Source organism: Salvelinus namaycush, chromosome 9 (assembly GCF_016432855.1).
Source record: "Salvelinus namaycush isolate Seneca chromosome 9, SaNama_1.0, whole genome shotgun sequence".
Lineage (NCBI taxonomy): Eukaryota > Metazoa > Chordata > Actinopteri > Salmoniformes > Salmonidae > Salvelinus > Salvelinus namaycush.
Window position 1 is genome coordinate 46773300 of NC_052315.1, and position 288358 is coordinate 47061657.

Sequence of the window (288358 nt, forward strand, 5' to 3'; positions counted from 1 at the left end):
GCCAACCTAGAAATAAAGAAACTAGAATGCCCACCCTAGTCACACCCCAACCTAACCAAAATAGAGAATAAAGGATCTCTAAGGTCAGGGCGTGACAGTATGCAATAAACTAGGCTTGTCTATTCCCTTTTGCTTTGAAATTATTTTCTGTAATCAATAATAATCAATAATTTCATCATGAATTAATACATAATGTACGTTAGTGTAAATTACTAATGCAGCCATGCACTTTCTTTCAGGCTATCGGAGAACATTCCCTATTATAGGAGTTTACAGATTTGGAACAAACTTTTTTGTTATTGTTGACTCAATGCACATGAATTATACCCCCCCCCCCCCCCCCCCCCCCCCCCCGGTTAGCCAGACGTAAATGTGCGACGTGTATTTCTCTTAGGTTTCAGTGTCACCTGTATCTTATCTGTCCTGATGTAGCTGTCGGTTAGTACGCAACTTGAGCTCATGAGTGTGTGAAGACAATTTTAGGGCTTCAACTTGGGCAGTGGTGCCTCAGTGAGTGATGTAAAAAATGTTGATGACAGTTAACCAGTGCGGGGTCTGCGAGAGGCAGGTAACCATTCAGGGATGCTGTCGCTGAATTTGATGATTTGTGTCCATCTCCTTCTACTCCAACTGCGGCTGCTGAGTCTACAACTGAATGCAAGGTGGTGATTAGGCTCTTTTGTCATTCGTATCATTAGCTACGCAGCTATACTTAAGCAATAACTTGTCTCAGACGCAACGCGGAGTGCTAGGACAGCCCTTAGTTGTGGTATATTTGCCATATATCCCAAACCCCCGAGGTGCCTTATTGCTATTATGAACTGGTTTCCAATGTAATTAGAGCAGTAAAAATAAATGTTTTGTCATACCCATGGTATAAGGTCTGTGTTTCGTGTAGGCTTACCCTGGCGTGACATTTTGATAACCATGGAAACTCATTGTGATTGACTGGGCCTGGCTCCCAAGTGGTTGGGCCCAGGCCCACCCATGGCTGCGCCCCTGCCCAGTCATGTGAAATCCATAGATTAGGGCCTAAGGAATTCATTTAAATTGACTGATTTCCTTATATGAGCTGTAACTCAGTAAAATTGTTAATTGTTGCGTTTATATATGTTTTTCAGTATAGTTAGGATTTTGTACAAAAATGTTCACCTGACCAGTAGCTTAGCGAGTAAGGAACTATGGAACATTCAGGAACTTGAGGGTATGAGGTCAAATGCCAGTTGAAGGCTATTTTGAAAATTGTTTTGCGAAACCACACTTTCTGCGCTGTTGTTCAAATAATTTGTTTTATTTAATCTTGTATAAGCTCCTGTCTTAAGTGTCCTAAATAATGCCATAGATTCAGTTTTTGAAGTATTTTAAACTTGAAGGCAAAAAGGGAAGCATGATGTAAGATGCGAACCTGCTATTCCAACTGATTACAGGCTACTAAAGCCAATGACTTACAGCTGCACCCCAGTTTTGCTGAAAAAGTGGAGAAAAAACACGTCTCTAAATAATCACACACTTATTTATTGCTGACCAGCAGATGTCACTAATGTGCACAGATGCGAACAGATAATGAGGCTCCGAATAATGAACCGTTTTTCAGCACAATTTGTTGAAAGCAGCGAAGCCTTCAGAAAGCCTCGGTTTCCCATCACTACCACAGACAGTCACACAAAGAAAACATTTGCAATTCCTATCATCTCTAAAGCATTCCTTGATAAGGAGTGCTTTTTCAACATCGGAAATCTGTGAGTCTCCTTAATATTTCCAGAGTGAGACAGTGCAGGAGCAGACTAATGAATTCAATGATGTCACTTTTTTACTCAAGCTTAACATTATTGTCATCTATCGCCCACCAGGGGCCCTTGGAGAGTTCCTCAATGAGCTTGACACCTTGATAAACTAATTTCCTGACGATGGCTCACCCCTCTACGTACTTGGCGACTTCAACCTCTCGACGTTTGCCTTCGATTCATTTCTTCCACACTCTCTCTTTCCCTTCTTTGCCTCTTTCGACCTCACCCTTTCCCAATCCCCTCCAACTCACAAGGCAGGCAATACGCTTGATCTCATCTTTACTAGAGGCTGCTCTCCTACCAATCTCACTGCAACCCCCCTCCAGGTCTCTGTTTCCTTTTCTGTCTCCCTTTCTCTCAACTTGGATGTCAGCCCACCACATCAAGCTCAACCTCAAGCTGCTCTTCCTCCCGGGAAAGGCCTGCCCACTCAAAGAGCTCCCCATCATGTTTGACAACTCCACAGTGTCGCCCTCCTAGAGTGCAAAGAATCTTGGCGTAACCCTGGACAACACCCTGTCGTTCTCTGCAAACATCACTTGCACTTGACCCCCCACTTCTAGGTCTGACTGATGGCTACTTTACTGAGGAAAAATGTACTTTCTAGGCCTGTGATATGTGGTTGTCCCACCAAGCTATCTTAAGATGAATGCACTAAGTCGCTCTGGATAAGAGTGTCTGCTAAATGACTAAAAAGTAAAATACGTCAATGGACTGACCAATGGCAGGCACCAATGTGCGTTTCCTGGTATCAAGGAATGCCCCGAATTGTGGTCTACAATTACACCATATTGAGCAAATATAATTTTACCAAATCAAATTGAGAAAAGGCCATGGTCTAAGCAGGGGTGCCAATCATTTTGACCCCTATCCTTTTAAGATATGTTTGTATTACTTGTTAAACGAAATGTTGTTCTCTGAGCAACTGTATAAGTATAAAATAACATACTTTCCCAAAAATGTTTTGCATACAATATAGCTCAGTATTTTGTATTATTTATTTGAAACAGTCTTTGTTGCTCATTTTCATCAAGGGTGTAATCCTACACATGCTCAGTGCATTCCAGCTGCAATGTGTACAAAAACCACTAGATGGTCATCTTGTAAAGTGTTTTTCATCGCATTTTCAAACCCATTTAAAATTGTCATAGACTTTTTAAAAATTCTGATTTAAACCCAGTCACTGCATTTAATTTATTGTAGACATACAATCTATCATGTTCACATGAGTGGAGAAATTTATTTTATTATCTTCTATGCCATAGCCTTGGAGGGTACCAGTACATAGGGGAAACTTCTTCCTACTTCTGTTAAAAAAACAACTAATCATCTCTCCCTCCTTCCTTCCCTCCCTCCTGCTCTATTCCCCCTCTCTCACTATCCCTCTCTCTCGCTCTCCCTTTCTCTCTCTTTCTCCCTCTTTTTCTCTCTTTCTGTCTGTCATTCTCTCAGTTTGAGCAGAGCACATTCAGGTGTGCTCAGGTGTTGCAATACTCAGACAGCGCTTAGAGAGCCTAATTAAACTCAAGGGATTGGGGATAGAGGGGTGATTGTGACGGTAAGGGAAGATGGAGGTGAGGGTACCATCCATTTAATTCCAGCTGTTACTATGAGCCGTCCTCCCTTCAACAGCCTCCACTATGGTGGTGAGGGAAGATCGGTTGAGCAATCTCAACTCCAAAAACTGAAGAGAGAGCAGGCTCTTATTACCAGTGGATATAATGATTTCAGATATAAACTGTGTGTGATTGCTATGGCAATATCCCTTTTAAATGTAATTATAACAGCACGCTCAAATGGAATCTAATTGGTGATGAAACTGTTGAACCAACTGCACTGGATTTAATATTTATTTTCATGATTTTCATCTTTAGTTAACATTTTACAGTGCATTCGGAAAGTATTCAGACCCCTTGACTTTTTGCACATTTTACATCACAGCCTTATTTTAAAATTGATTAGATTAGTTTTTCCCCTCATCATTCTACACACAGTACCCCATAATGACAAAGCAAAACCTGGTTTTTAGATTTTTTTGCAAATGTATTGCAAATAAAAAATGGAAATATCACATTTACATAAGTATTCAGACCCTTTACTCAGTACTTTGAAGCACCTTTGGCAGCGATTACAGCCTGGAGTCTTCTTGGGTATGACGCTACAAGCTTGGCACACCTGCATTTGGGAAGTTTTCTTGCTGCACAGCTATTCAGGTCTCTCCAGAGAGGTTTGATCGGGTTCAAGTACGGGCTCTGGCTTGGCCACTCAAGGACATTCAGAGACTTGTCCCGAAGCCACTCCTGCGTTCTCTTGGCTGTGTGCTTAGGGTCGTTGTCCTGTTGGAATGTGAACCTTCGCCCCAATCTGAGGTCTTGAGCGCTCTGGAGCAGGTTTTCATCAAGGATCTCTCTGTACTTTGCTCCCAGACTAGTCTCCCAGTAACTGCAGCTGAAAAACATTTCCACAGCATGATGCTGCCACTACCATGCTTCACTGTAGGGATGGTGCCAGGTTTCCTCCAGACGTGACGCTTGGCATTCAGGCCAAATAGTTCAATCTTGGTTTCATCAGACTAGAGAATCTTGTTTCTCATGGTCTGAGCGTCTTTAGGTGTCTTTTGGCAAACTGCAAGCGGACTGTCATGTGCCTTTTACTAAGGAGTGGCTTCCGCCTGGCCGCTCTACCATAAAGGCCTGATTGGTGGAGTGCTTCAGAGATGGTTGTACTTCTGGAAGGTTCTCCCATCTCCACAGAGGAACTCTCACCTCCCTGACCAAGGCCCCTCTCCCTCGATTGCTCAGTTTGGCCGTGCGGCCAGTTCTAGGAAGAGTGTTGGTGGTTCCAAACTTCTTCCATTTAAGAATGATGGAAGTCACTGTGTTCTTGGGGACCTTCAATGCTGCAGACATTGTTTGGTACCCTTCCCCAGATCTGTGTCTTGAGACAATCCTGTCTCGAAACTCTACGTACAATTATTTCGACCGCATTTCTTGGTTTTTGCAATGTGGGACCTTTTATATACACAGGTGTGTGCCTTTCCAAATCTTGTCCAATCAATTGAATTTCCCACAAGTTGTAGAAACATCTCAAGGATGATCAATGGAAACAGGATGCACCTAAGCTCAATTTTGACTCATAGCAATATATGTACAGTACCAGTCCAAAGTTTGGACACACCTACTAGTGTACAAAGGCAAAGGGTGGCTACTTTGAAGAATATAAAATATATTTTGATTTGTTTAACACTTTTTTGGTTACTACATCATTCCATGTGTTATGCCATAGTTTTGATGTAGTTTTGATGATCTTCACTATTATTCTACAATGTAGAAAATAGTACAAATAAAGAAAAACTCTTGAATGAGTAGGTGTGTCCAAACTTTTGACCGGTACTGTATGTCATGAATGGGATATTTATTAATTGTTAATGAGTTAATGAGTGCATGTGTAAATGTGAGTACATGCGTTTACTAATACCTCTGTTGATGATTAATGTAGATCCTTATAAATAATTTACTAATTACTAATCAACAAATTTGCAGCCCCTAATCTAAAGTGTGCACACATATACTTCATGAAGGTTTATAAACGACTTGTTTTTGCCCAAAAGCTGCCCACATTAGTAGACAGTACCTGACACCACCAATGACTAAAAATAACCTAAAACATTCAATGGTAAAAGAAGTATACAATTTATTTTTGTTAACAGAGCATCTCCACTGTCAACTTTATTGCATGAACTTCTTGCGCGAACAATTTCAGTTACATATTCATAAGCTTCATGTCACGTCCTGACCATAGTTCTTATGTGTTTTGCTTGTTTTAGTGTTGGTCAGGACGTGAGCTGGGTGGGGATTCTATGTTGTGTGTCTAGTTTGTCTGTTTCTGTGTTCGGCCTAATATGGTTCTCAATCAGAGGCAGCTGTCAATCTGATTGAGAATCATATATAGGTGGCTTGTTTTGTGTTGGGGATTTGTGGGTGGTTGTTTCCTGTGTCAGTGTTTGTGCCACACGGGACTGTGACGGTTAGTTCGTTTGTTATTTTGTATAGTGTCTTGTTTTCGTGTATATTAAATCATGGAAACTTACCACGCTGCACATTGGTCCTCCGATCCTTCTCGCCTCTCCTCGTCCGAGGAGGAGGAAGAGCTAGACTGCCGTTACACTTCATAACTGCAGCCATTAACAAAGGCCTGATAAATCACAAGTGAAAATCTACTTCGGCAACTTGCACTTGAACCAAAAGCATATGGCCGTTTAACACTATAATAGCCGGGCCTTGACAAATACAAATGGCCACCAATGCCAGGCCCTTGGGGTGTCTACATTTTGACATGTCATTTAATATACACCATCACATAGATATATATATATATATATATATAAACAAATATATATTTAGGTAAGTCATAAGAAACATTATGAATTTATGAAAATACCTTTCAAGAGAACAGAATAGCATTTTTTATTTAATTATGTTACTGTGCCAAGTTAACCTAAAACCTGCAATGAGCAAGTTTTGGCAATTTTTGGGGCATTGGTGGAGCGTCAAGTAATGTCTACTAATGTGGCTTTTGGGGAGTAACAAGTCATTTATAAACCTTTTATAAAGTATACACTGAGTGTACAAAACATTAAACACCTTCCTAATATTGAGTTGCACCCCCTTTTGCCTTCAGAACAGACTCAATTCGTTGGGGCATGGATTCTAAATGGTTTCAAAAGCATTTCACAGGGATGCTGGCCCATGTCGACTCCAACACTTCCCACAGGTGTGTCAAGTTGCCTGGATGTTCTTTGGGTGGTGGACCATTCTTGGTACACACGGGAAACTATTGAGCGTGAAAAACACAGCAGAATTGCAGTTCTTGACACACTCAAACCAGTGTGCCTGTTCCCCTACTCTACCATACCCCGTTCAAAGGCAGTTAAATATTTTGTCTTTCCCATTCACCCTCTGAATGGCACACATACACAATTCATGTCTCAATTGTCTCAAGGCAGAAAAATCCTTATTTAACCTGTCTTTTCCCATTCATCTACACTAATTGAAGTGGACTTAACCTGTTTGGGCTGCAGGGGCTGTATTGAGTAGCCGGATAAAAGGTGCCCATTTCAAACGGCCTCGTACTCAATTCTTGCTCGTACAATATGCATATTATTATTACTATTGGATAGAAAACACTCTCTAGTTTCTAAAACCATTTGAATTATATCTGTGAGTAAAACAGAACTCCTTTTGCAGCAAACTTCCTGACAGGAAGTGGAAAATCTGAAATCGATGCTCTCTTCTAGGGCCTGCCTATTAAAGTCCTTGATATTTATTCGTTTAGATGCACTTCATACGTCTTCCACTAGATGTCGACAAGCAGTGAGAGAAGAAATGGAGTGTGTAACTTGATCTGGGCTCGAATAAATGCTCTTTGTATGACGTGTCACCAGTTTCCTGTTTTCTGGAGAGCGCGTCAAGGGACCTGGATTTGCCTTCTGATAAGCTGTCGTTATGGACGACTAATATCTCCGGCTTTGATTTTATTTGATACATGTGACAATATCATCGTAAAGTATGTTTTTTCAATATAGTTTAATCAGATTATTGAAATTTTTTCGGGAGTTTTGCCGTGTTCCGTTCTCTGAGTTTGTTGACGATGGAGAGATTCGCGCCACTTGGCAAGTGTGCTTGCTAAATCGAGAGGGAAAAAGGCCGTTCTAAAACCAAACAACGATTGTTCCCGACAAAGGACCCCTTGTACAACATTCTGACGAAAGATCAGCAAAAGTAGGACCCATTTTATGATGTTATTTCATATATCTGTCGTACATGTGAACTAGTCGTTTGCGGCCAGGTTTTGGGTACTCTCTCGCCATAACGTAAACTGCATATCGTAATGAAGTTATTTTTAGAATTCTAACACAGCGATTGCATTAAGAACTAGTGTATCTATCATTTCCTATACAACATGTATTTTTTAGTTATGTTTATGAATAGTTATTTGGTCAGAATATGTGTGTCAGAAAAAGTGTCAGAAAAATATCCGGACGTTGTGGGAAAAAGATGCTACGTTAGCACAATGTATAACCACTGATTTCAGCTCTAAATATGCACATTTTCGAACAAAACATAAGTGTATGTATAACCTGATGTTATAGGACTGTCATCTGATGAAGCTTATCAAGGTTAGTCAAAAATTATATATCTTTTGCTGGTTTGTTACGATCGCTAACTTTTGCTACTGGGGAATGGCTTGTGTTTCTGGCTATTGTGGTAAGCTAATATAACGCTATATTGTGTTTTCGCTGTAAAACACTTAAGAAATCGGAAATATTGGCTGGATTCACAAGATGCTTGTCTTTCATTTGCTGTACACTATGTATTTTTCAGAAATGTTTTATGATGAGTATTTAGGTATTTGACGTTGGTGTCTGTAATTATTCTGGCTGCTTTCGGTGCAATTTCTGATTGTAGCTGCAATGTAAACTATGATTTATACCTGAAATATGCACATTTTTCGAACAAAACATAGATTTATTGAATAACATGTTATAAGACTGTCATCTGATGAAGTTGTTTGTTGGTTAGTTTGGTTGGTTCTTGGTTAGTTAGGTTGGCTTTGTGCATGCTACCTGTGCTGTGAAAAATGTCTGTCCTTTTTTGTATTTGGTGGTGAGCTAACATAAATATACGTGCTGTTTTCGCTGTAAAACATTTTAAAAATCGGACATGTTGGCTGGATTCACAAGATGTGTACCTTTCATTTGCTGTATTGGACTTGTTAATGTGTGAAAGTTAAATATTTCTAAAAAATATATTTTGAATTTCGCGCCCTGCACTTGAAGTGGCTGTTGTCATATTGTGGCCGGCCTCGGGCTTGCAGCCAGAAGAAGTTTTAACAAGTGACATCAATAAGGGATCATTGCTTTCACCTGGATTCACCTGGTCAGTCCATGTCATGGAATGAGCAGGTGTCCTTAATGTCTTGTACACCCAAAGTAGACCTGTTTAGTGGCAGTGCACACTTTAGATTAGGGGTCGCAAAATTGTTTATAGTTTATTAATATATTTATTAATATTATTAATAATAATATTAATATTATTAATATTATTAATAATTACCAAATCAGTTGGGCTAGACAATCTGGACCCTCTCTTCCTAAAATTATCCGCCGCTATTTTATGCAACCCCTATTACTAGTCTGTTCAACATCTCTTTCGTATCGTCTGAGATTTCTAAAGATTGGAAAGCGGCCGCAGTCATCCCCCTCTTCAAAGTGGGAGACACTCTAGACCCAAACTGTTACAGACCTATATCCATCCTGCCCTGCCTTTCTAAAGTCTTCGAAAGCCAAGTGAACAAACAGATCACCGACCATTTCGAATCCCACCGCACCTTCTCCGCAATGCAATCTGGTTTCCAAGCTGGTCACGGGTGCACCTCAGCCACGCTCAAGGTCCTAAACGATATCATGCTGCCAAACATACCCTCGTAAAACTGACTATCCTACCGATCCTTGACTTCGGAGATGTCATTTACAAAATAGACTCCAACACTCTACTCAGCAAATTGGATGCAGTCTATCACAGTGCCATCCGTTTTGTCACCAAAGCCCCATTGCAACCTGTATGCTGTCGTTGGCTCCTCGCTACATATTCGTCGCCAAACCTACTGGCTCCAGGTCATCTATAAGTCTTTGCTATTTAAAGCTCTGCCTTATCTCAGCTCACTGGTCACCATAGCAACACCCAACCGTAGCACGCGCTCCAGCAGGTATATTTCACTGGTCATCCCCAACGCCAACACCTACTTTGGCCGCCTTTCCTTCCAGTTCTCTGCTGCCAATGACTGGAACGAATTGCAAAAATCACTGAAGTTGGAGACTTATATCTCGCTCACTAACTTTAAGCGTCAGCTGTCAGAGCAGCTTACCGATCGCTGCAGCTGTACACAGCCCATCTGTAAATAACCCATCCAACCAACTGCCTACCTCATCCCCATATTTGTTTTGGTTTTCTGCTCTTTTGCACACCAGTATTTCTACTTGCACATCCTCATCTGCACATATATCACTTTAGTGTATATTACTAAATTGTACTACTATTGGCCTATTTATTGCCTTACCTCCTTACTTCATTTGCACACACTGTATACAGATGTTTCTATTGTGTGATTGACTGTACATTTGTTTATTCCATGTGTAACTCAGTGTTGTTGATTTTGTCGCACTGCTTTGCTTTATCTTGGCCAGGTCGCAGTTGTAAATGAGAACTTGTTCTCAACTGGCCTACCTGGTTAAATAAAGGTGAAATAAATAAGGATCTCCATTAATCATCCACTGAGGAATTAGTAAGTGCATATACTCACATTTATAAATGCACTCATTAACAATTCATAAATATACCATTCAAGACATATATAAATACATGAATACATATGTCAATGATGAGTCAAACCCTTAATCAACCATTAACAAATGCCTTATAAATAATCTTATGAGTTGACTCCTTCATAACGGGTTTATAAGCACATTATTCATAATTTACAAATTGTGAACATACTATGATCAAACACCTTATTAATGACATTATAAATCATTAATAAATCATTTCAAATAGTGTTTATAAATGCAGAAATTACTATTTAGAGATTGCTTATTGACATTTACAAATGTCGGAATAATTATTTAGTAATTGGTAAGCAAACTGTTAATAAATCATTTATTAAAGGACCTTGTTATAAAATGTTACCCTTCTTTATATTTATGTTTTAACATGTCAAGAAGATGTCTGGGTTTTAGCATGATCATACATAATGTTCCTTCTACGATACAATGGGTGTGAATAGAAGCAATCAATACAGTATTGTACATTACAATAGCGCTTTGGATTAAATGATACTCTGAATTTGAAACCATTTGGATTTTCTCTGACAATAAGAACCACTATGCTCGACTCTTTACCACCAGATGAGCCTGAGCTGCACGTTGCCTATTAACCTGGTAAAGTCTCCGCCCACCTGTGGTTTCGGCAGCCTTTTAGAGTTCCCCACAGTGTTTTGAGGTGTTTATTAACCACCTCTGTGTGTGCTCACTCCTCTCTCCTGGAGCCCACCTGGCTGCTGCTGCGTGCTTCGCACCCGATTGTTGCATTACAACTGCCTTCTCAGCACCTGTTTTTATCATTTAGAAGTCTGCAGACTCAAATGTGTGGGCAGAACCACCCATGTGGGTCAGTGTCTGACTCTGCCAGTGTCCAAAAACATGCTCCTTCCCTTTTAGAGACAGCGCTGATGCATGCTAAGTAACCAGCTACTGTAACTCATGGGTTGAGTCCCAAAATGTCATTTTAACTATAGTGCTCTACTTTTGAACAGAGCCCTATAGGCCCTGTACAAAGGTAATGCACTATATACAGGGAATAGGGTGCCATTTGGGACACAGACATTACTCCATTGAGCATGCTCTCTGTGACACAACTTATGGCTGGATATCATGCCATATAGCCCCCTAGAGAAACACATCCCGTTTATGTCTGATATGTTGTTCCCTAACAAATATGGTGACTGATAGGTAAAGTGGCCACGGTGTTGATGGCACTGCAGGGCTATGGACTGATAATGGCTCTTAGATTGTAAAATTTTAATTAAGCCCTCAAGGAAAATACAGACTGTATCATCAGTGAAGCCTTATACATCTAAATTCACATTTGGAGAAGATAAGTGCATGCATGATGCCCCCATTTAACACTGTGCTTCTTATCGACCCTCTAGTCTATTCGACTATGAGTGACTTCTTTCTCAGGCTAATGCTGAGCTTATTAATCTGTTTACTTCTACACACCCAACCAACAACTGGAAAGTAATTGATTACTTTCTTTGTAAACAGCTCTTATGTTGTGTTCAGAGGGTAAGTTGAGCAGCACTGGTTGGCTTCAGTGTACACTTTGTGCCATTTGCCAAGTTTAAATCATTGAGTCACATCGCCATTCACTCACATGAATTCTCTGTTGAATACTTAATGTATTCCTGTAAGCCATCTATAGCGGACGTCATTCATTACATAATGTTTTCATATCGTGTTAAATGCTTAGTTCTGTTGTACACACATGAAGATGTCTAGATGACAGCCTGCTATTATAATTCATGTCATGTGGAGGTATAGTGAAGTCTTTGATATAATAAATAAACAGTATATATGGAACTATTCTTAGAGTGTGTAGCTCAAGTCGTAGGCACTCTCCTGTTACCTATTTCCAGGTGATCCTCAATAAAAATAAATATTCTGAACATTAATTGAGAAACTAATATGTTCCCTGTAGATACCAACTCTAAACTGTTGTGCAGTGTTCATAGAATCAGGGAAAACTCATGTCTGTATTGACCTTGCCTTTGGTAGCTCTGTGTGGAGATGATGTCCACCCTGCAGCTACTCCAGCATGATCAAAGACAACCGCTATGAGAATCTGATAGGCTCTGTAAACAAATCCAACTGTAGAGCATCCTCCAGCCTCTATTCATCCATTCATTCCTAACCAATAAGCCTACCTATACCTCTCCAAGGCTCTGTCCAAGGACATTTGTCACAACCCTTATCGCTAAACTTAATCAAATGCTCAACAAGATTCAGGGCTGAATCTCCAATGAGGACAAAAGTTATCTGCTCTAGCTATTAATTGGCACATTTACTTCTGCATACTTCATTAAATACTTTCGTTATCGCCCATTTCCCCTCTCAGTTAAGAAGTTCTTATTTGACACCCAGGCCTCCAATATACTGTAGCTGTGAGGCTCAATTTCTCATCTTAAATGGTTTAAGGAGTCAGGATGAAAGTGCTGTGTGAGTAATAATTCACTCCTTTTGTATTTCCATAGCTCTAAGCATGTGAATGAGGAGATATTGTAGCCAATACCCAATTTATCTTCATAGGCCATTTAAGACATTCAGCTGAGAGTACAGTATGTTCTGTCCCAAAAGAGATAAGAATGATAGTGTCCTGTTCTGAGCGCTCTTCAATCGGTTCCTTTTATTAAACCCATAAGTATCTGCCCAAATTAGAGCACCACTAGTTCAAAAGTTTTTGATAACTTTCTAGCAATAGAAAACATAAAAATCAGCATGTTTGTAGATTCACTAATACAACAATACATTCTAGGGTTTATAAATGTTAAAGCTTCACTGCATACTGTAACTCTCTGTGTACAGGTGTTTTTGGATTCCCCTCTGGCAAGAATTTGGTCTTTTATTTGTAGATCTGAACACGATTTCCCATAAACCCCGTTCTCATAGGTAGTTTTGCGGAGGCCCGATGCAGCCATTTTTATCTCAATATCAAATTATTTCTGGGTAACAATTAAGTACCCTACTGTGATTGTTTTCAATTAAAATGGTTAAAAAAAATGCTTCTTAGCAAAGAGCAATTTCTCAAGCAAGAATTTAGCTAGGACTGTCTGGGATGGGTCTGAGAGAGGGGAAAACTGAAAACTAGCTGTTATTGGCAGAGAGGTTTGGAACTCCCTTTCTTATTGGTCTATTAACTAATTTACAGCCTGGTGATGTCACCAGCAGGCCAAAACTCCAACCCACCAAAACAGGCGGAAATTTCAGGTGGTCTTTTCAAACAGCTCTTACACTAAAAGGGCATTATCATAATTTCACAATATTATTTCAACCTTGTAGTTTGGAAATGTATATAAAACACAAGAAAATCAGGTTTTTGACAGCACTGGGTCTTTAATATAGAGGAGATATTTTTATGATCAGATCAAGCACCCATATATGAAGTAAAGTCAACATAGCAGCAACAGAGGAGACGGAAAGAAAATGCCACGCACAGAACTAAAAAAGGCTCTCGCTAGGACCTGGAGGAGTGCTGGTGGGTGTTCCAGAAGTGACAGATAGGAGAACGAGCACGGAAGTCAAATTTCTGGTAGGTGAAATGAATGTAGGCTGCTGTTGAGTGAGAACGAAGGATTTTAAGAGGAATAGAAAGTCTCAAAGAGAAGGAAATTGGTTATATTTTTTCCTGTTTTAGTAGTAGGAGATTGGCCTTGTTTGCTTTCAATGCACATTGGCAGCTAGTGCACGCGTGATTCTTGGCTAGCTAGCTAGCTAGCTAGCTAACGTGACATAATCCGTGCAGTGATGAGGTCGCGAGGTGACTGGATTGGTTTATTTCAAACATGTGGCACAAATATATGAAATAACTATTTATATTTCTTTGTAATAAACTGTCACGCTTTTGTCCGAAGCTGTCATCAGTGTTGAAAAGTATGTTACACACATGTTGTGCACAGTGCTGCTGACCAAGACAGGGGACTCTGTGGCACATTGTTTACCATCGGAGAGTCTAACCCCACCTACACAAATGAAAACAATTGTGCATTTTATTATATTTTCACAATCAAATGCAAATAGCACGTGATGGCAATGTTGTGGTGGTCACTGCTCAATGAATGCCATTCCAAGTTCCCCATGACAACAACATTGAATAGTGTAGTTATTTTCTTTCGTGATAAGGTAAACGTGATCAATTTCATTATAAAAAAAACAAGGCACTCTTCATACTACAATGCCCTATTGCAGTAGAGTAGCATAAAAAACGCACCAGTGGTGAGTGAACATCTAGCCGATTAAACTCAACTCCACGATTTATGATGGACTAGTGCGGTGACTTGTGTGGGCGGACTGGAGTTCCGAATCTAATCCCATTTTATTGGTCGCATACACATATTCAGCAGATATATTGCCGGTGTAGCGAAATGGTTGTGTGTCTAGCTCCAGCAGTGCAGTAATATGTAACAATACACACACATCTAAAAAGTAAAAAATATAGAAATATGAGGATGAGCAATGTCTGAAGTGTGTATCTATGGAATTTATAGACAATATGGACAGTATATGGATATAATATGTAGTATATCTGAAGAGTAGTATACAGTGCCTTCGGAAAGTATTCAGACACCTTGACTTTTTCTACATTTTGTTATGTTACAGCCTTATTCTAAAATGGATTTAAAAAAAATCCTCAACAATCTACACACAATACCCCATAATGACAAAGCAAAACAGGTTTAGAATTTTTGTCAAATTTATTACAAATTAAAAAAAACATGCCTTATTTACATAAGTATTCAGACCCTTTGCTATGAGACTGGAAATTCAGCTCAGGTGCATACTGTTTCCATTGATAATCCTTGAGATGTTTCTACAACTTGATTGGAGTCCACCTGTGGTAAATTCAATTGATTGGACATGATTTGGAAAGGCACACACCTGTCTATATGAGGTCCCACAGTTGACAGTGCATGTCAGAGCAAAAACCAAGCCATGAGGTCGAAGGAATAGTCTGTAGAGCTCTGAGACAGGATTGTGTCGAGGCACAGATCTGGGGAATGGTACCCAAAAAATTCTGCAGCATTGAAGGTCTCCAAGAACACAGTGGCCTCCATCATTCTTAAATGGAAGAAGTTTGAAACCACAAGACTCTTCCTAGAGCTGGTCGCCCGGCCAAACTGAGCAATTGGGGGAGAAGGGCCAGAACTCGATGGTCATTCTGACAGAGCTCTGGAGTTTCTCTGTGGAGATGGGAGAACCTTCCAGAAGGACAACCATCTCTGCAGCACTCCACCAATCAGGCCTTTATGGTAGACCGGCCAGATGGAAGCCACTCCTCAGTAAAAGGCACATGACAGTCCATTTGGAGTTTGCCAAAAGGCACCTAAATACTCTCAGACCATGAGAAACAAGATTCTCTGGTCTGATGAAACCAAGATTGAACTCTTTAGCTCTGCGTCACATGCCAAGCGTCACATCTGGAGGAAACCTGTGACCATCCCTACGGTGAAGCATGGTGGTGGCAGCATCATCCTGTGGGAATGGAATTATCAGAGGCAGGGACTGGGAGACTAGTCAGGATTGAGGCAAAGATAAACAGAGCAAAGTACAGAGAGATCCTTGATGAAAACTTGCTCCAGAGCACTCAGGACCTCAGACTTGGGTGAAGTTTCACCTTCCAACAGGACAACGACGCTAAGCACACATGCAAGACAACACAGGAGTGTCTTCGGGACAAGTCTCTGAATGTCCTTGAGTGGCCCAGCCAGAGCCCGAACTTGAACCTGATCGAACATCTCTGGAGAAACCTGAAAAAAGCTGTGCAGCAACGTTTCCCATCCAGCCTGACAGAGCTTGAGAGGATCTGCAGAGAAGAATGGGAGAAACTCTCAAAATACAGATGTGCCAAGCTTGTAGCGTCATACCCAAGAAGACTTGAGGCTGTAATCGCTGCCAAAGTTTTCTTCAATGAAGTACTGAGTAAAGGGTCTGAATACTTATGTAAATTTTATTTTTAAATTGTTAATACATTTGGCATTATGGGGTATTGTGTGTAGATTGAGGGAATAAAAATAGATTTAATACGTTTTTAGAATAAGGCTGTAATGTAACAATATGGAAAAAGTAAAGGGGTCTGAATACTTTCCGAAGGCACTGTATGTACAGCAATAGTTAAATAGGATAGGCCTTGACTAGAATACAGTATATACATATGAAGTGGGTAAAACAGTATGTGACATTATTAAAGTGACCAGTGTTCCATGACTATGTACATAGGGCAGCAGCCTCTATGGTGCATGTTAGAGTTAATTGGGTGGTAGCCGGCTAGTGACAGTGACTAAAGTTCAATACAGGGTACTGGGCGGAGGCAGGCTAGTGGTGACTATTTAACAGTCTGATGGCCTTGAGATTGAAGAACAGCTTCTATCTCTTGGTCCCTGTTTTGATGCACCTGTACTGACCTCGCCTTCTGGATTGTAGCGGGCTGAACCGGCCGTGGCTCGGGTGGCTGAGGTCCTTGATAATCATCTAGGCATTCCAACATCATAATTACACACAACATTGTTCTGTGTAATTGGGGGCTATTCTTTGGGTGCTGAAATCAGTCGTTTTTGATAAAAACTTAATTTTATGCGACAACGGAGATCCAGTCTGCCCACACTAGTCGCCGCTCAACTCCATCGTAAATCGTTGAGTTTTTAGTCAGCTAGTAAACATCATGCAATGATCAAGTGGGCTAATTCACATGAAAATATTTATGTGCCTGGCCCCTGCAGCAACCAATCAGATTGTTTTCTCTGGCATTATTTCCCTGCTGCATCAATAATGACTGAGGGTACATTTGTGAACGACCGTCTCGATTCGGTCTTACATTGGATAAAAGTAGAGACTCAGAGCTAGAAAATGGTATATCATACACTACAGTTGAGGAACAATTGGAAAGTAATTCTGATTTTGAAAGTTGATAAACTTGTAACCCCACTTTTGAGAAAATGGCCTTGAATATTTTGGTACACCTACTGGAGAGCTCTTCTTTGTCTACACCTATTCAGCATCGTTTAAAACCCTCTTAAGCCTTAGCCCACCCATCTCTTTAAGGATTCACATATGAGGCCATGTGGTAAACACATGCTACATCAAATAAAATCTAAGTTTATTTGTCACATGCACAGAATACAGAAGCTCTAAACGTTACAGTGAAGTGGTTACTTGCATAGTAGCAATATCATAAACAGAAAGTGTCCAGATAAATATTTTATCATTATTAGATTACTTTTACCCTATACACTTGTCTAAATTGATGGGTCATGTGAAAGAAATGCTATAACCAACCCGCCCAGCCACATCTAGCTAAGTGGATGGGTCACTATTGTCTAGACATGTACACATGTTCATGAAATACAATAGATGGCCGTAATCATCCCCAGACACGCATGGCTAATTTGATGGGTTATGTAATAATCTGGCCAGAGTGGTCTTTTGTTTAGACATGTAGCTAGCTAGCTAAACAATAAACCGGCATAATCCCAACTCATACTACTACCAAAACAAAATGATCATAGCTGTAGTAGGAATCTGCAGGTAGCTAAAGCTAACAAACTAGGTTCAATGTTAGCTAGCTAACATTAGGCTATAACTAGCAATGCAAATGGTTTCTAATTCAAATAATATTACTACACAGATCATACACGTAACTTTAGCTAGCGAGCCAGCAAGCTAACGTCTGCTAGCTAACTAACAGTAAGCTTTAACTTGCAATAAAAATGACTTTCTCACAAAATTTGAAACTTCTATCTGAAAATATAGCTAGACTCTTACCCGTATACATGTAGGAACGCTTCATGGCAGACTGGAACAATTTAACTCCGTTTTGTTTGTAGTTACATCTTGTTTGGCCAGTGCTGTGTCAAGTCACTCTGCTTCACACTGACCGTGGCGTGTGCAGAAAGTAGCCCATACATTTTTCCAACTGATCTATCTAAAGCATCTGTTAAATTTAGGGCATTAATATTGAGAAAAGTAGCAAAACGTTTGTAGTTCTCGATGGCTAACGTTATATCTTTCAAAAATGGCGCGGTAGAAAGGACTGTCAACACATACTGACCTGCTCACGTTCTAGACCGAAGCATGCTACATGGCAGACAAATCCAAACTCCTCTCCCAGCATGTCCAGCCCATCCATTATCTCAGCCAATCATGGCTAGCAGGAAGGTTCCTGTCTTTTTCTGTGGCTAAACCAACTAGGCTCGTAATTTAACAATTTTCTTCGTATTTATGAATGGAATACAAGGTTGTTATTAAGCCACATGAAAGTTCACATGTTGCACAAGGCAATTCTGTCAAAATACGCATTTTTATAAAAAATAAATGTTTACGTTCAAATTCCGCTCCTGTGAAGTAGTGACGTGCGACATACACCTAGTTTCCTAAAACGAGTCACATTTGATTTATTCTACACTTCTGAGTGGTATTTACAGTATTATGTCTCAAAATAAGTAGGCTATACCCTTCATAGTGATTAGCCTACATTTGGCACTGACCTCAAACTCCCCATTGACTGCCCAAGGTATCAGAAGCTGGGATTTGTTGTAATGCTCATTCCAGGTGCAGGCAGACAGTGAGTCTGATGTTCTGCTTGAGAGACAAATCCCATTTGTGGGCCTGGGCAGTACCCATGAGCTCCATTAATCACCTTAGTTTTGGCTGAGCGACCATGGTCCTGCCCTACATCACACCAGGCTGCTCGGTGTCTGGAGGAGATGAATAAACAGTGATTAGGGTAAAGGGATTAGTCGGTATACAACTTATTTTATACAACCTTTTGAAGACTTCTGAAGACTATACCACCACCCAGCCTAACTACTCAAAATAGATTGTAATACAATATATGAATCACAAATGAAAAAAGATTGATTAAATATATGGCGTCAGCAAAGCAGACATTTCCCCCCCTTCTTCGAGGAACGATACATACATCTGCCATGCACCATTTCACACAGCTCGCTGTGTGGACTGGCCACATGGACCCTGCCTGCTGAGCAGAGCGATAGTGGTAGTCACAGACGGAGGCAGTGAGGTGCTACTTCTCCATCTGCGGAGGACTCTTGTCTTTAATTAAGCACTCATCAGGAAAAGTCTATCTACTGCTCGCTGGCTGGCTCTCAGTGGTGTGCTGTCTCTCTCTCTCTGGGGTCTCTCGTGAAAAAAAGGGTCTCTCATTGATAATGGGATTCTCTAATTGGTGCTTTAGTCCTGTAGTTGGTGAAAATATGGAGAGAGAAATAGTTGGTGTTTTTGAGCACACTGGACAAAGTTGACTTATTTGTTTGTTTGCGTGTTATGAGGCTGTTTCTTTCGGTGTAGTCCATGCAGAGTCTGAACCCACTGAACCTTTCAGGACTGGTGAGATGGGCTAACTGACGACAGGCCTGGTTGTGGTGAGATTTGCATGGCAAGCTCTCAGACCAATGTTTCGCTTCCTTTAGGCTATATGGGCGGCAGGTAGCTTAGTGGTTAAGAGCATTGGGCCAGTAGCTTAGCGGTTGAGTGTTGGGCCAGTAACTGAAATGTGTCTGGTTCGAATCCCCGTGCTGGCAAGGTGGAAAAAATCTGCCATTCTGTCCTTGAGCAAGGCAGTTAACCCCTAACAACAACTGCTCCCCGATGACGTCGGTTAAGGCAGGCCCCCCCCCCGCACCTCTCATTCAGAGGTTGGGTTAAATGCGGAAGACACATTTCGATTGAATGCATTCAGTTGTGCAACATACTAGGTATTCCCTTTCCCCTTACTAGCTAGGCGCCTAGCTCTGTTGCCCTCACTCCCCCACATGACAATGGTGATTATTGATTTCAAATGCGTTGCTGTTTGAAGCTCTGAATGTTGCTTCAGGGGTCTTAAACATCTAGAAAAATACTGTCTTCGTAGCCGATTTACCAAATAGTTACTGTTTTTATTTTTCGGAAGTTTAGTATTTTTGTAAGCCATTACATTTGAACTTTGGGATCCCAGAGAAATGCTAATACCCATGATTACAGTACTCAGTACTCATCTGTGTATTCATGAGTGTTCTCTTGATGAAACTGCATGAGCCTTAGCTAAAACAAACCAGAGATGAGCAGTGATTGTAGCCCTACGTGTGTTAGAGGTCATCTGTTTATGCTGTGCTCCAAATGTTTACGTTTCCCAGTGCAACATACTGTAGGCATGGTTTAGTGAGAGAGCAGCTGGTACTTGGCTCGATTGTTTTGCTTCTAGGTAGGCTACTGACTTCATCTCTCGCATCAGTGTTTGTTTGCTGATATTCCTGTAGCCTAAATGTCATCCAAAGAAATTATCAATCATTGAGGTTATTTGACCTTACAGCATTCATTACCTACATTTAATTGATTCTGAAGTTTGATACATTGCTCAGTATTATGCATGGTCTTGACATTGTAAAGTCTTGGTTGGTACCCTGCCCTTTTCTCCAGTTCATTCTGTTGCTACAGCCAAGCTATGGCTTTTTTCAAGCTCTAATCAAGCCCCTTCTCCGGGTCATGGGTTTTGTGGGGATTGGAGTGCTTTCCCGGTAAAGCTGAGGAGAAATGCTGCGACGGCAGAACTGCAGAGAGTTTGGGGAAAGCTAGTGACGTCTGGCTGTAATCAGTATCCCTTGGTGCCTTAGTGTATCATCCCTGGTGGATTTATTGGTCTGAAATGCCTTTCCTGTGTGAACATTACTCATTGGCTGATATGATACACAGAGCCCTGGAAATCCAATTGTAGCAAAATAGAACTCATCATTTGATGTAGGGTAGAGACAATGGGGAAAACACAACAACGGATCTACTTTATCACGCATCTGAATATGGGGCCTTTGTGAAATGCATTTGTTGTGTGTGCCCAATGGTTTTTATGGTTAAATTCGTTCCAAACAGTAAAATGACGTGACCAACGGAATATACTGTGCATGAAACAGAAATGTTACAATAAGAGCTTTTTAAATTTTTTTTCATGCGATAATAGCGAGCCTATCATCTCATATTATTGAACATGCAACTACTGTAGCCTGGTTGCCATCTCTGTTCAGCTGTTACATGCCACTTCTGTCATTTAAAATGACAGGAGTGGCAAGGAGTGGAATGTTAACTGTCGTCTGGGGACCAGTCTTTTTCACTATGTAATGAAGCAGCAGGGGTTTGAACCAAAATGATTTTCCAATCGTTTCATTCTGAACAGAGCCATTTTTTGTTGTTGTTGTTCCGTTCCACTGTTCCGACCAGCAAAATAAAGTTCTGAACCGGTTCGAACGGTTTATATTGTTCCTTTATAAACCTCTGAAATTGGCATTTAAAAAAAACATTTAGCTCTACACTAAATTACTTCACCAATGGATAAAGCAGCTATGGAGTGGACAAGTGTAGTATAGGATGCGACAAAAACTTTGCGGGTGAAGAGCGCATGAAGAGAGCATGCTGGGCATGAAGCGTTGGGCATCTTGTTGTTATAACATGCATTATCTGAACAAAGCCCACGGAATTATACCTATGAAAGAGCGGCTCCTATGAAGGAACTTCAGTGATGACTATTCAACGGCTCAGACACGAGACGTATGTGGCAGGGACTCCAGACAATCACGGATTACAAAGGGAAAACCAGCCATGTCGTGGACACCAACGTCTTGCTCCCGGACAAGCTAAACACCTTCTTTGCCCGCTTTGAGGATAACACAGTGCCACCAACACGGGCCGCTCCCGAGGCCTGTGAGCTATTGTTCTCCGTGGCCGACGTGAGTAAGACATTTAAGGCTGCCGGCCCAGACAGCACATTTTTTGTCCATTAAAATAACATAAAATTGATCAGAAATACAGTGTAGACATTGTTAATGTTGTAAATGACTATTGTAGCTGTAAACAGCTGATTTATTTATGGCCATTATCAGCAACCATCACTCCTGTGTTCCAATGGCATTTTGTGTTAGCTAATCCAAGTTTATCATTTTAAGAGGCTAATTGATCATTAGAAAACCCTTTTGCAATTATGTTAGCACAGCTGAAAACTGTGGTGCTGATTTAAAGAAGCAATACAACTGGCCTTCTTTAGATTAGTTGAGTATCTGGAGCATCAGCATTTGTGCATTCGATTACAGGCTCAAAATGGCCAGAAACAAAGAACTTTCTTCTGAAACTCGTCAGTCTATTCTTGTTCTGAGAAAGGAAGGCTATTCCATGTGAGAAATTGCCAAGAAACTGAAGATCTTGTACAACGCTGTGTACTACTCCATTCACAGAACAGTGCAAACTGGCTCTAACCAGAATAGAAAGAGGAGTGGGAGGCCCGGTGCACAACTGAGCAAGAGGATAACTACATTAGAGTGTCTAGTTTGAGAAACAGACGCCTCACAAGTCCTCAACTGGCAGCTTCATTAAATAGTACCCGCAAAACACCAGTCTCAATGTCATCAGTGAAGAGGCGACTACGGGATGCTGGCCTTCTAGGCAGAGTTGCAAAGAAAAAGCCAAATCTCAGACTGGCCAATAAAAATAAGATTAAGATGGGCAAAATAACACAGACACTGGACAGAGGAAGATTGGAAAAAAGTGTTATGGACAGACAAATTTAAGTTTGTGTTCGGATCTCAAAGAAGAACATTTGTGAGACGCAGAAAAAATGAAAAGATGCTGGAGGTTGACGCCATCTGTCAAGCATGGTGGAGGCAATGTGATGGTCTGGGGGTGCTTTGGTGGTGGTAAAGTGGGAGATTTGTACAGTGTAAAAGGGATCTTGAAGAAGGAAGGCTATCCCTCCAATTTGCAACGCCATGCCATACCCCATGGACAGCGCTTAATTGGAGCCAATTTCCTCCTACAACAAGACAATGACCCAAAGCACAGCTCCAAACTATGCAATAACTATTTAGGGAAGAAGCAGTCAGCTGGTATTCTGTCTATAATGGAGTGGCCAGCACAGTCACCGGATCTCAACCCTATTGAGCTGTTGTGGGAGCAGCTTGACCGTATGGTACATAACAAGTGCCCATCAAGCCAATCCAACTTGTGGGAAGTGCTTCAGGAAGCGTGGGGTGAAATATCTTCAGATTACCTCAACAAATTGACAACTAGATTGCCTAAAGGTCTGCAAGGCTGTAATTGCTGCAAATGGAGGATTCTTTGACGAAAGCAAAGTTTGAAGGACAATTATTATTTCAATTAAAAATCATTTATTTATAATCTTGTCAACATCTTGACTATATTTCCTATTCATTTTGCAACTCATTTCATGTATTTTTTTCATGGAAAACGAGTACATTTCTAAGTGACCCCAAAACTTTTGAACGGTAGTGTACATGGAACACTGGTCACTTTAACAGTGGCGTGCCTGGGGCCTGGGCCTTCAGTGAGGTACTACACAGTCCCACCCGAATTAATCCACCTCTTATTACCATCATTATGATGCCATGGCTCTAGACACTATACATTTAGACAGAAACGCAGTATAACCAGGCGTTGCGTCACCTTGAAATTGACAAATTGACATTTTTGGGTAAACAGTGTTTACCCAAAAACATGACACAATCAATGAGTCTTTTCAATATTTCCCTTCACCTTTTCATTGTGCAGCTCCGTTGCCCTGCGCGCTTGTTCGTTGAGCTGTAGATCCACTCCGGTGTCCCCAAAAGTTTTCAAAAGCACCGGAGCCTGTGAGCCATTGATAGCGCTCGTAGTTGGAACCCCTTTCCCGCCTGTGACAGGCTTTGTAGCGTCGGCGTCGGGCGACCTCTCCTTACAATGTCTAACTTTTCTTGAAAAGTTCGTCTTGAGAATGGCGTTATAATTATATCCTCGACCAAATCGATATCTTCTCCTCCTTCCGCCATTGTGGGTTAAAAAAACAGCTTAGTAGTACGCGAATTAATTCATCAAATTCAGTTTCCTAGATCTGCATAGACCTGCCCATAGGACCTGCCTCTCAATATTGGTAATCCAATCAAAAGACGTGCACGCACTACGCCTGCTAGCTGGCTCCTGTGTCACACTGGAGCCAGCCAGCAGGCGTACAATAGCCAACTCTAAAGCTGATTGGTTGACACTAAATTTTCATTTCCATTCACTATAAGCTACAAGCGCCCGCACTGTTGATTCTGAAGGCCTGAGGGCAGATTTTAGACCCCTGGCAACACATGATGGCTGAATATGATTGGATAAAAGATCTAACATAAAGACCAGCCCTCCAAATCTCAACCTGGGGCTGGAAGCAGTGCAACCAAGAGGAAAGCTATGAAATGAAGAGTATAACTCTTACTCTGGGGAATAATTTAATACATATTTGTGGGAAAATATATTTAAAAAAAAATTATATTCTGATGATGTTTAGGCCAGCAGAGAAGGCCTTGCTGGCCCTGACGGCCCACCACTGCACTTTAATAATAGAACACTTTTCACTTTAATAGTTTTTACATACTGTTTTATAGGGCTGACCTCATTTACTCGACCGGTCGATTGGCTGTTTGACCAAGATTTTCTTTAGTCGAGCAGTGGCAAATATATCTATAAAAAAATTATATGGCACACGAGACACCTGATTCATGCCCGTCTGATTGGACTAATCCATTGCGGTGGCTGCGGCGATGGCACACCAGTATCACCAGTAGTACATTTTAAAGTTAATTACCATCATTTGTAATCTACAACGTTTGTTTGGTACTGTAATTTCTGTTAATGCAGTCAATATTCTATTAATACGGGGGCGCTGGTGAGCAGCAACATGTGAAGACGCGTTTTCTCGGTGCTCCTGAGAACAATTAACTATTAATACTTGACCAACACCTTTCCTACCATGTTAATTTTGTAACATTTAATTAGGAATCAAACCCAACTCACTTTTTTCTGACATTTATGGTGGAAATTACAAGATTATGTTATAATGCTATTATTGCATCAAATGGTTGTTTTATGCAACAGAATAAAGGGTTGGTAGAAGGCTCACCTGTGTGTGTTCTACTGAGGATGGGCCTCTGGGAGATAACACTGACAGGAGATTTACCATGTCTTTTGGGTGATAAAACCTAAAGAGACCACATTCCAGAGCATGAGTTAATGTTTATGTTCTATACGGTACCAGGGAAAGAGAACTGTTTTTACAGCAGATACGGTCTGCTGTGAATTATAAGTATCTTTCATACATATCTTAACCTTGTGACCCGTTCTATACATCTGTTGTTCGTCATGTAGGTTGAAAGGGGTGTATCTTGGCAATAAAATACCTTTTGTACTTTTGTCTCAAACAGCCATCATTATCGTAGAGCACTCAATCGATTCACTTTATATGTGTGCGTTGTATTGACCTGCTCCCTTATTAATAAGTGATTAAATATTTAGTTTAAGTTTAACTCTGACTTGTGTGATAAATGTGTCTCTCCTCATTTGATAGTAAAGAAATTAACCACCACACATTTTTGGCCTTTTCATTGTAAAATGTCAAAACAACGGCCGCGAGTCACAAATGAGCAGGCCTCTACTAAAGCCTCGGACTCACCGGACACTGACATGGACTCTGATCCCCCCCCGACCTAGCCAAGGTAATTGTGTCTATCATTAAGTCTGAACAGACTGTGCTGGCTAAGGTGGAGTCACTATCCACTGACCTATCCTCACAAATAGCCACTCTCGCCACTGAGGTCAACACAAAGATCGACTCCGTTAAAGAAGACTTGGCGAAACAGGACACCTGTCTGAATATTTTCATTTTTTTTATTTCACAAGGTAGGCAAGTTGAGAACAAGTTCTTCAGTTCGACACATACAACAACACAGAGTTACACATGGAGTAAAACAAACATACAGTCAATAATACAGTAGAAAAATAAGTCTATATACAATGTGAGCAAATGAGGCGAGATAAGGGAGGTAAAGGCAAAAAAAAGGCCATGGTGGCGAAGTAAATACAATATAGCAAGTAAAACACTGGAATGGTAGATTTGCAAAGTAGAGAGAGAGATGTGCAATGCAAAGAGATGTGCAAAGTAGAGATAGAAATAATGGGGTGCAAAGGAGCAAAATAAATTATATAAATACAGTAGGGGGAGAGGTAGTTGTTTGGGCTAAATTATAGATGAGCTATGTACAGGTGCAGTAATCTGTGAGCTGCTCTGACAGCTGGTGCTTAAAGCTAGTGAGGGAGATAAGTGTTCCCAGTTTCAGAGATTTTTGTAGTTCGTTCCAGTCATTGGCAGCAGAGAACTGGAAGGAGAGGCGGCCAAAGGAAGAATTGGTTTTGGGGGTGACCAGAGAGATATACCTGCTGGAGCGCGTGCTACAGGTGGGTGCTGCTATGGTGACTAGCGAGCTGAGATAAGGGGGGACTTTACCTAGCAGGGTCTTGTAGATGACCTGGAGCCAGTGGGTTTGGCGACGAGTATGAAGCGAGGGCCAGCCAACGAGAGCGTACAGGTCGCAGTGGTGGGTAGTATATGGGGCTTTGGTGACAAAACCGAAGGCACTGTGATAGACTGCATCCAATTTATTGAGTAGGGTATCGGAGGCTATTTTGTAAAGGACATCGCCGAAGTCGAGGATCGGTCGGATGGTCAGTTTTACAAGGGTATGTTTGGCAGCATGAGTGAAGGATGCTTTGTTGCGAAATAGGAAGCAAATTCTAGATTTAACTTTGGATTGGAGATGTTTGACGTGAGTCTGGAAGGAGAGTTTACAATCTAACCAGACACCTAGATTATGTGGACAACTACAAATACCTAAGTCAGAACCGTCCAGAGTAGTGATGTTGTACGGGCGGGCAGGTGCAGGCAGCGATCGGTTGAAGAGCATGCATTTAGTTTTACTTGTATTTAAGAGCAATTGGAGGCCACGGAAGGAGAGTTGTATGGCATTGAAGCTCGTCTGGAGGGTTGTTAACACAGTGTCCAAAGAAGAGCCAGAAGTATACAGAATGGCGTCGTCTGCGTAGAGGTGGATCAGAGACTCACCAGCAGCAAGAGCGACATCATTGATGTATACAGAGAAGAGAGTCGGTCCAAGAATTGAACCCTGTGGCACCCCCATAGAGACTGCCAGAGGCCCGGACAACAGGCCCTCCGATTTGACACACTGAACTCTATCAGAGAAGTAGTTGGTGAACCAGGCGAGGCAATCATTTGAGAAACCAAGGCTATTGAGTCTGCCGATGAGGATGTGGTGATTGACAGAGTCGAAAGCCTTGGCCAGGTCAATGAATACGGCTGCACAGATTTAGTTTCTTATCGATGGCGGTTAAGATATCGTTTAGGACCTTGAGCGTGGCTGAGGTGCACCCATGACCAGCTTTGAAACCAGATTGCATAGCGGAGAAGGTATGGTGGGATTCAAAATGGTCGGTAATCTGTTTGTTGACTTGGCTTTCGAAGACCTTAGAAAGGCAGGATAGGATAGATATAGGTCTGTAGCAGTTTTGGTCAAGAGTGTCCCCGCCTTTGAAGAGGGGGATGACCGCAGCTGCTTTCCAATCTTTGGGAATCTCAGACGACACGAAAGAGAGGTTGAACAGGCTAGTAATAGGGGTTGCAACAATTTCGGCAGATAATTTTAGAAAGGGTCCAGATTGTCTAGCCCAGCTGATTTGTAGGGGTCCAGATTTTGCAGGTCTTTCAGAAATCAGCTGACTGGATTTGGGAGAAGGAGAAATGCGGAAGGCTCGGAAAGCGGCGCAAATACTTACTCTGACAAAGTGGTGACACTGGAAAAGCAAGTCACCCGGCTATCGTCAGTCATGTAGAAGAGGTCAGCCTTCAACAAGGTGAGGGGGCTCCTACATCACTGTCTGGACACCAAGTTCGGCGTTCTCTACCCAACAGTGCTGAAGATCACTAATCCCTCCGGCGAGCAGAAGACATTCGTGGACCCAACAAGGGCCAAAGAATACATCGTCGCGCACCTACATCCACAGGAGAATAGGCGACATATGACTAACTAGCCATTTTAGGTCCATACTCTGGCCCTGCCCCTACTCTAGCCATATGGTGACATATTCTCACAAGGACAATATAGTTTGAATCGTATTTTATTTACAGTACATGGCACAATTAGCTTTTAAAACTAGCTGCGGCTGGACAGCCCCAGGGCTAGGTGGCACGGTACGAACTAGCCTAGTCACGTATACTTCCTTTTTTTATATATGCATAAGATACATGAGAGAACTGAGGTGGTTCCCTCCAGAATCCTTTCGCTATGTTTAAACTACATTATGTTGGCCCTGGATAGATCTCTACTGAGGTTCAGTTTAACATGGTAATATTTTGCTCTGGTCTAGGAGAGGTAGATGCAGCCTTCCAACAGGGGGAAGACCAGCATTGGGGTCCAAGGTTTTCTCCTGGGTATTTTAGTTTTTTAAATTTTCTTTATTTTCTTACACTGGCCATGTGATTGTACTAACATTCATTTCTAGGTTGGGGGCTCCCGAGTGGTGCAGTGGTCTAAGGCACTGCATCTCAATGCTAGAGCCGTCACTCCAGACACCCTGGTTCGTATCCAGGCTGTATCACAACCGGCCGTGATTGAGAGTCCCATAAGGCGGCGCAAAATTGGCCCAGCGTCGTCTGGGTTTGGCCGTTGTAGGCCGTAATTGTAAATAAGAATTTGTTCTTTACTGACTTGCTTAGTTAAATAAAGGTTAAATAAAGAAAAACTTTTTAAAAAAACAACATGAATGCCTAATTCACATACTCCAGGCTCCACTTGCTTTATCAGCTGGAACTTAAAAGGAATTAACCATGTGGTCAAGCGTAGCCGAGTTTATGCTCATCTTAAGTCTTTAAGTCCGGACATAATTTTTCTCCAAGACACCCATCTCCGGTCCAGCGACCATGATAAACTAAAGAGAGGATGGGTAGACCAAATACTTCACTCCAACTTTGGTGCTAAGGCCAGAGGGGCAGCCAGGAGCAATCTCACTGCTAAACAGTACTCATTTTTTTTCTCCAGTCCACTACTCATACTCTAGGATTTACTTTTTCCTGCTGGACAATATAATTATTCTAATAGCCAATATCACAGCATCATTATCTCAGACCATAGCCCTGTCCTGCTAGATATCCGCTTTCCGGGCACTACTACTATCCTGGAATGCCTTTAAAAATGACATATCTTTATACATACCAACTGCACCCGACGTGTCTCACTCTACTGCGTGGGAGTCGTTAAAAGCATATCTAAGGGGCCAAATTATTTCATACACGGCATATGACAATAAAGAGCGCACAAAACGCTTATGGGAGCTATCTCAACTCATTCTAGATGTGGACAACAGGTATGCCTCTTCTCTGACTCCTGAAGAGAGACTGCTACACCAATCATGATTTGGCAATCTTTCCACTAAACAAACGGAGCAGCTTCTGTTTAAGTCGAGTCAGACATTTTATGAACACGGAGAGAAAGCTGGCAAGTTGTTATCTCACCAGCTTCCACAATCCGCTGCAAGCAGCACCATACCTGAAATCTGTGTTGTTTCTGATTTAACGTCTACCAATACCAAACAAATCAACAATCAATTTAAGCAATTCTACTCTGCTCTTTACTCATCAGAGGCTCTTCCTGACACATCTTAGATGCATGCATTTCTAGACAATCTGGACATCCCGTCTCAATTCAAATGAACAAACTAACACGGATACCTGAATAAGTGATGATGAAGCTACTCTGGCGATCCAGTCCATGCAGAGCGGTAAAGCTCCTGGGCCTGATGGCTTCCCTATTAAGTTTTATAAACATTCTCTTCTAAACTATCCCCTATCCTCAGCTCAATGTACAATGAAATCCTTTCTAGTCAGAAACTGCCCCAGACACTTACCCAGGCGACTATTTTGGGTTTGCTTAAAAAGGACAAGAATCCCCTAGACTGTGGCTCATACAGCCCTATAAGCCTTTGTGCTGCGATTTATAAAATTCTCACTAATGTCCTCTCATGCCGTTTAGAGACAGTGATGCCTCATATAATTAACTCTAACCAAACCAGATTTATCTCAGGTAGGCAATTTTTCTATAATATGCGGTGGCTATTTAATGTTCTTTATTCTGCGCACTCAACTCGACAGCCAGAGGTCGTAATCTCTCTTGATGCTGAGAAGGCTTTCGACTGGGTTGATGGGAATATCTATTTACAGTACTAGAGAGATTTGGGTTTGGCCCGTCATTCCTTTCCTGGATTATGAATTTGTACTCGTCCCCAGTGGCTTCTGTTTGCAACAAAAATGTTACCTCCAGCTACTTCCCTCTCCACAGGGGGGCCAGGCAGGGTTGCTGTTTATCCCCTTTCCTATTTGATATGGCTATTGAGCCTCTTGCTATCACCCTGCGCCCGGAGGAGAGGTTTAAGGGAATACTAAAGGGCGACTAAAGACGGTCTTATTTTATACGTCTCTAACCCTGTGTAGTCTATACCCTATCTCTTGGACATGCTACAAGGTTTTGGAACATTCTCTGGTTATGTTAAACCTAACAAAAAGTGTGCTCCTCCCCATTAATCAGTTAGCAGAAGGTATTGGGTATGCCAATTTCCCATTTAAGGTGGAGCATCAGGTCTTTACTTATTTGGGGATAAAGGTGATGCTCATTTAAGGCTTTGTTTAAACATAAATTCAAAACACTCTTGGAGCCCACTAAGCAGGATTTCATTAGGTGGTCGTCTCTTCCCATTTCATTAGCAGGTCGCATTAATTGTGTTGATGACTGTACTACCTAGATTGTACTAAATCCAAATGATTCCCACTTTTTTGCCAAAGTCGATGTTCAAACAACTGGACAGCTACATTTCCAACTTCATTTGGAAAAAGTCAAATCCACGAATGAGAAAGTTATATCTAGAGAGACCTAAGCCCACAGGCGGACTGGGCCGTCCCAATCTTTTACACTACTACTGGTCAACAAATATATCTAAATGTGTTTATTGAGTTTCTACATTTGAAAACTAGGATGGTCCAACTTGGGCCATCATGGAGTTACAGTCAAGCCTTCCAACTTCTCCTGTCTCCCCACTGCCCATGAACCTAGGCACCCATGTTTTGAATCCCATTGTCAAGAACTCCCTTAAAATCTGGTTCCAATTCCAAAATCAATTTAGCCTTAAACAAGCAAGCTGCTTCTTTTTATTACATTTTTTAAATAAATGTTGGCCTTCTAGGCAGAGTTCCTCTGTCCAGTGTCTGTGTTCTTTTGCCCAACTTAATATTTTCGTTTTATTGGCCAGTCTGAGATACGGCTTTTTCTTTGCAACTCTGCCTAGAAGGCCAGCATCCCGGAGTCGCCTCTTCACTGTTGACGTTGAGACTGGTGTTTTGCGGGTACTATTTAATGAGGATTTGTGAGGTGTCTGTTTCTCAAACTAGACACACTTGCTCAGTTGTGCACCGGGGCCTCCCACTCCTCTTTCTATTCTGGTTAGAGACAGTTTGCACTGTTCTGTGAAGGGAGTAGTACACAGCGTTGTACTAGATCTTCAGTTTCTTGGCAATTTCTCACATGGAATAGCATTCATTTCTCAGAACAAGAATAGACTGAAAAGTTTCAGAAGAAAGTTATTTGTTTCTGGACATTTTGAGCATGTAATTGAACCCACAAATGCTGATGCTCCAGATACTCAACTAGCCTAAAGGGCCAGTTTTATTGCTTCTTTAAATCAGACCAACAGTTTTCAGCTGTGCTAACATAATTGCAAAAGGGTTTTCTAATGATCAATTAGCCTTTTAAAAAGATAAACTTGGATTAGCTAACTCAACGTGCCATTGGAACACAGAAGTGATGGTTGCTGATAATGTACGCCTATGTAGATATTCCATTAAAATAATCTGCCGTTTCCAGCTACAATAGTCATTTACAACATTAACAATGTCTACACTGTATTTCTGAACAAATTGATGTTTTTTTAATGAACAAAAAAATTGCTTTTGTTTCAAAAACAAGAACATTTCTAAGTGACACCAAACTTTTGAACGGTAAGTATTCAGACCCTTTACTCAGGACTTTGTTGAAGCACCTTTGGCAGCGATTACAGCCTTGCGTCTTCTTGGGTATGGCGCTACAAGCTTGGCACACCTGTATTTGGGGAGTTTCTCCCTTCTCTGGTCACAGATGCATAACAAAGGTAGGGGTACAGTATGGATCAGAAAACCAGTCAGTATCTGGTGTGACCACCATTTGCTTCATCTCCTTCGCATAGAGTTGATCAGGCTGTTGATTATGGCCTGTGGAAAGTTGTGCCACTCCTCTTCAATGGCTGTTCGAAGTTTCTGGATATTGTCGGGAAATGAAACACGCTGTCGTACATGTCGATCCAGAGCATACCAAACATGCTCAATGGGTGACATGTATGGTGAGTATGCAGGCCATGGAAGAACTGGGACATTTTCAGCTTCCAGGAATTGTGTATAGATCCTTGCGACATGGGGTGCATTATCATGCTGAAACATTAAGTTATGGTGGTGGATGAATGGCACGACAATGGGCTTCAGGATCTCGTCACGGTATCTCTGTGCATTCAAATTGCCAAATAGCGTTAAGATTTCCCTTCACTGAAACTAAGAGGCCTATCCCGAACCATGAAGGCCATTATACTGCCAATGTTTGTCTATGGAGATTGCATGACTGTGTGACCGATTTTATACACCTGTCAGAAATCATAACTGGCACGCAGATCGGTAGAAATGGTAGGATAAATTGTAAGCATCCCCAGATTTAAAACTCACGGGCCAACTATGGTCTTTACTGTAACACCCATTAAAAAAAATTGTGCAAGTGCGTGCACACACAGGTTCCATAGTTGTCCCCCCTGTGAAATTTAATGTCGCCGGCCCTGGGTTTCATGTGGCAGAGATGAACATCTCCATTAGAAACTTAGAAAGAGGGGAAATCTAAATATGCAACAACTAGGATGGGTTGTTAATAGGACTAGGATAATGCTTTTGGACAATGAAAGAAAGATTATATAAACCAGTAGAACAGGAGAGAAAATGTTGAAAATTTTTATTGGTTTCTAGCTTAGCTGTTGTTAGCTGCTGCGTGCTGCTCTACTCTGTCTCTCCCTCAGCTCCACTGCTGCAGCCTGCATCTGTGAGTGGCCTAGCGATAAGTCTCTACTCTGTCTCTCCCTCAGCTCCACTGCTGCAGCCTGCATCTTTGAGTGGCCTAGCGATAAGTCTCTACTCTCTCTCCCTCAGCTCCACTGCTGCAGCCTGCATCTTTGAGTGGCCTAGCGATAAGTCTCCACTCTGGCTTTTCATAGCTCACTCTGACTAGAGACAGAGCCATCATTAGTTGACGTTAAGCAGGCTACTTTCTAACTTTATAAACTCACTGTACATTACTGTTTTGGGCAAAATAATAATTCCGGTTTTAGGACTGACGAATTGTTTAATTCTGACACCAATTTAATTCCATGAAAGTATGCAAATTAACCTATAGACTTACATTTATTTTTGGCGGCTAACTGACTAACGGTTAACTGTTAACATCCCTAAGCTGAACAGAACAGTATGCCAGTGAAAGGGAGGACAAGTAAAGGTGAACCAAGTAAAGCCCTCCCGGCCAAACCCTCCCCTAACCCGGATGACGCTGGGCCAATTGTGCACCGCCCTATGCGACTCTCGATCACGGCCAGTTGTGATACACCCCGGGATCGAACCATGGTCTTTAGTGACGCCTTAGACCGCTGTGCCACTCGGGAGGCCCTAATACCTTTGAATACTTTTTCTGGTAGATGTTGTCTAAGACCCCTTTTCCATCTATTTGACCAGAAATCAAAGACTTAGCTTATTCCAAATGTTTTGGATGGAAAATGGTTGAAAAATGTATATATGTCTTCATTTAAAAGAAATATAGACTCTTAGCTTTCATTTGACTCTCAATTTGACATGCGCTTCACATGTTGGTGCTCATGGATCCTTTTAGATGGAAATGCCCCCATTTTACTTTCCATCATTTTGTGTATTTTTCAGAGTATGCGACACCAATTAGAAACTCTGTTTTCATAAGGCTTAGGCCTATGCTAGTTCCAATCTTAGTTCCAATGTATTTTTGGAAATGTTCAGACATGGGCTTCATAAACTGATTACTTGGGTAGCTACACTGTCATGACATTGTAACAACTACAGTCCATTGTCTTTTTCAGCAACAAAATCTCAGATGCCCGCTTTTACGGAGCAGCACAATAGAATAACATCACCAGATAAATGCTTGTTTATGATAACCTGTCTAGTGTATTGCCACAGCTTGTTACAGAGCTTGCTCCTGCACATTTGGGTATTGACATGAATACAAATGCTCAAAGAGAGATGTAGTGCGTTAACTCGTTTGTCACCGTGTCGACAGTATTAATGCATTTGCCTCAAGACTTGATAAAGGCTTTTTCCCTCAGTGGAGCTCAGTTTTTAATGTGCTTGAGTGCAGTTGTCACATCACAGTAAACAATGCCACGCTAAGGCACTCTGTGCACGATTGATAGGCCTACAGATAATACTGTAAAGGAAGATGTTTCGGGCCAGTGGCAGAAAACACAAAACCTATGGTGGAAAAGAACCAGGTGAGGTTTAGGGTGGTTGGTCATGGCTCAGTGTGGGGAGGAAAAGTTGATTCCCCATGCATTAGCCTATGTGCACTCACACACGCACACACATATGCTCACACACACACACACACACACACACACACACACAGTGTGTTACCTTGACATACCATCAGCCAACTCCGGTACCTCGGGCTATACCTCAATCTCTATAACCTCTGTCTCACCTTTCTTATTCTGACTCTTTCTTTGATACTGCATTCACGCTCTCTCCTCGCTCTGTAGTCTTGTCATGGCTGAATGGAGAAAACGCATGGGGACATTTTCAGTGAGTAACTAGACTTTTGGTTCCCAGATACCAGGTAATAGTATCCTAATGGGTTTACAGATCTATACTGTTTTACCCTATTGTCTAGTAGTGATGAGGGGAAAACATCTATGCAGTTACATATCGCATTTTTATAATTATAATTTTTTTGCTACTGAAGGTAGCGTTAGCTAGTCGGCTGTAACTGTGCCAAAACTCTGGTATTTTTCATCCAATAGCTTGTTCTCCGTCTTATTTTTAAATAGTGAGCCAACATATTTATTTCCCTGACTGATCAAAACTCGTTTACTCATGCTCTCTCTGCAGCAGACATAAAGTGAGCAATATACAGTTGAAGTCGGAAGTTTACATACACTTAGGTTGGAGTCATTAAAACTTGTTTTTCAACCACTCCACACATTTCTTGTTAACAAACTTTAGTTTTGGCAAGTCGGTTAGGACATCTACTTTGTGCAAGACACAAGTGATTTTTCCAATAATTGTTTACAGACAGATTATTTCACTTATAATTCACTGAATCACAATTCCAGTGGGTCAGAAGTTTACATACACTAAATTGACTGTGCCTTTAAACAGCTTGAAAAATTCCAGAAAAGGATGTCATGGCCTTAGAAGCTTCTGATATTCTAATTGACATCATTTGAGTCAATTGGAGGTGTACCTGTGGATGTATTTCAAGGCCTACCTTCAAACTCAGTGCCTCTTTGCTTGATATCATGGGAAAATCAAAAGAAATCAGCCAAGACATCAGAAAAAAAATTGTAGACCCCCACAAATCTGATTCATCCTTGGGAGCAATTTTCAAACGTCTGAAGATACCACGTTCATCTGTACAAACAATAGTACGCAAGTATAAACACCATGGGACCACGCAGCCATCATATCGCTCAGGAAAGAGACTCGTTCTTTGGTGCAAAAAGTGCAAATCAATCCCAGGACAACAGCAAAGGACCTTGTGAAGATGCTGTAGGAAACCGGTACAAAAGTATCTACATCCACAGTAAAACGAGTCCTATATCGACATAACCTGAAAGGTTGCTCAGCAAGGAAGAAGCCACTACTCCAAAACCGCCATAAAAAAGCGAGACTACGGTTTGCAACTGCACATGGGGACAAAGATTGTACTTTTTGGAGAAATGTCCTCTGGTCTGATGAAACAAAAATAGAACTGTTGGCCATAATGACCATCGTTATGTTTGGAGGAAAAAGGGGGACGCTTGCAAGCTGAAGAACACCATCCCAACCGTGAAGCACGGGGGTGGCAGCATCATGTTGTGGGGGTGCGTTGCTGCAGGAGGGACTGGTGCACTTCACAAAATAGATGGCATCATAAGGGAGGAAAATGATGTGGATATATTGAAGCAACACCTCAAGACATCAGTCAGGAAGTTAAAGCTTGGTCGCAAATGGGTCTTCCTAATGGACAATGACCCCAAGCATACTTCCAAAGTTGTGGCAAAATGGCTTAAGGACAACAAAGTCAAGGTATTGGAGTGCCCATCACAAAGCCCTGACCTCGTCCTACAGAAAATGTGTGGACAGAACTGAAAAAGGGTGTGCGAGCAAGGAGGCCTACAAATCTGACTCAGTTACACCAGCTCTGTGAGGAGGAATGGGCCAAAATTCACCCAACATATTGTGGGAAGCTTGTGGAAGGCTTTCCAAAACATTTGACGCAAGTTAAGCAATTTAAAGGCAATGCTACCAAATACTAATTGAGTGTAAGTAAACTTCTGACCCCCTGTGAATGTGATGAAAGAAATAACAGCGGAAATAAATAATTCTCTCTACTATTATTCTGACATTTCACATTGTTAAAATAAAGTGGTGATCCTAACTGACCTAAGGCAGGGAATTTTTACTAGGATTAAATGTCAGGAATTGTGAAAAACTGAGTTTAAATGTATTTGGCGAAGGTGTATGTAAACGTACGACTTCAACTGTATTTGGAACATCAAATTGCAAATAAAATCACAGTGTCGAATCGCAATACATATAGAATCGTGAGAATTGCAATACATATCGCATTGGCACCCAAGTATCGTGATGTCCCTGGCAATTCCCAGCCCTATTGGCTAGGGCTTGATATGAATCAATGAAAGGTTGTCAGTTACCATGAACACAACTCTGCAAGAAGTCAGCACAGGAGGAAAGCCGGCCTAATGCAGCACAGCTGCTCTGTGCCACCCTCACTGAAGCGCTCTATAGGCCTTATGCGATTCAATTTGTTTTTGATATGGATTATGTACTCTATTAATGTGCAGGAATGGCAATATGTTCATGTCAGGATGGATTGTTATGCTACAATGGATTTTCTGCCAACCATGCTGGAGTGCCTCTCCCTCTAGCACATGGTAACTGATGTCTTACAATATCCTATGGTGGGTTCGGAAAATAGATTACTGTGTTTAATAGGACGTAAAGAAAATATACAGGGGTGCGGAAATTGTTCATTTGTTTAGGGTAGATGCTGTAGGGCTCTGTGCTATGTGGGCAGGCTACATAATGTGTGTAGGCTACACACCCACTGGGCACCCCACGTCATTTCAATTTGGGAATTGGGTACTCTTTTTGCTCATCCATATATCGTCCATATATTTATAGATTCTTATTCCATTCCTTACTTAGATTTGTGTGTATTAGGTATTTGTTGTGGAATTGTTAGATATTACTTGATAGATATTGCTGCACTGTCGGAACTAGAAGCACAAAACCTTTGCTACACTCACAATAATGTCTGCTAACCGTGTGTGTGTGACCAATTTAAAATTTCATTTGATATTTGGTTGATCAATAAGATTACAACCTGTTTTCACCTCGTCAAAAAAACTGCCAAAATGTTGTTGAATTCCCAATGTGTTATCACTATGCTTTCAACCATCTAAAAGTACAACCAAATTCCAATAGAAAATCAATGTCAGATTTTTGGTTTAGATGTCACCTACAGTTGAAGTCGGAAGTTTACATACACTTAGGTTGGAGTCATTAAAAGCTTTTCAACCACTCCACAAATTTCTTGTTAACAAACTATAGTTTTGGCAAGTTGGTTAGGACATCTACTTTGTGAATGACACTTTCACAAAAAAAGTCATTTTCACAACAATTATTTGCAGACAGATTATTTCATAATTCACTATATCACAATTCCAGTGGGTCAGAAGTTAAACAGCTTGGAAAATTCCAGAAAATGATGTCATGGCTTTTGAAGCTTCTGATAGGCTAATTGAAATCATTTGAGTCAATTGGAGGTGTACCTGTGGATGTATTTCAAGGCCTACCTTCAAACTCTGTGCCTCTTTGCTTGACATCATGGGAAAATCAAAATAAATGAGCCAAGACCTCAGAAAAATAATTGTAGACCTCCACAAGTCTGGTTCATCCTTGGGAGCAATTTCCAAACGCCTGAAGGTACCACGTTCATCTGTACAAACAATAGTACGCAAGTATAAACACCATGGGACCATGCAGCCATCACACCGCTCAGGAAGGAGACGTGTTCTGTCTCCTAGAGATGAACGTACTATGGTGTGAAAAGTGTAAATCAATCCCAGAACAACAGCAAAGGACCTTGTGAAGATGCTGGAGGAAACAGGTACAAAAGTAAAACAAGTCCTATATCGACATAACCTGAAAGGCCACTCAGCAAGGAAGAAGCCACTGCTCCAAAACCTCCATAAAAAAAGCCAGACTACGGTTTGCAACTGTACATGGGGACAAAGATCATACTTTTTGGAGAAATGTCCTCTGGTCTGATGAAACACAAATATAACTGTTTGGCCATAATGACCATAGTTATGTTTGGAAGAAAAAGGGGGACGCTTGCAAGCCGAAAAACACCATTCCAAACATGAAGCACGGGGGTGGCAGCATCATGTTGTGGGGGTGCTTTGCTGCAGGAGGGACTGGTGCACTTCACAAAATAGATGGCATCATGAGGAAGGAAAATGATGTGGATATATTGAAGCAACATCTCAAAACATCAGTCAGGAAGTTAAAGCTTGGTCGCAAATGGGTCTTCCAAGTGGACAATGACCCCAAGCATACTTCCAAAGTTGTGGCAAAATGGCTTAAGGACAACAAAGTCAAGGCATTGGAGTGGCCATCACAAAGCCCTGACCTCAATCCTATTGAAAATGTATGGGCAGAACTGAAAAAGCGTGTGTGGGCAAGGAGGTCTACAAACCTGACTCAGTTACACCAGCTCCTTCAGGAGGAATGGGCCAAAATTCACCCAACTTTTTTTGGGAAGCTTGTGGAAGGCTACCCAAAACGTTTGACCCATGTTAAACAATGTAAACTTCTGACCCACTGTGAATGTGATGAAAGAAATAAAAGCTGAAATGAATGATTCTCTCTACTATTATTCAGACGTTTCACATTCTTAAAATAAAGTGGTGATCCTAACTGACCTAAGACAGGTACATTTTACTAGGATTAAATGTCAGGAATGGTGGAAAACCTGAGTTCAAATGTATTTGGCTAAGGTGTATGTAAACTTCCAACTCAACTGTAAATGAGTTATCACTGTGCGGTGAACCGTCTAAAAGGACACAAGTTCAAATGGGAAAACAATGTCAGATATTGTTTTATTTGTACACCAACTTAATTGCGTTATCACTGTGCTTCATCTAATAGCACAACCAAATGACCTGGATTGCAGATGAGATTACATTAAAGTACATGGTGCAAGTAGTCAATGCCTTTACAGATTATTATAGCATTTGTGAAGATTCCCACAGACCTGTGTAACCGATGTGAAATGGCTAGCTAGTTAGCGGTGGTGCGCGCTAATAGCGTTTCAATCGGTGACGTCACTTGCTTTGAGACCTTGAAGTAGTGGTTCCCCTTGCTCTGCAAGGGCCGTGGCTTTTGTGGAGCGATGGGTAACGATGCTTCGTGGGTGACTGTTGTTGATGTGTGCAGAGGGTCCCTGGTTCGCGCCCCGGGTCGGGGCGAGGGGACGGACTAAAGTTAAACTTAACTTGCAGAGCAAGGGGAACCACTACTTCAAGGTCTCAGAGCAAGTGACGTCACCGATTGAAAGGCTATTAGCGCGCACCATCGTTAACCATTTCACATCCGTTACACTTGCGACCTTTGCATGTTATCTTGAACATGCACGCTTTCTATGATTACATAAGAATACATTTGTTACAGTAACCTCAATGTGGCCATGATGTGTTACTCATTTTAAGTTCGAATAAATACTGTAACATTATTTTGTAACATAGCCTTAAAGGAAAGGTTCACCCATTTTTGAATGCTATATTGTTTTTGTGCATGTTCTATCGATTCCCTGTGTCATTTCATGTTTTCACGTGTATCTGAGATATTGGCTTTCAAGCAGGCAGAAATCCGGACGGTATGACGTAGTACTGTGATAAAGCCGCTCTCACTACACTGGAAGTTAATAGGAATATGACTTTAAGATCGCAAAGACATCTATTATACATGTCAGATTTCAAAACTCGGGATGACGTCTTCTCTCCAATGAGCCATTGGTCAAATGTTTGCGATATACCTACCTCTAGAAATGTGTAATTTAACGGAGGTTCTAGCACATTTTTCCTATTTGTCTGCCTCTTGAGTCCAGGGTGCATTGCATGGTGCCGTTGCCAGATATATTCTAGAAAGGAGATAGGAATCCAATGAATAAAGGAATGTGTAACGCCCCACCCAGCAGACTGTCGATCTATCGCGTTCACTTTGTCATGCTGCGTCACATGGTTGCAAAGCTAATCGTCACGCAATATCTTCTCAAAGTCAGTGTATATGTCGACGTGCCTATTTTCCTCGAAAGTATGTAATGTCACGATTCCTAAACTTTACGATACTACAGATAGCAAGTTAATTATCTCACATCTCGGAAAATATTTGCACTTCTTGTTGACAAAATTGATGCTAATGTAGGGATTTTGACCTAGTGCCCAATAGACTCCCCTCCACTCCTTGAAGGAGAGCGCACCTTGACCCAGAATTGCCCAGAATGCATTGCCCATTGACGTAGCATGGGCAATGTTTCCCATCTCCTCAAAAGTCTATCTGCCATTGCGAATGTTAGACTACTCTGTGAGGCACATCAATCTGCATTTTGAATATGGTGACGTTGTAGACTCTAGTGCAGTTTGTTTAGGCAATTCTACAGCTAAGTTACTTGCTGATGTTGTCTTTGGTATTATTGTGTATACCTACATTTGCTAGCTAGCCAGCCCATAGAGAGAGCATTGCATTGTGGATTTTGTAGATGACTTAAGCTACAACAGATATTCCGAATGATTTTCCATGTTGCTACCAACTTTATTATAACACCAAAATGAAACATTTGTTCGCAAAAATATTGTAAATGAAAGGAAGAGTAGTTTTGGGTGTTTTTAATTTAAAAAAATTATTGTAGACTATTTACTGTATTACAAAGGTAATATTGAGTTTGGTTGTATTTGGTTGACAACTCAACCAAATATCAACATTTAAAGGATATGGATCTACTGCTTGGATAGTTCCATCTGAGCCACAGGCTTAATCACATTCTTTAACTTTTTTATTTTAGGTTGAGATGGAGAATTGAATCGAGCATTTTTACTGTATTGTAAAAGGGATATTGAATATTTTTTTGGTTGTCAATGCAACCAAATATCAATGTTTGAAGCAGATGTATCTTCTGCTTGGATAGTTCCATCTGTGCCATTGAGTCTGGCTATAATTCAGTTTGTCTACAAATTAATAATTCCCATGTTGGATTCACACCTCCATTTCAACCAAGCATGTAAGTTAAAGAATGTGAATGAATCAAATCAAACTTTAAATGCACATTAAATACAGTCCTATTCTTTAACTTAGATTTTTGTTTGAGATGGAGATGTGAATCCAACATATTTGGTATTAACTTGTAAATTCCATTTCAAATCAACCAAAGGTTGGAATCCTAGGCCAATAGGGACTGTCTATATCATATTTTATGTAAGGTTTGTCTGTTAAAAATTGGTTACCATGATGACAAACTCCTGTGGTTGAAATTTCACAAAACAGTTTTGTAAAATTGATTACTTATTTTCCATGTAAATTTCCAAATTACGTTGAAACAACGTTGATTTAACCAATGTGTGCCAAGTGAGTTTTGTCAGTGTGTGTGTTTCCTCAGCCCTGTGTGAGTGCTATGGGTGCAGGTTGACTCCACCTGCTCTGTGCTTGGCCTTTTTAAAGCTGCAATATGTGACTTTTTGGGTGACCTGACCAAATTCACATAGAAATATGAGTTACAGATCTGTCATTCTCATTGACAGCAAGTCTAAGAAGCTGTAGATCTGTTCTGTGTACGCTATTTCTATGCTTTCATTCTTACGTTTCGTTTTTGCGTCTTAAACTTTCGTTTTTGTACACCAGCTTCAAACAGCTGAAAATACAATAGTTTTGGTTATGGGAAATATATTTCACAGCAGTTTAGATGGTACAATGATTCTCTACACCATAGTTTCTTGTTTTGTCACAAACTGAAATTAGGCGAACTTAGAATTTTAGCAACCAGGAAATGGCGTAGAGATTTCTGCATAGTGCATCTTTAATTAGCTTCATTACAGCAGGTTGACTCGGGCTGGAGCAGAGCAGTCATGGGGCCAGAGGCTGAGAGGATGTGTGATGCAGGTTGGCCTTAATTGGCTAGGCGGTTGTGTCCTTGGGCGGATCTTGTTCTGTCCGGGTCTACTTATGTCCTGTTCTCCTCTATTGAAAGGCAGTCACATTCATTAACACTGTTTAGGCTACTTTTTGCACATTCAACCAACTAGCCCAAAAGGTTGATGTAACACTACTGCAGGAAGTTGAAATAACAAGGAAAGTATGTTGAAACAATATTGTTGACAATTTTTGCCAGCCATTGGAAAACAATATTTGCACGGAGGGTTGTTATTGTTTCAAAGCAATAGCCACTAGTGTTGTCATGATACCAGCATTTTGATTTCGAAACCGATACACTAAATCTGGTATTTTTCCATATAGAGACACCCTATGTTTGACTAAAATCAACAATATATAGGCTACTTTGCCTACACATTTCTAAAGAGTGAGCCAGAGATTAATACATCTTAACCAGAAGAAGAAAAAAAACGATCCATACCCGACCCTCCTCCTTTCGCTGCCTGCTGCTGCTGGCCATCACAGATCCTGCCGTTATGCTCTGGAAGTTTCCGGTAATAGGCTACACCAGCTTTCGGCAACCTTTTCCATTTGGAGTGCCAAGTAATCGTACCATTTCTTTCTACTGATCTGCATGCCAGTTATGATTTTCATATGCACATTTTGTGGAACAGGTTCATTTAATTTATAATAAAGTCTCTAATAAAGTGGTTAATCAGAATTCTATCTAATTGAAAATTATACTTTTAGATTTGTAACTTCTATTGCCTTTGCCAATATGTAAAAATAGCCTACATGAAGCCAACAAATAATAATATTTTAGCCCACAGGTAGAAAATAACCATATATTTTTAAAATAAATATCCTATACATCGCATGGCCTATCTGCAAGGTACTTGAAACATTGTATCAACTACACTGCTCAAAAAAATAAAGGGAACACTAAAATAACACATCCTAGATCTGAATGAATTAAATATTCTTATTAAATACTTTTTTCTTTACATAGTTGAATGTGCTGACAACAAAATCACACAAAAATGATCAATGGAAATCAAATTTATCAACCCATGGAGGTCTGGATTTGGAGTCACACTGAAAATTAAAGTGGAAAACCACACTACAGGCTGATCCAACTTTGATGTAATGTCCTTAAAACAAGTCAAAATGAGGCTCAGTAGTGTGTGTGGCCTCCACGTGCCTGTATGACCTCCCTACAACGCCTGGGCATGCTCCTGATGAGGTGGCGGGATCTCCTCCCAGACCTGGACTAAAGCATCCGCCAACTCCTGGACAGTCTGTGGTGCAACGTGGCGTTGGTGGATGGAGCGAGACATGATGTCCCAGATGTGCTCAATTGGATTCAGGTCTGGGGAACGGGCGGGCCTGTCCATAGCATCAATGCCTTCCTCTTGCAGGAACTGCTGACACACTCCAGCCACATGAGGTCTAGCATTGTCTTGCATTAGGAGGAACCCAGGGCCAACCGCACCGCACTGTGAAGAGCACAGGGCGCCAGTGGCGAATTTGCCAATCTTGGTGTTCTCTGGCAAATGCCAAACGTCCTGCACGGTACGGTGTTGGGCTGTAAGCACAACCCCACCTGTGGACGTCAGGCCCTCATACCACCCTCATGGAGTCTGTTTCTGACCGTTTGAGCAGACACATGCACATTTGTGGCCTGCTGGAGGTCATTTTGCAGGGCTCTGGCAGTGCTCCTCCTGCTCCTCCTTGCACAAAGGCGGAGGTAGCGGTCCTGCTGCTGGGTTGTTGCCCTCCTACGGCCTCCTCCACGTCTCCTGATGTACTGGCCTGTCTCCTGGTAGCGCCTCCATGCTCTGGACACTACGCTGACAGACACAGCAAACCTTCTTGCCACAGCTCGCATTGATGTGCCATCCTGGATGAGCTGCACTACCTGAGCCACTTGTGTGGGTTGTAGACTCCGTCTCATGCTACCACTAGAGGGAAAGCACCGCCAGCATTCAAAAGTGACCAAAACATCAGCCAGGAAGCATAGGAACTGAGAAGTGGTCTGTGGTCACCACCTGCAGAACCACTCCTTTATTGGGGGTGTCTTGCTAATTGCCTATAATTTCCACCTGTTGTCTATTCCATTTGCACAGCAGCATGTGAAATGTATTGTCAATCAGTGTTGCTTCCTAAGTGGACAGTTTGATTTCACAGAAGTGTGATTGACTTGGAGTTACATTGTGTTGTTTAAGTGTTCTCTTTATTTTTTTGAGCAGTGTATTAACTTGGGTCCAAGGCCAGGTAGCCTAGACCTAGTTCTATGCGTAATCAGGCACGCCGTGTCCTTACTCATAAATGGAATGAGATAAACCAAACTTAGGTTGTGAGCTCTGCAAACGTGTCCGCTCCTACAATGACAACGGTAAGACTGTAATAAAAATATATTGAATTAACATAAATGACCATAACAAACATTGTAGATGACAAATTATGGTAATTAACGCTAAATGTAATACTGGTGTGCCATCCCTGTGGCCTCCGCAATGGATTAGTCCAATCAGACAGGCGTGAATCAGACAGGTGTCTCATGTGCCAAATATATATTTATATTTTTATATATTTGCCTCTGCTAGACTAAGAATATCTCAGTTGACCAACAGCCTATCGACCAGTCGACTAAATGGGGTCAGCCCTAAGTTCAATATCAATACATTATCATTTTATGATGTCAATATTTTTCAGAGACATCCATGTATGCATTAATTCATAAATTATACAATCAACTTGACTTTGGTTTAAACAATCTAACTACATAACAACATAATGGTAAACATTTATTTGAAAGGTAAATCTCTATTGATAAACTTTGTAAATCAACAAAAGTTAGCCTGCAAAGTTGGAAGCTACCGGTATCTTTTTGCATTGTGAAGTCTTCTAGCTTGTATGGACATTGTTTTGCGAACAGTAATTAACCGTTTTAATTAATTAATTTCTACATGCCGTGTCGGATTCAAATGTGTTATCTTCTGTGCAGCATGAGTGGGGAGCTAACATGACGCAGCCCAGACTCCCAGTGCAGGCTAGCAATGGGTAAGTGGAGCAGGTACGGTGCACGCTATAGTAAGGGATCGGTTGCGCTGGCAGACAGGCTTGATCCGTGAGACACATTGACAGAAGTACAGAAAGTCAACAACAACAACAAAAAAAAAAATATATATATATATAGTACCCGAGACGTTATTCATGTTCTAGTACCGAAGTTTCGGTATAACGTGCAACACTAAGGATAGGTAAGGACATGCTACAGTACCACCAAGGAATATTTGATGCACCTCTGAAGCATAAACTTTTTAAAGTATCTCACGAACACAATCAGTAACAACAAAGTTTGAGTATCTGCCTGGTGGTTGTGTTATTTAAAGCCACTGATGCATTAGCCTGTCTAGGGTCTTTGGTCTGTCACTCTGTTATTTCACACTTGTCTTGCTGTCCTGCTGTCGTTTTTGAGAACAGAGGGCAGAGAAGGATGAGAAATGCCTGCATGCAATATGTGTTCTCTCTGAGTGAGAAATTACTGAAATGACATTCTGTTCTTGCCAATACAAACTCCCTACTATCTGATTCTCCATTTGCTGTTGCATGCTGAGTTCTTATGGCTGTGTTCCAATTATGATGGCTGAACTGTGTTCTCCTGTCCCTAGGTGATGGCTCAGCAGGCCGGGGCTGGGCGCAGGTATATCCGGGCGTTTGTGAGCGGCTTCTTCGTGGCAGTGCCCGTAACTGTCACTGTTCTGGACCGCTTTGCCTATGTAGCACGAGTAGAAGGAGCCTCAATGCAGGTGAGACACATGCTTTCTGCTTTCTCCATCAATTCCTTCTGATCTTGTTGTACTTTTTCAAAGCCCCACTTTCCTTTTGTAACAGAGTTAATTGCATCTCGGTATCTACTGTATCATACAGTAAAGAGAGGGAGAGGTTCTATTGAATGGAATAAATTGGCCTTACCTCACCCCACAATTCAAATACCTATACCACAGAAGACATTTAGCCTTGCTCAGATTCAGAAGCCATACAATACAACAGAAGTCATACTTCATGGCCTGGGTTGACACTTGGCGTGATGAAATACATCAAATGCATCTCACATCTTTGCTCACATTAAGAAAACATACATAAACACTTGTTTTAAACCTCTATGCTTAATGCACGTTCATCTTTCATTCTGCTGTCAAACAGAGTTAATCTGGTATACATCTGTAGCTATATAGGCATCAAGGTAAGTCAGTCGGGCAACTGAGACCCATTGGTTTCACCTCATTGGCTGGGGCTTGTCCTCCCTGTTGACAGTGTTGGATGGCAGTTTAGCTTCTTGTGAATGGTTGACTAGAGAATCTATACAGCGTGATATAGTTTCGTTTGTACCATCCCATGTGACGTAATTAGCATCCAAGTATATTTACATGGTTTTCTAAGTAAGTAAGAAAGAAAGAAATGTAACAACAAATGTTTGTCTGAAGAAGATCGTTATTGATCTGCCTCCTCTCCTCCCATACTACTAATTAGTAAGTCCATACGTTCAGATACTGAACGCTGTTTACATTGTTGGAGTCGTTAGGATTTCGCTATGTTCTAGTTGTGTAGACAGACAGTTGCCTCACTTTGCCTCTCCTCCTACAAGACCGTGATAGTTTAAACAAGAATCCTTTCAAAACCCTTGCGTTGTCTTGCCTAAGGCTGCAGTGCTCACAAGATTGAATTGTTGACCAGACAATCTTATTTGATCTAACTTTCCTTGTCTCCTGTGTTGTTTTTTTCTCTCGGTTTTTATTAATTCTAGGGTGCTTTCAAGCTAGCAAGATAAACGTCTTTGAAACAATACAGCATGTAATATGGTAAAATATGACAAGTGAAAATGATAACGTATCCAACTGTAACAGATACATTCTGTGGCTGGCAGCACTCGTATGGGATATTTATTTTCAGCAGACGGATAAGAGATATTCTGTCAATTACCCCGGCAAGCGTGAAATGGCCTGTGCACATCCTGTTTAATGAATCATTCTTCCTGTGTCATGTCACCCGCTGCTTGGAGTGGGGTTTCGTCACACACTAGCTCTTCGATAAAGTGACACAAACTAAGTTGTAAGAATGAATTATTTCTGTGGGGGGATTTCACAGACTATAGGCGTACTACACTGTATACGATAGAGTTAGTCACGGTTGTTGAGAAACCCTCTTGTGTTTCCCATTGAGGGTGAAATAGTTCATTTTGTGGACTCACTGGGTAAAGAGAAAATTATACTGGGTCATGTTCACAAGGTACAAACCTGAGGGAAACTGGAAGGTACTAAACTTGTCCAACCCTGATGTACTCTGTGAGGTACTGTAGGAGTTATGTGCATCATCTTGTTTGTGTTGTTGTTTAGATTATTGACCTCTGTACTGACCCTTGCCCCGAGACATGACTGTAGACCTCTATGGCGTCAGACTCTATAGTTAGTTAGCCTACAGCTGCGTCTCAGGGCAACCGTTCCACTCCAATAGATTTTAAAGGTATGACATGTGTTTCATCCATATCTGTCGGTATGAATCTGTAGGCACAGGAAGACATTCAAACATATATAAAATGGCGCCGGAAGAAATGGCAGCAGTTTAACAGGCGCCCAACTAATTGTGCTATTATGTGTTTTCTTTGCGTTATTTGTAATTTATTTTGTACAAAATGTTTCTGCAACTGTATCTTACGGCAAAAAAGAGCTTCTGGATATCAGGACAGCGATCACTCACCTCGGATTAGACAAAGATTTTTTCTTCAACAAGCAGGACTCACAGAACATTCTCCTAACACCTGACAAGGCCAACATCCCAGTTATTTGCAAGAGGAAGAGACACAGGTACAGAGGACACAGAGCGGGGCGCCTCGTTAGGATTTGCAGGAGGCGAGTGGGAAAGCTGCCGTTGCACGTTGGCGAGTAATATTTACGGTAATCATTGGACAATAAATTAGACGAGATACGATCACGAATATCCTACCAACGGGACATCAAAAACTGTCATATCCTATGTTTCACGGAATCGTGGCTGAATGATGACATGGATATTCAGCTAGCGGGATATACACTGCACCGGCAAGATAGAACAGCACACTCTGGTAAGACGAGGGGGGGCGGTCAGTGCATATTTGTAAACAACAGCTGGTGCACGAAATCTAAGGAAGTCTCTAGATTTTGCTCGCCTGAAGTAGAGTATCTTGTGATTAAATTGCAGACCACACTACTTGCCTAGAGAGTTTTCAGCTATACTTTTTGTGGCTGTTTATTTACCACCACAGACGGATCCTGGCACTAAGACCACACTCAGTCAGCTGTATAAGGAAATAAGCAAACAAGAAACCGCTCACCCAGAGGCGGCGCTCCAAGTAGCCGGATACTTTAATGCAGGGAAACTTAAATCAGTTCTATCTAATTTCTATCAACATGTTAAATGTGCAACCAGAGAGAGAGAAATTCTAGATCACCTGTACTCCACACGCAGAGACGCGTACAAAGCTCTCCCTCGCCCTCCATTTAGTAAATCCGACCATAATTCTATCCTTCTGATTCCTGCTTACAAGCAAAAATTAAAGCAGGAAGCACCAGTGACTCGGTCTATAAAAAAAGTGGTCAGTTGAAGCAGATGCTAAACTACAGAACTGTTTTGCTATCACAGACTGGAACATGTTCCGGCATTCTTCCGATGGCATTGATGAGTTCACATCAGTCACTGGCTATATCAAGAAGTGCATCGAGGACATCGTCCACACAGTGACTGTACGTACATACCCCAACCAGAAGCCATGGATTACAGGCAACATTCACACTGAGCTAAAGGGTACAGCTGCTGCTTTCAAGGTGTGGGACTCTTACCCGGAAGCTTATAAGAAATCCCGCTATGCCCTCCGACGAACCATCAAACAGGCAAAGCGTCAATACAGTGCTAAGATTGAATCGTATTACACCAGCTCCGATGCTCGTCTTATGTCGCAGGGCTTGCAAACTATTACAGACTACATAGGGAAGCACAGCCACGAGCTGCCCAGTGACACGAGTCTACCAGACGAGCTAAATCACTTCTATGCTCGCTTTGAGGCAAGCAACACTGAAGCATGCATGAGAGCATCAGCTGTTCCGGATGACTGTGTGATCACGCTCTCCGTAGCCGACGTGAGTAAGACCGTTAAGTAGGTCAACATTCACAAGGCTGCGGAGCCAGACGGATTACCAGGACGTGTGCTCCTGGCATGTGCTGACCAACTGACAGGTGTCTTCACTGACATTTTCAACATGTCCCTGATTGAGTCTGTAATACCAACATGTTTCAAGCAGACCACCATAGTCCCTGTGCCCAAGAACACGAAGGCAACCTGCCTAAATTACTACAGACCCGTAGCACTCAGGTCCGTAGCCATGAAGTGTTTTGAATACCGCCCAAACAGATCCACAGATGATGCAATCTCTATTGCGCTCCACACTGCCCTTTCCCACCTGGACAAAAGGAACACCTATGTGAGAATGCTATTCATTGACTACAGCTCAGCGTTCAACACCATATTACCCTCAAAGCTCATCACTAAGCTAAGGATCCTGGGACTAAACACCTCCCTCTGCAACTGGATCCTGGACTTCCTGACGGGCCGCCCCCAGGTGGTGAGGGTAGGTAGCAACACATCTGCCACGCTGATCCTCAACATTGGAGCCCCCCCAGGGATGCGTGTTCAGTCCCCTCCTGTACTCCCTGTTCACCCACGACTGCATGGCCAGGCACGACTCCAACACCATCATTAAGTTTGCAGACGACACAACAGTGGTTGGCCTGATCACCGACAACGACGAGACAGCCTACAGAGAGGAGGTCAGGGTCCTTGCCGGGTGGTGACAGAATAACAACCTATCCCTCAACATAACCATGACTAAGGAGATTATTGTGGACTACAGGAAAAGGAGGAACGAGCACGCCCCCATTCTCATCGACGGGGCTGTAGTGGAGCAAGTTGAGAGCTTCAAGTTCCTTGGTGTCCACATCACCAACAAACTAGAATGGTCCACACCAAGACAGTTGTGAAGAGGGCACGACAAAGCCTATTCCCCCTCAGGAAACTAAAAATATTTGGCATGGGTCCTCAGATCCTCAAAAGGTTCTACAGATGCAACATCAAGAGCACCCTGACTGGTTGCATCACTGCCTGGTACGGCAATTGATCACCCTCCGATCGCAAGGCACTACAGAGGGTAGTGCGTACGGCCCAGTACATCACTGGGGCTAAGCTGCCTGCCATCCAGGACCTCTGCACCAGGCGAAGGCCCTAAAAAGACAGACTGGTCTCTCTACTACCGCACGGCAAGTGGTACCGTAGTGCCAAGTCTAGGACAAAAAGGCTTCTCAACAGTTTTTACCCCCAAGCCATAAGATTTCTGAACAGGTAGTCAAATGGCTACCCTGACTATTTGCATTGTGTGCCTCCCCCAACCTCTCTTTTACGCTACTGCTACTCTCTGTTTATCATATGTGCATAGTCACTTTAACTATACATTCATGTACATACAGTTGACGTCGGAAGTTTACATATACTTTAGGTAAGAGTCATTGAAACTTTTTTTTTCAACCATTCCGCAAATTTCTTGTTAACAAACTATAGTTTTTGCAAGTCGGTTAGGACATCTACTTTGTGCATGACACAAGTAATTTTTCCAACAATTCTTTGCACACAGATTATTTCACTTATAATTCACTGTATCACTATTCCAGTGGGTCAGAAGTGTACACACACTAAGTTGACTGTGCCTTTTAAACAGCTTGGAAAATTCCAGAAAATGATGTCATGGCTTTAGAAGCTTCTGATAGGCTAATTGACATAATTTGAGTCATTTGGAGGTGTACCTGTGGATGTATTTCAAGGCCTACCTTCAAACTCAGTGCCTCTTTGCTTGACATCATAGGAAAATCAAAAGAAATCAGCTAAGACCTCAGAAACATTTCCTCCACAGGTCTGGTTCATCCTTGGGAGCAATTTCCAAACGGCTGAAGGTATGCGTTCATCTGTACAAACAATAGTACGCAAGTATAAACACCATGGAACCACGCAGCCGTCATGCCGCTCAGGTTCTGTCTCCTAGAGATGAATGTACTTTGGTGCGAAAAGTGCAAATCAATCCCAGAACAACAGCAAAGGACCCTGTGAAGATGCTGGAGGAAACCGGTACAGAAGTATCTATATCCACAGTAAAACGAGTCCTATATCGACAACCTGAAAGGCCGCTCAGCAAGGAAGAAGCCACTGCTCCAAAACCGCCACAGACTACGGTTTGCAACTGCACATGGGGACAAAGATCGTACTTTTTGGAGAAATGTCCTCTGGTCTGATGAAACAAAAATATAACTGTTTGGCCTTAATAACCATTGTTATGTTAGGAGGAAAAAGGGGGAGGCTTGCAAGCCGGAGAACACCATCCCCTCCATGAAGCACGGGGGTGGCAGCATCATGTTATGGGGGTGCTTTGCTGTAGGAGGGACTGGTGCACTTCACAAAATAGATGGCATCATGAGGGAGGAAAATTATGTGGATATATTGAAGCAACATCTCAAGACATCAGTCAGGAAGTTAAAGCTTGGTCGCAAATGAGTCTTCCAAATGGACAATGACCCCAAGCATACTTACAAAGTTGTGGCAAAATGGCTTAAGGACAACAAAGTCAAGGTATTGGAGTAGCCATCACAAAGCCCTGACCTCAATCCTATAGAAAATGTATGGGCAGAACTGAGAAAGTGTGTGCGAGCAAGGAGGCCTAGAATCCTGACTCAGTTACACCAGCTCTGTGAGGTGGAATGGGCCAAACTTCACCCAACTTATTGTGGGAAGCTTGTGGAAGGCTACCTGAAACGTTTGATCCAAGTTAAACAATTTTAAGGCAATGTTACCAAATACTAATTGAGTGTATGTAAACTTCTGACCCACTGTGAATGTGATGAAAGAAATATAAGCTGAAATAAATCATTCTCTTTGCTATTATTCTGACATTTCACATTCTTACATTGAACTGACCTAAGACAGGGCATTTTTACTAGGATTAAATGTCAGGAATTGTGAAAAACTGAGTTCAAATGTATTTGGCGAAGGTGTATGTCAACTGTACTACCTCAATTGGCCTGACCAACCAGTGCCCCCTCACATTGGCTAACTGGGCTATCTGCATTCTGTCCCACCAACCCCTCTTTTACGCTACTGCTACTCTCTGTTTATCATATGTGCATAGTCACTTTAACAAATCTACATGTACATACTACCTCAATCAGCCCGACTAACCGGTGCCTGTATGTACCCTCACTACTGTTATTTTTCACCGTTTTTTTACTGTTGTTTTACCTTTTTACTTACCTATTGTTCACCTAATACCTTTTTTTGCACTGTTGGTAAGAGCCTGTAAGTAAGCATTTCACTGTTTTATTCGGCGCACGTGACAAATAAACTTTGATTTGATAGGCTAGATACAGTATTTAGCTCAGTATGGCAGGAGTCCGCTTCACTTCTCTAAGAGGAATATGTCATTCAGTCTGTCTTCTGTTCCCTGGTTGCCCTGTGCTTGGCCCTAGCTGCTGTTCTTCTGTCCAGGCCACTGATGACAATGTTGCTCGTTTCCCTTGTTTCTTTCTGATGTGACTGACTCACCTCTTTTGTGTTTGTGTGCATGTGTGTGTCGTCTCAGCCTTCCCTGAATCCTGAGGGGAATGTGACAGGGTCTGACGTGGTGCTCCTGAACCGCTGGAGTGTGAGGAACTACCAAGTACGTCGAGGTGACATTGTGTCAGTCCTGTAAGTAACCAAGTTTTAACCACGTTTACATCAACTTTTGTTTGTTTGTTTGCTGTCAGACAAGCTGGGACCTTGTTAGTAGATCAAGTGGATTTGGATACACACTCTCGCCCTTTCTCTCCCTCCACCTCTGGAGTAGGCCCTTCTGCCAATGGCTGGCTGAGCAGTGACGCTCTGCTCCCCTATAACTCCCCTGTGCTGTTTTTAAAATGGAGGACCTGTTGACACTGTTGGCTCCACAAGAGAGGGAGGGAGAGGGGGAGAGAGCAATTAGAGCGCCACACAGCCACGTGAAGGCTCCCTGCTTTCAGACATACTCTTTGTTCTGAAGCACCGTGGGAAGCCAAATGTTGCCCTGGCTGCTAATGAAAAAGACTCAGTCACAAATGGCATCATATGCCCTATATAGTGCACTACCTTTGACCATAGGGCTCTCAGAAATAGGGTGTTATTTGGGACGCAGTCAAAATCTCCCCTCAAATAAAGTATTTTCTCTCTCTTTCTCTCCTCGTATGCTCAAGTCCCTGGGCGCACTTATCCCAGACTACTTATCTCAGTCTTTGTTTTTGCTTCTGAGACTTCAATGTGTGATAACGCAGCTGTCTGATGCATTTGTGTGGTGTCGCCTTGATGGGATTCAGGTTTGATGTTGTTTGATGCAGCAGAGCAGAGGTCATGAATAGGCAGACATAGAGGTACGGTCAAGGAATATTACTGCATTATGTATTTTCTGTGTTCATTAGTTAAACTGGGTTTGACAACCTCAGGGTAAAGTTTTGCCACGACTGGTTTATTTGGGTTCTACACTACTATTGTGATTCAGCACAGATGTCCACAAACCACCCATCCATGCAGGTTTCCCTTAGAAAAAAGGTATTCTGACTTCAATGGGACCTGGTTAAATATATTAATAAATCAAATAAAATGCTATTAAATGCACCTATTTGCTGCTGTGGGGTTTGATGTGATGTGGATTGTGTGAGCTCAGACAGACAGACAGCGGCAGGCAGGCAGGATAAATCCCTCTTCCATAATTACCCCAAGATGGCAGCCTCTCCCTTCCCTTCCCTGCAGGGGACATGTTGCGCTTGTGAACAGGATGTTCAGCCATTTATGAAGCACCATTCCTAGCAGAGCGGAGAGAGAGAGTGAAGGTGAGAGCGGGAGAAAGAGGGAAGGGAAGAGGGGGAAGTGATAGAAAGCGAGTGAGAGAGCTAGCGTGGAATGCTAATCTAATGTACTCTGACAAACTAAGTTGTAAGAATGAATTATTTCTGTGGGGGGATTTCACAGACTATAGGCGTACTACACTGTATACGATAGAGTTAGTCACGGTTGTTGAGAAACCCTCTTGTGTTTCCCATTGAGGGTGAAATAGTTCATTTTGTGGACTCACTGGGTAAAGAGAAAATTATACTGGGTCATGTTCACAAGGTACAAACCTGAGGGAAACTGGAAGGTACTAAACTTGTCCAACCCTGATGTACTCTGTAAGGTACTGTAGGAGTTATGTGCATCATCTTGTTTGTGTTGTTGTTTAGATTATTGACCTCTGTACTGACCCTTGCCCCGAGACATGACTGTAGACCTCTATGGCGTCAGACTCTATAGTTAGTTAGCCTACAGCTGCGTCTCAGGGCAACCGTTCCACTCCAATAGATTTTAAAGGTATGACATGTGTTTCACCCACATCTGTCGGTGTGAATCTGTAGGCACAGGAAGACATACAGATAGGCTAGATACAGCATTTAGCTCAGTATGGCAGGAGTCCGCTTCACTTTGCTGATAGCAATATGTCATAGATACACCAATTAACCTGCATGCTTTTGAGAATGTTTTTTTTCTAAAGCAACATTTATGAGGAAGGGCAACGTGTCAAGTAGATCTGTATCAACAACTGTTGTTGGGTGGGATTTCATAAAAAAATGTAAAAGCGTATTTCTCATCTGCCAAAGAATTCCACCCTGGCCTGTACTGTATTTACATGTCAAGTGTGATATTGGACTACTGCTACAGCAAGGCAGACTGAATTCCCTCTTCTAATTTGAAAAGCAAATTGTCCAAAGCAATATTCTGGTCCTCTGAATAATTTCTTATTTACAGAATAGAATACTCCTCGTTTCACGGCCATAGTAGTGGATGAGGAAAATGGTCACCGTGTTTGAGTGCATATATGGCCATTTATTTGCCACATCGGGTTTTTGTCATGCTTTCAGTGCAGGCTATTAATAAGCTGATTTGATTTTATGTTCTCCTTGTTAACATAACCATTTCAAATTATTATTTTTTGAGCAGCTCCAGAAACAGGTTTCTGCGAAGAAGAATTTTCTTGTGGAAGAGGAGAATTGCTCCTCTCCGGGTTATAAATAGCGGGTTAATGAATCCCCTTTTCTGGCACTGTGCTTTTGTTAATGACAATGTTTTAGGATTACCATCCTGGTACTAAACAATAGAAAAACAGATGTTTAAAGTTTTGACGTGGTACGTTTTTTTTAGTGTGTATGAATATTCATGGTATGCACAGCAGCAGTTGTGTAAACCTTCAAAAGCTTCAAGTCTGTAGGTGCTTCTCTTCCTGTAGCTTGTCTTTGAAGTGTGGATGCCAGGAAGAGAGAAACATCACCCCTCTTGTTCGTTTGGACGGTACTGAGTTTGTCATTTTTAACATCAACAGAATCCAGTTTGGCTTTGTTGAGCTGTGTTTTAGCCAGCCGTGACTAAAGCCCATTGTTTTGGGATTGGGTTTACAAAAAAAGAGAAGACCGAGGTGGGGGAAAAAAGGAAAGCAAAAACCTCTGAGATGCTTAATCTAGGATATTCTGAGCTGACAATCTCTCCTCTGCAGACATGTTGTTCGGGCAACAGTAGAACGCGGTCTGTGGAGGTAGGAATTCCTTCATGGACACAGGAAAAGGGGAGCTGACTGGCTTGGCCACCCTTCCATGAGCCATTAGGCCACTGTGGAGCACACTCTGGCCCCCAGGGAGGGGATAGGAGGGGGGGGGCAGGGGAGGTTAATAGGGTTTGTTTTGCCAAAAGAGATCGCTTTAGTCTGTCTCCTAATCTAGCAGATAGATAGGGATGTTTTGACATGTCTGCTGCCTGGCTGGCTGTAATGGTGTTATTATCTATCATTTGTGTGATTTCAGCAGCGTGATGTCTGGGTAATGGCCTCTGTTAAAAGCAAGACATTGGCCTCTTGAGCTAAGAATCCCACTCTGCGAAACACACACACAAGCTTGTGCGCACACACACACACACACACACACACACACACACACACACAGATGGTGCTCAGAGCACGCACACCTGCATTCATTACGTGTGTTTAATTTTATCTTAAAAGTTCGATAAAGGTTGGCGTTCCCTCCAACCAGCTTAGAGGCAGCCATTTCATTCAACATGTAAACAAGAACGAACTGAATTAGTAAATTAATTCAATGCCCTGCAAAATCAAATTGAATGAAATTTGTCACGTGCTTTGTAGATAAGTGTAGACTAACAGTGGAATGGTTACTTACACGTGCATTTCGAAAAAATACAGAGTTAAAGATCAAATTTAATAAATAAATAAACAGAGTGACATGAGAAATTAATACACAATGGATAATGAATAAAAATAACAAGTAAAAATAACATGGCTATACAGTTGAAGTCGGAAGTTTACATACACCTTAGCCAAATACATTTGAACTCAGTTTTTCACAATTCCTGACATTTAATCCTAGTAAAAATCCCCTGTCTTATGTCAGTTAGGATCACCACTTTATTTTAAGAATTTGAAATGTCAGAATAATAGTAGAGAGAAGATTTATTTCAGCTTTTATTTCTTTCATCACATTCCCAGTGGGTCAGACGTTTACATACACTCAATTAGTATTTGGTAGCATTGCCTTTAAATTGTTTAACTTGGGTCAAATGTTTCGGGTAGCCTTCCACAAGCTTCCCACAATAAGTTGGGTGAATTTTTTTTGAAAACTCTGTTTATTAAGTTTTACACACACAGACAAGACAAAGCAATATAAATAATATACTCAACTAGAAAAAATACAAATAATACATATAAAAAAAATAACTTTAAAGATACCATACTTTAGACAAGTTAAACACACCAGGCAGAAGGCTACAAAAGGTTAAAGGGCAATCTATAGTATAGGGACAGAGCAAACACCTCACCATTGTTCCTGTAAACAGTCAAGGGATGGGGTGGAGAAATGCAACCACTCACAGACAGTCAAGGCCACAGACCGACCATCCACTGGACCAAAAATAAAAAGTTACAATGCTTTTAAAATAAAAAATGAATAATAATAATTTTATGTAGGCGTGAACAGAATTAAAAAATAAAAATAACTGGGAGAAACAAGCTCACACCTTAGTCTCTGCCCGGGCAGGATGAACAAGGCATCCACAGGTCACAATCAATAAGCACATCAACCTTAATGCCCCCCACCCCCACCCCAGAAAAAAACACAGAGAAATGCTCATCCAACCCCTAAGTCACAGGGGGGTCAAATACAGACTTATTTTGGTTTTAATAGGAATGCCATCAGAGGATGGACTGTTTAAAGTAAGACCGGAATGGAGCCCAAGCCTCATTAAACAGTTTGGGGTTCCCACGTGAATTGAATTTAATTTTTTCTAGTTTCAGAGAGCACAACACATCTCTCACCCAATATTTATAAGATGGGGGAGCTGCCATCTTCCAGTTCTGTAGTATTAGCCGTCTAGCTAAAAGAGTTGTATAAGCAACAGTGTCCGACTGGATTCTTGACAGGGGGGTACCTATGGGCAGTACTCCAAAAAGGGCTGTAAGGGGAGAGGGATCTATAACAGTGTTATATATATCAGAGAAACATTTAAATATTAATTCCCAGAAACCTGACAGTTTATGACAGCCCCAGAACATATGCAACAGTGTGGCTGGTTCAATTTTACATCTGACACAGGTAGGATCAAAATCAGAGAATATTCTTCCAAGTCTGGCCCCAGACCAGTGGATACGGTGAACCACCTTGAATTGAATGAGGCTGTGTCTAGTGCTAAAAATGCACCCTGCGCAGCACAGATTCCCAGGTTTTCCCATCGAGTCTTTAAGGGCACCAAAGAAGGGTTCTGTAAGTCATGAATGATTGCATATACATCTGAAATTGCGCCCCTAGGAAGCTTGTTCAGCTCCAGGATGCTCTCTATAGCTGTATTCGCAGGCCTATGGGGAAATTCAGGTGTGTTAGCTCTGACAAAGTTCCTAGTCTGGAGATAGCGGAAAAAGTGGGATTGGGGGAGGTTGAACCTTTCCTGTAGCTGAGCAAAAGAGGCAAATGTATCATCAAAGAATAATTGGGCTAGTGAGGAGAGGCCTAGTGAGTGCCAGATGCCAAAAGCCCCATCATTCAAAGATGGAGGAAATAAAATGTTCTGATTGATTGGGCCTGATAGAGAAAAGCCTCGGAGGCCAAAGGCTAAACGGAACTGATTCCAAATTTTAAGAGACTGCTTTACAATTGGGTTGACACACCTTTTGCCTAGGGACACTGGGAGAGACGAGCACAACACAGAAGAAAGTGCAGCAGGTTTACACGATTCAGACTCCATCTGGACCCAGATTGGTCTAGGGCCAGTAGGATCAGTCTGCAGCCAGTACAGAAGGGCTCTGAAATTTGCAGCCCAATAGTATGTCTGAAAATTTGGTAGAGCTAAACCCCCCAATGACTTAGGCTTCTGTAAATGTTTTCTACCAATCCGTGGTACCTTGCCATCCCAAATAAAATGCATGAATGTTTGATCCAGTGAAATAAAAAAAGATTTTGGAATAAAAATGGGTAAACATTGAAATAAATATAGAAATTTGGGCAATACACTCATTTTAATGACATTAATCCTTCCGATAAGAGAAAGAGGTAGCGCATTCCAAAAAGTAAAAGATTGTTTCAAACTGTCTGCTAGAGCAACCAAGTTTTCCTGAAACAGATTTGAATATTTCCTTGTCACTTTAACTCCCAAGTAGGTGAATTGATCCCGGACAATCCTAAACTGAGAACTTGTAAAAGAGCACTTTAAAGCAGCCTTGTTTACAGGAAAAAGCTCACTCTTGCCTAGATTCAGCTTGTACCCTGAGATTGATCCAAACCTTTTAAGAACAGATAAGGCGCGTGGCAATGAGGTATCAGGGTTAGAGATAAACAAAAGGAGGTCATCCGCATATAGCGAGACTTTCTGCTCTGAGCCCGTCCTGCTTATTCCTTGAATGGCATCATTAGAGCGTAGTGCAATGGCGAGAGGTTCGATTGCCAAAGCAAACAACAAGGGGGAGAGTGGACAGCCCTGTCTGGATCCGCGGTGCAAGGGAAAATAGTCAGAGGACAAGTTATTAGTCCGTACCGAAGCCATGGGGGAAAAATAAAGAATCTTTATCCACGCAATGAATTTGGGGCCAAAGCCAAATCTATAAAGGGTAGCTGTTAGGTAATCCCACTCAACGCGGTCAAACGCTTTTTCTGCATCAAGTGAGACCACCACCTCTGGGTCCTCCGACGCTGGGGAGTACAGTATATTCATAAGGCGCCTAATATTGAAAAACAAATGCCTATTTCTCACAAAGCCAGTCTGGTCAGAGTGTATTACTTGATGCAGCGAGCCTTCCATACGGATGGCTAAAAGCTTGGCTAGGATTTTGTAATCACAGTTTAAAAGCGAGATTGGGCGATAGGATCCACATTCCAGGGGGTCTTTGTTTTTCTTTAATAGTAATGAAATTGAAGCCTGATAAAGACTAGGCGGTAGCTTTGAGGTATTAAGGCACTCTGCAAATAGTCGAGACAAGAATGGGCAAAGCAGACCAGAAAACGTCCTGTAAAATTCGGTTGGAAAACCATCCGGACCCGGTGATTTACCACTTTTCATTGCGGACACTGCTGTTGCAATCTCCTCAGGTGTAAATTCTTCTTCTAGACAGTCATGGGTGTCTGTATCAATTGAAGGCATATTCAGGCCATTAAAGAAGGAATCAATCAGCAAAGGGTCTTGAGGGGATTCAGAGGTGTATAGCGCAGAGTAAAATTGTTTGAATTGATCATTGATCTCTTTATGTATAACTGTGGTGGCACCAGACGGGGTCCTTATTTGTGGGATTAAACGTGAGGCCTCAGATTTACGGATCTGATGTGCAAGGAGTTTACTGGCCTTGTCGCCTTGTTCATACACTCTGTACCGAGCTCACAAGAGTAACTGTTCAGCTTGCCTGGTAGAAAGCTCATCAAATTCAGATTGGAGTAGTTGGTGCTCTTTATGCAGATCAGAGGAAGGAACCGTAGCATACTTCTCATCCAATGTGGCTATGGATTCGCTCAGGTCCCGAAGTCGCTGAGAGCGAACTCTGTTTTGGTTGGCTGTATAAGAAATAATTTGGCCACGTAGGTATGCTTTGAGAGACTCCCATATGGTAGAGCAGGACATACCTGGTGTTGAATTAGTTTCTAGGAATAAGGTGATTTCAGAAGAAATGAAATTGACAAACTCCTTATCTGAGAGTAAAATGGGGTTAAGACGCCATTGATAACACATAGGAGGTCGCTGGGGAAACTCTAGTTCAAGCACTAATGGTGAATGGTCAGAAATAACAATACTCTTGTAAGTACACTGCCGAAGGTTAGGCAGAAGTTTTTTGTCCAAAAAGAAGTAATCAATCCGGGAGTATGTTTGATGAACATGAGAATAAAAGGAATACTGTCTATCTGTAGGATGTAGGAAACGCCAGGCCTCAAACATGGCATATTTCTGAAGAAAGGCTTGAATAAGTAGGGCACATTTAGATGGGCCTGTAGTTGTTCGTGAGGACTTGTCAAGAACTGGGGACATTTTGCAGTTGAAATCCCCCCCTAAAATCAACAAATGAGAATCTAAATTGGGTATAGCAGACAAAAAGGAAGAAATGAAACTTGTGTCATCCCAATTGGGAGCATAAACACTAGCCAAAACAAGAGGGGTAGAAAACAGTTTACCGGTTACTATGACGTATCGTCCCTTAGGATCAGCGATAACCTCAGAAGCTACAAAGGGAGTGGCTTTATCAACCAAAATGGCAGTCCCTCTTGATTTACTATGAAAGTTAGAGTGGAACACTTGACCAACCCAGTCCCTACGCATCCTAAAGTGCTCACCAGTCCTCAAGTGAGTCTCTTGTAGAAATGCAACATTTGCATTCAAACCCTTTAAGTGTGTCAACACCCTCTTACGCTTCACTGGGTTATTAACCCCTTTGGTGTTCCACGAAATGTACTTGATCGCATTGTTTCGGCCCCTCTGGGCATTCCCGTTATACAACCCTGTCATTAGAGCATAGAATGGAAAAGCAATGAGCGCCCAAAAACCCCAGAATAACTTGTCTCAGAGTAATAATGTACGGTGGTAGATGTTTGGAAAAAGTACAGAAAAAAAAACAAAAAAGACAGAATGACAACATTAGAACTGAACAATTCAACCCCTCCCCCCACCCCCTCCCCCCATCCCAGACAATACCTCCCCAAACGAGGTACAAGCCTAAATAGAACATGTTCTCTTCGCACAGTATGTCTGTGAGAGTGCGGTCTTAAACCTAAACCCACAGTCCCGCTCTTTAAAGTCGCGTTTTGTTAGTGGATCAAACAGCAAAAAGAGATAATCATTTTTTAAATAAAAAAAAATAAAAGTGAATCCCTTGTGCAGACGAAATTACAAAAGCACCACTTGCAGATGTATATAATTATATTCCCAGTCTTATAACAGGCATTTGAGAGAGAAAATAAAGAAAATAAATAAAATGTATAAAGGCTCTCAGCCGAAAACCTAATTTGAAGTAAGGAAATCGTAGTAAGACAGCTTACAACCAAGACCAAAAAACTACGTGTGCGCAACGTTGAACGCTTGCTGGGCATAAATGACGCTCAGAACTTTTAAAATTTAAGTGAAGACCCCAAAAAACGTGTCGCCTCGGGAAGCATTTACTGTTTACTGGGTCAATGCAAACGGATGCAGTAAGCAAATAACCAAGAATATTTTGAGTCACTGAGACACTATGTAAACAAACTGAATAGGTGAGCAAGACAGCCTAGAAAACACAGGAGTATAGTAAAACCTCAATACAATGAAATTAAAATGACTGAATGCTTGTAAGGCAAGCACACTAGATGATCAAAACATTAGATCACATCAAATAAGCCTGAATGGGTTCGCCAACTCCCCAACTATACAAAATTAGCATGTTGTAGCTAAACATAATTGTACCACAGGTGGGTTACTTACTATCCACAGTTCGCAAGCAACAGTTGCTGAACTATGAGCAAGTTCAAGACTTCTTGATGTGACGTTGAATGTGAGAGAGAGCCTCATCCGGAGATTCAAATGTGTAGTCTTTACCATCATGAGATAGCCATAAACGGGCCGGGAATCGCAGTCCGTACTTCACACCTGGATGGTCCCGAAGTAGTCGTTTGGCCTGTCCGAAAGCTGCGCGCTGCCTGGAAACAGTGGGGGAGTAGTCCTGGTAGATGGAGAAGCTCTGTCCTTGAAAGCTCAGAGTGGTATTGCGGGCTCGTCGGAGAATCTCCATCTTCTCATGGAAAAAGTGCACTCGAAGAATTATGCCACGGGCCTCTCCCCATCCCGGGGCTTTGGGCGCAGCGACCGGTGGGCACGATCAATCAGGGGCTTTTCATCTAAGGCAAGAGCATCCTTCAGCAGCCCAGAAACGAAATCCGTGGCGCGAGGCATTTCCGCTGACTCTGGGACTGATACAAGTCTCAGGTTATTGCGGCGAGAGAATCCCTCTAAACTTACACAGCTCTCCTTCACCTTTTTCAAATCCGCAGCTAGGCGTTTCACGTCAGCCTCCAGGGATGTAGTTAAGTCGGAGACATTTGTAGCGAAGGTCTCCAGTGCTGCAATCGTTGTAGCGTACGACGCCATTGTTGTTTTGAGTAATGTGATTGCTGGCACCGTCTCGTTCCGCAGGATGGTTAGATCTGCTTTTAAAGTATCAGAAACCTCCTTTATTCGGGCCTCAATCGTAGCAACCACCTCCGTTTTCATTTCAACTATCTCAGAGCGTAGTAGTTTGATGGCCTCGAGAATGTTCACTTCAGCGCCGCCAGGCCAAGCCGCCCCCCCGGGTAAAGTATCAGTCCCCGGGCCGTCAGGCTCAGGGGAGGGCGGTGATGAGAGTGTGTCTTGTAGGCCGGGTTTTCTCAAAGTCATGCTTTTGGCCTTATGTTTCGTCGACATGCTGACATTTGGAAGTAAAGTAGTCTTGGTTTTTACGGGAAGGGATCACCAAAATAATATATGAAAATAAATACGGTTCTGCTGCAAAATTCACATAAACTTTAAAAATACCACGGGAGCAAACGGAAAACACGTCAGTCGCACATGGCGTCCCTCCAATCCCCCAAGTTGGGTGAATTTTGGCACATTCCTCCTCACAGAGCTGGTGTAACTGACTCAGGTTTGTAGGCCTCCTTGCTCGTACACGCTTTTTTAGTTCTGCCCACAAATTCTCTATAGGATTGAGGTCAGGGCTTTGTGTTGGCCACTCCAATACCTTGACTTTGTTGTCCTTAAGCCATTTTGCCACAACTTTGTAAGTATGCTTGGGGTCATTGTCCATTTGGAAGACCCATTTGAAACCAAGCTTTAACTTCCTGACTGATGTCTTGAGATTTTGCTTGAACATATCCACATCATTTTACTGCCTCATGATGCCATCTTTTTGTGAAGTGCACCAGTCCCTCCTGCAGCAAAGCACTCCCACAACATGATGCTGCCACCCCCGTGCTTCACGGTTGGGATGGTGTTCTTCGGCTTGCCGGCCTCCCCCTTTTTCCTCCAAACATAACGATGGTCATTATGGCCAAACAGTTCTATTTTTGTTTCATCAGACCAGAGGACATTTCTCCAAAAAGTACGATATTTGTCCCATGTGCAGTTGCAAACCGTAGTCTGGCTTTTTTAATGGCGGTTTTGGAGCAGTGGCTTCTGCCTTGCTGAGCGGCCTTTCAGGTTATGTCGATATAGGACTGGATTTGCTGTGGATGTAGATACTTTTGTACCTGTTTCCTCCAGCATCTTCACAATGTCCTTTGCTGCTGTTCCTGGATTGATTTGCACTTTTCGCACCATAGTACATTAATCTCTAGGAGACAACGCGTCTACTTCCTGAGCGGTATGACGGCTGCGTGGTCCCATGGTGTTTATACATCCTTGGGAAATTGCTCCCAAGGATGAACCAGACTTGTGGAGGTCTACAATTTTTTTTCTGAGGTCTTGGCTGATTTCTTGATTTTTCCCATGATGTCAAGCAAAGAAGCACTGAGTTTGAAGGTAGGCCTTGAAATACATCCACAGGTACACCTCCAATTGACTCAAATGATGTCAATTAGCCTATCAGAAGCTTCTAAAGCCATGACATCATTTTCTGGAATTTTCCAAGCTGTTTAAAAGACACAGTCAATTTAGTGTATGTTAACTTCTGACCCACTGGAATTGTGATACAGTGAGTTCTAAGTGAAATAATCTGTCTGTAAACAATTGTTCAATTGTTGGAAAAATGACTTGTGTCATGCACAAAGTAGATGTCCTAACCGACTTGCCAAAACTATAGTTTGTTAACATGAAATTTGTGGAGTGGTTGAAAAACGAGTTTTAATGACTCCTACCTAAGTGTATGTAAACTTCCGACTTCAACTGTGTGTGTCTGTGTATATATATATATATATATATATATATATATATATATATATATATATATATATAGAGTAGAAAAGAACATGCCTATATACAGGGCGTACCAGTACCGAGTCGATGTGCATGGGTACCAGGTAATTGAGGTAGATATGTAATAGTGATTTTATTTCTTAAATGTTATTTAACCTTTATTTAGCTAGGCAGTGATGCACGGTTTGACTCATAACCCGCAGTCCCCACGGTTATATCTGCGGGGCGGGCGGGTTTAGGGTCATAAAGGAAAACGGGCGGGTTGAATAAAGGAAAACAATACCTTTAAAAAGTGAGGTGTAACTTTGCATTGGGACTTTTCATGCGTATACTAATGCAAATCCATATGTTATATGTGGGGACATTTATGCTACCGACCCTTTTAAAGATTTTCTCTGGTACTTTTTTCTTCTTTTTAGCCACTAGTTCTGAAAGTAGCAGCCATGACCCAAAATGGGTTGCCGAAAATTGCGGACTACAGTACTTCACAAATATGCAGATATGTGCACCATGTCGTTGCTCTCTCGCTCTGCTGTGTGTGCATCTTGCTAGTTGTCACTCAAATGGTGAGGGGCTGAAGCTCATTGGCTGAAACTCGAATCGCTAGGGGACTGGCCCACGTGGGGGTGCATGAAGGGAAAATGGCGCGCACAGCTTCCAGAAAACAGTCGCTTTCAAACTAGGGATTTCGTGGATAATTGAGGTAAGACAGTATTCCTGCATGTATGAACTACACATTGACACATCCAGCCCAAAGCAGATGTTTTGTTGAAACTCAACGTAACATTGTATTTACATTTTTCACTACTTTGGTGTCAATAGCCTGTCACCATTCCATACATACAGTATTTGTTTCTCTCTCATTCTGTGAAATAGATTGGACATTTGACATTTAGGATTGGTTAAGATCCACCCCTTCCTTGTACTTTATAGGCCTGTCTCCTCCGGACCCCATAGTACTGTATGCATTATTTTAACAGCTTTCATCTGATGTGTGAATTCCAAGATGTGCTTCAATGAAAGTGGGTTGGGGTATGGTTCTGATAATACCAAGGATGGGGGTTGGATTTCAGCATGGGTCAGTTATACGGATAACCTTTACAGTGCATTCGGGAAGTGTTCAGACCACCTTTTCCACATTTTGTTACGTTACAGCCTTATTCTAAAATGGATTAACCTCCGCGGGATCGGTGTCCCCCCCTAGCGGGACAGTTGAGCTAACGTGCGCTAATGTGATTAGCATGACGCTGTAAGTAACAAGAACATTTCCCAGGACATAGACATGTCTTATATGGGCAGAAAGCTTAAATTCTTGTTAATCTAATGGCACTGTCCAATTTACAGTAGCTATTACACTGAAAAAGGTAGTGCATAACAACAAAAAACTTATCACAGCAACTGGTTTGATACATTCACCTCTGAAGGTAAATAATATACTTACATTCAGTAATCTCGCTCTAATTTGTCATCCTGAGGGTACCAGAGATAAATGAGATAAAATGTAGCATAGTTTTGATAAAATCCATTTTAAATTCAAATGTAGGAACTGGGTTCTACAGTTTGAACCCCTGCTGTGTATCAATTGACCAATTCGGCACATTTGGGCAGACTTGATACAACATTTAGAACAGCAATGCAATGGTTCATAGGATCAGTCTAAAACGTTGCATATACACTGCTGCCATCTAGTGGCCAAAATGTAAATTGCGCCCAGACTCCCAAGGGATATAATGGCCTTTGTCTTGCATTTCACAGATGGATAATTAAAAAAAATAAAAAGCACGTGTTTTTCTTTATATTACCAGATCTAATGTGTTATATTCTCCTACATTAATTTCACATTTCCACAAACTTCAAAGTGTTTCCTTTCAAATGGTATCAATAATATGCATATCCTTGCTTCAGGTCATGAGCTACAGGCAGTTAGATTTGGGTATGTCATTTTAGGTGAAAATGGAAACAAAAGGGTCCGATCCTTAAAAGGTTTTATCCACTTAGGCTAGAGAGGTTAAGAGGTTTTATATAGTTTTTCCCCGTCATCAATCTACACGCAATACCCCATAACGACAAAAGAAAAAACAGGTTTTTAGATTTTTTCCCCCCCCCCAATTTGAAAAAAAACTACTGAAATATCACATTTACGTAAGTATTCAGACCCTTTACTTTGTTGAAGCACCTTTGGCAGCGATTGCATCCTTGAATCTTCTTGGGTATGATGCTACAAGTTTGGCACACCTGTATTTCGAGAGTTTCTTCTCTGCAGATCCTCTCAAGCTCTGTCAGGTCGGATGGGGTGCGTCGCTTCACCGCTATTTTCAGGTTTCTCCAGAGATGTTCGATTTTGTTCCTGTCTGGGCTCTGGCTGGGCCACTCAAGGACAGTCAGAGACTTGTCCTGAAGCCACTCCTGTGTTGTCTTGGCTGTGTGCTTAGTGTCGTTGTCCTGTTGGAAGGTGAACCTTTGCCCCCAATCTGAGGTCCTGAGCGCTCTGGAGTAGGTTTTCATCACGGATCTCTCTGTACTTTGCTCTGTTCATCTTTCCCTTGATCCTGACTAGTCTCCCAGTCCCTGCTGCTGAAAAACATCCCCACAGCATGATGCTGCCACCACCATGGTTCACCATAGGGATGGTGCCAGGTTTCCTTCAGATGTGACGCTTGGCATTCAGGCCAAAGAGTTAAATCTTGGTTTCATCAGACCAGAGAATCTAGTTTCTTATGGTTTGAGAGTCTTTAGGTGCCTTTTGGCAAACTCCAAGTGGACTGCCGTGCCTTTTACTGAGGAGTGGCTTCTACCATAAAGGCCTGATTGGTGGAGTGCTGCAGAGATGGTTGTTCTTCTGGTAGGTTCTCCCATCTCAACAGAGGATCTCTGGAGCTCTGTCAGAATGACCATTGGGTTATTGGTCCTCTCCCAGACCAAGTCCCTTCTCCCCCGATTGCTCAGTTTGGCCGTGCAGCCAGCTCTAGGAAGAGTCGTGGTGGTTCTGAACTTCTTCCATTTAAGAGTGATAGAGCCTACTGTGTTCTTGGGGACCTTCAATGCTGCAGAAATGTTTAGGTAACCTTCCCCAGATCTATGCCTCAACACAATCCTGTCTCGGAGCTCTACTGACAATTCCTTCGACCTCATGGCTTGGTTTTGTGCCTTTCCATATTATGTCCAATCAATTGAATTTACGCACAGGTGGACTCCAAGTTGTAGAAACATCTCAAGGATGATCAATGGAAACATGATGCACCTGAGCTCAATTTAGAGTCTCAAAGCAAAGGGTCTGAATACTTATGTAATAAGGTGCACTGTATGTGTCACCTTTTTCCGAATGCACTGTATGTGTCACTACAAACTGTAAGACTGGTAACAGGGCTGACCAGCCAGAGCTCACAGCATGCATTTCAGTTGCGTGTCCGTATTTCAGTAGCGTGCATCCTCACTGTCCCTGTTGCAGAATGTATTCACAACATGGACATTGACTTCTGCTGAGCGAGAGAGGGGCAGCAATTGTATTTGTCACATTCGCTGAATACAACAGGTGTATTTACTCTTTGCCTGTTTGATGGTTTATCTGAGGGCATAGCGGGATTTCTTATAAGTGTCTGGGTTAGAGTCCCGCTCCTTGAAAGTATCTCCTCTACCCTTTAGCTCAGTGCGGATGTTGCCTGTAATCCATGGCTTCTGGTTGGGGTATGTACTTACTAGAGGTCGACAGATTATGATTTTTCAACACTGATACCGATTATTGGAGGACCATTTAAAAGCCGATACCGATTAATTGGCCGATTTTATTTATTTATTATTATTTATTTATTTTTAATTTTAAAAAATGAATTAAAAAAAAATATTTTTTGTTTATTATTTTTATATATGTATATATTTGTAATAATGACAATTACAACAATACTTAATGAACATTTATTTTAACTTAATATAATACATCAATAAAGTCAATTTAGTCTCAAATAAATAATGAAACATGTTCAATTTGGTTTAAATAATGCAAAAACAAAGTGTTGGAGAAGAAAGTCCAATATTTACCATGTAAAAAAGCTAAAGTTTAAATTCCTTGCTCAGAACATGAGAACATATGAAAGCTGGTGGTTCCTTTTAACATGAGTTTTCAATTTTCCCAGGTAAGAAGTTTTAGGTTGTAGCTATTATAGGAATTACAGGACTATTTCTCGCTTTACCATTTGTATTTGATATACCTTTGACTATTGGATGTTCTTATAGGCACCATATTATTGCCAGCCTAATCTCGGGAGTTGATAGGCTTGAAGTCATAAACAGCGCAATGCTTGAAGCACAGCGAAGAGCTGCTGGCAAATGCAGGAAAGTGCTGTTTGAATGAATGCTTACGAGCCAGCTGCTGCCTACCACCGCTCAGTCAGACTGCTTTATCAAATAATAGACTTAATTCTAATATAATAACACACAGAAATACGAGCCTTAGGTCATTATTATGGTCAAATCCGGAAACTATCATTTCAAAAACAAAACGTTTATTCTTTCAGTGAAATACGTAACCGCCCGTATTTTATCTAATGGGTGGCATCCCTAAGTCTAAATATTGCTGTTACATTGCACAACCTTCAATGTTTTGTCATAATTATGTACAATTCTGGCAAATTATTTACGGTCTTTGTTAGGGAGAAATGGTCTTCACATAGTTCGCAACGAGCCAGGCGGCCCAAACTGCTGCATATACCCTGACTGTGCTTGCACAGAACGTAAGACAAGTGACACAATTTCCCTAGTTAAAAGAAATTCATGTTAGCAGGCAATATTAACTAAATATTCAGGTTTAAAAATATATACTTGTGTATTGATTTTAAGAAAGGCATTGATGTTTATGGTTAGGTACACATTGGTGCAACGGCGGTGCTTTTTTTGTGAATGCGCTTGTTAAATCATCACCCGTTTGGCGAAGTAGGCTGTGATTCGATGATAAATTAACAGTCACTGCATCGATTATATGCAACGCAGAACAAGCTAGATAAACTAGTAATATCATCAACCATGTGTAGTTAACTAGTGATGATGTTAAGATTGATTTGTTTTTGTAAGATAAGTTTAATGCTAGCTAGCAACTTACCTTGGCTCCTTGCTGCACTCGCGTAACAGGTGGTCAGCCTGCCACGCAGTCTCCTCTACTCTCCTCCAATGTAATCGGCCATAATCGGTGTCCAAAAATACTGATTACCGATTGTTATAACTTGAAATCGGCCCTAATTAATCGGCCATTCCGATTAATTGGTTGACCTCTAGTACGTACGGTCACTGTGGGGACAACGTCATCGACGCACTTATTGATGAAGCCAGTGACTGATGTGGTGTACTCAATGCCATCATGAGTTCCGGAACATATTCCAGTCTGTGCTAGCAAAACAGTCCTATAGCTTAGCATCTGCGTCATCTGACCATGTCCGTATTGAGCAAGTCACTGGTAGTTTCTGCTTTAGTTTTTGCTTGTAAGCAGGAATTGGGAGTATAGAATTATGGTCAGATTTGCCAAATGGAGGGTGAGAGAGAGCTTTGTATGCATTTCTTTGTGTAGAGTAAAGATGGGTTTGGAGACCTATAGGCTATTTTTCACATTGAGTTATCCTTTTAACAGGTAGACCTCTCAAAGTTACTACAGTACAAGGATGTCAAGAGTACACAACACACTACTATCTTTCCCTCTACCTCAGCCTTTTCGCCTCTCTCGTTGCAGGGCTGTTGTCCCTCAACGTGTCAAATTGGCAACCTACGTAAACCTCTACCTACTACAGTACAATGATTTTTGAGGTTTAAACGACAAAGCAGACTACTATACTCCCTAACGCAGCCCTCTGCCTTTCTCCTGTAGGGACGTTCTCCCTCATCCCCTCTCACACAGTGACTCAGCTTCCTGTTCCTTTCCACTTATCAGGTGTGATGAATGACTGCGTCCACCTCCGGTAATTTTCAACGTTTAGATAGGTCCACTTGAACTCGGATGTGCCTCGGAAAATTTGATTGGGGTAAAATTCCGCAGTATACAACAGGGAAACATTTCTGAGAGCCCTTTAGTAGTTATATATGTCAACATGAGCTATGAAGGAAGAGAGCAGCAGCATGCCAGTGTAATAAGAACCTCTGAGAGATTGAGAGAGAGGTGCTGCGGCCAGATTAAAGCAGGGCGGCTTGGGTGGAATGAGGTTTGGGGTTCAGTTCATCAGAACTGCTGCAAGTACAGTTGAAGTCGGAAGTTTACATACACCTTAGCCAAATACATTTAAACTCAGTTTTATACTATTCCTGACATTTAATCCTAGTAAAAATTCACTGTCTTAGGTCAGTTAGGATCACCACTTTATTTTAAGAATGTGAAATGTCAGAATAATAGTTGAGTGAATTTATTTCAGCTTTTATTTCTTTCATCACATTCCCAGTGGGTCAGAAGTTTACATACACTCAATTAGTATTTGGTAGCATTGCCTTTAAATAGTTTAACTTGGGTCAAAGTGTTTGGGTAGCCTTCCACAAGCTTCCCACAATAAGTTGGGTGAATTTTGGCCCATTCCTCCTGACAGAGCTGGTTTAACTTAGTCAGGTTTGTAGACCTCTTTGCTCGCACGCTTTTTCAGTTCTGCCCACAAATTTTCTATATTTCTAACCTTGTCTGATGCTTCTACTGTGAAGTGGGGCCGAAGGAGACGGGAATGAGTAAGGTCTGCCATGAGCTGACCATGCTTTGACCATGCGCGTTGACATGAGAGGGAGCTCTGTTCCATCGCACTTCTGAAGACAATGGAATTCTCCGGTTGGAACATTATTGAAGATTTATGTTAAAAACATCCTAAAGATTGATTCAATACATCGTTTGACATGTTTCTACTGACTGTTACGGAATTTTTTGACATTTCGTCTGCTTTTAGTGAACGCGCTTCGTGACTTTGGATTTGTTTACCAAACACGCTAACAAAAGTAGCTATTTGCACATAAATGATGGACATTACCGAACAAAACAAACATTTCCTGCGGAAGTGGGAGTCCTGGGAGTGCATTCCGACGAAGATCAGCAAAGGTAAGTGAAGATTTATAATGCTATTTATGACTTTTGTTGACTCCACAATTTGGCGGGTAACTGTATGGCTTCCTTTTGTGGCTGAATGCTGTTCTCAGATTATTGAATATTGTGCTTTTGCCGTAAAGCTTTTTTGAAATCTGACACAGCGGTTGCATTAAGAACAAGTTTATCTTTAATTCTATGTATAAAACATGTATCTTTCATCAAAGTTTATGATGAGTATTTCTGTTATTTGATGTGGCTCAAATATATATGTATTGTGTAACATGAAGTCCTATGAGTGTCATCTGATGAAGATCATCAAAGGTTAGTGATTAATTTTATCTCTTTCTGCTTTTTGTGAATCCTGTCTTTGGCTGGAAAAATGGCTGTGTTTTTCTGTGATTTTGCGGTGACCTAACATAATCGTTTGTGGTGCTTTCGCTGTAAAGCCTTTAACAAGAAGTGTATCTTTAAAATGGTGTGAAATACTTGTATGCTTGAGGAATTTTAATTATGAGATTTCTGTTGTTTGAATTTGGCGCCCTGCACTTTCACTGGCTGTTGTCATATCGATCCCATAAACAAGACATTTGTGGAGTGGTTGAAAAACGAGTTTTAATGACTCCAATCTAAGTGTATGTAAACTTCCGACTTCAACTGTATATCTGCAATGATACGTGCCCGTAGTCCTAATAATAGGATTTTACTGTAAATCAGAATCTATATACGGTAAACATTGGGTTTGCATAAACACAATGAGGTAGGGTTGCATTCAGAGGGAACCACATAGATAGCAGCATGTTTTCATGGAATGTGGAAAATACCCACTTGGCTGTGGTGGTCTGTTTTCAGCTTAATTTCTTTCAGCTTTCTTTCAGCCTTGCTTCCTGGCTTCGTGTTCCTCTCTCTCTCCTTTCCTTCTGGCGATTTTCCTGATGTTCCTGTTCAGAACCTGCCTTCACAAGGAGACAACGTGGTTGAGGAGAAAGCAACCTGTCTCCAAACACAAATGATGTTTTTCATTACATGGGAGCTCTGTCATCAGCCCCAGCGGGTACTTTGCTTATGCAGCGAGGAGATATTCCTCTCATTCAGCCACCGTGTAATTGTACAAACATCAAAGCTGCTTTCCTGGCATTCACATCCATCAACAGGCATGCAATGAAATGGGAATGACCTCGACATGAAATATTCCCTCATTTCTCCGTTTAACAGAAGCAGCAGCAGCTTGGAAAGCACCCTGCCGATACAGAGTGAGCTGTGCGTTGTGGGCAGGTTACTCACTTGACACATTGAGGGCATAAAAGCTTTAAATTAAAATTGGGCTCTGGATGGAAGGAAATTGGTGTTTCAAATGCCACAGGGACAGGATTTATCATTTAGGCTGTTACAGTGACACATTTCCAAGTCAGAGATAGTATTCACATTATGCCCATGCCCTAAATGAAGGATGGTTAAGGAACCAAACCAGACTAGTTGGAAACCTGGAGTTCACTTGCTTCCATGGTAGGGGTAGGCCTACAAACTAAGTGACCCTGAACTGCTTCTTCATTGGTAAAATGTGACAAATAAAGGATAAGTGAAAAATGAAGTGACTCCTTGAGGGTTGAGTTCTAAACGAATATAACAATTTACTGACACAGTACATGTTGAATCCCCAGTGAATAACATATCTCTTTTTTTTTCTCCCCAATTTCGTGGTATCCAATTGTTAGTAGTTACTATCTTGTCTCATCGCTACAACTCCCGTACGGGCTCGGGAGAGACAAAGGTCGAAAGCCATGCATCCTCCGAAACACAACCCAACCAAGCCACACTGCTTCTTAACACAGCGCGCATCCAACCCGGAGGCCAGCCGCACCAATGTGCGGAGGAAACACCGCGCACCTGGCGACCTGGTTAGCGTGCACTGCGCCCGGCCCGCCACAGGAGCCACTAGAGCGCGATGAGACAAGGATATCCCTACCGGCCAAACCCTCCCTAACCCGGACGACGCTAGGCCAATTGTGCGTCGCCCCACGGACCTCCCGGTCGCGGCCGGCTGCGACAGAGCCTGGGCGCAAACCCTGAGTCTCTGGTGGCACAGCTAGCACTGCGATGCAGTGCCCTAGACCACTGCGTCACCCGGGAGGCCCGTGAATAACATATCTCATCCTTCCAAACGTCTTATCCAGTTATAATGTGCCTTTTGAAACAAGAATCCATCCATGCTTATTTTCAACGCTCGACTGCTCTGTGGCCTATTTGAGAAATGGCTGATGGTTTGTGGTTGTCCCACATGCTACCTACAGGGCTTTGTGTTAAATTCCCTGACACACACACACAAACACACACACCAAGTGCTATGTTAAATTGGCTGTCAGTGGCATTTTAGAACAGTTATGCAAATTGGGCTGAGGGTTAGCATAGCGGCGGTGTCAGACCCGTGTGGTGTTTGGAGGGCTACAGATTAAGACACAGCCAACCACTGTCAACACACTGAGCCCATTAATAAGGACCTCACCCCTTGATATGACTGGAGGAAGAGAGCAGTCAGAGCAGGGCAATGTGTGGGTGGATGGGAGAAGAGAGGGAGGGGGGTATTTGGGGAATGTGTGTGTGTGTGTGTGTGTTTCAGGTGTGTGTGTTTGTCATCTTACTTCTCTCATGCTTGTTACGCTAATGCAGGTCAGGGCTAGACAACATCATCTTGTTCTGGGGTAGCAGAGGAGGTGAGAAGGTAAGATTAGAGAAACATGAATGTTCTTTCCTCTGGCAACAGAAAGAGCAAAACAAGGACAGTGTTATCAGTAAGTAGGAGAAGGATGATTAATCCCTGTAATTTAGCTAAACTGTGCCTCTTTAATGTTCAATGCTTCATGCTTTGTGAAGTGCTTCTCCTCCAATACCTCAGACTTACTGCCCTCTCGCTCTCTCGCTCTCTCTCTCTCTGCCAGTTTGGCAGGCATACATGAACTTAAAAATAGATTGTATCGCTGTGCGTTGGCAGATCATTCCAGTGATAAAGGTTTTTTCATCGAGCCTCACATGGATCATGGATGTTCATGCACGTGTCCCAGTCACACTCCTGGTAACAGCTAGGCCTATACAGCTAGCTATAGGGGAGAAATTACAAATAAAATAGATATGCAGTCAATTTTCAGAGAATATTCGTTTCTGCCAGGAAAACTTAAATTTTCTCCGAATTATGCCTGAAAGTGGACCTTGGGTCTCGGTATCTGCGTGTAGCAGCACAGTTTGAGGGCGGCTTTACATTACATTCAGTATCTATGAGAATAATGTGTATCAGTGCTAGGGATTAGTACTGATACCCCTATAGTATTGTATGTATCCTATATTATTCTATATGGAATATTTAATCATAGACATAAACTGTTTTATCTCTATGTATTATTTAGTTATCATTCTAGTTGAGTAGTACACTGTTTTGGAGCTAGTGGAGTTAACTATAGCGATGGGTGGCAGCAGGCAGGCTTCTCACCTTTAGTCCTGACGTGGGTATTTATAAACTGTCATTGAGGGAGATGGATGGTTCTTCATTAGGTGGCTGAGCTCCGATACCCTTTTTTGGGGGGCATGGAGTGAAGTTGATGCTCCCCCTCCATTGCAGAGGACAAGAGCAGCCAGCCTGGCTGTCAGTTTAGGTCTGGGGGGGGCGGCTGGGACAGGGACCCCCCCCTTCGTTCTGTGTGCATGACTTTGTGTGGACTTCTGGTTGTGAGGACCAATAGAATCCTGAAGGTGAGCTGCGTTTCGGCCCCTGCAGGTCAGTGGCAAAGGGTGGGGGTGGGGGGTTAAGTAAGCATTCAGTATGCCATCATCCAATTGGCCCAGTCTTTCACCTGAGTCACTGACCCAGATGCCCCCTGGGCTGACTTTACCCATTATTCACCTCACCTCCGCTCAGGGGAAATGGAGGGAGATTAAATCTGCTATCCAGCCGTCAACGGCCGTCGATGAATAGGAATTAAATGTATGAATTTTGACAGGTTTACATTTTTAGCTCAACTTTTCCTTGCTGCTCAAATATAAGACATTCTGAAATGCACTATAACCTTTTCATAGAGTAACTCGTTTTTACCTATCACAGTTTATTTTGTGAATTGATAATGCAGTCTAGAAAGTACTTTTTTGGCATGTATTCGTATGCCATTAGTACATGAAATAATTTTGTAAAATAGGGGCCCTCTGACTTCTGAGTCAAATCAATCAAATTGTATTGGTCACAAACACATGGTTAGCAGATGTTATTGCGAGTGTAGCGAAATGCTTGTGCTTCTAGTTCCGACAGTGCAGCAATATCTAACAATTCCACAACAACTACTTAATACACACAAATGTAAGTAAAGGGATGGAATAAGAATATATACAGTACCGTTCAAAAGTTTGGGGTCACTTAGAAATGTCCTTGATTTCCATGAAAACATACATGAAATTAGTTGCAAAATGAATAGGAAATATAGTCAAGACGTTGACAAGGTTATAAATAATGATTTTTAATTGAAATAATAATTGTGTTCTTCAAACTTTGCTTTCGTCAAAGAATCTTCCATTTACAGCCTTAAAAACCTTTGGCATTCTAGTTGTCAATTTGTTGAGGTAATCTGAAGAGATTTCACCCCATGCTTCCTGAAGCTCCTCCCAAAAGTTGGATTGGCTTGATGGGCACTTGTTACGTACCATACGGTCAAGCTGCTCCCACAACAGCTCAATAGGGTTGAGATCCGGTGACTGTGCTGGCCACTCCATTATAGACAGAATACCAGCTGACTACTTCTTCCCTAAATAGTTATTGCATAGTTTGGAGCTGTGCTTTGGGTCATTGTCCTGTTGTAGGAGGAAATTGGCTCCAATTAAGCGCCGTCCACTATATGGCATGGCGTTGGAAAATGGAGCGATAGCCGGAGTCGCCTCTTCACTGTTGACGTTGAGACTGGTGTTTTGCGGGTACTATTTAATGAAGCTGCCAGTTGAGGACTTGTGAGGCGTCTGTTTCTCAAACTAGACACTAATGTACTTGTCCTCTTGCTCAGTTGTGCACCGGAGCCTCCCACTCCTCTTTTTATTCTGGTTAGAGCCAGATTGCGCTGTTCTGTGAAGGGAGTAGTACACAGCGTTGTACGAGATCTTCAGTTTCTTGGCAATTTCTCTCATGGAATAGCCTTCATTTCTCAGAACAAGAATAGATTGACGAGTTTTAGAATACATGTATTTTTGAGCCTGTAATTGAACCCACAAACGCTGATGCTCCAGATGCTCAACTAGTCTAAAGAAGGCCCGTTTTATTGCTTCTTTAATGAGCACAACAGTTTTCAGCTGTGCTAACATAATTGCAAAAGGGTTTTCTAATGATCAATTAGCCTTTTAAAATGATATTCTTCGATTAGCTAACACAACGTGCCATTGGAAAACAGGAGTGATGGTTGCTGATAATGGGCCTCTGTATGCCTACTGTATGTAGATATTCCATAAAAAAATCTGCAGTTTCCAGCTACAATAGTCATTTATTTACTGTATTTCTGATCAATTTGATTATATTTTTATGGACAAAAATGTGCTTTTCTTTCAAAAACAAGAACATTTCTGAGTGACTCAACTTTTGAACGGTAGTGTACATGTAATTATATGGATGAGCAATGACCGAGCGGCATAGGCAAGATGTAATAGATGTTATAAAATACAGTGTATACATATGAGATGGGTTATGCAAGATATGTAAACACCATTATTAAAGTGGCATTAATAAAATGACTAGTGATCCATTTATTAGAGTGGCCAATGATTTCAAGTCTGTATGTAGGCAGCAGCCTCTCTGTGTTAGTGATGGCTGTTTAACAGTCTGATGGCCTTGAGATAGAAGCTATTTTTCAGTCTATTGGTCCTAGCTTTGATGCACATGTACTGACCTCGCCTTCTGAATGATAGCGGGGTGAACAGGCAGTGGCTCGGGTGGTTGTAGTCCTTAATTATCTTTTTGGCCTTCCTGAGACATCGGGTGCTTTAGGTCTCCCGGAGGGCAGGTAGTTTGCCCCCGGTGATGCGTTGTGCAGACCGCACCACCCTCTGGAGAGCCCTGCGGTTGTGGGCGGTGCAGTTGCCGTACCAGGCGGTGATGCAGACCGACAGGATGCTCTCAATTGTGCATCTGTGAAAGTTTGAGGGTTTTAGGTGACAAGCCAAATTTCTTCAGCCTCCTGAGGTTGAAGAGGCGCTGTTGCGCCTTCTTCACCACACTGTTTTGTGGGTGAACCATTTCAGTTTGTCCGTGATGGGTGCTTCCTCTGCTGTTTCCTGAAGTCCACGATCAGCTCCTTTGTTTTGTTGACGTTGGGGGAGAGGTTATTTTTCTGGCACCACTCCGCCAGGTCCCTCACCACCTCCCTGTAGGCTGTCTCGTCGTTGTTGCTGATGAAGCCTGCTACATTTGTGTCGTCTGCAAACTTGATGATTGAGTTGGAGGCGTGCATGGCCACGCAGTCATGGGTGAACAGGGAGTACAGGAGGGGGCTGAGCACGCGCTCTTGTGGGGCCCCAGTGTTGAGGATCAGAGAAGTGGAGATGTCACCACCTGGGGGCGGCCCGTCAGGAAGTCCAGGACCAAATTGCACAGGGCGGGGTCGAGACCCAGGGCCTCAAGCTTAATGATGAGCTTGGAGTGAACTATGGCGTTGACTACACACACTCCATTGAGTCAATAGGTGGACTTCGCAGTCTGTAAACTGTGGTTAACCTACAGGCCACTTAACCGTTTCTCATGTTGTTAACTTGCGATTGAATTTACTGCAGAGCTAACTCAGTGTTACACACCCTAATCCCCTCAAAAACAAGATTGTCAATAAAGATACATGATAAGGAGAGGAGACCTGCTACCAAGGTTATGGCCTACCAATGCTGTTAACACACTCCCCTCCCTGCTCTCAGGCGAAAGCTTGTAAACTACATGGTCAGTGTGTGCTCACTGCTCGGGGTGTGGTCCTTGGAGAGACTGACTCAATGGAGTGTGTGATGAACAGACTCCTCCAACACCACTGCTTGGCAGACCTGGGTTCTAATACTTTTTGAAATGATTTCAAAATGCGTTATCTGTGCTTGAGTAAGCATGCCTAGCACAGTGGTCCAATAGAATAGTCCCAAAACTGCAAACCCTGCACCTATATAGCACTGCAGTCAGGTTACAGCCAACGCTCAAAGTATTTCAAAGATCTCAAATAGTATTTGAAACCACGTCTGCTGCTAGGGGTGGGGGGGGGGGGGGGATCTTTGTTATCGCTGGTCTCAGCTGGGCAGCAGATCCAGCCAAGCAGCAGAGGGGAGGAGAAGAGAGGAAGATGACCCATAGCCTTAGGCTGGGGTGTCTGTGCCACACTCTGCTCCAAATCCACAGCTCAGGACCAGGGACGAGCTCCCACAGCGGCCCTGCTTTAAAGATGATAAATGACAGGCACACCAAGGGTAGCCCCTCGATAACGTGAGGAAACGAAAGGTAAGTAAGATAGATACGATAGATATAAGTAGATACCTAATCAATTGTACAACTGGATGCATTCAACTGAAATGTGTCTTCTGACCCAGCTATCAGCTGAGGAATAATACCTCCTAATTTTTCAATAAATGTGATGTTCTGTGACACAGATTTCCAATATGGCTTCTATACCTCTGAATGTACACTTACAAGTACATTGGATTAATGTGACTAACATTTTATAATGGAATAAGGTTGTCATTCAATGGCTTTCTGAAACTGTATTATGCCTAATAGTTATGTGCCTTATACTCCATTGGGACTCCAATGAATTGACTCTTCAGTGAAAAACATTCTGAAGTCTTGCATGTTGTCATGTAGCACCCACTCCTCTCTACCCAACCCTGTGTGTGTCCGTTGTCGTCTCTTCTATCTTGACTCTGAACCACTCTACGCAAACTGCCACTTCCACTTACTGTTGTTTGTACCATTTCTGTCAGTCAGGTCACGCATGGTGCATCCAGCAGGCAACCTGCCTGTCTGTCACAACGCCCTCCCTCACTGGAGTCCTAGGCCGGTTTTCTTCTGCCTGCGTATTCGCACGTTGCTATGGTAACACGGGGAAGTTGAGCCTCTGCTGCTATCTGCCATCTCTACCTCCATCCATGGATGACTTTTTCCATAGGTCACACCCAAATTCGGTGTGCATGTACAGGTTGTAGCCATTTTAAGGCAAATTGGAAAGGCAACGATGATTGTGGAGGTGACATTTGAATGAACAGGACTTGGAGGGCTGCGATTGACTTCAGGAAATTCCAACACTTAAAAGAAATGAACTTCACACAACTACAACTTTTTGTATTTTTATACAAGTACAGCATTATCTTTAAGCAGCCAGATATTCTATTTAATTTTACAATTCAAACGTGAACTAGGATTCGATGAAGCCTCAGGTTCTTGTATTCTTTATTTATTTTTTTTACAGGGAAGTGATAACACATGACCTATTCAAGCAGTATATTAATAAGATATTTCAGCACAATAGATTTCCCCTTTTCTGTTTAGCTTCTTTTTTTTAATGGGAAAATGTAAATGTTATGTTCTCTATACTCAATATGACAACAGTATTTCGTCATATGGTTGGAAATGTGTGCATTATGATTGTATAGAACGTATTGAGTATGATGGTGATATAGGCCTATATGGTCAAACTAACAAGACCATGTAAGGGTACAGTCAGCAGTTTAAATGTTGTTGATACATCGCCTTTTCAGAGGTGTGACTGCATTACTACATCCTTTAATTGAAGAGTGAAGGATTTCCTGCTCTTGTTCCATTGATTTTCATTTGCGTAGTTATTTGGAGATGGACACAAAGCCATTTGTTATCTGCTAATTAGACATAGCTAGGGTCCTTTTTGAGTTCAAGACCGGAGCAACACAAACTGTAGGCTGTGCGTCAAACAGTGAATTCTCCACGTTTGCATTTGATGTGTCTGTATTCTGACAGGATTGAGTCATACAGTCACTTCCTCTTACTCCAATGTGGATGTCTTATGTTAGGCCTCGATGTATTGAAACGACATCAAAAGTGTCCTCCTCAAACATAATGTAAGCGGCTGGCACACATAGATATTCACAGATTTAATCAAAAGATTTTTCTCCGGTAACCGTTCTTTGATACGTCAATCATTGTCTTTATGATATGGTTTCCGGCTGTCTTTTCCTTTTTTTTAATTGAGCGAAAAACAGTCTTGTGTCGGAATATTTTGCTCTCCCCCCCAGGAATAGCCCAGATATCTGTTATATTTTGTGCATTTAAAAAAAAAAATCTATTTAGGGGCCTATCAAAGACCAATGTCCTTTTGCAGACCTGTGCTTCAAAGGGAGTGTCGTGTTCACCGAATGCTCAGGTGTATTCATTGGGCTCTGTGTCACTCAAGCACCAAAGTAATTTGGCACTGGATCAAATGTTTGGTCTTAATTAGTAGAATATTTAGTCAACCCTTTATCCTTTTGCTCTGTTTTCTGCCGTGTCGTGTATGCAGTAATTATCTCAAATGAATTTTGCATGAGTGAGAGGAGAAAGAGAGAGCACTCATTTATATTTCAAGCACAGCAAGCAAGCACACAGTGCAAATGAATCTTACATTATAATAGGTCACTGAATTAATTTTATAAATGGCAATTGGTGTGATTTCTCCCGGGAAAAGTGACTGGCATGTTGGCATGTATTGCTGCACCTGTAGGTGTCCATTTCAAGTTATGAGGAGTAGATCAGATGCAGTCGACTCCACGTGGTTTGACACAAATCACACCCTATTCCCTTTATAGTGTCCTATGGGCCCTGGTCAAAAGTAGTGCGCTATATAGAGAAGAGGGTGCCGTTTGGGACGTATCCTAACATGCTATGTCTGTCGGGGAAGATGCATGCAGCTTAGTGTGTAACTGAAATGGTATCTTAGGCGTAACACAGAACCAGAGACTTCTGACTGAAATGGCTGCTCAGCTGAGTCCTCGTCGCTCACTCCGTTCTGTCCGGAATGGAATCGACAGGAAGATCTAACGTGAGGAAAAAACATGTTGAGTTGGTGGGTGTGGAATTGATGAGGCTTTGATGTAATAGAGTGAAGTGGATGCCCCTTGAAAGCCATCATTTAAACCAGAGCAGTAGTGGTAGGCCTATTCCCTATTCACCTTTAGTCAGTCACTGAGGACGCACCCGATGTTTCTGATGGCTTTTATTTTCTCCCGTTTTTTAAATAATGAATCAATTAATGGATTGATTGGTCAATCACCAATCTCATAACCTGGTTTCCCATGCAGGTCTTAGTCAGTCGCTAATATAGAATAAAAACGAATAGCTATGCCGTGAAGCTAGACTACAATTCCCTTGATGATCCTGTTGAGACACAACAATTTGCCCCCTGTAGCTTTGTAACATTTCCTGAGGTAAACTGTTTATCCATTGAACCGTAGGAGACCATTAGGAGACCGGTGTGAAAAATGAGTGGATGTGACTTTGACTAATTGCCTCAAACGAGTAAGGCGGGAAGTTCAGGATTGTTTCCACTGATTAAACTTCAGCTGCTAAGTAATTGTTGCTCAGAGACTGAGATGTCTGTAAGTTACAATAACTGTTCTCTGGCCTCCATATTGGAAACAGGAAATGCCCCAAACAGCATTTTTGGACTGGCAGAACAACTCAAAAGCCTTGAAGTATTCTCCACCACTAAACAAAGCATTATCTCACAAACCCACTCATTAACAGGGCATGGCTATATTATTTACCCCCAGCATGTAACTACTATTGACATGGGACAGTGTGTTACTTGTGTACTTAAATCCTTGGAGAACCTTCTGGAATCAATGGGAAGTAGCGGCATAAAACACAGCCGTTGAGCGGTCCTGTGTTGAATGCCATGGAAAGAAACAGCACGGCTTGCTGCAGATACGCTGCATCCCAAATGACACCCTATACCCTTTATAGTGCACTTCTTTTGACCAGGGCCGATGGGGCTAAGCAGGTAATAGGGTGTCTAATGGGACATAGCGGGGCGGCAGGTAGCCTAGTGGTTAGAGCGCTGGACTAGTAACCGAAAGGTTGCAAGATCGAATCCCCGAGCTGACAAGGTCCAAATCTGTCGTTCTGCCCCTGAACAAGGCAGTTAACCCACTGTTCCTAGGCCGTCATTGAAAATAAGAATTTATTCTTCACTTGCCTAGTTAAATAAAGGTGAAAACAAAAATAGCCATTACTTAGCAATGACTGAGCAGAAGAGGCCTCAGGCGGACATCCCATGAGGCTGGTGTCATCATTTTTGAGGCCACTTTTGACATAAGTCAATCAAGTGCGACCTCTCCCTTTTGAAAATCAGTGGGCCTTTGTACAGGTTGTCGCCATTACACAGGCAATTAAGCCTGTGGTGTTGCCTCTGTTAATGCAGTGCAGTCTCCCAGCCTGTTCACTTTTAATCAAGGCCCGTTTTGGGAGATGGAAATGAGCATCGTTTGTAGTTACCGCAGGCTAATTTTCACCAGACTAAAGGAGCTAAGATCTGCCGGGTACTTGTCAACGCCACTGATTTATACTGTTCATCGTATACATTTAATGCACGCTTAGTACATTGTGCTCCAAGCCCGAGACTAAGATACAATGGATCCAGTTCAGTACGACCAGCTTTTTTTGTCAACGAGGACTGACATGTCCCCAATGTCACTCTAGGTAATAGGATGGCATTTGGGAGATGTCCTTTATATACTCCTGCCTAGAGCAGGAGATGTGCTACTGTGCCAATAACGTCGTTGGACCTGCAACGCTCTAGTCTGTTTTGGATGGAATATTCGTCCTGTAAGGCATGGGAAAAACATGTCTGTTTTCTCCCTAGAATGGCTCGTTTGAATTTTTGTGTGTCATTTTATTGTCTGTTCGGTTCCCCGTTCCTGAGTGTATAGCCCAGTGGCAGGTCATTATGCACCTGTCGGTTAGCTGTGTCTGGACTGGGTTGCATCCGAAATGGCAGCCTATTCCCTACATAGTGCACTGCTTTTGACCAGAACGCTATGCAGGCCCTGGTCAAAGTAGCACACTATATAGGGAATAGGGTTCCATTTTGGGAAGTAGCCAAGAATGTGAGCTGACTCTAAGCAGTCTGACAGGATGTTGTAAGAATAGTTTTGGCATGACTGTGGTTATGTGAAGCTGTCTGTGTGGCTGTCTGACTGTGGTTATGTGAAGCTGTCTGTGTGGCTGTCTGACTGTGGTTATGTGAAGCTGTCTGTGTGGCTGTCTGACTGTGGTTATGTGAAGGTGGCTGTCTGGAGTCTCGTCTGCCTTCATGGAGTGACAGGCCTAGTTTACTACCCTGCCCAAGGGACAGTTCTGTTCTCGACTCCATGTTAGCCTTACTCCTCTTTCAGATGAATAGACCGGAGATGGCTCGCATCCCAAATGGCACTCTATTCCGTTTATAGTGCACTACATTTGACCAGGGCCCATCGTTTTAAAAGCCGCTTCTCAGATTGCTACGCTTGACTCGTAATATCATTTCATAATTTCATCAGTGCGAGTTAGTTATCAGAAACCATTTGGGAGCCAAAACAAGCAGATGAGTCTAATTTATAAATAGGATGCGTGGTGTCTATGATTCACTGGCTGCTGTGCTGTGTCTTGAAGGCTGAATTCCAAATGGTGCCCTATTCCCTATAGGCTAGTGCACTACTTTTGACCAGGGCCCTGACCAAAGCCTATGGGTCCTGGTTCAAAAGAAGTGCACTATGTAGGGAATAGGGTGCCATTTGGGACACTTCCTTAACCTTCGCGCACCATGATACATGTGATTCTGATAGCTGTTAGAGACGATGCGATGCAGAGAAGAGGACAGGAAATGTGGCTTCAAACTAGTGTTTTGTGATGGGATCCATCTCCCACCAGGACTCTGGCCGACTCGGGTTTAAGCATATTTGAGTTCCCAGGCAGTCTGGTTTATGGAAGTGGTCTTATTTCGCTGCCGACGGAGACTTACACCCCATTCTCTATTAAAGTGCACTACTTTTGACCGGAGACATATGGGCCCTAATGCACTAAATAGGGAATAGGGTGCGATTTGGGATACAGACTGGGCGAGAGCGCTGATCTCTCTGTGAATCTTGATAACGGAGACTGAAGCTCGACTGCAGCTGGAGAATCAGATTGCTGCTGCTGCTGTTCTGTTCTTTTTGGAGGCGTCTGTTGGAGTCTGACTTTCTCTCTCTGTTTGATAGAGTTAGCCTGTTGGCTGCTCACGACTCTTCCAGCCAAGAAGTGTATTCTGTTTGATATTTCATGTTCTCCTTTTAGTTTTTTTTGAACCGAGGATGTTGTAACTTAATAGTTCCCTCCTGGGGATAATTTATGCATCTGTCGATCTGAGCTTCAGAGTGTTGGTTTGTTTTGTCTCTCGTAGTTGTGTTTGTAGGGGTCGGTTGTAAATCACGCTGCCTTTGTGTCGTGTCTCAACTACGCCCTGTTAGACAGTCTGCACAGTTAATGATTTCATATCCCCTATTTCATATTCCCTATTTCCTTTCCTATTCACATTCCCTCTTCCCTAGTCTGTATTCCTAATTCTTTATTTCCTATCAACTATTCTCTATTCACCACACCGACTCCTGCTGCTGTTTGGAAACCCTCTGGTTCAGTGTGAAAAGGCCAGAGCGTCTGGTGTGTGTTGTGCTGTGCTGTGCCGTGAGGTGAGACGCCATCAAGGAGATATAACGTCATCTGTCACAGTGAGCCCGGTAGCAAGGCGTAGCGGGGGATGGCTTCCCGCGATAAGACCGGCAGAATGAGACGACGGGCCTCTCCTGAGAGGCACTGTTTACGAGTCTGAGACGTCTTACAGTGTAATGTCTTTCTAAGGGCCTGTTTTCAGTAACTCTCTAACGCAGATCATCTATCGCTGTCGTACATCTAGGTGCACTCCCTCCCATAGTTTGTTTCTGTCTCCCAGACTCCATTGTGATTTGATATAATGCTGTGTGACGTAATGTTGATGTCTCTTGTCTCGGCCACAAAAGTGTTCATTCTTTCAGGCAGGTAGACAGACAAACTTTTATATATTTACTTACTGTATTCTTTATTTAGCCAGGCAAGCCAATTCGAACAAATTCTTATTTACGAAGACGCCTGATCATTTGATATTGACAAGTTTTGGTAGTATAGCAATTAGCTGGTTTCCTGACATTAACGTGGCGTTGGTTTGAACTGCGTGGTTGATAGCAGACTACAAATGACTTGATTAGTGTAGAGCAGGGGGTCGTCGACACGGGACTCATTATTATGAAGATAGCGTTCTGTTTGTTTGGCTAATTGCTCGTCAGAACTCTATTTACAGTCATGGTGAATGTAGATATGAACAGCCTCGGCAGTTTCTGTTTAAAATGCGAGACCATTACACCCTGGGATTCTCGTAACATTTGTCTTCATTTACCGTTTATCCCAGAAGGTAACCATATGGACGGGTGCTTGTCTCTGAATCGCGATGAAATTCTGTATAATGCAGCGGTGGGCTGATGGAACTCCATTCCTCATCAGTCAGAATCGACAGTATGCAACCAACCGTTGACTCTGGGTGAGAGAAGTCAAGCTAGGCAACACGGTGCCCACTTCAGGCCAGGACACAGGCAGGTAAAGCTAACACTCCCGGTGAGGTGGACATTTTGATTGGTTGTCCTTTAAGAATCTGTAGTACGTAACCAACCGTTGCAACCGACCGTTGACTCTTGCTGAGAGGAGTCGAGCTATACTGTGTCCGGTCCACAGCAGGACAGGGCACAGATATGTAAAGTACAGCTAACACACTGGTATCTCAGTGAGTGGACATTATCTATGGATGGTGAAATAGAGTTGTCCATCTCTGATTCCGAGCGGTGATGGGTCTCTCAGGGCTTTAGTGCCGGTCCTTGCCGGCCCTCCCACTCACAGCAATTTAAAAAAAAATATTATGTTAAGGGCCAGCCTGTGGACTCAAGGGCCCAGTCAGAGAGATATGATACTTTTTATAAATTGTGGCTGCCCTTTTTGCCACTGGTTCTAATTTTAATTAAACAAAGGGAGATGAGCAGGAGGAAGGAAGGGAGAGAGAGGGCGAGAGAAAGAGGGGGCGAGACAGAGATGAGAGAGGTAGTGGAGCGAGAGCGAGGTAGTGGGGTGGGGGAGAGAGGTAGTGGAGAGGGGGAGAGAGAGCGAGGGTAGTGGGCAGGGGGAGGGAGAGAGACAGGGAAGGAGAGAAAAAGGGAGATGAGGGAGAGAGAAAGAGATGGTGTGTAGGTTTTTTGATAACATAGTGGAGGACAGTGGTGGGATGAAATAAAAGAGGCTGGTTGGACCTACCTGGAGAAATACTCCCTTCACTGACAGCATTCTATCCCATCCAGTGTATTTTATGACTGTGGTATTATTATCTGCATGTAGAACCATACTGCTAGGAACATGAAAATCGTATGCAGACTGGTGGTGTCTGATATAGAAAGTGCAGGCTACAGTACACAACCGTATTGTGTGTGCACAGATAAGAGTATTCATGTCAGTGTGTTGTAGAGTCGTTGACAGATGTACACACAGGATGAGGTTGATACAAGTCAAACCTGTTCTGTAGTACGAGACTCTGCTGCACAGCTGTCAAACGCAAAGAAGCCAAAGAAGTCTGTTAAACGGTTCCCCGGGAAACGCTCCAGTGCCTTTACTTTTATGCTTCTCTCTCTCACTCCCCCCTGTATAACTCACTCCCCCCCTGTATAATCTAGCTCCACAACTAGCCTACGTTTCTTTCCTCCCCCCAACCAGACACCTGCAGTTGCTCTCCCATCTCTGTCTCAAATTGGCTCACATCTACAGATACTGATGTCTTTTATGGTAGGAGCAGTGGAAGAGAGGAGGATAAAATGACAAAGAGAACTGTCCCTGTTGAATTAATGGTCTGGTGTGCCGCAGTACTGTGTGCGCGAGTGAGTGAGTGAGTGAGTGAGTGAGTGTCTGTGTGTACGCGCGTGTGTGTGTGCAAGAGAGTACGTCGTGTGTGTATATGGCAGAGAGAGAGAGGGGAAGAAAAGAAAGAGGAGGGTTAACTGCCGTCAGTGTGCGACAGGGTCTGGATCCATCTTTACTCGCTTAAACCCTCGTTTGTTAAGGATGGCGAGGCGTCTGCGGGCGCTGCTCTGCAAATGAAGGATGGGGGCACTTGGAGGACAAACAGAGCAGCCCACGGCTTTAATTCTCACTCACTCATTTCATGGTATCCAATTGGTAGTTACAGTCTTGTCTCATCGCTGCAACTCCCGTATGGACTCGGGAGAGGCGAAGGTCAAGAGCCGTGCGTCCTCTGAAACACAACCCAAGCAACGCCGCACTGCTTCTTGACACTATGCCCACTTAACCCGGAAGCCAGCCGCACCAATGTATCGGAGGAAGCACTGTGCACCTGTCGACCGTGCGTGGTGGGACAAGGACATCCCTGCCGGCCTAACCCGGACAACGCTGGGCCGATTGTGCGCCTTCCCATAGGTCTCCAAGGTCGCGGCCGGCTGCGACAGAGCCTAGACTCGAACCAAGAGTCTCTAGTGGCACAGATAGCACTGCGATGCAGTGCCTTAGACCACTGCGCCACTCGGGAGGCCTTGTGGTCTCTTCTACCATCTCACTGATGACACAACACCATTAGCCTGTTTTCTGAGCTCTTTCCTTTGTATGAGCATCTTCTGACTTTGTTGAGGGAGCGGCTGGATGGCTCCTTCCTTATGCCCCTCTATCCAAGAGCCAGTCAGAAAATAGCTCCTTTTGACGTGAAAGTATTTGTACGTGATGTATTTTTTTCTGCGTTTGGATTTGTATCAATGTATGATGTGCTTTCAATATGTGTCCCTTGCTTTGACGAGACGAAGTAAACTATCCTTAGTGTCAAATGTTGAAAGACGTAAATTATGACAAGATGCAAGCAGTGCTTGTTATTTTTCGAGTTGGACTGAGCCTTCATTTATACGTGCTATCTTTTTGTTACGCAACTAGCGCGATTCTATCTGGCCAGCCAGTAGTTCGTCAACACGTTTCTTCAACATTACTCAGAGAACAGACTTTCATGTTTCTTTCTCTCTACCCCCCCCCCCCTCTCTCTCCCACTCTCGCTCTCTCTTTTCTCTCGCTGTTGCCTTTCCATTAACGGGGGAACATTTCTAAATGTCAGTGTGAAATTAGGCCACCTAATTGGCAGGCTAATGAGCAGATAGACGAGCATTAAGTGCTTTACTATGCAGTCGTAGCCATTTTAGGCACGCTCCCCCAATTGATGCCTGCTGTCTCCTCCGCTTTATCATTATGTCTCTCTGTCGTTGGGAGGACACCGTCAAAAAGAGCAGTGCCTCACCGTATGGCGTACCGTATGGATGGGGATAAACAGGCTGTTTTGACACAATGGTTTTGAGAAAAACAGAGGGGACTAGCAAGAGCAGAGAGAAAAAAAACTTACTGGCTGGGTTGAGTGAAGGAGAGACATTGGATCTCTCTGCGACATTGGATTTCAGGAGCCACGCGCCGAATGCTAACCTGGTGTCCCCGGTGCTCTAAAGCAGTGGTTCCCAAACTGTGAGGTCGGTGGTGGGGGCGCAGGGGTCACTCCAAACATCACTCCTGTGTTCCAATGGCACGTTGTGTTAGCTAATCCAAGTTTATTTTAAAAGGCTAATTGATCATTAGAAAACCCTTTTGCAATTATGTTAGCACAGCTGAAAACTGTTGTCCTGATTTAAAGAAGCAATAAAACTGGCCTTTAGACTAGTTGAGTATCTGGAGCATCAGCATTTGTGGGTTCGATTACAGGCTCAAAATGGCCAGAAACAAAGAACTTTCTTCTGAAACTCATCAGTCTATTCTTGTTCAGAGAAATGAAGGCTATTCCATGCGAGAAATTGCCTAGAAACGGATGATCTCGTACAACGCAGTGCTTCACAAGTCCTCAACTGGCAGCTTCATTAAATAGTACCCGCAAAACACCAGTCTCAGCGTCAACAGTGAAGAGGCGACTCCGGGATGCTGGCTTTCTAGGCAGAGTTGCAAAGAAAAAGCCATATATCAGACTGGCCAATAAAAAGAAAAGATGGGCAAAAGAACACCGACACTGGACAGAGGAACTCTCTCTCTCAGACGTTGAGACTGGTGTTTTGCGGGTACTATTTAATGAAGCTGCCAGTTGAGGACTTGTGAGGCGTCTGTTTCTCAAACTAGACACACTAATGTACTTGTCCTCTTGCTCAGTTGTGCACGGGGCCTCCCACTCCTCTTTCTATTTCTAGTCCAGATCAACTAGCCCATGTCAGCAAAAACATTTTAGCTACAGTTGAAGTCAGAAGTTTACATACACCTCAGCCAAAACGATTTAAACTCAGTTTTTCACAATTCCTGACATTTAATCCTAGTAAAAATTCCCTGTCTTAGGTCAATTAGGATCACCACTTTATTTTAAGAATGTGAAATGTCAGAATAATAGTAGAGAGAATGATTTATTTCAGCTTTTATTTCTTTCATCACATTCCTAGAGGGTCAGAGGTTTACATACACTCAATTAGTATTTTGTAGCATTGCCTTTAAATTGTTTAACTTGGGTCAAACGTTTTGGGTAGTATTCCACAAGCTTCCCACAATAAGTTGTGTGAATTTTGGCCCATTCCTCCTGACAGAGCTGGTGTAACTGAGTCAGGTTTGTAGGCCTCCTTGCTCGCACACGCTTTTTCAGTTCTCCCCACAAATGTTCTATAGGATTGAGGTCAGGGCTTTGTGATGGCCACTCCAATACCTTGACTTTGTTGTCCTTAAGCCATTTTGCCACAACTTTGTAAGTATGCTTGGGGTCATTGTCCATTTGGAAGATCCTTTTGCGACCAAGCTTTAACTTCCTGACTGATGTCTTGAGATGTTGCTTCAAGCCTCCCGGGTGGCGCAGTGGTCTAGAGTCTCTGGGTTCGCGCCCAGTGGTCCAGAGTCTCTGGGTTTGCGCCCAGGCTCTGTCGCAGCCGGCCGCGACCGGGAGGTCCGTGGGGCGACGCACAATTGGCCTAGCGTCGTCCGGGTTAGGGAGGGTTTGGCCGGTAGGGGTATCCTTGTCTCATCGCGCTCCAGCGACTCCTGTGGCGGGCCGGGTGCAGTGCGCGCTAACCAAGGGGGCCAGGTGCACGGTGTTTCCTCCGACACATTGGTGCGGCTGGCTTCCGGGTTGGAGGCGCGCTGTGTTAAGAAGCAGTGCAGCTTGGTTGGGTTGTGCTTCGGAGGACGCATGGCTTTCGACCTTCGTCTCTCCCGAGCCCGTACGGGAGTTGTAGCGATGAGACAAGATAGTAATTACTAGCGATTGGATACCACGAAAATTGGGGAGAAAAGGGGTTAAAAAAAAAAAAAAAAAAAAATTAGAGATGTTGCTTCAATACATCCACATCATTTTCCTGCCTCATGATTCCATCTATTTTGTGAAGTGCACCAGTCCCTCCTGCAGCAAAGCACCCGCACGACATGATGCTGCCACCCCCGTGCGTCACGGTTGGGATGGTGTTCTTCGGCTTGCAAGCCTCCCCCTTTTTCCTCTAAACATAACGATGGCCAAACAGCTCTATTTTTGTTTCATCAGACCAGAGTATATTTCTCCAAAAAGTACGATCTTTGTCCCCATGTGCAGTTGCAAACTGTAGTCTGGCTTTTTTATGGCGGATACAGTGAATTATAAGTGAAATAATCTGTCTGTAAACAATTGTTGGAACAGTTACTTGTGTCATGCACGAAGTAGATGTCCTTACCGACTTCTGCTCTCTGTTGCCTTTTTATAGCTGGCCTCCTTAAGTCTACTTCATACAGACAAGGATAGAAGAACTGGAAATCACATTGACTGGTTTGAAGACCCCCCACCCCCCCTCATTTAGGCCTGCAGTTGAGGTCCATTAGGAATGCATGATCTCAGGTCCTCAGACAGTCAGTGTATTACTTATTACTTGGTATTCAGGTCACATTACTTAATTATCGCTTGATTTACTGGGGGAATATGTTCCTTAAAACCCATTCATCAAGCTAGTATCATGTGGATTATGGAAACCAGACTAGCTGTTTTGGAATATTGAATACTCATAAATTAACTGACGGCAAGTTTTTAGAAAATTAGTAGCACAGGTTCACATGACATGATACAGTGTGGCTAGCCCCTTCTGTAATACAGTACTGTGTGTGTGTGTGTGTGTGTGTGTGTGTGTGTGTGTGTGTTTCTTTGTCTGTGTTAGGGTTGAATCGACTACATTTAACTAAGAAAGAGCTCTTGCTTGATTATTATGATCAACCAGATGGGTCATTTTTGCCCATACACATAAACACACAACGACGACGACCAACAACAACCACGTTTAAATGGTTGTATCATGTCCTGCTGTTTCGTCTCACAGACTCACTGTGTTCTTCCTGCTGAGCGCAACACAATGTTTTCCTCCCCGCTACTAGGTATAGGCCTACTATAGTACACACACTACTAAACAATACAACTTTAATCTCACCCCACAGGGCAACTAAACGGGCTGAAGTCAGCATTGACGCATAGCCTACTGTACACACAGTGGCTAGGCATGGCTAAGGCTTTTAACTCTGAACTCTTTGCCAAGTATTACTGTCTTACCTCTTTTTTTTTTTTTGGTGTGGCGGGTATTTCATGACTTTGCATTTTGTTCCCCCATGAGCATTAACATTCCAACACAACCTGCACTTCACCACGGGATTCATTACACCACTGCTAAGTCAAATCCAGCCCTTATTCCTGCCAGGGATTAGCTTGTTATTCACATGGATTCTTAGACCGTCTTTGACATTGACATACAGTACAGGCCAGGCAGGAGGTAGGTAGCTAGATAAGCCATCTGATAGCAGCAGCAGTGGTAGTGGGCTTGTATCTGGGACCAGGTCCTAAATGGCATCCTATTCCCTACATAGTGCACTACTTTTGAACAGAGCCCTGGTCAACTGTAGTGCACTATATAGGGAATAGGGTGTCATTTGCGACGTGACCTGGATTACTCTCCACTCCAGGCTGTTTTTTTCCTCTCCAGCAGATTGCGCTGGGACACTTGCCTGCCCAGGCCCATGGAGTCTGAAGCTTGCATATTAAAAGAGCAGCCTATATTTTTTTGATGTGGTGAATTTTTTTTACTTTATTGTGGACTGGACTTTTATCTTTAAAGCCAACTTCATCACCTCAGTTTATTTTATTGTTTAAGTAGACTTCCCCTCGAAGTGAGTTGTGCGAACTGTACATTTTAATTTAATCTGTAGGGAAATAGCTGGATATGAAGAGGTTTTACATAAAATTATTTGGTGCTTTTCTTTCGTCCTGTATTTTTATTTGCATAATGTGCACTGGGCCTTGGCTAGTGTAATTACTTCAACTTGCGATTCAGAACTCACAGAAGCCTTCAGAAATCATGATAAACTCAGCAGAATTCTCTCTAATCTTAATCGTTGACTTCAAACAAATGCATGTGTTGGATTGGGATACGAACGAGTCTAGGAACGTACCGGGATTTGGAATATTTACCTCATGCATCGAAACACTTTGAAGCTTGGTACTGGTATGGAGCTCTAGATGATACAGCACAGCTACTGAACAGACAGCTCAGAGACCGTTTCAATTCCCCCGTCTGAGGAGAGGAGGTGACGGGACACTAGGAATTTATGATGATCATCATAAACTTTCTTCCCCGTGGAGTTTAGTCCGCTATGCATTACGATGATTGACACACATTATTCATACCAGTTACAGAAGACAAAGTGTACGTACATTCCACTCCAGCAGTCATGTTGAGCGCATGAAATCAACGAAGACGATTAGTGTGGTTGAGGATTTAATGTTATTTTCTTTCAAACTTTTCTTTGCTCTTCTATTTAGCTGGAGTAGTGGATGTTGTAGCACCTACCGCCGTTTTTAGGCTAACCTAGTGGGTGTATGCGTGCTTATGCTCACTATTCAGTGGGTGGAGTGAAATAGGTCATTTCAGTGCAGTGACTCTGAAACGTTTGAATATTATGATTATTCCATTGTTCACATTCAAAAGACCTGGTAGTTATTTCCTTGATTAAACTCATGAAAGACAGTCGGGAGCGGATTAGAATGGGCCGTTCCCGACAGAGTCAAGTTGTTTTGGATGAAATTATATAGGTCTGTTTTCCTTGTATAACTAACTCATTACAATCGCTCGTTTAGGGGGTGATAATTCATCATAATATTTATTATGGTTTCAGGCTTAATAGTGCATTAATAATGTCCCTTATTTATCTTATTCTGTCATGGCAAATTCTCAGCTTTACTGTAGTAGTGTGTGTGTGTGTGTGTGTGTGTGTGTGAGAGAGACTTTTTCAGAATCAACACGCATCACAGATGTTCTAATTGTTGGTTATAAATCTCGACACTAATGGTGCTGTCAAATACACTCATATTAGTGTGCAAATACTGGAAGCATTCAGTGATGCACTATGTCTTTAGAGGTAATTAGTCAATGGTAATTGGGATACAACATTTAATGCAGCACCATGTTATCACTCCCTGTAAAGGACATTACTGCACCTATTTCAGTCTGTGTCCCATAGATAAAGAAAACGTTCTGTCTCTATGGTCTGTCCTCTCTAGTGGGAAAAACAGACCCTTTCCCTGTGGACAGGATTGTGTCAAGGGGTTCAGGTCTCATGTTTTATATGTAGTCCTATTCGATATGGGCAATTCCACAGTAACGGAATTACACTTTGACTCGATTTTTTTCCCTTTTCAAAAAAAAACATTGATTTCAAAGTTTTACAAACCATACAACTACATGCACAAGGACTACTTTGAACAATTTACACACAGTTTCACAAAAATACATTTACTAGAGGAACTGTGCTGATGTACATTTTGGTAACAGAATTACGGTAAAATCTCCCTCAGTTTGTGACCACATTTTCCCAAAACTCTTAATTATCTGCTTCAAATTAAGATTCAAAGATGTCTGCAGAAATAATGGGGGTGTCAGCTATGACATGACTATAAAATATATATTTTGGTTATTGAACTACAGTAGGTGAAGTGGATTTACATCTGGTAACAGAATTATGGTAACGGAATTACATCATGGGTCCCTGATCATATACAGAAATGTATAATTATGGATATGAATATCATTCTCTTCATGGTGATGTACCCTGAATAGGTACACACATGTAGAAATATGCAATATCTTTATTTTGCATATTTGGGTATTATTCTACACACTGGCTATTATTGTAATGAGCTCCGCACCCAAAAAAACAACCCCACATTTGGTTGGACCAGAGCAAATCTGAAACAATTACAGAGATCCATGTTTCACAAGTTTGGACACCACAGTAGAGTACCCCCTTTCCATCTGTTTCCACCAGAAATTAAAGCCTTTGCTTATTCCTAAAAACAGAAATACCATTCTTATAATAAGTATCCAGACCCTTTGCTATGACACTCGGAATTGAGATCTGGTGCATCCGGTGTCCATTGATCATCCTTGAGATCTTTCTACAACTTGATTGGAGTGGTAAATTCAATTGATTGGACATGATTTGGAAAGGCACACACCTGTCTATATAAGGTCCCACAGTTGACAGTGCATGTCAGAGAAAAAACCAAGCCATGTGGTCGAAGGAATTCTTCGTAGAGCTCCGAGACAGGATTGTGTCTAGGCACAGATCTGGGGAAGGGTACCAAACTATTTCTGCAGTATTGAAGGTCCCCAAGAACACATTGGCCTCCATCATTCTTAAATGGAAGAAGTTTGGTACCACCAACACTCTTCCTAGAGCTGGCCACCCGGCCAAACTGAGGTGACCGCTTGGAGTGTGCCAAAAGGCACCTTAAGGAATCTCAGACCATGAGAAACAAGATTCTCTGATCTGATGAAACCAAGATTGAACTCTTTAGCCTGAATGCCAAGTGTCACATCTGGAGGAAACCTGGCACCATCCCTACGGTGAAGCATGGGGGTGGCAGCATCATGCTGTGGGGATGTTTTTCAGCAGCAGAGACTAGGAGACTAGTCAGGATCGAGGGGAAAGATCCTTGATGAAAACCTGCTCAGGACCTCAGACTGGGGGTGAAGGTTCACCTTCCAATCGGACAACGACCCTAAGCACAGAGCCAAGACAACGCAGGAGTGGCTTCGGGAGGCTGCAATCGCTGCCAAAGGTGCTTCAACAAAGTACTGAGTAACACGTTGTCTTATCAGGATAAATCAATAGAGCTTGACTCTATAATGCAGATCACAAGGGACTAGTCACTTACTAATGCACTCAGGGAAGCAAGGGGGTGAAACACCACTGCTTTTCAAATATACAGTTTGTGATGTGCTCAATGTAGGTCTAGACGACTATCATGTCACGATGGTCGAACCAGTTCCCAGGAAGGAATTCCAAGAGGCAGCATCACAAAACAAGAAGTAGTTCGGCAGTGTAGACATACAAACATAACCCTGTTTGTGACATGTCGGAACCCTGCGTGAAATCCATACGGAAACCTTTTTTTTTGTTCGGATACGAGATAGGAGGGCGTGGGCCCTCTGCGAAGGATCTCTTTTATATGAACTGCCGCTGCGCCGATTTTGATAACCACACGCATGGCTGCCGGATTCATTTACACGGTTGTGTGGACTCTCTTCAGTTGAGAAGTTGCCAAGGAAATCTCCATCTCCAAGTCTTATTGTGCATGCCCGCGTACTCTCTGAATGTTCCGGGCTGGATGATCATCAACATGTGCTTCTGCTACCTCTGTCCTCCATAGTGACAATTTTTTTTGCTACGTTCATGTTGATATAATCTGTTTTTAAAAGCACATACTAGACAATGGGAAACTGTAAATAATGGTTGTACATCCTGTACAAGGTTCTGATGTTCATATAGCAGTGAACATGAGATTTTCCTAATTAAAAAAAGGTTTCCCCAATACCATTCCTCATCATCTATCCGTCTTCTCCTCTCGTCACTCAGTTACGTTGTGTATTTTGCTGTCCTTTATGGATTTCATAACTCAATCTTTATCTTTCCCTCTCTCAGGACAACCCCCAAACTCTTTAATTTCCTCACACAATAGGATTTGCCACGGCTGGGTTTCTGTGAATATGTAATTGAAGGGTGGCACTGTCATATGTCAACGGCAAGCTGTGGCTAGCAATACTGAGGTGTGGCTAGCAGTACTGAGGCTGTGTGCTCCCCGCTGGGGCAGCAATATGGGGCTGCCTAAAGGAGGTGGAAGTGTCCTGCTCTATGAAATAGTGTCACAGTTGCATCACCTTAATTGCAGCCCCACTGTTCATGACCATAACTAAAGAAAGGGTGTGCGTGTGCATGTGCGCGCGCACCTCAATGAGGATAGTTTAATACCCATAGTATTGATCCCGGCATGCTGTCTGAGGAGTGTGGCTTAGGGACGTGTGACCTGATCCAGATGTAGCCACAGAGCCAGGCTGGATCAGGTCTAACGTACAGCACAAGCCGAAGGCCGTGATTAAGCTTAGAGAGCAATTCTCAGAGATGAGGGAGGCCATGACTAACTATACCAGAGCCTTGGCTCTCCGTGCATCTGCTTCCAAGAGAAATAGTCTTTACCCTTTCTTAATTCTCTCCTCCTTCTCTTCCTTTTCTTCCTCCTCTACCTCATTTTCTTCTTCTTCTTCTTCTTTGTCCACCACCTCCTCTTCTTCCTCATTGACTGTAGTTTCTCATACTCCTCCTCCTCCCTGTCCTCTTTGTACTTATACCAATAGACTAGCTGTAAGTCCAGATTCACCTCTCTCCTCCTCAGTCGTCTCTGAGTCACACAATCATTTTCAGGCCGATCCATCAATCACTCTATTTAGTGCCAATCAATAGGAGGCTCTGATCTATCAGCTGTCAGGGGCATCATGTCTAAGGTTCTAAAATATGTCACCGCTGCCCTTGATTCTAACCAATGTTGTGCTGCTATTTTTATTGACTTGTCCAAAGCTTTTGACACGGTAGACCATTCCATTCTTGTGGGTCAGCTAAGAAGTATTGGTATCTCTGAGGGGTCTTTGGCCTGGTTTGCTAACTAACTCTCTCAAAGAGTGCAATGTGTAAAGTCAGAACATCTGCTGTCTCAGCTACTGCCTGTCACCAAGGGTGTACCCCAAGGCTCGATCCAGGCCCCCGCTCCTTTCAATTCACATCAACAACATAGCTCAGGCAGTAGGATCGCTCTCATCCATTTATATGCAGATGATAGTCTTATACTCAGCTGGCCCCTCCCCGGATTTAGTGTTTAACACTCTACAACAAAGCTTTCTTAGTGTCCAACAAGCTTTCTCTGCCCTTAACCTTTGTCGGAACACCTCCAAAACAAAAGTAATGTGGATCGGTAAGAAGAATGCCCCCCCCCCCCCTTGGGAGTGTGTTTAGACGGTACTCTGTCCTTCTCTCAACATGTATCCAAGCTGCAGGTTAAGGTTAAATTTAGACTTGGTTTCCTCTTTCGTAATCGCTCCTCTTTCATAGATTGGTAGATGGTGCTGCAAATATCTTGTGTAACACTGCACTCTTTTTGTTACGCTGTACATAAATCACTCCAATAAAGGTTTCTAAGTAATCTCGGGCATGAAACAGAACCGATCTCATGGGTGTGCTCTAGTATGTTTTAGCATATTTATTTTCTTCAAGGAATAAAACGTGGACAAACTAACTAAACATTCGATGATTAAAAAAAATGAGTTTGAGTATGAGTTTTAGTTTCCATCCCGTATTCACAGTCATACCATCTAGGGCTAAGCGTATATTTTATAGGTTGTCCTGTAAAATGGTACACGGAATAATACATATTCCATGATGTCACCCCTGGGATGGAAAGGATCAAGGCAACTAAATGAAAAGTGTTTTCCAACTTCTAACAGAACATGAAAGGAAATGCATGTATTTATGTGCTTTGTTGCTGGTGTTCTCCTTTGTTGCAAAAGAGCAATAGAATTTGAATTCCTTGTAGAGTGTTCGAAATAAATGGTTTCAAAATAGTTTATATAAATCTCATTATCCAGGGAAGTGACTGAGTTTTGTGTAGTATATTTTCCTAAGATTACCATGTGTACAGGTGTATGCCTTATGTGCTAAGACTAGCCTATCTATGGTGTATTGTGCATCATTTTATCTTTGCTATGACCAGCTTCACTTTTCACCATTGTCCTCTATTAAGGAGGACAAATATACTGCAATAAGGTTAAATGTTCTCAAGCCCGCTGGACTGTATCTCTCCCTCCCTCTCTCTCGCTCTCTCGCTTGCTCTCGCGCGCTTCCCCCGACCGACCGACCACAGCTGGTTCTGGTTGCCGTGTGTTGTCTTCTCCGCCCTGATGCTCACCTCAATAACTTCCTGTAATAAGGGCTCGGCCCAGTGCAAAGCATTTAGCCTGGCGCCAGGAACTATTGATCCGCAGAGTTAATTGTTATGGTTATCTGATGTTCCTTTAGAGCACTTAAATGCCCTTGGAGATAATGACAGAGATCAAAACCAACGAACGCAAACACATGCACTCACACACCATCAAAAGACTGGCTGAGAGGCATGTTAAGTTTGACCATGCAGTATTGTAAGTCACCTACAGTGCAGTGAGACAGCCATCAAATATGTTGTAGAAGTTAGAACTAGGAACACAAGCATTTCGCTACAACCGCGATAACATCTGTTAAATATGTGAACGCGACCAATAAGATTTGATTTGAGTTAAACAACCCTGCTAGCCTAGTGAGGGCACTGATTTCATTTGAATGGCATCTGTCAATCATGCTATCTTTTAAGGCGAGTAGTGGTAACTGGCACTTTCTTACATAAAAATGGGATAAACTTTACATACATATGTTCAGTAACTGAGGTAGTACAGCCACTCACCATAGGCCGGAATTTAATCGTTGCAGATAGCGGATTCTGCAAGTACAATTGGGCGGGGGGATCCATAATCTGCAACTATTGAATTCCAGCCTTATTCTTTGTACATTGCATGTACCCGAATGCCAGAGTTTTATGTAATTTGACATAGAGAAACATAAAAGCACCTTGTCTCCATTATTACTAGGATGCATTATTCGATACATTATTTATTGTAGTAATTGGCCCAACATTATCTTTATTACATGGTCCCTGAAGGTTTTTCTCTGAATCGTATATGCTCTGAAATTCTGTCTATACTAAGAATATGTCACGAGTTTGTAGCCTGGGATTTGTGAGAGCAAACAATGTATATTCCTGATGACAACATTTATAGCTACAAGTAACACCGCCTTCTGTATAGTACAGAGGTGGTTCAGTGTGCGCATGCGTGTGTGCTTGCGGGTGTGTGGACCACTTTATCCTCGTGCATGTGGAGGTTACTTGTGTAGTATCCAGCCAGAGCCAGGGCAACGCTCTCTCCTCTCCTCTATGCTGAGACAGTGTGATGGTTTTCTCTCACAAGTTCCAGGCTTTATGACTCTATGTTCCTGTAGTTCGCTAACACGCCTGTACATTACAGACGTTGTTCAGCACGTTGAGTTGCGTGTGGACGGTTACCCTTGTGTCTGTGGAGGTAACCTAGTACCTACCCAGCCAGGACAATGTTCTCTCCTCTCCTTTCGTCCATGCTGAGATAGTGGGGTGGGTTTCACTCTCCGTCAGGTGCCATATGGAGGGAGTGCTGGTGTGTGACCTACGGTGTAGAGTGATTTTATTTAGCTGTTTTATTCTCCACTCTGCGAGGGCGAGCTACCCTTTGAACCAAGGCCTCTCTATTACCTCCACTCTTTTATTGGTGCCTCTCCTCCACCTTTTTTGGGATCACAGCTCTTTCATTATGGCCACTTCATATTTCACTCCGTCTTTCATCAATCCACAGGCTGGAGAGGTGGAGTGGGAGAGAGCTTTCGGGCGATTTTACACAGCTTGAAACAAACAGGTGTGCTGGGAGATGCACTGCAGAAACCACACAGGTGCAACATGTACCCGCTAAAATCAAGTCTTCCAGTTCGCCGACCTTTTGCTTGTCATAAATCGTATTTCATGTCATTTGAGGGGTAGGCCTTTTAAGGCAGACAGGAAGCGTGTACATTACTCTAATATGAACAAATTTAGCCTATATAGAGTTAATATTTTCTATTCACAATGTATTTCTGCCTCATTCACTATCATTCAAAAATTACACCTGTTGGCTTGTTTGATAGCATGAAGCCACGCCTTTAGACAAACAGTATAACATGTGTGTTAGGCAGCTGAAACCGATACTTTTTTATGTTTGACAGTTAAAGTAGAGCAGTAGAACAGCCTCCACCTCTTGGGTGACTTGTTAAGGTATTAGAGCCTATAATTGTTAAGGTATTAGAGCAGGGGGTCGTGTGTTACACCACACAGTGACCGCATGGTGTGGGTAGACACAAAGCTGCCAAGGGAGTGTGTCTCTGACAAGACGGGTGAGGGGGTTGACACATTGACTGAGGGTGGGAGGGGGAGCAGTACAGGGCGAGCGGTACAGGTGATGAGACACACTTATTAATGTAAAGAAAACTCATACTGTAGGTGATGCAGAGCAATGTTAGTATGTACAGGTAGCTGCTACTATCATGGAAACAACGTTTATTGAAAGCAGGTGCTTCCACATAGTTGTGGTTCCTGAGTTAATTAAGCAATTATCATCCCATCATGCTTAGTGTCATGTATTAAAATGCCGGGCAGGCCATTATTTTGCTGTAGGATGATAATGCCCCCATCCACAGGGCATGACTGGTCACTGAATGGTTTGATGGGCATGAAAACGATGTAAACCATATGCTATGGCCGTCTGTCTCCAGATCTCAACCCAAGCCCGAGACAACGTTTTCCACCACCGTCATCAAAACACCAAATAATGGAATTTCTCGTGGAAGAATGGTGTCTCATTCCTCCAATAGAGTTCCAGGCACTTGAATTATCGATGTCAAGGTGCATTGACACTTTGTTGGCGTTTCCTTTATTTTGTCAGTTACCTGTATGTCATCTCAGTAGAAGGGTACGGAAGAATAGTCATATTAACAGCTGAGAAACATTATGGAAAGGGTAATAAAATAGGGTAACATGTATTCATCTATGCGCTTTTCCATGCTGTCCTACGCAAACAGGGTCACTAGCCATGTTTAGCCACTGTTCAGTTATTGTTTTCAGTTTTCAACCAGAACAATTCCTTGAATGTCACCGGCAAAAAAAATAAAAAACAGAATGATTCCTTGAATGTTACCGGCAAAAACATAGAATGGTTCTCTCTTTGCTTTTGTTGAGGCTGAATGTGTCCAGAACATTTGTTGACTCAGTCCTCAATGACTATACAACTCAATGGCAGAAAACGATTCTCTCCGTCCTCCAAAAGTACACCCTGTCTGCGTGCCAAATGGCACCTTTTTCCTTATATATAGTGCACTATTTTGACCAGAGTCCTATGGGTGCCCTATGTGCCCTGGTCAAAAGTAGTGCACTATATAGGGAACAGTGTGTCATTTCGGATGTAGGACCTGAACCAGATGAGCCAAGGGAAGTCGTTATGCTAGCGATCTCCGGGGCATTTAACCAGAAGCAGACTTACTCCACGGTTCAGACTAGGCTGGCCCATTGATCTACCACACTAGACGGCTTACGTAAGGCAACAAATCCAATGGTACACAATGCTAAGGCATTCTTTAGAGTGGAACAGCACATTAAGAAACTTGCTCTGTTCTCTTCAAGATAGCTACATCTTTGGCATTCTTTCAAACTGCCATTGCCTGAATTCACTGCTGATGAAGTTCCAGGAGTTTGAATGTGGGGCTTATATAAGATACACCATTAGGAAGTGTTACCAGCATCAAGGCAGCTCACATTTCAGGACAGGTAAGGAAAGCATGTTTTGTAGTATTTAGGTGTGCCAGCGATACAAAATGTTTCCAGTATTGGGGTGCTTATCTGGGTATATGATGTTTGTTGTTGATTTAGTACTTTTCTTTCTCTCTGATGTGGTGTCCATTGTCCAAGTGTGTTATTCATTTGCTTTAAGGTTTTGTGAAGCAACCTTCAGTTTGCTCAGTTGTTTTTCTTCCTCCTGATCCAGTCAAACCTCTTGCATGTCATGCTTGCTGTACTTTGATCGTCCAAGGCTTTATTTTTGCAGACGTCGATTCAAATGTCTATTCCACGTTGGTTCAACGTAATTGAAATGACGTGGAAACAACGTTGATTCAACCAGTGTGCGCCCAGTGGGTTCTATCAATAAAGGATGGGTTTTGGCCTCTTTCTGTGTGATAAAAAAAAAGAACAAAGAAGCATTTTTTCCCCAGCCGCTTGGTCTCAGTAAAAGGCCCCTCTTAGCTGCGCTCTCTCTCTGGCTATGGAAAGCTACTTTATTCTTTTTCAGAAAAACAGCTCCCTTCTCCCGTCTCTTAAAGAAATATTCACAGAAATGCAGCCTACATGTCTCACTTTCTGTTTCAAAAAGATACAATTACGTCCCTTGAATGTATGAGTACAAAGGAGAGGATGATGTGTAGAAAGCCAAATATAAAGATAATATGTCGCCCAGTCAGTGATGGTGGATTGGCTAGATGCACTCTGTTGGAGGCTACTGTGTACATTGTGCATCTACTCTTAGGTGAATTGAAAAGATGGGCTACCATTAAGAGTCCTACATAGCAGCAGCCACACTCTAATCTCTTGTTAAATAAGGTTATACAGTGCATTCGGAAAGTATTCAGAGCCCTTGATTTTTTTTCTTCTACATTTTGTTACGTTCCAGCCTTATTCTAAAATGGATTAAATCGGTTTTTCCCCTCATTAATCTATACACAATACCCCATAATGACAAAGAAAAAACAAATGTTTGTGTTAATATACAACAAAAAAACACTGAAATAGGACATGTACTTACATATTCAGACCCTTTACTCAGTACTTTATTGTAGCACCTTTGGTAGTGATTACAGCCTCGAGTCTTCTTGGTTATGACGCTACAAGCTTGGCACACCTGTATTTGGGGAGTTTCTCCCATTCTTCTCTGCAGATCCTCTCAAGCTCTGTCAGGTTGGATGGGGAGTGTTACTGGACAGCTATTTTAAGGTCTATCCAGACATGTTCGATCGGGTTCAAGTCGGGGCTCTGGCTGGGCCACTTAAGGACATTCAGAGACTTGTCCTGAAGCCACTCCTGCATTGTGTTGGCTGTGTGCTTAGGGTCGTTGTCCAGTTGGAAGGTGAACCTTCGACCTAGTCTGAGGTCCTGAGTGCTCTGGAGCAGGTTTTCATCAGGATCTCTCTGTACTTTGCTCCGTTCATCTTTCCCTCGTCTCCCAGTCGGCAAACTCCAAGCAGGCTGGCTGTCTTGTGTCTTTTACTGAGGAGTGGCTTCCGTCGAGCGCTCTACCTTCTGTCCTTCTAGGAGGTTATCCCATCTCCACAGAGGAACTCTGGAGGTCTGACAGAGTGACAATAGGGTTCTTGGTCACCTCCCTGACCAAGGCCCTTCTCCTCTGATTGCTCAGTTTGGTCGGGCGGCCAGCTCTAGGAAGAGTCTTGGTGGTTCCAAACTTCTTTCGTTTAAGAATGATGGAGGCCACTGTGCCAAGCCAGGTGGGTCGTTCACCAGATTTGATTTCACGCTGACATATCGCCCAGGTTAAGAAAACATCAAAGCCGATGCCCTGTCCTGTCTCTACAATTTGAAGGAAACACCTGTCCATCTACGGGAAAGTAACACTGATTAATTCTCTAGTGATATTGTAGTTTACATATTTATTCATGGCTCTCTCCAGGAGAATCCTTTCTCAAGTCATGCAAGATTTTTTCCCCTTTCATTTTATTTGGAATGGCAAACCAGATTAAGTTAAACGGACATATTTACATAACGAACATGAGTTTGAAGGGGTAAAACTATTCAATATTGCCTCCAGAGTGACGCAGCAGTCTAAGGCACTGCATTGCAGTGATAGAGGCATTTCTGCAGACCCGGGTTCATTCCCGGCTGTGCCATAGTCCCATAGGACGGCACACAATTGGCCCAGCTTCATCCGGGTTAGGAGAGAGTTTGGCCAGGGGGGCTTTACTTGGCTCATCACGCTGTAGCGACTCCTTGTGGCGGCCTGGTGCCTGCAGGCTGACCTCGGATGCCAGTTGAACGGTGTTTCCGCCGACACATTGGTGCGGCTGGCTTCCGGGTTAAGCTGCCAGGTGTTAAGGAGCATGGTTAGGCGGGTCATGTTTCGGAGGAAGCATGACTTCACCTTCGCCTCTCCAGAGGCCGTTGTGGAGTTGCAGCGATAAGACAAGATCAAAAAAGGGGGGAAGTAAAGTAAAAAATAATACAACTAAATTATTCAATATTAAGGCATTTAACGTCTCTTTTAAAGCTTCCATTATACCATAATTATATCTAAATCCAAACTGATTTTCCAGCAGGCTACAACGTGAGGCACATCTAATGTTCAAAAGTGGTATTTTTGCCATTATACAGATTAAAACCAATCATTTCCAATGGATTGGCAATGGAACCATGTTTAAAGTATCCCTTTTTAAATGAAGCCCTACAAAGTTGGCCATAGTGGTCTTGGCCATAGTGGAGTTTGGAGTGTGACTGTTTGAGGTTGTGGACAGGTGTCTTTTATACTGATAACAAGTTCAAACAGGTGCCATTAATACAGGTAACGAGTGGAGGACAGAGGAGCCTCTTAAAGAAGAAGTTACAGGTCTGTGAGAGCCAGAAATCTTGCTTGTTTGTAGGTGACCAAATACTTATTTTCCACCATCATTTGCAAATAAATTCATTAAAAATCCTACAATGTGATTTTCTGGATTTTCTTTTCTCATTTTGTCTGTCATAGTTGAAGTGTACCTATGATGAAAATTACAGGCCTCTCTCATCTTTTTAAGTGGGAGAACTTGCACAATTGGTGGCTGACTAAATACTTTTTTGCCCCACTGTATTATATATGCAAGAATGTGTTTACATCCCTGTTGGTGAGCATTTCTACTTTGCCAAGATAATCCATCCACCTGACAGTTGTTGCATATCAAGAAACTGATTAAACAGCATGATCATTACACAGGTGCACCTTGTGCTGGGGACAATAAAAGGCCACTCTAAAATGTGCAGTTTTGTCACACAACACAATGTTAATTTTCCAACATAAGCCGCCTCTAATGTTGTTTTGGAGAATTTGGCAGTGCGTCCAACCGGCCTCACAACCTGTGTATGGCGTTGTGTGGGCAAGCGGTTTGCTGATGTCAACGTTTAGAACAGTGTGCCCATGGTGGCAGTGGGGTTATGGTATGGGCAGGCATAAGCTATGGGCAACGAACACAATTGTATTTTATCAATGGAAATTTGAGTGCACAGAAATACCGTAACGAGATCCTTTTGCCCATTGTCGTGCCATTCATCCGCCGCATGTTTGTTTTTACTGTCTTGGTGTGGGTTTCCAAGTCTTAATCAAACTTTTGTTAATGTCCTAAGATGACATTTCATTTGACCATCATGGTCGTTTGGGTTCAGCATTATGAGAGTAGCGCCCCAGCAGCACTAACTAGCCTAATGGTATGTCTATGGGATAGACAATCCCTCCTGAGCCAGTGGTAATTCCTTCTAATCTACCTCTCTCACCTTGGCTCTCAGCTACTGTATAATCACTGCACTGGGAGGAGGAAGGCGCTGTTTAAATGAACCAGCTTACCGGGTCATTAGGAAAAGTTAAATTATTCATTACGGAATGTGTAATTATAGCAGAGCCTTGGTGGCAGGCAGCTGTATAGCATAACCATACTCGCTTCTTGGAATGCTATATACACTGCTGGAAGAGGGATAAGGGAATTCTCTCAGTCCCACATTTTGAGCGCTAGCTAAGCTAACCATGCCCGCCTGCTTGGCGCTCACCACTCGCTCACATTGGCAGGAGCCATGAAGAAGCGCTGGGATCAAAGGATCCAGAAAGAGGTTAGGGAGCTGTGTGCAAATTGCGTTCGTAATTAACTATGTAGCAACTCAGAATTCTCATCACGCATGCCAGGGTTTGTGTTTAGTTTGTTGTTGCTGCTGCTGCAGTTGCCCCCCTTGCGTGAAGAGCCTCACTCAGTGAACAACAAGTAGGCTAGATATAGCCTCGAGTGGTGAGGTGACACTTGACTGTCCAGTACTAAAGCCATTCTTGGAGTTGGCACACAGTTTATACAGTTCTAAAGTGTGATTTAGCTATGGTAGCCTCATTACTTACAGATATAACCACCATAGAATGAAATAGAACACACTTGTATGTATCCTATGGGTATAACCACAGGCACATCCTACATACTGTAGAGCTGTTGCTCATAATGAATTGGCTTTTTTATTAAATGTTTCCTTGGCATGTATGTAAGAGGTATTTTTTTTTTTTGGAGAAGGAGCTTCAGGTGTAGATGTAGTTGCTTTCTGGCTTCCATCTGTCTCTGCCCACAGTGTGGTATTGATGGTCATCCCATACAGCAGTGATGAGTGCTTCCTTTTCTTATTCAACTCTGAATTGACACATAGAATACCAGTATTCAGACTCTGACTTTTATCCACATTTTGTTACGTTACAGCCTTATTCTAAAATGGATTGAACAAATGTTTTCCCTCAACATTCTACACACAATACCGCATAATGACAAAGTAAAAAACAGGTTTTTTACAAATGTTACGCTAATTTATTTAAAAAAATAACAACTGAAATAGCACATTTACATAAGTATTCAGACCCTTTGCTATGATACTCGAAATTGAGCTCAGGTGCATCCTGTTTCCATTGATCCTCCTTGAGATGTTTCTACAACTTGATTGGAGTCCACCTGTGGTAAATTCAATTGATTGGACATGATTTGGAAAGGCACACACCTGTCTATATTTGGTCCCACAGTTGACAGTGCATGTCAGAGCAAAAAACAAGCCATGAGGTTGAAGGAATTGTCCGTACAGCTCAGAGACCGGATTGTGTCGAGGCACAGATCTGGGGAAGGGTACCCAAAAATGTCTGCTGCATTGAAGGTCCCCAAGAACACAGTGGCCTCCATCATTCTATATTGGAAGAAGTTTGGAACCACCAAGACTCTTCCTAGAGCTGCCTGCCAGGCCAAACTGAATAATCGGGAGAGAAGGGCCTTGGTCAGGGAGGTGACCAAGAACACAATGGTCACTCTGACAGAGCTCCAGAGTTCCTCTGTGGAGATGGGAGACCCTTCCAGAAGGACAACCATCTCTGTAGCGCTCCACCAATCAGGCCTTTATGGTAGAGTGGCCAGACAAAAGGCACATGACAGCCCGCTTGGAGTTTGCCAAAAGGCACCTAAAGGACTTAGACCATGAGAAACAAGATTATCTGGTCTGATGAAACCAAGATTGAACTCTTTGGCCTGAATTCCAAGCGTCATGTCTGGAGGAAACCTGGCACCATCCCTACTCCGAAGCATGGTGGTGGCAACATCATGCTGTGAGGATGTTTTTTAGCAGCAGGGACTGGGAGACTGGTCAGGATCGAGGGAAAGATGAACGGAGCAAAGCACAGAGAGATCCTGGATGAAAACCTGCTCCAGAGCACTCAGGACCTCAGACTGGTGCTGAAGGTTCACCTTCCAACAGGACAACGACCCTAAGCACACAGCCAAGACAATGCAGGAGTGGCTTCTGGACAAGTCTCTGAATGTCCTTGAGTGGCCCAGCCAGAGCTCGGACTTGAACCCGATCGAGTATCTCTGGAGAGACCTGAAAATAGCTGTGTAGCGATGCTCTCCATCCAACCTGACAGAGCTTGAGAGAATCAGCAGAGAAGAATGGGATAAACTCCCCAAATACAGGTGTGCCAAGCTTGTAGCGTCATACCTGTAACGATGTGTGCTGCTAGTTTGGAAGTTCAGGGAGTGAGTGTTTTTAATAAATAAATGAAGCATAATACAAAACAAGAAACACGAACAATACACAGACGGGAAACTGAAACAGAAACAATGACACCTGGGGAAGGAACCAAAGGAAGTGACATATATATGTATGTATATATGTATGTATGTATATATATATATATATGTATATATATATATATATATATATATATATATATATATATATATATATATATATATATAGGGCAGGTAATCAAGGAGGTAATGGAGTCCAGGTGAGTGTCATAATGCGCTGATGCGCGTAACGATGGTGACAGGTGTGCGCCATAACGAGCAGCCTGGTGACCTAGAGGCCGAGAGGGAGCACATATAACAATACCCAAGAAGACTTGAGGCTGTAATCACTGCCAAAGGTGCTTTAACAAAGTACAGAGTAAAGGGTCTGAATACTTATGTAAATGTGATATTTCAAATTTTTATTTTTAATAAATGAATGGGGAAAAAACGAATGTATCCATTTCAGAAAAAGGCTGTAACGTAACAAAATGTGGGAAAATTCATGATTTCCTAATGCACTGTATTTCCACACTATGAGGTTAGAATAATACTGTTACATTGGGAAAATTATGATAATGGTTTTTTAGTGTAAGAGCTGTTTGAAAAGACTGCCTGAAATTTCAGCCTGTTTTGGTGGGATGGAGTTTTGTTCTGCCTGATGACCTCACCAGGCAGTAAATTAGTTAACCCTATCCGTCCCGAGACCCAGCTTTTCATTTATCAGACTGTCATTTATCTGCATGTCCAGACTTTATATTTAGTCTCACAATGTTTTACCTTTTTTTATTTTCAGGACTACATGAGAACAAAATAATTTGATTTAACAGTTGCATTTGTGAGTTTTATTGACAAAGCAAAAACCTGACAAATGAATTTATAATAATGCTGTATGTACAGAAATGGTTTGCTCAGTGGGAAATTAATATCCAACTAGTTAGTGACAGCTGTTTGGCGTTTGTGACAGCCGCTATGTGAGCTTATTACAGTAATAAAGACACAATGTCCTGGGATTTCCTATGTAGAATAACCCTTTACCTTATAAGGACTCTTGTGTAGCTTGTGAGTGACATAGAGCAAAACATGTGCATGTTTGTCAGTCTCTGCTTTTCATAGATAGCTTTTAATAGTTTGGAGCTCAAACCATTCTGACTCTACATTGATTTTTGTAAAAAAATACCCCCTTCAGGGTCTGCCCTTGTCTCACAAACACTGTCTAGCTCAGCCCCCATTTATCACACAGACTAATGGTTGGTATCAGCCAAGTCTGTAGCTCAAACACACAATGTTTTAAAGGGGTTACAAGTCCAAATACGCCTGCGTCACGGTGGGACTGTTAGACGTTAATAGACGACTACGCTAAGCGCTCGTTTTCCCCTCCCCACTCAGACCACTCCTTGACTGTCCCAGCAAAATTCTTGCTTGAGAAATTGCTCTTTGCTAAGACGTTATTCTTGTTTCTTTTTGACCACTTTAATTGAAAACAATCAGAGTAAGGTAATTAATTAAAAAAAAATATATATATATATTGGAAAATGAGATAAAAAAACAGCTGCATTGAACCTTTAATAAAAATGACTTTTCCTATTTCCTGCTTCCCGTGGTGAGCCGCAAGGATAGTCTTCCTCCTCAGAAACACTCACTGGTCTGTTAGTTGTCATCAGTGTGTTCGCCACTATGAGGGAGTGCAATTTCTCCCTTCGTTTGACCTTTTTATTTCTGTTTTATCCAATATGATTTTGGGTGTAAGGGAGAGCAGTCCTCAATGCCTATTCAAAGACTCAAAAACAAATTAAAAGTTTAAAAGTTGTTCATAATCATAGCCAGTTTATCAGCAAAGATTAAGGTTCCCTGTCTCAGAGTTAAAGTAAGGAAATGCACACAAAAAATGCCAATCCCCTATTACAAGATTGCACAAAGTCACCAGTGTTGTTTTAACTTAGTGGGCCACTGAGTGGGGAAATAATTACTTCAAGCCCAGGGTGCAGTTTGAGGAAAGCTTGAGGAATGTCAGCATTTCTATTTTAACACCGTAGGCTACTTACTCTAAGCAACGAGCTGGAGGTCTGTCCCCAATACAACAACCGGATAATGTGGCAATATTTCAAAATGGGATGACTTCACACAACTGTTGAAAAAACTATATATATCCACAGATTAGGGCATTTTCTGGCCTGACAAATCGCAGAGGAATTGGGCATTTTAGAAATGGAAACATTCTAATAAGAGATATTTGTTTACTTCGACTAGAGGTCATTATGCTGTTCTCCCAGATGTTTTCCAGAAATGAAAATAAACAACCGAAGAATGTACTAAAACCCTGTATTCCATGACCAAAATGTAAATGTGAATTGCATTAAGTTCTGAGGCTTGGTTTTGGTCTATGTGATTGATTACATTTTGATCATGTCATCACAGTGGATCTTGATTGCTATTGATAGTACTGCATTGTTATGGAAAGTTAGCAAGTTAGCATTTCACTGTACCGTTTCAACCTGTATCCAGTGCACCTGTCCAATAAACATTGATTTTGATTTGACAGATACATTACCTGGTCTGCTGGAAAGTTTTTCTTTGACATGTTATTGTCCTCTCTGGGCATGCCTCCCCTTTTACTGCTGAACCCAATCACTGCCCTCTCTGCCCTCATCTCATTCCCAGGCTTTCATTCTTCTTTACCACAATTCTCTTATCATCTCATTTTCACACATATAGTCTAGGTCAGGGATCATCAACTAGATTCAGCCACAGGACATTTTTTATTTTCTTGAGCAGATGGTCGGGGGACCGGAACATCATTTGTAGCCTGCAAGTTGAACGCAAAAAGTCCAAACGGAGATATTTGACTAAAGCATCATTTCAAACCTTGCTTACATTTGTATACGATCACGTGTTTCTCTATAATGCGTGGGAATACTTGGGACCAGAACACTTGGTGCTGTTTTCCTGGTGTTTTTTACAGTCTTATGTCCAACAATTAAAATTCCAAAATAAGAATAAAAAACATTTGCTAAGAAAACTTAAAGGGCCAAATAAAACCACCGGCCTGCGGGCCCTCAGTTGGCAAACCTTGGCCTAGGTACTGTACACTTAAAAAATACACGTAAAAAAAGCACAACTTTTGAATTGAATCTACACCTGCTATTGTACCCGATGTATTGAACTAATATTCTACTTCCTCTGAGTAGTTTGTATTTCTTTAGTTATTGGGTGACTATTCAAGGATTATACATTTGCCATTTGAGGTATTACACACCTGTATCGTTCCTTTTCACATAAATCACTGTATTGATGTCAATGACAGATTTGCAGTTCATGTTACAGCTAAAGGTCAGGTTGCACGTGAATATCTCAGATTATATGATTCTGCCCTACAGTATTACTCGCACACTATACAGTTGAAGTCGGAAGTTTACATACACCTTAGCCAAATACATTTAAACTCAGTTTTTCACAATTCCTGACATTTAATCCGAGTAAAAATGACCTGTTTTAGGTCAGTTAGGATCACCACTTTAATTTAAGAATGTGAAATGTCAGAATAATAGTAGAGAATGATTTATTTAGATTCTAACATCACATTCCCAGTGGGTCAGAAGTTTACATACACTCAATTAGTATTTGGTAGCATTGCCTTTAAATTGTTTAACCTGGGTCAAAAGTTTTGGGTAGCCTTCCACAAGCTTCCCACAACAAGTTGGGTGAATTTTGGGCCATTCCTCCTGATAGAGCTCGTGCACCTGAGTCAGGTTTGTAGGCCTCCTTGCTCGCACACACTTTTTCAGTTCTGCCCACACATTTTCTATAGGATTGAGGTCAGGGCTTTGTGATGGCCTCTCCAATACCTTGACTTTGTTGACCGTAAGCCATTTTGCCACAACTTTGGAAGTATGCTTGGTGTCATTGTCCATTTGGAAGACCCATTTGCGACCAAGCTTTAACTTCCTGACTGATGTCTTGAGATGTTGCGTCACTATATCCACATAATTTTCCTCCCTCATGATTCCATCTATTTTGTGAAGTGCACCAGTCCCTCCTGCAGCAAAGCACCCGCACAACATGATGCTGCCACCCCCGTGCTTCACGGTTGGGATGAGGTTCTTTGGCTTGCAAGCATCCCCCTTTTTCCTCCAAACATAACGATGGTCATTATAGCCAAACAGTTCCATTTCTTTTTTTTCATCAGACCAGAGGACATTTCTCCAAAAAGTATGATCTTTGTCCCATGTGCAGTTGCAAACTGTAGTCTGGCTTTTTTATGTCGGTTTTGGAGCAGTGGCTTCTTCCTTGCTGAGTGGCCTTTCAGGTTATGTTGATATAGGACTCATTTTACTGTGGATATAGATACTTTTGTACCTGTTTCCTCCAGCATCTTCACAAGGTCCTTTGCTGTTGTTCTGGGATTGATTTGCACTTTTCGCACCAAAGTACGTTCATCTCTAGGAGACAGAACGCGTCTCCTTCCTGAGAGGTATGACGGCTGCGTGGTCCCATGGTGTTTATACTTGCGTACTATTGTTTGTACAGATGAACGTGGTACCTTCAGGCATTTGGAAATTGCTCCCAAGGATGAACCTGACTTGTGGAGGTCTACAATTATTTTTCTGAGATGGGTTTGTAAGTAATCATTTCACGGTAAGGTCTACCTACGCCTGTTGTATTTGGCGCATGTGATTTGAGTTACTGTTGGTGAGTTATTTTATGCAAATGTATAGTTATATTTAATAAAGATTTGAAAGAATTTGAAGTTGGGATAGCCTGAATGTTTTAAAGTTTGTCTTGTAGCTTAATTGGCCAAGGAACAGGTCCATTTTGAAAAGCTACGTCTGTATTCCTATGGTTCTCATTTAAACCCATGTTAATTTATGCACATTTTAAATAGTTATAGTTCATAAAGTACACATAGTGTCAAAAATCCAGTCTGGACATTTGGCAGTTTGTTTCGTGTTAATAGCTTAAATCGTTTAAGCTCTCGAGTGGGCAAATAAATATATATATATATATATATATATATATATATATATATATATATATATATATATATATATATGTATTTCACCTTTATTTAACCAGGTAGGCCAGTTGAGAACAAGTTCTCATTTACAACTGCGACCTGGCCAAGATAAAGCAAAGCAGTGCGACAAAAACAACAACACAGAGTTACACATAAACAAACGTACAGTCAATAACACAGAATAATAATAATAGGACTATGTAAGAAATGTAGAGTTCTATTTTGCTTTCCAAGCGCAGCTAATAATGCGTTCATAACCAAGTGGGAAGGTGGTATTTACAACATACGACTGGGAAAAATCCACTTGAACACCCCTCCAACTGGTAATTACTAGTGGAAAACTTGTCCATCGTCCCTGAGCCACAACTTTTTTTCCACAACTTTTTTTCCCAAGCTGTTTAACGGCACAGTCAACTTAGTGTATGTAAACTTTTGACCCACTGGAATTGTGATATAGTGAATTATAAGTGAAATAATCTGTCTGTAAGCAATTGTTGGAAAAATGACTTGTCATGCACAAAGTAGATGTCCTAACTGAATTGCCAAAAATATAATTTGTTAACAAGAAATTAGTGGAGTGGTTGCAAAACAAATTTTAATGACTCCAACCTAAGTGTATGTAAACTTCTGACTTCAACTGTATATACAAAAGTATTAAAACCTCTTCAAATTAGTGGATTCGGCTATTTCAGCTGACAGGTGTATAAAATTGAGCATACAGCCATGAAACCTCCATAGACAAACATTGGCAGTAGAATGGCCTTCTTGAAGAGCTCAGTGACTTTCAACGTGGCACCGTCATAGGATGCCACCTTTCCAACAAGAGTTCGTCAAATTTCTGCCCTGCTAGAGCTGCCCTGGTCAACTGTAAATGCTGTAATTGTGAAATGGAAACGTCTAGGCGCAACAACGGCTCAGCTGCGAAGTGGTAGGTCACACAAGCTCACAGAACGGGACCGCCGAGTGCTGAAATGTGTCGCACGTAAAGATCGTCTGTCCTCGGTTGCAACACTCACCACGAGTTCCAAACTGCCTCTGGAAGCAATGTCAGCACAATAACTGTTTGTCGGGAGCTTCATGAAGTGGGTTTCCATGGCTGAGCAGCCGCACACAAGCCTAAAATCACAATGTGCAATGCCAAGTGTAGGCTGGAGTGGTGTATAGCTCGCCGCCATTGGATGAATCACGTTTCACTATCTGGCAGTCCGACGTACAAATCTGGGTTTGACGGATGCCAGGAGAACGCCACCTGCCCGAATGACTACTGCCAACTGTAAAGTTTGGTGGAGGAGGAATAATGGTTTGGGGCTGGTTTTCATCTTTCCGGCTAGGCCCCTTAGTTCCGTTGAAGGAAAATCTTACCGCTACAGAATACAATGACATTCTATAGACGATTCTGTGCTTACAACTTTGTGGCAACAGTTTGGGGAAGGCCCTTTCCTGTTTCAGCATGACAATGCCCCCATGCACAAAGTGAGGTCCATACAGAAATTGTTTGTCGAGATCAGTGTGGAAGAACTTGACAGGCCTGAACAGAGCAAGTCCCCGCAGCAATGTTCCAACATCTAATAGAAAACCTTCCAAGAAGAGTTGGAGGCTGTTATAGCAGCAAATGGGGGACCAACTCCATATTAATACCCATGATTTTGGAATGAGATGTTCGACGAGCAGGTGTCCACATACTTTTACATCCTAATTGCAGACATGCAATCAACTCAACACTGTCTTGTCCTGCTTGGGAGATTATATTAAAAATGACAATGAATTACTTTATATGTGGAGGTAGAAAAAGGACATACTAATTTTCCCAGATCTGCCCATGGATATCATAATTCATTTGCAGTATATCATATGCTGCCTATTTGTTATACACATATTTCCCTGAGAGAATGATCAGTGGGTTAATCATATCTACATAAGAGGAATGCCCATCAGTGTGTGTACGGTTAGTGTTGAGGTATTGGGTGATTTAACACTCATAACACACCCCCGTCGGAACAAGATTAACTTAATTTACAGAGAAGTATGGCACTTACGTCCCCCCCCTGTTGATTGATACTGGTGTGCCGCAGACATTAATATCAAAAGCTGTTGAACATGTTATTATGACACTGTAGTGTAGGAATTTATTGTTGGAAACAGTTTATCAGTTTAACAGTTAAAATTAGGGTTGCAAAATGACAGGAACTTTCAATAGATTCCCTGGGTCTTACAGAAATCCTGCTAAAAAAAAAACAGACGAACGGAGGAATGAAGAATATGTGATGAAACCTCAGTGGAGATCCTGTCAGTTCTTCTCCTTTCAAGTAAGCTACCCGAATGAACCGGGGAATATTAATACAGACCCAAGATCTCCCAACAAGCATTCTTATCTTATCTCGTTGTGCAATTATCTCTCTTTGCCAGTAAATTAAAATAAAAAACATACACACATCTCTAATACCTACAGCAGTGTAGTTGTACCACTTTCTAGATATCAAACTTGTTCCTCGTCTGTCCTGTCCCTTCTGATTTATGGCCCTTGTCAGTGTTGTGTATTTTCTGCCAAGATAGAACTGCCAAAGGGGGCAGGGTCACAATCTACTGTAGAGATAGTCTGCAGAGTTCTGTCATGCTATCCAGGTCTGTGCCCAAACAGTTAGAGCTTCTACTTCTAAAAATCCACCTTTCCATAAATAAGTCTCTCACTGTTGCCGCTTGCTATAGACCCCCCCTCAGCCCCCAGCTGTGCCCTGGACTCCATATGCGAGTTGATTGCCCCCCATTTATCTTCAGAGTTCGTACTGTTAGGCGACCTAAACTGGGATATGTTTAACACCCCTTGCCGTTCTACAATCTAAGCTAAATGCCCTCAATCTCACACAAATTTTCAAGGAACCTACCAGGTACAACTCCAAATCCGTAAACTCGGGCACCCTCATAGATGTCATCCTGACTAACCTGCTCTCTAAATACACCTCTGCTGTCTTCAATCAGGATCTCAGCGATCACTGCCTCATTGCCTGTGTCTGTAATGGGTCCACTGTCAAATGCTCCCTAAAACACTTCAGCGAGCAGGCCTTTCTAATCGACCTAGCCTGGGTATCCTGGAAGGATATTGACCTCGTCCCGTCAGTAGAGGATGCCTGGTTATAAAAGTGCTTCTTTCCTCACCATCTTAAATAAGCATGCCCCATTCAAAAAATGTGGAACTAAGAACAGATATAGCCCTTGGTTCACTCCAGACTTGACTGCCCTTGACCAGCACAAAAACATCCTGTGGCGTTCTGCATTAGCATCGAATAGCCCCCGAGAAATGCAACTTTTCAGGAATGTTAGGAACCAATATACACAGTCAGTTAGGAAAGCAAAGGCTAGCTTTTTCAAACAGAAATTTGCATCCTGTAGTACAAATTCCCAAAAGTTTTGGGACACTGTAAAGTCCATGGAGAATAAGAGCACCCCCTCCCAGCTGGGCTAGGAAACACTGTCACCACCGATAAATCCACGATAATCGAGAATTTCAATAGCATTTTTCTATGGCTGGCCATGCTTTCCACCTGGCTAACCCTACCCCACACAGCAACTTGCCCAAGCCCCCACCCCCCCGCTTCTCCTTCACCCAAATCCAGATTGCTGATGTCCTGACAGAGTTACAGAATCTGGACCCCTACAAATCAGCAGGGCTAGACAATCTGGACAGGCTCTTTCTAAAATGATCCACCGCAATTGTTGCAACCCCTATTACTAGCCTGTTCAACCTCTCTTTCGTATCGTCAGAGATCCCTAAAGATTGGAAAGCTGCCGCGGTCATCCCCCTCTTCAAAGGGGGTGACACTCTAGACCCAAACTGTTACAGACCTATATCCATCTGCCTTTCTAAAGTCTTCGAAAGCCAAGTTAACGAACAGATCACGAACCTTTTCGAATCCCACCGTACCTTCTCTGCTATGAAATCTGGTTTCCGAGCTGGTCATGGGTGCACCTCAGCCACGCTCAAGGTCCTAAACGATATCATAACTGCCATCGACAAAAGACAGTACTGTGCAGCCGTCTTCATCTACCTGGCCAAGGCTTTCGACTCTGTCAATCACCGCATTCTTACCGGCAGACTCAACAGCCTTGGTTTCTCAAATGACTGCCTCGCCTGGTTCACCAATTACTTCTCAGATAAGAGTTCAGTGTGTCAAATCTGAGGACCTGTTGTCCGGACCTCTGGCAGTCTCTATGGGGGTGCCACAGGGTTCAATTCTCGGGCCGACTCTTTTCTCTGTATATATCAATGATGTCGCTCTTGCTGCTGGGGATTCTCTGATCCACCTCTACGCAGATGACACCATTCTGTATACATCTGGCCCTTCCTTGGACACAAACAAACCTCCAAACGAGCTTCAACGCCATACAACACTCCTTCCGTGGCCTCCAACTGCTCTTAAATGCTAGTAAAATGAAATGCACACTCTTCAACCGATCGCTGCCCGCACCCGCCCGCCTGACTAGCATCACTACTCTGGACGGTTCTGAGTTAGAATATGTGGACAACTACAAATACGTAGGTGTCTGGTTAGACTGTAAACTCTCCTTCCAGACTCACATTAAGCATCTCCAATCCAAAATTAAATCTAGAATCGGCTTCCTATTTCGAAACAAAGCCTCCTTCACTCATGCTGCTAAACATACCCTCGTAAAACTGACAATCCTACCGATCCTTGACTTCGGTGATGTCATTTACAAAATAGTCTCCAACACTCTACTCAGCAAATTAGATGTAGTCTATCACAGTGCCATCCGTTTTGTCACCAAAGCCCCATATACTACCCACCCCTTCGACCTGTATGCTCTCGTTGGCTGGCCCTCGCTTCATATTTGTCGCCAAACCCACTGGTTCCAGGTCATCTATAAGTCTTTGCTAGGTAAAGCCCTGCCTTATCTCAGCTCACTGGTCACCAAGGCAACACCCACCCGTAGCACGCGCTCCAACAGGTATATTTCACTGGTCATCCCCAAAGCCAACTCCTGCTTTGGCCGCCTTTCCTACCAGTTCTCTGCTGCCAATGACTGGAACGAATTGCAAAAATCACTGAAGCTTTAGACTTATATCTCCCTCACTAACTTTTAAGCATCAGATGCCAGAGCAGCTTACCGATCACTGCACCTGTACACAGCCCATCTGTAAATATCCCACCCAAATACCTCATCCCCAATATTGTTATTTATTTTTGCTCTTTGCACCCCAGTATCTCTATTTGCACATCATCATCTGCACATCTATCACTCCAGTGTTAATGCTAAATTGTAATTGTTTCGCCACTATAGCCTATTTATTGCCTTACCTCCCTAATCTCAGTACATTTGCCACACTGTATATAGATTTTTCTATTGTGTTATCAGCTGCCAATGGAAGCCAGGCTTCCACAAAAAATGGACCAAGAAAAAATATTTTTCTCTCTGGGTTTCATAATTTTCCTTTACTTCACTGAACGTATCTCACCAGAGAAGGTATCCAAGCGAGCTAAACAGCGCCCTTCTGTCTATGTATCTGTAGGCCATCTATCTGATGTTGTCTGGTCCAAAAGAATGACATTATTGCCGCCCGTAGCATTGTATGCAAGAGAAGCTAGCAAGCATTTGGCCTCCCTTGATTAAAAAAAAATAATAGCCAATCAGCTCAACTGTGAATGGTCTTGGCGCAACCAAAAAAATTGTCAACAGAAGCCAGTATGGATTTGGCTTCACTCCGATCACATCGCATCAAGAACATACGTAACTGACAGAAACTTGTTATGCATCTCGTTGTGTTGATGTGCTCCGGTAGCTAGCTAGCTAAAATGATCCCTTTCCTATATCCGCCAGGGAAGGAGATAGGGATTTGGACTTGGGGTTTTACTTAATTCTCCGTACTGGCCAATGATTATAACGGCAATTCTGACCCAACCATTAATTTATACATTGTTGTGCCCCTGGCCTGAGAGGATGGAAGTTCAATATGTAACTAGATATAGAAGGCTAATGTTAACTAGCTAATGTTGCCCATGAAGGGAAGTTAGGCTAGCGAGCAAGCTTTTTACAACGCTAGCCTAGGGCAACAACAAATGAAAGCGTGTACTGTATGAGTGATAGATGGTTTCTTCAACATGAAAAAATCTAATCAAAGAGATGGCGTTGGCGTTTCTCTACAAGTAGGGTGAGTCAACATGTTTTTTCTACTTGCACGAACGCACACACACACGCAGAAATAAAAACCATGGACAGCCACATCATATTTCGCTTATGTTGATTGGAATAAATTGTTTTTGGAATCATTTAGTTGTCACTGTATTTGACTAAGCGTAGGTGGTTTGATAATGTTGAAATTAAAATGGTGCTGGAATAGTGGAGGCAGCTCCGGTTTTCTTTGCAACTTGCGGTAACTCTCCGTGGTTCTAAGTCAATAGTTGTTTGTTTAGTGGTCCGAAAATGTCTGAAACATTAACTTGCTTGACCATGCAGTAGGTCATGTAATTGTTTGTTACATGCAGTATGCTTTGTGGACTTCACCGGACAGAGGTTGCTCTCCAGTTTTGTGATTAAACAAAGGTGTGGTTGAATTTATTCTGCCATTTTGTCTTATTGTCTTGGCCTTAGGCCTATATATCACGGTCGCAAGGCATATGAACTATCAGGTTATAGAGCAAACATCACAATTATCACAACATTGGTTGCATTATGGCTTTTTTTCTGGCTTGGCTTCCCCAGTGAATTTACCCACGCACCACTACTGGCCCTAGTAGGCACTTTGTCCTCATTTTGCACTCCATTTGTCTCCTTCCCCTCTCGGTGGGTCGGTTCAATGTGAAGTGCTTAGCAAATTAGCTAGAGAGTTGCTGAGCTGTTCTTGTAATGGCGTCCGTGTTTCACCAGGGTCATGGAGGGAAGGGGAGCACTGCACTGCGCTCAGGGGCTAGCAGCCTCCAAGTTTCTTGCTGACCTATTCACTACCTGCGCTCTAATGGGTCATATTTTAGGTCCTGTGGCGTTGACAAATGGCACCACTCTAAAAGCCCTGTCCAAGGTGCTGAAACTCAGTTGATATATGGTGGAGTCCCTCTGATAAATGCCCCCCATCAGTCCGCATGTGTCGCCTATTCATCACCTCTGTGAGGTTTGTGTTAGGAATCCATATTGGATTTTTAATGAAAGAGAATATAATGCAGTTCAAAGTCAATGGGTTTTTCTGATGCCCCGCACACACACACACAGGGTACAGTGTGTATATACACACACACACAGTACAGTACAGTGTGTATACACACACACACTCCTACTCCCAGGTCATTGACAAAACACGTCCTCCTGCCTGAGATTGCATTTTGGTAACAATGTTAAAATGTCCGCCTTCAAGGGCAGTCCCAGTAATTGTGTTTGTCTACATCACTCTGTTTTCCTCTTGCAATGTTTAGACCGTGACATGGAAAGATTTATGGGACTCATATTTATGAATTATAACATTTTCCATTTCACGGACAACTGAATGTTATTGTTGAAGGGAGCTTAGATTGTTTACTTTCAGAGTATCCCAATATCGTATTCAGATTGTCCTAAGCAAATCATCCTTGAAGTTGGGTCTTTCATAATTACAATTACAATGTACTGTTTTTAATGAAAAACGTGATCATAAAATAGTTTACATCATATACACTGTTATTGTCTACTAATCTAACACGTTTTTCCATTATAAACTGTATATGAGCGGTATTTCTTAATGATGATCCTTGAGTGTTGATTAAACAGCACAGGAAATATTCCTCATTGTGGACCACAAAGACATCTCCACAAGGCGTTATAAAGCACAAAGCCATAACAGAGAGAGACAACAGTCTTTGTGTTCTGCTTTATTCCAGTTGCACTTCATGAATGACAGACCAGTAGCCACGTATATCACAATCTAGATACCGGTCTGTGAAAGTTTTTGCCGCAACGACACAATTTTGTTGTATAAAATAGTCTATGGGTCAGAGTTTAGCTGGTTAAATATTTAAGCGGGAGGGCTCCGGCTTCTGATTCCATCGTGTTCCAGGAGTTTCAGAATGCGGTGTCCTGTCATTGTCACGAAATGAGGGGGCACGAATCAACATAGTTCTGTGTCCATCACTATTTCACCTTGTTTAAAATCCAGAACATCAATTTTCCTTCTCAAGGACGTTTCTTACATTACATGGAGTTTTCTGGCAAGTCTATCACTGTCGCCCTCACCTTGACTCCAGCCACACAGAGTTCCGTGAGAGAAGAGGCGGAGCCGGGGCGGGTGCTAGGACTGAGCAATGACTGAGATTGGTCCACCATCAACTTCCTGTAAAAGTGTTGGCTTTGCAGAGATGTGTATATGAGAGAGCAAGCCACAGCGACCACAATGAATAGCACAGCACAGGCTGCCATCACCACTGTGTCCCACGTTTCCCTGCTCTCCACGGGGTGAGCCAGTCCCTTTGTGGTGACGTTGACACAGTCCCTGTTGTGTCCGAGTTGCATGCTCATGACTTCCACACAAACCCGGTACTGGGTGGAGGGGTTCAGGTGGGTGAGACGGTACTCCTTCACATCGGATGGTACTCTCGCAGTGTGTGCCATGGAGGGGTGCTTAGCATTTGCCACTGTGAACCACTTTATATTGGATACAAGACCACCGTAAGTATTATCCCAAGACACTGAAACAGAGTTGGGCTGCACTGATCTAACGTATATATGTAAAGCATTAACAGAAGGATGTGGAAAGTATTTGTCAACCACCACCAACACAGACTTAAGGTCTGCACCAACAAGATTGTGAGCGACACAGGTGTACAGTCCTGCCTCGCGCTCAGTAGTGTCATAGATTTCAAAGGTCCCCTCTGGATGCATGTAGTGCTTATCAGACACACTGTTGGGCAGGACTCTGTCCCCAGAGGGGGTGACCCAGTAGATCTCTGGCTCCGGCTCTCCAAATGCCCGGCAGTGCAGCGTCACCAAGCTCCCTCTCCCGACCATGACTCGATCTGGAAGGCTCCCAGGCGAGATGAGTGGGAGGCAGATCTCGGTCATCTCCCGGAAGTGAACCTGACGGACGTGCTGGCCCTGGTACTCAGGCGGCTCCACGCAGAGGAGGGAATTGGGCTCCATGAAGCGTACTCCGGTCCGATTCATGTTGATCCAGCGGATGACGCAGTCACAGCGGATGGGGTTGCTGTGCATGCTGACCTCGCGCAGGTTGGGCAGGGAGTCCACAGTGCCGCGGTGCAGAGCGCTGAGGGCGTTGCTGTTCAGCATCAGCGTCTCAAGTCTCGGCAGCTTGTGGAAGGCGTTGGGATGGATGTAGGACAGCTTTGGGTTGTTGGTGGCCTCTATCTTGGTCAACTCTGGGAGGTTGTTCAGGGCAAAGCTGTCAATGGACACCAGTGCAGGCATGCTGTTGATGCCCAGCTCTTTGAGATGGAACATGTCCACAAAATCCCCTCTCTGAATCCGCTCAATGGGGTTCTTGTTGAGATCCAGAAACTTCAGGTTCTTGGCTTTCTTCAGAGCAGCCCGGGGGACTCTGACAAACAGGTTGTCGAAAAACGAGATGCTCTCCAGATTGTCGAGGCCGACCAGAGTGTCGTCCGGGATTTCAGACATATTCATCCTGGCCAGAACCAAGCTGCGTAGGTTGACCAGGGGCTTAAAGTTCATGTCTGACAATTGGACGATGGGGTTCTCCCCAATCATCAGGATCTCCAGGCGGGGTAGCGGCTGGAACCATTCCCTGCTGATGCCCCTCAGACGGTTGGAGTTGAGATGGAGCCGCAAGAGCCTCCCCAGCCCCTGGAAGGCCCCAGGACTGATGGAGGAGATCAGGTTGTGGTTGATGTAGAACTCCTGGAGGTTGGGCAGGGACGGGAGACAGTTATCTGATAAGGCTGGAACCCAGTTTTCTTCCATGTGCAGTGACAGCAGATGGGGAAGAGGACCCAGACGGACATCGCTCACAGAGGATATGTTATTCTGGGATAAGTCTATATCTGTGACATTAGCCAGGTAATCCAAAGGTTTCTCGACGCTGATGATATTGTTGGTCTGTAACAATAGCACCTGTGTGTCTGAGGGAAGTTTCTCTGGCAGTGTTGATAGGCCTAAATCATTACAGTCCACCGTGGGAGCCTCTGTATAAATAGAGCTGGGAGAGAACCAGGGTCGTATCTCACACCGGCACAATGCAGGGCAATGAGCAGTGCCCCCCTCTGAGGCCAGAACAAAGGCAGTCAGAGCTAGCTCCGCTAACAGACAAGCCACAAACGCAGTCTCCTGCATCTTGGCCCACTATTCCCTTCAGATAGTAATTGGTCCTTATGGAGTCTGCCGTTAGCACTGTTAACTTCACAAATAAAAGCTCATTTGTTACCGCGGCCCGACAGAGCAGATGTCTGCTGTCACCTGGTCCCCAAAGCTTTGGCCCTGTTGTAGTCGTTTCGTCCTTGGCAGAGAGGAGAGGAGCAACCTTTCAATGTACCCTGCTCCAGGTTGTCAGGCAAGCTGGATGTGTGAAGGTCAATGTATCCTTCAGAGGGCCGGTCGGTGAAGCGAAGGAACGGTTGAGGAGGAACGCTCTGGCTTGGGCTGGGGATGGATCACTCTGTCTTCCATCATTGTTATCCTCAATCACTGTCGCTCCTTGTGTCAATTTCCATCTGGGGAGAAAATGGACAGAAAAAATGAACTCAGTACAACAAGGCATTATTCAGAGACTGAGGCATGTATTGACATTCAGGAATATTGACACATTCTGTGCTCATTTGATTTTATTGCTGTCACTTTGCCATCAAAATTAGAAGTTATGGTTGACTTGACCTATATATATATATATATATATATATATATATATATATATATATATATATATATATATATATATATATATATATATAATATTTGACAAGTTGGAGACTAATAATGGATGCGTTCCAAATGGCACCATTATTCCCTATATAGTGCACTACTTTTGACCAGAGCGTTATGGGCCCGAGTCAAAAGTCGTACACTACAGGGAATATGGTTATATTTGGAATGCACTCAATATCACTGAAGGGCAAGAGATCTGCTGGAGGATCAGAATTTTAAAACAGCGATTCATATCTTGCTCACAGCAGTAAAACAACCCTCCCCCCAGTTTTACCATACTCCCCAATTAGCTGAGTTTCTCTCTGCCATGAATATATTAACTATTCACATGCACACATCAACTCTCTCTCTCTGTTACACACAACCACCCATGGAGAAGGTGGTAGCTGCAGCTCAGTGTGGCGACCGGAGTACAGCATGGGTGTGTGGAAAGGAAAGTAGTGAGTGTGTGGGAAGGAAAGTAGTGGGTGTGTGGGAAGGAAAGTAGTGGGTGTGTGGAAAGGAAAGTAATGGTTGTGTGTAAAGGAAAGTAGTGGGTGTGTGGAAAGGAAAGTAGTGGGTGTGTGGAAAGGAAAGTAGTGGGTGTGTGGAAAGGAAAGTAGTGGGTGTGTGGAAAGGAAAGTAGTGGGGGGGTGGGAAGGAAAGTAGTGGGTGTGTGGAAAGGAAAGTAGTGGGTGTGTGGAAAGGAAAGTAGTGGGTGTGTGGAAAGGAAAGTAGTGGGTGTGTGGGAAGGAAAGTAGTGGGTGTGTGGGAAGGAAAGTAGTGGGTGTGTGGAAAGGAAAGTAGTGGGTGTGTGGGAAGGAAAGTAGTGGGTGTGTGGAAAGGAAAGTAGTGGGTGTGTGGAAAGGAAAGTAGTGGGTGTGTGGAAAGGAAAGTAGTGGGTGTGTGGAAAGGAAAGTAGTGGGTGTGTGGGAAGGAAAGTAGTGGGTGTGTGGGAAGGAAAGTAGTGGGTGTGTGGGAAGGAAAGTAGTGGGTGTGTGGGAAGGAAAGTAGTGGGTGTGTGGGAAGGAAAGTAGTGGGTGTGTGGAAAGGAAAGTAGTGGGTGTGTGGAAAGGAAAGTAGTGGGTGTGTGGAAAGGAAAGTAGTGGGTGTGTGGAAAGGTTAGACGGTTTTGATTGAGCTGTGTTTTTTTCCTTCTGTTTCTTACCACACAACTACCGAAGGGGCACTGTCTCCCGTTGTTGTTGCCATTCATGCCCTCCCCATTGAGTAGACTGTATGTGCATATATCCAGGTGACATCTAGATGGTTTTCAATATTAGTTATTTCTTGTGTAGGCTGCTATTCTACTTGAAATCAAATCATGGGAGGGGAAAAAAATTGCCACGTCAGCTACCGCCGGCGACACGGTCGTGTCAGGTCTCCGGTTGGCAGGCATGTCCATACAACACCGGTGTACTGGTCGTGCAGCCCAGTCAGCCATGCAAAACGGTCTTGAGAAGCAACAAATCTGCCCAATTAGCTGACCTCAAGGCATTTCAGATTCTGCCAAAATAGCTCCGAAGCTTGCCACAGGTCTTGTTCTGTGACTCTTCTTCCCTCTTGCATATTTATGATGAGTTGAATCAAATTGTTCCCACAGGTGACAGGTCTGTGCCGGGTTTTGCTTGTGTCGACTGCACATATTGATGTTTTGATTAAGTTAGGACCTTGAGGGCAGAAGCCTAAGGCTCTGTGGGCCATGGTAGAGGAAGCTGTCTATAAGGCTATAAGAGCAAGGCTGCTGATGAAGACGCACAATGACCGAGCGTGCCTATATTAGCTTGTTTATGGCAGTCAGTCAACACACGCAGGTGGAACCAAGTGGTGGAAGATTTTTTTGGTGCCTCATGGTCTCCTGCTCAGTCATCTGTGTAGGACCTGTGTACAGATTTTGTCCAAGCTGCTCTATGTCTGATATGATACAACATGTTGAATATTCACACACATTTGGTGTTTTATTTCAACGCTTTTTATGTTAAGTGTTGAAAGAAATACTAAGAGACAGTGAGCGAGTTAAGTGTGGTAATGCTAGCTGTCATTTGCAATGACCGTTTTCAGACTCCTTTGTTATGGTTTTGTGAAAGGAAATGGTTTCATTGGAAACTCCTTGGTTAACTAAGAGTCGACTGACTCTAGGGAGGCTCACACAAGGCTAATTGAAGTACTCCTGTTTGCTTCCGCGACGCTCACGAGCATTTCCCGGTTATTAATGAAATCTGGAATCCGTAGCGGTGAAACTGCCACGCCCGTTTGTGGTATTACAACAACAAAGACGTTACTTCAAACAGTGAACACTGTTTTTTCCCCTCTCTGACATCATTGCACACGCGATAGAACAGCAGAGTATGTACCGCCATTTTTTCTTTTTTTTACCTCGAGCTGGATGCTCATTTCCTCAAAAACAAAACAAATGCGCCTGGGGCTGTTTTACATAACTTCCACTCTCAATTAGATTAAATGGAGGTTTGAGTGTGTGTTATATACTCTTCCATCATGATGTAGCTAACACTGCTTGCTTGTGTTTTTACACTGGTGATAACACCATGCACTTGTATAACGTATTGTCTAGTTATTTATCGTATTTAGCTCCCTTAGTGATTTCACTTGTGGTTTGTTTAATACAATATGCGGCAGAGTAGTTTCAAGATGCAACGGCAGAACACTTATTTAATGTACCTCTTTTCGCTCTCGCTCTCTCTCTCGCTCGCTCTCTCTCTGAATTGCTGTGATATGTGATGACATTGCCTCTCTGAATTGCTGCGATTACATTGCCCTCGTCCCAGAATCGGTTTCAGCAGATCAAACAGAGTAAAGAAATACCAGGTTTTTTAACAGTGCATGGAAGTACGAGTTGTGGCCATGAGGTTGTGGTAACAGAAAACAATTGATTGTGCGAAGAATTCCCGCACCATTTGTGGTGCGGGAACAGAGGGAAAAGTCCACTCACCGCATGCCAGTTAGTAGAGAGTGCATTGCATTACCAAGTACCAAATGCTGCAGTTAGGCACAGTGCAAAGGCAGCATTCTTTAAATAAACTTCAACTCTACCAAAATACAGCACACTTACAAAAATCCCTTCAAAGACTACAAAAATTGAATTGTGTTTGTTACTTATAAAATGGAGAAGAATATGTTCTAATAATAAATGCCATTTATCAGACACTTTTATCCATCCATTTTACGTATGGGTGGTTACTGGGAATCGAACCCATTACCCTGGCGTTACAAGCACAATGCTCTACCAATTGATCTACAAATTACGACAACAATGTGTGAGGTTGCTAGCATGCTAACAAAGAATAGCTGGGAAAGCATTATAGCTATATAAAAGCTATCTATCTCACACAAATATGATTGTACTATATTTAACCCTGCTAGGTTGCATGCCACAGCATTTTTAAGTGCTGAATATTGACATTCTCCAAATGGATTATGGGTGTATGGCAGAAAGGAAGGGGGGTTGAGATGTACCTAAAATATTGATGTACCTTTTCACACAGTGAAACAGGCTCTGTACTGTGAGGCCACAGTGCAGTGAATTCCTTCCATCCACCTCCTTATGTGGTAAACATCTCATAAAGTGGTCCCATTCCACCATGTTTTATTCACCATCCATTCAGGCAAGCAGTGATGAGGAGCAGGTTGCAGTGACAGGGGTTATGATAAACAGTATGCCAAGGGGATCAGGTCATGTGAACATTTAAGTGTAAGGATTTTTCCATAATATCTTTGTGTTATTATCTAGCCCCCTTGAGAATGGATTTATCACATTATAAGACCAAAAGACAGTCACCAAACTGGCTATGTGACTGCAACTCCCCTCCTCTAATATACTACCAATTAGCTACAGTGCCTTCAGGAAGTATTCATACCCCTTGACTTATTACACATTTTGTTGTGTTACAGCCTGAATTCAAAATGAATTTAATACACACAATACCCCATAATGACAAAGTGAAAATATGTTTTTAGAAACATTTGCACTTTTACTGAACATGAAATACAGAAATATCTGTATTCACACCCGAGTCAATACAAGTTAGGATCACCTTTGGAGGCGATTACAGCTGTGAGTCTTTCTGGGCTTTGCACACCTGGATTGTACAATATTGCACTTTTTTCTTTAAAGTATTCAAGATCTGTCAAGTTGGTTGCTGATCATTGCTAGACAGACATTTTTCAGTTTTACTTCAGTGATTTATTGCAAACAGGATGCATGTTTTGGAATATTGGTATTCCGTACAGGCTTCCTTCTTTTCACACTGTCATTAAAGTGCATTTGGAAAGTTTTCAGACGCCTTGACTTTTTCCACATTTTGTTACGTTAGCCTTCTTCTAAAACAATAATTGATTAAAAAAAAACATAAATCTACATGCAATACCCCATAATGACAAAGTGAAAACAGGTTTATCATTTTTTGCAAAGTTATTCAAAATAATAAACAGAAATACCTTATTAACATAAATATTCAGACCCTTTGCTATGAGATTCTAAATTGAGCTCAGGTGCATCCTGTTTCCATTGGTCCTCCTTGATGTTTCTATAACTTGATTGGAGTCCACCTGTGGTACATTCAATTGATTGGACATGATTTGGAAAGGCACACACTTGTCTATATAAGGTCCCACAGTTGACAGTGCATGTCAGAGCAATAACCTAGCCACAACGTCGAAGGAATTGTCGGTAGAGCTCCGAAACAGGAATGTTTCGAGGCACAGATCTGGGGAAGGGTACGCACAGCCAAACTGAACAGTCGGGGGAGAAGGGCCTTGGTCAGGGAGGTGACCAAGAAGCCGATGGTCACTCTGAGAGAGCTCCAGAGTTCCTCTGTGGAGATGGGAGACCCTTCCAGAAGGACAACCATCTCTGCAGCACTCCGCCAATCAGGCCTTTATGGTAGAGTGGCCAGACGGAGATCACTCCTCAGTAAAAGGCACGACAGCCCACTTGGAGTTTGCCGAAAGGCACCTACAGGACTGACCATGAGAAACAAGATTCTCTAGTCTGATGAAACCAAGATTGAACTCTTTAGCCTGAATGCCAAGCGTCACGTCTGGAGGAAACCTGGCACCATCCCTACGGTGAAGCATGGTGGTGGCAGCATCATGCTGTGGAGATGTTCTTCAGCAGCAGGGACTGGGAGACTAGTCAGGATCGACGGAAAGATAAACAGAGCAAAGTACAAAGAAATCTTTGATGAAAACATGCTCCATAGCGCTCAGGATCTCAGACTGTGGCGCAGGTTCACCTTCCAACAGGACAACGACCCTAAGCACACAGCCAAGACAACGCAGGCGTGGCTTCGGGTCATGTCCTTCAGTGGCCCAGCCAGAGCCCGGACTTGATCTCGATCGAATATCTCTGGAGAGACCTGAAAATAGCTGTGCAAGGGCCTCCCAGGTGGCGCAGTGGTCTAGGGCGCAGTGCTAACTGCGCCACCAGAGTCTCTGGGTTCGCGCCCAGGCTCTGTCGCAGCCGGCCGCGACCGGGAGGTCCGTGGGGCGACGCACAATTGGCATAGCGTCGTCCGGGTTAGGGAGGGTTTGGCCGGTAGGGATATCCTTGTCTCAACGCGCTCCAGCGACTCCTGTGGCGGGCCGGGCGCAGTGCGCGCTAACCAAGGGGGCCAGGTACACGGTGTTTCCTCCGACACATTGGTGCGGCTGGCTTCCGGGTTGGAGGCGCGCTGTGTTAAGAAGCAGTGCGGCCTGGTTGGGTTGTGCTTCGGAGGACGCATGGCTTTCGACCTTCGTCTCTCCCGAGCCCGTACGGGAGTTGTAGCGATGAGACAAGATAGTAATTACTAGCGATTGGATACCACGAAAATTGGGGAGAAAATGGGATAATTTTTTTTTTTTTTTTTTTGCTTTTTTTTTTTTTTTAAATAGCTGTGCAGCGACGCTCCCCATCCAGGCTGACATAGCTTGAGAGGATCTGCATAGAAGAATGGGAGAAACTCCCCAAAATACAGGTGTGCCAAGCTTGTAGCGTCATACCCAAGAAGACTTGAGGCTGTAATCGCTGCCAAAGGTGCTTCAACAAAGTACTGAGTAAAGGGTCTGAATACTTATGTAAATGTGATAATTATTATTATTTAACTTTTTTACATTTGCAAAAATTTCAAAAAAATTGTTTTTGCTTTGTCATTATGGGGAATTGTGTGTAAATTGTGTGTAGATTTTTTAAAGAAAAAAAAGATTTAATCCATTTTTGAATAAGGCTGTAACGTAACAAAATGTGGGAAAAGGGGAGTCTCAATGCGAATCCACTGTATGTTAGTATTGTGGAGTAAAACTACAATGTTGTTGATCCATCCTCAGTTTTCTCCAGTCATTAAAGATTGGCCTCATGGTGAAATCCCTGAGTGGTTTCCTTCCACTCCGGTAACTGCGTTAGGAAGGGCGCCTGTATGTTTGTAGTGACTGGGTATATTGATACACCATCCAAAGTGTATTTAATAACTTCACCATGCTCAAAGGGATATTCAATACACCTATATATATATATATATATTTTTTTTTTTATCTACCAATAGGTGCCCTTCTTTGCAAAGCATTGGAAAACATCCCTGATCTTTGATGTTGAATCTGTGTTTGAAATTCACTGCTGGACTGAGGGTATCTTACATTTAATTGTATGTGTGGGGTGCAGAGATAAGGCAGTCATTGAAAAACGTTAAACAAAAAATGTTAAACAATATAATTGCACACACAGTGTGTCCATGCAACATATTATGTGACTTGTTAAGCACATTTTTACTCCTGAACATATTTAGGCTAGCCATAACAAAGCGGTTGATACGTACTAATTCAAGACATTTCAGCTTTTCATTTTGTAAAACTGTCTAAAAACAATTCCAGTTTGACATTTAGGGGGTATTGTGTGTGCTGTAGGCTAGTGACATTTTTAATTCAGTCTGTAACACAACAAAATGTGGAAAGTCAAGGGGTGTGAATACTTTCTGAAGACACTGTATATCCCAGCTGGGAGCCTGTTTGTGGTCTTTCCATCGGCAGACCATGCCCTCTGTTGTTCTGTGTTACACAGTCGACCAGCCGCTCGGTCATACCCTTCCCACCTCTCTGCACCCAAGGGAATTATTGATCCCTCTCCATCTCTCAGCACCTCTCTGTTGTGTAGGATGTTAGAGTCTTAACTACATCAAGAGGCCACAGCCTGGCCATGTGCATGCTGCTGAGGCCTCGGGGTGGGAGGGGAGGTGGGGTGAGGGAAATGGAGTGAGCTAAGTGCCCCTCCTGTCTATGGCCCCCACCCCCATGTCTTTTCATTGATTAACCATTAAATCTGTCCAAGCTAAAACTGTGTTCCTTTAACGTGACCTGCTCCCTTGTGTTTCCGTATAGTGCTACCTGCTACAATATCACAGCCTGCTATGTAGCCCAAGTCAACAACAACAAATAATGTTTTGCCTGCGCAGCCCGCCATAAAAACCTGCATTAGCTATGCTAGAAATGTGCCTGTCATTAGCATTAGCAGTATGACTACATTTATTAGGCCAGCCTATTATGTGGTTCCCATGCATAATGTAATCTGGAGAGGAGAGCTTCCCTCTTACATCTGCTCAACACCGCCTGCAAATAATCAGCAAGTCAACAATTCATTAGGGATCGATGTTAAGCTGTCAGCTCCCCACGGCGTCCTACCAGCCCTTTCCTCCTACCTACCCACCCCATCTCTTGTGGTCTACTGCCACACACAAGCATGTGCGTGCACACACCAGACACACACACAAGTAACTGCCTGTTATTTGTATGAATAAACCATAATCAATAAGTTTTGTTTGGTGCAATGAACTAGCCACATGTAGATTTTTCACTTTGGATTAAGCTATCAGTATGACCGATCATTGCATTAATACCTAATGTAATACATTAACTGGAAATGCTTGGGGTGTTAGATGTCACCATTCCCTTTCCACAGGCCCAGGTAGGACTTGCTCTGCTGCTCTGACTGAAAAATGCATGGCGCTTCAGAATCCGAGTCATACTTGCTGGGAATGAGTTTTCCCAGTGTATCAAATCAATCTTTGTTTAGCCCATGAATCCATGTGCTACGGTATATTGATATTCTCATAGTGGGGATTTTGTAGGATAGGTAGGTCGTGTGGCTTGGTTTCCATTTGGCTCTTTTCTTTATTAAGCAAGGAGGTTTTCATAAATCAATTGATTGTTTTTGCGCTAGCCTAAATCTGTCTTTGGCTCTGACAAGGCATGGTACAGATGTCGGATCTTAACTTGATCAATCTTTTGTCGTGGAAAATGTTCCTGCGCATCAGGAAATTCAAATGAGCCTCATGAAACCCACAGTTCTCTTTCTATCCATGTGGGGGCAGTCTAGTCATTCGGACCAGTGGAGCCATATTTGTTCATATTCTGTAGTCTATCCATTGTCACGTAATGAAAGTTGTGAAAATCGATGATAGGCTACTGTTTGTGTTTCCCTGGCTGAGTTGATGAGGTGATTATTTTTTAGGAATCAACTGTAAAATAATACATTTTTAAAAAATTGTTAAATCGTGGCCTGGGGCGCACATACACTGAGTGTACAAAACATTAGGAACACCTTGCTAATATTGAGTTGCATCCTTTTTGCCCTCAGAACAGCCTCAATTCGTCGGGGCATTGGGCTCTACAAGGTGTCGAAAGCGTTCCACAGGGGTGCTGGCCCATGTTGACTCCAATGCTTCCCACAGTTGTGTCAAGTTGACTGGATGTCCTTTGGGTGGTGGACTATTCTTGATACACACGGGAAACTGTTGAGCGTGAGAAACCCAGCAGCGTTGCAGTTCTTGACACACTCAATCCGGTGCACCTGGCATCTACTACCATACCCCGTTCAAAGGCACGTAAATATTTTGCCTTGCCCATTCACCCTCTGAATTGCACACATTCACAATCCAAGTCTCAATTGTCTCAAGGCTTAAAAATCTTTTTTTAACTTGTCTCCTCCCCTTCATCTACACTGATTTGAAGTGGATTTAACAGGTGACATCAATAAGGGATCATAGCTTTCACCTGGATTCCCCTGGTCAGTCCATGTCATGGAAAGAGCAGGTCTTCCTAAAGTTTTGTCCGCTCAGTGTATAGGCCCACACCGTTCTGGCTCAAATAACTAATTTCCCCCGATTGACTAGATTTAGTTACACATTTCAAATATGGACAGTCCAGGGATATTTTACCCCCGATCTTGATAAGAAATGACCATACCAGACACTTTCATTTTAGGCCGTGGCTGAGGATCAAACTTTTTCAGGATCTTAGTCTTCTGGACAAAAAGATCCGGAGCTTCCAGAAGCTTCTGCGCATGTGTACACGTCGAGAACAGGCTACTCAGACGAATGGTGCTTGTTTTAATACATTTAGGCCAAAGCCGAATCAATGTCTGCAAGATCACATAATGATAGTGTTCTACATTACAGAACCGAATATAATAGCATAGTATAACGTCAGCGTAAGACAAGGACACCACCGCATTCAATCGTGAATGTTAATTCTTCAAGTTTTACCGGTGAAACTTTAATACATTATCTGCATACAGTGCATTTGGATTCCGAAAGTATTGTTACGTTACCGCCTTATTCTAGAATGGATTAAATTCATTTTTTTCTCATCAATCTACACAAAATATCCCATAATGAGAAAGCAAAAAAAAACAGAAATGCCTTTTTCACATAAATATTCTGATCCTTTGCTATGAGACTCGAAATTGAGCTCAGGTGCATCCTGTTTCTATTGATCATCCTTGAGATGTTTCTACAACTTGGAGTCCACTTGTGGTAAATTCAATTGATTGGACATAATTTGGAAAGGCACACCTGTCTATAAAAGGTCCCACAGTTGACAGTGCATGTCAGAGCAATAACCAAGCCATGAGGTCGAAGGAATTGTTCGTAGAGCTTCGAGACAGGATTGTGTCAAGGTACAGATCTGGGGAAGGGTACCAAAAAATGTCTGCAGCATTGAAGATCTCAAAGAAGACAGTGGCCTCCATCATTCTTAAATGGAAGAAGTTTGGAACCACCAAGACTCTTCCTAGAGCTGGCGTCTGGAGGAAACCTGGCACCATCCCATCGGTGAAGCATGGTGGTGGCAGCATCATGCTGTGGGGATGTTTTTCAGCGGCCGGGACTGGGAGACTAGTCAGGATCGAGGGAAAGATGAACGGAGCAAAGTAAAGAGAGATCTTGATGAAAACCTGCTCCAGAGCGCTTAGGACCTCAGACTGGGGGCGAAGGTTCACCTTCCAAACAGGACAACGACCCTAACCACACTGCCAAGACAACGCATTAGTGGCTTCGGGACAAGTCTCTGAATGCCCTTGAGTGGCCCAGCCAGAGACTGGAATTGAACCCGATCGAACATTACTCAAGACTGTAATTGCTGCCAAAGGTGCTTCAACAAAGTACAGAGTAAAGGGTCTGAATACTTATGTAAATGTGATATTTCAGTAATTTCTTTCTTAAAACCTGTTTTTGCGTTGTCATTATAGGGTATTGTGTGTAGATTGAGGACATTTTTGAATAAGGCTGTAACGTAACAAAACGTGGAAAAAGTCAAGGGGTCTGAATACTTTCCGAAGGCACTGTAGTAACCATTTGATTTCAATCAGTTTGATGGGGACATGCATTTAGATCTTGAGTTATAGTGTTGTGAATGATGTAGCCTACAGTGAGATATATTTTAGAGCAAATGGTGATAGCAAACTGTAGCATAGCCTACCTGTTTATTTGGCTTAGTGGCACGCGCTGTTGAGTTTTGGCCACGAGAGAGAGAAATGCTGTGTTTTTTTTTGTCTTACAGTAACATTATACTATGCTATTATACCGTATTTGGTTCTGTTATGTAGAATACTGTGATCGTTATGTGATTGTGATCTTGCAGACATTGATTCAGCTGTGATGTAAATAATTAAACAAATTAAACAAGCACTATTTGTCTGAGTAACCTGTTCTCTACGCGTAAAGTAGGGAATATACACATCCGCTCATGCGCATAAGCTTCAGGAATAAACGTCGTGGCTGCGGTTCCGACTTTTCCGCGATCTTTAGTCCCGAAAAAGTTGGATCCGCAGCCACGCCGTTTATTTTAAAGACAGTTGTATTTAACAGATAACATAAATAAGGACGGCTCAGTTGGTAGAGCATGGTGCTTGCAACGCCAGGGATTTGGGTTCGATTCCCAAGGGGGACCGGTAAGGGAAAATTAAGTCACTTTGGATAAGAGTATCTGCTAAATGACACAAAAAAAGTTAAATAACAGTAGGCTACACCAACATGAGTTTCCATTTATATAAAGTATCAAAACGATTGCCTAGCACTGAGAGCGAACTCATGATGCTCGGAGCCAAAGCATGCTGCAAAGACCACTCCTCTACGGCAGTTCATAATGCTCTAGCAAGCCGTGAGCATACTTGATGATAGAAGGTTGGTTCGTAATGGCCTCACCAAATCATAGCCTAGGTACGGTACTACATTGTACAGCCTTCAAACACTGCTTCCAGCTGCCCCCTGGCGGCGAATTCTAAATATTAATTCAAATCCTCCTGCTGCAGGATTGTTTTCCTCCTGCAACGAAATGGGTCAAATTAAGACCTGACATCTGTAGGCTACAGGGGAGTTTGAGGTTTGCATGTGGATCTCAAGTCAAGATTCCAGTAACAAATTGAAACTGCTTGTCATAAATAATTCATGTCTCATAGTAATGCCATTTCACGTCATTTCAATTAGCCTGCATTTTATGTTTGTGATAAACTCAATATACAGTAGTGTCTATTGAGAGATGCAACCATTACCGCCATTATTCTATCATGGAATGGTGTTGCGTGTGAGGTACAGTATCTTGTAGCAACCTATTTATCCCATTCATTCACTTGTTTCTGTGCAGCCTGACACTCGGATAGTGTTTTGCTTTAGTGCTGTCTGTTAAGACTGACATCAGAGATTGACCGTGGACACTTTTACTTTTTTTCTCACACGTGTAAAGCACTAGTATTGCGTTCTCTTGTGGATTCATCTCCCCACCAGTCTACATAGAGAACCTTGGGAAAGCAGGATGGCCATAGAGGACTACTGTATGACGACTGCTTCTTTAAATATATGCAGAGCCAGGATATTCAGCGTGATATTGGTGCATTTTTTGCATTTTTATGCATGATTAGGCTAATTCTGACCCCATTTAGTAGCTAATGTTGTGACAGTGCTGAATGAGGTCTGCTGCTCCCTAAAGATGCCTCAGTATGATGTTTAATTATGAACAAGCCCTAAATACAGCCAGAGTGATGGGAGATGGAGAGAGAACGAGGGAGAGGGGGGAAAGAGAGTGGGAGAGAGATGCAGATGGAGGGGGGAGAGTGTGCCGTTCTGGTAAATTAGGCAGGCAGTGGTGGGAATGTCTTTTCCTATGGTTAGAGGAGTACTCCCAGCACTCCAGCTCTCGCCTCATATTGACCTGCCTCACCTGGATTCCTTAGACGCTAAAAAATCCTAAATAAATCTTCATAGAAATCATATATCTTCCTCCTCTTGGCACACACAGCCAAATAGTGTTTAACTTTAGACACATCCAGTATTTATGTGTTATGATGTGCTTTCACTGAAAACGGAGGGGGTTCTATTTTACCTCAGGCTTATTACTGGTTTACCTCGTTAAATTCTGGTATTTTCTACTGACGGCAGATTCCCTGTCTTGTCTTCCTATCTGTTCAAGCCCTGGCGGACACACAGAGGCGAGTATACTTCAGGGCTGTTCTTTTTCTCAAATGTACCTGTAGAGCGATGCTGCCGAGAGAACACCACGTCCATTCTGCTCCAGCCTGAAACCCACATCTGTCTCATTGCTTTCAAAATACACCAGGAACAAAATGTCACCAGAAGGGAAAGCCCGACGCAAATAACAGGTAGTTCCCTCTCTAAAACCTCTGCAACGCCTACATATTCATCCAAACCGTGCATAAAGTATCAACAACAAAAGCCTGTGTTGGACTGAGCATCTTTCTCTTTCCTCAATCCTCCCCCTTAGCCAAGCCTCCCCCTCAGCCAAGGCTCCCACATAACTATAGGCTGTGCCCTCTGCCTTCTCTGCTGCAAACTCCCTCCACACTCAAGGACTACCGCAGTGCCACACTGAAAACCAGACCTCTGTCATCGTTCCCCCCCCCCCCCCCCCCCCCCCAAACCAACCACATATGACTCACACACATAGGCGAGAGAGATTAGTAACTTACCAGCGGGAGTGAGCCCCCTCACATACTGTATTGAGCGGCAGCAGGTATTCACCTCATGGCTGGGACCCATGTTTTAGAGCAGCAGTCCAGCGTGACACCATGAGACTCAGACTCACAGACGGTTTTTCACGTGTATTTCCAAGTCCAATAGTCTTCTTCTCCTTTCGTTGCGAGAAAGGCAGAGGGAAAAAGAGAGAAACAGGAGAGGGAGGGAGAGATGGGTAGCTCCAGCTCTGATGCTGTTCCACTGTGTGTGTGAGGGAGAGAGAGAGAGGTAGGCTCTGTTAAAGATGCTGGGTACAGAGCAGAGCGATGGGGCGGGCGCTGTTCCCTGTCTACCCCTCCGTTTCTCCATCGCAGTTAGAGAGCAGATCACTCAGCTGATCAACCATCACTCTGCCCCGCTGCTGCCAGCTCCACCGTCATTAATAACAGAAACGTTTTGGAACGAACAGCTCACTGAAGACGGGACGTTCGGGTATTCGTGCGGCTGAGTCTGTTTCTGCGATCACGTGGACTCTTAAAAATGTGATAAAACTTTGTTGCTCCTTGCTGAAACAAGCAAGGTGTTGTAGCAAACAAGTCTTTAGTTGCCATGGCAACACCACCCTCCCTGCAGCAGAATGGAAAGAACAGGCTTGGAACCTCTAACCCTGGCAATTTGACTGGTAAAATCCTTGTGCGGGCCTCCTAAGAGAACTTCAGAACGCCTAAGTTCAAACAGTGTAAACTTAAACGACTAAAGCCAGATATAAGGTACACTACATGACCAAAAGTATGTGGACAGCTCGTCGAACATCTTATTCCAAACTCATGGGCATTAATATGGAGTTGGTCCCCCCTTTGCTGCAATAACAGCCTCCACTCTTCTGGGAAGGCTTTTCACTAGATGTTGGAACATTGTTGCGGGGATTTGCTTCCCTTCAGCCACAAGAGCATTAGTGAGGTTGGGCACTGATGTTGGGCACTGATGTTGGGCGATTAGGTCTGACTCGCAGTTGGCGTTACAATTCACCCCAAAGGTGTTTGATGGGGTTGAGGTCAGGGCTCTGTTCAGGCCAGTCAAGTTCTTCCACACCGGTCTCAACAAACCATTTATGTATGGACCTCACCTTATCCAAACTGTTGCCAGAAAGTTGGAAGCACAGAATCGTCTAGAATGTCGTTGTGTGCTGTAGCGTTTAGATTTGCCTTCACTGAATTTAGGGGCCTAGACCAAACCATGAAAAACTGCCCCAGAACATTATTCCTCCTCCACCAAACTTTTCAGTTGGCACTATGCATTCGGGCAGGTAGCGTTCTCCTGGCATCCGCCCAAACCAGATTTGTCCGTCGGACTGACAGATGGTGAAGCGTGATTAATCTCTCCAGTGAACGTGTTTCCACTGCTCCAGAGTCCAATGGCAACGAGCTTTACACCACTCCAGCCGACGCTTGGCATTGTGCATGGTGATCTTAGGGTTGTGTGCAGAAATTGGCTTCAGCATGTAGAAAAATCACTACACCGCCAAGATGGGGGCCTCTAAAATAATCTAAAAAATTCAGTCATGCCGACCTCGCCAATTGCCAAGCCCCATGCCACGGCCACCACCTAAGCTCCTTTTCGATCCAGAAAAAACCCTGGATACAATGGCTGCCTGGTATTGTGATGCAATCATTGTCATGGTAATGTAGAATGTTTGTTCAATTGATGTTAACTGATGTGGCTTATGCAATGGAATGTATTTTTTTGTAATGTCAGTTGAGTTGAATCAACAAATCACAGCACATATTGATCGATACACTTCCTGCTTTGATCCTCGCAGTGGCTGCCAGTCCACACATTATATTATCATTGACTTGAGTAGGGATACCCGTTCTATTCATTCTATTTCTATGGCAGCACATGCAGTCAGGAGAGGAGAAAATGTGCTTAAAACAGATGTTATGTATAACTATTTTCTTGTGTTGCTTTTCGAACGGTTATTACGTTGACCGTGGTCATTTGGCTGGCCAATTACCGTCATCCAAAAATCCATGACCGTCACAGCCCTAATACACACACACACACAGCCTCTCTAGAGACAGGCTAACCCCTGTTTAGCTTGCGGGCTCTGTTCTCTGAGCTGCTGGTAATTCTGATTGGCTGAGCGGGCTGCCAATCAGTCATGATCCCCTGTATCCCTGAGGCAAAGAGGGGGGGGGGGGGGGGGGGGGATGTGGAGGAGGAAGGATGGAGGAAGAGAGAGAGCAAATGTGTGTGTATGTGTGGGAGAAAGGGAGTGACAGTGTGTGTGTGTGTGTGTGTGTGTGTGTGTGTGTGTGTGTGTGTGTGTGTGTGTGTGTGTGTGTGTGTGTGTGTGTGTGTGTGTGTGTGTGTGTGTGTGTGTGTGTGTGTGTGTGTGTGTGTGTGTGTGTGTGGGCCTCTATGTAGCAGTCTGTGTGTTAAAGGGAGACTGAGGGAGAGGGAGAGCAGGGAGGGATGGAGAATGGATGTGACTTCTTATTAAGACTGGCATTTCTGTTTGATTCTCTGGGCATTTGAAGGCAACGTTTAACAAACGGCGGTTTCTGTGGGTCATTATTCAATGCCTTTGTGTAGACGTCCCTCATTTGGCCAGACACTCTGAACTGAACACCATTGTATCTCTGGCTCCCTGGTTGCCTCACATTTATCTATAAAACCTGTGGATGGAATAGAAGAATTTTGACCATTTGTAATACTGTTGATCATGGCCTTGAACATCACGCCCAAGCGAGAGAGTGAAAAACGACAAATCTTTTCTAAATTACCCATTTATTAGACTGATTTTGTGTCCAGAATGCGAATGCCATTGCTTTGTATGTCCTCAAAAGGACTGTCATTTGTTGATATCAAATGAATCGTGTCCTCTGTTGGCTACTTAGAAGTATTTCGTGGCTTGGAGAAGGTCATCGGCATGGCAGTAATGGTTGTAGAATTCATTAACTGAGCATTGCGGTATTACGGGTTATTAAGGGTTTATTATAAACATGAAGCGAATGAGCTCTCTCTACCATGGTGCTGCTATGTTTGTGTTCCCCGGTGGTGTGTGAGGTCCACATGTTGAGAGAGGGAGGGAGTCAGTGATGAGGGGAGGAGGAGGAATAAGATCCTGGTACTTGAACCCACCCAATACTCACTGCAGTATATTCTGTTTCTCTGTCTGCTGGTGAGGAACACTGATTCCAGTTCAATCTAGTGTTGTGAATAGGGTCTTTTATTTATTTTTTGATGAAAGCGTGGAGTGAACAGGGTCGCTACAGCACAGGGTTTATTGGTGCTATGAGCTGATGGATAAATATATCTCTTCATCATATATCTTAATTGATGTCATGTATCTTTATTGTTTCAGGTCTCCCAAGAACCCCCAGCAGAAGATCATCAAGCGGGTCATAGCCCTTGAGGGAGACTTCATCAAGTACGTACAGAATCCCCCCCCCCCCCCATAGCTTTATCAAATCAAACTTACAACCCACGACACATTATACAGTAAAAACGAAACAAAAGGCAATAAAATAATGTAAAACAAAGGGTGTCTTAAAGGCCTATTCAGAGACTTCCTATGAGAAGACTACTGCTATAAGTAAACTCATTGTTTACTCAGGAATTTGAAGCTCTGTCTTAAACCTCTATTTCTTATCTACCAGCTTCAAATCTTCGGGTGCCACTACTCGTACCACAATGTCGCCATGTAAATCCCTCTGGCAACTATTTGTGACGGGTGCCGCTGAACAAATTACGAGTCACTTGTATTGCCTGGGAGGAGATAGATGAATAATTAACATGGGGGTTTGATGATTGCCTAAACTGGCTGAGGCTGGTGTGTGTGTGTGTGCATGTGTGTTAGCCTGCGGGCCCGCCATGCTATAAATCACAGCTATGGTTTTAATCTTGCTATGCACAGAGACTGTCTGCTCTGCCTGACACAGGAAGAGGACTCTCAGCCAATTACAGCCCTCTGAGTGGTGTGTGTGTGTGTGTGTGTGTGTGTGTGTGTGTGTGTGTGTGTGTGTGTGTGTGTGTGTGTGTGTGTGTGTGTGTGTGTGTGTGTGTGTGTGTGTGTGTGTGTGTGTGTGTGTGTGTGTGTGTTTTTGCTATGTGTATCCCTCTGAACTGAGCCCCTCCTCAGAGATATAGAGGGCCATTTCGGAGATTCATCTCCACACAATGATGGCTTACGGGACATAAATCGCGTTGCAATCGAATCACGGCTTTAAAAAAAACCAGAAAGCCCAAGTGTTACGCCACTGTATTGTCAGAGAAATTGTTGCTACGCTGTGTAAAGCTGATGACTGGAATGCATACATTGAGAGAAATGCGGAGTATATTCATGTGAGGTGTATGAGGAAGAGCTACCTCAAGATGGAGATTCTGATGTTCGTAGAGGTACGGAACAACGTGCCAGGCAGACTGTCAGACATGGCTGGTGGACAAGACTATGGCTGTGGGTCCCCATGTCCATGATAGCATACCGCTTAGGATGCATGTCCAACACATTTGATTCATTCGCAGTGGTATTATACCAGACACTCTCCTAACTACTGTATGTGTACCAGACACTCTCCTAACTACTGTATGTATACTTCCTAGTCTAGATAATGAAACGGAGCATTTGACTTGACCTGCCCAATTCACCTCAGGCTTTTACACATCATCGTCGTCATTATCGTGTTTCATATGTCCATTTATCATGTGTATCTGTGCCCTATAGGTCTCCCGAGTGGCGCAGCGGTCTAAGGCACTGCATCGCAGTGCTAGAGGCGTCACTACAGACCCGGTTCGATCCCGGACTGTATAACAACAGGCCGGGATTGGGAGTCCCATAGGGCGGCGCACAATTGGCCCAGCGTCGTCCAGGTTAGGGGAGGGTTTGGCCGGGATAGGCCGTCATTGTAAATAAGAATTTGTTCTTAACTGACTTGCCTAGTTAAACAAAGGTTAAATAACCTCCATCAAACCTCCACTGTACCAGGCAGCTATTGTTTAAACCTACTACACTGAGAGGTAGAGAGTGCATACATTTTTGACACAACTCAATGCTGAGAATCTGCCCAAACTCCTGAACGCACCCTAAACCCTTTGTAGCTGCTAGACACTGCCAGGCAGTGAGTCGCATACAAACATCATTAATACAGGGGTCTGTCTATTCGCTTTGAACTCTGTATATTCGCTTTGCCTTGCATCCCAAATGGCACCCTACTTAGTGCACTACCTTTGACACAGACCCAACAAGCTCTGGTCAAAGTAGTGCACTATGTAGGGAATAGGGTTCCAGTTGGGATGTAACCTGTTCTGTTTTTGTCTTCCCACAAAACTCAAGACTGTTCTTTTTCCTGAGCATAGCCGGGGTAGTTGATTAGGTAACACTTTATAATAATGTTCATTAATAAACTATTTGATAAACTATTAATAAGTACGTAGTGTAAGCCCCATTGAATAATCATTTATTAATACATGTATATGAACACGGCTTATAAATAGATAACAAATGTCTCGTTAAAGTTACTATAAAGTTTTACTGCAAACTATTCTACTGTACAAATAAGATGTGGCCTATTTGTATTCTATGGGATATAATCACTAGATTTTGAAGTAGCCAGTATTTTGTTTTCGTATCGTTTGTGTTCAGATGCTGTATGTAGACGCCTGACCCCTGACATTTAAAAGTCACAGAACTTCAGTTTGCTGGAGAACAGACAGGGCAAAAGGTAGCCTAGCGTTTAGAGCGTTGGGCCAGTATCCGAAAGGTGGCAGGTTCGAATACAAGGTGACAAGGTGTAAAATGTGTTGATATGCTCTTGAGCAAGGCACTTAACCTTAATTTGCTCCAGTGGCGCTATACTACTATGGCTGACCCTGTAAAACAACACATTTCACCACCTATCTGGTGTATGTGGCAATAAATTAAAAAAATCCCCCCAGCAGCAAAATCAATATTTTTGTCCAAGGTCTAAAGAGTAGTCATTTAGGCTCCTGTAACATTGCCCTGGAAAGGAATAGGAGAAGAATTGTCATTTAAAAAGTCATTTCTCCCGTAATTTACAATGTTCCTGAGATGAACCATGCATCAGGGCTCAGTCACAGCTAAGTGCACAGGAGATTGATGGTGTATACCAACCCTGTCCTCAAACCACAAAATAGTTGATTGAAGCTGAACTCGTCTGGAGGGGAACTGATCAGATAGAGGTTACGTGCCAAATGGACCCTATTCCCTAATATAGTGTGCTACTTTTGACCAGGGCCAATAGGGCTCTATATAGGGGATAGTGTGGCATTAATGGATGCAACCAGAGACTAGACCTAAGGGAGTGTGCTGTCCTGTCCATATCTCATTAGTCATTACACACAATGGATGTTTGTCTTCATCTGATTAGATTAGATTTTTGTCTACAAAATAGTCTAGTCTAAAGGGAGGATGACTGGCAGATGGATGATTTAGTAAAAAGGTAATGCACCATAATGAAACGAAAATGTCAATTTCCTTAATGCAGATGTAGATAGATTAACTTTATTCTCAATTTAAGTTTTGCCTTTTGTCTTGTCTAATTTCAATGTGTTTATTGTTGTTTTCAATTGATCCCGTAGATCAATCAATGTTAAAGACTGCCTTTCTTTCGTAGCTAGGTTCTGAAGTAAATTTGGCTTGTATTAACCTGGCTAATGCGTTTTATCCATGATCCAAACCTCCCGCCCTCCATTTCCCTCTGCAGGACGCTTGGCTATAAGAACCGCTATCTCAGGGTCCCTGATGGCCACTTTTGGATCGAGGGGGACCATCACGGCCACAGTCTGGACAGCAACAGCTTTGGACCGGTAAGCCACTTTTCTGCTCAGTCCTCTACTACTCAATGGGAATGGCACATGCCAGAGCCTTATACTTGGATATAAAAGACTTATATTTGCATATAAAAGCCTTATATTTGTATATAAGTATAAGGCTTTGGCCCATGCCATTGAAAAGCAAAGCAAAGCACAGCTTGTCTGAGTCGTGTCCAGCAGCTCCACATTTGAACTCCAACAATGGGCCTAAAAAGACCCTGGGAGTCCTTAAAAGAAAAATAATTGAATAGCCATGCGTTGGAGAACAAACCTGGGTTCTAAATTTGTCATTTTTATGCTGCTTATTAAGACAAAGTTGTTCCCTTAGAGGAAAGAAACTCTGAACAGTTTCTCCATTATGGCAGGTAGGTACAGTCAGTGCTATTAATCTCTGGCAGGCCTCATTGGGCATGTGGGCCCGGCAGCCTCTCCTGCCTGTGGAGAAAGAAGGCTTAGCGTATTTCATTGTTGTATTTCCCATACATATCCTCATCCTTGTCGGGCAATAACAAATGTGTCTTGATAAGGGTCTGAAAGTAGTGACGAGGAGTGAGTGATCGGGCAGCGAGGCGCTCTGTGCTTTTTGGGTTTTGACAAAGTATTTCAGGGAGCTGTCATTGGATGGAGGAAGGAAGCAGCAGAGCCGAGTAGAGGCCAGGGAATTATCTGTAGCATTCCAATCCTATAAAGAAACAACTTTGTACTTGACATTTAACTGGGTCAGCTGCTGGTTTGTGGAGGGATTTATTTTCTGAAGTTGGTTTTGGATGGTTCCATGTCAGTCAGTACTCTCTCTGTTGCTGGATCTGAACTTTGAATTATTTGGATAGAGTTTGGGTGGATTGGGGATGATTTTGTGGATGACATTATTGTAAGCAGTTTATCGGCCATGAACAGAATACTATAAGGGAACAGTTAATTTAAGGAAACCTAATTTAAGGTTTCCTCAACCCATTGTCTTATTATACCTTATTTCTCGTTGGATCTACAAGCCCTCTGTAATGGTTATATGGTTACTTCTTATGTAGGCCTATACAGTGCGGTACTGTATGTATGCACTATGACCACTATTAGCTTATGCCTGCACGCTTATTAGGCCATCTCACCACCTCAATAAGAAATGCATTGGTCATACTGACATTGTCATTTGTGTTGTTTCCCAGTGCAGGCATGTGTGGCACGTTTTAAATGCATGAAAGCCATTGAGGTCATTGCAAAAAGAGTTTTTATCCTAAACCAAATTGTTTAAATGACTAAATAATTTAACAGTGCACCAGAGGGGTATATAGACAGATGTGCCCAGGCTTTTCTGAAATTAGCTAGCTTCAGTTAGCTTCACATTCCAACTCAGGCTTCATCTATATTACGACGGTGGATATTGCTCATTCGCCTGCCGCTAACTCTAGCAGGCTTGTAACTGTGCTTGCATATCGCACGCAGTGTTGCCAACCCCTCAGTATGGATGCATGCACATGGCCCATTATGCAAATTAGGTGATGACGTCATTTAGCAACTTTTAGGACTGCCAATAGCTACTTTCCTTACTGAGGAGTTGGCAACACTGCCCAGGTGCAGCTTAGTTCTAAATCATTTGTTGACATTGAAATGACCTGTATCTGGCTAAAAGGTGAGCCACTTTCGTGGTACTTGTTATCCCGAGTTGAACTCAAGAGTTGACCAAAGTTACTTTGCTAACTCCTCAAACCAGGTACGTAATATACTTCTGTGGTACTTGCTACTGTGATTCCTGAAATGCAGAGCCTGTTGGAGTATTTTTAGAATCCGAAATTATACTTTTGTTACATTGTTTGCTAGCTCAGCTGATTAGCTAGCTAGCTAGCTCTCTGTCTCATTGACCACCAAATGTTGCTAGCGCTAGCTAGCCACTTGAAATGCAAGTTAGCTAGCTAAGTTAGCCATGTTATGAATACAACTCCCATCTGCTGTCATCATCAGGATACGATTTGAGCACACTAGTTAGCTAAAAGTGGTTAGTAGCTTTGACTGCATGCTGACAGTGAATTCAGAGCCCTTCAGTGGTTAGCCACACTACAAACATAATTTTCCCATGTCCCCATGAAGCAATTGTAATAACAATCCACCACAACATACTGAGAGTTTCCTGATTAGCAAAGGGTAGTCTGTGTTTGATTTCATTGTGTATTAAAAACACAGTTTGAGTTCATTGTGAGGGGATTTCGCTAGTGGTTGAATAGGGAATTGGACTTCCCGGGAAAATGTTGTCCGGTGGGGCCTCCCGAGTGGCACAGTGGTCTAAGGCACTGCATCTCAGTGCTAGCTGTGCCACTAGAGATTCTGGGTTCGGTCGCAGCTGGCCGCGGCCGGGAAACCCATGGGGCGGCACACAATTGGCCCAGTGTCGTCCGGGTTAGGGGAGGGTTTGGCCTCCAGGGACATCCTTGTCCCATCGCGCACTAGAGACTCCTGTGGCGGGCCGGGCACAGTGCACGCTGACACGGTCGCCAGGGTGCACGGTGTTTCCAGGTTAAGTGGACATTGTGTCAAGAAGCAGTGCGGGTGCGGCTTGGTTGGGTTGTGTTTTGGAGGACGCACAGCTCTCTACCTTTGCCTCTCTCGAATCCATACAGGAGTTGCAGCGATGAGACAAGCATGTAACTACCAATTGGATACCAAGAAATTGGGGAGAAAATGGTAAAAAAAAAAAAAAAATGTTGTCCGATGTTGAAACAGTAACCAAGGGCTTCTGGGCTTAACGAACGGTCCATTTTATAATGTACAGTGCCTTCAGAAAGTATGCACACCCCTTGACTTTTTCCACAGTTTCTTGTGTTACAAGGTGAGATTTAATTGTCATTTTTTGTCAACGATCTACATAAAATACTATAGCTGTGTTCAAATACCCATACTACATATTTTTTTAAATTTTTTCTTTTATTTAACCTTTATTTAACTAGGCAAGTCAGTTAAGAACTAGGCTACCTGCAGCCCAGTATATGCTACATACTATATATTATAGAGGTCGACCTAATCGGCATGGCCGATTAATTCGGGACGATTTCAAGTTTTCATAACAATCGGTAATTGGCCGATTACATTGCAAACCACAAGGAGACTGTGGCAGGCTGTGACCACCTGTTACGCGAGTGCAGCAAGGAGCCAAGGTAAGTTGCTAGCTAGAATTAAACTTATCTTATAAAAAACAATCAATCTTAACATAATCACTAGTTAACTACACATGGTTGATGATATTACTAGTTTAACTAGCTTGTCCTGCGTTGCCTATAATCAATGCGGTGCCTGTTAATTTATCATCGAATCACAGCCTACTTCGCCAAACAGGTGATGATTTAACAAGCGCATTCGCGAAAAAAGCACAATCGTTGCACCAATGAACCTAACCATAAACATCAATGCCTTGCTTAAAATCAATACACAAGTATCTTTTTTTAAACCTGCATATTTAGTTAAAAGAAATTAATGTTAGCAGGCAATATTAACTAGGGAAATTGTGTTGCTTCTCTTGCGTTCAGTGCAAGCAGAGTCAGGGTATATGCAGCAGTTTGGGCCGCCTGGCTCGTTGCGAACTGTGTGGACCATTTCTTCCTAACAAAGACCGTAATTAATTTGCCAGAATTTTACATAATTATGACATAACATTGACGGTTGTGCAATATAACAGCAATATTTAGACATAGGGTTGCCACCCGTTCGATAAAATACGGAACGGTTCCGTATTTCACTGAAAGAATAAATGTTTTGTTTTCGAAATGATCGTTTCCGGATTTGACCATATTAATGACCTAAGGCTCGTATTTCTGTGTGTTTATTATATTATAATGAATTCTATGATTTGATATTTGATAGAGCAGTCTGACTGAGCGGTGGTAGGCAGCAGCAGGCTTATAATCATTCATTCAAACAGCACTTTCCTGCGTTTGCCAGCAGTTCTTAGCACAGCGCTGTTTATGACTTCAAGCCTCCCGAGATTAGGCTGGCAATACTAAAGTGCCTATAAGAATATCCAATAATCAAAGGTAGATGAAATATAAATGGTATAGAGAGAAATAGTCCTATAATTCCTATAATAACTACAACCTAAAACTTCTTAACTGGGAATATTGAAGACTCGTGTTGAAAGGAACCACCAGCTTTCATATGTTCTCATGTTCTGAGCAAGGAACTTAAACGTTAGCTTTTTTACATGGTAAATATTGCACTTTTACTTTCTTCTCCAACACTTTATTTTTGCATTATTTAAATCAAATTGAACATGTTTCATTATTTATTTGAGACTAAATAGATTTTATTTATGTATTATATTAAGTTAAAATAAAAGTGCTCATTGTTCATTTAGTATTGTGGTAATTGTCATTATTACAAAAATATATATATATATATAACGGCCAATTAATCGGTATCGGCTTTTTTTGGTCCTCCAATAATCGGTATCGGCGTTGAAAAATCATATTTGGTCGACCTCTACTTTGTATGCATCTCTGTTTGTGGAGTAAAGGTGGTCTACAGTTTTCTTCCCTCTGGTTGCACATGTGACATGCTGGTAGAAATGGGGTAAAACGGATTTAAGTTTGCCTGCATTAAAGACCCTGGCCACTAGGAGCGCCACTTCTGGATTAGCATTTTCTTGTTTGCTTAGGGCTTTATACAGCTCGTTGAGTGCGATCTTAGTGCCAGCATCAGTTTGTGGTGGTAAATAGACGGCTACAAAGAATACAGATGAGAACTCTTGGTAGATAATGTGGTCTACAGCTTATCATGAGGTACTCTACCTCAGGCGAGCAACACCTCGAGACTACTTTAATATTAGACATTGCGCACCAGCAGGCATTGACAAATACACCCCCGCCCCTCGTCTTACCAGACATAGCTGCTCTGTCCTGCCGATGCACGGAAAACCCAGCCAGGTGTATATTATCCATGTCGTCGTTCAGCCACGACTCTGTGAAACATAAGATGTTCCCGTTTTTAATGCCCTGTTGGTAGGATAGTCTCGACCGTAGATCGAGTTTGTTTTCCAGTGATTGCCAATAGAATGGATGGTAGTGGCGATTTACTCACTTATCTCCGAATCCTGACCTTCTCCCTCTGTATCTCCGCCTTTTCTTCACGCGAATGACGGGGATTTATTCTGATGTCCAGAAGCTCTTTTTGGTCATAAGAGACGGTAGCAGCAACTTTATGTACAAAATAAGTTAAACAATGTGAAAAAATGTAACAAAATAGAACAGTTGGTTAGGGGCCCGTAAAACGGCAGCCGTCCCCTCCGGCGCCGTTATAGGGTGTTGTGTGTAGGCTTGTGACCAAAAAATCTCAATTGAATCCATTTTAAATTCAGGCTGTAACACAACACAATGTGGAAAAAGTGAAGGGGTGTGAATACCTTCTGAAGGCATAAAAATATATATTTTTGGGTGAAATGTAAATCCTGTCTTGATTTACATTTCACAGAAAGTGTGTTCCACTGACGTGAAAGGTTCTTTGTTACTAAAATATACGTGGAACAACCAGAGGAAGAAATGTTCCAATTTTCTGTTGTGTTGACTTAATTTGATATGGGTGCTCTGAACCTTGTTTTGCTCCTAAATATAATTATATTTCTCACTAGGAAGTGAATTAACATGCCTCTCAGTAAAGCGCTTACCTGCCACTCCCTCGCTTTCTTTCTTTCTTTCTCTCTCTTCTATCCCTCTCTTCCTCTGTCTCTTCTGTCCCTCTTTCTTCTCTCTCTCCAACCCCCCCTTCTCTTTCTCTCCCCCCTCTCTCTTTTTTCTCTCTCTCCAATCCCCCCCCCTCTCTCTTTCTCTCGCTCTCTCTCTTTCGCTTTGTAATTTATACTTGTCTAAAACCCCATAGGCTCTTTGGGCTCCCTGGAGAGCCAGGTGCTGTATAAAGTGCTGCGTGAGATGAAGTCGCTGAGTGAGCTGTCAGGTTGGATAGACCTAAACAAATATCACAGTCATACCTTTTGCCAAAATCAGATTATGTCTTGTAGCTTGAAATATGCTGAATGCCTGAAATGGCGTTCAACGGTTGCTTTGCATACAGGTTTTGGGAGTACAAACAACAAAAATAAATGTAACTTTATTGTATTGCGGGGCTTCAATGTCTTACTCTTTTCCAGGTCACAGATTTCTCAGCGGCATTTAAAATGACATTTAAAACTAAAATCTAAAAAGCAAGCATATTCGTCGTCCAGATCAAGTCAATAAATGGCATAGTGGTTATCACCCACCCAACAACAGCAATAAGCTTGTGAGTTGTGTACCAAATCCATTCCTATATGACAACCTTTAGTGGCTCTTTTCTCACTCCCAGTCTCTAAACTAAGCCTTCTGAGGAAGGAGGGAGAAGTGTTGGTATTCTGGAGATATTGTCAGATACTCCTGATGTCTTCAAGGCCGTAGCACTCATTTCTCTTGTGTGAGGGACCGAGTGGACAAGCTAGTTTAGCCTTCTACGCTCCCTCGCCTCACTCCCACAGCCTTGAAATGTTATTTGAAGATTATATTGTGTATTTATGAAAGCCTTGGCATCTGTCTCCAGTCCTTTGTGTGTCGTTTTTTTTTGAATGCACCTAAACACCTTGCTTTTGTCTTTCTATATCATTATCCCAAAATGGCTGATTGATACAGTGCCTTCAGAAAGTATTCATACCCCTTGACTTATTCCTCATTTTGTTGTCTTACAGCCTGAATTCAAAATGGATTAAATAGATAAACACAATACCCTATAATGACAAAGTGAAAACATATTTTTAGAAATGTTTGCGAGTTAATTGAAAATGGGGAATTGGGATTCCTGGGGAAATGTTGTCAGAGGTTGCAACGGTAACCAAGGGGGTCGGGCTTAGTGAGGGGTCTCTCTCTCCCCTCTTTCTCTTCTCTCTCCCCTCTCTTTCCCTGCTCTCTCTTTCTCGCGCTCCAGTCCGTCCTCTTATTCCTCCCTCATTTACCCTCTCTCTCCTTCTTCCCTCTGTCCCCATGTCATCTCTCTCTCCCTCCTCTCACCCACTGTTGTCTGTTGACTCTCTCCCCTCCTTCATCACCCTCTCCCTCCCTCCTTCACCCTATCCATTTCTTTCTCCCCCTCCCTCACTCTCCCCCTTGTCTCCCTCCTCCCCCCTCCATTCTCTCTCCTTCATTCCCTCCCTCCCCGTCTTCTCATTTCTATCCTCTTTCCCACCTCCAAAGACAGGATATTGACACAGGCAACACAGGCAGACAGGCAGACAGACAGACATAGACACATACAGTTTTAAGTCAACCCCCCCCCCCCCCCCCCCCCAAAAATGGACCAATATCTCCTTCTGAATTAATTCTAACAAGGCTCTTGGTTTCTAGAACTGCAAGACCATTGTATCCAATGGAGGTTAAAAAAAAATGCTTTTGCGTCGATTGACTTCAAATTTTATTTGGCGGGTCATGACGGTCCCCCGGTCTGCAGGAAGAGAATGGAGTACCATGTTGAGGATGAATTAAGCTATTTCCTGTTGCCGCAGTAAGCTGAACCTCAACACAGGAGAGCATCCCTATAAGGTCACGATGGGTTGTGTGGAAGGATGGTTAGCTAGCTCAATTGCAGTCCACAGGGGGCGTCATGGTTATGTGAGGGCTATAGGTAATTATTTTCAATGGAAAAAAGGCCTTGTTCTCTGTGGGACCTAGTTTTCACTTCGAAGAGTTGAAATTGGTTGACACTCATCATTTCCCATTGACTGGAAATATATTGACATAAGGATCAAGGCTGTGACCCTCATATTTTCCCATTGAATGCAATGGATTGACGTAAGTGTCAATTGGTTGAAACTCATATTTTCCCATTGAATGCAATGGATTGACGTAAGTGTCAATTGGTTGAAACTCCTATTTTCCCATTGAATGCAGTGTAGGGAAACGTTCTGAATGGACATATGCCTACAGGAGGAATCAGCAAACTCACTCACGCACACCCCTGTAAATGCACCCGTCAATCAAAGCCGCCAGCGTGTGTCAGACACAAGCAAATATGTCTCCTTTCCTTAAAAATGTGTTTTAAAACAATCTAGGCCTACCTTATGTTTTCAAGAAAGTAGGCTACAATATAATGAATCGACAAGTAAGGTATGAAGGGGATGGTTTATACTATGAAGATTAAATTGACTATCATTCGAATAGAACCAAGTAAAAGCAACATGTCCATAGCCTATTTATCAGTGTCACTGATTACTGAGGGGGGAGGGTGTTGGAAAGATTGTTCAAGTACTGTGAGGAACTATTACAATTTGAATGGATGTTTAAAAAAATATATATATTATATATGTAAACGGACTTCGTTGACTTACTGCACCGTGTGATGTGAAGGAAAGAAATGACTGAAGCCCGGTTCATTAGACCAACGACATGGGCACTTTCCTACATTTTGACATTTGTGAGAAGCAGGCCAGGTGCTTCTGTGTGTGCTCAGGCGCGCGTGCGCTCCATCAACATTAACAGGGCAGATAAACCAGACCCATTGCTCACATGGAGCATGTAAATGATGGTATGAAATAAACCGAGACTTGTTTCTCACAAGTGTCTCAGGTTGTGAACTCTGCAAACAATGTTTCCACTCCCGAGAATGCGAATGGTATGTGACTGTAATTAATACATGCATTAAGAGAAATGAATGTAACCAAATGACAGGGAATAATGGTAAATTGTCTGTTTTACAAATGGTTGGCTACGGCATGGACATTTATAAAAGTTCATTGCGAGCCGACACTGTATAGCCTAGGCTACTGTTTTACTTTGCAGGGATAGGAGGGCAGCGTACCGGCTGGGCCTGATCAGCGTTGATTAGTGTATGCAGTCTGTATCAAATTATACTATGCCAGGTTCGAGAGAATTGTCCATTTGACAGAACATTAGTGCATTATAGGCCTCAGAGCCTGAACAACCTTGTCAACTGCTGTTTATACATAATTAATGAATAGTCAGACACATCCAACCTTTTTAAAGACCAATTTATTTATTGCTAGCAAGCAATGAAAACACGCATTGTATAAAATCAAGTTTTTACTGAAATGCCACAGCCTATAGCGCTCTACACCCCAGTGCATCTAGCGATTAGCTGCTCAAGCATCAAAGGACAGTTGGAGAGAGGAGGCGATGTAGGAAGTTTCATAGACAGACTAAGTTGCCAAAACAATTTAATCATTAAACACTCCTGCTATTAGGAAACGTTTATTTTTTTTATCCTAAAATTAATGTAGGTAGGCCTATTTTTAAATGGTTTTAACAGTTATTTTATAATCATGATGGTCTTCATCCACAACCATCAGTTACTAGATAATTCAGTCACAGCCCCAGTTCCACCCAGCGCAGCAGCAGCCCTGCAGGGTGATGGAAGGGAGATTCCCCCCCCCCCTCTTCAGTCTCTGGCTGGGTGCCATCTGGGACGCGACCTTTGTCTCTTCTTGCCTCCTCGCCTCTCCTCTGTGGAATTGAAGTGTTTATGCTGGCTGCTGTGAGGGGAAATTACACTCTGATCCCCAGGCCAGGGCTCAACTCTAAAGCTCTCCTCTCACAATGTGCTGCTGCAAGGGGAGATGACTTGATTTACACTGAACAAAAATATAAACGCAACAAATTAAGAAGATTTTACTATTACAGTTCATATAAGGAATCAATCAACGGAAATAAATAAATTAGGCCCAAATGTATGGATTTCACATGACTGGGAATACAGATATGCATCTGTTGGTCACGGATACCTTTTTTTTTAAAGTTGGGACGTGGATAAAAAAAGTCTATGGTGTGACCACCATTTGCCTCATTCAGCGCGACACATCACCTTCGCATAGACTTGATCAGGCTGTTGATTGTGGTCTGTGGAATGTTGCCCCACTCCTCTTCAATTGCTGTGCCAAGTTTCTGAATATTTGTATTTATTTATTTCACCTTTATTTATATTGGCGGGAACTGGAACACACTGTCGTACATGTCGATCCAGAGCATCCCAAACCTGCTCAATGGGTGACAATGTCTGGTGAAGCTTCCAGGAATTGTGTACAGATCCTTGCGACAAGGGGCAGTGCATTTTCATGCTGTAACGTGAGGTGATGGCGGCGGATCAATAGCACGACAATGGGCCTCAGGATCTCGCCACGGTATCTCTGTGCATTTAAATTGCCATCGATAAAATGCAATGGTGTTTTATGTCCGTAGCTTATGCCTGCCCATACCATAACCCCACCATCACCATGAAGCACTCTGTTCACAACGTTGACATCAGCAAACCACTCGCCCACACGACGCCATAGATGCTGTCTGAAATATATGCGCAAACTGTTCTGAACTGGGAAGCAGAAACCGGGATTCGTCCGTGAAGAGCACACTTCTGTGGAGTTCCTGGGCTGGCGATGTGGAGTTCCTGGGCTGGCTTGGTTACACATGGTCTGCGGTTGTGAGGCCGGTTGGCCTCACTGCCAAATTCTCAAAAATAACATCGGAGGCTGCTCATGGCAGAGAAATTATTATATTCTCTGGCAACAGCTCTGGTGGACATTCCTACAGTCAGCATGCCAATTGCACGCTCCTTCAAAACTTGAGACATTTGTGGCATTGTGTTGTGACAAAACTGCACATTTTAGAGTGGCCTTTTATTGTTCCCAGCACAAGGTGGACCTGTGTAATGATCATGCTGTTTAATTAGCTTCTTAAAATGCCACACCTGTCAGGTGGATGGATGATCTTGGCAAAGGAGATATTCTCACTAACGGGGATGTAAACAAATGTATACACAAAATTTGAAAGAAATCAGCTTTTTGTACATATGGTAAATGTATAGCATCTTTTTATTTCAGCTAATGAAGCATGTGACCAACACTTTACATGTTGCGTTTATATTTCTGTTCAGTGTATTAGGGGAATATTGAAGGAAGGTTCTGTAATGGAATGGCACTGTACTGGATCTCTGTCTGTTGTATATTATGTCTGGTAGTACAATATATTTGGAAATACTGACCAAATTGATTTCATTATTTTTCTGTGCCAATACCCGGGAATGAAGCATGGGGACCAAATTAATTTTTAATGGAATATTACTTAATCTATTTATCAGCCAGGAACTAGTGTAGTTCAATTAAAGTAGAGAAGAAGAATACACTAATCCATTAATTTCATTGTATTTCAATCTTGACATGCCAGAATTAAGGTATTGTATTGGTAGTTTAAATATTTTTTTCAATTATCCATGGCCAGAGGCCTATGTTGTGTTGACATCACCCCCCAGGACATGTATTACCAAGGGAGCCAATCAGAAAGGCCTCCTCCTCTATCTGAGTCTGAAAAGGCACCCTATATCGTAGTGTGCTATTTAGGGAATAGGGTGCCATTTCGTACTCACTGAGCAAGCCCAGAGGCATGAGCCAAACTCAGCCTTACCTTCAAGAAGGACAGAATAATTGTGTTTCTCATTTGTAAACAACAGGCCTTTTGAAAGATAAGCTTCATTAATAGCAGTTGATATTGGTCCGTGTGTTTTGTGCTAACCGCTTAATTGACATAGACGTGATTGTCTGGGAAAACAATAACTAACCTTTGCAGTCGGTCCAACATTTGTTGGTTTTAATGTGCATATTAAAGTTTATTATATTAAAGTTTATTATTACATATTAAAGTTTATTTAACTTATGTCGTGACGTCACAGCTAAAAAATAATTCAATAAACTTCTTAAAAAATTTTACTTTTTTTTTTATTAGAATCATTTTTATTAGAATCAGTTTCCATGTTATATTTGTCTTGAAAAAGACGACCAGCACACTTCACAATGGACAAGTTTCGTCCATCAAGCCTTCTGCAGCCATGTTATTAACGCCATGGAACTGCCCCTTTATTCTAATGATCACTTAGAATGAGCGATAGTATCATAGTTCTTTGACCAGGGTCTTCTCCTCCCTCTATTCCTCTCCGCAGGTGTCTCTGGGGTTGGTCCACGGCCGTGCCTCCCACATCATCTGGCCACCCAATCGGTGGCAGAGGATCGAGCCGTCCCTCCCCCCTGAGCGGAAGCCCTTGTTGAACTGGCACGGGGACACAACAGAGGAGGAGGACTGAGGAGAGGCCTGCTCATGGCTCTATACATACTGTACCTACCTACACTCTCTCTCTCTCTCTGTCATACAGTACATGTGAAAATGTCATAATCCTTTGATGTGGCACAGTTATTATATCTCTTTGTTGAGAAGCTGAATATGTCAATGGATCAGATACCCATTACCCATACAGTTGCGGCCAAATATATTGGCACCCTTGCACTTTTCTTAAATAATTGCCTATTTCTTATACAATAAGTTGAAAAATGAAAAATAAAGTTTGGTCACACCTTGTTTTTGGGATATTCAACATTGCAGAACCTATTTTATTTTTGTAAATATAAGTTTAACATTTTTATTTAAAAAATAAAGACCAATGGCATGGACACAATTATTGGCACCCCGGAGCTAGTACTTGGCTGCACAGCCTTTGTCCAAGAAATGCTTCTTGTAGCCATCATGAGCTTGCTGCACATTTCTACTGTTTTCACCTCTCGCCATAGATTATGGATATGATTCAGAACAGATTGAACCTTGAACCTTTCCAGGGTGATTTCTATGTATGTTTGGGGTTGTTGTCCTACTGTGGAAGACAGTTTTTGGACACTGGGTTGAACATTGCACTCCAAAACACCCTTGATAATCTGCTGATTTCATGTCTTGCACACATTCAAGGCGCCCAGTACCAGAGGCAGCAAAGCAACCCCACATCATTATTGAACCTCCTCCATAATTGATTTTAGTCGTTGGTAAACATAGGAAGACCCCACTGCTGAAGGAGACAAGTAAGCCTGATTGAACTTCTCAAAAACCCACCTAAACAAGGCTAACTCCTGGGGGGGAATGCTCTGTGGACCAATGAAACAAAATTAGAGTTCTTTGGCAATACAGATCAGCGTTCGGTATACTGGCCTCCAATGAAGCATTCAATGAAAAAAGAACCCTCCCTACAATGAAAGATAAGGGAGGTTTGATAATGCTGTGGTGTTGCTTTGCTGGTACTGGGGACCTTGACCGTGCACAATGACATGAAATCAGCAGATGATCAGGTTTGTTGTGGTCCAATGTTCAACCCAGTGTCCAAAAGCTGGGTCTCCATTGAAGGTTGTGTCTTCCAGCAGGACAACGACCCCAAACGCACATCAAAAAGCACCTGGGAATGGTTAAGAAGAGATGTTGGACTGTTCTGGAGTGGCCAGCGAAAAATACAGATCTGAATTACATCCAAAAGATACGGCGAGGTCCAATATGGCGAGCTGTTGGTAAAGGGCACCCATCAAATGTTGAATAATTACAGCAGTTTGCTTCTGAAAATTGCTAGTAGAAAGGTACAGAACGCTCATTGATAGTTACAAGAAGTGTTTGTCTACAGTTATCTTGGCCAAAGGTTGTGCAAGTACTAGCTACAGAGTGCCAATTATTTTGTCCATGCCATTTGTCTTTGTTTTCAACATTAAAATTGTAAATTTGATGTTTACAAAAATAAAATAGTTACGCAATATTGAAAATCTAATAAGTTGACAAAACATTTTTTTTTAATGTCAACTTATTTTAGAAGAAATAGGGAATTATTTAAGAAAAGTATGAAACTGTCTGTGGCCAATTGTAAAAAAAAAAAAATAATAATAATAAAAAAAATAAAATAAACATTTTGCAACCATGTAATGTGAACAACTGAACGCTGAGATATATATTTGTGTGTTGTGTTATCAGAATTTCAGACTAGTGCAGTACCATGTTATTAAATGTATGGAAAGATTCAACTAAAACTGGCTGGGCTTTGAAGGAGCCTGTGGCATGAAAGGCTGACTGAAACAACCTGGATTTATAGATTGAACAGTTGAAGTCGGAAGTTTACATACACTTAGGTTGGAGTCATTAAAACTCGTTTTTCAACCACTCCACAAATGTCTTGTTAACAAACTATAGTTAGAAGCTTCTGATTGGCTAATTGACTTCATTTGAGTCAATTGGAGGTGTACCTGTGGATGTATTTCAAGGCCTACCTTCAAACTCAGTGTCTCTCTGCTTGATATCAAGGGAAAATCAAATGAAATCAGCCAAGACCTCAGAAAATGTATTGTAGACCTCCACAAGTCTGGTTCATCCTTGGGAGCAATTTCCGAATGCCTGAAGGTACCACGTTCATCTGTACAAATAAAAGTACGCAAGTATAAACACCATGGGACCACGCAGCCATCATACCGCTCAGGAAGGAGACACGTTCTGTCTCCTAGAGATGTACGTACTTTGGTGCGAAAGTGCAAATCAATCCCAGAACAACAGCAAAGGGCCTTGTGAAGATGCTGGAGGAAACAGGTACAAAAGTATCTATATCCACAGTAAAACGAGACCCATATCGACATAACCTGAAAGGCCACTCAGCAAGGAAGAAGCCACTGCTCCAAAACCGCCATAGAAAAGCCAGACTACGGTTTGCAACTGCAGATGGGGACAAAGACTGTACTTTTTGGAGAAATGTCCTCTGGTCTGATGAAACAAAAAGGGAACTGTTTGGCCATAGTGACCATCGTTATGTTTAGAGGAAAAAGGGTGAGGCTTGCATGCCGAAGAACATCATCCCAACCGTGAAGCACGGGTGGCAGCATCATGTTGTGGGGGTGCTTTGCTGCAGAAGGGACTGGTGCACTTCACAAAATAGATGGCTTCAAGCGGGAGGAAAATGATGTGGATATATTGAAGCAACATCTCAAGACATCAGTCAGGAAGTTAAAGATTGGTCACAAATGGGTCTTCCAAATGGACAATGACCCCAAGCATACTTCCAAAGTTGTGGCAAAATGGCTTAAGGACAACAAAGTCAAGGTATTGGAGTGGCCATCACAAAGCCCTGACCTCAATCCTATAGAGAATTTGTGGGCAGAACTGAAAATGTGTTTTACGAGCAAGGAGGTCTACTAACCTGACTCAGTTACACCAGCTCTGTCAGGAGGAATGGGCCAAAATTCACCCAACTTATTGTGGAAGGCTACCCAAAACGTTTCACCCAAGTTAAACAATTTAAAGGCAATGCTACCAAATACTAATTGAGTGTATGTAAACTTCTGACCCACTGGGAATGGAATGAAAGAAATAAAATCTAAATAAATAATTCTCTCTATTATTCTGACATTTCATTCTTAAAATAAAGTGGTGATCCTAACTGACCTAAAACAGGGAATTTTTACTGGGATTAAATGACCGGAATTGTGAAAAACGGAGTTTAAATATATTTGGCTACGGTGTATGTAAACTTCCGACTTCATATTTGATAATTACTTGAAACATGGCCTACATCAGTGATGTGCGGTGAAGTTATCATCAAAGCCAGATTTCCTCAGAAATTAACCTTGATGATGCCCAAGTTCACCATACAGCAGATAGCTCCAACAACCAGAGTGACATAGGCTATTAACCGAAATTGACAAATATTTCCACCATATATAAATAACAATGTAGCCAAGATACACAAGCGATAGCGGCATATTTCATATAATCTGACAAAATGACACACTGCTTAGCTCAGCTCAGCCATAGCATCCACAGTTATAACTGATATGTGGCACTAAAATACCAATATGGACACATTTCATCAGAATAATTTGCAACGCGAACTTCATAGCCTTTCACAATGGATTTACAATTCTTCCAATGCACACGTAAACACACACACACACATAATAAAACTGTGAAATGTTATTACACACATATATAATCAATAAGGTTGCAATTCAATTTCCATATCAACAATCGAAATGACTGAAATGCAGTTCAAAACTTGTCTCATCAAAACGAAATTCAAGCTTGATAAATCGAATGCATCATTGGGATGTTGTTCGTAAATCCAAACCATACAGCTAGACCGCTTTAGGAAATTAAATGCACATATTAAAGACACTAAAGTATAGGCAATGGTCGATGAAAATCTTTCGCTCATATGATAGCCTACAGGTTAACTCCATGGTGCTGAATGGACAGCAGCCCTATTCTCTGTTTCATTCAACAGTAGCCTAACCCACGAAAAAAAAGAGGCCTACTTGTAAATGAAGTACATCAGGGTGAACCAACCCCTGACAGCGTTGAAGTCTTTATTCCTTTTGAGTTTGAAAAGTCTCAGTTGACATGAGGGCCTAGGATGGCACAGTTGTACCCAAAACTCCCAATACATAATCCACCAAGGCCGCAGCTTGTTTGTCATCGCACACATCATCATACCAAAAACGCCTCCTTGACTTCGCTTTTTGACCACAATGCAAAATCATAAAGATCTGGCCTTTGTTTGTAGTATCTAGTAGTTGTCTCATCTACTGCAACAAATGTGGCTGCATTAATCTCATCTTCAATGTCATTTCGAATCACATCCCTGACTGCTTCAATGAAATCATACTGTGTTCTTATTGATGTACCTGGGAACACAGTGGAAGTCTCAAGTGTCTAGCTAACCTTTTGCCTTTTTCAGCAAAGGTATCCAATAACTCTACATAGTTGCCACGATTACATGAGCTTGTACTCGCATCATTACCACAAAATGCTAATTCTTGTTTCCCTAAGGTAGCATGTTACTGTAATAAGGTCCTTCAAAATCTCAGTTTTCCCCAGCAAACAGAGGAGGTCCTGAGGACATTCAGCAATGTTTTCTCTGGGGGATATTTGTGTAGTTCCTTGTAAGTTACTAGGACGTCACTGAGGGCCATGTCAGGACATTCTTAGTCCTTAGGACATTGCGTGATGGTCCCAAGAAACCTTTTTTAATTTCCCGGTTTGTCCCGAGACATTTTTAAGACGTTCTTGGGACGTTGTGTCATGGTCCCCTAGAGGTTTTGTCTAGTTACCGGTTTGTCCCGGGGAGGTTTTTAGCACGTTCTTTGGACGTTGTGTCATGGTCCCCTGAACATTCTTAGGATGTTGTCATGGTCCCCTGGAGGTTTTTGTCACGTGATGGTCCCAGGTTTTCCAAATCATTATAAGTCAGGTAATGAAATGGTATGTGGGTTTTAAGGTAAGTGGTACGCTGTTCAACTAAAATAGTGTACAAATCTTTAATCAAGGACAATATGATTACATTTGGCATGATCACTTAGTACTGTCTTTTCCATATGACCCCATCTGGGACTTGAACTCATAACATCTGTATTTGGGTTATGCTGATCTTTCATAAAGTCTGTACAATTTCAGAAGTCCACTACACATGCATTACCTACAATACATCTCTGCACAGATGGCAAAAGAATGCCATGTGCACTGCTATTTTAGTTATCAGTTAATCAAACTATTCGTAGGATAAATAAAGGAGGCATATAAGCAGACAATGAAAGTTCTTACAATATTAGATGACATTACTCTAAAACAGGCTATAGGCTACATGTGCATCACCAAGTCAGAACAGTAGGCTAAGTTATGAGGGGGAAAGGGAACACATTATTAGGGTGAGGCACATGGGCTACTAACAGCTTACTACACAACATACACATATGTATACTGTAGCAAAGAAAGTAATACTATCTCCCTGGCATATTACATCATTTATGCAGCAGCATACAAGACATTTTTGGACTCACATTTGTGCTGTGCTCACTTGAACAGGAAGGTGGCACGGTGGTCCTTGTGGGCAAATTCATGAAACCTTGTCATCAAAGTCTGGCATTCTCTAGATTTATGGTGCTTTCAAGACAACTGAGAACTCTGGGAAAAACAAGGTTGAATCATGACGTCAGTGATCTTCAGGTCGTAGCTCTAGAAAGAGGCCTGTTTCCGACTTGGTATTCCGAGTTGGATGACCGTTCAAAACGTATTTTCCCAGTCAGAGCTCGTTTTTTTCCCGAGTTCACAGTTGTCTTGAACTCACTGTATCCTGAGATTTCCCAGTTCAGAGTTTCCAGTTGTTTTGAACATGGCAAAAGTCATGCTGGATTGAGAGAAGGGCCAATGTATTCAACCTTTTCTGGCCCATGGTGTTGCTTGTGAATTTTAACCCCTTTAATTAAGCTTTGAAAAGACACCCTTAATCAATTAAATGTATTTATAAAGCCCTTTTTACATCAACAAATGTCACAAAGTGCTATACAGAAACCCAGCCTAAAACCCCAAACATCAAGCAATGCAGATGTAGAAGCACCTTCTCCACTGAATAGCAGGCAAGGGAAGCAAAATAGGGATTGCTTTGCAATGCTTGCAGTTAGCCACTGATTCCTTCCAAACCACTCATTGTTTAATTTAGTTTTCCACCTCATGTAATGTTTATGTTCAATGGCCGATGAGTACCGATACGTTTTATCTATAATTTCTCTTCATATGACAAGGATTGAAAAGTATTTGCCAGTAGGTTGTCGACGTGATTTATGATGACCCCTTGTCTAGCTAATATTTTGAAAGTAGATTTAACGTTATTTGACGTCATTTTATCTGTGGCCAATGACCTTGAGCCTTCTTGGATGGGCACTTCTAATGTAAATATATGGCAGCACCCAAGGTGACTGGAACTTTTTACTTTAGTGCCTTGTTGCAAACATGATGCATGTTTTGGAATATTTTAGGCTTCCCTGGTCTTTGTGGTTGAATCTGTGTTTGAAATTCACTGCTCGACTGAGGGACCTTACAGTTAAAGTGCATTCGGAAAGTATTCAGACCCCTTGATTTTTTTCTACATTTAGTTACGTTACAGCCTTATTCTAAAATGGATTAAAACGTTTTTTCCCTCAATCTACACACAATACCCCCAAATATATATATTTTTAAACAGGTTTAGAAATGTTTGCAAATGTATTAAAAATAAAAAACGTATATCACATTTACATACGTATTCAGACCCTTTACTCAGTACTTTGTTGAAGCACCTTTGGCAGCGATTACAGCCTTGAGTCTTCTTGAGTATGACGCTACCATCTTGGCACACCTGTATTTGAGGAGTTTCTCCAATTTTTCTCTGCAGATCCTCTTAAGCTCTGTCAGGTTGGATGGGGAGTGTCGCTGCACAGCTATTTTCAGGTCTCCAGAGATGTTCGATCAGGTTCAAGTCCGGGCTCTGGCTGGGCCACTCAAGGACATTCAGAAACTTGTCCCGAAGCCACTCCTGCGTTGTCTTGGCTGTGTGCTTAAGGTCGTTGTCCTGTTGGAAGGTGAACCTTCGCCCCAGTCTGAGCACTCTGGAGCAGGTTTTCATCAAGGATCTCTCTGTGTAGTACTTTGCTCCATTCATCTTTCCCTCAATCCTTTCTAGTCTCCCAATCCCTACCACTGAAAAACATCCCACAGCATGATGCTGCCACCAACCCGCTTCACCGTAGGGATGGTGCCAGGTTTCCTCCAGACGTGACGCTTGGCATTCAGGCAAAATAGTTCAATCTTGGTTTCGTCAGACCAGAGCATCTTGTTTCTCATGGTCTGAGAGTCTTTAGGTGCCTTTTGGCAAACTCCAAGTGGGCTGTCATGTGGCTTTTACTGAGGAGTGGTTTCCATCTGGCCACTACCATAAAGGCCTGATTAGTGGAGTGCTGCAGAGATGGTTGTCCTTCTGGAAGGTTCTCCCAACTCCACAGAGGAACTCTGGAGCTCTGTCAGAGTGACCATCGGGTTCTTGGTCACCTCCCTGACCAAGGCCTTTCTCCTCCGATTGCTTAGTTTGGCTGGGGGGCCAGCTCTAGGAAGAGTGTTGGTGGTTCCAAACTTCTTCCATTTAAGAATGATGGAAGCCACTGGGTTCTTGGGGACCTTCAATGCTGCAGAAATGTGTTGGTAGCCTTCCCCAGATCTGTGCCTCGACACAATCCTGCTCGGAGGTCTACGTTTTTGCTTTGACATGCACTGTCAACTGTGGGACCTTATATAGACAGGTATGTGCCTTTCCAAATCATGTCCAATCAATTTAACTTTAAAAAAACAACAAAAAAACATGAGCTGGCGCACACAGAAAATACATAGTGTGGAGGTGCTTACTAACGGCGAATAAACTATAAACTATCAACATAAATAAAGTCGCACACTCCATGTATAATCTCCCAATAATTTAATGGGTATTTACCAACGTTTCGGCATCACTGTGCCTTCCTCAGGGTAATGTCATAAATACTTGAACCAGGTTATGTAGACACACAGTGCAATTAGTGTAACCAATGACAATAAACTTACCACAGGTGGACTCCAATCAAGTTGTAGAAACATCTCAAGGATGATCAATGGGAACAGGATGCACCGGAGCTCAATTTCGAGTTTCATAGAAAAGGGTCTGAATACTTATTTAAATAAGGTTTTAATTTGCAATAAATTTGCTAAAATTTCTATAAACATGTTTTTGCTTTGTCATTATGGGGTATGGTCTGTAGATTGGTGAGGAACATTTTTAATTTAATCCATTTTAGAATAAGGCTGTATTGTAACAAAATGTGGAAATATTCAAGGGGTCTGAATACTTTCTGAATGCACTGTAATTGCATGTGTGGGTTACAGAGGTGAGGTAGTCATTCAAAAATCATGTTAAACACTATTATTGCACAGAGTGAGTCGGTGCAACTTATTATGTGACTTGTTGAGCAGATTTTTTTATTTAGGCTTGCCGTAACAAAGGGGTTGAATACTTATTGACTTAAGACATTTCAGCTTTGGATTTTTAATTAATTTGTAAAAGTTTCGAAAAACATAATTCCAATTTGACATTATGGGTGGGGTATGTGTGTAGGCCAATTACAAAATATATAACTGTAATCCATTTAAAATTCAGGCTGTAACACAACAAAATGTGGAAAAAGTCAAGGGGTCTGAATACTTTGAGGCACTATATGTCAGTGTGTCAAATATGTAAGTTGAAAAGCACTGCTTGTTTGCGTGGGGGTGTTGGTGGCCCTAGCATATCCAAAAGACAAAGAGCTGTGACTGGATCAGTGGTTCACCAATCAGAGCCTTGATGGACTTGGCAAAAGTAACAAGGGGTGATGTGTAATGAAACTAGGTTGTGAATGCCCTGGGTAAAATGTATGATTATTTTTGCAAACATCAGGTGACAAACCAAGAACTGGAGATAAACTTCCATGGGATCATGACAATGTCCAAAGAACATTCAGGGGACCCTGACACAACATCCCAAGAAAGTAATAAAAACGTCTTCGGGGGACGTTCCCAAGACAAACCGGAAACTAGACAAAACCATGACACAACGTCCTGACGACTTCAGGCCGCCATTTCGTGACGTCCCGGGGACATCCTAACGCCTCATTATTGTTTGCAGGGTAGTTCCCTCTAAGTTCCCACGAAATCACGGAGGACCATGTCTAAACCTTTTTTAGGATGTTCTCAGAACTTTCATTTTACTAGTTCTTAGGATGTCGTGTGATGTTCCCATAGTAATGTTCTCTGTGGGGATCTTTTTTCTAGTTTCCGGTTTGTTCCGAGGACTTCCCCGAAGACACTTTTAGAATTTTCTTGTGACGTTGTGCCATGGTTCCCTGGGTGTTGTGTCTAGATCCCGATTTGTCTCGGGGACATCCCTGAGGCTGTTTAAGACGTTCTTGGGACGTTGTGTCACTGTCCCCTGGAGGTTTTTTCTAGTTCCCGGTTTGTCCTGGGGACGTCCCAGAGGATGGCTTTTCATAACACCTTTTTCATAACATATTTTTTTATTCGATTAGCACAGGGTAAGCATTGCCTACCCTGACTGTATGTCAATGTCCTACAGTACACGTTTAAAGCTGTACAGTACATTCTAAGTGCAATTCCAGATGAAGTTGAAATCAGCATGGCGTTTAAGTGTATTCTGTGGAATCAATGATGTGATGTGCTTCACATTTCCATATCATAAAACTCATGTCATATACAGTGTCAATTTTATGATCACTATGTTTGATGTACAGTTACAAGATGACATGGCTTCATACCCTGGTTTGTTCTGAACAGAATGTGCCTATGCTTGTCTATTGTGAAGCACCTCAATGCACTCATGACTCCTTTCGATGTGCACCAAAACTATAATCCGTTTCCCTGAATTGCATTGTGAAAGCCTGACAGTGTAATATCGTATTTTATAACTTAGCTAGTCATGTTAGCAATAGAACACGCTTTCAATTGATGCCCACAAGCCCCAGATTGAGAATTATAATGGACCGTTTTTGGCTTACGTGAACAACAGTCATTGTATGATGGCGGGGATGCAGGGTTGTGTTCCAAACAAAAATACTACAAGTGTGTTTGCTCTAGTTCCCCCAACGGCACAACTATGAGAGCTCAAAAAAAGCACCTTATAGTTGAAGACTCTTCTTTGAGTCATAAAAGTGCATTGAAATTACTGTGCAGAGGTGTGGCGCCACTTGGAGACACCAGTTAGTCCCTCACTTAAACCCTTGTAAATTGTTTGTCTTATGTTGCACCTACCCCACATGTTCCAGGAATATTCTTATCATGTTACTGAATGTATCCAGAGTATTTTCAGATGTTGTTATCAACAAATGCAGCGAAAAGTACAGTAATTCTAAAATGCTAATAAAATCAACAGTGTAATGTTTGGCTTCAGTCTTGTGTCAGGTGAACTGTGTCCTCACCTTTGGTATAATAATTGTCCCATAATCTCCAAACAGTTCCCTTTCAATTGCTACCACTACCATGGTTATGCATATGCTTTTCAAATTTCTTCTGTAAGAAACATTTCAATTTAGCCCTATCCGTGTAGGCCAATTCCCACGAGTGTGAAGGGTTCATTTCCAACATACCAGTAAATCTTAAAAAGGCACACTCAACAAGATGACGCCGTCATACTCAGAGGGGCATCCTACTTACGGAAAACAATATCAGCAAATTGTGTTTTGACAGATTTTAATTTTGTCATTTTTGTTGGCTGCTGTAAGTAGGAAGTCGACCCCAGTTGTGTATCTATGATGATGTAGTTTTGCTGAGAGTACCTTTTAACATTTTTACGTGACAATGCTGTTATGCTGACATGATGATGAGTGTGTACTCCCAGCAAAACTTAACTTGCTTCATGTGAGTAGGCTGTTTTCTTATGCGAGAACTCATCACGAGTGTGCTTTCTTTAGTAGGAGACGCTACTCCAATCCCCTCTAGAAACTGCTGATCCATGTTGAGTCCTCCACATGACACATTTGTTCAAACTCATAATTTGACTTCAATAGACTGAAACAGAGAATGAGGAAGTTCACTACTGAGATTTTATTGAAGCATTTGGGAGCCAGAAACTCTTCTTCTGGTAAATGTAGCAAATTGAGCAGTGTGGTTGTTGACTGTGGGATGGGAACAGCTGTGTCAGTCTGGCATGAGAGAGAATCAGTTGAGGTGGCTTCTGCCCGCCCACTGATTCAACACACACACTCAATGCTGTGATGATAAAATATGCATAATTAATCAGAGAATCATATTTGAATAGTCTGAAATGTAATACTGTAAGATTTCCAGTCCTAAGACCTTCATTTTCTGTAAACACATGCAAACACAAGCATTTGTGTGCACACCAATGGCATAACAAATTGTCCCAATACTTGTTTATAATGAACACATTTGAGATTGTGTCTACCATATTTCATTGCATTTGCTAAGAATGAATATCCAAGATGTTGCTTGTAACTACAGTCCGAGGATTAAAGCATCTCTGAAATGTTGAATTATTACTGGCATCTACCAAGTTTACAAGACGCTGAAAAGGCTGACCTCTTAATACATTTATATTCCGTTACCTTGCCAACAAACCATGCACGCTGCAGCTGCTAAGATACTCTGGTCCTCTTGTTGAGATATGCCCTTATTTAGGCACGCAACCAACTGACTCAGACTCCAAGCAATGGAGTTCTCTTTAGAAGAACATCTTAGCAAACACTGCACAGAGAGAGGCCCATCCTTCTGCTGTCAGTGGATGGAGAGAGAGAGAGTGGCCTCCTTCAGACTTAGTCTTATCCACAATTTATGGCTTGTTCAGGATGTGTTGTCTTGCTTGGAAATACGTTAAATTATACGAAGGGAAATGTTATGCGTGGAGTGATTTAAGAATTCTGACAATGGTATATTCCGAGCTTATAGGCCCATCAGTCAGCCATATGTCAGTATGACGTTACTGCGCCCCAGTTCCCCCCGCTTATTAGTGTGTTATTGCTCATGTTGTCTATTTTCACTGTTCCTTAGTCCACCGAGGGTGACATTACAATATAATATTGTACCTACAATAGTATTACCTTACACCAAGGTGCTACTGCCAATCTTAAAGTAAGAATACCTTGCTAACAATAACAGAGATGAGTCATTGCCAGACCCTGAACGTTACATAGAGCAGAAGGGAATAAAAATCCTCCATTTCAATGTCATGTGTTCATACATATTGCAATAGTTTTTGCCCTGGTATTGCCCTCTGTCGGTTTTCCCTACTCTGTAATGAATTCTTGAGGCAGTCTGTGACGTGCCATGCCTCATTTGGCCGCTTGATTGGTGGTCTCTTTGTTAAGGTCTTGACCAGTTTGAAATGCAATTATGATCAATCGGAGCACGGTCCAGGGTCACTACAGCACTTTGGGGCTCTTACCTTGCCTCAGAATGTCTTACCCACACCCCCTCCACCCCTTCTCCTCTCTACCCCCATACTCCGAAGGCGTTTGGGTGATCAAAAGGCGTATAATCTGGCCCAGTAATAGATATTAAACAGTGAGTGGCTGCTGAAAGAACCCTCCCTCACTCGTGTGGGCTTCCGAGTGGCGTAGCGGTCTAAGGCACTGCATCTCAGTGCTAGAGGCGTCACTACAGAACCTGGTTCGATTCCAGGCTGTATCACAACCGGCCGTGATTGGGAGTCCCATAGGGTGGCGCACAATTGGCCTAGCGTTGTCTGGGTTAGGGTTTGTCCGAGGTAGGCCGTCATTTTAAATAAGAATTTGTTCTTAACTGACTTGCCAGTTAAATAAAAAATAAAGAATAAAGGAGGCTAGGAGCAGAGCGATTGTCTCTTTGACTTTAAATTAACCTTGCCGTGATGGTTTTAGCCCGCGGTACTCTTTCATAAAGGCTGCAGAAGGTCAAAGCAGCAGAAGCAACCAAAATCCTTTATATCATGTTTGATACCTAACAAGTGGTCTAACCCCTAATGATGAGTAGGAGTGTTCACTGTGAGACATTCATACTGTGTTGTTTACAGAGCTACGGGACTTTGGGCGTCGCGGAAGAGGGCGGCAGATGTGTGTTTAAAAGCATGGAATAAATTTGCCCTGGGCTCACGCTGATATAATAACCCAGAGAGTTCCTCTCACTAGTCTATTCTGGGATAATTGTATATGGTTAGTCAGTGTGAGCATTCAGCAGCCATTAAACCTGCTATTTCTGATCCTCATCAACACTTCACACCAAGCAGGAGATCAGGGTAGAAGTGAGTCTAAAAGCAGAAGTTACAATTTTACGTTTTTTTTTTAATTCGACGGTCATAGAGACTGGTCAGTAGAATGTTAACGAACATTCAAGTCTTTAAAAATCTGAAAGAATAATTAGACCTTTAAAACATGTATCATTAGCCGATAACAATCATAAGTGCAATAGTATTCAAGGTCAGCATCTCTAGGTGCATTTTATTCACATACATCATGAACTGCCCTGAAGCTGTATTGGTTGACCTTCATCTACACACTGGTGGTCTATCTATGTCCCCTTCACCTCCGGTTCTTGCCTTTACTGCTGACTCCGTACTCAGGGGCAGGGTCCTTTAGGCCTGGTAAAAGATGTCCTCCATTTTGAAAATCTAGAGTTGCATATGACACCAAGACTTTGCCCTCGGCCATGGCTGACGCTAGTGAGACTGTGAGAGTTGAGTCAGAGTTCAGACCGGAGGTGGGTCAAAAGGAAGCCGGTTGCTCCAGGAGTCATATATACGTCTGAAAAGTTCCTGTGCCAGAATGTGACAACCAAATATGTATACAGCATAATAACTAACTAGCTGTATTGGCGGCAGGTAGCCTATAGCCATTAAGTGTTGGGCCAGTAACCGAAAAGGTCGCTGGTTCGAATCCCCGAGCCGACTAGGGAAAAATCTGTCTGTGCCCTTGAGCAAGGCACTTAACCCTAATTGCTCATGTAGTCACTCTGGATAAGAGAGTCTGCTCAATGACTAAAATGTATTTGGAAGGTTAAGTCAGACCTTTGTTTCTTCGCAAAGCTTCTGGCAAAATCCAAGCCGCTATATATGCTGTTCTGATACTTGTTATCAATCCTTTTTAGCACAAGAGAGTCCATGTTCAACACTTTTCTCCTCGGTGATGGATAAATTATTCTCTGACAATGACAATAATATTGATTTCGTGAGATAACGACTGCTTTTTGCATATTTAGAGTTGCATGATGCTAAGATTATTGCAGCCTTGGACAAAAATGTAAGTTCATTATCTGCAGGCGATGTCCTCGTCTTGAAAGATAATGTAAATTTTTTTTTTAAATGTTATGCTCTTATTGCAATTTAAAAGTGTAACGATAACATTCAAATTGCAGTATTTACCAGCCATTTTGAAATAAGCTTCAATGGATCTGTATCTCCTTCATAAGCCACAACCGTTATACTTTATCAAGAAAGTATCTTAAGATGTGTCATCTTAAGTTGATCCAATAATGTAATATTTAAAGATAATGAAGTATGTATTTAGAATGAGATTAAAACACAGTATTATTATCCCATTAAAGCATGAATCCACAAGTTGACAAACTGATATTTGAGGATGAGATGGCCAAGTCTAAAAAATGCTGTGGGGTTTCAAAATTCTCCAGGTCTCATGAAGGGTTCTACAGCATATTCGTGTTTGTTTACATGTTTTTATGAATATCACTACCAACAATATAATTTACACATTTTGGATTACATCCCTGCTGTAAAAAAGAGGAGAATATCTTCTTTCTATTTCTTAACTCATAATATTGAGCATATTACACTCACTGGAGTATCGGACATAGGCTTTGAAAAAGCATCAGCGAATAGGCTACCATTGTTACAAGTGCTGCTGGTAAGCTTTCTTGACTTGGCTATACATTTTTGCCAACACATGGCTAACCTTTGTTTAAACAGCTGCTCTTAGAAAAAAATGTGTTTGGAGTTACCTTTCTAGTACATTTTTGCCAACACATGGCTAACCTTTGTTTAAACAGCTGCTCTTAGAAAAAAAATGTGTTTGGAGTTACCTTTCTAATAGGCTATGTTAGAGTTTACACTTCCTCTTCCAATTATAATGTGGGGAAGTCAAAATAATGAAAAACGACCAAAATCTATAAAATGTTGATTTCTTATCTTTGCTATTATCATTCACCTGATAAGACAAAATAGGTGATTTTGTATTATTTTTGTTAATGTATGATGGGAGGAGGTCCCTGGGCAAGAAAACGTTGAAGACCCCTGCTGTATTGGATAGACATACAACTGAGGTAAAAACAGATTTTAAACTGAGCACAGTGTTTCCTAATCACTGTGGCAATAAGCCTTATTGACCTTCTTGTGTAGCCGAGGAAGCATATTTTGGGCCTCTTGTTGTGCTAGCAGTTGGGATAAATGGTGATCCTTTATGGAACAGGTCTTGATAGGATACATCATAGTTACTTCGTCATTTATAATTATTGCTTAACCTCCCCTACAATACAAATAAGTGACGACCATTTCTTTAATACGAACGGCAATAATGCTGTTGTGCCTTCTGTGAGAAGGTTGTGAGCTTTCATTAGGTATAACAATGCAGCGGAGGCTGCGGAGGGGTGGACGGCTCATAATAATGTCTGGAACAGAGTAAATGGAATGGTATCAAACACATGGAGCCCATGTGTTTAATGTATTTGATACTATTCCACCTATTCCTGCTCCAGCCATTACCACGAGCTCTTTCTCCCCAATTAAGGTGTCGCCAACCGCTTATGCTGTAGCTAAAGTAGGTCAATGCAATTGGACAAGTTCAAGTTTGTTTTAGTCATGTACTGTACACATGATATACGTGGATTACATGCTGACCACACCGCTTGCGTCACAAAATAAATGTATACATACATGTTATTCAATCATTGCACCCACACAGTTTGCGCGCTTCAACAAGCGTCTGCGTAGCAAGGCGCTAAAATAGAACTTGGTTCTATTTGTGATCCTTGATGCGCTGCAAGTCCCGTCTCTCCCATCTCCACGTTGGTTTTTAGGAGCATATAGCCACATGCCATGTCCTCATTGGTTTTTAGGAGCATATACCCACGTGGGTGATTGAAAGATGAGCTGAGGTCCACACTCCAGTCCAGTTGGTAGTGGTAATGCACCTTAGAAGTTGGTTTCCAACCGCCATACAAAGTCCAAAGAAGAAGAAGCCTGAAGGTGGAGAGATTACCAGAAACAAACTTTTACCCTTTTATCTGTGGATTAATGGTGCATTTCAGGTAAAATAACAACCCAATGTTTATATCCCAGGACAAATTACCTAGCAACAGCAAGCTGGCTAGCCATAAATGTTTAATGCTTTTCGACCTGTCCCCAAATTAATTTAGTTGGTTCAGAGTTCGTTTTGATATTTGTTACACAGTGCAACGAAATGCTTACTTGCAGATTTGCCTCTCGACAATGCAACAACAATAGAAAAGTAATTAAGTGAATAATAAAGTGCTAAGAAATTCAAGCTCAATGAATAAAAATAGGACACAACATTTAGCACTTTTTTCTTACAAAAAGGCAATCAAACGAATTGAAGTAAGATATTTACACGTGCCGAGGAATTGCGCAATAATAATAATAATAATACAGTCATATAAATAGGAGTCTAGTAGAAGCCGTCATGGAGTGTGTGTGATTGACTGCCTGTGTGTTAAGGTGCAGGGAGTTAGTGCTTTAGACTGTTGTTGTGCAGGCGTTCAGTCCTAGTGTAAGAGTTCAGTAGTCTGATGGCTTGTGGGTAAAAACTGTCTTTGAGCCTGGTGGTCCAGGACCGATGCTCCGGTACCGAGCGGAGTCCTTGATGATGTTGAAGGCCTTCCTCAAGCATTGCTTGGAACAGATGTTCTGTATGGTGGGGAGCACAGCTCCAATGACGTACTGGGCCATCTTCACAACCTGCTGATGGGCCTTGCGGTCATGAATGGAGCAGTTTCCATACCAGGTGGAGATGCAGCTGGTCAGGACGCTGTCAATGGTGCTGCGGTAAAAAATGAGAAAGTAGAGGCGCTGTTGCGCCTTCTTGACCAGGACGGTGGTGTTTTCGGTTCATGTGAGGTTCTCTGTTGGGGGGGGGGGGATGCTTCCTGAAGTTGACAACCAACTCCTTCGTTTTGCTGATGTTGAAGGAGAGGATGTTGTCTTGGCACCACACTGCCAGTTCTCTGACCTTCTTCCCGTCGTTGTCAGTGATCAGACATACAACCATGCTGTCGTCAGTAGAGGGAGAACCCCCCTATCCACATTAACAGGACAGAAGTGGAGAAGGTGGAACGTTTTAAGTTCCTGAGCGTACACATCACGGACAAACTGAAATGGTCCACCCACGCAGATAGTGTGGTGAAGAAATGTGGCTTGTCACCTAAAACCCTCACAAACTTTTACAGATGCACAATTGAGATCATCCTGTCGGGCTGCATCACCGCCTGGTACAGCAACTGTACCGCCCACAACCGCAAGGCTCTCCAGAGGGTGGTGCGGTCTGCACAACGCATCACCGGGGGCAAACTACCTGCCCTCCAGGACACCTACAGCACTCGATGTCACAGGAAGGACAAAAAGGTCATCAAGGACAACAACCACCCGAGCCATTGCCTGTTCATCCCGCTACCATCCAAAGGCATGAAGGTGCATCAAAGCTGGAACCGAGAGACTGAAAAACAGCTTCTATCTCATGGCCATCAGACTATTAAAAAGCCATCACTAACACAAAGAGGCTGCTGCCTACATACAGACTTGAAATCATTGGCCACTTTAATAAATGGATCACTAGTCACTTTAATAATGCCACTTTAATAATGGTTGCATTACTCATCTCATATGTATATACTGTATTTTATACCATCTATTGCATCTTGCCTATGCCGCTCTGTCATTGCTTATCCATATATTTATACATTCTTATTCCATTCCTTTACTTAGATTTGTGTGTATTAGGTATTTGTTGTGGAATTGTTAGATTACTTGTTAGATATAGCTGCACTGTCGGAACTAGAAGCACAAGCATGTCGCTACACTCGCAATAACATCTGCTAACCATGTGTTTGAGCAAACATGATGGAGTTGGTGCCGTGTTTCGCCACGCAGTCATGGGTGAACAGGGAGTACAGCAGCAGGCTGAAGACACATCCCTGGGGGGCCCCCGTGTTGAGAGTCCAAGTGGGGGAGGTGATGTCGCCAATCCTCACAGCTTGTGGCCTGCCCGTCAGGAAGTCCAGGATCCAGTTGCAGAGGGTGGTTTTGAGACCCAGGGCCCTGAGCTTGGTGACCAGCTTGGAGGGAACAATGGTGTTGAATGCTGAACTATAGTCAATGAACAGCATTCTCACATAGGTGTTCCTCTTGTCCAGGTGTGATAGAGCCATGTGGATAGCAATGGAGATGGCATCTTCTGTGGATCTGTTGGAACGGTATGCACATTGGAATGGGTCCAGGGTGTCTGGCATGCTGGCCTTGATGTGGACCATGACCAGCCTCTCGAAGCACTTCATGATGACGGGTGTGAGTGTCATTTAAGGGTAAAAGTCACCTTGGTGTTCTGGAATGATGGTGGTTGTCTTGAAGCATGTGGGGACTACAGCCTGGGACAGGGACATGTTGAAGATGTCCGAAAAGACACCTGCCAGCTGGTCAGCGCACACTCTGAGGACGCGGCCAGGGATGCCATCTGTGCCGGCGGCTTTGTGTGAATATTCACTCTCTTGAGAGTTCTCACATCAGCCTCGGAGAGCAGAAGCACCTGGTCGTCCAGAGCCCTACTGGATGGGTCAGTGTTGGTGGCCTCAAAGCAAGCATGGACTGTGTTGAGCTTGTCTGGGAGGGAGGACTCATGAGCATCACACAGCTGGATTTACCTTTGTAGTCCGTAATAGCCTGTAGTCCTTACCACATGTGTTGTGTGTCTGAGTTGTAATATTGTGATTCCAGTTTGAGTTTATATTGTCTTTTTGCGTCCTTATGGGTTTTCCAGAGCTCGCACCTGCTCGCCTAGTACACATCGTGCAACAACCGTGTCATCACAGATTTCTCTGTTCATACAGGGTTTTTGGTTGGGGTCTGGATTTTTTTTGTCGGTACAACCATTTTTTTTCATGAAACTCGTGATTGATGTGTATTCCAAAATGGCGGCAGGGGATGGCTCTGTATGAGTTCCAGATGTTGTGTTAACATGGTCCAGCGTGTTCCGTTCTGTCGTAGGACAAGAGACATGTTGATATTTTGGTGATATTTTTGGAGAAGGGCATAATGGAGCAAATTAGAGAAAAAACACATTCAACCTGTTTTTCTTCCTCTTAAGGGTATTATTGACATTTATTTCTTACCCAGGTGCCATAAAATTCATCTTTTCTCATGACCACTTATTGTCTGCACATCTTATTTCATTGTATGACATTAGCTATGATTTTTGCTGACATTTAGAAAGTTTGCATAGAAAATAGATGCAACAAGTGCCTGCTAGGGTCCATTTCCATTTACCTTACGTGTCGAAAACAGCTGGACATAATAACGTCACACCAAAAAAAAAAAAATGAAACAGTGTTGAATAAAAATGTGGTGGTTGAAGTTTTTACATTATCCATTTAGTCAAATGGGTAATGCCCTCCCACCTAGCCTTTTGTTTCATGTCTCAGGTAGCCTGCGAAAGCCAGCATGGCTAGAATGCAATAATTTACTAATATTTGCCATATTCTAATCATTCTCATCTGCCAACGTATCGCCATGGTCCGTGCCTTGGTGAAACTTGCACTCCTGTAGATCTGAAATAATTGGATGGTGAAACTTGCCAGCCAACCAGCAAAGCAAGGTGAAGCAATTCAGGCAATTTTGAAAGTCAGGACAATCCTTGTCATGCAAATAAACATTATTTTTATAGTTTAAAAATAAATATTTTGCAAGAGATAGGCATTTATAATTAATTGTGGAATGCCGCTTTATAGTTACGTGGTGACATCACATGCCCAGCGTACCTTCAAAATTATTAGGCAATCATAATTTATTTGAAAAACACATTCCATCGTCATTTGTCGCAATAAAGAAAGTTCGACAGAAGAAAAATTCACCCCCGTCGATCTTTAAAAAATGTTGTCGATCTTTTTAACATTTCTCCTATATCTGCCGTTTCCATTACACATGTCGCGACATTGCTTTTGTTGAATAAACCTGGGTTAATGGAAACCTGCCTAGTATTTTGGCACCCGTGGCGAACCGTGACTATTGGACTTAGGCTGTGGGGGAAGGAATCTTGCTTTAACTGCAAAAAAGCAACCCATTTATAATAAGCCTGTAGGCCCCCATTCATAACAAAATACAACCATTAAGCATTTCCAAATCAAAGTTCAACTAATACTTCCCATTGCAAACATATTTTATCACATTCAGCACACAAAGTAACTGGTGATGTAAAGTTGAAATGCAACAATGTTTCACACACATTTTCAAACAGATAGCAAGCTGCAAAACACAGTGCCACTCACCAAATGGTGATCATTTGAAACTTAACTTCTTGTTGAACGTTAATCTTGACAAAACATTTCACGACGGGCCTAATGGAAACAGCAAATTTGTCGGCAAAACAAAATACGCTAGACAAGGTGGGATCTTTTTGTGTCTAACATTAATTATGCGAGAAATGGCAGTGGAAACGCCTTTCTGCACAAATATTTATATAATAAGCATCATATCGAGTAAATTTGGAGTCACACGATGATATGTTTTCTGGTCCTCCCACTACGACTTTTGGAAAAGATGCTGTTTATTGGCTACCAATAGGGGTGCGTGGTTAAAATCAATGGGGAAGCCAAGCCAGGGGGAAAAAGCCATATTACAACCTATGTGTTGTGATAATTGTGTTGTTTGCTCTATAACCCGTTAGTTCATATACCACCGTGATATATAACGCAGAGAAAGTAAGAAGAAAAACAGTCACACTGTGTGCAGAATAAATTCAACCACACGTTTGTTTCCTCACAAAACCATCTGTCCGGGTGAAGTCCATAAAGCATATTACATGTAACAAACAGTTTCAGAAAATTTCAGACTACTAAACAGCTTGATGTAGAACCACGGAGAGTTACAGTGGAGCTGCCTCCACTAATGTCCTTCCAGCACCATGTCAACATTTGAACATCATCGAATCACCTATGCTTAGTCTAATAGTGAGAACTTAAAGATACCAAAAACGATTTAGTCCAATCAATGTAAGCTAAATATCATGCTGCTTTCCATATGACTGATTTCTCTCTCTCTCTCTCTCTCTCTCTCTCTCTCTCTCTCTCTCTCTCTCTCTCTCTCTCTCTCTCTCTCTCTCTCTCTCTCTCTCTCTCTCTCTCTCTCTCTCTCTCTCTCTCTCTCTCTCTCTCTCTCTCTCTGTGTGTGTGTGTGTGTGTGTGTGTGTGTGTGTGTGTGTGTGTGTGTGTGTGTGTGTGTGTGTGTGTGTGTGTGTGTGTAGAAAAAAACATGTTGACTCACCCTTCTTTGTGGAGGAATGCCAATTACCGTCCTGATGTGTGCTACTGATTGAACTCAGCCAGCAGCTCCTGAAGAGGAAGATCACCATAGTTGGCACAGATAGAAAGAACAAGCCTGAGCTCCCCCCTGCACTCCTCGCAAGAGGCCTTCTCATCAAAGTTTGCCTTCACCATCACTCTAGTTTCTTACCTCCCAATGAGGTAATTACTGAAGCTGGAGACTCATATCTCCCTCACTAACTTTAAGCATCAGCTATCAGAGCAGCTTACAGATCATTGCACCTGTACATAGCCCATCTGTAAATAGCCCATCCAACTACCTCATCCCCATACTGTTATTTATGTTTTTTGCTCCTTTGCAGCCCAGTATCTCTAATTGCACATTCATCTTCTGCACATCTATCACTCCAGTGTTTAATTGCTAAATTGTAATTATTTCGCCACTATGGCCTATTTATTGCCTTACCTCCCTTATCTTACCTAATTTGCACACACTGTATATATACTTTTTTTCCTATTGTGTTATTGACTGTATGTTTGTTTATTCCATGTGTAACTCTGTGTTTTTGTTTGTGTCGCACTGCTTTGCTTTATCTTGGCCAGGTCGCAGTTGTAAATGAGAACTTGTTCTCAACTAGCCTACCTGGTTCAATAATGGTGAAATAAAATAAAATAAAATAAAAAATGTAAAAGCCTGTGGCATGTCATTAGTAAAGATTGAGAAAAGTAAGGGGTCTAGACAGCTGCCCTGGGGAATTCTTGATTCTACTTGGATTATGTTGGAGAGGCTTCCATTAAATAACACCCTCTGTGTTCTGTTACAGGTAACTCTTATCCACAATATAGCAGGGGGTGTAAAGCCATAACACATACGTTTTTCCATCAGCAGACTATGATCGATAATGTCAAAAGCCGCACTGAATTCTAACAAAACAGCCCCCACGTTCTTTTTATCATCAATTTCTCTCAGCCAATCATCAGTCATTTGTGTAAGTGCCTTGCTTGTTGAATGTCCTTCCCGATAAGGGTGCTGAAAATCTGTTGTCAATTTGTTTACAGTAAAATAGCATTGTAGCATCTGGTCAAACACAATTCTTTACAAAAGTTTTGTAATGATTTGTAACAGGCTGATTGGTCGGCTATTTGAGCCAGTATAGAGGGCTTTACTATTCTTGCGTAGCAGAATTACTTTTGCTTCCTTCCAGGCCTGAGGGCACACACTTTCTAATAGGCAATGATGAGCCAGCTACCGAGTTAAAGTTAGCCTACTACATCTAGCTACATATTGAACATCCATCCTCTTAGGCCAGCGGCACAATGTATGATTTTATGATTGGATCAGAATCGCCGTTATAATCAATGGCCGGTACACAAGTCCAAATCCTTATCTCCATCAATGATTAATTTAGGAAAGGGACAATTTTAGCTAGCTAGCCACTGGAGGACAACTATACAACACTTCACATGTTTCTGTCAATTGCGTTTTGGTTTTGATGTGGTGAGATTTGTGTGAAGCCAATTCCAAACTTTCTTCCATTGACACTTTGTTTTGGGTGCGCCAGGACCATTCACAGTTGAGCTCATTCAAGTTAGTTCAATGCTGTTTGGTTATTCTTTTCAACAACAACAAAAGTATAAAGGGAGGCCAAATGGTTGCTTGCTTTCCTTGCTATTGAATTCAATACTACGGGTGGCAACAATGTCATACTCTTTTTGACCGGACAGCATCAGATAGATGGGCTACACGTACTAAGATAGAGGGATGCTGTTTTGCTTACTCTAATGATTTCTCAGGTGAGATACAGTCAGCCACTTACGAATTGAAGTAGAGTTATGAAACACAGAGACGAAATATCCATTTTTTTTTTTCTTGGTCAGATTTTTTGGGAAGCCTGGGTTCACTTGGCATCCATGAATGCACACCACAGTAGCCTACAGATGAAATAAGTTATGATGAACATCAGTAGGGTGAAAGTGTACGGTGATGAGCTTGATGCTCCTTTCCAATAAATATCAAGGGTCTTATTCCGGTGACATGATGATCGATCCTTGGCTGCTCTTCTGTCCATAATAATCTCATCATGTAGGCTAGCCAACCCACACTCTGTATCTGCGAGCTGTTGGCTAGAGCACACGTGCCAAGACCAGAGTGGGCACATTTGCCATAGATTGCAAAAAATATACACTACCGGTCAAAATCATTCAAGGAGAATGCCAAGATTGTGCAAAGCTGTCATCCCGGCAAAGGTTGGCTATTTGAAGATTCTCAAATATAAAATATATTTTGATTTGTTTAACACTTTTTTGGTTACTACATGATTCATGATTGTGTTTTTTCATAGTTTTGATGTCTTCACTATTATTCTACAATGTAGAAAATAGTAAAAATAAAGAAAAATCCTTGAATGAGTATGTGTGTCCAAACATTTTACCGGTAGTGTATATTTGGCAAAATCATCAGCAGAGTTGAAAATGCGATGGAATCCCATTTAACTTAAATTTTTTATTCGGTACATGGGGATTTAACTGCAATTTTTTATGTGCACAACATCATCACGCACAGCTTTTTGTCCACAACAAGTCACTTTGATGGAAACAAACATCTATGGTGGGAAAATGTTTTCATGCAGATTTTAGAATATTCGCATGAAAATCTGCCGCCAATTGGATGGAAACCTAGCTAGTGTTAACCATTCACTTTCCAACACAACACATTAAATCAGAATATCATTTAAATTCTAGAAAAGATGAAATAGAAATGAAAATGTTTATTTAAAACATAATAAATACTTTTATAAATCCTTAGGCCTTCTCTGAAGGCATAGAAGGCCCTTACTGTTCGACACTGTTAAAGAGTTGTTAAAGTGCTATTAATGAGAAATTTGGCTCAAACAATTCTCATTCTGTCCTGACCCAGGTTTATTCAACAAAATCAATGTCGCAAAAAAAGCATTGTGACGTGTGTATGTAAATGGCAGCTATAGAGACATGTTCTAAAGATTAAAAAAAAAAATCTGTTCGAATGGGGATTTTTCTTTGTCAAACTTTATTTATTATAACAAATGATGATGATAGAAGCTGTGTTTTTTGAATAAATGATGATTGTTGAATAATTTTGAAGGTACACAGGGCGTGTGATGTCATCACGTAAACAAACTACAGTATAAAGCGCCCCCAAAGATTCTTTAGAAATTCTGTGGCTCAACTCCACATTTCATTCTAAATGCCCACTGCTAAGTCAATTTTTTCAACTATAAAAATTATATTTATTTGCAGGACAAGGATTGTCTTGACTTTCAAGAATGCCTGAATTGTTTTACTGGTTGGCTGGATGTTTCACCATCCAATTATTTCAGATCTACAGGAGTGCACCACGTGCACGGGCTGTGGCGAAACATTGGAACATGAAAACGTTACATCTGCTCCTGCCACGCACTCTACTTCTCATCCTGAACCTCCCTAAACCTGCCACCACTCCCCCAGTGCTCTCTCCCTCTCTCTCTGTGTGTATGTGATTGTGTGAGTGGAGACAGGTGTGCTGGAAGCAGAGCGGATTCCCACCAGCTGCAACCTGTTCCATAATCATGAACCCTACAAATACTCAGCCCTGCCACTTCCACACTGCCAGATCGTAGCCTCTACTCAGTCAGCCTGCATTTCTAGCTGTTTGTTCCTGCATAGATTTTGTTATCCTGTTGTACCTGTTTTCTCCAGCCTCACACTGCTTTTTCTCTCCGCTACAGTCCCGTCTGCTCTGACACTGGTACCTGTCTCCAGTCCCTCGTCTCCTCAGTCCTGCTTCTCTGCCCTGGATCCCCACTCTACTGCTTCATTGGATTCCGCTCCAGACCTGCTTACCCGGTTCCTAATCTCCTTGCCCCCAGCCTCAGCCCGGATTCCCTACTACCCAGCCGAGACTCCCCTGGACTGCACCCCATCTCCCACTTTTCAATAAATACATTGGTTACATATCCTTGTTTCCTCATCTGTTTCAGAGAATTTGTAGAATATGGCAAATATATTAGTAATTTCTTGCATTCTCTCCATGCTGGCTTTTGCGGGCCACCTGAGACATGAAACATATAGATGGGAGGGCATATAGTCGTCGCCAATTTATTAATGCGCAATTTGCCTAAATGGATAATGGAAACAATTCAACCACTTCATTTTTATTTGACACTAGGTTTTTGCGCACATTTTTTTTCTCCCAGTGTGACGTCATTATGTCCAGCTGTTTTCATCAACCCAAGGCAGTTAAATGGACACGCACTGTAGCAGACAGTTGTTGCATCTATTTTCTACTTCAGTGACGTGAGGTCGGTGGCTGGGTAGGCACTGGCTATTATCAAAGGCAGATTTACTCACAAATAAACCTTGATCAAGCCCAAGTTCACCATACAACCAGAGTGACATAGGCTATTAACAGAAATGTACAAATATTTCCACCAAATATAAATAACAATGTAGCCAAGATACACAAGTGATAGCCTCCGATTGCGGCATATTTCATATCATCTGACAAAATGACACACTACTCAACTCAGCCGTAGGCCGATGTAGCATCCACAGTTACAACTGAGAGGTGGCACTAAAATACCAACATATGTACACATTTCATCAGAATAATTTGCAATGGAAACTCCATAACCTTTCACAATGGATTTACAATTCTTCCAATGCACTGCACACGGCGCGCACAAATATTCACACAATAATATTATTATGTGAAATATTAGTACACACACTTATATAATAAATAAAGTTCTAATGAAATTTCCATGACCGAAAAATGCAATTCAAATCGGCCTCCCGGGTGGCGCAGTGGTCTAGGGCACTGCATCGCAGCGCTAGCTGTGCCACCAGAGACTCTGGGTTCGCGCCCAGGCTCTGTCGCAGCCGGCCGCGACCGGGGGGTCCGTGGGGCGACGCACAATTGGCCTAGCGTCGTCCGGGTTAGGGAGGGTTTGGCCGGTAGGGATATCCTTGTCTCATCGCGCACCAGCGACTCCTGTGGCGGGCCGGGCGCAGTCCACGCTAACCAAGGGAGCCAGGTGCACGGTGTTTTCTCCGACACATTGGTTCGGCTGGCTTCCGGGTTGGATGCGGCTTGGTTGGGTTGTGTTTCGGAGGATGAATGGCTTTCGACCTTCGTCTCTCCCGAGCCCGTACGGGAGTTGTAGCGATGAGACAAGATAGTAACTACTAACAATTGGATACCACGAAATTGGGGAGAAGGGGGGTAAAATTCAACAACAAAAAAAATTAAAAATTGCAATTCATATCATCAAAAAAGTGTCTTATCAAAACAAAATTCTAGCTTGATAAATCAAATGCATTCAAAGGGATGTTAACCCGCAAATAGCAGAGGAAAATGCATTTAGGCCTACCTTTACTTGTATTAAATGAAGTCCATTCTTCTGTCCTTAAGGGTAAACCTCACAGCAGAACCCTACGTCAATTATTTTATTCTGCATGCACACAGCAGGCCCTCCGTCTAGTGGAAGACACATCCCCGAGATCTCTTTCGGTTCCATTTTCATAGTGACACAAAAAGTCACACACACACACACACAAACAGTAGCTAGTAGCACAGTTCTCCCATGCTGCACACATGTAGGCAGCTCCATCCATTAGGGCATCCAGGCGGTCAGAGAGCAGAATCCTCCCACGCCACTGCAACCCCATGCAACCACGCACTTAGAGTTGTTGTAGTGTATTTAGTCGCATCTATCTTGTAGAAGCCAAGGCTCGGGCCGTATTGAGTGGCGGGAGAAGCCCCATTCCCACTACGTCCACACAGCCAAAGTAAATGAGTGTAAAAGTCTGGGTAAAAAGTATTAATGGGTAATGACGTTTCAGACAAGTGGACAGTCCAGTACTCACTGTTAGCCTGCCTGACAGCTACTGTAGCAGTATGGGAGATGGTGGCTATCTTGCCTGTCATGAATAAAGTAATGTCTTGTAGAGCTCCTGTATGCTGACTCTGTCTGGTCTAAACTTTCATTATAGTTGACGTTCCACTCTTCGAACCCACCAAACGACTCTTTACATTATTCCAACTTGGAAAATTGTTTGAGGTGCAGTAGTGTCTGGTTGTTTTTGCTAGCTTTGTTCAGTTCAAGGGATGAGCACGCCAAATTATGTAGACGCCCAAATGTGCATTGTTTACCCCAGGCAATACCGCGTCTTTCTTTTTCCCAACGCAGTTAGGCCAAAACCATGCCCCGTTATTCAGAGGGGCGTGTCACTGATTAATAACATGTGCCCTTGTATTTCAAGATTGAAAAATATAATAACATAATGTCGTGGACCGAGCTAGCCATTAACGTCCCTTAATGCTCAAAGACAGATGTCTGTAGCATAGCGTATTCGACTGAATGATTAGCTAATAACTATTTGAGAAATTATGAATAATAAGCATATGCTTTTACCTGATAATAGACTCAATGATAATATAACAACTTCAAATACAGAGCTAGTAACGTTAAGTAGCCTAGGTTAACTTAGCTGACCTTCAATTGAGGGAATTCAGCAATGTGAGTTCTCTGAGACATTTTTACAGTGAAATGCTTACTTACCAACATTGCAAAAAAGGCATTAGGTGAACAATAGATAAGTAAAGAAATAACAACAACAGTAAAAAGACAGTGAAAAAGAACAGTAGCGAGGCTATATACAGTAGCGAGGCTATATACAGGCACCGGTTAGTCGGGCTGATTGAGGTAGTATGTACATGTAGATATGGTTAAAGTGACTATGCATATATGATAAACAGAGAGTAGCAGAAGCGTAAAAGAGGGGTTGGTGGGTGGCGGGACACAATGCAGATAGCCTGGTTAGCCAATGTGCGGGGGCACTGGTTGGTCGGGCCAATTGAGGTAGTATGTACATGAATGTATAATTAAAGTGACTATGCATATATGATAAACAGAGAGTAGTAGCAGCGTAAAAGAGGGATTGGGGGGGTCACACAATGCAAATAGTCCGGGTAGCCATTTGATTACCTGTTCAGGAGTCTTATGGCTTGGGGGTAAAAACTGTTGAGAAGCCTTTTTGTCCTAGACTTGGCACTCCGGTACCACTTACCATGCGGTAGTAGAGAGATCAGTCTATGACTGGGGTGGCTGGGGTCTTTGAGGGCCTTCCTCTGACACCGCCTGGTATAGAGGTCCTGGATGGCAGGCAGATTAGCCCCAGTGATGTACTGGGCCGTACGTGTAACGGATGTGAAATGGCTAGCTAGTTAGCGGGTACGCGCTAGTAGCGTTTCAATCAGTTACGTCACTTGCTCTGAAACCTAGAAGTAGGGTTGCACCTTGCTCTGCAAGGGCCGTGGCCTTTGTGGAGCGATGGGTAACGATGCTTCGTGGGCGACCGTTGTTGATGTGTGCAGAGGGTCCCTGGTTCGCGCCCGGGTCGGGGCGAGGGGACGTACTAAAGTTATACTGTTACATTGATGCTGTTGACCCGGATCACTGGTTGCTGCGGAAAAGGAGGAGGTTGAAAGGGGGGTGAGTGTAACGGATGTGAAATGGCTAGCTAGTTAGCGGGTACGCGCTAGTAGCGTTTCAATCAGTTACGTCACTTGCTCTGAAACCTAGAAGTAGGGTTGCACCTTGCTCTGCAAGGGCCGCGGCTTTTGTGGAGCGATGGGTAACGACACTTCGTGGGTGTCAGTTGTTGATGTGTGCAGAGGGTCCCTGGTTCGCGCCCGTGTCGGGGCGAGGGGACGGTTTAAAGTTATACTGTTACATACGCACTACCCTCTGTAGTGCCTTGCGGTCGGAGGCCGAGCAATTGTGTACCAGGCAGTGATGCAACCAGTCAGGATGCACTCCATGATGTAGCTGTAGAACCTTTTGAGGATCTGATGATTTGAATGGATGGAACGAAATGGATTAATGGCGCCTTTGCTGAGGTTTTGACGCAGTTAAGCAAATTTTGAGATTTTGAGCATGAAAAAACAACAGAGCCATTGAGAAAAAAATGGAGAAAAAAACATTAGACATACAAAGATAATGACAATTATTTATATAATTACATTTTCATTTGTTATTAGATTATCACAGGGTAAGCACTGCCGTACCGTGGGGGTATGCCTGTTGAAGGTGGCAGTTCTAGGGGTGAAAATCATACTTCAACTGGATCTATAAGAAGCATATACCAATAGATTGATGTTTACTCTGTTGTTCTAAATAGCAAATCAAAAGCAATTCAAAAGATTCATTCATTTCACTTCATATTGACTTAAAGTTCTGTGTATTACATTTGCATATCTTTCCACACGATGGAGGCCTCCAGACATGACAGCTTGTCACCGTTCAAAATGGCTCATCCAGTCTTCCCAGTAAACAAGCTGTCTTGTTTGTAAGAAAACATATAATTCAAATAAGCTTTTAATCTGTTCAAGAATGACCCGGAGGACAGCCACTGTCATAGCTCCTTATTCCAATACTCCAGAAAGCCACTTGGATGAGCATCATCCTCTTATTGAACACGACAATCATATTACCAACACAGCAATAGAAAGCAATAGAAATTAAATGGTAAATTGAATTCATAAAACCGAGTGAAGAGAATGTGGCTTTTACAGTGGAGAAACTTTTTTGTTGTTGTTGTTGGTCAAAATCACTTACAGGAAGGTTTTTGGGGCCTGGCAGTTTGAGCTATTTTCTTTCCCACTACTTCTTATTCATGCTGCAACATGTCTAAACTGAGTACCGGTCATGGCGCTGTGAGCGATGCCCATCTGAAATGTAATTCCCCTGCGCTTGGAGGCGCGCTACCTCCAAATGTCAGTGGTGGCTCTACTGATATCATTAAAAGCACTGGGCTTTCAACCATGGAGGTGTGAGAGACCACCTTGACTCCAGCACACCCCACTAGCTCCTAAGGTTGAAATATAGCATAGATAAGATTAAACTTGATCTATTGATTTTGTAAACAGCAGTAGCGATGGTTCATTTACATCATGGATGCAATGTAGATTCACTGCATAATGGTTCACCAGCCAGTCACAGAATTAATTAAGCAAATTGGGTTGTTTTCAGGGAGGGTATGGACTTTTTGTTTTTGTTTTTAAGGGTAGAATAAAATTCTCTGACTGCATTTCATATTTGGGCAGCTTTAATATTCATGACATGTTATTATTCAAGACATCATGATAAAGGTTGTGCTGCTGGGAGACATGGGTCACCAGTTCTTGAACCATAGCTTCTTCTGGAAAGAATTATGGATTCTGATTTGGCTACTCAACCCAACCCAGTCCAAGTCAAAGGTCCTCACAGTAAAACAGAGCATACCTAGAGCCTAGACAGGATTCCTCAGTCTAGCCAGGGAGCTCTGGACCCCTGGCTTGCTTCATTATATAACCCCAGGGTCTTTATGGTATAGGTTTCTCCTAGTATAACAGCCAAACCCAGCCTTGTCTCATAGACTACACGTAACATAGTAAACGTAAATCCGTGACACTCAAATTAGAATGATGTGTTACGTTTGGTATGGTTACATAAAACCCTATTCGGACGGGATAAGTTTTACTGGGGGAGCTCAGGTAATGTAATTATGTGCACGAGCACAAATCACCACATCGGTAATTTTACTCCCGTCCAAATCTGCCATGTCGTTCATTTCTAATTGGCAGGAAGGTTATTATCCCAGCCCTAAAAACTCCAAGGTCCTCTGATAATACTTATCCTGTGCGAATCGTCATCCCCGAATCGTCATTGTCACCACTGTGAGGGATATTACAGAGTTGAACAGGTGCTGCACACAGTTTGGGTAAGAACATGAGAACAAATGCTTAAAGTGCTACGCATGTAGCCTACAGATGAATGATCTGTTTTCTCATATATCAACGTTCCTAGTGCCATACTTCTCTTGTAAAATATGAACAGGACAATATTGTGCCAATTAATTCACAAATTGCCAAATATGTCAGGTAATTAAATGTCAGCATAGCTTACTGTTTAAAGTTCTTATTCGTATGCATTATTCTTTAGACTTTCTCCAAACTGAAGGCCATTAGGCCAATATTAGGCTATACCTAGACATTTTAAATATCTTTACGCCTAGAAGAGCCTTGATGCTTCCAACTTAATGTTAAATTGTGAATGAGGGAGAAAAAATCATTACAGGTGCAGTTTGGTCAAACTAATTCCATCTGTATCGTCCACGGACATGCGGGAAAAACGGACATGCTGGGGTAATAATTACATAACCAACGTTTTATAGTAAATCTAGTCCCTTGCCAATAGAGCTTTAGTAAGACAGAATGCTATTTAACCCTTTAACCTAACCCCAAGCCTAGCTAACATTAGCCACCTAGCTAACATTAGCATTAGCCACCTAGCTAACATTAGCCACAACAAATTGTAATTCATAACATATCATACATTTTGCAAATTCGAAAACATATTGTATGAGTTGCAATTCATAACATATCGCACAAATTGTAATTCGTAACATATCATGCAAAATGAATGATGGACATCCACAAATGAATACATACCATACGAAATGTAACATATCATACTACCCCCGAGTCCAGATTGCCAAACCAGCTACTATAGCCAGGTAGTCTCTTCCCATAGCCACTGGAGTGCCATTAGTCTGGCAAATAGCGCTAGACTGGCTATAGCCCCAACCAGTGGTGGAAAAAGTACCCAATGTCATACATGAGTAAAAGTAAAGATACCTTAATAGAAAATGACTCAAGTAAAAGTCACCCAGTAAAATTCTACTTGAGTAAAAGTGTAAAAGTATTTGGTTTAAAATATACTTAAGTATCAAAGGTAAAAGTATAAATCATTTCAAATTCCTTATATTAGGCAAACCAGATGGCACCATTTTCTTTTTCTTTTTTTATTTACAGAAAGCCACAGGCACACTCCAACATCATTTACAAATGAAGCATGTGTGTTTAGTGTGTCGACCAGATTTATTTTTTATTATTATTTATTTAACTTGGCAAGTCAGTTAAGAACAAATTGTTATTTACAATGACGGTCCCTCGGCCAAACCCGGATGACGCTGGGCCAATCACGGCCAGTTGTGATACAGCCTGGATTTACAGCCTGTAGTGATGCCTCTAGCACTGAGATGCAATGTTTTAGACCGCTGCGCCACTCGGGAGCCCCAAAAATAAAGGAAAAGGAAAAAAGTAAACGTGTAAAAGTACAGATACCACAAAAACGACTTAAGTAAAAAATACTACTTAAGTACTTTACACTACTGGCCACAACAGGCATCTCAAATGCCACATGCCCCCCTCAGCAACTGACTGGTGCCCCAGCATAGAGCAGAACCAATTAACACTCAATTCAGCCGCTCATTTTCCTGCAGAGAGAGTGACAAGCCGGTCAGCCTGATAAGAGGCTCAGCAACATGTTATACCAGCAGCATTACCATGCTGTTCTACAACTGGAGCTGTCACACTTAGGCCCCGTCCCAGTGCTATCTCTATGTCCAAAACTGGTGTCATCAACAGACAATTTACAGAGGTTAGAGGCTAATTATGCTAGCTAATACAACTCATTGTATATTTTCTGTTATCACACATTTCATAACATGTTTGGGTGTACCCAAGGGGGTAGGTAATCTATGTGTAAATTATGTAAACATATTTATTAGATGTATTTCTCTAAATATTGTCAGGCTATAACACAGCACAAGTTGTTGATTGGGTTTGCTTTTCTTCCGAATTCCTGATGCACAGTGAGAAAACAAGCAAATATTTGAGTCTCTTTTTCTTGGCGCTTATCTCACCAAGGGAATGCACCGGAACACATAATGCAGCCTGGGACCCAGAGGCCTCTATCTCTCATCTTATTCGCTTCCTCCCTCCGCCTATTTTTCTCCCTTTCTCCCCTCTTCTCGCTCTCTTTTCCCCCTCCTCTCATTCTTTCTTTCTCTTCCTCTGCCTTGCCCTTAACCTAGTGTGAGAGAGGAAGCTACACAAAATGTCCATATAAAGTTATTGTATTGTGTTCTACAGAGGTGGCATGCATGGGTGTTAGTCAGTGAGTGGTGACATATACGCCTTGACCTCTCATGACCTGGTCAGACAGAGACAGGCCATCACAATCAGTCTTACTGGACAGGGCTCTGTAAAGGTCAGGGGTCAGGTATTGCAACATGCCTCATATAACACACACACACATAGTGGACATGAGTCGGGCTCATGGTCTAGTGATGACGTTGCCCTGCTTGTACATCCAAATCTGTGTCACCCTCGGCCCAAAAGGTAATTTCCTTTTGGTCTAACGATCAAGACATTGGTTTTTCCTGTGGGAGACCTGGGTTCAGATCCCTCCCGTGACAATGGCGCCCAATTTTGGACGGTTTCTCGTGGGGGAGGAGGTCAAAGGGAGAGAATGTAGCGGACATGACTCAGGCTCATGGTCTCATGCAGAGGTATTCCTGCCTGTGACTTCAAAATCAGTGTCACCCTCTGCCCAAGAGGAAATGTTTTCTTGGTCTAAAGATCAGATGTTGGTTTCTCCCGTGGGAGACCAAGATTCAGATCCCGCCCGTGACACATACACACACATCCACACAAACTTCATGGATTTTAGAAAAACTTTAACATATGGTATTGCTAGAAGCTTTATGAATTTACACAGGTAGCCTAATTCTGATCTTTTGTCCAATTAATGTCAAAAGATCTGATTGGTCAAAAGACCAATTAGTGAAAAAATATCAGAATTGGGCTGCCTGTGTAAATGCAGTCTGAGGAAGTCTCAGAAAAATGTTTACCTTGTGATGATTGAGACATAAGATGTACACCGCTGATGTTCCCTTGTAAACAGTAGTGTACTGCTACTGCCCTCTAGTGACAAATTACACAAAGTCACAGTTGGAGTACAATAGTAATATCTACAGTAGTGGTATTCAAAGTTTTCCAGCGGGGAACCTGTTTTTTTTTTGCCAGAATTTCTGGTGACCCCATTTTCTTTTTTGCCAGCGTTTCTGATGACCCCTCCCCAAATCTAATGACACAGCCTTAAAATGTATACGTTTCTATTTATTTTTACACCAACTAAAGAAAAAGAACACTAAATTAATTATATTTACATCTCTCTTATCAAATAATCTTTTGATATTGGTAATTTTTTAAAATATACCAATAAAATAATGTATTTTTCGCCTCTTTGTGTTTCATATTTTTTTTTCAATTCGCAAGAGGCTGAATGTATCTCACCGGAGAAAGCATCAGAGCGAGCAAAACAGCATCCCTCTGTCTCTGTATGTGTAGCCCATCTATCTGATGCTTTCTGGTTAAAAAATGTTGATATTGTTGTTGTCCGCAGCATTGAATGCAAGGGAAGCCAGTGAGCATTAGGCCTCCTTGATATTTTTTTTATACAATAATAGCCAATCAGCGTTGAGCTAAACTGAGTGAGCTCAACTGTGAATGTTCACGGTGCACCAAAAAAAAGGTGTCAAGGGAAGCCAGTTTAGATTTGGCTTCACACCAATCACATCAAGCCAAACGTCACTGACAAACAATTTTTTGTTGTGTTGTTGTCCTCCGGTGGCTAGCTATTTAAAATTGTCCCTCTCCTAAATTAGCCATGGACGGAGATAGGGATTTGGACTTACTTAATTTTTTACGTAATTCTCTGTAATGTCCAAAAAGTTATAATTATGAATCATCTGTCCATAGAACATTCTTTCAAGAGTCTTGATGATCATCCAGGTGTTTTTTGGCAAACTTGAGTCAACTTTTTGGATGACATGGATCCCATTATGCCTGGCGAAAACCAAACACTGCGTTCCACAGTAAGAACATCACACTAACGGTCAAGCATGGTGGTGGTAGTGTGATGGTTTGGGGATGCTTTGCTGCCTCAAGACCTGGACGACTTGCCTTAATAGAAGGAACCATTATGCTGCTCTGTATCAGAGAATTCTACAGGAGAATGTCAGGCCATTCGTCTGTGAGCTGAAAATAAAGCGAAGCTGGGTCATGCAGCAAGACAATTATCCAACACACAATCAAGTCTACTTGAAAATGGCTTAAAAGCAACAAATGTGAAGTTTTGGAATGGCCTAGTCAAAGTCCAGACCTAATCCCAATTGAGATGTTGTGGCAGGACTTGAAACGAGCAGTCCATGCTTCAAAACCCACAAATGTCACTGAGTTACAGCAGTTCTGCATGGAAGAGTGGGCCATAATTCCTCCACAGTGGCGTGAGAGGCTGATCAACAACAACAGGAAGCGTTTGGTTGGAGTCATTGAAGCTAAAGGTGGCACAACCAATTATAGAATGTAAGGGTGCAATTACTTTTTACTGTACCAAAAGACACAATATGCTCAGTTGTGATGACATTCATACAATGTTTAATTTACTGTAGGTTGCATTCCTATAATGTTGTTAGAACATTTAATTAAGTTATGGGAGTTGCCCTCCCTTCCAGTTGCATTGCTGGGAATTCTTTGTTGTTGTACTTCATCATCCTCAAGTCTCATTATGAATTTCACAAAATGTACGCAGCACACAACATGCTGTAATTCGTTTATTATGTCAATGTGAGAGTCATTGTGTTGAAGCAAACACCTCCATCTTCCCTTCAGTCGAGCGAATCTTCCCTCCTTTCAATCTTCCCTCCTCTCTGTCAGTCCAGCCTTCAAATGCGGTCAGCCACTGTGCCTCCCTTGGAACAACCTATATACTACTGGTAAAAGAGAATTACAAGGTTTAGGCTTAGGCTACTACTTCAAATTGTAAAAATGAATGGTAAGCTACATTATAACAATTCTAGCAAGGATAGGTCTTAACAGACCTTAAATATAGATCTGAAAGTGCATGCATGTCAATATCACTTATTTGAAAACAGAATATAAAACATTTCAAAGGAAATTATACCATCGTGTTATTTTTTATTTATTTTATTTAACCTTTATTTAACTAGGCCAGTCAGTTAAGAACAAATTATTATCTACAATGACGGCCTACCCCGGCCAAACCCGGACGACCCTGGGCCAATTGTGTGCCGCCCTATGGGACTGCCAATCACGTCCGGATGTGATACAGCCTGGAATCGAACCAGGGACTGTAGTGACGCCTCTTGCTCTGAGATGCAGTGCCTTAGACCGCTGCATCCATGTGTGTGTTTGTTAACTATTTAACTGTACTAGAATGCTTAAAAGGCCACAAAAATTGTAAATATCGGTTCTCTGTATCGTTTTTTTTGGCAAGCAAAATATCGGATTGGTATCGGCCAAAAATGTAATATCGGTGCATCACTAATTTTTTTACCACTTTTTTGGTTACTACATGATTCCATATGTGTTGTTTCATAGTATTTATGTCTTCACTATTATTCTACAATGTAGAAAATAGTAAAAATAAAGAAAAACCCTTGAATGAGTAGGTGTGTCCAAACATTTGAATGTTACTGTACTTAATTATCAAAAGTAAATGTAATTGCTAAAATACATATAGTAAAAGTATAAATAATTTCAAATTCCTTATATTAAGCAAACCAGATGGCACTTTTTCTTGTTTTGTATTTTATTTACTGATTGCCAGGGGCACACTCCAACACTCAGACTTAATTTACAAATGAAGCATGAGTGTTTAGTGAGTCTGCAGATCAGTGGCAGTAGGGATGAGGGACGTTCCTTCATAGGTGTGTGAATTGGACCATTTTCCTATCCTGATAAGCATTTAAATGTAATGAGTACATTTGGGTGTCAGGGAAAATGAATGTATTGAAGGAAAAGTTATCAAAAATATAAATAGTTAAGTACAGATACCCCCTAAAAAACTACTTAATTAGTACATGAAAGTATTTGTACTTAAGTACTTTACACCACTGCAAATAAGTCCGTTTTTATGATGTTTATAGCATATTTGTTTCAGGTTTAACATAATGCTCCATTGATGTTCACGGTATATACATTTTACCTTGCCTTGGAGGTCCTCAGAACATTTCAAGAACATTTACAAAATGTTATATTTAAGTTTGACCTAATATTACCACAACATTCTCAGCATACAAATGTGTAGTTCCTTAAAGCGTAAGAAAGCAGACTGGAATTACATCCCAATTGGAATACATCCCCATTATGTTTCTTTCCAGATTGAATGGCAATTTGCATTTTGAAGGTGATCTAGAGACACATGGCATTATAATTAAATTCATAGGACATTTGAACAGCATTTAATCATACAAACACAACCAGGGCAGGATTAAGAAATCATTGGCCCTGGGGCTTTGATGGCCGATGTGCTCCTGTTGGCAATAGCCTATCTCACAATGAGCTACTTAGAAAAACAGTACTGCTCTTCGCCAAAATTGGGAGATTTTTTCTCTTCTATTGGGTCTTCAATTATATTTAGAAATTAGCAGAAGGCAAACAGACAGCTGCAACCAAGCATGAAAATATCATCCATAGTTGATAGTTCCCATTCAAGTCAGGACTGACATCTATTGCTAGTGTACCCATGAGTTTAACACAAACATTGCCAGGGTAAGAGTTTCCAAAACCCAACTATGGAATATGCCTATTTTTGTTCATTTCTTTGCCACTTGAGCCCGACTCACACAATTGACCAGTCACATGTATTTATTATGCAGTATATTTTTATTAATCCGTTTCCCAATCAAGGCAGGGCCCCCCAGTTACCCACGTGGGCCCCCTACCTCCTCTTCCCATCTGACGATTAGCAGTGCAGCAGCAGCAGGCTGTCTACACTCGTTGAGTGGGCTCCTGAATCCTCCTGTAGTTGGCGGTTGTGGTGTAAGAAAAAAATATTGATATGTTGTTTTGCCTATTTGGCCCCCCACGGTCCCGGTAAGCCCCTGCATTAATCCGGACCTGAACACTATATTCCACTATATTCTTTACACTTCATATGTTGACATTCTGCACATTATTTCCTTCATAGGATATTTGAACAGCATTTAACCATACAGACACAACCAAATTTGTTCCACTTCATGTGTTGACAATCTGTACATTATTTAATTCATAGGACATTTGAACAGCATTTAAATCATGCAAACACAACCATAGTTGTTAAACTTTATATATTGACAATATGCGCATGTGGGGTTTGTACCTGAAATGTTTGGTTTCCAAGCCAGGTATTTTAACCTCCTCGCCACCAGGGAAGCTCTCTTACATTTTTTATCTGTATATAGCCATGCCAGTATGGTCAATCACGAATTCCATGCTTCCTTTTTAAACTTCTGAAACATAACTAACCCAGGGAAATACTGGTAACTGGGCCCGATTCAAGCCAAACCTTGACCTAGAAAATATAAAAAACTATCGGCCTATATCGAATCTCCCATTCCTCTCAAAAAAATTATTTAAAAGCTGTTGCGCAGCAACTCACTGCCTTCCTGAAGACAGTGTATACGAAACGCTTTAGTCTGGTTTTAGACCCCATCATAGCACTTGTGAAGGTGGTAAATTACCTTTTAATGGCGTCAAACTGAGGCTCTGCATCTGTCCTCGTGCTCCTAGACTTTAGTGCTGCTTTTGATACCATCGATCACCACATTCTTTTGGAGAGATTGGAAATCCAAATTGGTCTACACGGACAAGTTCTGGCCTGGTTTAGATCTTATCTGCCGGAAAGATATCAGTTTGTCTCTGTGGATGGTTTGTCCTCTGACAAATCAACTGTAAATCTCGGTGTTCCTCAAGGCTCCGTTTTAGGACCACTATTGTTTTCACTATATATTTTACCTCTTGGGGATGTCATTCGGAAACATAATGTTAACTTTCACTGCTATGCGGATGACACACAGCTGTACATTTCGATGAAACATGGTGAAACTCAAAATTGCCTGTTTCAAGGACAGCTTTTTTCTATCTACGTAACATTGCAAAAATCAGAAACTTTCTGTCCAGAAATGATGCAGAAAAATGTATCCATGCTTTTGTCACTTCTAGGTTAGACTACTGCAATGCTCTACTTTTCGGCTACAAGGATAAAGCACTAAATAAACTTCAGTTAGTGCTAAACACGGCTGCTAGAATCTTGACAAGAAACAAAAAATGTGATCATATTACTCCAGTGCTAGCCTCTACACTGGCTTCCTGTTAACTTCTTAAGGGCCGGGGGCAGTGTTCGGATGACTGACGTGCCCAAGGTAAACTGCCTGTTACTCAGGCCCAGAAGCTAGGATATGCATATAATTGGTAGTATTGGATAGAAAACACTCTGAAATTTCTAAACTGTTAGAATAATGTCTGTGAGTATAACAGAACTGATATGGCAGGCGAAAACCCGAGGAGAATCCATCTGGATTCTTTTTTTTGAGGTCACCACCATTTAAAATGCCTGTCTATGGGAAAATCAAAGGAATACCTCCTAGATTGCAGTTCCTATGGCTTCCACTAGATGTCAACAGTCTTTAGAAAGGGTTTCAGGCTTGTTCTTTGAAAAATGAGCTAGAATTTGTAGTTTTTCTTGGTGGCTCTCATTTTGACTGTATTGTTGTGGCGCGCGTGGATGAGGGCGCGCACTTCGTTATTTATCTCCGGTAATGAACATACTATTCTCCGTCTTAAATTTGATTGTTTATTTACATATTAGGGTACCTGAGGAGTGATTAGAAACGTTGTTTGACTTGTTTGGACGAAGTTTATTTGTTTGGACGAAGTTTATAATGAACATACTATTCTCCGTCTTAAATTTGATTGTTTATTTACATATTAGGGTACCTGTGGAGTGATTAGAAACGTTGTTTGACTTGTTTGGACGAAGTTTATTGGTAACTTTTGGGATTCCTTTGTATGCATGTTGAACTAGTGGAACGGGTGGATTAGTGAATCAAACGCGCCAACTAAACTGAATTTTTTGGGATATAAAGAAGAACTTTATCAAACAAAACAACCATTTGATGTGTAGCTGGGACACCTGGGATTGCAAACAGAGCAAGATCTTCAAAGGTAAGTGATTTATTTTATCGCTATTTCTGACATTTGTGACGCCTGTGCTGGTTTGGAAAATGTTTTTAATGCTTTTGTGTGCTTTTGCGCTGTCCTCAGATAATCGCATGGTATGCTTTTGCCGTAAAGCCTTTTTGAAATCTGACAAAGCGGCTGGATTAACAAGAAGTTAAGCTTTTAAATGATGTAGGACATTTGTATGTTCATGAATGTTTAATATTACGATTTTGTAATTTGAATTTGGCGAGCTCCAGCTTCACCGGATGTTGTCGGTTTTAATCCCGTTAACGGGATCTGTGCGCTAATTAAGGCAAGGGCTAATTTCAAGGTTTTACTGCTAACCTACAAAGCATTACATGGGCTTGCTCCTACTTATCTTTCCGATTTGGTCCTGCCGTACATACCTACACGTACGCTACGATCACAAGACGATCACAAGGCAGGGTTTTCTCCTATAGAGCTCAATTTTTATGGAATGGTCTGCCTACCCATGTGAGAGACGCAGACTCTGTCTCAACCTTTAAGTCTTTATTGAAGACTCATCTCTTCAGTAGGTCCTATGATTGAGTGTAGTCTGGCCCAGGAGTGTGAAGGTGAACGGAAAGGCACTGGAACAACGAACCGCCCTTGCTGTCTCTGCCTGGCCGGTTCCCATCTCTCCACTGGGATTCTCTGCCTCTAACCCTATTACATGGACCGAGTCACTTGCTTACTGGTGCTCTTCCATGCCGTCCCTAGGAGGGGTGCGTCACTTGAGTGGATTGAGTCACTGACGTGATCTTCCTGTCCGGGTTGGCGCTTCCCCTTGGGTTGTGCCATGGCGGAGATCTTTGTGGGCTATACTCGGCCTTGTCTCAGGATGGTAAGTTGGTGGTTGAAGATATCCCTCTAGTGGTGTGGGGGCTGTGCTTTGGCAAAGTGGGTGGGGTTATATCCTGCCTGTTTGGCTCTGTCCTGGGGTATCGTCAGACGGGGACACAGTGTCTCCCGACCCCTCCTGTCTCAGCCTCCAATATTTATGCTGCAGTAGTTTATGTGTCAGGGTCCAGGGTCAGTCTGTTATATCTGGAGTATTTCTCCTGTCTTATCCAGTGTCCTGTGTGAATGTAAGTATGCTCTCTCTAATTCTTTCTCTCTTTTTCTTTCTTTCTTTCTTTCTTTCTTTCTTTCTTTCTTTCTTTCTTTCTTTCTTTCTTTCTTTCTTTCTTTCTTTCTTTCTTTCTTTCTTTCTTTCTTTCTTTCTTTCTTTCTTTCTTTCTCTCTCTCTCGGAGGACCTGAGCCCTAGGACCTCGGCTATGATGGCTATGATGATCGGCTATGAAAAGCCAACTGACATTTACTCCTGAGTTGCTGACCTGTTGCACCCACTGTGATTATTATTATTTGACCCCGCTGGTCATCTATGAACATCTGAACATCCTGGCCATGTTCTGTTATAATCTCCACCTGGCACAGCCAGAAGAGGACTGGCCACCCCTCATAGCCTGGTTCCTCTCTAGGTTTCTTCCTAGGCTCTGGCCTTTCTAGAGAGTTTTTCCTAGCCCCCGTGCTTCTACGCCTGCATTGCTTGCTGTTTGGGGTTTTAGGCTGGGTTTCTGTACAACACTTTGTGACATCAGCTGATGTAAGAAGGGCTTTATAAATACATTTGATTGATTTGATTGATTCCGACTTAGGAAAGTATGCCTTTCTTATGTACTTCTCAGTAGTTGGTATTCAGACTTACCTTATTAAGGTGCGTAACGCGCTTTACAGGTGTGGTTCCCTTGCACGTGCTGAAAACCCTCCCACTTGCTGGCCAACAGAATTGTACTAAATAAAATGTTTTGAGAGAACAGGTTTAGAATATTAGAGATCAATGAAAGAAAGCCATCTAAATATATATTCTCTGTTTCAGCACCAATTGGTAGATTTAAAAATACTCTGATCTAATAGATTATTTAGGGTTAGGAAAGTATTTATGGATCATAAAAAACTGGTTTGGAACGAAAGAAAGTAAACAGTGGTTTGATTCATTCAGAAAATTGCCACATTCAGTTCTTTAACCCATAGTAAGTCAGTGAACGTTATTTATAACGGTTACATGGAGAAAATCATGGCCCTCCCTTCAGCAAAATCTATTTCACCTAAACCCTCTCTGAACGCTTGAAAATTTTTTTTTTACATTTTATGTGGACTCCAGGAAGAGTAGTTGCTGCATGTACAGTAGCTAATGGGGATTCTAATAAACTTAACTAAACCAAGAAGACAATGAATGTGGCCGAGTTACAGTTTTGACTTAATTCTGCTCGAAAATCTATGACAAGACTTGAAAATGGTTGTCAAGCAATGATCAACAACCAATTTGACAGAGTTTGAAGAATTCTGGAAAGTATAATGGGCAAATACTGTACAATCCAGGTGTGCAAAGCTCTTCGAGACTTACCAAGAAAGACTCACAGCTGTAATCCCTGCCAAAAGTGATTCTAACATGTATTGACTCAGTGGTGTTTATACTTACGTGAATTAGATATTTCTGTATTTTCCTTTTCAATACGTTATCACTTTGTGATAATGGGGTATTGTGTGTAGATGGGTGTGAAAAAAACGTATATTTAATCAATTAAAATTTCACTTCCAATATTAACCCTAAAACAAATTAAATGTGACTTTTTGCTATAAATCATACTGGCACACTATCAATCCAAATGGCAATGGGTACACGTTTTTTCTTTATACTTTAAAAGTGAAGAGTGGACATACGCCTAAAGAGTGTGTCTTCAGAATATGAGTTGAATTCCAAATTATACAACATTGACTAAGTGTCTCTTCAATTTTTCAGCAATGTTTCTCCATGCTAGAGATGAGAGCAGCAACATGAAAAATATTGAAAATACAGATTTCTGTCTGGTAATGTGTTGGCATATTTATGAGATACAAATGCCTAATATAGACCAAAAAATGACAATTAAAAGCGGCAATATGTAACTTTTTGACAACCTGACCAAATTCACATAGAAATATGAGTTATAGATCTGTCATTCTCACTGAAAGCAAGTCTTAGAAGCGCATGCTTCCCGTTCTTAAGTTGCATTTTTTTTTTTTTCGTTTGGGAGAGGCGAAGGTGGAGTCATACGTCCTCCGAAACCTGACCCGCCTAACCCCGCTCCTCTTCCTTCCTCTTTGCTAAAAACGTGGTCTTAATTTTGCTAAAGAAAATTGTGGAGAGATGTATACAGATTTATACCATGGCATTGTTGAATTCTTGTTTCTGATTGGATTGAAGGGCATTCCAGAGTGCATTATTTCCCTATAACCCACAGTATATTTGCACGGTAGAATTCAATGGCTATAGCTCATTCTTACATGTTCTATGTTTGAGCTGCTTTTGAAAGCAAACGTTGAATTGAAAACTTTACTGGCATTGTTGAATTAGATTTTTATAATACTGGGACTGATGGTTTGGTTAGCTAAACTAGCAAGTCTGTTTGTTTGGTTACCAAAGCAACACTGTTGCTATCTAGTAAACTTGTTTGCTACTTCAGTGGATGTTGAACACATTTCTAGAGGCAAACTAAATAAAAAATGTATTAAAGCCATGGTAATAAAAGGGACAATCAACTCCTGGCTCTATTCGTTCTCTAGAACATAATGCAACTCCCTGTAAGGTTAGTTTGACTCCGCTAGCGCGTCGTGGAACACACCTTCCACGTCATTCATTTTATCCCCCTATAGAATCCATAGCCTCTTGTTGATTAACCCTTACGTAATAATACTAAAAGTCCAAGCTTGCAGTATGAAAGGTAAATGAACATTTAAATAATGTAATTCTATTTTATTCTAATAGATCATTATATATTTTCCAGTAAACTTGTTCCACAGTCAATTTAAACCTCAGCAAACCTCAGCTCTCCTGTGATATACTGAATGTGACATTAAACGTGGCTGTCACGGTGTATGATTCAAATACTGGCATTCCTTGAGTGACACAGTGGCTAAATCACATCTGAGATCTGAACCAAAGCAAAGACTGTTTTGGTATAAGCAGAGCCACAATCGACTAGAATCTTTCAAGGCCTGAATTCAATCGACCCACTTTAGAACGCGTCGTGTCCTATTTTCATGACTCACATTAATAAGACATTGTTAGTTTGAGGATCACTGGATCAAGTAATAAATAGACAGAATGACTCATGGATAGATTTCATGCCAAAGTGTGAAAGCGGCAGGAGCATCAACTTAATTCAGGCCAGGCATTAATGCTCTGTACTCCTGGGGTGAGAGAGACTGATTAAAGCTGTAATATCTATGACAGAACCCAGTCCCTGGTCTGGCTATAGCTCCCAAACAGAACATTTAAAACACAGCATGGGAAAAATGTTACTATGCACATTTCTTGTCTGCCAGACTAATTCAATGGATAGATAATTCAATGGATAGATAATTCAATGGATAGATAATAGTTCCTGATCGTGGACTACATGAAACAGAGGGCTGAGTATGCCCCCATCCACATCGATGGGGCTGTAGTGGAGCGGGTCGAGAGCTTCAAGTTCCTCAGTGTCCACATCACCAAGGAATTAACATGGTCCATACACACCAACACAGTAGTGAAGAAGACACGACAACGCCTCTTCCCCTCAGGAGGCTGAAAAGATTTTGCATGGGCCCTCAGATCCACAAAAAGTTCTACAGCTGCACCATTGAGAGCATCTTGACTGGCTGCATCACCGCTTGGTATGGCAACTGCTTAGCATCCGACCAGAAGGTGCTAGAGGGTAGTGCATACGGCCCAGTCCATCACTGGGGCCGAGCTCCCTGCCATCCAGGACCTTTATACCAGGCGGTGTCAGTGGAAGGCCCTACAAACTGTCAAAGACTGCAGCCACCCAAGTCACATACTTTTCTCTGCTACCGCACGACAAGCGGTACCGACAGGACCCTGAACAGCTTCTACCCCCAAACCATAAGACTACTAATAGTTAACCAAATAGCTACCCGGACAATCTGCATTGACCCTCTTTGCACTAACTCTATTGACTCATCACAAAGGCTGCTGCTACTGTTTATTATCTATCCTGTTGCCTAGTAACTTTACCCCTACCTATACGTATGCACATCGACTCGGTACTGGTACCCTGTGTATATAGCTAAGTTATCGTTACTCATTGTGTATTTATTCCTTGTTTCTATATTTTTCTCTCTGCATTGTTGGGAAGAGCCCATAAGTAAGCGTTTCACTGCTAGTCTACACCTGTGGTTCACAAAGCATGTGACAAATAACATTTGATTTGATTTGAGACAGTCCATTCGGTAAACTACTTCAGCCCTAGAAAGACTCGGATCTAGAGGGGGAAGGTTTGGTGGTGCTGGGAGACCTGGGGCTGACTTATAATCCTATAACTCTTACTGAACGGCATACCTTCATCGTACTCATCATCATTATCGTCGTTCATGGCAGCAGTTTCCTCAGGGCTCTTACTCAGATATCTCCTGCGAGAGAAGACATAGAAAAGGGTTAGGGTTCTGGCTGAGGCTAGGGTCAGGGTTGAACCGGGATGTGAACATTAAACTAGGGTTAGGCTTGTGGTTAATGTTGGTATCCTTTCAAATAATTTAGCTCCGGTTGATTTAGCTTGCCTGGTGCAATGGAATCAATGGAATAGTCCCAAAAGTGCAACTGCAAACCCTGCCCGTCTGGCAAGTTCACTGCCCAAAGTATTTGAAAGACAAGTACTTTTTGAAGCCAGACGTGTTAATGTTATGGGGCCAGAGGGCATGGGTGTGCTAATGGGGTCCGTGCTGCACAGAGCCTCATCATCATTAGGGCTGATTAGCCAGCGCTGCTAATAGATTAGTACCATTAACAGGAGCATGAGAAACAGAATGAGCTAAATGGATATCAATGGAATAGAGAAAATGAAATGGAAAAAACACAGGGTAAAATATAGGACAAAATATTCAAACAAAAACATCCATAGTCAAGTGTGCACAAGTAGAGCATTGAAAGGTAATAAATAGGAGGAAACCTTTTTAATTGGCATCATTCACACTGTCCATAATAGACTGTAATTTGAAAATCCAGGCTTGCAGGTTAGCAACCAGAAGTGTTCCATTGAAGTCTATAGATAACAGTGCTTTTAAATAAGCAGACACAGTACCTGCATTCGCGTAGCAGTATCTCATCTTTCCTCTGCTGCAGCATCTTCTATCTCTCCTCGGCTGACTTGGAGAAGCGGCAGCACCTGCGCTCAAAGTCCTCCACCTCAGGGGTCACAACCTTTGAAGTCCCGCTGGCCCCACCCACATCCTCTGGGGAGCGGTTGACCTGGGAGAATATGTGATCCACAGGCTGGAGAGGAAGAGGAGCAAAGCAGACCTTTTAGGGACTATCCTGGAAGTTGAGTCTGTCCAAATTTACTGTTGAAGTCAGGCATCCCACTCAAAACATTTTATAAGTAATTTGTGATATTGGCTCATAGGATGAATTGACCCGGAATTCTGTTTTAGTACTTCCCTATGTTAATGTACCATCCAAGGAGACACATAAGCTCACATAAGCAGACACAAACAACATGAAGTTAGCGAGGTGGAGATGTGGGACTGACCTGTGTGAGAAAGGGTTTGTGGTGGGAGTGGAACTGGGACTGGATTGACCTGTGTGGGGAAAGGCACCACAATGCGTCCCACCAGGAAGTTGTCAGTGGTGACCTCTACAGAGTGGGTCAGCTGCAGGTCCTGGAGCACCAGATGGTAGGGAACCCAAGGAAACATCTCTCGATCTGATGGTCCCAAAGACAATGTTTACCTCATTTTCTTCATTGGCACTGACGTGAAAGAATAGGACAGGTGAATGGTATCACAATAAGTGCACAAGGCACTGGAAGCACACAAGTCATGGATCAATGGACCATAAGAATACTGACCATGGCATTAAGCTGGGAGTTGTTGGCCGGTTGTACAATGCCCAGGACGTTGGTTGTGTGCATGACTTCCACTGAGAAATTGGGCGGCCAGCTTGCAATGCGAGAACCTTGTACGGGTGACATGCATGTAAGATCAAGCCCATAGAATATTCATGAGAGGTGTACTTTCTACACTGTATTCAGATGTCTTGTGTTTAGAGAAAAGCCCGAAGAGTCGCTAACTGTTTCAGCGTAACCGCTGAGGGGATGTCTATCTGCATATTGTATGAGTGTTACTTTCCCGCATGCTCTTAGCCCAACAGATACTAAGGGCTGATGCAGAAAACAACAAAACTAGTAGGGACTACAGATGTCATTTATTTTCATAGGAACGTTAACACTGATGAGGAAGCCAAACTGTTGATTAATGTGTCCTTTCCCAGTTAAATAAAATGCATACATACGTAAATGGCGTAGTTCTGACAGCTAGGAGAGAAATGAGGATACTGGATGAGTTTTGGGGCCTCACTGTCAAAGTACCCCCACACCATCACACCTCCTCCTCCATGCTTCACTTTGGGAACCACACATGCAGAGATCATCCATTCACCTACTCTGCGTCTCACAAAGACACGGCGGTTGGAACCAAAAATCTCAAATTTGGAATTATCAGACCAAAGGACAGATTTCTACAGGTCTAATGTCCATTGCTTGTGTTTCTTGGCCCAAGCAAGTCTCTTCTTATTAGTGTCCTTTAGTAGTGTTTTTTTTGCAGCAATTCGACCATGAGGGCCTATTTCATACAGTCTCCTCTGAACAGTTGATGTTGAGATGTGTCTATTACTTAAACTCTGTGAAGCATTTATTTTGGTCTGGAATTGTCAGGACCCGGTTACGAACTCGGGTCTCCGGTGTGAGAAACAGTCACTTAGTAAACTGAGCCACAAATAGTCGGCAGAACCCAGAAGATGAGGCAGACACAGCAGTACTTGAGACGGTGATTTAATAAAGTAAAAAGGAAAAGATCTTCAGGCAAAAATAATAAATCCACAACGTCAAAAGTAAATCCAAGAGAAAAAATGTATATCCTCCAAGACACAAGGAAAATCCACAAAGTGGTAAGAACAGCAGGGAAAAAACAAACCTCAAAAGAATAATCAAAAATAAACAAGAACAAAACCAGAGTACCTCAAGAAAATCCAACTGGAGAAACAAATGTTCACAGCATGGCTGGGGCAGGGTGCTAACATTCAAACACAGAGCAAAGAACTGAGGAACACTAAGGGTTTAAATACATTCAAGGGAAATGAGGCACAGGTGCAAATAATAACTAGAACAAGGGAAAAACAAAAGGGTCAAAAAAGCACAATGGGGGCATCTAGTGACCAAAACCTGAACAATCCTGGCCAAATCCTGACAGGAATTCTGAGCCTGGTAACTCATGATGAACTTATCCTCTGCAGCAGAGGTAACTCTGGGTCTTCCTTTCCTGTGGCGGTCTTCATGAGAGACAGTTTCATCATAGCGCTTGATTTTTTTTGCGACTGCACTTGAAGAAACTTTCAAAGTTCTTGAAATGTTCTGGATTGACTGACCTTGATGGACTGTCATTTCTCTTTGCTTATTTGAGCTGTTCTTGCCGTAATATGGACTTGGTTTTTTTTCCAAATTGGGCTATCTTCTGTATACCAACCGTAACTTGTCACAACACAACTGATTGGCTCAAACGCATTAAGAAAGAAAGAAATTCCACAAATTAACTTTTAACAAGGAACACCTGTTAATTGAAATGCATTCCATTTGACTACCTCATGAAGCTGGTTGAGAGAATGCCAAGAGTGTGCAAAGCTGTCATCAATGCAAAGGGTGGCTACTTTGAAGAATCTCAAATATAAAATATATTTTGATTTGTTTAACACTTTTTTGGTTACTACATTATTCCATGTGTTATTTCATTGTGTTGATGTCTTCACTGTTATTATACAACGTAGAAAATAGTCAAAATAAAGCAAAACCCTACAATGAGTTTCCAAACTTTTTTGACTGGTACTGTATATATTATACATTTATATAGCACTTCCACATTGGAGGACTCATCATTCATTCACTATCCGTTGATGTCCACCAGCCCAAAACATATTTTACCCAGCCATTTAAACATCAATGTATACATATTCAACAGCCTTTGCAAACGAAAACAGATAGATGTTGCGGTTGTTCAAATGTGCACAGCGTGGGAGAAAAAATAGTTACAGTTTACAGACAGCTGCTCACTTGTGGAAGAGATGTCCAAGCGGCAGCTTGCGTTCTGTAGTCATGGAGTCCCAGCAGATAGCACAGTCATCATTGTTGGCTACCAGCTCATCAGAGGTGGCCACAGCAAACCTGCAATCAACCAATCAGCAACATATTTAGACAAACAACACTTGGTCCATTTTCTTCTTAGATCACGGAAATCCGTTTTCTGCTTTCATTTTGCCTTCAAATGCGCCTCAGAGCATAGATAGACACAGTATAAAAGGTCATTGAAACACATACTGTAGGCTACACACGTACTGCCACGCTCTTTGAAGACGGATAAAGCTATCGGATTGAGCAACAAACCTGGCCTCCATGTTGTGGATGACGCGGAGGTAGTTCTTGTGGCGACGGACTTCGTCAAGCAGGTAGCGTAGCTGCAACGAAGATCACCCGGCTGGCCATGGAGATCCAGATGGTACCGCACAGCTGAGAGATTGGAGGGGTAAGAAGGGGAGAGAAAGAAGACATTATGGTTACAACAAGACGGGACCTAAAGATGAAAGGACCTTAGTAACAACGCTAGTAATGCAATAGTAATAACAGATGTGACAGAACGTCTGAGGACGGGGGTTTGAACTGTGGATGTGGTGCATGAGGTCCAGCCCCAGCAGAGCCAGCTCCATCACAAAATCAGTGGAGTAGATGTATGATACCTTACTCTAGTCCCCTCATGGTTCAGGTCCCACAGGTGGATAGAGTACCTGGAGGGAGCAGGAACATGTGGTTCAGTGTGTGTGTGTGTGTGTGTGTACCCCTTTCAGATGTACCACCAGTTGGTAATGGGTTCCTACAAGATATGCGTTATTTTGGTAATTGCCAGCAGAATCACTTACCGGATAACGACATGTCCAGTTCTAACATGTCCAGTTCTAACGGACACCAGTATTCACTGAAAGGAAACATGAGAAAACAATGAAAACAGGGAGCGTCATCAGATAAGTTCATGCTGTCTACATAAAACAGAGAAAAACACTTCACTAAAAATGTTGATCCATGTACATTAGAGAAACGAAGGTAAGAGGATCCAACAGAATTGTTTAAGTCCTCTCTAAATTAAAATGCATCGGAAACCACCCGGAAACCATTTTGTCATTGATAAGCACATACATTTTAACACAGTGGCTGTACATTAACATTCTATACAGTGCATTCGGAAAGTATTCAGACCCCTTCACTTTTTCCACATTTTGTTAAGTTACAGCCTTATTCTAAAATGGATTAAGTTGTCCCTGTCACGCCCTGAGATTTGGGGTGGGCATTCTATGTTCATTTTTCTATGTGTTGTATTTCTTTGTTTTGGCCGGGTATGGTTCTTAATCAGGGACAGCTGTCTTATCGTTGTCTCTGATTGGGAACCATACTTAGGTAGCATTTTCCCCACCTGTGTTTTGTGGGTAGTTATTTTCTGTTTAGTGTTTTCTGCACCTGACAGGACTGTTTCAGTTTCGTAATTCACTTTGTTATTTTTGTTTCAGTGTTCAGTTCAATAAAAGTCATGAACACTTACCATGCTGCGCTTTGGTCCGATTCTTCCCCATCAGACGACGACACCCGTTACAGAACTACCCACCACAAGCGGACCAAGCAGCGTGGTATGGAGGAGCAGAGGGTTCAGGACTCCTGGACATGGGAGGAGATACTTGACGGAAAGGGACCCTGGAGACAGGCTGGGGAATATCGCCGCCCAAAAAAGGAACTGGAGGCAGCTAAAGCCAAGAGGCGGCGATATGAGGCAAGTGAGCGAAGCAGGCACGAGAGGCAGCCCCCAAAAATGTTTTTTGGGGGGGCACACGGGGAGATTGGTGGAGTCAGGCTATAGACCTGAGCCAACTCCCTGTGCTTACCGGAAGCTGCGTGGTACTGGTCAGGCACCGTGTTATGCGGTAAAGCGCACGGTGTCTCCAGGGCGCGCTCATAGCCCGGTGCGCTATATGCCAGCCCTCCGCAAGTGCCATGCGAGAGTAGGCATCCAGCCAGGGCGGATTGTGGCAGCTCAGCCCGCTTGGTCTCCGGTGCGCCGTTTCGGCCCAGGGTATCCTGCGCCGGCTCTGCGCACTGTCTCCGTTTCGGCCCAGGGTATCCTGCGCCGGCTCTGCGCACTGTGTCTCCGGTGCGCTGGGACCGTTCAGTTCGTCCTATGCCTGCGCTCCGCCCGTGCCGGGCTAAAGTGGGCATTGAGCCAAGTGGAGAGGTGCGAGTGGTAAGCACCAGATCTCCAGTGCTCCCCCACAGCCCGGTTTGACCTGTGCCTGCACTCTGGAGGGGCCGGGCTAAAGTGGGAATTCAGCCTGGAGGAGTGGTGCCAAGGCTGCGCACCAGAGCTCCAGTGCTCCCCCACAGCCCGGTTCATCCTGTGCCTCCTCTATGCACCAGGCCTCCTGTAGGTCTCCCCAGCCTGGTGGGCCCTGTGGCAGCCCCACGCACCAGGCTGTCTCTGCGTCTCCTCCCTCCAGCGACGCCCTCCAGTCCGAAGCCTCCAGTCGCCCTCTAGTCCGGAGCCTCCAGCGACACCCTCCAGTCCGGAGCCTCCAGAGTTGCCCTCCAGTCCGGAGCCTCCAGTGACGCCCCCCAGTCCGATGCCTGCAGTGAGGGTGCCCAGTCCGGGGCCCGCAACGAGGGTGCCCTGTCCGGGGCCCGCAGCGAGGTTCCCCAGTTCGGGGCCCGCAGCGAGGGTGCCCAGTCAGGGCCCGCAACGAGGGTGCCCAGTCCGGGGCCCGCTACGAGGGTGCCCAGTCCGGGGCCCGCTACGAGGGTCCCCAGTCCGGGGTCGGCGGCAAGGGTCCTCGCACTAGAAAGTGGGCCAAGCCAGAGGTGGAGCGGGGTCTACGTCCTGCACCGCGGAGAAATGCCCACCCAGACCCTCCCCTATAGGTTCAGGTTTTGCGGCCGGAGTACGCACCTTTGGGGGGGGGGGGGTACTGTCACGCCCTGATCTTAGAGAGCTTTTTATGTCTCTATTTTGGTTTGGTCAGGGTATGATTTGGGGTGGGCATTCTATGTTCATTTTTCTATGTGTTGTATTTCTTTGTTTTGGCCGGGTATGGTTCTCAATCAGGGACAGCTGTCTATCGTTGTCTCTGATTGGGAACCATACTTAGGTAGTTTTTTCCCACCTGTGTTTTGTGGGTAGTTATTTTCTGTTTAGTGTTTTCTGCACCTGACAGGACTGTTTCGGTTTCGTTATTCACTTTGTTATTTTTGTTTCAGTGTTCTGTTCAATAAAAGTCATGAACACTTACGACGCTGCGCTTTGGTCCGATTCTTCCTCATCAGACGACGACACCCGTTACAGTCCCCCCCTCAATCTACACACAATACCCTCTAATGACAAAGCAAAAACTGTTTCTAAGACATTTTTGCAAATGTATATATATAAAAAAAAATAATAATGTCACATTTACATAAGTATTCAGACCCTTTACTCAGTACTTTGTTGAAGCACCTTTGGCAGCGATTACAGCCTCGAGTTTGCTTGGATATGACGCTACAAGCTTGGCACACCTGTATTTGGGGAGTTTCTCCCATTCCTCTCTGTAGATTCAGTCAAACTCTGTCAAGTTGGATGGAGAGCGTTACTGCACAGCTATTTTAAGGTCTCTCCAGAAATGTTTGATCGGGTTCAAGTCCGGGATCTATTTGGGCCACTCAAGGACATCCAGAGACTTATCCTGAAGCAACTACTGTGTTGTCTTGGCTGTGTGCTTAGGGTCGTTGTCCTGTTGGAAGGTGAACCTTCACCCTAGTCTGAGGTCCTGAGCGCTCTGGAACAGGTTTTCATCAAGGATCTCTCTGTACTGATCTCTCTGTACTTTGCTCCATTCATCTTAGCTGAAAAACATTCCCACAGCATGATGCTGCCACCACCATGCTTCACCGTAGAGATGGTGCCAGATTTCCTCCAGACGTGACACTTGGCATTCAGTCCAAAGAGTTCAATCTTGGTTTCATCATACCAGAGAATCTTGTTTCTCATGGTCTGAGAGTCCTTTGGGTGCCTCTTGGCAAACTCCAAGCCGGCTGTCATGTGCCTTTTACTGAGGAGTGGCTTCTGTCTGGCCACTCTACCATAAAGGCCTGATTGGTGGAGTGCTGCAGAGATGGTTGTCCTTCTGGAAGGTTCTCCCATCTCCACAGAGGAACTCCGGATCTCTGTCAGAGTGACCATCGGGTTCTTGGTCACCTCCCTAACCAAGGCCCTTCTCTCCCGATTGCTCAGTTTGGCCGGGCGGCCAGCTCTAGGAGTCTTGGTGGTTCCAAACTTGGTGGTTCCAAACTTCTTCCATTTAAGAATGATGGAGGCCAATGTGTTTTTGGGGACCTTAAATGCTGCATACATATTTTGGTTCTTCCCCAGATCTTCCCCAGACCTCATGGCTTGGTTTTTGCTCTAATATGCAGTCTCATAGCAAAGGGTCTGAATACTTATGTAAATAAGGCATTTCTGTTTGTTTTTTTAATAAATTTGCTAACATTACTAAAAACCTTTTTTCAATTTGTCATTATGGGGTAGTGTCTGTAGATTGAAGGATTTTTTTATATAATCAATTTCAAAGTAAGGCTGTAACGTAACCAAATGTGGAAAAAGTCAAGGGGTCTGAATGCACTGTATATGACGCCAGAGCTCTGGCTCTCTTCTTTACATCGCTGTATGGGTTTCGTGTGTACGTATGTACCTTGCGCAACAAAAAGATGCCCCCATCCCTTCTGCTAATTGGGCCACTTTAGCAAATGTGTTGTTGTCTGAGTGAGGGGAATGCTGTAAATCGAGAGGAGTCAATGTGTTCTGAAAGATGAGATGTTGGGGATTTTAATTATACCGTTTTATGTCATACAAGCAAACCACACACCCGTGTGTTCAAATGTGCACTTCAGATGTCCATATTTGGAACAGAATGAGCGGTTGATTGTCATACTGTGAAGACAATTTGCCGCAGAACACGCACTTGAATGAAACTCATGACTCCATTCTGTGCACACCAAAATTACAATCTGTTTGTCTGAAGTGCCTTGTGAAAGCCTAACACTGTAAGATCGTATTGTACAACTTAGCTGGTCATGTTGGCAATAGAATAAGCTTTAAAATGATGCCCACCTGACCCAGATTGTGATTTATAATGGAATGTTTTTGGATTGAGTAAACAACAATAGTAATTGTGTGATGGTGGGGATGAAGGGTTGTGTTGCAAATAAAAAACTTCAAGTGTACTTGCTTCAGTTCCTCAACGGAAAAGCTAGGAGAGCTCAAAAAAGCACCTTATAGTTCAAGGCTCTTTCCCTGAGTCATAAAAGTGCATTGAAATAACTTAGGAACTGTGCATATTTTGGAGAGGTGTGTGGCCACTTAGAAACACCAGTTAGACCATTCACTCAAACCCTTGTAATCGTTGTTGCACCTACCACCAAAATGTACATGAATATTTTTATATTACTAATGTATCCAGAGTATTTTCCAATTTTGTTATTGACAAATGCTGTGAAAAGGACAATAAATGTAAAATGCACATACAGTGCCTTCAGAAAGTATTCACACCCCTTGACTTATTCCCAAAAAAATAGTGTTACAATGTGGGATTAAAATGGATTTGATAAAAAAAAAATCTCAACAATCTACACAAAATATTCTGTAATGTCAAAGTGTAGGAACAATTCTAAAAATAATTCTGAAAATAAAAAAAAGGAATATATTGTGATTAGATAAGTATTCAACCCCCTGAGTCAATACATTATAATCACCCCTGTCAGTGATTACAGCTGTGAGTCTTTCTCAGTAACTCTTTAAAATAAGAGCTTTCCACACTTGGAATGTGCAATATTACCCTTTTATTATTTTCAGAATTCTTCAAGCTCTGACAAATTGGTTAATGATCATTGCTAGACAACAATTTTCAGGACTTGCCATAGATTTTCAAGCAGGTTTAAGTCAAAACTGTAACTTGGACACTCAGAAACATTCACTGTCTTCTTGGTAAGCAACTCCAGTGTAGATTTGGCCTTGTGTTTTATGTTATTGTCCTGCTGAAAGGTGACTTCATCTCTCAGTGTCTGGTGGAAAGCAGACTAAACCAGATTTTCCTCTAGGATTTTGCCTGTGCTTAGCTCCATTCTGTTTATTTTTTACTGAAAAAAAACTGTCCTTAACAATGACACCCATAACATGATGCAGCCACCACTATGCTTGAAAATATGGAGAGTGGTACTCAGTAATGTGTTGTATTGGATTTGCCTCAGACAACACTTTGTATTAGTTTAGTGCCTTGTTGCAAATGGGATGCATGTTGTGGAATATTTTTATTCTGTACAGGCTTTCTTCTTTCCCCCCTGTCAATTAGTTTAGTATTGTGGATCAACTACAATGTTAATGCCATTAAACTCTGTAACTGTTTTAAAGTCGCCATTGGCCTCATGGTGAAATTCCTGACCGGTTTCCTTCTTCTCCGGCAACTGCGTTAGGAAGGACGCCTGTATCTTTGTAGTGACTGGGTTTATTGATACACCATCCAAAGTGTAATCAATAACTTCACCATGCTCAAAGGGATATTGAATGTCTTGAATAAGATATTTGAAAGTCTAGGTTTGAGATAGAATATGTCACCAATTACTGTTCCAAAAGGATTTTAAAGAAATTCAAGAAACATATTTTGTCAGGTATTCTACTGAATAGTGGCTCTCTAAACATGCGCAAATTCCCATAGGAACACAGACATTTTAAAAGTGCAGGGTTTGTGCAACATGCCATGCTTTAATTTTGTCTTACATGAATGATTTACATGCTGTATGAGGAGAAAGCTGAAGTCTCTACCTATCCATTGATGTAAATAAATATATCACTTGTCTGATTCCCAGTTCATCCACTAGATGGCAGTAGTAGATCAAATGATGTCTCTTGGCCACTTGAAACCAGTTGTGTCTGGTTTTGGTAGTGAGTTACTGTGCCAAAATGGCTGAAATGGTTTTCAAACCTGACATCTTAAAATTACCTTAGCAATCAGGACTTTCAAGTTATGGAGTTTTTTGTTGTTGTTGTTGAAATAACACACAGACAGGTGAAGACACTTCAAACTTCTTTTTCCATTCAGTTGTCCTATTGTAAACAATGATCTAACTTAACGGAGGATGGGGGGCTGGGGGGAGATTCTTATGACATTGCCAGCTGTAACAGAGGGGGGGACCCCCCAAACTCACCGGGCCTTGTACAGGGCCCAAAACAATCGCTCAGAGTTTTTACCCATCTACCAATAAGTGCTCTTCCTTGCAAGGCATTGGAAAACCTCCCTGGTCATTGTGGTTGAATCTATGTTTGAAATTCACTGCTCGACTAAGGGACCTTACAGATAATTGCATGTGTGGGGTACAGAGATGAAGTAGTCATTAAAAAATCATGTTAAACACTATTATTGCACACACAGTGAGTCCATGCAACTTTCTATGTGACTTGTTAAGCAAATGTTTATTCCTGAACTTATCTAGGCTTTTCATAACAAAGCGGTTGAATACTTATTGACTCAAGACATTTCAGTTTTTTTATTTTTTATTCATAAAAAATGTAAAATATAGTTTGACATTATGCGGCATTGTGTGTAGGCCAGTGACAAATCTCAATTTAATACATTTTAAATTCAGGCTGTAACACAACAACATGTGGAAAAGTCTGTAAATATGCATGTATACAAATTAAGGCACTAATATCAACAGTGTAATGTTTGGATTCAGTCTTGCGTCAGGTGAACTGTTCTGTCCTCACTTTTGGTCTGAATCTCCAAAGTGTTCTCTTTCAATTGGTACCATGGCCATGCATACGCTTTGAATATTTCTTCTGTTTGAAACGTTTCAATTTTGCCCTATCCAAATTGGCCAATTTCCATGATGAATGACATTGACAAACACAGAACACATTCCTGCTAACCTGTTTTTCACTGATGCGGAACAGCCAAAAGACAATGCACTGTATCACCTTTGCAAACAGCATCAGGACACAGCAGGCTGTATTCACCATCAGATGAGCAGCATGACATATTGAACTGAAACGTTCATCAGCAAATCAGCAAATGTACACTATCCCAAATCCATTATTTCAATATCAAGGTGAAAGTTCTCCACGGGTTGTGAGGTGAAAGTCTCAATTGCAATGGTTTTGTTCTTATTCAACACAATTAACAGACAAGTCAGTACTATTCAAAGCCTGAAGATCAACAAACCAGAGGCTAAGTTTACAAACGTACCCAAACCAGGTAGGCTACAATAGCGGCTGCCACATCTCCAAGGCAGGTGAATTAGTCATCATCGACAACATCACCACTTTCTACAGGAGTACTGCCATGTGTCTGAGACAGTAGAGTAGCTACTCAAGATTATCATGGCGAGCAATACAGTGCTCAAAGCCGTGTATGTCTGCAAACGGGGCCATGGGGATCTCTCCAAAAACAGCAAAAGCCGGTTGATCTGTCGCGAGGTTTGCAAAAATCGACAAACCACTACTTTGGGGACGTTTTGGACTAGATTGAAGGGATCAGAGTGCACACCCTACTATTTTGAACGCTTTTTGTCAATCATGATTCAAAATAGCTAACGTTAACTTTATATTAGCTCGTTTGTAGGTAATAAAGTGGTAACGTTAGATATGTATCATCCTTGGATAGCTAGGTACAGTAGGTATGGACGACAGGTATATTAACATTTTAGCTAGCAACCCAAGACTAAGGGGCTAGCTAGCTACCGGGCAGAGGATTAAAAGCACGGAGTAATATGACAACTCGTTCACGTTGATAACGTTATCGGCAAATAGCAGTGGTTCAATCTTCTCAGTGTAACAGTTGGGTTATGGGGCAATTTGGAGTACAACACATTTCTCATCCCTGGATTGAGGTACTTTTCCCGAGCCATATCTCACGCCGGCTCCGCAATGTCTTAATATACACAGGATTGCCGTCTAGTATCGACCATCCTCCCTTGCAAGTTTCTGTAACAATTTCTTTGAGTTTCCATTTCCCGGTACTGGAATGTTGACGTACATCCGGTTTTGGACCCTCTGGATCAGAGGTTAACATGTTGTCACAGGGGCCTCATTCAGGGTCATGCATGATACCTAAATGTTCTCCCATTCCTGTGTGTTGCAACATCGAGCTTATGTTGATCCAGTGGGAAAAATTGCTGAGAGAGTATGTACAGTTGAAGCCAGAAGTTTACATACACTTTAGGTTGGAGTCATTATAACTCGTTTTTCAACCACTCCACAAATTTCATGTTAACAAACTATAGTTTTGGCAAGTCGGTTAGGACTTTGTGCATGACACAAGTCATTATTCCAACAATTGTTTACAGATTATTTCACTTCTAATTCGCTGTATCACAATTCCAGTGGTTCAGAAGTTTACATACACTAAATTGACTGTGCCTTTAGACAGCTTGGAAAATTCCAGAAAATTATGTCATGGCTTTAGAGGCTTCTAATAGGCTAATTGACATCATTTGAGTCAATTGGAGGTGTACCTTTGGATGAATTTCAAGGCCTACCTTCCAACTCAGTGCCACTTTCCTTGACATCATGGGAAAATCAAAATCAGCCAAGACCTCAGAAAATAAATTGTAGACCTCCACAGGTCTGGTTCATCCTTGGAAGCAATTTCCAAATGCCTGAAGGTACCACGTTCATCTGTACAAACAATAGTAGGCAAGTATAAACACCATGGGACCACACAGCCGTCATACTGCTCAGGAAGGAGACGCGTTCTGTCTCCTAGAGATTAATGTACTTTTGTGTGAAAAGTGCAAATCAATCCCAGAACAACAGCAAAGGACCTTGTGAAGATGCTGGAAGAAACAGGTACAAAAGTATCTATATCCACAGTAAAACGAGTCCTATATCGACATAACCTGATAGGCCGCTCAGCAAGGAAGAAGTCACTGCTCCAAAACCGCCATAAAAAAGCCAGACTACGGTTTGCAACTGCACATGGGGACAAAGATCGTACTTTTGGGAGAAATGTCCTCTGGTCTGATGAAACAAAAATAAAACTGTTTGGCCATGATGACTATCGTTATGTTTGGAGGAAAAAGGGGGAGGCAACATCTCAAGACATCAGTCAGGAAGTTAAAGCTTGGTTGCAAATGGGTCTTCCAAATCGACAATGAACCCAAGCATACTTCCAAAGTTGTGGCAAAATGGCTTAAGGACAACAAAGTCAAGGTATTGGAGTGGCCATCACAAAGCCCTGACCTCAATCCCATAGAAAATTTGTGGGCAGAACTGAAAAGCGTGAGCGAGCAAGGAGGCCTACAAACCTGACTCAGTTACACCAGCTCTGTCAGGAGGAATGGGTCAAAATTCACCCAACTTATTGTGGCAAACTTGTGGAAGGCTACCTGAAACGTTTGACCCAAGTTAAACAATTTAAAGGCAATGCTACCAAATACTAATTGAGTGTATGTAAACTTCTGACCCTCTAGGAATGCGATGAAAGAAATAAAAGCTGAAATAAATCATTCTCTCTACTATTATTCTGACATTTCACATTCTTAAACTAAAGTGGTGATCCTAATTGACGTAAGAGAGGGCATTTTTACTTGCATTAAATGTCAGGAATTGTGAAAAACTGAGTTTAAATGTATTTGGCTAAGGTGTATGTAAACTTCCGACTTCAAATGTATAACCACACCTACCCCCACCTTTTGTATATGTTTTTGAAACCACTCACAGATACACAGAGAACAGGCGTATTAATTGCTTTTCTTTTAATTGAACAAAAACCTGATGAAATGCACTGAACAAAATAATAAACGCAACATGTAAAGTGTTGGTCCCATGTTTCATGAATTGAAATAAAAGATCCCAGAAATGTTCGACACACAAAAATCTTATTTATGTTAGTGAGCATCTCACCTTTGCCAAGATAAGCCTCCAATGTCCTTTTAGACAATTTGGCATTATGTCCAACCGGCCTCACGTATGTGTATGGGCTCATGTGGGCAAGCGGTTTGCTGATGTCAACATTATGAACAAAGTGCTCCATGGTGGTGGTGGGGTTATGGTATGGGCAGGTAGGTTAAAGCTATGGACAACAAACACAATTGCATTTTATAGATGGCAATTTGAATGCACCAAAATACCAGTACCAAATCCCGAGGCCCATTTTTTTAAGGTGTCTATGACAAACAGATGCCTATCTGTATTCTCAGTCATGTGAAATCCAGAGATTAGGGCCTAATGAATTTATTTCAATTGACTGATTTCCTCATATGAACTGTAACTCAGTAAAATTGTTGCATGTTGCGTTTATATTTTTGTTCATTATAACTTTGATATAGCTACTTCACACCTAAGCATACTGCTAAAGTATCATGTCATTCTTGATAATATACTGTACATTCTTTGGAAACTAAAATCTTAAAATAGAAAATAGGCATACAATACCAGGCATTAGAAGGTTATGAAAATGTATCATTATTCTAAAGAATCATACAACTGCAAGAGCTACAGTATCAAAAATCAATTTAAATCGAATGTATTTCCCCAATAAATATTAAATTAACACAGCATTTGGTATTTGGCCTTTTTCAGCCTCTTCATTGACATCAATGTTCTTTCCACACCAAATATGTAATTTTCATGCATTTACAGACAATTAGTTATATTTCAGCTGTGCCTTAAGGGCAACAAATAAAAATCTTTGGTATGAGAAGTATTGCCATCTTTATTCCTAAAATATATTTTAGTTTGACTTGAAAATCCTGAACTGTTAGATAAGCAAACAAACAGGCATACCCACCGGGCACACTGGTTGAGTCAGTTGTTTCCACGTCATTTCAACGGAATTACATTGAACCAACGTGGAATAGATGTTGAATTGACATCTGTGCCCAGTGGGTACATTCTCTACAGCCTACCCACATCCACAGGTGTATGTATTACCAGCAACTGGGTTAATTGCACCAGTTAAACCACCACAGTTTTGCCGTCAATATTGTGGTCAGTTAGTAATAGAACCGCCAAATGCATAGATAGCACAATTCAACTCCTGTCCTGAGTAATGATGATGATTAATAGAAAACGAATGAAGGCCACAGAATGGAAGAACAGTATCACTGGAGTATCTCAGTATCCCATCCATAAGTATCCTGTTCTGGTTGATTGGACTCTGCTGCCCCACCACCACCACCACTGAGCTGAGATATGTCTCTGTCGATGATCTCATTCACTGCAAAACACAGACACACAGGGGTTTAGTTTACAGCCTCTTGTCGTTTCTTACTTTATAGTTGTTTCAGCCATCCGAGGGCAGCATTGCCAATCTCCTCAATCTAAACCAAATGGCAAACGTCAAAATAAGTCAATTATACATTTAGCAGCACAAAAAAACTGTGCACACACACTTGCTGAATCAACGGTGTTTCAACCAGTGTGCACAGTTTGTTGTAATGCTAAATGTATAATTGACTTATTTTGACGTGAACCAATGTGGAACAGACATTGAATGCCTTGCATTGTTGATACACATAGCTTTATTTGAGTTTTAACAGTCTAGCTCTGCAGATGTCACACATTATGAAAAACAACCAAGGATTGAGGCCTGGTCTAAAGGTTAGAGATGGCTGAATGGTGAGAACACATTTTGGAGCTTTATCAAAGTGTGGGATCCATGTCGAAGGCTGAGGTTCCAGTCTGTATTTGTGATGTCTATTTATACTCCCTACAGTGTAACAAAAACACATGGATCAAATGGTCACATATACACCGTACTCATAGCCTTTCCATGAAAAGGTGGTGTGTTTGCAACCCGAGCCGTGTATGAGGGTAGATGATAGACAACACATGTAAACAAACAGGCTAGCACTGAGGGAACGGAAATAACCAGTCCCTGTTTTTTCAACCAATAGCCTAACAGGAACTCCGACAGCTTGACTGCACCTGCTCCCTTCCTCCAAGAACACTTACAATACATTGTAAGAGCCTACAATTAGTAATTAAGAAAAACAAAATCATTGAAACTAAAAGATCCCACAACTGTACATCAATGAAATCACTTTAATTTGAAATGACAAATTGATTAAATCCTTTCAATTAAATAATTATCTAATCTCACCTAATGAGGCATAAACTCGCTGTTTCTTAATTTAAGTATCAGAGTTGCAGAAACCCTGTAGGGTGAAAGTCAAGTTCAAAGAGGACCCTTCCGCCCAGCTCAGGCCAGGGGTCCTATTTCCAAGCCGTATGTAGTGAGGGGGTTGTGGGGGTCTTATGAAAGCCTGTCTGTCATTACTGCCCCGTGACAGCTGTGCCACAGACGGTAACTGAAGCAGATACGCGTGCACGGTATCTTTAGCCTCCTCTATGTGACTATAGTTTGTAGGCTATACTAACATACACACAGTTAAAAGTGTCATCTCCTTAGCTAGCAATCCGGGCCTCTGCCTATAATTAACCTACATCATAATGCACACAAACAAACATACACAGACAGTATGTGCACAAGCGCACACACAGGTATGCATGCACACACACACAAATGCACACACATGGGCTGGCAGCCATGCAGCCCTGTAGAGGAGCAAACAAAGACCTAGTGGGCATATGGTGACAAGAATACTGGGCCACAGTGACTGTGTTGTCGGGACAAACACAGTCCGGCCAGCGCGAGGTGATTAATTAAAAAATCAGGTCGGCATGGTGAGATCGTGAGAGCTTTACGGTTCATCGCCTGGCCCCTAAAGGCCTGTAATTACAGCCAGCCCTACTCTAAGCTGGGTAAATCCATATGAATTCAATCACTTTTTGACAGCACCTCTTTTGATTTGAACGAACCCTTCCATACATATTTGCCCCTTGTAGAAGTGCTCAGAAAGTGACTTTTTGGAGATAAAGGTTCTCAAAGTTGACCTATTTTGTATAACCCACCATACCACGAGGCATCCATGTCTACATCACTGGAAAAGTTAAATGGTTGAGATTGATATCATTTAAAAGCTTACAAACTATTGAAGATTTATTTATTTGTTTTATTTTTTACCTTAAATGTAAATTATCTAAAAACGCGTACTCGGGATTTACATATGTTGTAGTTTAGACCCTATTTTACATAATCTGAGGTTGTCGTGTTATGCCCGCCATCGGTGGAGACACAACATACTCTTGAATACAGGGTGGGTGTCATGTTTTGGCTGGTAATTGTACTAAAATGGTACCACAAACTGGTTGGAGGTCCACACATGAGAGAATGTTGACTTGAATGGGAATATCTGTTGTTTTAAATGATACTGTCAATCCTCCATAAGAAACCTACTAAAATCCTAGAAATATAAATAATAGAAAACACATGACCATTTAAGTTGACATTCGACGGTGGGTGGACTGGCGGCCATCTTTGTGGTAGTAATTAGAAGTTAAAATGTTAATTCAATTACAATTTCAATGGTGTACCAGCTAAATTGCAGTGGTCTGAATGGATAGGTCCATTCAAGAATTATATTTCTATGATTGAAATTACATCAAACCAAGTGTCTCAACCGATGGCAGGCACAACAAAAACCTTTGGTGATGTAAAGTAGGGTCTACGCTACAATATGAAAAAATGTGGGTTTTATTAGTTTATAGATAATTGACAGTTGCCCTTTACATTCGTACCCGTATACGGGTTGAAAATGGCAGATTTGTGCATTGATAAGCACCTAAATTAGACAGTGGCTGTACAGTAACATGCTATAAATGATGTCAAAGCTCAGGCTCTGTGCTTCACAGAGCTGTATGGTTATTGACTGACAGCCGTTCTGAACTTGAGCACAGCACATGACTAGAAGTTACCTCCATCTCTCCCGCTTAATTGGACAACATTAGCAAACTGTTGAAAGAGTGAGGGAAATGCTGTAAATTAAGAGGACTCAATGTATTTTGAAAGATGAGACGTTGAGGATTATAATAAATACAGCTTTGATGTCATACAAGCAAGCCAAACACTCGTGAGGCCAAATGTGTACTTCACATTTCCATATCATAAAACTCATGTCATATACAGTGTCAACGTTTATGATCACTATGTTTGATGTACAGTTACAAGATGACATGGCTTCATGCCCTGGGTTGTTCTGAACAGAATGAGCTTATGTTTGTCTATTGTGAAGAAAATTCGCAGCGGAACACGCACCTGAATGCACACATGACTCCTTTCTATGTGCACCAAAATGACGATCTGTTTCTCTGAATTGCCCTGTGAAAGCCTGACACTGTAAGATCCTATTTTATAACTCAGCTGGTCATGTTGGGAATAGAACAAGTGTTGAAGTGAAGCTCACCTGACCCAAATTGCGATTTATAATGGGCCGTTTTTTGGATTGCGTAAACAACAAGAGTAATTGTGTGATTGCAGGGTTGTGTTCCAAACAAAACAACTACAAGTGTGCTCTAGTTCCTCAACGGCACTGCTAGACGAACAAAACAACAAAAGCAATCTCTGAGTCATAAAAGTGCATTGAAATGACTTGGGAACTGTGCACACTTTGGAGAGGTACGTGTGTCCACTTGGAGACACATAAAATCAACAGTGTAATGTTTTGGATTCACTTGGATTCTATTTTGGTGAACACACGATGTCTGGCCGACCTCGCGGTTGTCCATGACAAACCAACGTATAGATCAATTATCTCCCATAATAATCATTTTGTAGTCCCGAGCTGTCAGAGCTGTATGGCTCATCCGTGATCGACATATGTCGCTGGTTTTGGTCAATACTGGGCCAGATTAAAATACACCGTCAATCTAGATCCACCAAGTTGCGACTATGTTAGAGAGACACTCTTATTCCAATCCAATTAGATTTGTGCAGTTGATGTTTACTGATTCATTGCACAGGAGAACAGGAGAGATTTACAGCTCGTCTGTAAGGAAGAACCCCCATTACGCCGCTTCCTGGAGTCCATTTAGCTCAAGAGACAGCCACAAATTACAAAGACGGGACAGTGGAGTCCTCCATTGTGCTGGACGTCAAGATGGTCTTTGTAAAGTTCTGGACGGGAAGAGTTCCAGATCATGACATTGAACTGTTTCTAAATGGGTGTTGCACTATTTTACAACCTGCAGTGAAACCGGTGGATAAGTTCGGGATATGGTATGGAGTACAAAGTACAAAGTGCGCAAAACCACATTCGGGCAGTCGATAACAATCCCTAACTCAATATCCCTTGACCCGTACAATGGTAAGATCTCCTATCCCGGACAAACCCCTTGGTGTTACATCTGCCAGGGGCTGGACAACCATGTCAAGGATTGCCCAGAGGTGAAGTGTTGGAGATGCGGAGACCTTGGACACAAATCCATGGACTGTGAGTCTCCAAGCAAGTGCACCTTGTGTGGAAAAGATGGACACGACTTCTGCAAGTGTCCCCAGTCTTACGCCTACAAAGCGAGGGCTGGTCCCCAATCCAGCCCAGAGGAAGAGAGACAGAGCTACCGACCCCAACAGTTAGTTCCATCCACCACGCCACGGCAGAGCGCGAGGTCACCACTACAGGTTCGAGCACAGCTGAGAGGCAGGTGCCAGTGAATGCGAGAGAAGCTGAGGGAGCTGAATACAAAAGTGAAGGCAACCAGATCTCCCAGGAAGGTGTCAGCGAGAGTATCCAATCCTCCAGGTCAAGCTGCAGTGAGAGCAAGGAAGAAGAGTCCTTTGAGGACGCGAACGAGTCAGACTTCAGTACTGATCCCCCGACCCCTGAAAAAGAGAGACAGATTCCTTCCAACCCCTGCTCCCTTTCCCCGCCAGCGTTACCCCCACAGCTCAAGCAGGTGGAGTGAAACGCCATTTACACTTCCAAACGCAGTTCAATCCAAAACCAAGTTAAAAAGAAAAATGAGAAACCAAGTTCCCAGTAGAAGGTAAGCAAATAATCTAAAATGAGCTTAGAATATTAGCCTTTGCAGACATCTATTAGTTAATGTTGGACTGCTTCTTTAGAGGAAACAAAAATAACAGTGATAAATGTATACACAGCATCTAAGAAAAAGTTATTTTATGTGGGGATTTTAAAACGGGGTGATGATCGGGTCTCTCAGACAATGAAATATTAACTGGAACAGTCTCTTGAACAAAACTATTTATAAAGTGATCTTTTTTTCTGGTTGATTTCCATTTTCCGTTGTTGCTCCTAGACATTTCCACTTCACAATAACAGGACTTACAGTTGACCGGGGCAGCTCTAGCAGGGCAGAAATTTGATAAGCTGACTTGTCAGAAAGGTGGCAACCTATGACGGGGCCATGTTGAAAGTCCCTGAGCTCTTCAAAGAAGTGATCAAATGATGCAGGTGCTAAACTACAGGACTGTTTTGCTAGCATAGACTGGAATATGTTCCAGGATTCTTCCGGTGGCATTGAGGAGTACACCATATCAGTCACTGGCTTTATCAATAAGTACATCGAGGACGTTGTCCCCACAGTGACCGTACGTACATACACCAACCAGAAGCCAAGGAGCGGGACTCTAACCCAGAAGCTTATAAAAAATCTCGCTATGCCCTCTGACGAACCATCAAACAGCCAAAGCGTCAATACAGGACTCAGATCGAATCGTACTACACCGGCTCCGACGCTCGTCGGATGTGGCAGGGCTTGCAAACTATTACAGACTACAAAGGGAAGCACAACCGAGAGCTGCCCAGTTACACGAGCCTACCAGACGAGCTAAATAACTTCTATGCTCGCTTCGAGGCAAGTAACACTGAAACATGCACGAGAGCATCAGTTGGTCTGGATGACTGTGTGATCACGCTCTATGCAGCCGATGTGAGTAAGACCTTTAAACAGATCAACATTCACAAGGCCGCTGGGCCAGACGGATTACCAGGACGTGTACTCCGAGCATGCACTGACCAACTGGCAAGTGTCTTCACTGACATTTTCAACCTCTCCCAGTCTGAGTCTGTAATACCAACATGTTTCAAGCAGACCACCATAGTTCCTGTGCCCAATAACACTAAGGTAACCTGCCTAAATGACTACCGACCCGTAACACTCACGTCTGTAGCCATGAAATGCTTTGAAAGGCTGGTCATGGCTCACATCAACACCATTATCCCAGACACCCTAGACCCACTCCAATATGCATACCGCACCAACAGATCCACAGATGATGCAATCTCTATTGCACTCCACACGGCCCTGTCCCACCTGGACAAAAGGAACACTTATGTGAGAATGTTATTCATTGACTACAGCTCAGCGTTCAACAACATAGTGCCCTCAAAGCTCATCACTAAGCTAAGGATCCGGGGACTAAACATTTCCCTCTGCAACTGGATCCTAGACTTCCTGACGGGCCGCCCCCAGGTGGTAAGGGTAGGCAACAACACATCCGCCACGCTGATCCTCAACACGGGGGCCCCTCAGGGGGGCCAGATCATTGGTAGGCCTGATCACCGACAACGATGAGACAGCCTATAGGGAGGAGGTCAGAGACCTGACCGCGTGGTGCAAGGACAACATCCTCTCCCTCAACGTGACCAAGACAAAGGAGATGATTGTGGACGACAGGAAAAGGAGGACCGAGCACGCCCCCATTCTCATCAACAGGGCTGTAGTGGAGCAGATTGAGAGCTTCAAGTTCCTTGGCGTACACATCACATACAAACTAACATGGTCCAAGCACATCAAGACAGTGGTGAAGAGGGCACGACAAAACCTATTCCCCCTCAGGAGACTGAAAAGATTTGGCATGGGTCCTCAGATCCTCAAAAGGTTTTACAGCTGCACCATCGAGAGCATCCTGACGGGTTGCATCACTGCCTGGTATGGCAACTGCTTGGCCTCCGACCGTAAGGCACTACAGAGGGTAGTGCATACGGCCCAGTACATCACCAGAGCCAAGCTTCCTGCCATCCAGGACCTCTATACCAGGCGGTGTCAGAGGGAGGCCCTAAAAATTGTCAAAGACTCCAGCCACCCTAGTCAGACTGTTCTCTCTATTACCACACGGCAAGCGGTACTAGAGCACCAAGTCTTGGTCCAAGAGGCTTCTAAACTGCTTCTACCCTCAAGCCATAAGACTCCTGAACAGTTAATCAAATGGCTTCCCAGACTATTTACAACCCCCCCCCCCCAAGCTTATTAACCCTACCTGCATGTACATAATTACATCAATTACCTCGACACCGGTGCCACCGCATTGACTCTGACCCGGTACCCCCTGTATATAGCCCTGCTTTTTGTTATTTACTGCTGCTCCTTCATTATTTATTTTTCTTATCTCTTTGCTGTTTTAAGAAAATACCAAAAAATTGTTTGTTGGTTAAGCGCTTGTAAGTCAGCATTTCACTGTAAGGGCTACACCTGTTGTATTCGGCGCATGTGACAAATACAATTTGATTTGATTTAGTACGGGCCATTCTACTGCCAGCGTTTGTCTATGGAAATTGCATGGCTGTGTGCTCTGTTTAATACACCTGTCAGCAACGGTTGTGGCTGAAATAGCCGAATCCACAAATTTGAAGGGGTGTCCACATACTTTTGTATGTATAGTGTATCATTATTTAGTTTGTAAGTACAACATTGAGTTCTCTCTCTCTCCAACAGCTGCCATAACCATTAAGCCCCAGTCAGGTAAAACACACTGCTTATGCAAGGTAGTAGTGTATCACATGAGCCTCTTACCATCATCTAGTGTGATCTCCTGGAGCCCCATGGAGCCGAGAGGCAGCTTCTCCTCTGGTTCCTGCTTGATGTTCACCCTCCCTCTGTCGTTTGAGAAGAGGGAATGGGGTGCCGGGGGACACTCCTGGGGGTCGATACCTGAGGCCAGCCCCTGAGCGCTGCTGGGGGACAGGTGCCTCAGGGGACCCCCAGAGGAGGCTGATGCTAACGGGGAGGTGGAGCAGGTTGCTGCTACTCCAGGGGTGGGGGAATACGAAGCAGGCAAGTTTTTGTCAGAATGGTAGCTCAGATTATACTCAGCCTGTAGAGCAGCTAGGTCAGAGTCTGAGTGGGAACAGTGGTATTTTAGAGACTGCAGCTGGGTTGCATTCTGGGTGTGGGTTCTGGCAGGCTGGAGAGTGGCGACAGAGAGATCAGGTCCAATGAGGCTCTGGTACATCACACTTTCCCTATGAGGGCTGGAGACAGCTGGCCTGGGCTGGGCAGACTGAGGTCGAATGACCTGGAGTGCGGCAGGACCAGGTCTCATGGGAGAGCTGGCCTGGCCACTATAAGGCACATTATGTTGTGTGGTCTGGTAGACAGGCTTTGTCCGAGGGGGTGGCATTGAATCAGGTGTATGCATAGGGCTTATCCGCTGGTATCCCATACTGGGACTGTAGCTGTGGAGGTGCGGGGAGTGCTGAAGAGGCGAGGAGCCTGAGGGAGTGTATGCTGGCTGGGAGGGCGGACCACAAGGCACAGGGTGACCACCAGAGGAACCATACAAGGGCCTGTCCTGAGAGAAGGCCCCGTCAGAAGAATTCTGCTTGCTGCTGGTTGGATATAGGCCAGGGAGATTGTTGCAAGTAGACAGATAGGTTGAGTCGGTGAGCTCCTGCTTCACCCGAGGAGCCACAACTGCATGGTCACTGGCAGTGGGATAATGGTGTGGAGAAGCACCAGCCAAGTATGTGAAGTTTTGCCTTTGGCTTCTTCTCCTCTTTCCGTTGCACACGTAGAACTGCACCTGGACTGCAGAGCTCACAGTGGTGTTGTGGTAGGTAGGAATCTCAACCACGATTCTGGACTGGAAAGAGAATGTTTCCAAATTATTTATCATCCAGGGTTTGGGAGGTCGATTTCATGTAGTCTAACTTTAATAATGTAATTTAGGTTTCTACTTACTCTTTTACTCTTGTCTCTAATAACTTTTCCGTCAACTTCCCACTGTGTGCGTCCATCTGGAGAGATAAAACATCACAATTAACACACTGTTGTGTTGTGTTAAAGGAAAAATATTTTCCTTTTCTGGCATCGTTTTTTATACCCTTTTCACACTACTGAGCCAAGTCACGTAAAGCTGCACTGTGCTGAACTGGTTATGCACCACCATAGTTGTTGGACCAACTCGGTGAACTCGTGGTTAGGGTATTCGCCCTGAGATCATAGGAGCTCTTGCTCCTGTGAGCCGGTCCGGCTCGCACAAGGCAAGGCTTAGTTGCTGGAACGGTGCTGGAAAGAACATATCCAAGTGAATACGGTTCGGGAAAAGGATAAACCATGCTTCTCCCCTAGCCTTTCTATGAACTCTATAAAGTCAAGGCAGCGTCGGCGTCTCTTACCAGGGCCTTTCTCCAGGAAGATGACCTTTGACTCGTGGGATATGTTGGAGCCAGTAATTACCATCTCCTCCCCCCCACTGACCAAGCAGCTGATGGGACTGCAGCTCTGCATCTGGGGAAGGTCTGTGGCCGAGCGCTGGGCTGCAAGCCAATTACATTTAACTATTACATATACTGAACAGGGAAGGACATAGACATATCTGATATTGTCAGAAAGCTTAAATTCGTGTTAATCTAACTGCACTGTCCAATTTTCAGTAGCTATTACAGTGAAATAATACCATGCTATTGTTTGAGGAGAGTGCACAATTTTGAACATGAAAAGTTATTAATAAACTAATTAGGCACATTTGGGCAGTCTTGATACAAAATTCTGAACAGAAATGCAATGGTTCATTGGATCAGTCTAAATCTTTGCACATGCACTGCTGTATTCTAGTGGCCAAAATCTAAATTGTGCCTGGGCTGGAATAATACATTATGGCCTTTCTCTTGTATTTCAAAGATGATGGTACAATTCTATTTTTTTAAACACATGTTTTTTTGCTTTGTATTATCTTTTACCAGATATAATGTGTTATGTCCTCCTACATTAATTTCACATTTCCACAAACTTCAAATTGTTTCCTTTCAAATGGTATCAATAATATGCATATCCTTGCTTCAGGTCCTGAGTTACAGGCAGTTAGATTTGGCTATGTCATTTTAGGTGAAAATTGGAAAAAAAGGGTCTGATCCTTAAGAGGAGCTCTGGCCACAAGTTATAGCCTTTAACTAATTATTATACCAATAATTTAATATAGATTATATAAATAAAGATTATTTCTGGTCAAGTCCCATACTCGGGAAAAACTCAGGACTCTATGAATTATGTATGTGGATCTTTGAACGCATGTACAGTACCAGTCAAAAGTTTGGGCACACCTACTCATTCAAGTGTTTTTCTTTATTTTTACTATTTTCTACATTGTAGAATAATAGTGAAGACATCAAAACTATGAAATAACACATATGGAATCATGTAGTAACCAAAAAGGTGTTAAACAAATCAAAGTACATTTTATATTTGAGATTCTTCAAAGTAGCCACCCTTTGCCTTGATGACAGCTTGCACACTCTTGGCATTCTCTCAACCAGCTTCATGAGGTAGTCAAATGGAATGCATTTCAATTAACAGGTGTGCCTTGTTAAAAGTTAATTTGTGGAATTTCTTTCCTTCTTAATGCCTTTGAGCCAATCAGTTGTGTTGTGACAAGGTAGGGGTGGTATACAGAAGGTAGCCCAATTTGGTCCATATTATGGCAAGAACAGCTCAAATAAGCAAAGCGAAATGACAGTCCATTACTTTAAGACATGAAGGTCAGTCAATCCAGACAATTTCAAGAACTTTGAAAGTTTTTTCAAGTGCAGTCGCAAATAAAATATATTTTGATTTGTTAACACTTTCTTGGTTACTACATGATTCCATATGTGTTATTTCATAGTTTTGATGACTTCACTATTATTCTACAATGTAGAAAATAGTAAAAATAAAGAAAAACCCTTGAATGAGTAGGTGTCCAAACTTTTGACTGGTACTATTACTACAGTATGTAGGCCGGCCTACTGAATAAAGATACTCACAGCACTCCACAGGAATAGAGGCAGCTTGCAGACACAGGACCTTGCCGCTGGGCTGAGGGATATACACACGGAATGCCACTCGCACACGTGTGTTCTTCCTCCCGATGTCAGTCTCCCCCTTCCTGAGCTCAATGTCAGAGTTCCTCAGCTTCAGGATGCCTGCACAGTCAATACTGTAGAGGGAGAAATACAAGCATGAGACAACATTCTATAAAGGCCAATATAAACATTTCCATTTGAATATTTACAGTAAGCTAATAATAATCATACTTTTGGGGGTGCTTATATTTTTCCTGTTACACACAAGTGTGTAATGGAAATGTGTTTTTTTGCCTATCCCAACTCCCCCTGAGACCCCCTCAGGGTGTGGGGTCATGGCCAGGGTGCCATTGTACAGCCCCCCCTGGAGCAATTAGGGTTAATTGCCGTGCTCAAGTGCACAGCAACAGATTTTTTTTCACCTTCTCGGCTCCGGTATTCAAACCAGCAACCTTTCGGTTACTGCCCAACACTCTAGCCTTGAGGCTGCCTGCCGCCCTTAATAAAGAATGACCATAATGCTTTAAATAGTTCACATTCTTCACGTCATTTTATGATGTTATGTAGTTTGTTGAATAGTGACAAATAAGTATCAGATAGTGTGAGAAAATAATGCCTGGATTCTTCTATTATGGAAAGGCAGCCACATGTCCTTGACAAAATAGTTATGGTCTGTCTGTTTCTATTTGTTCTAGGTGTAGAAATATGCTTATTCTGAGATGAAAATCCATTCCCATATTTAACATGCTATCATCTGTTCTAAATCGTTCAAAAATGATGAGAATTCACAGTGGTAGCCATTTTACATTTGAGATCATAATACCAATAAATTACAAGCCCAAATGTTCTACTTTTAGCCTTGTGATGCTTTGAAAACATAAATATGACATGGTTATGACCAGTACCTGGTGGACATACTGTTTTCGGGGAGGAGAGAGATTTCCAGAACCTTTGTACTGCTTATTACGCTTTCCTGGCAAGCAGTAGCCACCGTCTTTCCCGTTACTCTGTGCACCTGGTAGAAGACATGTGGTCTCAAGTACCGATCGTCTGCCGTGCCAATGAAAATCTGCAGATTGACTGGCTTCTCGTCGTATCCAAGGAGCTGTAAATGACACCAACCCGTAGAAATCAAATAAGCATTCTACCGCATTTGATTAACAAATATATGAACGCACCATGTTTCACTTCTTCTTATGAGCACTCTTGTTCTCTGCACTGTACATTTGAATAACTGTGTTTGGATCTGTTTAGAAACAATATGCCAAACCAATGCCAATGCTCTGTACAGATAGCAATACACCCAGACAATGTCAAAAATGTGACCTGCACTATGCAATTCACATCCTGGATTGCCTGCAATGAAATTACCCAATTGAAACCATTTGAGGTCACCAAAAATGTGTTGTGCCCCTGAAGAGCCAGCATGAGGTTGAGGAATGTCCAACACGCCTACGTGATGTAATGTACAGGGAAACACTGCTTGTGGCATTACAGAGGACTAGAGTGTGAAGCTGTGTGGCTTTAACACGAGAGTAATGAAGCCACCCCAAAATAAACTAGCTGGTATATATTACATGAGAGCCAGGCCTTAATAAAGCTTTGCTTATCTCAGCCTGCATCTGTTCCAGCCTGGCTGCACCTTGATCCATAGATGGTAGTTCAGTCCCACTGCAGTCCTACTGGCAAATAGAGCTCTGCTCAATGTTAGTTGATACTCTGAGCCCTGATCCAGGGATTGTATTCCAGCCCCACTGGCAAGTAGTGCTCTGCTAAACGTTAGGTGATACGCTCTGGTGATATACCCAGTGTGATGCCCAGTGTGATACCCCAAGCACATACGACTTAAAATGGTAAGAGATCAAAGGGTGTAGTTGTTAGTGTATGTGCAGCACTTTGGAGTAACTAGAGTACGAGCTGTGATCCATCCATGGGTTTAAATGCATACACCTTGGATCCCTCCTCTCTCATGTAGTGAGTCACAGCACAGTCTAGTTGTTTACTAGAGTTATGGCTTCCAAGGCAATGCTTGATGTGGACTTGAATATACAGAACATAAAGCTCACATGTACACACACACATGCTTGCACGCTCCTGTGTTAAATGAAGAGCTGTTGGGCTACAATAACAGGCTGTCTGTCTGAGGCTTACCATGTATCTGTCGTTTACAGAGAAGGAGAGCAAGAGAGCGAGAAACTACAGTATGAGATTAGGGCTGCCAGTGCTCTTGTGGTTGGTTGGGTTTGCATAAGCTACGTCACCCCCCATATTTACTGAGCCTAATATATGAACAAGTGTCACAAACCCCTGATAACATTGTTAAACAAATGTCTGATTCAAGTAATAACAGGGAGGGAGTAATTGCACAAAACGCCTACTCAAGACAGTTCGTTGTAACAAGAACACTTCCTTCGATATCGCAGGATGTCACACGTTGATTGACACCTAGAGGTTACAATTGCAAACAGCAGTTTATCAAAACACAACTTGTTATGTGAACCAGGCATAAAGTCTAGCGCAATCATATTGATCTTCTTGGTCAGAGCCGACAGAGACCCGCTATACATACAGTTGAAGTCGGAAGTTTACATACACTTAGGTTGGAGTCATTAAAACTCGTTTTTTAACCACTCCACAAATTTCTTGTTAACATACTATAGTTATGGCAAGTCGGTTAGGACATCTACTTTGTGCATGACACAAGTAATTTTTCCAACAACTGTTTACAGACAGATTATTTCACTTATAATTCACTGTATCACAATTCCAGTGGGTCAGAAGTGTACATACACTAAGTTGACTGTGCCTTTAAACAGCTTGGAAAATTCCAGAAAATGATGTCAGCTTCTGATAGGCTAATTGACATCATTTGAGTCAATTGGAGGTGTACCTGTGGATGTATTTCAAGGCCTACCTTCAAACTTAGTGCCTCTTCGCTTGACATCATGGGAAAATCAAAAGAAATCAGCCAAGACCTCAGAAACAAAATGGTAGCCTGAAGGTACCACGTTCATCTGTACAAGCAATAGCACGCAAGTATAAACACCATGGGACCACGCAGCCGTCCTACCGCTCAGGAAGGAGACGCGTTCTGTCTCCTAGAGATGAACGTACTTTGGTGCGAAAAGTGCAAATCACTCCCAGAACAACAGCAAAGGACCTTGTGAAGATGCTGGAGGAAACGGGTACAAAAATATCTATATCCACAATAAAACGAGTCCTATATTCACATAACCTGAAAGGCTGCTCAGCAAGGAAGAAGCCACTGCTCCAAAACTGCCATAAAAAAGCCAGACTACGGTTTGCAACTGCACATGGGGACAAAGATCGTACTTTTTGGAGAAATGTCCTCTGGTCTGATGAAACTAAAATATAATTGTTGGCCATAATGACCATCGTTATGTTTGGAGGAAAAAGGGGGAAGATTGCAAGCCGAAGAACAGCATTCCAACCGTGAGCACGGGTGTGGCAACATCATGTTGTGGGGGTGCTTTGCTACAGGAGGGACTGGTGCACTTCACAAAATAGATGGTATCATGAGGGAGGAAAATTATGTGGATATATTGAAGCAACATCTCAAGACATCAGTCAGGAAGTTGAAGCTTGGTCGCAAATGGGTCTTCCAAATGGACAATGACCACAAGCATACTTTCAAAGTTGTGGCAAAATGGCTTAAGGACAACAAAGTCAAGGTATTGGAGTGGCCATCACAAAGCCCTGACCTCAATCCCATAGAACATTTGTGGGCAGAACTGAAAAAGTGTGTGTGAGCAAGGAGGCCTACAAACCTGACTCAGTTACACCAGTTCTGTCAGAAGGAATTGGCCAAAATTCACCCAACTTATTGTGGGAAGCTTGTGGAAGGCTACCCAAAACGTTTGACCCAAGTTAAACAATTTAAATGCAATGCTACCAAATACTAATTGAGTGCATGTAAACTTCTGACCCACTGGAAATGTGATGAAATAAATAAAAGCTGAAATAAATCACTCTCTCAACTATTATTCTGACATTTCACATTCTTAAAATAAAGTGGTGATCCTAACTGACCTAAAACAGTGAATTTTACTAGGATTAAATGTCAGGAATTGTGAAAACTGAGTTTAAATGTATTTGGCTAAGGTGTATGTAAACTTCAGACTTCAACTGTACTTTTGTCATGCAAACCTGGATTCAAATAGTATGTGTTTAAATACTTTAGCTGTGCTAGATTGAGCTTTACAAGTGCAAATACTATTTGGACCCAGGTCTGGTGTCATGAGGTTGTGAAAGACTTTCTCTTAACCTTGACTACAGGGTGTCCTCCTGAGGCAGCCTTGACGGCCCCCCGACTCCCCTCTGTCTCGTAGTGGGCCCTGTGGTGGCCCCGTGGCTGCACATCCACCTTCAACTCGCACTGGCCAAACTGGCTAGGCAGGGGCCAGTCCAGTGGGGGTAGGGATGAGGTCCTGGGTGGGAAGGCAACACAGGGTCATATTACTTAGGCAGCAAATGGAAGAAAACAGACTGAAACAGGGAGGGATTACCTGAACTTGCCCAATAAGAAATGCTAATTTTCCATTGCAAGAATGTTTGCTACAGTGTGCGTTAACGACTACAACCCAGACATTATTTCTCATAAACATAGTCATTCAGATTTGGTGTTAAAAAAATCATAGGGGTCGGTATCTTGTTCTTCACCTCTAGTTATGATCTCCTGGCCCTTGCTAGGGTTGATATGGTAGTACAATGTCTGCACCATGCTGAGTGATCGCAGAAATGAGAGCGTTCAACTGGTGGTTAGCATGATGAAGCACACGTGAGAATTGATGCTTATGTAATTATGAATAACAAACCTGAAAAGGGGTGCGTTGCCAGGTTTGGGTTTGTTCCAGGTGAAGTGTGAGGGAACCGAGAGAAAAAGTTCTTCAAAAAGGCCATCCTGTTTTAGAGTAGACCCAGACTCATCTGCAGGTGAGTCCAGGTAAGGCAACACGACTCCTTGGTCTTCGGGCACCAGCCCTGAGTCTCCCTGTCCATGCAGTAGACCCATGTGAGCCTGCTGAGAGGTCCTCCTGGTTTTGGAGGGAACGTCTACCTCAGGGAGGTTGTACAGGAGGGCCCCCATGGCACCAGGGCTTCCAACCACCCAGGTGTCCTCTGTTACGCTGCCCCTGGGAGAGTGGCTGGGGGTGGGGCAGGGGGACTGATGAGGGGATGGGGTGGGGGAAGGTCCCTGTCCGTAGACGTCTGCGCTGGAGTGTCGTCTCTTCCCACAAGGTGATGTGGGCCTTGAGCCGGACCTGGAGGTGGGGCGCGGGTTAAGCCAGTTCTCGTCTGTGACGCTGTTGCGCGGAGAGTGACAGGGGGACTGACGGGGCGACTGGCGAGGGGACTGGTGGGGCGAGAGGGAGTGGGTGTTCATGAAGTACTGCTGCTGCCACAGCTCTACCCCGAATCCCCCTGCGGCCTGGCCTTGTGGGGAGCAGCCAGGGGAGGCCAGGGGAGAGGCCAGCGGGGAACCCATAGTGAATCGGGCGGCCGCCTCGTTCAGCTCAGCCTCCACGTCGTCGTAAACGTGCGAGAAGGACTCGCAGGAGGACACGTCGGACAGCCAGCTCCTGGAGGACAGGCTACTGCAAGGGCTGGGGTTCAGGGACGATGAGTCCCTGTAACAGGGGTCCAGGGGTAGGTAGAGGTGATCCCTGGACCAGGACCGTTCACGACCGCACTCCCCCCCGCCGTCTGCCCCACTGATGGGCACGGCATCCTGGCTGGAGCCCAGCTCTTGGTGACTGTGACTGATAGATGTGATCTGGATGCTTGGGCAGTCGAACGCCTTGGGGAGGTGTCCCATGGGACAGTATCTGGAACTGTGAACTTCATAGCTGGAGCTGGGGTGGTAGTTACCGTAGGTTTGGAGAGGAGCTTGTTGAGAAGCAGCCTGATGGTGCTGCTGGCTCTGTTGTAAGTCTTGGGCCTGGCCAATAGGCTGATTGACCATAGACTGTGTGGTATAGTATGGCGTGCTGTCACCAGGGTCTGGACCTGGGTATAAAAAAAGTACATTTAGAAAAAAGTGCTCCAAAGGGCTCCTGCGGCTGTCCCCATAGGAGAACCCTTTTTGGTTCCAGGTAGAACTATTTTGGGTTCCACATAGAACCCTCTGGAAAGGGAACCTGGAACCAAATGTGGTTCTTCAAAGGGTTCTCCTATGGGGCCTGCCGAAGAACCCTTTTTGGTTCTAGATAGGAGTGTAGGCAAATTGAGGGGGAGGTTCATTTTCAATGCAAAGTGTCTAGTCTTTAGGGCATACAGCAGCAGATAAAAAGGGTGCCATTGCTCCCTGCATTACTCCAGAGAGGAGATAACAGGCAAACAAATGATAATTCTCTGATCAACTACTCACTATCGACTACTCTCTCTTTTGATCGATCCTTTAACACAGACAGCCTCGACTAGTCATCCATAACCCACTGGGAATGTTGTCATAAATGCCATTTCAGAGTCTCTCCACAAACTGTGGGGAAGACTAGACACAGAGATTGACCTGTTTGGCAGGGGCTCCTGTGGCTTGGCGATGGATAGATTAACAACAGCAGCACTCACCAGTCTAAATCACACAACTAACTAACTGTACGTTCTCACAGTTAGTTAGCAACAGCAACAAAAGCGGCGGCCTTCTAGAGCTGGTCGGCAATATGGACAAAATTCCATATCATGATAAATTGTCTGCATTTGTTCCATAACAATAAATAGAATGATACATTTATAACATTCATGTGCACCATGTTTTTCTAAATCATCCTACTACTACTAGTTTCATGATTGTGGCCATCAATGGTCCAAATTACCCATATTAGCAAACTTATTTCATCTCAAACTTCACATTTCTCTAGTATAGGCTACTTATCTTCATGAACAATATCAGGAAAATTCCTGCGATAAGTGGTCATGTCGATACTTTTAAACTCCACAGCCTACTGTCTACACTAGTTCACACAAGGACAAACATAACCACACACTGTCCTGCTCTGGCCTGGTCTGCACACAAAATGCAAAGATGGTGAGATGTCCAAGGACTGTGTGTGCCACGATATGGAGCACATAAAAGAACGGCCCTTTGCCTTGACTTATTTGCAAAATGAATGCAATGAATATAAACGTTATCTGATGCAACACCGGCTCGGCGGCCCCTCTGGCTGAGTGGTAGAATGTGTTGGCGCCTGACAGATGCGCGTGCCATTTACAGGAGTTGGAAATAAGGAAGGAAACAGACAAGAGAAATGGCTGATGGAAGACAGGGCTATCATGTTTTATTCTCCTCTATTACAATAGATATTAAAGATATAAAAAGTGAACTCTTATTCAACTTAATCTGTAGGCTACTCTAGGCTTATCCGGCTACTCAATTGATAGCCTAGGTTATGTAGAGGGCTACAATAGCCGACACATTGGTCAATGAATGCAGCCTACAGTCGTGGTTCGGCTCTATGACCAGATACCGCAATCTAGCCAAGGCGAAACAAACCCCAATGTCACTGACATTTGACCCTTTCCCCAGGCTTTTCTCCTGAAATCTCTGTGCAAGACGCCCCAAATGACAAAATGGGCAGTTGTCAATACAATAGTGTTTAACTCTACAAATTACACCGTGATACTGTATATTGAGACATTCAGATTTTGCATATATCCTAATTTAAACTGGACCAGGATCTGATTAGATATAATCAAATGCAACTGTGTAATAAACTCCATGTCATTCAAGATGTCTGGTGTGTCATTATCAGTGGCGATGAGTCATTCAGGGCTTTTAAGCTAATATAAAAATAACAAAATAAAAAATATAATAATAATTATATATATTTATATTCTGTTTGCATGTTATTTTAGCATTAATACGTGTCACATATCCTAAATATATAATTTTGTTAATAAAGCCGCATACAATCATGGTCTCTTTTTTGCTTTCTTGAGAAAGGCAGCTCCAAACTGCAGGTGTTTTAGCCTAGCTCAGTGCTTTCTGTGGTGGTTTGACATTGCTTCCTCCGACACATTGGTGTGGCTGGCTTCCGAGTTGAGCAAGCAGTGTGTCGAGAAGGAGTGCAGCTTCACTCTCGACCTTCGCCGAGTCCGTAGGGGAATTGCGGCGATGAGACAAGATCGTAACTACCAATTGGATCTCACGAAAAAAGCGCCATGGACCAGAAAAGTTTGAATACATTGGCCATGCTGTCAATCCAGCATGACTTCTGCCACATTCAAAACAACTGCAAACTCGGAATTGGTCATCCAACTCTGAATTCCAAGTCGGGATTTCGGGCCTCTTTCTATAGCCCACAAGAAGGACCGCCGCGCCACCTTCCTGTTCAAGTAAGCACAGCACAACAAGGTGAGTCCAAAAACGTTTTGTATGCTGCTGTATAAATGATGTAATATGCCAGTGAGATATGAAAACTGTAGCTAAGAAAGTAATACTAAGTGTATGTTGTGTAGTAAGCTGTTATTAGCCCATGTTCCTCACCCTAATAATTTGTTCCCTTTTCACCTCATAACTTACTGTTCTGACTTCGTGGTGCACATTTAGTCTATAGCCTGTTTTAGAGAAATGTCATCATCAAATATTGTAAGAGCTTCCATTGTCTGCTTATATGCCCCCTTTATTTATCCTATGGTTGTGACTTGGTCTGAATTCTGTCGCTGTACATTTCAAAAGTGCTGAACAAACAGTTATATTGACTACGCCCGTGTCTTAATCGATATTACGGATTGCCTCTTATCCGCTCGTCGTCCCCTTATGCCATAGTTTGTACATCTCAATTGTCAGTAGAAACCACATTTGTTTAAGCAAGTCATCCATATCAGCTATATTTTTTTAAAGGCAGTAAAAGAGGCTGAATGAACTGTTTCGCTGCCAGACAAGGCTCCGCTGATAGCCAGGTGTAGCAGTGGTAAGGTGTTGGGACAGCTTTATGTAGGCCCTAACAGTTTGTGGGCACTGTTTGTCATCGTTATAATGCAATGAATGTATTGTTTAGTATTGTGGCATGCATTGCTGGCATGCATGTAAAAAACAAAATGGGGGGGGTTTGCCCCACCAAGATTTACATGCTAAAATCGTCACTGGTTATTATGCACATTGATTACAGTACAATAATAAAATACTAGTGTGGTATTTTATGTTAGAACTTAATCCTAACATTTAAAGATATAAAAAGTACATTCTTATTCAACTTAATCTGTAGGCTATTCTAGGCTTATTCGGCTACTCAATTGATAGCCTAGGTTATGTAGAGGGCTACAATAGCCGACACATGCTTCAAGATGGCCACCATTGTTCCTGTTCCCAAGAAAGCTAAGGTAACTGAACAAAATGACTATCGCCCCGTTGCACTCACTTCTGTCACCATTAAGTGCTTTGAGAGACTAGTCAAGGAGCATATCACCTCCACCCTACCTGATACCCTAGACCCACTCCAATTTGCTTACCGCCCCAATAGGTCCACTGACGATGCAATCGCCATCACACTGCACACTGCCCTATTCCATCTGGACAAGAGGAATACATATGTAAGAATGCTGTTCATTGACTACAGCTCAGCATTTAATACCATAAGTACCCTCCAAACTCGTCATTAAGCTCGAGACCCTGTGTCTTGACCCCAGGCCGTGCAATTGGGTCCTGGACTGTCTGACGGGCCACCCCCGGGTGGTGAAGGTAGGAAACAACATCTCCACCCCGCTGATTCTCAACACTGGGGCCCCACAAGGGTGCGTTCTCAGCCCTCTCCTGTACTCCCTGTTCACCCATGACTGCGTGGCCATGCACGCTTCCAACTCACTCATCAAGCTTGCAGACAACACTACAGTGGTAGACTTGATTACCAACAACGACGAGACGGCCTACAGGGAGGAGGTGAGGGCCCTCGGAGTATGGTGTCAGGAAAATAACCTCTCACTCAATGTCAACAAAACAAAGGAGACGATCGTGGACTTCAGAAAACAGCAGAGGGCGCACCTCCCCATCCACATCGACGGGACAGTAGTGGAGAAGGTGGAAAGTTAAGTTCCTCGGCGTACACATCACGGACAAACTGAAATGGTCCACCCACACAGACAGCATGGTGAAGAAGACGCAACAGCGCCTCTTCAACCTCAGGAGGCTGAAGAAATATAGCTTGTCACCTAAAACACTCAAACTTTTACAGATGCACAATCGAGAGCATCCTGTCGGGCTGTATCACCGCCTGGTACAGCAACTGCACCACCCTCAACCGCAAGGCTCTCCAGAGTGTAGTGCGGTCTGCACAACGCATCACCGGGGGCAAACTACCTGTCCTCCAGGACACCTACAGAACCCGATGTCACAGGAAGGCCAAAAAGATCATCAAGGACAACAACCACCCGAGCCACTGCCTGTTCACCCCACTATCATCCAGAAGGCGAGGTCAGTACAGGTGCATCAAAGCTGGGACCGAGAGACTGAAAAACAGCTTCTATCTCAAGGCCATCAGACTGTTAAACAGCCATCACTAACATAGAGAGGCTGCTGTCAACATACAGACTCAAATCTCTGGCCACTTTAATAAATGGACTTAATAAATGTATCATTAGTCACTTTAAATAACGTCACTTTAATAATGTTTACATATCCTACATTACTCATCTCATATGTATATACTGCTCTATACCATCTACTGCATCTTGTCTATGTCAATCATTAGTCACTTTAAATAACGTCACTTTAATAATGTTTACATATCCTACATTACTCATCTCATATGTATATACTGCTCTATACCATCTACTGCATCTTGCCTAAGCCGCATGGCCATCGCTCATCCATATATTTATATGTACATATTCTTATTCATCCCTTGCATTTGTGTGTATAAGGTAGTTGTTGTGAATTTGTTAGACTACTTGTTAGATATTACTGCATTGTCGGAACTAGATGCACAAACATTTCGCTACACTCGCATTAACATCTGCTAACCATGTGTATGTGACCAATAAAATATGATTTGATATTGGTCAATGAACGCAGCCTTACAGTCGTGGTTCGGCTCTATGACCAGATACCGCAATCTAGCCAAGGCGAAACAAACAGAACATTTGCACCAAATGGGTAACTTTGTAACATGCTATTAAGGCTTTGTGGAATACGGATACATTGTAAAACAAAATTTAAAAAACTCACCTGCGGGGCCTAGCTGTTGTTGCTCGTCCTCTCCGAAAATAAGTCTGAAGTCCAGTTCCTCATTGCCGCTACAATTTACAGTAGTCATTCGGTCTTACGAGTCGGTTCTTTACAGTTCTTTATTCCTGGGTTGTTTCAAAACTGGATTCAAAAGGTTAACGATACAACAGGAGGAAATTATTTTAGTTTACACTATAAACAGCAACAAGAAGCCTATCCGAAGTTGTAAATAACTAAAGCGATTCCTAAATGCGTGTCCTCTCCAGGCGACATTTATTACGATTATATTATATTCTCTTGATACTTCACCAGTTCAGTTCTCGGACTAAAAAAGACGCATAGACAATAGTTCGACCGTATTTACTCTTGATGACTGATGAAGTAGGCTAGTAGTCTACTCCAAACTTCCACATTACAAACAAAGCATTACAGACAGCTCCGTTCATGACGTCAGCAAAATACTACACCCGCATCACCCCGCGTACAGTAGCTGGTGAGAGAGTACTGTAGGCCTACAAGCTACTAGACAATGTTACAGTATCAAATCACGTGGCAAGACAATGAATGTATTTCTGGAGACTGCAATCAATCAACGATACGAATACTTATCTCATTTGAAGCAAACAGTTTTAAAAACAAAGAAACCATCCGTGATCCAACAGCAGACACACACACCACTCATACTATCAGAACATAAACCTTTATAGCTTAACAGTGATAGAGCAACAACCACTTTATAAGGATGAAAACTGCAAAAAAGTACGTTTTCAACAATTGTGTAAGGCCCCATAGAAGACAATGGTACAATAAATACTGTCTGAGAATACTAACTAGCTTTATACAGCTCCTGTACTGCCCTCCTCTGGCACCTTTTATTACACAGTACATACACTTCTGTCAATAACAATAAAACATAACCAATAATTACCTTGCTTCTGGTCAATATGATGTGGTGCTGAAAGTTGATAAGTGGTTTTCTATCGTGACTTTACAGCAGAAAACATTCAGTATTGCAAGCATAAGGAGAATGTGTGATTTCAAGTTGACTGCCATACTGTCTTGTTACGTATTTGACCATTTTTTTCATAAACAAATCAAATTAATACTTTGTGTTTTTTTTTTTTTTTTAAGAATAGGGCCGTTTCTTAATCCCCTGTAGAGCATGCCTTATTCACACAACCACCAAACATGCTTGTTGTCTAAAAACAAAATAATCCAGGAGGGAAAATAAATAGCATTGAACGCCTCATGCTGATTGATGTTTGACTATTGGGGCGGGAGCTGACAGAATATCTCAGTTACTCACTGTACGCTGCTCTTGTAGGCAATGTCTCAAACTCACAACAATATGGCCACTACTGTATCAATCACTCCCCCTGGCAAGAGCTGACCCCTGCTGCAAATCCGCCACCATTTAATATAAAAGGAGCATACCGTCTTATTGCGGTCGTAAAGCATTAGTCGCAGCTGTTGCTCCTTTGGATTTTTAGACGGGTCTTTTCCTGACTCCATACTCTACAGTGGTGTCCTCGTCATCTGGCTTCTCATTCCTCTTCTCCTCCCTCTTTCTCTTGCCCACCAACCCAGAGTACTCTTCACCCGTCCGCCCCTCTGGCAGTCCCAGAACACGTAGACATACTATAGCAGCAGCCTGCTCTGCATATTTCTTTGACTTCTCCCTGCATGGATATAATAAAAGAGAAAGTGTTGTGTTAAGTCATTTAGCATTATTATGAGTTAATAACGCATCTATTAAGCATTATTATAGCATCGTTACGTAATATGCATTATTATAACAGTGTTATCAAGCATTACATTCACAGGGTTTAACTTGGGTCACTCCCTGGGTGACTAACACATTCACTACACTGCCTTCAGAAAGTATGCATACCCTTTGACTTATTAAACATTTTGTTGTTACAGCCTGTATTCAAAATTGATTAAATATATGTTTTTCTCACCCACCCACACGCAATACCCCATAATGACAAAGTGAAAACATGTTTTTAGAAATGTGTGCAAATTGATTGAAAATGAAATCTCATTTACATAAGTATTCAAACCCCTGAGTCAATACTCTGTAGAAGCACTTGCACATCTGGATTTGGGGATTTTTTCCCCTCATTCTTCCTTGTAGATTTTCTCAAGCACTGTTAAGTTTGATGGGGAGCAGTGTTGAACAGCATTCTTCCAGTCTTTCCACAGATTTTCAATGAGATTGAAGTCTGGGCTTTGGGTGGGCCATTCAATGACTTTCACATTATTGTTCTGAAGCCATTCTAGCACTGCTTTGGCTGTATGCTTGGGGTCATTGTCCTGTTGGAACGTAAATCTTCACCGCAAGCCTAAGGTCATTTGTACTCAGAAGCAGGTTTTCATTGAGGATTTGCCCGTATATGGCTCCATTCATTGTTCCCCCTGTCCTTACCTGTCTCCCAGTCCTTGCCGCTAAAAAGCATCCCGATAGCATGATGCGGCCAACACCATGCTGCCACCACCATGCTGACATTCCAAATATATTTTCAATACATTTTCTAAAAACATGTTTTCACTTTGTCATTATAGGGTATTGTGTGTAGATGGGTAAAAAAATATATATATATTTAATACATTTTCAATTCAGGCTGTAACACAACAAAATGTGGAATAAGTCAAGGGGTATGAATACTTTCTGAAGGCACTGTTTAAATTCACCGCAGAGTGGATCTGTACTTTTTCTCCGTCACTGTAACTATGGATTGGAACGCCCGGTCTTGAGAGCGCTGTACTTGAAAACATCATACACAATACATTGTTAGAAACCAAACACACATATCAACACTACACATAAATGGTTTTGACAGCTTGTATGTTGTAAGACCATGGCTAATATAAAGTGGTCAACTTACCATCTCATATCGTGGTTGCTCCAGTTTCTTCTTGCGGCTCCACTCTACCAGGAATATCTTAGGGCTAAACTCGCCAGGGTACTCCCTCCTAACACACAAACATCACACTACTGTCATAATATGTACAGTCATAATAATATGTACAATATGTCATATTTACAGTCAAAAGTCATAAAGTACCAGTCAAAAGTTTGTACACACCTACTCATTCCAGGGTTTTTATTTATTTGTACTATTTTCTACAATCTAGAATAATAGTGAAGACATCAGAACAATGAAATAACACATATGTAATCATGTAGTAACCAAAAAAGTGTTTAACGAATCAAAATATATTTTATATTTGAGCATTCCAGGTGACTATCTCATGAAGCTGGTTGAGAGAATGCCAATAGTGTGCAAAGCTGTCATCAAGGCAAAGGGTGGCTACTTTGAAGAATCTAAAATATATTTTGATTTGTTAAACACTTTTTTGGTTACTACATGATTCCATATGTGTTATTTCATAGCTTTGATGTCTTCACTATTATGCTACAATGTAGAAAATAGTAAAAATAAAGAAAAACCCTTGAATGAGTAGGTGTGTCCAAACTTTTGACTAGTACTGTATATATTACAGGAAATAACTGCCTACATAGATACTAACTGGTGACTTAACTAGTGTCACGTTCTGACCATTGTTCTTTTGTGTTTTCGTTGTTTTAGTGTTGGTCAGGACGTGAGCTGAGTGGGCATTCTATGTTGTCTGTTTCTATGTGGGGTTTCTTGTTTGGCCTGATATGGTTCTCAATCAGAGACAGGTGTTTTGCGTTGTCTCTGATTGGGAACCATATTTAGGTAGCCTGTTTTGTAGTGTGTTTTGTGGGTGATTGTTCCTGGGCGTGTGTTCATCTGTTCTGTGTTCACTAGTTCAGGACTGTAGCGTCTTCGGTTCTTTCCGTCAGTTTGTTGTTTTTGTTCGTTGTTTAAATAGCCTATTAAAATATGGATTATCATCACGCTGCAGTTTGGTCCTCCTCTCTTTCACCCGAAGACAGCCGTTACAACTAGGGACTTACTATAGCAGGGGTGGGCAATTTTTAGGCTCGAGAGCCACATGGGGATTTCAAAATTCAGCGGAGGGCTGCACAGATTTTTGTGTGGACTGATTTGTTAGTCAAAAGCTATTTGCGGGCCAGAAAAAGGGCAGTTATTTGAAAATATAGGCCCATTATCATTTTTATACACTTTCTATTAAGTTTTAGACGTTCAAGAGTGGCCTGCAAAAAACTCAAACAGGAAGTACCAGTGACACGCTCAATACAGAAGTGGTCAGACGAAGCGGATGATAATCTACAGGAATGTTTTGCTAGCACAGACTGGAATATATTCATCCGATAACATTGAGGAGTTTACCAAATCAGTCAACGGCTTCATTAATAAATGCATCGACGACGGCGTCCCCACAGTGATCGAATGTACATATCCCAACCAGAAGCCATGGATTACAGGCAACAACCGCACTAGAGCTACCCGACCCGAGCCCGACGAGCCCCGACATTTTAAATCAGGTTAAGGCCGGGTAGGGTCCCGTTTTCTTCATCAATAACTAGGGTACGGGCAGGGCTCAGGTATCACTAAACTGATCATTAACATTTTGAAGCTGAGCCATTTGCTCATGCTCTGCTGTGCAGTGCAGTCATATCTAACACCATTACATGGTGTCAGAAGTGCCTCAACCTTGTCAAATATAAGAAAGGAGAGATTATTTCACAGAAAATAAATGTGAATTGAGTTTTGTCGGAGTTTAGAATGATAAAGTAGCTAACAGCTCTCTCATATATCTTCATTGAGCAGAGAAACCAAAGCGTAGCCGTTGCTATGGCTACACAGAACCGCCATGAGCAGAGTGTATGCAGGGTGCAAGTGACAGACATTGAGGAGCAACTAATGGATTTACTAACGGAGGAAGTTCTCTGATTTCGGGTTTCGGGCAGGTTCGGGCCTTAAATTTGGCAGAAGCAATTGGGTAGGGTACGGCCTGAACATCACAGGCATGGGTAAAGCTTGGGCTTAAAATTCATGCCCGTGCAGGGCTCTAATCTGCACTGAGCTAAAGGCTAGAGCTGCTGCTTTCAAGGAGCGGGACACTAATCCAGACGCTTATAAGAAATCCCTCTACGACCTCCGATGAGCCAGTGTCAATACAGGACTAAGAACGAATCCTACTATGCCGGCTCTGGAGCGAGTGGAATGTTTCAGGGCGTGCAAACTATCACAGATTATAAAGAGAAATCCAGCCGCGACCTGCCCAGTGACACTAACCTACCAGACGAGCTAGAGCTAAATGCCTGCTATGCTCACTTCGAGGCAAGCAACACTGAACCATGCATGAGAGCACCATCTGTTCTGGAAGACTGTGATCTCGCTCTCCGTAGCCGAGACCTTTAAACAGGTTCATATTCAAAAGGCAGCGGGGTCAGACAGATTACCAGGACACGTATTCAGAGCATGCGCTGACAAGCTGGCAAGTGTCTTCACTGACATTTTCAACCTCTCCCTGACCCAGTCTGTAATACCTACATGTTTCAACCAGACCACCATAGTCCCTGTGCCCAGCGAAGAGCTGGGATCTCAATCCCATTGAGCACGTTTGGGACCTGTTGGATTGGAGGGTGAGGGCTAGAGCCATTCCCCCCAGAAATGTCCAGGAACTTGCAGGTGCCTTGGTGGAAGAGTGAGGTAACATCTCACAGCAAGAACTGGCAAATCTGGTGCAGTCCAAGAGAAGGAGATGCACTGCAGTACTTAATGCAGCTGGTGGCCACACCAGATACTGACTGTTACTTTTGATTTCCCCCCCCCCCCTTTGTTCAGGGACACATTATTCCATTTCTGTTAGTCACATGTCTGTGGAACTTGTTCAGTTTATGTCTCAGTTGTTGAATCTTGTGTTCATAGAAATATTTACACATGTTAAGTTTGCTGAAAATAAACACAGTTGACAGAAGAGGAAGTTTCTTTTTTTGCTGAGTTTAGCTAGCCAATGTTAACCAGTTAGCTTGGGTGCTTGACTGTCGTTGTGAGGTCAGAGCTTTCGGAACAACCCTAATTATTCGCCAGAGCGTCCAGTGTGCACTTAGAACGCAAAACGCTATGAATTTATGAGCGGACAATCTGACAGCACTGTTGCAGTCAGCAACGCTCTGGATAACATAACAGCCTAACCAGCTCTGCTAGGGCGAGTAATGTTCAGTGAGCTGTTCTCTGTCTCTTAGATGTCTGGAAGTAGCTGGCAGGTTAGTACAGAACACATGGATCAACCCTTAAAGAGATGGGTGGGGCTAAGGCTTACGAAGGTGTGAACAATGCTGAATGGGTGTAGACAAAGAAGGGCTCTCAATAGTAGTACCAAAACACTGAAAGGAGGTTTTCTCAAAAGAGAGTTTACAAGTTGATCAACTTTCAAAGCAGAATTACTTTCCCATTGTTTCCTCAACTGCAGTGTATGATATACAATTTTGTAGCTCTGAGTCTCTACTTTTATCCAATGTAAAAAATAAAATTAAAATAAATTAAAATGTTGCTACATAAGACCGAATCCAGGTGGTGAGTCACAAATGCACAATGAACAGGTGTAATGAACGTGTGTAAAAATGCCCAAAACAAGTGTTCAAATTGCCTGTAAACACACGTGAAAAAAATCACGTGTACAATAAATGACATTTGACACTAGAAAAAAGGAAGTGAAAAATTATAATTACAAGTGTGAGACGAGTAAGACGATTTGAAACTCTTGGCCTTCCATAGTGGTGTAGCAGTTTGCTTGCGTTCAACTAGAGAAACGTGTAAATCAAATCAAACATTATTTGTCACATGCGGTGTAGACCTTACCGTGAAATGCTTACTTACAAGCCCTTAACCAACAGTGCAGTTCAAGAAGAGTTAAGCAAATATTTACCAAATAAACTAAAGTTTAAAAATAATAATAATAAAAAATTATAATAAAAAGTAACACAATAACATACAGGAGGTACCGGTACCGAGTTAGTGTGCGTGGGTAAAGGTTGAGGTAATTTGTTCATGTAGGTAGGGGTGTAGTGACTACGCGTCGACAATAAACAGCGAGTGGCATATATTGCTCGTAAAATAATTGGAGGACACACATCTGGCACTTACGATATTAAGTTTTAATCAACAATTAAAATAACTCACCGTCATTTACAGAAAGTGCATTGCAGTGGTCTTCATTAGAAACTTCCAAAGACGCGTGTTGACTCGCTATTTCCTTGGGTCATCAAACCTAGCCGACTCAGTATCGAAATATACCGCATAGAACAGGTATACCCACTATAAGAGTAATGTGTTCTAAATATAATAATTCCATTGAATAAGTCCCTGGTGTGTTGTGTGCTGCATACCTCACTGTATATTGTGTATAAACCAGGCGAACCTAAAAAAAAAACATAAGTTATGTAAGGGATAATCAACGATGGGCTATGCATTCTATGGAAAATAATGAATGACACGGAAGGTGTGTTCCAAGAACAGCTAACGTTAGCGAGGTACAACTGTCCTTCCAAGGAATTCTATTATTTTCCATAGACCCCTGAGTTGATTACCCTTTTATACCATGGCTATACTTTAACACATTTGTCGCTAGAAATGTGTTAATTTGCCGGTAGAAATGTGTTTAACATCCACTGAAGTAGCCAGCAAGTTTACTAGATAGCTACAGTAGTTGCCGTGGTAACCAAACCATCAGTCCTAGTTTGACATAATGAAAATCGAGTTCAACAATGCCAATACTGTTTTCAATTTGTATTTTGCTTTCAAAAGCAGCCAAAAACATAGAACATGTAAGCAGTGGCGATTTTAGCATGTAAAGCTTACTACACAACATACACTTAACGTTAGTATTACTTTCTTAGCTACAGTATAACTACATATCTCCCTGGTATATTACATCATTTATGCAGCAGCATACAAGACATTTTTGTACTCACCTTGTTGTGCTGTGCTCATTTGAACAGGAAGGTGGCGCGGCGGTCCTTCGTGGGCAAATTTTGTCGTCAACTTTGTCGTCAGTCCGGCATTCTCTGGATTTATGGTGCTTTCAAGACAACTGGGAACTCGGAAAAATACAGGGTCGAATCATGATGACGTCAGTGATCAAATAAAATTGTATTTGTCACATGCGCCGAACACAACAGGTGTAGTAGGTCTTACCGTGAAGTGCTTACTTACAAGCCCTTAACCAACAATGCAATTTTAAGAAAATAGAGTTAAGAAAATATTTACTAAATAAACTAAAGTTTAAAAAAATAAAAAAAGTAACACAGTAAAATAACAATAATGAGGCTTTATACACGGGGTGCCTGTACCAAGTTAATGTGCAGGTTAGTTGAGGTAATTTTTACATGTAGGTAGGGTTAAAGTGACTATGCATACATAATAAACATTGAGTAGCAGCATTGTAAAAACAAAGTGGGGGGGTCAATGCAAATAGTCCGGGTGGCCATTTGATGAATTGTTCAGCAGTCTTATGGCTTGGGGGTAGAAGCTGTTATTAAGGAGCCTTTTGGACCTAGACTTGGTGACTGAGAGAACAGTCTATGACTTGGGTGACTGGACTCTTTGACTATTTTTTGGGCCTTCCTCTGACTCCGCCCAGTGTATAGTTCATGGATGGCAGGAAGCTTGGACCCAGTGATGTACCTAGTCTGTACGCACTACCGCCTGTAGCGCCTTACGGTCGGATACCGAGCAGTTGCCATACCAGACGGTGATGCAACCGGTCAGGATGATCTTGATGGTGCACCTGTAGAACTTTTTGAGGATCTGGGTACCCATGCCAAATCTTTTCTGTCTCCTGAGGGGGAAAAGGCGTTGTCGTGCCCTCTTCACAACTTTCTTGGTGTGTTTGGACCATGATAGTTTGTTGGTGATGTGGACACCAAGGAACTTAACTCTCGACACACTCCACTACAGCCCTGTGGATGTGATTGGGCGCGTGTTCGGCCCTCCTTTTCCTGTAGTCTACGATAATCTCCTTTGTCTTGCTCACGTTGAGGGAGAGGTTGTTGTCCTGGCACCACACTGCCAGGTCTCTGACCTTCTCCCTATTATCATTGTCGGTGATCAGGCCTAGGGATGTGTGAGCCGGTGATTGTCAAGCAAATGCCTGCCAGTTTCACAGTAATTGACCGTTAATTAACATAAACACATTTAGCATCTCCTGGCTTCCACACATACCTTTGGAACATCTACATTTTTAAAAAAATGAATAAATCCATGTATTATAGCCTACACCTTCACAATAAATCCATTATTTATTTTAGACTCTGCCTAGCCGGTTCCCCTCACTCCACTGGGATTCTCTGCCTCTAACCCTATTACAGGGGCTGAGTCACTGGCTTACTGGTGCTCTTCCATGCTGTCCCTAGGAGGGGTGCATCACTTGAGTGGGTTGAGTCACTGACGTGGTCTTCCTGTCTGGGTTGGCGCCCCCCTTGGGTTATGCCGTGGCGGAGATCTTTGTGGGCTATACTCGGCCTTGTCTCAGGATGGTAAGTTGGTGGTTGAAGCTATCCCTCTAGTGGTGTGGGGGCTGTGCTTTGGCAAAGTGGGTGGGGTTATATCCTGCCTGTTTGGCCCTGTCTGGGGGTATCATCGGATGGGGCCACAGTGTCTCCTGACCCCTCCTGTCTCAGCCTCCAGTACTTATGCTGCAGTAGTTTACGTGTCGGGGGGGCTAGGGTCAGTCTGTTATATCTGGAGTATTTCTCCTGTCTTATCCGGTGTCCTGTGTGAATTTAAGTATGCTCTCTCTAATTCTCTTTTTCTTTCTCTCTCTTGGAGGACCTGAGCCCTAGGACCATGCCCTCAGGACTACCTGGCATGATGACTCCTTGTTGTCCCCAGTCCATCTGGCCGTGCTGCTGCTCCAGTTTCAACTGTTCTGCCTGCGGCTATGGAACCCTGACCTGTTCATTATGATTACTATTATTTGACCATGCTGGTCATTTATGAACATTTGAACATCTTGGCCATGTTCTGTTATAATCTCCACCCGGCACAGCCAGAAGAGGACTGGCCACCCCTCATAGCCTGGTTCCTCTCTAGGTTTCTTCCTAGGTTTTGGCCTTTCTAGGGAGTTTTTCCTAGCCACCGTGCTTCTACACCTGCATTGCTTGCTGTTTGGGGTTTTAGGCTGGGTTTCTGTACAGCACTTTGAGATATCAGCTGATGTACGAAGGGCTATATAAATTGATTTGATTTAAGTCTAAAGAAGCATGATATGAAGAAAATGTATTCTATTTCAGAAGAAAAGAATAGCATACTCTGAGGTCCTGATGTGGCTATGCCAAATGGCTGTGGGCTACACTAGTTCATTTAGCAGACCAGATTTGCTTCGAATTCCGTGGCATTATTTTATATTATTTTATAGTATGAAGAAAACAATTGAACGAAGCTGAAAAATATATAAATATTTTCTCCAAACGATTTGAGGGAGTGCGCACATGTGGCTATTCTGTGTTGAGCGGTTAACAAGAAGTAGCTACTCCTGTAAGCTTCATTTAGAGGTATTAATGTAACTTCAGTTGTTCTACAAATATTGGGCTATATGTTTAGATTTTTAATACATTGTAAGGCTGCATGATGTGACTAATGATGATTTGAAAAAAGTTGCTTGAAAGGCATGAGCTCTGCTTGTATTTTGAGCAGGCTGTACACACTTCATTAGTCTCTCATTCACAATGTGACAAGCACTTGATAATGCCTCGAATTTCACGGTGGCATCCCCTTTGTGGCCGTAATGAACCCTAAAAAATCCATCCCTTTTGCAGCCTGTGGTCGTTGTGCCTTTCTTCCTGAGTGCTGCGCAATCTGAGGCACCTCTCACTCACATGGCTCTCCATCACGTGATGCTTTTATTATGAAGGTGCATTTTTATGGTGAAAATGATCTTCCCCAAACTCAAAACTCATGCGCTGCTTATGTATGCCACGTAGGCTCTAAACCCCCTGTAAAGCGGATTAATGTGCTTAATTTTAAGAATTTATTGGGCCACTTTAGTTGTGATACAAACCTTATCAAAACATATAGGTCTATGGGCTAGGCTACAAGAGGTGTGCGACTAAGATTCGAAAAAGTCGGGGGAAAAAGGCAGTTTCTTATGCTGGGCATCATTCACGAGTGATAATATATAATCCACAAGTGATAGGCTAATATTGTCACCCATCAGACTATTCATGATTTAATCTTGTCTTTACACATACTAAATAATATATGTGTGATATTTGTTTTGATTTAGAATGGACCATTATCATGGACCTGTCTTGAAACAGGGGCAGCGGGAAAAAATAAATGTCATTTATGCACTTAAATAGCAAATGGAGGATGCATTTCCTGTGGTTCATTTTCATGCAAGGAAGCTAGACCATACTCCTTTTATAAAGATAAACAATTTGATTAATATTAGGAAAGTTGAGAAATAAATAGAATAGGCTTAGTCTATACAAAGCTGATGGGAGCCTCCTCTTTTTAGTAGAGGCCATCACTCTGTTTTCTCGCGCAATTGCATAGCCTATAGAAATGTTGTGCAACATGAGCTCATGGGCTCTCATGAAGTGTTTGATTCGATTTTCGATTACATTTGCATTGATGTCAGCGTGATCAGAGGTACAATAGAGTGCTGAGTACCAGGCAGTTATAAAGTTAAGTACGCTATAATGACTATCAGCAGCATCAGAGCTTGGTGAAGCCTAATTACCGTGACTAAACGGTCACGTGGAATTTGATTGCCTTCATGACTCTTGACTGCTGGTGTAGCGGTAATAAGGTCACCGCAACAGCCCTAATCAGGCCTACACCAGTTGTGTCATCAGCAAACTTAATGATGGTGTTGAAGTTGTGCTTGTCCACGCAGTCGTGGGTGAACAGGGTGTACAGGAGGGAACTAAGCACACACCCCTGAGGGGCCCCCGTGCTGAGGATCAGCATGGCAGATGTGTTGTTGCCTACCCTTACCACCTGGGAGCGGCCCATCAGGAAGTCCAAGATCCAGTTGCAGAGGGAGGTGTTTAGTCCCAGGCTCCTTTGCTTAGTAATGAGCTTTGTGGGCACTATGGTGTTGAACGCTGAGCTGTAGTCAATGAACAGCATTCTCACATAGGTGTTCCTTTTGTCCAGGTGGGAAAGGGCAGTGTGGAGTGTGATTGAGATTGCGTGATCTGTTGGGGCGGTATGCATATTGGAGTGGGTCTAGGGTTTCTGGGACGATGGTGTTGATGTGACCCATGACCAGCCGTTCAAAGCACTTCATGGCTACCGACGTGAGTGCTCCGGGGCCTTAGTCATTTAGGCAGATTACCTTTGCTTTCTTGGGCACAGGGACTATAGTGGTCTGCTTAAAACATATTGGTATTACAGACTTGGACAAGGAGAGGTTGAAAATGTCAGTGAAGACCCTTGCCAGGTGGTCCGTGCATGCTCGCAGTACACATCCTGGTAATCCGTCTGGCCCTGCTGCCTTGTGAATGTTGACCTGTTTAAAGGTCTTACTCACATCGGCTGAGGAGAGCGTGATCACACAGTTTTCCGGAACAGCTGGTGCTCTCATGCATGTTTTAGTGTTATTTGCCTCGAAGCGAGCATAGAAGTAGTTTAGCTCATCTGGTAGGCTTGTGTCATTGGGAAGCTCTCGGCTGTGCTTCCCTTTGTAGTCTGTAATAGTTTGCAAGCCCTGCCACATCCGACGAGTGTTAGAGCCAGTGTAGTACGATTCGATCTTAGTCCTGTATTGATGCTTTGCCTGTTTGATGGTTCGTCGGAGGGCATAGCGAGACTTCTTATAAGCTTCCGGGTTAGAGTCCCGCTCCTTGAAAGCGGCAGCTCTAGCCTTTAGCTCAGTGCGGATGTTGCCTGTAATCCATGGCTTCTGGTTGGGGTATGTACGTACGGTCACTGTGGGGGGGACGTCATCGATGCCCTTATTGATGAAGCCAATGACTGATGTGGTGTACTCCTTAATGCCATCAGAGGAATCACAGAACATATTCCAGTCTGTGCTAGCAAAACAGTCCTGTAGCTTAGGATCTGCTTAATTTGACCACTTTTTTATTGATCTAGTCACTGGTGCTTCCTGCTTTAATTGGTCAGATTTTCCAGGGAGAGCTTTGTACGTGTCTGTGTGTGGAGTAAAGGTGGTCTTGAGTTTTTTTTTATCCTCTGGTTGCACATGTGACATGCTGGTAGAAATGAGGTAAAACGGATTTAAATTTGCCTGCATTAAAGTCGCGGCCACTAGGAGCGCCACTTCTGGATGAGCATTTTCTTGTTTGCTTATGGCCTTATACAGCACGTTGAGTGCGGTCTTGGTTGATAGTGTTGTCTAAAAACGGCAGCCATCGCCTTCGGTGCCATTATTTTATCTCCGATACATTTTATCTATAATTTCTCTTCATTATTTATCTTCATATGACAAGGTTTGAAAAGGATTTGCCAGTAGATTGTCGACTTGATTCATGATGACTGCTAGCTTGCTAGCTAAGATTTTGAAAGTATGATCAGTCCAATCAAGCTACTGTAGATTTAACATGATTTGACATAATTTTATCTGTGGCTAATGACCTTGAGCCTTCTTGGATGGGCACTTCTAATGTAACTCTATGGCAGCACCAAAGGAGCTTGAATTTTCGAGCTCAACCCTTAGATTTTGCGGTGACGTAGTGTCCCCATTAGTGACAGAACACTGAGCCAATCACGGCGCAACTAGAGAATATTACCAACCCCTACACTCCACATTTGCCTGCCCCACCACCACAGAAAGCACTAGGCTGAAACACCTGCATTTTGGAGTTGCCTTAACTCAAGAAAGCAAAAAAGAGACCATGTTGGTATGCTGCTTTTACATTGTTTGCAAACTGATATATGACACATATTAATGCCACAAATAACATACAAAATAGGCCCCCCCAAAAAGATATAGTACCAGTCAAAAGTTTGGACACACCTACTCATTCCAGGGTTTTTCTTTATTTTGACTTTTTTCTACATTTTAGAATAATAGTGAACACATCAAAACTTTAAAATAACACATATGGAATCATGTAGTAACCAAAAATGCGTTAAACAAATGTAATAAAAACATATTTTATATTTGAGATTCTTCAAAGTAGCCACCCTTTGCCTTGATGACAGCTTTGCACACTCTTGGCATTCATTCATGTAAAAATGAACTATAGCCATTGAATTCGTGCAAATATACCGTTCTTTATATGGAAATAATGCACGCTCTAGAATGCCCTTCAAGCCAATGACAAACATGTATTCAACAATGCGATGGTTAAAATATTTTAAAGGGACGTAAATACTTTTTCTTTTTGTCTCTGGCTGGCAGATACCGGTACATTATTGGCACATTTAAACAGTTGAATACTTTATAGTGTGTGTGAAAAAGCATGGTAAATGAGAATGGCAATGAGAAAAAACATTTCCGATAGGTATTTGATTTTATTGTGCTATTATTGTTATTTTCTCATTTACAAAAAAGTGCACTAAAATACATTCCAAGTACTGAACCCATTGTAAACACCTGATGCTTTACAAATAATTTACAGTGTAAAATCTCTTCATACCAAGACTGCTCTAAAAATCTAAACTAAACTGCATATAAAGTAGTAATAAACCTTGCATAAGCAGTGTGTTTTACCTGACTGGGGCTTAATGGTTATGGCAGCTGTTGGAGAGAGAGAGATAACTCAATGTTGTACTTACAAACTAAATAATGATACACTATATATACAAAAGTATGTGGACACCCCTTCAAATTTGTGGATTTGGCTACTTCGGCCACACCTATTGCTGACAGGTGTATAAAATCGAGCACACCGCCATGCAATCTCCATAGACAAACACTGACAAACACAGTAGAATGGCCTTACTGAAGAGCTCAGTGACTTTCAACATGGCACCGTCATATGATGCCACCTTTCCAACTAGTCAGTTCATCGTACTTCTGCCCTGCTAGAGCTGCCCCGGTCAACTATAAGTACTGTTATTGTGAAGTGGAAACGTTTAGTAGTCCCGTGTAGCTCAGTTGGTAGAGCATGGCGCTTGCAACGCCAGGGTTGTGGGTTCGATTCCCACGGGGGGCCAGTACAAAAAAGTATGAATGTATGTACTTGTAAGTCGCTCTGGATAAGAGCGTCTGCTAAATGACTTAAAAAAAATAAAAATAAAATGTAAATGTTTAGGCGACCGCCAGGTGCTGAAACGCATAGTGCGTAAAAATTGTATGTTCTCGGTTGCAACACTCACTACCGAGTTCCAAACTGCCTCTGGAAGCAACGTCAGCACAAGAACTGTTCGTCGGGAGCTTCATGAAATGGGTTTCCATGGCCGAGTAGCCGCACACAAGCCTAAGATCACCATGCGCAATGCCAAGCATCGGCTGGAGTGGTGTAAAGCTCACAGCCATTGGACTCCGGAGCAGTGGAAACGCGTTATTTGGAGTGATGAATCACGCTTCACCATCCGGCAGTCCAACGGACAAATCTGGGTTTTGCGTATGCCAGGAGAACGCTACCTGCCCCAATGCATAGTGCCAACTGTAATGTTTGGTGGAGGAGGAATAACGGTCTGGGGCAGTTTTTCATGGTTCGGGCTAGTCCCCTAAATTCCAGTGAAGGCAAATCTTAACGCTACAGCATACAATGACATTCTAGACAATTCTGTCCTTACCACTTCTTGCCAACAGTTTGGGGAAGGGCCTTTCCTGTTTCAGCATGACAATGCCCCCGTGCACAAAGCGAGGGCCATACAGAAAGGGTTTGTTGATATCGATGTGGAAGAATTTGACTGGCCTGCACAAAGCCCTGACCTCAACCCCATTGAACACCTGTTGGGTGAATTGGAACGCCGACTGCGAGCCAGGCTTAATAGCCCAACATCAGTGCCCGACTTCACTAACGCTCTTGTGGATGAATGGAAGAAAGTCCCTGCAGCAAAGTTCCAACATCTAGCGTAAAGCCTTCCCAGAAGAGTGGAGGCTGTTGTAGTAACAAAGGGGGGACCAACTCCATATTAATGCCCATGATTTTGGAATGAGATGTTCAATGAGCAGGTGTCCACATTATTTTGGTCATGTAGTGTATCTTAATCATAAATCATTTTATCTGGTTATTGGCATAACATATTTTCCTTGAGTAATTTGTGGTATCTACGTATCTACAGTTGAAGTCTGAAGTTTACATACTTAGGTTGGAGTCATTAAAACTCGATTTTTAACCACTCCAAAAATTTCTTGTTAACAAACTGTAGTTTTGGCAAGTCGGTTAGGACATCTACTTTGTGCATAACAAGTAATTTTTCCAACAATTGTTTACAGACAGATTGTTTCACTTATAATTCACTGTATCACAATTCCAGTGGGTCAGAAGTTTACATACACTAAGTTGACTGTGCCTTTAAACAGCTTGAAAGTTCCAGAAAATTATGTCATGGCTTTAGAAGCTTCTGATAGGCTACTTCACATCATTTGAGTCAATCGTAGGTGTACTTGTGGATGTATTTCAAGGCCTACCTTCAAACTCAGTGCCTCTTTGATTGACATCATGGGAAAATCTAAAGAAATCAGCCAAGACCTCAGGAAAAAGTATTCTAGACCTCGACATGTCTGGTTCATCCTTGGGAGCAATTTCCAAATGCCTGAAGGTGCTACGTTCATCTGTACAAACAATAGTACACAAGTATAAACACCATGGGACCACGCAGCCGCTCAGGAAGGAGACGCGTTCTGTGAACATACTTTGGTGAACATACTTTGGTGCGAAAAGTGCAAATTAATCCCAGAACAACAGCAAAGGACCTTGTGAGGATGATGGAGGAAACGGGTACAAAAGTATCTATATCCACAGTAAAACGAGTCCTATATCGACATAACCTGAAAGGCCGCCCAGCAAGGAAGAAGCCACTGCTCCAAAACCGCCAAAAAAAGCCAGACTAGGGTTTGCAACTGCACATGGGACAAAGATCGTACTTTTTGGAGAAATGTCCTCTGGTCTGATGAAACAAAAATAGAACTGTTTGGCCATAATGACCATCGTTATGTTTGGAGGAAAAAGGGGGAGGCTTGTAAGCCGAAGAACACCATCCCAACCTTGAAGCACGGGGGTGGCGGCAGCATCATGTTGTGGGGGTGCTTTGCTGCAGGAGGGACTGGTGCACTTCACAAAATAGATGGCATCATGAGGGAGGACAATTATGTGGATATATTGAAGCAACATCTCAAGACATCAGTCAAAGTTAAAGCTTGGGTCTTCCAAATGGACAATGACCCCAAGCATGCTTCCAAAGTTGTGGCAAAATGTCTTAAGGACAGCAAAGTCAAGGTATTGGAGTGGCCATCACAAAGCCCTGACCTCAATCCTATAGAAAATTTGTGGGCAGAACTGAAAAAGCGTGTGTGAGCAAGGAGGCCTACAAACCTGACTCAGTTACACCAGCTCTGTCAGGAGGAATGGGCCAAAATTCACCCAACTTATTGTGGGAAGCTTGTTGAAGGCTACCCAAAAATGTTGACTCAAGTTAAACAATTTAAAGGCAATGCAACCAAATACTAATTGAGTGTATGTAAACTTCTGACGCACTGGGAATGTGATGAAAGAAATAAAAGCTGAAAGAAATAATTCTCTACTACTATTCTGACATTTCACATTCTTCAAATAATGTGGTGATCCTAACTGACCTAAAACAGGGAATTTTTACGAGAATTAAATGTCAGGAATTATGAAAAACTGAGTTTAAATGTATTTCGCTAAGGTGTATGTAAACTTCGGACTTCAACTCTATCTATCTACAGTATATAACTATCTACAGTGGCAAGAAAAAGTATGTGAACCCTTTGGAATTACCTGGATTTCTGCATAAATTGGTCATAAAATGTGATCTGATCTTCATCTAAGTCACAACAATAGACAAACACAGTGTGCTTAAACTAATAACACACCAATTATTGTATTTTTATTTTCTATATTGAATACATAATTTAAACATTCACAGTGTAGGTTGAGAAAAGTATGTGAACCCCTAGGCTAATGACTGTCGTAGTTGAATCAGAATTAGTTAGGTAACGTAGATAAATAAGATGTTTTATGTATTTTATACTTGTCATTAGAATGTCTTCTTTTGGACTATACTGTTGGCAGTTGCATTTGCCTTTCTCCTCTAGGGAAAAGTCACTTGGGGCCCAGAGAGGGGAGAGGTCAGGCTTGTCTTTTACATATCTGGTAATATGCAGAATATCAGAAAGGGAGAAGTCAGGTTTGAACATTGTCTTTCATAGGTGAATATATCTGTGAAACCATGTGAAGGGCTCCACTATGTCGGTACTCCAGTCACTCCCTCATTTTCCCATTGTGGAGGAGGAGTATGGCAGTGTCTGGAACCATTATACCACCCCTCTGATGTTGAACTTATCTTTCATAGTATATGACCTAGAGGTTCACTCCCCTTAGTGAGCTTCTCCAGGAGTGGGGAGAAGAGGGGGTGTATTTGAGATGGGGGTATCTAGAATTGACAATTGATATATGCCATTGGATGAGGTAATGTTTTGGTAATAGGAAGTACCAATAACGAGAAGTAGAACCTTGTCTAAAGAGACCAAACTGAATGATAATTTATAGCTAATGCTATCTGGCTATGGGATACTCCTCTTTCAAGTAAAAGGCCCTTTGTGAAGTTTCTAAGATCTGTGGTTCATCATGTGAGTTGAGAGGGGTGTATCTTGGCTATAAAAGATACTAAGAATTATTTTGTAAGTACTCTCAGAGAATTCATTTATAGACACTGAATTGATCTGAGAGTCAAAGGGCTATGGTGAAGCTCATATAATTAAAGATGGACTTTAAAATATAACTCTGACTTGTGTGTGGTTTGTAAACTCTCATCATTTAGTAATACAGGAAATTACCACAACATGGCTTATCCAAAAGCTAATTGGAGTCAGGAGTCAGCTAACCTGGAGTCCAATCAATGAGACAAGATTGGAGATATTGGTTAGAGCTGCCCTGCCCTATAAAAAACACTCACAAAATTTGAGTTTGCTATTCACAAGAAGCATTGCCTGATGTGAACCATGTCTCGAACAAATGAGATCTCAGAAGGCCTAAGATTATGAATTGTTGACTTAAAGCTGGAAAGGGTTACACAAGTATCTCTAAAAGCCTTGATGTTCATCAGTCCACAGTAAGACAAATTGTATATAAATGGAGAAAGTTCAGCACTGTTGCTACTCTCCCTAGGAGTGGCCGTCCTGCAAAGATGACTGCAAAAGCACAGCGCAGAATACTCAATGAGGTTAAGAAGAATCCTATCATCTCTGATGACGAGTCTACGATACGTAAAACACTAAACAAGAATGGTGTTCATGGGAGGACACCACGGAAGAAGCCACTGCTGTCCAAAAAAACCATTGCTGCATGTCTGAAGTTTGCAAAAGAGCACCTGGTTGTTTCACAGCGCTACCGGCAAATTATTCTGTGGACAGATTAAACTAAAGTTGAGTTGTTTGGAAGGAACACACAACACTATGTGAGGAGAAAAAAAGGCACAGCACACCAACGTGAAAACCTCATCCCAGCTATAAAGTATGGTGCAGGGAGCATCATGGTTTGGGGCTGCCTTAGGGCCTGGACAGCTTGCTATCATCGATGAAAAAATGGCCAAGTTTATCAAGACATTTTGCAGGAAAATGTAATGCTATCTGTCTGCCAATTGAAGCTCAACAGAAGTTGGGTGATGCAACAGGACAATGACCCAAAACACAGATGTAAATCAACAACAGAATGGCTTCAACAGAAGAAAATACGCCTTCTGGAGTGGCCCAGTCAGAGTCCTGACCTCAACCCGATTAAGATGCGGTGGCATGACCTCAAGAGTACGGTTCACACCATACATCCCAAGAATATTGCTGAACTGAAACAGTTTTGGTAAGAGGAACGGTCCAAAATTCCTCCAGACAGTTGTGCAGGTCTGATCCGCAACTACAGAAAATGTTTGGTTGAGGTTATTGCTGCCAAAGGAGGGTCAACCAGTTATTAAATCCAAGGGTTCACAAACTTTTTCCACCCTGCACTGTGAATGTTTACACAGTGTGATCAATTAAGACATGATATAATTGTTTGTGTGTTATTAGTTTAAGCAGACTGTGTTTGTCTATTGTTGTGACTTAGATGAAGATAAGATCAAATTTGCTGACCAATTTATGCAGATCTACAGGTAATTCCAAAGGCTTCACATACTTTTTCTTGCCACTGTACCTATCCATTTAGTACAATACAGTATCTATCAAGGTATGCCAATTCAAATCTATTTAAAAAGAAATACAACAAATCCCAAGTTTTGTTTTACAGTAACAGTCAAGGGCCTGGCCATAATGAAGAACAAATAGTTGTTAAAAGAACTCTGTCTGGGGCTGAGAAATTCAATGGCAGTACAGTACTCCACTGGAAAAGCAAATGCCTTTTGTATGTTTTGTCAGGTTCCCAGCACATGTAAGGATGTTTAGTTTTAAGTGTGGTACAAATAAAACATAAAATAAGTTAACTTGATATTACAATCTTAGTTTAGAAACAAACATTAGAAAAGTGCAGCAAGCATTTTGTGAGGAGTTTTACTTCCACGGATAAATTGGAGTTTGGGTCATTTAGTCAGCTGTGAACATTGCAGTTGTGTGTATTTATAGCATGACATAGAATCAGTAGTGTAAAAGGCAATGGCAAGCATTAAACTAAGTAAAAACACAGTGACCCTCAACTATCAACTACAACCTATCTATCATCAGTAGTATACAATCAGAACAAATCTATCTTGTTTTCTGCTGCTGGCTAAAGAGATTAATTTCCAAAGGAATCAAGTCAAAGGCTCTGAAGTCTATGTTCACAGATGGTTCTGAATATGTTCACAAATCCGAGGAACCCATTTCATGTGGCAAATTAACTGGCAAGAAGCAGAATATGGAAGACCACAGTGCTTTTTCTAATTCTCATAAGGAACACACAAAGCGTTAAGCGTTCCAAAATACATTAAGAGAGAACATTAATTAATAAGGAACACATTTCTCCCTATAAGGCACAGTGATACACAGTAAATCTCAGGTCAAAACCAAAATACTGCCAATGTTGAAAAGTTACAGAAAAGTCGCAAATAGTTCCTTAGGGAATATGAAGTCTGTTTCAGAACGTGATACTGTTGGCATTAGCTTGTACTTGACGACTTAGTAGAAAAAGAGGAGAAAAACATTTGCAAGTGGCCCGTGCATCAAAACGCAGGCAATTCCACTTAGCAGTAAAGAAAAGGATATGAGTCTCAGGTGACCGAAGACCAGACAAGGGGCTCCACTAAAAGGAACGGACCATGTCATCATACAGTGACAGAATATACAAAAAAGAAAAATACTTCAGAAGGCAAAAACAGTTTAAGACTTCCCAGAGAGAATGTTGGAAGATTTGTCAGGCCATTCTTCGATCGGACTGATCTCGATGGGGTCGAACTGGGGGAAGACCACGAAACACAGCCTCTGTGCCACGTAGGTCGCTGACTCTGTGAGAAAACAGGGCCCACATTTAGCATCACATCAAGGTGTCTGACCAGACAACTAAAATAGTTAGATTCCTTTTAAATGCCATATCTGGGTCTACTGAAATAAAGAATGGTTTGATACTTGTCATATACAGGGTTTAGGGAGGTTGGATACTATTAAACACTTGGTTGAATTTGAATCCAGAAATTCTGATACTTTTGGGGAAAAGTAAGAGCCCGCGATTATTAAGACAAACATGTATTTGCAGAATTGAAGAGGACACCCACCGATGAAGTCATAGATACACTTTGGCTTGGATTTCCAGTGCACCCCCAGGAAGTAAACTGGTACACCAGTGAGCATGATGACCAGCCCAACACCACACACCACTGGCTCAGAGTACAGACTGAAGCCCAGCAACAGGGCCCAGAACATCAGGTAGGTGACAGGGACAAGGAGGTTGACCTGATGAGCAGGGATGAGAACAGATTCATTTTTATAATGGAGAGAGTGTCACGTGCCGCTCCACCTTTCAGTGAATCACCTGGCGGGGAGGACAGAGGAAAGAGCTGCTCATACTCTGAAGTTTTCAACAGTAGGTGAGAACAGATTCACTGTATTGCTGTAGTTTGCTCTTATTTGTCAATTACTGTGTCAATCCTTTATCTGTAATGCAAACTAGCACAAACTGACATCCTACTATATAAAAACAGTTGTAAACTTTACAGAAATGTCAGAGAGGGGCCATGATTGAACCATGACCGGAGTAATAATACCTTAATTGGTCTGTAAAGTTTGGGCTTCTTCCATCGGTAGTAGAGCAGGCCTGCGATGGTGACTCCATAGGAGAGGTAGTTGATGAAGGACACATAGTTGATCAGGTTGTGTGTCTCTCCTATACACAGGATTACAATGGTGGCAGTACACTGCAAGACAAAGAGAGAGTGAGAAAGGGAGTGAGAGAGAGAGAAATAGACAGAGACAGACAGGGGGAAGGAGGAGAGAGAAGAGAGGTGAGGACAACTGATAAATACCTGAGTGAGGTATAGAATACAGAGGAAGCCTACCGTAGACAGTGGTTAAGGGCTGTAACAGCGGCATTGAGTTGAGTGCACTAGAAATAGTAGAAAATAAGTATCCGTTTCTTACACAGCAGAGGAGAGCTGGGATGGGGGTGCAGTTCTTAAAGTGGATCATGGCCAGCAAGCTGGGTAGATGTCCCTCTCTGGCCCCAGAGAAACACAATCTAGAAAGACACATAAAAACATAGAGGACGTATAGACCCATGTACAATCATTTCACGAACTTAAAAAACATGCATGCACCTCCGTTTCCAGGACGTGTCTCAATCCAAAGGCAGCATCCTTGTGGATTGAGACACGGCCTAGAGGACATAGAGGACATTTCCCAGGGTTGACCTGCTCAACTCTATTCCACATCAGGTAACTGATGCAAGCAGTAGAATCAGATTTTTTTTAAACAGATAAAAATACACCTTATGGAACAGCGGGGACTGCAAAGCAACACAAACATATGCACAGACACATGCATACACACACATGATAACATACTCACTATACACACACACATACACATGGATTTTGTGTTGTAGATATGTGGTAGTGGAGTAGGAGCCTGAGGGCACACACTTAGTGTGTTGTGAAATCTGTTATAAATGTATTGTAATATTTTTAAAATTGTATATCTGCCTTAATTTTTCTGGACCCCAGGAAGAGTAAGAGCTAATGGGGATCCATAATAAATACAAATACAAATACCTTGAGGAGGTGAAGAGATAGCCGTTGATGCCTCCGAATGTCGACAGAGCCACAGAGATGGGCATAATGACAGAGAACATCCCCAGGAGCTTCTCTCCAAATGTCTGCAACAGAACAAGGTTTACATTTAGGACAAAAAACAAGCCTTGGATAGCTCGAGGCAGGGAAAGTATTTTTCATAAATAATGGCATCTTTATGTGAACATGCATTGTGTTGAACATTCATTAAAGGTCAATACATCAAATAATGACACCATTAAAGTACAGTACTCCAGGCAATATTTGTCTTGTTGCAAAGCAAAGCGAACAGCGTTACTCACGACGGCCACAGCGTTGGATGAGAGCAGCTCCTCGGGTGACATGGCGGAGAAGTAGGCGATGTTGGTGAGCGTGTACACAAAGGTCACCAATGGGATTGAGATGTAAATGGCACGAGGTAGGTTCCTGATGAGGTAATCCACATGGTACAAAAACTACTGATGAGGTAATCCACATGGTACATAAACTACTGATGAGGTAATCCACATGGTACAAAAACTGCTGATGAAGACATCCACAAGGTACATAAACTACTGATGAGGTAATCCACACGGTACATAAACTACTGATTAGTTCATCTACAAGGTACACAAACTACTGATGAGGTAATCCACATGGTACAAAAACTACTGATGAGTTCATCCACAAGGTACATAAACTACTGATGAGGTAATCCACACGGTATAAAAACTACTGATGAAGACATCCACAAGGTACATAAACTACTGATGAGGTAATCCACATGGTACAAAAGTGACTGAAGAGGTCATCCACAAGGTACATAAACTACAGTATACAAACCATGCAATCAACCCACAGTCTCATAAATCATGCATTGTTGGGGAAGTAAGAAGGCAGCTGACATGCAATATACACTATATATACAAAAGTATGTGGACACCCCTTCAAATGATTGGATTTGGCTATTTCAGCCACACCCGTTTCTGCCCTGCTAGAGCTGCCCCGGCCAAATGTAAGTGCTGTTAGGAGCAACAATGGCTCAGCCGCAAAGTGGTATGTCACACAAGCTCACAGAATGGGACTGCCGAGTGCTAAGGCGCGTAGGACGTAAAAATCGTCTTTCCTCTGTTGCAACACTCGCAACCGAGTTCCAAACTGCCTCTGGAAGCAACGTCAGCACAAGAACTGTTTGTTGGTAGCTTCATGAAATGGGTTTCCATGGCCGAGCAGCCTAAGATCACCATGCACAATGCCAAGCGTCGGCTGGATTGGTGTAAAGCTCGCTGCCATTGGACTCTGGAGCAGTGGGAACACGTTCTCTGGAGTGATGAATCACGCTTCACTATCTGGCAGTCCGACGGCTGAATCTGGGTTTGACAGATGCCAGGAGAACGCTACCTGCCCCGAAGCATAATGACAACTGTAAAGTTTGGTGGAGGAGGAATAATGGTCTGGGGCTGTTTTTCATGGTTTGATTAGGCCCCTTACTTCCAGTGAAGGGAAATCTAAACGCTACAGCATACAATAACATTCTAGATGATTCTGTGCTTCCAAGTTTGTGGCAACAGTTTGGTGAAGGCCCTTTCCTGTTTCAGCATAAAAATGCCCCTGTGCACAAAGCGAGGTTCATACAGAAAATGTTTGATCGGTGTGGAAGACCTTGAATGGTCTGCAATTGACTGGGCTGAATGGAAGCAAGTCCCCACAACAATGTTCCAACATCTAGTGGAAAGCCTTCCCAGAAGAGTGGAGGCTGTTATATTAGCAAAGAGGGTACCAACTCCATAATAATGCCCATGATTTTGTAATGAGTGGTTCGACGAGCAGGTGCCCACATAGTTTTGGTCATGTAGTGTACTTTATATTGTGTATATAAAAAAATATAACTCTTTATATATATTTATTTTGCATAATATCACTTACATTTCTTATCAATATTTTAATTGATATACCACCCCAAGATCACAACATACAACTGTGCATCGCCCCACAATGCTTGCTTTCATGCCGGACTGGTTATACAGTACACAGCATTGGATGGATAATTGCGAATAGAATAGAATGCAAAGTAAAATAATGTTTGGTGAACCAGAAACTCACCGTCGCGGTTCAACCACTTCCTCTGTGACATAGTTCAGGAAGTTCCATCCACTGAAGGCGAAAGAGGCCTGGAGGAAAGCCAGAGCGATCTGCCCAACTGAGGGCGTCCTGCTGAACTCAAAAGCCACCTGAGGCGTCAGTCCCTCGTAGTTACCTGAAGGGATACAAATTCGCCATCAATGTCTTGAGGGGATGTTTTAGGGAAATAGCATGATAGCCTCTTTGATCAATAAAAACTGGTAAACATCACAGACGTGCAAGGTCCTATTGGTTTGTTGAAGGTGCTATTAACCTTTGGCACCTGGATCATGTTCAGTAGGCATATAATGGAAGAAAGCAGTCCGAAACTGGGAGGTATTATCTGAACTTGCTAAATAAGAAACTCTCATTTTCGTTTTCAGTAGCAGAACGCCTTGCTACAGTGTGCGCTAATGAAAATCATTCTATAGAGAAGGTGAGTGTGTGTCTCACCCTTGCAGATCTGCACCAGGCCGACCACTATGATGAGACCCAGGGCTGCCAGCTTCCCCACCGTGAAAACATCCTGGATCCTGGTGGCCAGACGCACACTAGAGCAGTTCACCCAGGTCAGGAACACTGCAAACACAATACTTTAAGCATTTCATTGAGAAAACAAAATACTATTTAAACCCTAAACCCAAGTTATGTACAATGATTTGTCAGAAGTGATGTTTGCCCTCAAATAGGGGACCTCTTGCCCAATCGGAATGTGGCATTAGGGATGCCAGCCAAGCCGTGAGGTGCACAGTACTGTGACATGTTCTCTTATCCAGTCAGTCAGGGCTCACGCCTGGGCACATGGTGTTGATAGTGTGGCAGTGGCCTGGCAGTTGCCATGGCAGGCCGGAATGTGGGAAATGGTAAGGCTAAGGGGTGGGCACATTGTTTCACCTCATCCATCACTGTCATTGGCTCGCCTCTCTCTCTCATGGTGGCCTGGCTCTCCCAGACAAAGGGGAGCTGTCAAGGCCACCAAAACAAACCGCTTCCAATGCAACAGAACAAAACCCAGAAAGGAAAGGTGGGCAGGTCCCTGAAGAGGCTGAGAGAAAGCTCACGTTTTCTCCAGGTCATTGGCATCCAGTTCCCAAAAAACAAGTGTGAATAATTTCCTCTAAAAGCAGGGATTACGCACAAAAAAAAAACTGTTGTTTCACCTCATGGGTCATAACGCTGTTGGCTTGTTGGCTTTTCTGTGGCTCACTCACGGTACATTTTGCTCACTCATGGTACAATGGGGTTTTTGTGTGTTTTTTTTTCTCTACTTAAGAGGGTTCAGTGGAGGTACAGTGCAGGTACTCTTGGGCTTGGTTCCAAGTAATTAGTAATACTAGCACGTCCACATGGACAATAGAGTGAGGGATGCAACCCGGTGAAAAGCAACACACAAATCACAGGCGACAAAATTGGCTCTAACTTCAACAAAATGGGACAGACACTGTACTTGACATTGAAACTGAGGCCTAAGTTCAATCAGATCAAGTGTTAACCAGCAAAAGCAGACACCTGCTCGCGTTAGAAGTTCAGAACGAGAAAGTGTAGGCTATATAGAAATAATTATTGAACTAAATAATGAGGGTTTCTATCGTCTTAATGGAGGTGTAGATTCCATCTCACGTTCCAGTGTTCCAACTTGTACACAAGGCTGCATGGGATTTCTGTTAACGCGACTCCGTTTCAGGTATAATGCCAGGAGCCGCTTGTGGATTTGACAGCTCTAACGCAGTTCCACCTCCGACACTGCCAAAACAACTGCTATGCCGATGTCTGCTAAAGTGGATCTGATTGAATAGAGCCCTAAGTACAAGTTTCCGCATGTTTACAAAACTGGCTGCAGTGATGTCATTCTGATGTCTTTATGACATGACAGTCAGGTTGGTTGTAAAATGATGTTTTTTTATATCTTTTAAGCGAACCAATAAATAAGTCTATAACCAGATAAAAATCAAATATTCTGGAAAAAGAACTGAAAAAGAATTACGAACCAGAAAGTTAGGTCACCCTGACATCCCATGGCATAATTTGACCACAGGAATAGTTTGTCCATTGGGATGATTTCCTACATCCTTCAGAAACTTTACACTTCATCAGTCTTTGTTTCCCTAACTTTACTGCCCACTCCTTCCTCCTGTCTCTCCCTTCCAATTTCTATTTGACACACCCATGCATTGTTTTTATATTCCTGTCTCCAACTCTGAAAGTTTTAAAAGGCTTCGAGGCAATGGTTATGCAAGAGATATTTTACTCTGTTGTACCAGATCAACTTGAGGTCGAAAGAAACGCACACCTGTTTAGGCGAGGTGCTGGCTAGCGGAGTAGAACACTTGAAAAAGAAAAGGAGAGGCACACGCTCTAGGAGCTCAGATGCAATCATTTAATAACCTAATAACCAACGTTTCGACAGACAAACTGTCTTCATCAGGGTATATTAAAAAACACTGCGCGTCACTAGTTTATATAGTGTCAAAGGACACACACAGGTGTCTGTAATCATGACTGGGTGTGGCTTGATATCATTGGTTAATTTACAAATATAAATAGAGCATATAAAAAACAGAAATGGATAGCATACGATCATAGATACAATTTGGCTACATAGCCCTACAAACATTTACAATGAATAGTAAAATCACCATAATCACAAAAATTGTTCAGATCAAAGTCTACGTTGAGACCGAAGGGATCAAGGGTCTTTATATTAAATATCCAGGCAGCCTCTCGTTTTCACAATAAATTGTTGAGGTCACCCCCTCTCCTAGGGAGGGTGACGTGTTCGAAGCCGATATAACGTAGGGACGAAATCGAGTGGTTCGCTTCCAAAAAGTGGGCTGCAACTGGGTACGTCAAGTTTTTAGATTCGTACTTTTAATTCGTGCTTCATTTTACCCACATAATCTTAACCACAAGGACAAGTTAAAAGACAAATAACTGCTTTAGTAGAGCATGTGATAACACCTTTGATTGGGATCTGTTTCCCTGTTTGGGGGTGTATGAAGGATTTACATTTGTAAGTTCCATTGCATTGAGCACAGCCATTACACTTGCAATTTTCATCTGGTAGAGGCGCAAATAGACGTTGTGCAGGGGTATTTTGGGGTGGTAAATCAGAGTTTAACAATTGATCTCTGAGATTTCTGCCCCGCGAGAATACGACCAAGGGAGGGTCCGAAAACACATTACCGATACTGTCATCGGATCTTAGAATGTGCCAATGTTTGTGAATGATTCCCTTAATTCATTTGTTCCGAGCACACTGAATAGCGGGTTGTAAAAACGCAAGAATGCTTCTTTTTGCGAGATCCCAATCAAAGTGTCACGTTCCTGACCTGTTTTCCTTTGTCTTGTATTTATTTAGTTGGTCAGGGCGTGAGTTGGGTGGGTTTGTCTATGTGTGATTTTCTATGTTGGGATTTTGTGTTCGGCCTGGTATGATTCTCAATCAGAGGCAGCTGTCAATCGTTGTCCCTGATTGAGAATCATACTAAGGCAGCCGGGGTTTCATGTGTGTTTTGTGGGTGTTTGTTTCTGTGTTAGTGTTTTCACCACACGGTACTGTATAGGTTTCTGCACTTCGTTTATTTGTTTTGTATTTCAGTGTTCATTGTTCGTTATAATAAATCATCATGAGCACTAACCACTCCGCATATTGGTCCGATCCTTCTCGCTTCTCCTCGTCCGAGGAGGAGGAAGAATATGACAGCCGTTACACAAAGGAAAGACAATGTATTCCATTGAGCTTATTTCAGCCATTACCAGGGTGTGTTTGACAGATCATTTGACAGGTCGTAACTTTAACGGGAAAAAATGACAGGCACAAGCCAGACTGTGAAAGAGTAGCAGGAGTAAAATGAAAGCAATCAATCCAGCAAGTGGATTTTGTGGAGTTTGGAACCCCTCAAACACAGGAAATATATGGCTGAAAAAGACAGATTCTCAGGTGGGGCGCACAGTAGATATTTTGAGGGTTACCTTAATGTTAATTTGACACATTTCCTTTACATAAGTGAGTTCAGGCACAGGAACATGGTACTTACAGAGACAGACTGTTGACAGCAGGCGTGTAGCCATGTAGGGAGGGACACAGTCGGGGAATACAGGCTGAAGGACATAGTTAGAGAATGTGAGGGCGATGACAGCCAGGGTAGTGGGGTACATGATGAGCACCGCACTCCACAGGAGGAGAAACCTGGGAAGGGAGAGAAACAGTCAAATATGTCACTGCTTTGATCCAACTTTGTGTTTTCAATTAACAATTTGTTTATCGCATAAACTGAACAGTCAATTGAACATTCAACCAACCCTTCTGACCCCCATAACCAAGCAAATCCAACCTCGTGCTGTTTCATAATAACCTTACAAACTATACACATTGGATGTGAGGTACCCACCCAACAAGGCCTCCGAATATTTCTGTGACGTAGGAGTAGTCCCCCCCTGACTTGGGGATGGTGACCCCCAGCTCAGCATAGCAGAGGGAACCCAGGGCAGCTATGCAGCCCCCTAGTACCCACACAATCAGTGCTAGACCCACTGAACCCGAGTGCTCTAGAACCCCCTTAGGAGAGATGAAGATTCCAGAACCAATTATGTTCCCTGTGGAGAGGGAGAAGGTATTACTAGAATACACACAAAACAAGCAAAATGGAAATATTGCTAAAATCAATATGACTATTATAAAATATTCCTATTTGCAGGTAAATCTTTACAGAAACTGTATCATGTGTTAATCAGTTATGTTGAAAGGTTTTGGGAAACAATAAAGCAGAAGAACTTTAGCTGGACTGTTTAGATATATTGTAGTGTGGAAAGGGAGGGATGTGATATAATCTGCTCTGTACACTTCCCCCTGAGCGAGCTGGAGGGTGCTTGCCACAGCCCATTTTGAGCCAAGAGAAAACCCTGAAACGACATAGCTTTCTCTCTTCAAATATACGTGACAAAAATAAACCTTCTCTGATGATCATCGCAAGTTAACACATCGTCCATGGAGGACTTCAGAAATAGAACAATCATACTGTTGAGGTGAGGGAACAGATCAGACAGTCACATAGTAGGAAGTGCCACCATCAAACCCAAGAGGCTTCAACATCAACCACACGCATTGTTGAAGTAATATAATGATCTGGGTTCCAATATGGCTGTACCATGTCCAAGGGGGTATCAGAAATGGCACCCTGTTGAAAAGCAGTGGCATTATGGAATAGGGTGCAATTTCAGATGCAGATCAAGTGTATCCCAACCAACACATTCAGGGTAGTAGCACAGCAGAAGGCAGCCAAGTGGCACAGACCTCAATTACAAAACAGGACATACGTAAATGATTTACTCATAACTGTCGAGCTCAGTCAAGTTGCTCTCGAGAATTCAATTAAACTTATCTATTACGTTATTTCTAGACTCTACCGGCTTCCCTTTGGTTTGTGACCCTGTCAGAAATGCCAAGACTGGGAGTAGAGCCTGGTCTCATAGAATAGACGTAACAGAGTGAAAGTAAATACGTTTGGTGTGGTTACATAACACAGAAGGCTACTTAAGGGAAAAACTCAAGTATGGTGGTTGGCCGGGTGTTAATGCGAACATCTAGCAACGCAAAGGTTGCGTGTTTGAATCTCGTCACGGACAACTTTAGTATTTTAGCTAATTAACAACTTTGCAACTGCTTGCTACTATGAAACTATTTAGCATGTTGGCTAACCCTTCCCATAACCTTAAGCCTAACCTTAACCCCTAGCTTAGTTAACACTAACCACCTAGCTAACGTTAGCATTATCCACCTAGCCAATGTTAGCCACAACAAATTGGAATTGGTAACATATAATGTTTTTTGCAAATTCGTAACATATTATACAAATTCTAATTTGTAACATATCATACAAAATGGATAAGGGATGGATTAACATTTACAGAATGGGTACCTGGAGGAAAATGGGGGATGGTCATGCTTTTTTAATTTCAGTCAAGGGGAGGTTTTAGTATTTTTTTAAAATCTAGTCCGGAGGAGGGTCATGTCATTTGTAATTTATGAAATTTCAATATTTCTCAGTGTTTTAGAATTCATGGCTTATTAGGCTACATATCGATGTGCACCCGATGCTGCCCCTCATCTCTGATTCTCAGCTGGGCGCGCATAAATAGCCTTCAAGTGCGCCTAAAGGCTATTTAGTGTGGTCTCAATCAAATGATCCATAGACTATAGACTATAGGCTACGAAGTGCATGCTCGGAGAGGCACAGAGCAAAGTTATTTTCTAAGATAGCTGCTGGGATGGTGTAAATGATACGAGGCTGCATTACACACTGCAATGGATATGCCAACCCTGAGCCCCGGCCTGCTCTGCTCTTGCTTATCAAAAACTGTTTTGTGTGCTGTGCTGTGTAGGTCTATAGTGGCAATTCAGGAGGAGAGTCAAAGGCTTCTTCCGTTTCTTTTTATTTTATTAGGCCTAGTCCAAATAATTCACAATATTGCGTACGGACTAGCCTATAGCCTATGGTCAACTTTGATAGCTTGCTACTACTATAATAGATTTGATTATTATTGATTATTATTGATTATCCTGAGCTCTAGCGGCTCAGGACAGACGGGCGGCTCTGACGGCTCAGGACAGACGGGCGGCTCAGACGGCGCTGGACAGACGGGCGGCTCAGACGGCGCTGGACAGACGGGCGGCTCAGGCGGCGCTGGGCAGACGGGCGGCTCAGGCGGCGCTGGGCAGACGGGCGGCTCAGGCGGCGCTGGACAGACGGGCGGCTCAGGCGGCGCTGGACAGACGGAAGACTCTGGCCTGCTGAGGCGCACAGTAGGCCTGGTGCGTGGTGCCGGAACTGGTGGTACCGGGCTGGGAACACGCACCACTGGGCGAGTGCGGGGAGCAGGAACAGGACGTACAGGGCTCTGGAGACGCACAGGAGGCTTGGTGCGTGGTGCCGGAACTGGTGGTACCGGACTGGGGACACGCACCACTGGGCGAGTGCGGGGAGGAGGAACAGGGCTTACAGGGCTCTGGAGACGCACAGGAAGCCTGGTGCGTGGTGTTGGCACTGGTGGTACTGGGCTGGTGCGAGGGGCTGCCACAGGCGGACTGGTGCGTGGAGAAGACTGGACCGTGGAGACGCACTACAGGTCTCCAGCACCGAGCCTGCCCAACCCTACCTGGCTGAACACTCCCCGTAGCCAGGCCAGTGCGGCGAGGTGGAATAGCCCGCACTGGGCTGTGCTGGCGAACCGGGGACACCATGCGTAGGGCTGGTGCCATGTACACCGGCCCGAGGAGACGCACTGGAGACCAGATGCGCTGAGCCGGCTTCATGGCACCTGGCTCGATGCCCACTCTAGCCCGGCCGATACGAGGTGCTGGAATGTACCGCACCGGGCTATGCACACGCACCGGGGACACCGTGCGCTCCACCGCATAACACGATGCCTGCCCGGTACTACGCTCTCCACGGTAAGCACGGGGAGTTGGCTCAGGTCTCATACCTGGCTTAACACCACTCCCCGTGTGCCTCCCCCCAAGACATTTTTGGGACTGCCTCTCTGGCTTCCAGCCGCGCTTTCGTGCAGCCTCCTCATACCACCGCCTCTCCGCTTTCGCTGCCTCCAGCTCAGCTTTGGGGCGGCGATACTCACCAGCCTGTGCCCAGGGTCCCTTGCCGTCCAGTATTTCCTCCCAAGTCCATCTCTCCAGATATCGCTGCCGCTCCTGTTGCTGCTGCCTGTTACCACGCTGCTTGGTCCTTTCTTGGTGGGTGGTTCTGTAACGGCTGTCGTCTTCCTCGTCTGAGGAGGATAAGTTAGAAGGATCGGAGGACCAATGCGCAGCGTGATAATTGTTCACCTTACTTTAATAAAGGTGAACACTCAAAATACAAAACAACAAAAGTGACAACCGAAACAGTTCTATCTGGTGCAGACACACAAAGACTGAAAACAACCACCCACAAAACCCAACACAAAACAGGCTACCTAAATATGGTTCCCAATCAGGGACAACGATTGACAGCTGCCTCTGATTGAGAACCATATCAGGCCAAACACAGAAAATAGCAAAACATAGAAATACAAACATAGACTGCCTACCCCAACTCACGCCCTGACCATACTAAATAAAGACAAAACAAAGGAAATAAAGGTCAGAACGTGAAAAAGGTACACCTGCTGTATTCTTAACGTGACAAATAACATTTGATTTGATTTGATATTGACCTCACAATAAGTCAGATTCAAGTAACTTACATTGTGGTGCTGAAACTTGAAGCAGCAGCCGCGGCACAATCAGTCGGAAATGGACAGCTCATGGTGCTGAAAGTAGGCAAATTCGAGTAGGCATAATTCATTTAAACCATATTCATTTTAATTAGACTTTACTAACAACAAGAGGGCTTTGTGTTGGAACCTTTTTCTTCCTATTGAAGAAATAAGAGGTAGGCCTACCTGTTTGACAGACGAAATTAGGCTATAGGCTGCTATATCCATAGATTTGTCGGTCAATTCCTCCACCCACCATGCACTCTTTAAATAGCCTACTTCCATGTCACTGAAGGGCTGCTAAGTTAAAACCAAGGCTGCGTTTCAAACTCATAAAAGACACACCCTCGCCCACTTACCCTTCCCTTATGACCTTGGGGGAATAGGATTGTGTCGAGGCACAGATATGGGGAAGGGTACCAAAAAATTCTGCCCGGCCAAACTGAGCAATTGGGGGAGAAGGGAGGTGACCAAGGCCCGCTTGGAGTTTGTCAAAAGGCACCTAAAGGTCTCAGACCATGAGAAACAAGATTCTCTGGTATGATGAAACCAAGATTGAACTCTTTGGCCTGAATGCCAAGTGTCACGTCTGGAAGAAACCTGGCACCATCCCTACGGTGAAGCATGGTGGTGGCAGTATCATGATGTGGGCATGTTTTTCAGCGGCAGGTACTGGGAGATTAGTCAGGATCGAGGGAAAGATGAACGGAGCAAAGTACAAAGAGATTCTTGATGAAAACCTGCCCCAGAATGCTCAGGACCTCAGCCTGGGGCAAAGGTTCACCTTTTAACAGGACAATGACCCTAAGCACACAGCCAAGACCACGCAGGATTGGCTCAGCAGCCAGAGCCCGGACTTGAACCAGATCTAACATCTCTGGAGAGACCTGAAAATAGCTGTGCAGCAACGCTCCCCATCCAACCTGACAGAGCTTGAGAGGATCTGCAGAGAAGAATGGGAGAAACTCAGAAACTCCCCAAATACAGGTTTTCCAAGCTTGTAGCATCATAGCCAATAAGACTTGAGGCTGTAATCAAAGCCAAAGGTGCTTCCACAAAGTACTGAGTAAAGGGTCTAAATACTTATGTGATATATCTGTTTTTTATTTTTGAATGAATTTGCAAAGAAATTTTAAAAATTAAAGGTTTTTGCTTTATCATTATGAGGTATTGTGTGTAGATTGATTAAGGGGGGGGGGGGGAACTATTTAATCAATTTTAGAATAAGGCTGTAATGTAACAAAATGTGGAAAAAGTCAAGGGGTCTGAATACTTTCAGAATGCACTGTAATCTAATTATGTCAATATCACTTGCTTAAGCTAGTCACTTTCTGTGCAATAGAAAATGTTTAAACCCAGACAGCTTTTAGGGAAACACTTGTGACATTCTCTCGTTGGGTTAAGCCACGGAAGAAGAGTAGCCAGCAGTTAAAACTTACATTTTTCTGCATTGGTAGGGCTACTCTGCCTGGGGTGGAAAGGTCGGCCCAAATTTTAAAAGTACCATGCTCAGATTCCTAATGACGTCTCAGATGTAATTATTTGCAAACAGGGACAGTTTAGTTGCAAACAAGACGCACTGATTTGGCATTGGAGAAATATGATAAGATGAACAAATATCTCTCTGTCAATGTTTTGCCTGTAATTTCGGTAATTTGTGTGGTATTAAAAAATATTGTGCTAATATGTAAAATTACATAGAATTGCATGACATTTTTATAAACGGCAATTTTTTTTCTGATCTGCAAATACGATGATAGATTCATGCAATGATTTTACTATAAAGGAGATCTCTCTACCCCTAATCTTGTCCACGATGGTCTGTGAATCAAAACTCTTGCGTTGCCATGTAATGCTTACAGGACAAAGAACAGTTTCTAAAAATCCATATCTAAGGCTCTGGTCAGTCCAAGAAGGTACGGTAAACGGTAAACATGTTCTCTGCTATCACTTTTGTTTTAATTATTATTTTTGGTATAGGGGAGGGTCACTTGTTTTTTTTCAAAGGTTCAGGATTTAAGTAAAATATATTTGTTAAAGGGAGGGCCATCCATTTTCATTTCAGAGAGGTCCGATTTTCTCCATGTAACCCTCATTATAAATAATGTTCACTCCCTAATGGACATCCACAAATTAATACATACGAAACTTAACATATCATACTAACTGAAGTGGGTCGGTTTTACATTTACTATGTTACGTCTACCCCTGAGTCCAGGTTGGGGAGTAAGATGTAGAACTTTGAAACAACAGGGTGGATGCTAGCATGGGCTTCCTGGTCTGGATTGCTCAACAGTCGGCAGTCTGTACTCGGTCTCTCTTCCACACACACAAGGAGGCAGAAGCCTGATTCAAAGGGATTTCTGACTTTTTGCTCGTGTTTGAGGTCTTAATTCAGGACTGATCTTGATCCAAAACGGCACTAGTGTAACTAACTAAAAGACACAAGAGTAGGTTGGGGAGTAAATGTAAATGAAAAGCATCACTGTCTGTATAAATGACATAAAGAGCATAGGCCTATTCTTATACAACTATTAGTTTAATAATCATTTTACAGTAACTCTGAAACTAAAGTCAGAACATATGTAATAAACACCTCAGGATTTACATCAGCATATCAAAACCAACTAAAGTTACATTTATCAGTCATGATCAATATGCCTCTTCCAAACTGTATAGTGGCATTTACCCTACTGTAGGTGTAACTTGGGCCTATATCTTCATTTGCACCCTTCAGCAAGTGGATTAGATTTATTACAGCAGCCCCTGCCATTTCCTCTGCTTCAGCAGACAATGTTCTTCTGCTTGACAACCAATGTGCTACTAATTAATATATTTTGGCCACGTAAGCATTGAGGTAGACATTTAATGCACATCGATTTCTCATGTAGTCGCACTCGCATGACATCGGAAATAGGACCATCTTCTTATCATGACAGGTGAGAAGATGGGCCTATTTCTAACCACTACAAATATAGGATACTGACTTTAATGACACATAATCCATCAATGGAAAACGAATGTTCTATTCAGCAAAGGCAAATTGGCTGTAAATGGCAAACTTACATCAAAGTTATTTTTATAAAATAAAGCAATGACCAAACACCCCCAAGTAATAGATTCTAAAATGCAATACACTTTTACCAACCTTACCTATGATTATTGTACAGGCGCTTAAAAGTCCTATTTCTTTTTTCAGAGTCACTCTATCAGGGATTTCGTCACGCTTGTTGTTCCCATCTTTCAAGATCTTCAGTGCAGCTGCTGGCTCTTGCCGTGAGCAGATACTTCTTTTCCGCTTTTCTCCATCCATGTCTGCGACCATATCAAAGGCTTTCTCGAATTCCTCTCTTGAACTCACACACGGTATTGATGCACGCTGAATAGGGTGCGCATGCGCAACAATCTGTCGCTGTCCAGGGTAGAATGCTAACTACCCCACTCTCGTGCCATCAACTACTTGAGCGTCGCTGGACGTTTTTCACTAAATCTCACTCGGAGATCCTTTCGAACTTCGACGTCCATCTTTTTACCAAATGTTCTGTTTCAATACCGACGACAATATCTGAGGCTTGCGTGCATCACAGGGTTGGGACACTCTCCTAGTTGAGTAAGCCCCCCATCTTGAACACAACTGTGTCTGCATAATCTCGATTGCTCAGTGTTCAGGCCCCCATTTCAGAGTACACAAATTCACTTAATCTTCTCAAATATTATTGATAGGGAATTTTAAGGTATTTAATCTAATGAATTGCAACCAGACCGTCAAATAAAAATGAATACATGTTAAAGAAAATGATTAAACAATGACCACAGTTAACACAAGTGCACGCCATTATGGAACATACTAAATGATTGACCAGCTAATCAATATTTCAAAGGGAGTGAAAGAGCAAATGCAAGGTTTGATTGAACTATCTTCAGTCCATCAAAGCAAAATTTAACGAGCATGCACACCGTGTATTGCAGGCCTATATCTACTACAGTATAGGAGAGAATTGATCTCAAACTGACTCCAAAGAAAAGTAGCTTAATCAATTTCAACAAAATTACTGTTTTGAATTGTGGAAAAAATAAAGTGTAAATAGATTACAAAACATGTGGATGACAGGGATCCCCCCCCCCCCCCCCCCCCCCAAAAAAAATGAATTAAAATCATGTACCTGCTTTTAAATAATTTACTTGTGAACATAAAATATTTTGGCAAATACGTTTCATGTCGGATACACTCCCATTCACACAACTCCGCCCCTCTGTTTCCTTTTGTATCTAAAATTAGGCCCAGTCATGTTATTGATGCAACTCTGAACAGCCTCCTGATGAACTGTTCGGAAGAAGAAACTCAAAGAGAGGCGGACTTGCTCCTCTGCCCCACCAGCGCATGCTTCCCAAAGAGGGTCTTCTTCATGTTTCCCTTCGTCTCTGAAAGGACCCTGGTGGAATTTAGGAAGTCAAATTGAGCGCTCGTACCAGGTCTTTTCTCTGCCTCTCTCGCTAACACCACAGACTGCCCAATAAAGGGCCTGGATTCAGCTGATCCTGTCAGAAGGCCAATAAAACGGCCGGCTGCTTTGTGTGCAGGGAGTGAGGAAGGACGAACACTGCCAACAGTGTGCTGCGACGCTTAAAGGAGGAGGCCGAGCAGAAAACCAATACATCACAGGAGCCACTCTGGGTAACTGAGGAAATGTGAACAGAGGGAAGGAGTGAGATAAAGAAAGAGAGAGAAGTCTTCTTTTAACCGACTGCTGTTTCACTGCCAGCAGGGTGTTATCCCATTGTGAAGTGCAAAGGTTCACAGCATCACACTGGGTCAAAAGTTCACAGCATCACACTGGGTCAAAAGTTTAGATGATGCTCTGAAATGAAATAATACATAAACAAAAAAAGCAAACAAAGACTGTCCAGACCAAATGTAATAACACTAATAAAATCCCAAAATTAGTCAAGTTAGATTTTTTTAGGTCCAGTATAAAAATGTAAAAATGATATGAGCTGAGGTAGCAGTTAATTAATTCAGTCAATTCATGCTTTGGCCAGCATGCCAATGTTACTTCTTGTTGGATTGGGATGGAATGGAGTGTCACAGGGGGAAGTCACTGGCCAGGGAAAGCTCCATGCAGCCAGCCCAGGTCACATGGTCAGACTGGAATAAAAGGCAGTCCTGACTGTGGATTTGGAAAGAAGGCCTCCCACAGCCTTGCCAAGAAAGTACTCCTCCATTGAGACAAAATGCTTCAGTGCAAATGGATTGGATTGAACTAAGCCAGGGGATCTGTGGTTTTTGTTTGAGCTCCAAGAAGCCCTGACAAGGGTTGGAAAAAGGTTGTCATATAGTATTTCCGTTGGCACCCGCTATCAGTAACACAGGCCTTGCTTAAGGTTGTATTGTTCCAATGGAAGTTTATGAATTGTTCTGGATAAGGAAAAGGCATCTTACTCCATCTAGTGGTCAATCAGACACACGCACACTTCCAGTGCAGCGCTCAAATGGCCCAAGAACTGCAACACATTTTGCATACAGAGAAACACCAAAACATTTTGTTTGTATAAACAAGGCATGTTACATTCCATCGAGATGTGAAAAAAAGATACATTCCAAACTAGGGAGTCTTTAGCTTTACAACATTGTGTCAGGTTCACGTGTGCCTCCTCCGTACACACTTGAACATAAACAAGTAATGATTTGTCAATGAGCTGTGCCGTGCTGTCAGAGTCAGACTAATGGGTTGTGGAAGAAGTTGCGTATGTGCTGAGCCATGGCCTGGCCCACGATGGGCTCCAGTTCATAGGTCCCTGCGTTGTACAGCTGGTGGATACTGGAGTAGTGCTGGAGCAGGGCCATGGCTTTGACCATCCCTACTCCAGGGATCTGCTGAACCAGGGACATGACCAGGGGGTCCAGCAGCCGAGACACACTCCTCCTGAGGAACGGGTTGTCTTTACTCTCTCCGTGTACCTGCAGAGGAGAGGACACAATTCACCAGTCAATCGTCATGCACAGTTAGACTATGGTCGATCTGACTGTATGTCAGTTTGAGTTTAACACATATTTGTGGAATCAGGATAATCTTTGCAAAGTGTCAATGCTAGACCAAACTCTTCACTCGTTTTCTCTCATGTGTGAAAGTTTGACTTACTGTTTGAGAAGCTGGGAGGCTTCCAGCTGGCTGGGAGGCTTCCAGCTGGCTAGCAACAGGTAGCAGTTTGAGACCGAGCTCATACACCACAAACTACTGCATGGCAGGAAAGTACTGTTCACTGAGCCGGGTCTTCTCCACCACCACGATGCCCTGAAGGAGGCTGTTGGCCTTGCACAGAGAGGGAGACAAGATTAGAACATCACCATGGAAAAACAGATGTCGTATAGAGATACATTACAATATTATATATCAGTAGTTCAGCCATACACAACACGGGCTATCTGAACTAGATTATGCTGTAGGATGTGAAGGTAAGTGCAAAAATAAAGAAAACAACAATATACAGTCGTGGCCAAAAGTTTTTAGAATGTCACAAATATTAATTTCCACAAAGTTTGCTGCTTCAGTGTCTTTCGATATTTTTGTCAGATGTTACTATGGAATACTGAAGTATAATTACAAGCATTTCATAAGTGTCAAAGGCTTTTATTGACAATTACATGAAGTTGATGCAAAGAGTCAATATTTGCAGTGTTGACCCTTCTTTTTCAAGACCTCTGCAATCCGCCCTGGCGTGCTGTCAATTAACTTCTGGGCCACATCCTGACTGATGGCAGCCCATTCTTGCATAATCAATGCTTGGAGTTTGTCAGAATTTGTGTGTTTTTGTTTGTCCACCCGCCTCTTGAGGATTGACCACAAGGTCTCAATTGGATTAAGGTCTGGGGAGTTTCCTGGCCATGGACCCAAAATATTGATGTTTTGTTCCCCGAGCCACTTAGTTATCACTCTTGCCTTATGGCAAGGTGCTCCATCATGCTGGAAAAGGCATTGTTCGTCACCAAACTGTTCCTGGATGGTTGGGAGAAGTTGCTCTCGGAGGATGTGTTGGTACCATTCTTTATTCATGGCTGTGTTCTTAGGCAAAATTGTGAGTGAGACGACTCCCTTGGCTGAGAAGCAACCCCACACATGAATGGTCTCAGGATGCTTTACTGTTGGCATGACACAGGACTGATGGTAGCGCTCACCTTGTCTTCTCCGGACAAGCTTTTTTCCTGATGCCCCAAACAATCGAAAAGGGGATTCATCAGAGAGAATGACTTTACCCCAGTCCTCAGCAGTCCTATCCCTGTACCTTTTGCAGAATATCAGTCTGTCCCTGATGTTTTTCCTGGAGAGAAGTGGCTTCTTTGCTGCCCTTTTTGACACCAGGCCATCCTCCAAAAGTCTTCGCCTCACTGTGCGTGCAGATGCATTCACACCTGCCTGCTGCCATTCCTGAGCAAGCTCTGTACTGGTGGTGCCCGATCCCGCAGCTGAATCAACTTTAGGAGACAGTCCTAGCGCTTGCTGGACTTTCTTGGTCGCTCTGAAGCCTTCTTCACAACAATTGAACCGCTCTCCTTGAAGTTCTTGATGATGCGATAAATGGTTGATTTAGGTGCAATCTTACTGGCAGCAATATCCTTGCCTGTGAAGCCCTTTTTGTGCAAAGCAATGATGACGGCACGTGTTTCCTTGCAGATAACCATGTTTGACAGAGGCAGAACAATGATTCCAAGCACCACCCTCCTTTTGAAGCTTCCAGTCTGTTATTCGAACTCAATCAGCACGACAGAGTGATCTCCAGCCTTGTCCTCATCAACACTCACACCTGTGTTAACGAGAGAATCACTGACATGATGTCAGCTGGTCCTTTTGTGGCAGGGCTGAAATGCAGTGGAAATATTTTTTGGGGATTCAGTTAATTTGCATGTCAAAGAGGGACTTTGCAATTAATTGCAATTCATCTGATCACTCTTCATAACATTCTGGAATATATGCAAATTGCCATCATACTAACTGAGGCAGCAGACTTTGTGAAAATTAATATTTGTGTCATTCTCAACTTTTGGCCACGACTGTAGTGTATTATTAGGGCGTTAGACCACCACGAGCCACCAGAACAGCTTCAATGTGCCTTGGCATAGTGTCTAGAACTCTATTGGAGGGATGTGACACCATTCTTCCATGAGAAATTCCATCATTTGGTGTTTTGATGGTAGTGGAAAACAGGCGTCGCTCCAGAATCTCCCGTAAATGTTCAATTGGGTTGAGATCTGGTGATTGACACACACACACACACACACACACACACACTATAAACCCCCCCATGCTCCATTGAGACCCCGCTTTGAAATCTCTTCTTCTAGCCATGGTAGCGAAAATAATGGGCAAGTGGGCATTTTTATGCATGACGGGATGTTAATTGCTTAATTACTTCAGGAACCACACCTGTGTGGAAGCACTTACTTTGTATCCCTCATTAACTCAAGTTTTTCCTTTATTTTGGCAGTTACCTGTAGCAGCATAATCAAGTCGTAGTGGTTTAATGGTGTAGTGCCAAACACCAAAAGAAGACTTATATTTCTAAACCGAACAAGGTTTCTTTTGTAGTTGTTACCAACCACATTGTCAGTTTCAGAGACATACAGGATGCAGCTCTTGTTAAACGGATGAAAGTCCACCACACCAAGTTCTTCCTCCAAATATGTTTCTCACGTCCAGTTCCTGGAATCAAGACTGGGAGAGAACGGGTGTCACTGAAGTCTTGTTAGACTTCAGTGCAGCTTTTGACATTATCGATCAGTCTGCTGCTGGAAAAACTTGTGTTATGGCTTTACACCCCCTGCTATAATGTGGATAAAGAGTTACTTGTCTAACGGAACACAGAGGGTGTTCTTTAATGGAAGCCTCTCAAATATAATCCAGTTAGAATCAGGAATTCCCCACGGTAGCTGTAACAATATGCGCTGAGAGTCAGGAAGCAAGTTCAGGAATTGAGTGTTTTAATAAATAAACGTAATAGAAAACACAAACAACGCACAGATATGACGCTGGAACAGAAACAATGATGCCTGGGGAAGAAACTAAAGGGAGTGACATATAAAGGGCAGGTAATCAAGGAGGTGATGGAGTCCAGTTGAGTGCCATTATGCGCGTAACGCTGGTGACAGGTGTGCGCCATAACGAGCAGCCTGGTGACCTAGAGGCTGGAGAGGGCCCCTTGCTTTTTAAAATTTTTACTAACGACATGCCACTGACTGAGTAAAGCCAGAGTGTCTATGTATGTGGATGACTCAACACTATACACGTCAGCTACTACAGCGACTGAAATGACTGCAACACTCAACAAAGAGCTGCAGTTAGTTTGAGTGGGTGGCAATAAGTTAGCCCTAAATATTTCCAAAACTAAAAGCATTGTATTTGAAACAAAACACTCACTAAACCCTAAACCTCAACTAAATCTTGTAATAAATCATGTGGAAGTTGAGATGACTAAACTGATTGGAGTAACCCTAGATTGTAAACTGTCATAGTCAAAACATATTGATGCAGTAGTAGCTATAATAAAGCGATGTTCTGCCTTGTTAACAACACTATCAACAAGGCAGGTCCTACAGGCCCTAGTTTTGTCGCACCTTGACTACTGTTCAGTCGTGTGGTCAGCTGCCACAAAAAAGGACTTAGGAAAATTGCAATTGGCTCAGAACAGGCCAGCACGGCTGGCCCTTGGATGTACACAGAGAGCTAATATTAATAATATGCATGTCAATCTCTCCTGGCTGAAAGTGGTATTTATGAGAGGTATTGACACGTTGAATGCACCGAGCTGTCTGTTTAAACTACTGGCACACAGCTCGGACACCCATGCATACCCCACAAGACATGCCACAAGAGGTCAATTCACAGTCCCCAGTCCAGAACAGACTATGACAGGCCACAGTACTACATAGAGCCATGACTACATGGAACTCTATTCCACATCAAGGAACTGTCGCAAGCAGTAAAATTAGATTTAAAAAACAGACAACAAAACTCCTTATGGAACAGCGGGGACTGTGAAGCAACACAAACATTGGCACAGTCACATGCATACACACACACACACACACACACGATAACATACGCACTATACATACACATGGATTTAGTACTGTAGATATGTGGTAGTGGTGGAGTAGGGGCCTGAGGGCACACAGTGTGTTGTGAAATCTGTGAATGTATTGTAATGTTTTTAAAATGGTATAAACTGCCTTAATTTTGTATTTATTCCCCTTGGAAGAGGATCCATAATAAATACAAATACAAATACAAATACAAATTCAACAACACCACGTTCAAAATGGAACAGACTGGGAGAGAACAGCTGTCACTAGTTACCCCAGCCACAAAGTCATGATTATAGCTAAACCTTGCCCATTTCTACACTTCTGATTTTAAACCTAACCTTAACCACCCTGCTAACCTTATGCCTAACCTTAAATTAAGTTGACTTTGTGGCTGTGCTATCTAGTGGAAACCAAAGAGAACTGTCTTGCTGCCGTTTCCATTATTCAACAAAACAATGTCACGACATTGCTTTTGTCGAATAAACCTGGGTCAATGGAAATCTGCCTACTGGCTGTCCGCCGGCAGTTTCGATTGTTTGTTCTTACCGGTAGTATCGATTGCTTGTTTGTTTGTCTAAACGTGTAAATGCTTGCTTACGAGCCCTTCCCAACGATGCATAATTTAAAAATAATACAGATAAAATAATAACACAAGTAGAGGAATTAATGACACAATTAATGACATTTAATCCTAGTAAAAATTCCCTGTCTTAGGATCACCACTTTAATTTAAGAATGTGAAATGTCAGAATAATAGTTGAGAGAATGATTTATTTCAGATTTTACTTCTATCATCACATTCCCAAACTCATTTAGTATTTGGTAGCATTGCCTTTAAATTGTTTAACTTGGGTCAAACGTTTCGGGTAGCCTTCCACAAGCTTCCCACAATAAGTTGGGTGAATTTTGTCCCATTCCTCCTGACAGAGCTGGTGTAACTGAGTCAGGTTAGTCGGCCTCCTTGCTCGTAAAACACATTTTCAGTTCTGCCCACAAATGTTCTATAGGATTGAGGTCAGGGCTTTGTGATGGCCACTCCAATACCTTGACTTTGTTGTCCTTAAGCCATTTTGCCATAACTTTGGAAGTATGCTTGGGGTCATTGTCCATTTGGAAGACCCGTTTGCGACCAAGCTTTAACTTACTGACTGATGTCTTGAAATGTTGCTTCAATATATACACATAATTTCCCTCCTCATGACGCCATTTATTTTGTGAAGTGCACCAGTCTCTCTTGCAGCAAAGCACCCCCACAACATGATGCTGCCACCCCCGTACTTCACAGTTTGGATGGTGTTCTTCGGCTTGCAAGCCTCCCGCTTTTTCCTCCAAACATAACAATGGTCATTATGGCCAAACAGTTCAAATTTTGTTTCATCAGACCAGATGACATTTCTCCAAAAATACTTTCTTTGTTCCCATGTGCAGTTGCAAACCGTAGTCTGGCTTTTTTTATGGCGGTTTTGGAGCAGTGGCTTCTTCCTTGCTGAGCGGCCTTTCAGGTTATGTGAATATAGGACTCGTTTTACTGTGGATATAGATAATTTTGTACCTGTTTCCTCCAGCATCTTCACAAGGTCCTTTGCTGTTGGTCTGGGATTGATTTGCACTTTTCGCACCAAAGTACGTTAATCTCTAGGAGACAGAACTCGTCTCCTTCCTGAGCGGTATGACGGCTGTGTGGTCCCATGGTGTTTATACTTGCGTACTATTGTTTGTACAGATGAACGTGGTACCTTCAGGCGTTTGAAAATTGCTCCCAAGGATGAACCAGACTTGTGGAGGTCTACAATTTTTCTTCTGAAGTCTTGGCTGATTTATTTTGATTTTCCCATGATGTCAAGCAAAGAGGCACTGAGTTTGAAGGTAGGCCTTGAAATACATCCACAGGTACACCTCCAATTGACTCAAATGATGTCAATTAGCCTATCAGAAGCTTCTAAAGCAATGGCATAATTTTCTGGAATTTTCAAAGCTGTTTAAAGGCACAGTCAACTTTGTATATAAACTTCTGACCCACTGGAATTGTGATACAGTGAATTATAAGTGAAATAATCTGTCTGTAAACAATTGTTGGAAAAATGACTTGTGTCATGCACAAAGTAGATGTCCTAACCGACTTGCCAAAACTATAGTTTGTTAACAAGAAATTTGTGGAGTGGTTGAAAAACGAGTTTTAATAATGACTCCAACCTAAGTGTATGTAAACTTCCGACTTCAACTGTATATACATGGAGTACCAGTACCATATCAATGTGCAGAGGTACGAGGTATTTGAGGTAGATACTGTATGTACATGAAGGCAGGTTAAAGTGACTAGGCATCAGGGTAGATAAGAGTAAAATAATGAACAGAGTAGCAACAACAAATGATGAGTGTAAACGTGTGTGTGTTGTACTGTTTGCTGGACGGTAGCAGAGTGAACAGTGGATGGCTTGGGTGGCTAGGGTCTTTGGCAATTTTTCGAGCCTTCCTCTGACACTGCCTGATATAGAGGTCCTGGACGGCAGGGAGCTCGGCCTCAGTGATGTATTGGGCTGTCCGCACCACCCTCTGTAGCGCTTTGCGGTCAAGGGTGGTGCATTTGCCATATCAACTGGTGATGTAGAACTTCTTGAGGAGCCGAGGGTTCATGCCACATCTTTTCAGCCTCCTGAGAGGGAAGAGGCGTTGCCGTGCCCTCTTCACGACTGTGCGGGTGTGTGGACCAAGTTAAGTCCTTAGTGATGTGGACGCCAAGGAACTTGAAGTTCTTGACCCACTCCACAACAGCCCTATCGATGTGGATGGGAGGCGTGCTCTCCCATCTTTCTCCTAAAGTCCACGATCAGCTCCTTGGTCTTATTGACATTGAGGGAGAGGTTGTTATCCTGGCCTTCTCCCTGTAGGCTGACTCATCGCCGTTGGCGATCAGGCCTACCACCATCGTGTTGTCAGCAAACTTGATGATGGTGTTGGAGTTGTGCGTGGCCACGCAGTCGTGGGTGAACAGAGAGTACAGGAGGGGACTAAGGACACACCCCTGACGGGTCCCTGTGTTGAGGGTCAGCGTGGTGGAGGTGTTGTTGCCTACCCTAATCACATGTCAGGAAGTCCATGGTCCAGTTCCAAAGGGAGAGGTTTGGAGGTGATGAGTTTGGAGGGGACTATGGTGTTGAATGCTGAGTTGTAGTCTGAACAGCATTCTCACATAGATATTTCCCCTCGTGTCACGGTGGGAGAGAGCAGTGTCAAGTGCAATTGAGATTGCGTCATCTGTGGATCTGTTGGGGCAGTATACGAATTGGAGTGGGTGTAAGATGTCTGGGATGATGGTGTTGATGTGTGTCATGACCAGCCTTTCAAAGCACTTCATAATTACAGATACTAGTGCTACAGGGCGATAGTCATTTAGGTAGGTTATTTTGAAGGGAACAGGGACAATGGTGGTCAGCTTGACATATGTTGGGAATACAGACTGGGACAAGGAGAGATTGAAAATGTCCGTAAAGACACCTACCAGCTGGTCTGCGCATGCCTTGAGAACGCGCCCTGGTATTCCATCTGTTTGTTAACATGTTTCAACGTTTTGCTCACATCGGCCACGGAGAGCGAGATCACACAGTCACCCGGTTCAAGCAAGGCACATTGTTATATTCCTCGAAGCGAGCATAAAAGGCATTTAAATCATTTGGGAGTTCTGCATCACTGGGCAAATCATCCCTTTGTAATCAGCTATAATCTGCAAACCCTGCCACAAGGTGTAATAGGATTCCACCTTCCTCCTGTATTGGCCCTTTGCATTTTCGATGTCTCGTCGGAGGTCGTAGCGAGATTTCTGGTAT

At 42.6% G+C, this 288358-nt stretch overlaps 4 protein-coding genes and 2 pseudogenes across 5 annotated transcripts; 1 reads left to right on the forward strand and 5 right to left on the reverse strand.

Moving 5' to 3' along the window:
* The first annotated feature begins 13638 nt into the window (after positions 1-13638).
* Positions 13639-182620, forward strand: immp2l (inner mitochondrial membrane peptidase subunit 2). Of its 2 annotated transcripts, none has more exons than XM_039001555.1 (6): positions 13639-13708; positions 46267-46404; positions 53305-53411; positions 141576-141641; positions 144934-145036; positions 182427-182620. In XM_039001555.1, the coding sequence occupies exons 2-6, from the start codon at positions 46270-46272 to the stop codon at positions 182439-182441; spliced, it is 426 nt and encodes a 141-aa protein (XP_038857483.1). In that variant the 5' UTR covers positions 13639-13708; positions 46267-46269; the 3' UTR covers positions 182442-182620. The 2 variants fall into 2 exon arrangements, with proteins under 2 accessions (XP_038857483.1, XP_038857482.1); XM_039001554.1 differs by lacking the exon at positions 182427-182620 and adding an exon at positions 156977-159006.
* LOC120053567 (leucine-rich repeat neuronal protein 3-like) lies at positions 122298-124409 on the reverse strand. The gene has a single exon (XM_039000698.1). It carries the CDS (start codon positions 124407-124409, stop codon positions 122298-122300), a length of 2112 nt encoding a protein of 703 aa, XP_038856626.1.
* Positions 182621-202924: 20304 nt separating the features above from the next.
* On the reverse strand, positions 202925-214014 carry LOC120053295 (annotated as a pseudogene).
* Positions 214015-217496: 3482 nt separating this feature from the next.
* LOC120054141 (nuclear factor of activated T-cells, cytoplasmic 3-like) lies at positions 217497-241313 on the reverse strand. Its single transcript, XM_039001556.1, has 9 exons — positions 240858-241313; positions 234514-235705; positions 233964-234126; positions 230584-230783; positions 229640-229812; positions 228017-228157; positions 227580-227635; positions 226413-227481; positions 217497-218976 (listed from the first exon to the last, which is right to left on the reverse strand). Exons 1-9 carry the CDS (start codon positions 240943-240945, stop codon positions 218861-218863), a joined length of 3198 nt encoding a protein of 1065 aa, XP_038857484.1. The 5' UTR covers positions 240946-241313; the 3' UTR covers positions 217497-218860.
* A 20892-nt stretch (positions 241314-262205) lies between these two features.
* LOC120053296 (asc-type amino acid transporter 1-like) lies at positions 262206-277769 on the reverse strand. The gene is made up of 11 exons (XM_039000430.1): positions 277610-277769; positions 270598-270802; positions 270244-270395; positions 266660-266785; positions 266189-266342; positions 264409-264532; positions 264089-264192; positions 263460-263556; positions 263087-263236; positions 262598-262775; positions 262206-262330 (listed from the first exon to the last, which is right to left on the reverse strand). Exons 1-11 carry the CDS (start codon positions 277767-277769, stop codon positions 262206-262208), a joined length of 1575 nt encoding a protein of 524 aa, XP_038856358.1.
* Positions 277770-280172: 2403 nt separating this feature from the next.
* Positions 280173-288358, reverse strand: part of LOC120053297 — an 8194-nt pseudogene continuing 8 nt past the window's right edge.

Bases quoted from the DNA above. Each gene is read 5' to 3' on its own strand.
- LOC120053567 (XM_039000698.1), bottom strand. From the start codon at position 124,409: ATGCAGGAGACTGCGTTTGTGGCTTGTCTGTTAGCGGAGCTAGCTCTG.
- LOC120054141 (XM_039001556.1), bottom strand. From the start codon at position 240,945: ATGACTACTGTAAATTGTAGCGGCAATGAGGAACTGGACTTCAGACTT. The intron at 230,784-233,963 runs GTTAAGAGAAAG...TGTCATTTACAG, and splicing joins GAGGACACCCTGTAGTCAAG to CTCCTTGGATACGACGAGAA. The intron at 229,813-230,583 runs GTACTGGTCATA...CTCCCTCTACAG, and splicing joins GAAAACAGTATGTCCACCAG to TATTGACTGTGCAGGCATCC.
- immp2l (XM_039001554.1), top strand. From the start codon at position 46,270: ATGGCTCAGCAGGCCGGGGCTGGGCGCAGGTATATCCGGGCGTTTGTG. The intron at 46,405-53,304 runs GTGAGACACATG...GTGTCGTCTCAG, and splicing joins TAGAAGGAGCCTCAATGCAG to CCTTCCCTGAATCCTGAGGG. The intron at 53,412-141,575 runs GTAAGTAACCAA...TTATTGTTTCAG, and splicing joins GGTGACATTGTGTCAGTCCT to GTCTCCCAAGAACCCCCAGC.
- LOC120053296 (XM_039000430.1), bottom strand. From the start codon at position 277,769: ATGGATGGAGAAAAGCGGAAAAGAAGTATCTGCTCACGGCAAGAGCCA. The intron at 264,193-264,408 runs GTGAGTAACGCT...GTTCTGTTGCAG, and splicing joins CATCCAACGCTGTGGCCGTC to ACATTTGGAGAGAAGCTCCT. The intron at 263,237-263,459 runs GTAAGAAACGGA...TTTGTCTTGCAG, and splicing joins TCCCAGCTCTCCTCTGCTGT to TGTACTGCCACCATTGTAAT.